This window comes from Plectropomus leopardus, chromosome 3, assembly GCF_026936395.1.
Source record: "Plectropomus leopardus strain MGB_pleo_1.0 chromosome 3, ASM2693639v1, whole genome shotgun sequence".
NCBI lineage: Eukaryota > Metazoa > Chordata > Actinopteri > Perciformes > Serranidae > Plectropomus > Plectropomus leopardus.
The window spans coordinates 35,059,773-35,348,130 of record NC_142178.1 but is presented as its reverse complement, the minus strand read 5'-3'; the positions used below and the strand labels follow the sequence as shown (position 1 = coordinate 35,348,130).

Below are 288,358 nucleotides of genomic sequence, written 5' to 3'. Positions count from 1 at the left end.
GAGGTCCACGGGAGCCATCAGGGGTGGTAGAGTTCATGTAGAGGTTGGTGGCAGGGCCCAGAGTGGTGTTGAACATTGTGGAGAAGTGCTGATGATGGAGGGAAGATGCTGTAAGAAAGAGAGAGAAGTAAAAGGGTTAGTTTTGATGATCAACATTTCATTTTTATACATTTTGACCCCAACAGGACATAGCAATAATACTTGCTCCATACAAATTTAAAGAGACTATTACAGTGAAAACTTACCTTAACAGAGTTCGCTGTGTCCTGCTGTCCTGGTCTTCTCCACTTGATGCAAACTTTTATGCATGTAGCACCCGATTGCCAGGGTCCTATAAACATGCTCCAAAGGGACTACTGCCATTGTTGCACTGGGCCGGTCTAATGGACTATGTTGAATGACAATGGAGTTGCTGAAACATCTTCAGTGATTGGACAGTTTGGATATGTTCAAAGGGGCGTGTTTAGGTTGAGTCAGATAAGGTTGGTTTTATGTTGATGCGGAGGTACACCAAATAATAATGTCATAGTCGAAGCCTTTTGAGTAATTATGTGTGAAGGGGATTCTTTGCCTTCAGGGCATCCTGGGTGCTGAACAACATGCCTGAAGAATACATTGTTGTTTGTACCGTCCTTTAAATTTCCCTTTTATGTGGCTAGAATGTGTTTTAGCTTATATGCATTGAGTGTATTCCCATCTGCTGAATTACAAAGCCATCAGTCTTTATGTTTCCCCAAACCACTGGCTTGTGGATACTTAATTTTTCTCTCTTGTGGTTCATGTTAAAAGCATAATCTGATTCCAGGTCTGCGTCTGTGGGTAATCTTTACCTGAAGCAGCACTGCAGCTGAACATTTGCTCTCACTGATGCAACTGTGCACAGTTCAGTAAACAGGTGATGCAAGGTAAGCATAAATGAGAAATCCAAAGCAATGTGTTACAAATGTGCTCACAGTGTGTTAAGTGTTGAGAAAAACCCTGCAGGGAATACAAGCTTGCAAAGTCACGACAAACACCCACTTATATAAATAATGTTGTGTGTGTTTCATAACATTTTTTATTACACAACCAATAGTTCTGCACATGATCAGTTTACACATCATGAGGAATAATCAGCCTGTAAGGAGGGGAGTGGAGTCTGAAATATATGGGCATTTATAAGCAACCCAGTTGCCAGAATAAACATTGGCAATGTAGGTTTTTGCAAATCATGGATATGTAAGATTTGTAGAAATTTTGTTTTAACAAAGCTGTGGTTAACATGTGGTTAGGTTTAGGCATAAAAAGTGCTTGGTTATGGTAAGGAAAAGACCATGTTTTGTCTTAAATTACCTAGTTTTGGTGCCAGAATCACCAGTGGAAATTCTACAAGACAACTGGTTTTCTTGTTTGTTGGTTTCGAACAGTGGTCATCAGCTTGGCAGCAATCTTGGGGAGGTGTCAGGCCATCAACCAATCCCCTCTGCCTCCCGATGACAAAGAACGTTCATATATCTATAGTGACTCACTTAAGAAACACTAATATGGTACTCATGAAATGTACAGATGTAATTTATCCCTAGTCTGCAGAAAGATAGAATGCCAACATTTAGGTCATGTTTAGACGAGAACAGCCATAAAAAAAACAAAAAAAAAACCAAAAAAAAATTCATTTATAGGATTACATTTTGAGAATGATCCTTGTGTACATGGATCCACAAAAACAACTGAAAACACTGCAGTATGCATGCCAGGCCAGTAGGTGGCGGTGTAACTTTGTAATGATACACCATAAAAAAACACCATGTGCATGCGCTAAGTGCAGCTGTGACGTCACCATTCTCATAGGATCGGCACAGTTTACACGGTGACAGAAGGGGTTGCGTTTTCAAAAGATTACACTCAGGCACCCAGTTTAAAAAGTCTGCTATTTCAGGCCCCCAAAACGCCACTGTCTTGTGAACAACGAATGGCCACAAAAGTTTAACATTTCATGAACCGTTGCCGTGTGAATGGACCCTAAGATATAAATGTGATTGTATAAGATTTCTGACGACCTAGGTATATGGGTTTTCACAGAATCATACATGCATGTTTTCATTCTTTGAGAGGTCTACGCACTTTTTGCCCAATTGTGGGGTCCACACATATTAACAACATACATGACAGTTCTGTCAGGAAAAAAGGTGAATTTAAGCTGCTCTAAAGAAGCAGACTGTTGCTTTTGCATGTTAAAATAACAGTGAAGATGACACAGTTCTAATGTTGTGTTTTTGAAGTCCATTCACATTTTTGTTGTCATGCATTGCAGACAGGTGCTCTTTTGCACAGTCTGCAAGATGCTAATGGTCATTGACATGATTTTAATTCTAATAAATAATTTATTGAAAGGAGTAAGTTAAACTGCAGAATGTATCCTGTATATATATTCAAAGGAAAGTCACATTAATAATTAAATATAAGATTATTGCTTTTGACCTGAGTTTATGGTTTGGGATTGCTGCTAATAACTACTTGGTACCTTTGCCCTCAAAGCCAGCCCAACATTCAGCAGTTTTTCTCTATTGTCAAATCAAAGTTAAGCTGTCTATCAATAGGTCACTTTATATTTTAACTAATGGACAGAAAGAATCCAATTTGGTGACATGAGGGAAGCACCACCATGTGCAGATGATGCTGTCCTTCTGGCTGATAAATAAAAATACTAAACACACAACATTGCATTTACATAGATCAATCCACAGACACATCTTACATGTACACAGTCGTGTTATATCATCTGTCAGTTTTGATTGTGGGTATTCAAATGTAGAAAAAAAATCTCCATGAAGAGCCTGGTTTCTGTCAGGAGGTTGTCTGAGTTCACACAGCGCTAATCTCTGAATCCTGGGAATCCCAGAGAAGAAAGTTATCTCTAAAAGGTAAAGTGATTTTTTCTATACACTTAAATAACTTAATACCATGAAATAGCATCCTGTTGCTCTGCTTACCATTTGAAACTTTATATAAATAACATCATTAACAGAATGCATGTTTAGGACTACTTTGTTTGGATTACAAAAATATATTATGTTGGGTTTTTTATCTGGTTGTTGCATCATTGCACTATAATGCACTAAAAGAAGAGTTTTTCATTGGAGGGCTATTTATCATCTGAATGTTTTCATCATTTAGGTGTATAACTTTGAACAGAACTTCATGTGGCCTAATTCCTTAAAAACGTGGGGTATAGGCACATCATGTAGAACCTACAATACATTTGAGCAAAAGTTGTTGAAACAACTATGAAAAGTAATTAATTCTTCCCTAAATTTATAAATGGTGTAAGGCAAGGCAACACAATCTGTGGTTTACAGGAGATTGTGCAACCTGAGTGAATGACAAGCGTGGTATCTCAGAAAGAATAAGCATGCTAAAAGATTATAAAAACATTCTGTGCCATTACCCACACGTTGAACTGCAAAAACTCTCCCATTACTATAAAAACAGATCTATCATAACAATATTGATGTAAATGCGATGTAAATGTGTCATAAGAGAGAATTTGCATCTTGCAGACTGTGCAAAAGAACACCTGTCTGGAATAAGATAATTGTAATGTGCAAAGTAAAGAATAGTCAAATAGACTAGTCAAAATATAGTCAAAATATGTTTATCTGTTGCAGCAACATGAAATAGCAGTTTTTTTTTTTTTTTTGGATGTAAAGGGAGCATTGTGTTGAGGTGTGGAAAACTTGACTGTTGGAGGAAGTTGAAGTTGACCCAAACACAGATATCTACAGTGGGTAAGTGAATAACATAATTATCTCGTTACAAGGAAAGCATGTCCACTACACATTTTTATAAACAACTGCATCCCATTAAGGTGGCCCACTGGAATTACTAAGATCTACTGGGACAATTAATGGACCCGAGTCATCTTATTGTGACTTTTTGTTACACCTGCACTGGTATTAAGTGTCAAAACATCTGCTGCCATGCCAGCATGTGCTTTTTTGTTGACGTCCCGCTGTTGGTTGCTGTGTGTTGTTGTTATCTAAACAGTGTAATCCCCACCATGCGCTTGTGTTGACATTACATTAAAGCTATCCTGGAACATAAAGAGCAGATGCAGAATTATACTCGAATGTAATATGTAGACACAAAAGTCCACTGCAAAGAGGCAGTATGTGACGACTTGGGACAAACTTGTTGGTCATACACTGTGCCGACTGTATTCTACCTGCCCAGCACCACATAGCAGATAAGTAAAGTCAGCAACAAGCTGGTGAACTATAATGGAGCAGATATATACTCAAGACTTGGTGGAGAACAAAACAGAGCTCAAATGAGAGTGAATACTGAGCCATCAGGAAAGGAAAGAAATAGGCAATACAGTAACAGATTCACAGTTCGTAAACAGTGATAGACATAATTGACTGCTACATTAGATACTCCTCGACTCTGATAGGTTGTTTTTTGTTCATGAGCAATAGATTCTTGTAAATGCCGCTAGGAGCACTGAGAGGAGGCAGACAAACATGACATTTTAAAAAAAGAAAATGTAAACTTTTTTTTTTTAAAACAGATTATCTGTTGCATGTATTTACAGACAGTTGTAACAAATATGATAAAAGTTATTGTTATAACTATATATAAGTTCCCAACTACAGTTTTAACTTAAATATATTGAGCTGTAAAGCTTCAAATGAAAGCTGCATGTTTTCAAAATATCCTCTCCTTTAACAGATTTTCGACATAGACATTCAACATAGACAGCACCTCAACTCAGCTACGATGATGGAAAACTTTAGGGGTAATGGAAGCACCGATCACAACAAAAGGAATGCTAGCGTCGATGCTCTTGTCTGGTACTTCCTGCCTAGTGTGATCACAGTGCCACCACTGGCGATACCAGTCAATACTCTGGTCGTACGCCTCCTACTGGGAAAACCTGGTATCTGCTCCACGTCAGAGATCTTCATACTCCACATGGCACTTTTCGACATGATGTTCTGCTTCATGGTCATCATTGAGTACATCCACTTCCTGTGCAATCAAACAGTGAGGGCTTCTCACTTCCTGTCTTGGGGTTTGAATCAAACAGGAGATCCGATGTTGCTCTGCATTTTGGGTTTGGATAGCTACATGGCAGTCTGCCATCCCTTGGTCTTCCTCCGTCTGAAAGATCCCAAACTGCGCCTGTCGTTGTGCTTGGTGGTGAGTGCCATGACTGTTGCCAGCTGCAGTCTAGTGAAGACCTCTCAGGTTTACAGTTGGAATATGACATTTGTGATTCTGGGCGGTGCCATTGTGATCATATCAACTTGCAACATCTTGATTCTCAAGTCCCTCCGCCGATCAGGGCCCAGCAGCAAGGAAGTGCATCCAGTAAAAAAGCGAGCATTTAACGCAGTGCTGACTGCGTTAGTGCTGATCAACATCCACTATCTCCCCCCGCTCATCGAGTACCTGGTTAGAAACTTTGGTCCCAGGTTTTTCATGCCTTCCTCATTCCTCACAGCAATAACCTATACAGCTCTCTCCATGGGCACTTTCCTTCAGCCGCTGTCTTATCTTGTCCGCACCAAGCAGCTGCCGAAGATGACATGTTACTGCGGTTCAGCTGCTGAGACAAAAACTGTGGCAACAGTTTAGAGTAGCCCTTCTTTCTCGATATTTAGGAACAACTGTAAGTGTTGAGCTGGGGCCTTAGTACAGAAAAAATATCCTTACTGCTTGTCTTAAGTCTTCCTATGAAAGAAGCATTATGTAAGATCTGGACATAATTTTAGTTTAAAACATTCAAAAAATGAACTAACCCTATCAACAGAGTGTGAAGAGGTAAAACTTTTGATGGATGTCTCTGACTGTATTGCAGAGATATTGACCGCTAAACTGCCAGGGACGGACCGTCCCTTCTGTAATAATATATCATTGCCTGAGAGGCGATAGTGAGTACTGTAGCTTCAAGTGTGCCGCAGGAGAGGATGAAGAAGTTGAGCCGGCCGGAGCGCAGATTCGTCAGTTAGTGTGTCAGAAACACAGCTATGGCAGAAGCTCCAGAAAAACAACCAGTATCGGGCAGAGCCAATGTTCCGCCACAAAAGAAAAAAGGAATATAAGATGAAGCAACTCGGACACTTGGACCACATTTCTTCATGACGACAAGCACGCAGACTCACAAAGTGAAAGCATTACCAGCCATAGTGATGTTGTCGCGGCAGGTAAAAATGCTTCTGTAGTACCAAAAATATTGAATATATTAAAGATCTGATTTCAGACTTAAGGGGAGATCAAATAGAAAATCATCGTGCCAGAAACGCCTTGAGAGTGCGTCTGAAAAAAATGGCTGGAGTGCCTGTGGAGCGGGGCTGCGAGACCAATAATGACACTGACAAACGGTGCAACTCCAGAATGGAAAAGTTGAAAATATTTTAACTTTTACACGCACCATAAAACTGCCAAAGCAATGCTCCTCGCAGCAGCAAAAGAGGAGCGCCCGACAGGCGCACTGTAGCATAGGGAAACAATAGTTTTGCTAGCAATGCTTTTCTAGCGACGCTTCTTGGTGTGATCAGCCCCTTAGGAAGTTTCCAAGTTCCTGTAATGGGGCCCAACATTTCATACATTTATTTTTATAATATGCACAATGCTATTTTGTTGTGTCTTTATAGAGATATATATGAGAAGTTTCAGAGTTACATCTGATAACAGGCTACATATAAATGAAAAATAGTATGGTGGTAGTTTTTGTATGCCTTTAAATGCTTTTTGCTTTGTTTGTATCTTTTTATTTTAATATATTGGGTCCAAGTAATTTTGGTGCTCAACATAGATGAGCTAACAAGTAACTATAACAGAAAGTATGCCACCGAACCCAGGGACGGCTAAAGAATTACTTTATATGACAATAAATGCAAAAAGATAATGTATGACAATGTTTTATTTATTAAATCTGACAAACATCCCAGTTTACAAATGGGCATTGATAGTCCAAAACTCTGAAAACACTCCAGGCAGTTTCTGACTGTTGAATTCAAGAAACAACAGTTGTGATGAATGTCTGAATTTATTAAGGTAACTTACATTATCAGATGTGTATGAAGGTAAACCAAATAAACTGTTACACGTAGGCATCATTTGTGCGTCTGTGTTGCTTGCACTGCTTTACATTGATAAGAATATGAGAACGAAGAATTAAGTTGCCTGTATTCTGTGTTCAGGAAAGAGCACAAAGACAAAAGCATTTAGACTGTACAGGCTGCTCAACAGCGTTCAAATATTAAAACATGAATTTTAACTTTATAGTTTATATAAGAAAGAAAATATTTTTTTTCCAAATCAAATACACATTAAACATTACACTGTGTACAGTGCACAATAAAACAGATTACATCTGCAAAGCCAAATAAGATTTAAATGAATTACACAAAAGTGCTTCCACCAAGAGGAGGTCTTAGATTTATTTTAACACAAAATTAAGCATTAAATATGTGAAATGTTATAACTACAATCACCAGCTTAAATACAAAAATGTGATGCACTAACATTAGAAATGCATGTAAAGTGCACAAATTATATCAAAATAGAGAAGTAAATAATAAATAATTCCTGATGCTGAATATGTTATGATCCAAATTTCAATTGTCTGACAAAAAAAAAGTATTCTCTCATCTGTCTCTCTTTTTATACATGTCCTTTAAGACTAGTACGTATTTAATAAAGGAAATCAGTGAGAAATGGTGGATTTTAACCAGGATTCACCTGGAGAGCACTTCATAAAAAGAAAAAAATATTTCCTCGACCACCTCGTGTGTAAATGTTCTGTGTAACAAACACACAAAAGTAAACGGGGAACGATGGATTGACCCTGATATACACAGTTTGTCTGTTGTTTTAAGTCCAAACACATATTCATTTATCAATTCATGTTCTTGGAATTCATATTTGAATACTCTCATTTTACAAAGAAATAACACCTTTCTTTTTTATATATACAAAAATCTGTGTTATTAATATTTGCACAAAGAATTCCATGAAGTCAACCTGACATCTTTCAAAAGATTAGAAAAAGAGGTTTTCAAGTATTCAAGTACCACTAAGCTGCATATGTATCTTTCATAGAAATATTAAATCAGACAACACTGATTAAAAAACATTCACTGCTGCCTGCTGTATAAATTCGACATATTGTTCAAAGGATGCAACATCCTGTCAGTCAAAACATCAACAACAACCAAATATCAGAGGAGTTTCCTGCCAAAAATGGTGTTCCACTATTCAAGATAACATGACATAAACGTATGATTTAGAAGTTCACTGACTAGATCTTTATGATGTAAAGATATTACATATTAAAATTAATGAATTGTCCAAAACGGGCAGAGCATGTTAAAAACAAGCCTCTTCAACTTTTCAGTTTATGTCACTTATGTGTTGTGGGAGGAAGTTTTGAGGTGAAAGCTTGATACCAAGGTCAGTAAAGTTATTTTTAAAAAAACACTGTTCAGTAACATAAAGCAAGGCCTTTAACATTAAACTGTTAAAAAGAAATGGAATTTTATCTCAAAGGTAGGATTGTGCACTCTACTGATGTAAAGTAAGAAAAACCTGATAAACAGCAATAAAAGTTAAAAATGTTTTCTGTGGCACTCTCACATGACTGGAAGCACAAAGTTTCCAGAACTTTATGCTCCAAAATGGTTTAACTAGGTAGATTTTTGGTTTTTTAACATAATTTACATTTCAATATTTACATTTATTCAAAGCCAAGCGTGCTCCAGTAATTGTGCACATTAATAAAATCTTCCTATGAATTCTGTCACTTTAACATTAAACAATCCAAAACATATCAAAACCAGCTGACACAAAGAAGAAAAACAACTCGACACTAAACATCTTTCAGTAGCATTTGGCCCTGAACGCACCTCAGACCACCAAATAGCTTCTTTGCAATCACTTGACTGTTATGGTGCGCAAAAGTCAGATGGAGGGCAGGAAGTGATAAATCCTTACACTGCGTGAACCGGAGACACGTGAAAGTGAGTGCATAAAAGCAAATTGAAACTCTTGTTGGATGTGATCCATGCAAAGCAAAGAAATGTGATTTTTCCCAAAAGAGGACCGAACATAACATAACCAACATTGTAGCACTGGCTGCTTGCTTTTGGCGCCTGCATTTAGCAACGTGACTGTTCACACAAAATGTGCTGCAGTCTCAAGCTCTGTGATAGGCTCACTATCTGCATTGATAGTTTCAGAAAAAAGTTTCTGACAAACACACTGTAGGAGCCATTAGTTATATCTGTGTTTTTTTGTCTGTTTATATTTTCTGTGTAAATATGCTTCACCACGGGTGGGGGTGCAGGTTAGTGTGGCTGGTAAGGCACATAAGGGGCACAGGTGTTACAGGCGGCGTAATCATGCATGTTTTTTCTGCTCGCTCACCCTCTTCCTCACTCATCATAAAGACAGCCATCACTTCATCACGGCAGGTTTGATCAAAATGAAAAAGTATGTTTTTTTGTAAATGTGCATCACTGATTAAACGTGAACATCAACCAAATGTGAATTCTGCCTGGGCATCTCATTGAAGTACGTCACAAACAGGACCCCTCCCACACCCAGCTGAGCAGCTAATAAGTAGGTCAAGATACTCGCTAAACATCTAATAATCTGTTATGACCGATTTAAAGGGTATATTAAATATGATATGAATGATCTGATCATGATAAATTATAAAACATGCATCCGATGCTTCCATATATTTGTCAGTTGTGTCCAAGCAAACAGCAGGAGAGGCAAACAGACACACAAGAACACGCAGACGCCAACACACACACGCACACGCACACGCACGCATACAGATGAGCACAGACACACGCAAGCAGAGACAGAGCTCTCCATGTGATTAGAACATGCACAAGCATTTGTTGTGAACTGCTGACAGGCGGCGGCATGACAGTTAAAACATCAGAGCGCTTCAGCGTCCAGTGTGAAGCTGGTGTAACGCTGCTAAAGTTAACTGATGTTACATAATGTTAGCTAACTTTAGCACTAATTTTCTACCTACTAGGTCAGCCATTCCTTTAACATTTTTAATTAGTTGACTCTGCTGCCAGACTGAAGGTAACGTTTTTCATCCACATCTGCAGCTGTTTCTCAAAAATTATTTTTTTAACTTCTCCCCTTCACATCCAACTGTTTTGGGACTTGAAGTGGCCCTTGTTATTCACAATTTGATTGGAACAGCTGTAAACAGAGCAATTAATAGGCATTTGCACAGTGTTGTCATTCTTTGCCTCCAGTTGTCTGCCCTCCATCTCGACAGTCCACCGATGTATGATGTGATATGCAAAAAAAGCTATTAGATTTCTTGTTAAATAGAGTAAAAATGTATTTTATGATATGCTGGAAAGAGCCGTTGAATCACGGTCAGTGAGTGCGGTGTCTCATGTGGAGGCAATCTCTCCGTGCACACGGAAGCGGTAAAGACACGTGTATTCAACATGACCCCAGTTAGTGAGGACGCGTAGCTCCACAAATCGATACACCACGTCACTGGGGTTCTGCATGAGGAGGGTGGGGGCACAGGAGGAAAGAGAAAGAGGAGAAAAAAAAGGAAAAGTCAGAAAATGTAACAGAGTAAACGGTGCAGGAGAGATAAAGATGAAAAAAGATACATGAAAACAGAAGTTGTCAGATTGTTGTATTTTAAAAAAATGCAACACATCAGCATTAACATTTGTCAACATATATCAAGAGTAACTTGCCCTCAGTATCTTTCCCAAGGTTACTTTGACATGTGTACCGGAAGAGCCGGGGTTGTGTTTGAATTGCAATATCCAATATGAACGTCTTCGATCTAATCCTGACAAATATCATAATGAAAAAACTAAAACTAATCAAACATAATAAAACTAAAACTGTGCTTTCAATGACAGGACAGCTGCAGATTGAAAGGAAAGGTGGAAGAGAGAGGAAGATGAAATGCAGCAAAGGGCTGCAGGCTGGAGTATACGGAGGTGAGTTAAACGTCGCCCCAAAATGAACCATTTTTAAACAATAACCAGCAAACTGAAACTCGCAAACCCACTTTGAAAACTAAAGGCCTGTGTCCACCTAACGTTTTTTTTTTCAGCAGAAAAGTGATGGCAGGGCACTGGGGAGGGCTTCATCCACCGCCTCATAAAAGAGCATTCCCAGCACTTTTCTTAATGACACGCTGCTCAATATTGTTTCTACAAAAATGACATTTGCATTAGCTATTAAGCTTATGTGATGCTACATTAGCAGAAGGTTGACAACACAGTTAACAACAAGCTTACAACGTTACTGTGATAAAAGCACAGGACAACACAAGCAACATCCATTGTCCGACAGCTGATCTGCTGCCACAAACAGGCTTCTCTGGCCCCGGCCGCACAAGAAGTGCTCCTAAAAAATCGGGTGCGGCACTTTTTCTCCACGCGTGCGCTTATAAAAACAATTCTCGGTGGACACAGGCCCTAACTGATTTAAAAATAAAAATCTATAACAAAATAAAAAGTACTGAAAAATGAAACAATGGTTCAAACTCACAGGCAGCTTAAACGTCTGCGTCGACTCTCCATTCTCATCGTAAGTGAATGTCCCGAGCAGTGTTCCTTCTTCTGTGTCGTTTCTCATTCCCTGGGAAACAAAAGGCAAAATCATTTCCAAATCCAAAATCATTTAATCAACTGATAAAATAACATTTCAGCTCTTCTTGTATGTGTGGATTGTTCAGGTAGTTTAGGAAGGTTTGTGTTTTGGTAATATTGTTTTGTCAGAAGAGCAGAGAGACATATCTGCCATGCTGTATCTGTAAACTGGGAGCACTCACATAGACTTCAAAGTCTTTGGGGGCAGAGTCGATGCGGCCGGTGGGGGAGTTGTAGCGCGGCAGGTGATCCAGCGTCACATGAGTTAAAGTGATGGGGTGTGACAGAGAGATCACAAGAGTCCCCTGGACACCGTGAAACGCCCAACACTTCCCGGGGAGCAGCACCGGGTAACCCTGGGAAAGGAGCAGGAGACAGAGATTTTAGTGCCAGGCCAAACAGTCCAAACTGTATTATAATAAAGAAACACTGAGAAAGAAGAAAAAGGAAGCAGAGGAGAAAAGCCAGAAGGAGGGACGGGATGATGATTTTGTTTATAAACAGATTTAAGATGACAGAAGTAAGAAATAAAACAGAGACAACATGAATATACCTGGATAACAGTGCGTGGGCTCTCAGATGGATACCACAGAGGGAATCCAAACAGGGTCACACATGCTGAACGAATGCGATATGTTTCTGAACACCTGGTGCTGATCACACTGGCTCCTGCACACAAACACACACAATGTAAAATAAGAGTTTAAAGCAATACCAGTATTGCTGCTTTTTCATTTGACTGTTTTAAATGCAAACATAACGGAGATATCTGTGAATAAATCAAAGTGAAAGTGACAGAGAGATGTTTCCAACCTTGAGTCTCCAGTGCAAAGTCGGCCATTTTGTCAGCCATGGGACGTCCGCAGTCTGAGCAGCTTCCTCTGTCACCTAACCTGATAGCATCCTGCTCCTGATTCACATTGACATACAGTACATACGTAAGTCTATCAATACATGGCAAGATTCAGACACATTAACACAGAAATCACATCATGTAAACAGTATTGTTCAGAAGTCAAGTAAAAAAAAAATACTACACCACACCAATAACAGATTTCCTTGTTCTGTGATTATGTTTATATGGTTTGGAGTCATTAACAGTTGAAGTGCTGAAACTGGCCTACAGTATCTGTCCCTCCACCCACCTTGATGCGGTCACTGAGCCACTTCTCCATGGCCTGTTGGAGCTCTGGGGTGAGTTGATTTTGGGCGGGGGCGGTGCTGGTTTCGGGACAGGGGGCAGGAGGAGGCATCAGCTGGATGGACGACCACTCCTGCGACAGCTACGAGGAAACAGACAGTCAGACAACAGCCACACAATATACAGGAAACAGGCCAGACTAGAAGATAACATGACAGGATTAATGCATGGCTCTGTCTTTCCTCACAAAATCTTAGAGGTCCAGTGTGTTGGATTTTGGGAGATATATTGTGAGAAATGGAATACAATATAATAACTCTATTTTGTGTTTTGGTCACCTTGGAATAAGCCGTTTATATCTACATAGGGAGCAGGTCCTTGTCTACATGGATCTCCATGTTTCTACAGTAGCCCAGAGTGGACAAACCAAACACTGGCTCTAGATAGGGCCGTTTGTGTTTTTTAGCATTTTCGTATTGGCCACTATAGTTCGAGGCCTCCACAACATTTTAAGTTATCAAAGAAAAAATGGTAGCACACATACGCAGGTGATGGGCTAATGGACCGTCTGCAACATGCCACACAGTGTCTGAGAAACACTAAATTGTAATGTGAAACTGCTTTATTCAGTGCTTTTATTGGTTTAATCTTTTGCAACCTCGTCAAACTCTTCCAAAAACATGATGAGAAGGCAATCAGCATCTTAACAAGACTTGGCCCACAAATGAGCAAGAAATGAGTAAAAGAAAATAAATTAAAAGGTTTAAGAAAATTAAAGTTAAAAACAAAATCAAACAAACAAATTCACCCCAAACCACCCTTTAATTCCAACTAATTATAAGGTCATTCTCTCGTCACCATTTACTAATTTTTAAAACTTTGTGGGATACTTCTTGCCAAGTTGGTCACTGCCCTTTTCTGACTGTTTTTTTTTTTCAAAGAAATCACACCAATATTCCCAAGTTTCAAAGGTTTTAACAATTTGTGAAAGGCTTCTGAATGCAGCACAAGAAACGGATGCCTATCTAGGTTTCACGGGGTTAAATCACTTGGTCTATTTGTTTTGGAGTGGAAAAGACCTCTGCTGATAATTCAGCTTTTGTTAAAAACCTTCAAACCTTGAGAAGTTTCAGCTGGTTGAATGCAATCTTCAATGTTAGATGCTACTAAATGCCCCTAATTCTTACACATTTTACTTTTAAGTCCATCAGTTTTCTACATCTCTGTTACCTTTGCATTCTGAGCCTCTAAGGCTTGGATCCTGAGACCGAGACTGGTAGCAGAAGAGCGACTGACTGTCTGGTAATCCACCATCTGCCTGCCCAAACCAGCAAGCTCCTGCTCCAGACGCAGCCGAGTGTCTGCGTCCACAAGCTCAAGCTTGGCTTTTATATCCTGCATGTCCAGCTGGAGTCTCTCCTTCATCTGAGAGACAAAGATATGACAGAATCAGTCATAACTGGACTTACAGTGACTTAAGAAGATATGTGTTAGGCAGTGACAGTATCATTCAAATCAGTCTAGAGGTTATGTGGTGTGAAAGGTTACTGCTGAGTATCCAGAGTCGGCATAAGTATAATTGAAAATGACATAACTAATGGATAGTGAACTCTTTGTAGCCCACATGCCACACTAACACACTCTCTCTGTCACACTGTGAAGCCAGGTTACTGAACAGAGTAGATGTTCAATCTTAAATGAAAACAAAGTTACCCCTTCGTGGAGGCTGATTAGCTGTTTTTTTTTTTTTTTTTGGATTTCTCAGCGAGAACTCTAAAACATATGAATGGCTTCTTATTGAATTACATGGGGACATACAGATATAGCTTGCTCCAAGATTTAGCTTTATAACTTAATAAATTCTAAGTGCAACAGCAAGTTGGAGAGTTGTTTAGGCTTAGCAGAAGTCTGCACTTCTACAGTATTTGTAAATTACACAATATAAAATAAGACAGCTACAAAATTATGCAGAAAATCTTCCTATATTCTCTGCAGTTCCTCCTCACCACCACTAGATGATAGTATAGCACATCTGACTCATGTTACTCTCAGTCTGCCTTCAGTCCTGGCCTCACCACACAGAACTTTCACCACCGTTTTTAACTCGAAGAGGAAAGAAATGAGAGAAGACACAAACAAACTAAAAGAGAGAGAAAATGAGATTCCCTTTACCTGAGAGAAAATGTGTTCCTGCTTCAGCTGCTGCTCCTCCTGCAACAAACAGATACAGGTTACACATGAAAAAACCAAAACAAAATAAAGCTAATACATCACAGTTAAGGATTTTGTCATTTTTTTCCAGTATTTGCAGACGATTGGTGTCTTACCAAAAGACGCTGCAACTTTGCCTCTACAGCAGCAGACGTGACGGCTGAATCCTAGAAGGGAAAAATGGCCTTTAAATACTGTTGAGATGATAAAAATGAACCCACATTAACATGCTTAAACCACCCACATTAACAGGTGTTTGTCATTTTAAATAATTTGTAGATGATTTGAGTTTTTACCAAAAGATGTTGCATCTTCGCTTCTACAAGAGCAGACACAACAGCTGGATCCTAGAGGGGGAAAAAAGTTTATTGCATCGACATAACCAAAAAGACCTGTAAGTTTTCAGGCAATAACCCATAAATAAATAGACGTTTGTCATAAGGAAGCCACTTTGTACTTATATTAAAGGAGCACTATACAATATTCAGAGTGTGTTCAGAGTAGAAACTAGCCGTGGACTGCTACTCTTCCACAACAATGGCGTCACGATATTAGTGATAACTGCCAGATGAGCACAGTGCAGCGAGGTGGCAATACACTAGCTAGTGGGATACACACACGGGAGTCACATGCACCACAATAAATGCACGGCCAGACTGGCTACCATGACACACAACATAGAAGCTCAAAGTACAACACAGACGTAAAGTGACTTCATTCTCTGCCGATTATTTACTACCATATTAATGCTCTAAATATCATACAGAGCTCCATTGATCAATTACTTGTGTGCTTGTGAGTTTTAAAAATCATTTTAAAGATGACAGAGGGTCCCCAGACCACAGCTGACCCCAGTTAAGGGAGTGGCCAACAGGTCTGACACTTGAAACTTCACCCTGACACTTGTAAAAGAACGAGGTGTACACCTCCTTCTCTTCTCACTGAAATCTTTTAGTTACCCCTTCTCTATGGTCTGTTCATTCTAAAGTGTGTTGTTGTACAATGTTACAGTTTTTCTGTCTTAATGTACATCTGTTAAATTCCAAGAAATACACACTACATGCATAAATACATACATGCACAGGCCTACAAACTGTAAACAATGAAATGGACGCATTACACAACAGCGAAAAACTCTGGATCTGAATTTTTCTTAGTAGCTAAATTTAAGTTACTTGGAGAGGAAACATTCACAATAATTTAAAGTGCTCTTTCCACCTATTCACCCACACACTCATCCATGCCAATCAATTTCAAATTAACCTTCACACATGCACACACACAACCAGTGAGATGAAGATGATCTGCCCTACCACCACAGGTGAAGGCTGTATGATGCTGGGTTGAGGAGGAGGAGGAGGAGGAGAGGCTGGGGAAACGGGTTGACTCGTGGGTTTTGTCTTTGACTGGGTCTTTGTGACAGCCATGCGGGAGAAGACTGAGGTAAACCAGGGAAGAAGGAACCAAAAACCTGGAGAAAACAGGAGGAGTGGTTCCTTAAGAACAACAAACAGAGACTCAGTCTGCACAACATCTTACAGCATGAACCCTCCAGGACACCGTCCCTGACATGTGAAACTCACTGACATTTACTGTGACTCATTCAGAGGCATCAAGGTGGGAACAAGCAGAGGAGACCAAGCAGTGCTGCTGTGCAAGTCAAACACACACAGTTTGGGGCAGGCCCTGCAGCCACCTCTGCTAACCAATTATTTGGGGGAAAACCCAGAGTACCACAAATCTGAGATGTCTTGAGGAAATCATGTCTTGTAGGTTGTTGTTGTTTTTTTTTTTAAATATACAGAAATATAAACAAAACTACAGAACAATAGTCAAATCTACTTTGGTTAAGTAGGTTCAGGGAAAATTTTGCCCAAATGTTGCATAGCGGAGATGGGGTAGAAGAGAACAAGGTAATACCTGATGTTAGGTGGCAGGTTTTATTGGCAATTTTTGTTTGTCACTCTGCAACCTTGAATTCCATCATGCAGACGTTGAAAAACTTTTTTGCATAAAACACAAACCTCACATGCATTGCTTTGTACCAGTTTCAGCTATGCCACAAGATTTTGGTTAATTATATAGACCAGAGGCATTCGGTAAATTATATATATATATATATATATATATATATATATATATATATATATATATATATATATATATATATATATATATATATATATATATATATATATATATATATAAAAGAGGTGTTGACGGAAAAGATTTTTGAGATTTTATAATACAATCTCAGGAAAAAAGTACAGGTATATGTATAAAGGAGAAAGATTAATTATAAAATCCTACTTCTCATGTCTTAGTATTTTTAACACTTGATAAATGAATTAAGATATTTTAATACCAATTAAGGCCTAACTTTTGGATGCATTCAGTGCCTTTGAAGACTTTTTAAGTACCTGCAGGAACCCTGTTTTAGCAATCTTGTGTGTCATATTTTCTAATGTGATCACAAAAAAATCAAAGTTATTTTCCCTTTGAACTGTCTCTTCCTCATGAGGAACATGGAAAGCTAAAATGTAAAATTTAAGGCATGGCAAATATACAAACTCCAGACATCCCAAAGACTGATAAGGTGTCGCCAAGTTTAGCTTTGGTTTTCTTTCTTTTCTAAAAACATTTAGCTGATGCAAACTTGAATATATCAAAGATTTATGTTACTTACATAGAAGTACAATGAGGAGGAGGAGAAACAGACAACAAGCCTTCTTCATGCGATCGCTGACTGAAGAATTAGCTGCAGGGACACAAAGAGAAACTGATTTGCTGGGATTTCGATAAACTGGAGCCAAATCACGTGATGATTGCGAAAACACACAGCAGCATGTATGTGGAAATGTGCACACATGCTCTACAAATCCACTTAATGCTGGAAAAACACGCACAGGTTTGTACACATGCTCATACAAGTGCAAAAATACATAAATACAAACTTAAACACGTACACCAAAACCATACCTAAAGCTGCCGCATGCATTATTTTTGACTGTGCTCCAGCTGCCATCAATGTAACTGAGTCTAGACAAAATAGAAGAAATATGAGGTTATTACAAAGACATGCAAAGACACACACATGCAAACACAAACACATGCATTTCATTTCTCACCCATTAAACTACAGAAGGCACTGCTGATTCTGCTCCTGTATCCGGTACTGGGAGCACCACTGTCACTGCAGATTTTACTGGTACCACTGGTGGTGGTCCCTGTGGGTTTTCTGTGTGGGCCCTCAGAGGACGAGTACCCTGAGCTGTCCACGCCGCTCTGACTCAGCTCCTTGTGGTCTGGTCTGAAGTGTAATCCTGGCCTACTGGAGCTGCAGAGTCCACTGTAGGAGCTCTTCTCTGGAGGTACTGAGGGGCAGCGTATTGGCGTGTGACCCCGGGATGATGACGGGGTCAGCGGTGGCCGAGGGGTGGCAGTGGTGGAGACGTAGGGCACGGTCCTCATGGTGGGCTGGGTCTGGCTGCTCAGGGGAGAAGGATTCAGGTCTGAGAGGAGGACGGAAGATGAGACAAAAATAGAAACAGTCAGCTGTGAATAATTAAATAATTTATTATTCATTAATTATTATATTATCTATTTTCTTATGCCAAAAGTTGCAAGACTATTTTTCTATTTTTATTGACGACAAACACTATTTGTAAATGAATCATTACATTTGATCAAATACTTTCTTTCAGACTTCACTCTAACCTTTGTTTTTTTCTTGTAAAATACTTGACAATTTCACCTCTTCAGGTCTCTAAAAGTTATTAAAAGAAAAGAGCTTAACTTAACCACCTGAAACCTGAAGCAATATCATTTTTCTTATCCTGCTTTTAGACACCTTTTACAGGTATTTAAACTTTTGAAACTTGAACAAAAACTTGAGCAAAAACATGGGGCACTGAGCAAAAAAGGCACTGAGCAACTTCATAAGAATCATCCCACAATTCCAAGAAATCAGTAAATTTACGATTTTTAAAAAATAAAAAGCTATGGAAAAATGTGTAGGGAAAAAAGAAAAAACCTGGGGGAAAAAATATTTATAATAAAATTACATATTTAAAATTATTTTACAGAAATAAACACTTCTTCCTTTTTTCACTTTCTCTCTCATTTTCTTCTTGCTTTCAGGTATTTTTCTTGTACTTGTTACTAATTTATTGCTAATTTTGGGGTTGTTGCTCATTGCCTCCTTCCCATGTTTTCAAAAGAAATCAAGCCAATTTGCTCAGGTTTCAAAGGGTTTCTGTAAAATGCCAGAAAATGTTTAAAAAAATGCAGATCAATTGCTATTGAGATGAGCTATATACATGTCACAATTTTGCTCAGCTCATTGTGACATCTTTCATAACTTTTGTCCGACTAATGGATCAAAACTCACAATTATTCTATTCACACTTTTACAAAACTAAAAAGCATCAAATCCTCCACTTGAGATGCTGAAACAAGTGATAAATGTGGATAAATCAACTGAGCAATTAACCAACTAATTGTTTCAGTGCTGCTCTGAAAAGTTACCAGCCTGGTTTCATTCATGCTATTATTATAACTTTTGTACTGACAGGATATTATGTCGTTATTTATCTTGCACCAATATAATGTTGCATTGTTTTTACCATTATACTGTCCTGCAGTGATGGGCGGCTCGATGCTAGCAGAACTGGCATTGCTGTTGGCTCTGCTGGGGGTTCGGGAGGCGGCTTTGCGGGTCCCAGCCTTCTTCTTGAAAACCCTGACAATAATAAACAAGACACCACACGCACAGGAGGGCTAAGGATAAAGATTATTTATCATTTTAAAGTTTGTAAATCAGAGCTGATGACTAAAATCAAAACTGAAAGTGCATTAGCACAGACACACACAGACACACACACACACACACACACACACACAGAGAGAGACACAGATACACAGAGTTACATACTTGACAGGGTTTTCACGGTAGGAAATGTTTGTCACACTGCTGGAGTCAGATTCTTCATCTGAATTATAGTAGCCTCCGGACACCAGGCGAGAACTCCTACGGGACATGACTGAAAGACACAGAGAAAAATAACATGACGTGATTTATCAGTAATTCACAGAGCTCCTCGTTGCCTCTCCGATCAGTACATACTGGCAGCAGGTGGTCAGTACATTGCATCATAAACATCATGATTTCAGTTTCACGGGGTGAAGTCCACAAGGAACACCGCTGCACTGTGTTTAGATTTGTGTATTCATGTTTAACACATACTGAGCAAAATGTCATTTTCCATCAATTACTGATAAAAATGTATCACACAGAATCCATCTTTCCTTAAAAAATAACTCCACACAGTAGCTGGTGTGAAACTGAATATTGACTATTTTCAATCAACTGACTGAATGTTTTTTGATCAGCAGAGAATTAGAAAATTCAGATTTAGGCTCATGACATTAGTTGTTTTAAAATATTTCCTTTGCACTTCTGGAAGCTTCATTTGTTGGATTCCCAAAACATCATTATATCCTAGGAAGGCACAAAAACCTTAGACTGTACAGAAAGATTGATGACATGTCTTCTCGTACTCCCACTGTTCAAAAATAAAGCCAAAATATCCCACATACGTGTCCAAGTTGTCATTCGGAGCCAGAGTTTGCGCAGCAGCAGTTTCAACTTATCTTCTATAGACCCAATTGACCAATTGCAAGTAGCACCATTGATTGCACGTGCACTGATTGGTACACACAGCTGTCAGTCGTGACATAAAAATCCCCATTTTTCTAGCGTCAAATAACAAATTAAAACCAAACTTGTAAGAAAAACAAACACCTGAAAATATACAACAGGGTGATAAAAACTACATTAAATGAAAAATAAAAGGAAAAATCTATTTGACATGTACTTTGAAAATAATTTTGAATCATGTGATCGAGATGTCTTGGAGCTGTCAGGTCATCCATCGTTATATACAGTCTATGACACATGCACTTAAACTATGCCGTAAACTGATTTTCCATAAATGATTAGGAGATAGCAAGCATGACATCAGATTTCATATACATGAGAACCCATTGATCCTGCCATTAAACACCTCCTACATAGTACAAAGAGCAGCAGTACTACATCTACTAGTAGGACGCTTGTTAGCGGAAGGAGTGGTACGTAGGGGTGGAGCATCAGCAGCAGTGGGTGGTTATATTTTAGCAGTAGCAGTGGCACCAGTAGATAAAGCAACAGTTAATAATGATAGTACATTTGGTGCTAGTGGTAGATTCGGTAGCTCAAAATTAGCACCATTAACTTCCCAAATGCTGGTAAAATGTGCAAATATGTAAAATATGGTTAATTTGCTTCACTCACCAGTTGAAAACAACAAACAAACAAAACAAACCAATGGTTATCTCAACCCTTTGGCTGGTGGACAAAAAAGTAAACTAGTGCTAATAGTACTGCTACTAAAAGTATTATTCACAAAAGCAGCACAAATAGCAGAAGTGCTGAAGTAATGACAACAACAAGAAAACGATATCAGAATCAGCATCAGCTGCAGTAACAGCAGTAGCGGTTACTATGCAACCTAAAATTGTGGTAGTTCAGTTAAAAGTAGTCACAGCAGCAGTTATAGTTCTCATATATTACTTTAAGTAGAAGTGGTATAGGCTGATAGTAGTTTAAAGTGCTTACCAGTACAGTAAAAGATACAGTAGCAGTAGAAGTAGTAAAGTAATGGAGTCTCTGACAGATGCTCTCATGCTTAATCTCAGCAGTCTGTAATCCAACTAATCTACAGGAGTTATCCTGCTGCCCAAACACTTGCTGAGACTAACAGAGCATAGATAAAACACCACAACACACACACACACACAAATGCATTTGAACACACAAGCTTCAAGAACAAAGACAGACACTGTTAGTGGGCTACGGCACAGACACATTAAGAGTAAAAATAATTAAAAGCAATACTGCAGAGCGACAAAACACACACAAATGCAGCATACCTTAACAGACCCACCATACTTAAAGAGAAAAAAACTTGAGAAAGAATTACAGTGAAGCTGTTGATGTAGATTAGGAGAGAAAACTATAGCTGCACTACATTGTGGTAATGTTTGCTAGAAAGTATCCATCTGGTTAACTTCCAGAAACGCTGCCATCACAGTCATTATGTAACAGACATCTTAAGAGGAGCAATCTGATTGGTCAGTGTGTTCTTACAGTGCAGATGATTAGCATAAACCACAGCTCACAAGCTTTACCGCCTGCCGCACCAACTCCTGTAGCAAGCAAACTCTCATGTTTCCCCTCAGATTCATTAAAATAAAACAGAAGATTTAAAGATCCATCTGCTGAATACATCAGCATTTTTCAAAAACAACAAAATATTTTAGTTTGTTTTCTGTATTATTGCACAGAAAGATTTCTTATAAAGCTTGCTAATGTTACACTACTGTACCTACAATTATAGTTAGCCTCTCATATATCACTGCCAACATATATACATTAATTCCTCGCAAAATGCAGCACACATCATCCTGATAAAGGCTACCTGCACATATTCTTATTATAGAAAAAACACATTTTTGAGTATAGTACAATTTCAGGAATGATGTAAGAAAAGGGTCCAAGTATTGATTCATCTGACTTCAAATCAACCATCTTTCCTGCTGGATGTCACTGATAAGTTCATCTGACTGGCTGTAGAGATGCTGCTCTGCAGGTTTCTCCCAGGGTTCATACAGCTTGTACAGCTGATTTTAAAAAAATACATTTTAACTTTTTTCTTTTTAAATGTGACTCGGAATTAAATTTACGACCAACTTTAGAATAACTGACAAAAAAAAAACAAAACAAAACAAACACAAAAAATGTGGCGTTATAAAAAAAAATTGCCCAAATGTTTATAATAATATAAAACATGTTTTTCTTTTGGTTGCACTTGCCGATCTGCCTAAAGTTAAAATTTTAGATTTAAACATAAAAAATAAAATAAATAAAAGAAAACCTACTTTTCATGTCCTGAACACTTTTTAGATCAAGATTTAAGACATTTTAATACTTATTAAGGCCTTATTTTTAAATAGACGTATAGGACTTCTTAGACAGCAGGAACCCTGGTTTCTCCTTATGTCTGAGCTCCAGTTGGGAAACAAGCAAACAATCAAAGCTTCATGCAGTAGTTTGCACCACATCCTAATGTCGTAGGTGCATATTATGACACTGAATGAACACAGACTCATCATGAGGAAGAATGAAACAATTTTGACATCTTGGATTTTCTGGCTCATTTCTGATGCCTTTATTCAACTTAGGCTGCTAAACAATTTGGCCATCACAAGTGAGATGTAGAAGGTAACCTGGTTTTGAAAGTTAGAATCATAAATCCTATCCACTCTGTTTGACATTATTCAGCTCTGTGACAATCTTGTCAGCTATAGTCCCAATATATTTCAACTCAACACTGTAATAAAGTCCACCAACCTTTAGAATCTGCTTTGCGATCCAGTCTTTACAGAATACTGTGCAAACTCTCCATAAAATAAAACTTTAAAACTTGCTACGGTTTGAATGAGCCTTCTGGTGTTATTCGATGGTGACAGTACTACAGCAGAGGATCTACTGCTACCGAAAAGAGCGGCAGATGACAACAGAAAGGGAAGCTGTGGCTGTTTGTACCTAACAGACAGACACAGGAAGTCAGTCTGAAAGCACACACGCACACTGAAACCTCCACCCTCAAAAAAGGGCGTTAAGGCTTAACTTGGCTAAATTTGACTTTGATAAGCTAAGACTATTCATGCACAACTCTGGTGTCTTGAAACTACAGTGTTTGACCGCATCTTTTTTAACTTCCTCCACTGGTTCTGTGCATGCATCAGAGTCAGGGGGGATGATTTTTAGTGTCATATACAAATGTAAACTGACAGACGGAAGAGAGTAAAGAGGCCAGAGCATCACCTAACAGTATCCATGCTGTAAACACACAATAACAGCAACATCACACGTGACTACACCTAACAGCAGTCCATTACTGCGGCTCCCACAGCCAGTAGACAGATCTTTTTTGTTTACTATAAATAAGTTATTTTCCAAAACAACAGTGTAAACATTTCTTGAAGATGCATATCTCTTCACTTCAGAAACATTTTTTTTACACACATTGCACTGGCACATCATCAAGTGGCAGCCATGTATCACCTGTGAATGTATGTATTTATTGTGAGCCTCCCTTTCATGTCCATCCAACCACCACGCTGTTTATGCAAATTAGTTTTTGCATTTAAATTTTGCATATTAGCCTCTGATACTCATATCCTGAGAGATTTTTGCATAAGGGCAGTGGCAGAATTATCATAAATTATTTATTACATTTCCAGCAGCTGATGTTAACAAGGTCACTGACAACAAATGCAACTCTTAAATTTACTTAGCATGTTTGACTGAATATCGTGAGAACTCTGCTGTCAAAAAACTGATCACAAAATGCATTAATTGTAAACTGGAACATGCTTTTAACCATTTAGCAGGACCTACACAAAAAACAAACAGCAACAAGGGTCATAAATATTTTGAATCCACAGCAACAACAGCCTGTATCTGCACCGAGCAAACAAACACCTCTCTCTCACACAATTAGCATTTCTTTCTCCATGGTGTGCCAAGAGGCTTTAGCTAAGAGTGTGGAGAAAGGAGCAGTTTGTACGATAATTCCCTCAAATCCTCCCTTCCACTTTAAATGGCGTCTCGGCGCAGCCTGGCTCAGCACTTTTCTCCCTCGAGAGCATGCCAACCCCCACCTTATTACAGCAGAGGACATCCCTGCACAAAGTACCTCCTTTTTCTTTATTCCCTTCTTCTTCCTCTTCTTTCACCTACTTATCCTTGACCAATTTTCCCACTAAAACACTGTCGAAATGTATGATCCTTCTGCAGCTATACCCTCTTTGTTTCTGGCCTCCCATTGATCTCAACTAAAATATAATTTACATCTGCCCGTTTATACTCTAAATTTGGTGAGCCCTTTTTTTGTCCTTGAATGGATTACAGGACATTTAAAAGGCTTTTGAAATTCACTTTCAAAGCCTTTATTCTTCCACTGAAGAGCTGAAGAGGAAATGTGTTTTTTTGACTTGTTTTGTTTTTATTTTAAACACTCTTTTCATCGCACTGCTCTGTGTCCTTAAGGTATTAATCTTCCATGTGTATGTGAGCAGTCTGTAAAGCCACGAAAAAGCAAATCTAAGAGGGACTGTAACATGGGCACGTGATGTTCAACATCCATTCAAAGTTAGTGCGGTTCTTTTTGATTTACTTATCCAAAAACAAATGTGCTAACAAAGGAACGAAGGAATCATGGCTCCTGTTGGCCCTCTTGTTTTAGTAAATTTTTTTAAAAATTGCCTATCCAGGTGCTGTGCTGGTCCTACCTGCCTACTTGTCTTTATAACTGCAACCAACAAAAAAAACAACTAAACTACCAACAAATAGCTCCAACAGAAAGCGTGAAACCTGTTTCAGTCCCTTTGGGAATAAAAGACACAAAAGGTGCTGTTGTTTATCCAGAGTAACGCACAGTGAAGCACATGACAGTACAACTACACTTGTTGTAGTGACTCTATTGGAAGAACTAACAGGCCGTAATCATGCAGAGGGACAGCAGAAGAGGAGCACATCAGTGGTAGTAACTTACTTCCTGATAAACAGATAGCGTTCTTTCTTAAACAGAAAATGTGTTTGTTTAATAGTCTGATGTAACATTAATCCATCATCATAGCAACAAGATTCCAGCTACAGTAGTTTAGAAAATAGCAATATATTGCAATAAATTTTAAGAATTTACTTTTGAAATGAGACATTAAGTCCATTTTACAGGAACTGCCCTTTTATTCATGTTCTCTACTGACTCCTAAAGCTGTCAGTAGTCGCAGCCTTCGGTCGCATGGACAACTTTTGTACGTTGTTCCTCGAGCCCACACCGTCTTTGGTGAAAGTGCTTTTCATGTTTTTGTGCCGCCATCTTGGTGTCAGCTGCAGAGCAACCTTAAATTGGACTCTTTTTTCAGCCTGGGAGATTTTAAAAACAGGATTAAGAACCTTTTGGACATTGAATGCTCATGTTGGGTTTCCGAACATTGCTAATTGGCGGTTTGTTTTAAGTTTGATGTCTGCTCCATGTGTTTGAATATTCATGTTGTTTGTTTTAAATTTTGCTGTTGTGCTTTTACTCTACTTGTTCTTTTATGTAAAATTTGGTGTGCTGCTGTCTTGGCCAGGACTCCCTTGAAAAAGAAATTCTGAATCTCAATGGGACTATTCCTGGTTAAATAAATACAATTAATTAGCGCAACATGTTGATTCTCTTTCTCTTTCACACAACTGCACTATGGTCACAGTCCATAAAAAGGGACATGGGGACAAAATATGGGACATTTTGGAGGTACACTATCCTCAAGCATCACCCGCTCTTGCTTCAACTTAGCATCGATACTACTGCAGGCAGCACTGCGCTTCTTCTAATTTTTACCAACAAGACTTTTTGACTAATAGTTGTATGCTTCCCATTGTCTGAACCTGTTAAGAGGCCAATGCTAATGAATGGTGCAAACTTTCAACACGTCCCAAAACTGCATTTCAGATGTTGAACCTCAGCAACACGTCAATTTATCTTGCAATGCCCCGAGGCCAAGAGACGGTAAATAAACAACACGCAAACCTAAGGCGGAGGGTAGGGCTAGGCGATATAAAGATACTATATCGTATAAAGATATCAGACTATATATCGTCTCAGATATTGGATATTGTTATATCGTGATATGGAATAAATATGGTGTTTTTTTCTTGATTTTAAAGCATTACAGTAAATGATGTATTTGTCTTTACTTATCAGACAGCTTTAATACTTGCCTTTACTTAGTCATTATATCTACATTACTTATGATTATTGATATGAAATGGAATTGTGTTAATATTTATTCAAAGTCATTCCTACAACACCGTCACCATCAAAGAGGGACTTTGGAAAAACTTAAGATGAATTCATCCAGTGAAACTCTGGGTGCAGTCAGTGTTCTGCCCACAGGAAGTGAATTAGAAGCAAAACTCGAGAGTGAAACTGTCTCCTGAACAACCACTGAGCTGCCTCAGTCATCCCTTTGCTATGTCACATCCCCTAACAGGATTTATGGGTAATGAATTAGGCAAGCACAAGTGAAATTCTTTTGGGAGTTAGCTCTGCTTAAAGCAGGTTGGACCCACTCAAGTGACTTAAAAGCAAAACACCTAATACACACAATCAATCACGCGTGCCATATGCACAAGCACGTGTGGGCACAATAAGCTAAGCAGGCATCTTTTATTGGATCAAAATCTGAGGGAGTAGAAATTTGGATGTAGAGGTTGTGTTTGCTCAGGGCTGGGCAGGGCAGGGCACTGTAACTGGTCCAATATCCTAACCACTGACAAAAATAAAGAAGGAAAAATGACAAGAGCAGATTAGGACAAACGCAAAGGGACGGTTGAGAGAAAGATACAGAGCGATGGGGCGCACAACAAAGACAAAAGAATGAACAGTGGACAAAAGGATAAAATGACAAAAGAGAGCGAAATGTGAGAGAGGGGGATGTGTTTTGGAAATTTTAGTTTGAATTCACAGGAGGGTAAATGTGTAAAACGCTGTTGTGGGTTTAAAAGCCAACAAAAGAGCTTCTTAATGAGTGGAAAATGCCAAAAAAAAGAAGGGAAAAGAAAAGGCACAGGAATGAAAGTCTGAGGGAAGAATGAAAGTAATACAGTGAGAAGAAGCGGGCAAAGAAAGGAATGCAGAAGAGAATTGGCCCAAAATGGTTTAATACTGTGGCTAACTTTAGGACCGTGCCAATGAAATATGACTCAAGGCATACAGAGCAGATGAGTCATCGGTGTGGACTGGAGTTAGACAAATTACCCCAAGCTCTTTGTAAAGTAGAGGGGAACAACACAAGCTACAGTCATTAAGCCAAGCTGCTACCTACTCAGGTCTGTTTATATCAATGTGAACCAGATGCTTACATTACATTCCCCCCTCTCTTTTCTCTGCTGTATATACTGAGTTACAACAGACTGAGGATCAACATGTCCTCTATTCCTCTTCTAAACTAATTTTATTTTTCACCACAATATCCTTGTTTTAGTACCATTAATGACTTAACAAATAAAGATAAAACATTATATCTGCTTCCACAAAAAATATAATATTCCTAGCACATAAGTATAGCGCATGATCAAAATCTAATTTTTTCTGTATCTCATATGAGATTCTAGCTGATATTTACTTTTTACTCTTTAAATGAGTGAACAGGACAGCATGTCAGAATATCTCCATAATAACTTCATTGCAATAAATCCTGTATTTTCAGTTGTATGATACCATGACGGTTTAATTGAAAACAGCTAAAAATTGCTGCTGCGCAACACTGAAACAAACAAACAAGCAAACAAAAAAAGAGTTAAAGTTAAAATAAAAGTGCAAATCAAAGTTCAGACCTGCTTCGGGACTGCACATGAAATCTCTTTTTTTTTTAAATAGCTCTAGTACAATAAATAAAATGAAACATTTATGTTAATGTTGTTAAAATTAAATAAATAACATTTAAAAATCCAGGTCACTAAACCCAAAGACTACGGTAAGATTTAGATTATGAAAGCACATGCAGTTCCCAAATTACGTTTGCTGTTAAAACCTTGACTTTCCAAAAACTTGCTCTATTGCAGATGTAAAGCCTTAAACTAAAAAACGACCTCATCCTCAGTTTAGCACTACACCTCACTTTTCAAGAAACACTTCCTGAAGCCATTGAATGACCCCTGGTGGTCTCTGGATACCTTTTGGGATGCATATACAGCTAAACTGCAGAAAGAAAATATGCCTCCGTTTATTGTATCCCATTTTTAGAGGATACATTAATTAAAAAATTCCATGAGCGAACCCTTGTTGGTTACATGACAGTTTTATCACAGGTGAGCTAATACTGCAACATAGCATGACACAATGTAGTCTTATTTTTTGACAGACATAACAAGGTTAAATCAATAAATTTATTATAAACATAGTTAGTAATGGCGGGAAACATTATGGTATTGCGATATTTCGTGTGGCAATATCGTATCAAAACACAAATGCCAAATATCAATAGTTCATTATATAAATAATTATTATTACAAAATCAAACAAAACTTTTGGTAGCCTACTAGAATAGTAAAATCAATTGTTTTTTAAGTCCACTACATTTGCTGCATTACAAATAACTGAAGTGAGGTTGACAAACACTAGATGCAATAAAAAGGACTGAAGTGAGATAATCCAACTGAAACTAAATTATGAGATAAAAACAGATGTTGAGTAAGGTTTTCCTTTATCCACAGTAGAAAAATGGTAATATATCAAGTATATACATATCAAAATATTTGATTGCAATACTCAGCATATTATTAATTTTACAATAAATATTTAAATATTAAATAAATAACATATCAGCTACTTAGCCATTTAGCTATATGCTACATTATCTGAATAAAGTTTGTTTTAGCTAGCCCAGCTCTGAAAATACTTTTCATTTTCTTTTAATTGCTTCAACATTTAAATAGCTGCAATGAAAATGACTGAAGTGTGACAAATGGACTGAAACCCTTATGAGATCTATTTATTTTATAAGCTAAAAACAGATATAGACTACATTGTCCTTGATTTAAAGTTGAAAGAATGTAAAACAGCAATATCACAATACTCCGCAAAAAGCAAAGCATTTTAAATCTCAATCGTATCGTGACCTATCGTGAGGATTTCATACTGATGGCTTCTGGTGATTATCCCGACTATGGTTACTGTTTACAAATAAATTATTTTAAATCAAATACATTTATATTAAATAACTAACATTTCAGCTAGTTAGCCATTTAGCTAGGACTATATGCTAGCTTATCTTTGTAAAGTTTGTTTTAGCTAACCCAACTTTGGGAATATATATTAAATATTGCCTTAACGTTTAACAAGCTACAGTCAATGCCTTTATTTACGTTAGTTGCAACTTAAAGAATTATAAAATATATATTTTTAGCAGCCCAATAATGTCATTATTATGTAAAGCATTGTTTTTTATCTTAAGCTAATTGCGTCAGCTAGCGTTAGCTACATAAAGGACTCAACAGTAGTCCACCGCCGCAGCATGTGGTTATCAACTGCCAAAAAACATCCACAAGCAGCGCGCATCCACACCGGACAACGAAACACAACTGTTTTAAATATTATCAGCAGTTACCAGGCGAATACAACATTTAAGACATGAGTTGGGCAACTGTTTGACTCCGTGTCCTCAGCTTACCTCGCTATGTTGTGAGGTCTGTCGCAGCTGAACAAAAACACGCCAACAGCAGTCAGGCTCTGTCAAATTCTGTCAGGAAACGGTAATCCTCGCGACCACCGAGCTCCGCTCAAAGAAACATCTCCACTAACTTTAACTCCGAGAAAGTCCGTCAAACACAAACTGAATTATTGATGAGTTTTCGCTGAGTAAAGTACAGAGATGGATGGCATGACTGTTGGCTGAGGCAGCGAGACAGAGCGACGCTTGCTGTGACAGCTCGGAGGTTTCTCCGCTACAAATGTTGACAGCAGCTGAAACAAGCTAGCCATTTAAAAACTGACACTTCCGGTTATGCTTTTCAAAATAAAGGTCTGCAATTTCGGGTCTGAGGAAAAATAATCAAATAAACAAATATTTGTTTTATTACAAACAACAACAACAACAACAACAACAACAACAACAACAATAATAATAATAATAATAACAATACTAATAATAATAATACATTTGCAGTAGTAGTATTAGTAGTAGTAGTCGTGGTATTATTATTCATGTTGCCCTGGGTTGTTGATAAGCACCTTTTGAATAAAATAAAATGTATTATTATTATTATTATTATCATCATCATCATCATCATCATCATCATCATCATCATCATCATCAATATTATTATGATAAGAAGTAAAAGTAGTTATTTTTGATTACTTTTGTCCTTCTTCTACTGCATCAACCGAATTGCCCCACTGGGGCTCGATAAAGGAGTATCTGAAAATAAAAATAGATATGTTAATAATAATAATAATAATAATAATAATGATAATAATAATAATAATAACTGGATCACTTTAATTTTGCAATGAAATTCATACTTATCAGTATTCATTTTTGTCAATGTACTGCTGCAAAAACTAAATTTCCCCGATGGAGATAAAAAAAAAAGAAAGAAAAAAGTAAAAGCCAATTTAATACGCTCTCGCATGGGGAGTGGTTTTCTTGTTTGCATTATAAAAGACTATTTATAAGAACCATAAAACGTTTTCACTAAGAAAATAATCCATAACATAAAGTGCCCTTTTAATTCTTTTATTTATTTATTTTCACCGTGTACACGACCACAGGGATGATGTTGTAAGTTTGAAACTGTTTCCGGTCTCGTTCTAGCGGCTCATGGCACAGCACATCTGACAATAACAAATCACAAGGCGCCCTCTAGTGATGCTAAAGGTGCCCTCCATGAAACTATTCCCTCCAGCTGCTATTCAAGCCTGCTGACACACAGTGGAGCCATCTGGCCGTGGATAACTATGCCCTCAATAACCTAACAGGCCTTTTACATTGTACAAAAGCTCATTAAGCACCATCAAACTGGCAATTTAAAGTTAAAGACCAAAGTCAAATGAAGAGTGCGAAAACATCATCTTGTTTTCTGTGATGTCTAAATAAATGAATGACACATCTAACCGAAACTTTCAAGTCAGCAAATATCGAAGCCACTAACAAACCCCAAATCTTCCTCTATGTTATCTTAACATGAGGCTGCTCCAACCAATGGGACTGGGTTTTATTATAGTCTATTGAGAACCAAACTAAACTGTCTGACATTACAATAATTTCAGAGGAAAAAATCACCCAGACATGAGGATAGGATGGGGATGCAGAAGCAGAGAGGCAAGACAGCTCTGAATAAAGCAGTTTCACATTTTAAAAAAATCGATGTTTACGCGATGCACTTGTTGCAGAGGGGCAGCTTACTATGGTGGCTGACACACAAATGCAAATGGCCCTATCCAGAGCCAGCGTTTGGTTTGTCTCTTCTGGGCTACTGTAGAAACATGGTTGAGCAACACGGCAGAGTCCATGGGCGAAGACCTGCTCCCTATGTAGATATAAATGTCTCACAATTATTATTATATTTTTTTTAAACTAGTGAAAATGTGTGGAGAAAAACAAAAAGCTATATTTGTAAGGATTATAATTTGAATCATTTTGAAATATTAAATAATTTTGTATTTTTTATTGTTTGTTTATATTTTTGTTACTTTTTTTGGTAATGTTCATGTACTTAGTGCAAATTTCTTAGTACAAACCTTTCAGTTTATTTTTTTCATTGCTCATTGCTTTCTTTCCATGTTTTTAAAACATCAAGCCATTTTGCTCAGGTTTCATGGGGTTAATTTATCTACTATAACTGTGCTTATTGTGATAGGAATGTAAGCATTGGCTGTAGATGTATCTTTAATATTATGTTGTAATGTATTTAAGAGTTTATTGCCCTTAGGAATCATATTGATAAACATTAATGAGGCACTGTATACAAATGTATATTAAAGCTTTTTGATTGATCGAAGGGAGAAAATGACAACACCAGCAGCAGGTATTCCAGCCAGTAAAGGTCAAACCTCTCAGAAAGAGAGACCAGGTTTTGGTCCCTCAGTCTATTTACCACAAGTGAGGGACCAAACCTCCCAAAACACAACAAAATGCTTTTAAGGGAAACCCTCAGGGCTTTGCAGTATTGCAAGCAGCCCAAAATAAACCCAATCTGACCTTATCACTGGGCAGACAAGGTCCAGGCAGGGGGAGGGAAGGAGGTAGAGGGATAATTCTTTATTCCAACGGGTCATTTTAGAAGAAAAAAAAAAAAGAGCTCAGAAATGCGGCTGGTATGTCCGGATTGTTCCATATTTGATAAATAATTTCAGAAGGTCTGGAGACTATCAGCAGCACAGGCAGAACCCCTGACCCCTGAGCCTCAGCAGCACAATGTGTGTGTACGCATTGTGCATGACCGTGTGTGTGTTTGTGCATGTGTATTTACGCCCGTTGAACCCATTGTCTCTGCGTCTGTTATCATTATGTAGCAGTTTCCTCCGGCCAGACCACGGGAGAGACAGAGAAATAGGAATACACTCAATCATCAGATGCTCAACAATGAAGAGTCTATAAAGTTGACAAGCTGGTCGATCCCGAGGCCAATTCCACTGACTTTCAACAGAGCATTTCTTATGCACTCTTTCATGTCTGGCATTTCCCTCCTCTCTTCTTTTCAACACACACACACACACACACACACACACACACACACACACACACACACACACGCACATAGACTTCCACCCTGCTTATCTACCAAGCTGGTGCCCCAGACACAACCACAGTACGCAAACAAACAGCTGACGTCATGGGCACACATGCACACACACACACACACACACACACACACACACACACACACACAAGCTTTCCCATTTCTGGCCTGAAGTCACTGGGTTGGAATGCAATCAAAAATAGAGTGAGAGTGAAATGTGTGTGCGTGAGGGGTGTTTGTTTTTGAGACCAAGAGTGTGACACAGGGAGGGTGGAGTAAAAGGGACGTGGAGTAGGAGGGAAGACAGGGGGGATGCAGGAGGGTAAGAGAAAGTGAACTCTTTTTAACAGACACGGGGGCACACCTATAGACGGTGACACACACTGTCCACGCTCACAGATGTTCACACACCGTCTGAGTCATCACCAGCGAACTCTTATCAAGGCCTAATAGGCAGCACGTAGTAAATCAACCAGACACAGATATGCAGCACACACTGTACTGCAGGTGTGTACACTGTATAAGTTTATCATTATGCAATGTTGATTATTTACACATGATAACTTTTATTTACATATGACATATCTTTTTTTTCTGGGTGAACATAAAGGTCATTCAGTCAGTTCATATGGAAGAGATTTTATAATGTGACTATAGCATGTTTAAAGTTGATATTTGGCAATTTTCATCCTCGCCACTTACTGTTAACATACATAAATAAAATAATAAAAACTGAAAGAAATAATAAATAATCATAAATCCCTCCTAGGGAGAACTCAAGCTCTTTCCCTATTCAATAGGCTACTACATACTAATAATTAGAATTGCAAATTATAGGCACTTTCCTTTATCGATAATTGGTAAAGTTAATTAAACTTTTGCTTATTTCAAACAATTAAAGTGCATTTTTCCTCAATCAAAGCTCACAGCAGCATATTGCATGTATTTTGACAGCACTGAATAGCCTATCCATTGATGGATAGGCTATTCATTGATGGATGGATTAATCGATCATCGATTAACTTATATTGTCAATAATATACACTTAGACTGCCATACTGTATAATACACTATATTATTTCAGTCACACTGGCAGCATGGCTCTAGAGAGAAGACATTTGTGGAACATTTCTTCTGGAGTTGCCCATTGCCTTTTTATCCCCATGTTTCTGAATGAAATCGCACCAATTTGCTCAGGGTTCAGAGATTTAAATTCTTGTAAAACGCGTCTGAAAGAAGCACAAGTAATGTGATGTCACTCCAGGTTTCAAAGGGTTAAAATGTTAACCGTTCCTCTGTTTCCTTTGTGAACTATGGAAAAACAGTGTACAAAATCAAGAGGATTTAGGATGCATGCTGACTGTTTAAGACAGTACGTTTTGGGGTTAGGGCCTGCTTAAAATTAGCATGAAGCATAAGTGGGGCATGACTTTAAACTCAGAACCTACAGGTGGATTGAGGGGTGGAGGGGGGACTTATAAAATGCTTTATGAGCCACAGCAGCAGCTGTCAGCTCCGCAGTGTTACAGCAGAGTGGACAGACCATAAACAGATTAAATAGACAACCTTACTGCAGTGGTAGTGTTGGATATATGTCGCAGTGAATAGAGCGTGTCGTGTGAGTGTCGCACTCAGGCTCTTCGTCTGCCTGAACTGGCTCGCAGGCTTTGCTTCATTTATTCTAGGTCACATTCACTAAATATTTTATGGCGCAAGTCTGGTGAGAAGCTTAAATTTAGATGGTTAAATCTGGGAAGGAGTCCAGACATCTACAGTTACCACCTGAAAAGTGTTTACACTGTAACCAGCGCACAAACTATCCCCACAACAATCATGTGGCTGGTTTAAGAGTTCTTCAGCAAGAATCTGAAACTTTTACTGTCTGGTGAGCCAAGCAGAAAGAAGGTTTGGGGGCCTTGTATTTCATAGTTTTCAACTTGACCTTTAAAAATGAAAAGAGGCCGACACCCCCCACCACAGGCGCAATCTGCAAAGTGGTGCACGGATCAGCCAAAAGCCTTTTGATGTTACACGAGGTTAATTATCAAAGGAAGGAAAGAAAACTGTCAGTAATTACAAGAAATGTAAATGGAGGAAAACAATGAAAGAAAAAAAACAGGCATGATGATAAACTGGTATGATAGAAGTAGTTTTTCCTGTCCAATCAATCATCTTATCCCTTGTGTTGTCTAAACCTTCTGTGTAAACAGCTTGTGCTTCGGATAAAAAATGACCTGCCTTCACTAAACCCCTAAAATAAAGCAGCTTGATTGAATTTTAAATCCCGAATATATTTTGCATGAAGAAATAACCTGTCATTCATCAACAAACTTTGTGAATATGTATCGTTTTTCCTTTTCACAGTGCAGAAAGACTGCATTTAATCAATGGAATCCACTCATTTTTATTACAACACACCTGTCATAATTGTTTTCTTTAGTAATGCAAAGGTGTATTATTATTATTATTATCATTATTATTGCTAAAGGTACTGCATAAGGGCGAAAACATATTTTTTAGCAAGAAATATCACTTGTGGGAAGTAGAAGAACTGTGCAAAAAGTAGTTTTGAATGCATTTTAGCAACATTATACTGTACAATGAGGACAGTATGACAACGTAAGGGTTTTGACTTGCATAAATTACCTCATCACACCCGTTACAGTAAATTGTGGCCCCTCCTCATTATGATGATGACCGTAGCGTCAGTGGGGTTTCCCTAATAGAGGAAATGATTAAAAGTTCCAGTGAACTGTTGATAAGGTAACCATGTTAACAGTTGCTTTTGTTTTTTTTTTCCCTAGTTGTTGGTGAAGAACGCCCAAGGTACAGTCTTTCACGAGGAAGCTGAAAGGGATTTCCAGCCTTAAAGTCTGTTTTCCTGTAAGGACGATGACACAGTGTGACCTTTGTAGTTTTTGGAATGTGCAGAATGATATAAACAGGATGGATTTTCCTTCCATAGAAGCCAACGGGCATTTTCAGCAACATAGTTTACTGAAAGGGAAGGTTCACATGAATTACGAAAAAAAAAACCCTGTTTACTTTGCTGTGAACTGTTTTCCCTGGAACTACATTCTACTGTGGGGGATATTGCTCTCTTAATGGTCAAGCATTTAGGATGTAGTGGATTATTTTGGCATTGAACATTGAATAAAATAAGTTTTCTTCCGTGTATAAGCACCTGCAAATACAACTTGCTGTGTTTTCATTTTCTCAGAATGAGTCATTTATGTCTACATAGAGAACAGGTCCTCGTCAACAGAGTTTGCCATGTTGTACCGCAACATTACTGTATTCTACAGTAGTCCAGAATAGACCAGAAAAAACCTAACACTAGGTAGGGCCATTCAAGTTTTCGTTTAGGCCACTATGTTAAGCAGCCCGTCTGCATCAAGCCAAACAGCATTGGAAAAGACACAGATTTTTAACATGAAACTGATTAATTCAGTATTTTTACTGGTCTAAATCACCAGATCAGTTTGTTTTGGAGAAAAAAAGGCCTCTGTGAATACTTTGGCTACTGGTAGAAACCTCCCTCATGTCCAAATCTGAAGTTATCAGAGAAAAAAGGTGGTCACACATTAGCAGGCGCTGGGCTAACAACCCATTTGCGATGAGCCAAACAGCATCAGAAAACACTGATTTGCAAACCTGAAACTGAAGTATTCAGTGTTTTAAGCAGTTTAAATCACCTGGTCCTTTTGTTTTGGAGAGGAAGATACCTCTGCAGATAAATTAGCTCCCAGGTAAAAACCTCCAGAACAATGAACACTGAAGGAATTAAAATCAAGTGTTTACCCTTAGAGCCATGCAAGAAGTTTCAGGTGGTTGCAATCTGCAATTCTCACCACTGGATGCCACTAAATCCAAAACACTGATCCTTTACATGCTGTGTGGATCAAAATCAATCTTCCATTCAACTCCATTCATGTCTTGTAAAATTATATCAAATGCTGATCTCAAAATATGGAAAACATGTTCCAATCATGTGTAAACTAACCTTATGAAGCATTTTCCGAAGAAGAAAACCGTGGCGATCACGTTAAAATCAAAGAAAAACAAGGGATGATACACAATATAGGCCATGATCAGGGCTCAACATCATGACATCACCCTCAGCGTGGCACACATTTTAATCTGCTGAGCCACACGGAGCGGCCCTGGCCGTGTGGTCAAGCTTAAGCTACCCGTGTGACAGCAGAGTTAATCCTCTCCCAGTCTAGCAGGACACTGACCTCACTGCAGTGATGTCATCAAGGTGAGTCAGAGTCGTCTATGGGTAATTGGGGGTTAGAGGAGGAGTATTATAGAAACAGATATACACCATGTTGCAATGCCACAGAGACTGCTATGATCCTGTGGAGACATACAGTAAATCTATTCACACAGTCACATTACGGGAACTCACTTCCCACTTGAAGACAGAAAGATGGTAAACAAAGATAAACAATGAGATTTTTTTTTTTCTGTTCTCAGTGTCATTCCAGTTGCTGTTTTCAGCTAAAAAGCTACGATAAACTTGCCGTATGTTACCTTACATCACCATTATCACCAAACAGAACACAAAGTTAGGAACTTGCTGGTGAACTTCACGGAGCAATAAGCAGCTGAAGAGTCAAATATTTCCTTTAGGATGTGTGGAGACCAAATACAGAGCCAAAGGAAAAGTACATTTTGAACTTAAAGGGCAATTTTTGGTATATGTTATTGCATCTAAGTAACTAAATGGGAAGACAAGTTTGAAAGTGGTCCAGTATCGCGTGAGACAAAACTGGCTCTAATGTAATCTCTGCGGACAATTGAGCACAGTCAATTTCCTTCCACTAAAACGGTTGTTTTTGCCATTGACAGACTAATTTTTTCTCTCATAACAAGAAGAAACAAACCAAAACCCACCAGAATCAATTAAAAAAATAAGAGTTGGTGATCATTGCAGCATTGGAGAGAGGAATCAAGATGGCTTTTATGAGTTTTTTTTTTTTTTAGTTTTTATTTTTTTTGCCTCTGTTGACTTTAAAGTGTGATTAATCACAATAAAATAGGTGTTTATTTAAATGCAGTCTGGTTGGGGCAATTTGTGGGTCTGTTTCTAGTTAAACAAAAAGGATTTTACTCTTAAACAAAGAGGTCAACCTCAGCAGGGATCCTTTCTGTAATGTTGTCAGACACCTAGAATAATAATCTGTACATGTCATTGGCAAAAACAAACACTTTCAGTGGACGAAAATTTACGGCGCTCAATTTCCCACAACGTTACGTAGCAGCCTGTTTTGCTGCAGCTCTCTCACTCAATACTGGGCAAATTTTAAAAAAACTGTTGTTCCTTTATTCACTAAGACACAAAAACATGGGGCAATAGGTTTCAGGTTGGGAACACCAAAGTTGCCTATTAAATTTAGCAAGTGGCCAAAAATCTGTTGGATGTGTGATTTGCTTAAATGTTTCCCCTCATAACTTTATAAGGTGATAATATGTCAGTGTTATGTGTACAGCTTGTTTGCGCTGCCCAGAAGTGGCTTCATGGTTATGCAATTACATAAACACGTGTGTGACTTTGAGTACAATAGGCAATTGTACAGACAGAGCATGACATAAAATATCAGACATTACACACTGTTATATGACTTTATATTTGTGTGTGTGTCTGTGTGAGGCAGACTGAAGAAAAAGACAGGAATGAGACAGTGTCTCTGTGTGTATTTTTGAGTGATACAGGGGCCAGTAAGTCCCTGTTAGATATTGTCACTTATTAACTAAAGCCTACCTGCAGTCTCGCCGGTGGGGAATTCTTTATCAGTGAAATCACAGGTAGTGGATGGACAGAGAGAGAGAGAGAAGGCACACAGGGTTTCAGGCAGCCAGCGGAAAGACTCCTTAAAAGGAGATTTATGTTGTTTTTCGTTTCAGTCCCCCGCCGTCAAACAACATCATGTCCACTTCCTCAGATTGTCCTGAGGATGAGTGCACCGGCAGATGAGTACCGGTCACCTCTGTGTTATTCCAAAGCCGCTGACTGTGAGATTAAGTAGCCACATGTGCCTCAGTACCTTTTAATACTATGTGAGTGCTTTGTCCAAGTTTGACTTCTTTCACAAGTCACCACACGTATTTATCCGCAAGCTACACTGTCAAGAATAGTGCGGCTTAATCATTAAATTAATTACAGCATCAATCATAGTAAATTACCATTTTACATAGCATGAAGTTTGAGGGTGGGTGGGTGGGGGCATCATCCCTCTCTGTCACTAAATATGGTAATAATGATAAAAATGAAACTCCTATTTTGGGTTACCAACCAAAATTATTTTTTTCTAATTTGATTTGAATTGATAAGATCCCTGTTTTTCTTGTGTTACTGCAGTTAATCATTATTCCGTGAGAGATAAGTGGGCGGCTTGGGTAATATTATTAAATTGGAAGGGAATAATGCAATGATGGAGGAGAGATGCAAATGTGAATGAGTAGATAAAAGATCTGTGTTAGATGGAGGATTGGACGGCTTATGAAGAGTTTGAATAATGGACGAAAGAATAGAGCCATGTGTACATATAATAATGCAATGTAAATACAATTTGATGTCTCATAACACCCAATCAAGAAATTACATTTATACTCTACTGATTTGCAACAGCAGATGTTGGCTGTTTTGAGGGAAATGTAAGGCCGTCAATCACATTTTCTATTAGGAAACACTGATATTGAACAGATCTGCCAAGTCATACAACGGTAACACTAAGTGTTGCTGTATTAAGTTCACTAACAACCAGGGTTGTAGTGGGAGAAAAGTTTGCTTTTGTTTGCAATTTTTTTTTAATTCAATTTAATTTTGAAATTAGTGCTATAACTGAATTAAAACTGTCTGAATAATCCAGGTAAAAGATCAAACTTTGCATAAAAGAAGCAGTGGAAGCTCCCTGAGGCCCCTTTCAACCCTTAAAAGGCGCAAAATGGTTTAGTCCACCCCTGCACTAGGATTTGTCTCTAAACGTAGTTAAAACTGAGTAAGTGATTGCTTTTGCTGCTGGAGCACCTAGTACATTGTAGAGAGGGATGTCAAGGTTCCCAATAAACGAAAGACAGAAAGAAAAGAGGAGAAAATCATACATAAATAAACAAATATATATCAAAAGGTGTGTGAGAGAGACATGGATCATTAGTACAAAGACGACTTAAGTGTAGGGCCCCGATTTTAGTGCCACACCCTTGCTTACAACATATTTTATTTCTTTTTCTTCAATATCCAGAGTTGTAATAAAAAAAGAAAAAAGAAAAAGTGCTCGTATCTGGCCGGTGAAGCATGATTTACATTTTTCTATGGTTATGTTTATGCACGCACAGTGCTTGGTTTAGGTCTGGGGATAACGGTGGTCTCGGTTAAACACTGAAACTGAATAAGCACGAGACAATGTATTTCCTCTATTAACATTTTACTCAAACCATAAAGCTAAAACACATTCTTTCTCTAACTTTAACCAAATTACTTCTGTCATCAATTAATTCAGACTCTACTCTGAGATTTTTCTTGGTTTCTCTCCTTGTCTTATACAAGACTGACTTTGTTCTAGGAATACTGCCACGTTTGTTTGGATCACATGTACTTTAATTAAAACACGGTCACTGTACTTTAATTAGTGTTTATCCCATGCACACCGTCCTGCTGCTGTAAATACTCATCAGTGCATGTTCTAATCCAGAGCAAAAAATAGACCTCAGCAAATGCACTATTTGCTTTTAGTTTAGCGATGTTTGCTAAAACTTACAGTCCCCAACTATTTTAGTATTTTTACTAAGTCTAAAATAAAATGCATGTATTCTATGAGCTGTTTTTAAATATTTATGTCAGATCCACAACATTGCTGGGGGAGATATGTGACTAATTGAATAGTGTATTATTGTTTTGTTTTTTATTTGTTTTTTCATGGGATTTGTTGACAATAACAGAAATAAAGAATATTGCCTGCCATGTCATTTAATGTGAGCTCAATGCTTTACCCCAAAACAGCCTTTAGACAAACTAGTCCAAAAACAGACAACATTGTGGACTTCCACTGTTTATTTGGTTGTTGGGTGTGATAAAGTCCTAATACAGATAACAAAGGCCTTCATACGTCTGTATTATCAAGTTTGACAGACAACAGTATGGTCAAGAATTCAGTGAGTGAGATGTGAGAACTTATTGAGAACAGTAAAGGTGAAAGCCATGCACGTATATCTTATCTTACCTCAGTTTTTATAGGGGTGCAAGCGGGTGAATCACTGCGTAATGACAAGCTGTGAAGAAGGAATGCATCATAATAAGACTGTTTTAGGCTATAAATAGTAGGAGCGCTGTATAATGTGTAACGATGGATACAGACACATCAACAGACATACACACAGACAGTGATTTACAGATATCAGGGGGAACAATAGATTGTAAAAATGTGTGTTTAGACAATATGAAGGGAAAAAGTGACATATGTCTGATGGTTCCTAGTGTGAGAATTTCATTTAACCAGACAAGATGACTAAGAGATTCTGTTTTTGACAGCAATGACCCGAGGGAGCAGATAAATTACATTCATTCTGTGATAGAAAAACAGCCCTCTGCAGTCAGCTGATTAAAAAATAAAAAAATGCAACTGCAGTTATCCACTGGGCAGCTGCACAATTTGATGCTTTGCTGTTGAACAAGTGATGACTATACTGGTCAGTCACTTCTCTGCTTTTCACCTCTTTTAGGAGAACCTTCTAGCCACGTCTGTTATTTGTGTGCACAGTCAGTGTTTTTATGGATGAATGCACAATGTGCAAGTTTGTGCATGAATAACTGTGGGTGGGTGTGTTTCTGAGCATTTGTGTACAGCTAAGATGCACATTTAGAAAACCGTGCATCTCCACCTGGGTGCTGCAGACACCGCAAATCTTCACCCCTCACCTCAAGACCACACCAAAGGGAGTCTCCCTGTGAGCTCATGTCTGAAGCCCTGCCCACCATAAGTCTGAAACAGGAGAATACAGCGACATTGGAAAAAAAAAAAAGATTTATATGAAGGCAGCAACTCTGAAGTAAACTCATTATAAACATTAATTAACATTTAGTTTATAAGCATTTAGATAAGAGAGTTAATGTTTTCAATCATTGTTACAAGGAGTAGTATTGGTGTAGTAGTATAACTTATTTAATCCAAGCTTTATTATTTTTTTGTGATTTTTACAACATTATTTTTTCTTTTCTATTCATCTGTCTCTCTTTTTATACTTTGCAAATTGGAATTAATGTAAACTGCCATTCAGCAGGACATTTATTTTGCTTGAAGCAAGTGTCATCGAAATATCAATACTCAACCCACACAAGGCTATCTATGACCTCCATTAAAATGCAGTATGACTTTAAATAAAAGCCTGCGTGGCCGAAGAATTTTCATAAAGTTACTTACTTTTAGTACTTTTCTAACCACACTCGCTTTTGTTTTCCAACTAATTCTGAGGTCATCTACTTGTCACCTTTTTTTTAATTTCATTAAATTTTTGGGACATTTCTTGGCCACATTGGTCGTTGCCTTTTTTCAAAGAAATCGTACCGATTTGTTCAGGTTCGAAAGGATTAACTAGATTGTGAAAGGTGTCTGTAAGTGGCAAAAGAAAACTGATGCTGATCCAGGTGTCAAAGGGTTAAAGGTCAAGCGTGTAGGATTTAGAAGCACGTACCACACTTAAAGTTCTCCCCCCTTTCCGAGTGTGTAGAGAATTACAGTGGCCGATAAGAAAAAAATGTAAAAACCAATGGCCCTATCAAGAGAGCAAGTGTTTGATTTGTCTGCTCTGGGCTACTGTAGGAACAACTTGTCAGACTCTCTGGAAGAGGACCTGCTCTGTATGTAAATATAAATGGCTCATTCTAAGGCAACAAAACACAACAATTTTTAGTTTCAGGTGATCATACACTTACGAAAGCAGAGTTATAAACATTATTTATAATTTCTGACAATAGATGGCTCTACATCCTACACACTGGACCTTTAATCTACATATTCACATTTAATATTCACTGTCAAACTTTAAAAGCATATGCAGGAGTAGGCTACTACCATATGCTTCAGTGTGTAAAATTGTTCAAGTAACAATCGACTGAAGTGAAAACACAACTTTTACATTACAAGAGCACAGTGCCACATATTTGGATAGCTGGCCATGGTATAAGCAGAATGATGCCCTTCACCAGTATGATTTTGAAAAATAACGCTGTGGAGGCAAACCTCACTTGACATCAGAGCATAATTTAACCCCCTGTTTATCTTGATGCTTGCAGATCTGGAATATTATAGTCTAGCCTAGAACTTAAGTCATCTAAACACCTGAAATTGCCAAATGAAAAGAAAATGAAATGTATGAATTTATGCTGATTAATTTCTGAATGTTTTTGCATCAGTGTCTGAGTATGCGTGTGGAAACTCGGGGTCAGTATGTCTAATGGAGGGCTAAACCCCAAAAGCAGGATCCACCCAGAGAGACTCACGCAAGCCTATCAATGGAGCCATTGATACATGAAAGACGGCGATGGATGGAGGGAGTGTGTGAGAGAGCGCGAGTGTCTGAGTGTGTTAGAGTGAGTGTGTGTCTGAGTGTGTGAGGGAAAGAGATTTACGAGAACAAATCCGCCAGATGTAGAGTGTGAAGCAAGCTTCAGACATTCATGTTTGCCCGGGTCGCGACCTCGGAGAGAGTTTGATTTTTCCATGACCTGCAGACATTAGGCGAATGTTTTGTTGCTGCCAAAACTATTTAACTGTCTTTCTTTTCCTTGACCCCTCTTTTAACTTTCATCCTCTTTATGTACTGTCATTCAGCTCTCACTCAAGTTACTCAAGTGGACAACAACTCGTGTATTCATTTGCAATGACCAGCATGACAGTGAAAACCATGGAAACAGCTTGTTGTGTTTTGACTCAGCATCACACACCTGAGGCCGGCAGCCAAACTGTGATAAATTAGACTATTAGCAAGCGCTGCAAAAACTTCCCCTTGTGTTTACAGTGTCTCAGCAGTTTCTAAAACACTCTAAATCTTCATAGTGAGGAGCACTTTAGAGTGAATCTATAGTCATTAAAGTGGATTTATATTGATCGACTTATTTGAAACAGAATTCATTCTGGAAACTCTCAAATAAAAGCCAGGAAAGAATACCGCACTATTCAGGTGACTATTTGTATCATGTTCATCATTTAATTTCATTGATAAAGCCCAATATCACCAAAAAACAAGTCAACAGTCAACAGTCTTCTACATCAATTGATAAAATCATTAGATGTCTTCACATTGAATTATTGTCACCCTATGTCACAACCTAAATTCAACCAAATATCAATGTCAAAAGGCTTTGGTATCCAGCTGGATGATTAAACATGAAGCCCTTTTACTTCAATTAATCGAAAATTATCTCAGTTTTTGGATTCTTCGTTCAGTGTGGAGGCTTCACAAATTTAACATAACACAGGGTGAATAATTGATATACAAAAATAATTTGTTAGTTTTCCTTAAAAATGCCAATTGATGTTGCACGGCCCATAGAATAAAGGGTCACCCCTAATATTAATGAAATGAAAATGAAATAATGAAACTCAAGCGTTTTTTTTTTTGGAGGGGAGTTTGGGCTTTATAAATAGAATTGAATTGAAACTGAACTGAACATTTCATGCAGATATTTCAAATGAAAGCAGAACAGAAAATGGTAAGGTAGGCAGGATGGTAAGTATGTGGGCAGGTACTTTGTAAATCCACATGGGAATTATAATGTGAACAGTGTATTACCTCCATAAGCATAAACACACATCCCTTACTGTATGCCAGGAAAGACAGACACAGAGTGTTTGTAATGGCTGATTTACTGTAACTTACCTTTTAAGACATGGATCAACTGCACTGAATGAGTGAATCATTATTTTTCTTTTGTATGTATCAGGAAGAGACAGTTGTGAAATAGTATTTGCATGAAAATATGGCTAATCTCATTAAAGATCTCTCAAACGTGTTGTTTACAGCTGCTTTGCTTCCACCGTCACACTAAATGAAATGAATCAGGTTTACAGAAGCCATCAACTCTTTCTATGAAATCTTTCCTGCCCTGTCTGTCACCTCGTCATATCTACCTCATCTGTGTTTTATTTGTCTGCACTAACTTTTCCACAGTAAACTCTCCAGTCTGTATGTGCAACCAGCTGTCCATGTTTTGATTTTCACTTGTTGGTCTCTGTTTCAGTGCTACCTGAACTGTGGCTGACACTCCATTTTTATCTGGCGCAGCTCAGCACACGCAAAGAGATGCTGCCAGCGACCATAAACACACCACATAAAAGACAAGGCAATATGATCGATGTCAGCTGGGACTTCTCTGTGTATGTCTGAGCATGTTTAATTATCTCTAAATCTAGAAATACAGTTAATGGCAACAGCACTTAAATAGATGTCCGTATAGTGCATTGTGTGTGTTTATAGAAAGTGTCCTCACAGTGCAGATAATACAAGGGAGAGATTTACTTTTGCTCTTACTCTCAGACAGATTTAATATATTCATGTGGTTTATTTACCCAAATGGGATTAGCGCATTTCCAAACTCTTAAGCACAATTTGACAATTTCTCTAATAATAAACCTAACTGTCATTTAAAGTTGGCATAGGTATATATATATATATATATTTTTTTTTTTTTGAAAATTAGACTTTTGCAACTCATTTTGGCTCTGTTTTCAAGCTAGTAAAAAAAGGGAAAATTTAATTAAATTCATGTCTTTAAGGGTTAATTGACAGCCAGAAATATTCACACAATCAGTCTGCTCACTTTGTCATTGATGGAGACAATAAAGACAGACGACAAACACATACTGAGTTTGCAAAAAGCGCACAGTCATGGAGGAGGGAGGAAGCAGGTGGGGAGGAAGGGGTTAACCCTTGATCTGAAGGCAATGGTCCAGATGTGTGCACAGTTTGTGTGTGTGCACATGCGTGTACATGTGTCTGTGTGCTGTTCCTTAAGCCCAGATATGATTAGCAAGCGGATATGACTTTCTTTTTTTTTTTTTTTTGCCCATATCTGTTTGTGTGAGGAATGATAATAGAGTCTCAACATCAAACAGCGGGGACTTTGGCCACCACAACAAACTACAACTTTTGTTAAAGCCTTTATTCTCTCGACATTAGAGGTAAGATAAAACTTTAATGATCCCCATAAAGGACTTAGACTGTTGCAACAGCAAACAGAAACAGGTTACATCAAAGAATATTAGAATAATGCAGTGTATACTGGAAGACCACAGCAAAAAGGTAATTTCAACATATATCAGTTTCAACATTACTAAAGATTAAAGAACAATTGTGATCCTTTTCTGTCTTTCTTTCTTCCTTTCTTCCTTTCTTTCTTTCTATGTCTTTATGTATTTCATTTTTTAGCCCCCACCTATCACTAAGCACCCATTTTTATCCATTTCAATGCTAATTTATTTTTATAAAGATATTATTTCACAGCTAGATGAGTGGTTGTTTGAAAGGTCATCAATCCTTTTGCTGGAAAAATGCAGATATACAAATGTGGTTTTCAGTGTGTTTACTTATTATCAAAGTGTGCTCCAAATCCAGATATAAACACACATAAACTGAGCAAATATAAAACAAAATATGTTATTTTAAGTAAGAAAACACAGAAAATACCAGTAAAACAACGTCTAAAATACTGATCATAGCAAAAAGTTGCAGTCCTTCAATAGAACCGAGCCATCATTAATGTTATGAGTAACACATGTACTTTTCCTACTATGGAAAGCCAAAATGCCTTACAAACTTCAAAGACAAAGCACACTGAAAAATGTTACAAAAAGTTACACAACTTCAGGATGTCTGAGAAACAGACCTACTGCAAACCACAGCATTGGGTTATTGCATTGCAGTTTTACTTCCATTAGAGAAGTTGGTTTGATGTTGGTCAATAGTGGAATGTGTGAGAGTAACCAAAACAAACTCAAAATTAAAGATTTGTGCAAATGTGTCTTCCCACATGCATTTGGTGCAATTTTTGAACATGGAATCTTGCCTGTATTAAATTCTAAATCTAATTTTTAACCAATCATTTGGTCAGCGGGGAAAAAATCTTGGCATTACCAAAAGTAGATTAACTAAATTTGCACCTTACCATGGTAGCACTGAACATCCACCAAAGCATTCTTTCCTGAGGCCTGTTTACACTCTGCGACAAAAGCCAGCAGCATAACGTCTATTCTGCATCGAGCACTACATATTTGGTGGGTTTTTTCTGGTTGCAGAGAGTTGAGAACTTTTCAGCTTTGGCTAAAATGCTTGTCAATGTTACTTTTACACAGCCATCTGATCACAGTGGAGGAGGGGTGAAATAAATGCCACAAAGACCAACGAATTCATCAACAACAATGGAAGAAAAATAATTCTGCTGCCCACACAGAGTGGCGGGTCCATCCCATACATTGAAACTTCACATTTTAATATGCTGTGCTTAACATGTGGTTAGGTTATGTTGGGAAAAGGTTATGATTTGGCTTAAAATACCTAGTTTTGGGGTCACATTTCCTGTTGGAAAAGTAACAATCTTAGTGAAAGAAACAGCTGCCTCTTGTGGCACTATACTGAAAAACAACAGTGACAGCTCGCTAAAAAAAAACACCCCAAGGGGGCTAAAAGCAGCAGGAAAAACAACAAATTATTCCTTGAAAAAATCCACATTTAAGGACCAAAAGTAGCAAGAAACACAACAACTTGCCCTTTAAAAACATCAATGTTAAAGGGCTTGGAAGCTACTGGAAGAAGAGTCACAGCGTGTTAAAAAACACCCACATTTAGTGCCTAAAATAACACCCACATTTTGTGCCAAAAGACACAGAAAATGCAGCAATGAAAAAACAACCAGTATTGCTATTTGTTGGTCTTGAACTGTGGTCTGCAGTGGTCAACAGCTTGTTTCATCTATATGTCTCACCATCCACCATCCCTTCCACCAGCTGAGAGTCAGAGTCAGCTCATATACTATGTCAGTTCAGAAACATTGATGTGATACATATGGAACGGGCTAATTTAACGTATTTGTGGTTGTAGGATACGTTCAATGCCCACATTTTATTTTTATGACTGGGCTGAGCAACCAGATGCAACCCAAGTGTCTCATCTGAAAAAACACTGCACCTCCAAAAGCACTCAGAGGACTCCCAGCTAGGTTTTCAGAAGAGCCTCTGATGTTTGAACACTTAGAAAGTAACACCAAAAATTATCCAGCCAATGAGCATTGGGTCAGAGCATATCGACCAACCCACCAAAAGTTAGAATAAACTGTCACTTTTGAGTTGAAGAAGTGGCCCACACTTTACATAAAATCCAACTTTAGCACATACTATGTTTGTGCAGACAGATTGAAAATGTTAAAAATGACAAAATCCGTTTGGGATTCAAATCAAACAGCTCACAGATGACTGGAGAAATGGGAATTTTTAAGCGTGGGATTAGTTATTCTGCACTGGGTGACCATGGGAATGGACTTGGTGATGGATGCATGGATGGTGTAATGTAAGCAAGGGTCAGGGATTAGGTTCACAGAGTGAAGGATTTTCAGACGAGAGAGTAATCTAGACGTGTCGATATTCATCCTCTAGGGGGAAAAAAAAAATACCGGGCCAGAGAGATTATCCTGATAATGATTGCGTAATCTCGGTGTGTGTTCGCGTGTGTGTGTTATGGCGAGCAGACGGCACAATTAGTCACTCACTCAGTCATGCCCTCGAGCTATGACCAGACACATGCACACACGTCACATCAGGCATGCAGCTACAGAGCAGTGTGCACACTCCTACACACAGGAACACACACTAAACCAATGATGAAAGAGTGTGGTGTTACTTTTTCAGCTGAGGTTTTAATGGGGAACTTGTATTTTCCCTTTTTCACTCCTGCACTCTCTCCTTGACCCTTTCCCTTACCCTATTTGCTCCTTCTCTTCTCTCCACATCTTTCCTTCTTGCTCTGCTCCCTACTTGATTTGTCCTTCATCATTCCTCCTGTCATCCTTGCTGGAATCTCTCATTCATACCTTCACTTCCTCTTTTCCTCCTTTCATCCTTCACACATGACTACCTTCTTTGCTACATCTTTCCCTCCCTTTTCATGCTGTCTTTCCATCATCTGTCTTTTTAATTAATCGTATCTCCCTCCTTCCCATCCATCATTCGCTCCATCACTTCTTTGCCAAGTTCTTTATTCCCTCTTCTTGTCTTTTCCTTCTATTTTTATACCTCTGTGCCAATGACAGCTGTTGCAGGAGGCATTATATTTTGGGGTTGTCTATAGGTCCATAAGTACGTCCATCCGTATCTACATCTGGCCCATTCTTGTCACAAGAATGCCTTGAGGAATTTCTTAAACTTTTGCACACATATCCACTTGGACTCAAGGAAGAACTGATTTGATTTTGGTGGACATAGGTCAAAGTTCACAGTCACTGTGACCTGTCTAATTCTTGTGAACACAATATCTCAGAACACCTTAAGGCAATTACTTCAAATTTGGCACAAACGTTCAAGTAGACTCACAGATGAGCTGATTAGATTTATATGGTCAAAGGTCAAGGTCAATGTGAGCTTACTTTTGTCTTCTACTTGTGAAAGCAATATCTCAAGAACAACTTGAGGGAATTTATTCAAATTTGACACAAATGTTCACTTGGAATCGAAAATGAGCTGACTGGAATTTGGTGTTAAAATTTCAAGGCCATTGTGACCTTGCATCTATCTTATTTTGTTAAACACAATATCTAAAGATGGCCTTGAGGGAGTTTCCTCAGATTTGGCACAGACATCCACCTGGACTCAAGAATGAACTGATCAGAATCTGGTGGTCAAAGGTTAAAGGTCAAGGTTACAATGATCTCATACAACATGTTTTTGGCCACAACTCAAGAGCCACTGAAACTGTGATGATTGTATAGACCTTCTGCATTGTGAAGCATCCATTTTTTCACAGCCATGGATGTAAGCTTGACTGGTGCACAGACATACAATGCGTGGTGGTATATCTTTTTTTTTTTTAATGTAACATCAATTCTCTCTCCTCTTACCTTCATCTTCTTCCCTCCTTTCCTTTCCCTAGCCATCTTTCTCCTGGTATTTCCCCTTCTTTCTTTATTTCCGTCACCTTCTCCCCTCAGCTCTTCCATCTCTGTCCTCCCTCTCTCCATAATTCCAAAACCAGTAATGTATCTTAACCTCAACCACTACAATACAGTTAAGGGAATTATCATATTATCCTGCTAGACGTATGATGTCATTTTTCTTTCCCAGTATTCCTCTTTTCCCCCTAATCTTTCCCTCCTTCTTTCACATGTTCACACACTTCCCAGGGGTTTAGTTTGTGATGTCAGAGCCTTTGAATTCCTCCTTTTCTTCCATTGTCTCAGCTCTGTGAATTCCCCCCATCTGTTGTGTTGGAATAGTCTTTTCCATGACCATTAAACACTAGTGTCAGTGTGGGTGTGTATGTGTGAGAAAGGACTGTCACAAAATATTATTTTAACATGAATATGTGTGTGCTAGGATAATAATTGAAAGTTGTTGAAAACAATACCTTGTAAAAAATGCTCCTGACATATACATACATACATACATACATACATACATATACACACATATATACACACACACACACACACACACACACACACACACACACACATATATATATCACATATATATTCATGGCACGGAACTTTTATTTTGAAGTGCTGTTTTGTATTTATTCTTGCAATATGTTTAATGTCTTTGTGCTCTAAGTCAACATGGTGTTGACATTTTGTTAAATAACATTGAATATGTGGTAATTTCTCTAATGTGTGAACCTTGAACTAGTGACTGAGGAGAAATCTGGACCCTGTGACTAGACCAGTTGGAAACCATTGCACTAATGTAAACCCATTCACAACAATAATATAGTAGAAAAGGGCAAGAAAATCCAAGTAGGGTGAAAGAAGGGGTGTGAGGAAGGGGTCGGGAAAAAACTGGTCAAAAATGCAGTAAGGCTACTTTAATTTCTAAGATCTGGAAAAGTAGTGACGTTGCTGAAAAGAAGTCAAATGGAGCAAGAAACAGTTGGCCAATCACACAGATTTAAAATAAACTTATTTGGAAGAACAAAGTTATAGCCCACAAAAACTATCCAAACTGATTGCTGTAAACTTCCATCACAGTTTGCAGATAGAAACTCTGTTTAACTTTGACCTACTGAGGCGGAAGTTAGGCTAAGTGACACTTAGATGCTTACAACAGTCCCCAAATCTCTTACTGGACTATCTGCTAGAGTTACAGTATGTATTACTTAATGTGTGTGTGTACTCATGTGTACCTTTCTGTTAATCTGTACGTACCACAGCTGCTCCATTGATGTCGATGAGATCGTATGAAGATCAGGATTGCCATTATTATTGGATTTAGAAGATTAGCAGATAAGCACACACCTGCATGGCAGGACATTAGAGAGCTCCTAGAACGATGTTTCTGTGTGTGTGTGTGTGTGTGTGTGTGTGTGTGTGTGTGTGTGTGTGTTTATGTGTATTAAACACTAAACCATCTTGAAAGGGAGAGAGATGAAAGAAAATTTGGCCATTTGAGCCGCTTCAGTGTTCAACTTCCTGCTATTACTCTCCACCATTGATCAGTTCCTTCAGAAGGACAAAAGAGCAGCAAAGAGACCCACATTACTTTATTCATCTACCTCTGGGTTTGTTTATGACCTTTTCTGGGGAGAGAGAAGACAGGTCTGTGGCGGTTTGGTGTGTTGTTGGTGTGCAGAGGAAGTTGTCTCATGTAAACAGGAAACAGTGAGGACAGTGGATATGACACCAACGGGGGGAGTGGAAGTCAATCCAACATCCAACATCAAACACACACTCACACTCACTCCACACACACACACATACAGAAAACACAAAAGTTGAAATGAATGCTCTACACTTTCTGTGTCAAGAAAAATGAAATAATATAAAATTACTGGCAGTAATTTCCCAGTTTTCAACAGAAACAGTTAATCACGGGAGATAGCTCTAATGGCAATATTTGACTGATACTTGAGGGCTGGCATTACATTACTGACTCGCTTGTCATATGGTCTGAAAACATTGATATAAAACTTTTCCTCCTCACCTTTTCAACCTACATACAGTCCATTATGCAAAGACACACACACACACACACACATATATATATATATATATATATACACATGCTTTTTTGGGGGGGGGTTGTTGTTGTCTTGTTTGTAAAGCAACCTTGAAAGACGCTATATAAATCCAAGGTATTATTATTATTATTATTATTATATTTCTCTCAGAAAATGGATGCTAGTTAAGCTTGCTGAAGTTAGCACTAATTTCAGCTAGAAATTACCAAAAATAAGTCTACATTAATTATTTGAATGTCTTGCCATGCATATGCCTCCTACCCACACAAAAGATAACAACACACCACTGAATGAAACATAATTAAAAACTGTGCCATCTAGTTTCATTATATTTGAGAAAAGGCAGACATCTCTATGGCCGATATTTCTCCAAAACTCTGCAACTCACACCCAACGATTCGTAATTAGCGCTTCAGGTGACGGGGGAAAAAATATTTTGGGGTGAATTCTTTCTTTGAAGTAGCAAATGAACAATAGCCTACAGTTATAGAAATACATACACACAGACACACCCTGAGGCTGGAGTGACATTTTTAAGGTGTATATGGTTTCTGGCATGAGTACACACACATGAAGCAGCATGCACTAGGAAGTATTAATATCAAAGAATGAAGGCAGCAGCGAGGGGAGGGAGAGCAGGAAGTCCCCTAAATCAGATAGTGTTTGTGGAGAAAGAGTGGAAACCCAATGCCCCTATTAGCTTATCATATACTGTAGAAATGGGTTAGGTTGTCACCGTGTGTATGTGTGTGTGTGTGTGTGTGTGTGTCTGTGTGTTGCCTGGTTAGACTTTAAGTGAAGGTACATTCCAGAAATAGTTTTACCTCGCAGTCATTCTCTCCATCAGTCTCTCTCTCTCGTTCTTTTCCCCTTCCCGTTACCTCTTTTATTAACCCCCTCACCTGCCTTCCAGTTGTGACCCATTTTTTTTATCTTCCCTTTCTTTCCAGGAAACTTTTCCGTGATTGTTTTTTTTAAGCTTCTTCTTAAACATGCAAACCGGCCTGTTGCGGTCCTACAATTATTTGTTCATCTGTAATATTAACCCTTTGAAACCTGAGCAAAGGGCTTTAAATTCTTTCAAAAACAGTTACAACTTGCACGAAAATTACCCAAAATTTAGCACAAAAAAGAATATATATATATATATATATATATATATATATTTATTATTGTTATTATTATTATCATTTAAAGGTTTTCATTGCTTCTGCAAGGCTGTAGCACAAGAGAACTGATGTTGTTCCAGGTTTAAAAGGGTTAACAGATGATGTGTCTGTAAAAGGAGATGTCCATGTTTAGGAGACAACCAGCAGACAACCAACTGATTTCAAGACAGTCAGACAATGACCCTGACTATACGGGGTCATGCACACTCTTATGCGCAGACCCAACACCCTGCAGTCTGCCTGTGAATGGATGAGTTTGTCCTAAGAGGTTAGTATTCCTCCTCTGCTGACGCATTTCCTCTGCTCCAAGTCTGTACAAACTTTTCTTAGCAGCTCTGAAAAACCACAACTGTGCAAATTTACACAGAAAAACCACCAAAACTTCCCCAGATGGCAAGTTTGGGGAAGTGGCTTTCCTTCAACCATGTGTGATATGTGTATTTGCGTGTGGCGTACGTGTCTTTTTCAGCCCCGGGTTGTGTACGTATGCGCATGTAGTCATCTTTCACACCAGCTTGTGCGTTTTTTCTGTGACACTTATGACGCTTTGTTCCAAAATTAAGAACTTGGGTCCGAATTCGTTTTTGACTGTTTGCCCTCAAGTAGGGAAAATAACCCCGGTTGGAAAGAGCTGTGGTCGTGGCTCACTGAAAGTCGTTCATCTCGAAAGGTTAACGGCTGGAGTTGGAGAGATGGGTAACGCAGGTGCAGGAAAGTTTTGAGTTATTTCAGATCTCTGAGCATGCTGTCTTTTTTATTTCAAACTGTGTTTATGCAAAGAATAAAGAGAGGAAAGAAACTCAAAATGCAGCAGTTTTTTCAGATGGATGTACATTACAGCGTCTTTTTCAGGACAGTAAACTCTACATGACGGCAGCAGCTGTGACATTTCAGTTACACAATCGTCTCTCTAACCACAACCCTGTCACCTTATCGTAACCCTGATTCTTGCTATGTAAGCATTTGAAATGATGTAGTAAAGTAAGTAGCCTATTCAACCCCTATATGGGGTTCAGTCTCCTAAATGTGTCTCAGCCATGGCATGATACATTTCTGCAAATCACAAATGTTACATTTACATGTTTTATTTGTATTATATCAACCTTTATTAAGTAATGTAATACATAAGCTTTATTTGTTATCAGGAGGTAGAGGGGATGGTAGATGGCATGTCGTCTGGGCGAGTAAACTTCCCAAGCTGCCGACGACTGATCAAGACCAACAAACAACAAAAGCATTTGTGTTGTAAAGAGTCATTACTGCATATTTTCACTTTCAAATCATCAAATACGGCCACTTTGTCAGTGATGCCAGAGGCATCTTTTGTGGCAGTATGTTACGTACCAGGCGCTGGCAATTTGTATCCGCGGTGGCAATAGCTGTAATGTAAAGAGAAATAAAAAGCAGAAATGGAGCGTGGGAAGCCCAAAGACTTTTGAGGCTCCAAATTTTGGTGTTCTGTAGCAACTAATCAATGGAAATTTGTACTATGAACAACCATTGTTTTGTACATGGCTGCTTTTCCTGCCCGGATTGTGCCCCCCAATTGAGGTATTTTAAGTCAAAACATGACCTTTTCCTTACCATAACCAAGTATGTTTTGTGCTTAAACCTAACCACACATTAACAACAGCGTTGTTGAAACATAAAGTTGCCACGTAATAATGTGCGAATGTGACCTTTGTAACATTAGTTTGCAGAAATGTTCAATGGCAACCTTTTTTTTCTGGCAATTGAGCTGTGTCTTTCTCCAAACACATCTTTGTTGTGTGAACTAGTCACCAAATTGAAAAATTTTGCAATCACAACCTTGCACTCTGCACAACCTTGCAATTTTGTCTAATCACTGCAACTTTAATGCATATTTTGAAATTTAAAAGGGATGGAATCAAATTTTATTGTCATGCTGTGTGTAATGTATTGATTCGCTCCACCCTTCCTCAGACTCCTCTCTGTCTATTTATCATGAGACCACTGCTGCGCCAGTGAAAGAGTCACACACAGTGACAGGGACAACTGCCAGCATCTAACAGCTAACATTACCCTACAGTAATTAACGTGTTTTTTAGACACAATTAACAATGTTAGATTGTAACAATGTGAAATTGTTGTTGTTGACAGCTTAGTGACAAATGTTAGCCACTGCTGCTATGTTAGCTTGTGCTGCAATTCTTTGGAAAAGCCAGTGCAAAATCAAGCATTTCAGCCACAGCAACAACACAGACAGTCAAAATGCCAGAGGGACTGAATTAACATGAAGAAGAGGACAGTGCAGCTAGCTAGAGCCTGCAAAAGTTTTGTGAGTGTATTTATTGTAATTTATAATATCATAAATCAAATGTTTTTTTTGGCTTGTGCACCCTCCAGTTCCCATGCTGGAGTGAGGACAGTCTTAAACCACAGCAGAAAATTAAAACTTTCCCCCTGAGGGGAGCAGAGAGGTGGGGGGCCCGGGTGGAGGAGGTGCTTCCCTGTTTCAAGGCCATCATTTGTTTTTACAACGGAAAATCCTGCCAAGCTTCACTGCGCTAATTTGCAGACAAGGTAAACCAACATTGCTTCACAACCCAATCAAAGTCTCAATCATTACTTCTTTTTTTTCCCTCTTAATAGGTCACTTTAAAGATGGAGGAGAAAGACAGGGACCCTCATTCACACTCAGCAACTCTCCTTCTTCCTATAAGCTCTTTTCAGCAAGACAGGGAACATGTTATGAAAGAGCACGAAGGGCCTGTTTGATGTATGACTCTAAGACCTTATAGAAGACCTATGGAAAACGCTTGGTGGCCTGGTAGTGAAGGGATCACAGGGCGACGAACAACAGGAGGATTGAGTGTGAGTTGAGGGAGGAGGAGAAGAGGAAGAAAAAAGGGAGTGAGGAAGAGGAGGAGCGTGCACTGCTCTCAACCCCAAAGGGCAAGCATCGTGAAGCTTCAGAAGACTTGGAGGAAGAAGAAATAGAGGATTTTTTTCTTTCTTGGAAGGTAGAGGAAGGAGACCCTCCTTCAGCTATACAAGGGGAAATTCCCACCAATTCAACGAACCACCCTTAGATCAAAGTGTGTGTGCACATGTGTGTGTTACACCTGTGAGCAGAGCCACCCGCACCTTAAGAGGCGAGGAGACGAGGAGCTCAAAGGTGATAAGGAATGCAGCCGTTAAAAACTGCTTGGGAATATGAAACTGTCATGTTGCAGCATAACCAGGCAGACCCAGACAGTGTTTTTTTCACATGGTAATAACACACATGCTTACATGCTGTATACACCTGTTCGAACAGCTGTAATTCAGTGCTGCGGCATTGCTGTGTCCGTACTGTGACAGCCCTTTGAACGGTTTTATTGTGCTGTGTTTTAAACGGCACCAGCCAGAGCGTCTTAAAGCCCCCATAGCACTGCATCACGTTTCCTTCAATGGAAGGTCACCACAGAGGGCACTACTATATTTTATCTGCCATGGGTCATACAAGAGGGCACGTTTGTGGTACGTTTTTTTTTTGGGTGTGAAATCACTCATCACAAAAGGGCCGCCTACTGTGGTGAAAACCTCCAATGGCAGATGGCCCAAAGCCAGTGTTTATTTCTCCATTCTGGGCCACTGCAGAAACAAGGCGGTGTGACATGGCAGTCTCCACAGAGGAGAATCTGCTCCCTATTCAGATATGAATGGCTCATTTTAAGGTAACAAACACACAAAGATTCTCATTTTTTCTTATTTTACACCATACACTGGACCTTTAATGTTTGTCACATTTTACGAGATTTTTTTGTCCTTAAAACAGCTTGTATCATTCAGATAATTTATCTATACATCCACTTGAGGAATAGGAAGATCAACTAAAAAAAATACATTTTTCTAATGCATTTTTTAATATAAATTATTTAAACTGTGGGGATAAATAATAAAAAACCTATCAATTCACAGTTAACCTTAAAATGCATCTTGAAATATTCAGGTCATTTAGGGTTCAATTTAATGTAATATTATTTTGTACATTTTAAGGGGGTTTTACACTTTAAAATCATCTCAATCAAGGTTGTAAGGTTTTACATTTTATGGGATTATCTAATAAAATGAAATCATTTTTAACTGACAACTTGCGGAGGAGCCATTAAAAGCCTCATCAAGGCAGGTTCGATGTATTATCCCTTCACTTTGATTAGAGTCACATGATCAACTCAGTTAAACAGCCTGCTGACTAAAACACTGCCAACAATGTCAAGTGATAGCAAAAAATAAATAAAATAATAAAGCCAAAATGCCCTACAAGCTACCTGGCTGACCACATGGGCCCACATGGACGTCCATGTTCTCTGTTCCCTCCTCACTGGTCGACTGCAAAAAATTCGCAAGTTGAAATGGAAATTCGCAAGATAAAATCAACGCAACATCACAACCCAAATGTCCATCACATATACATTTGAGTGACTTACCTCAGGTCCCTCTAGTCAAGAATGGAAACCACATCTCCAGCTTTCCAGGTGGTGTCCTACTTTACTGGATCATCTCCGGAAAGCGATCAACAGAAGGAACCAGAGAGAGAAAGACGATCAGACAGAAACTTAATCTTCATTGACCTGCAGAGGAAAAACGTTTACAGACTGAAAAAGATTCATTCTGACAAATATCTTCTCTGTGAGAGACTGAGTTTGCCTCACAGCCTCTTGAGCGCTCAGCTGGTGAATCAAGTGTTTTCAAGTCTCAAGGTTACATTTTCAAGTCCCTCCCCATTGTTTTTCTTCTGTTATCCCTCAGTTTCATAAAGGTGTCTCTTATTCTGAAAAGCCTATCTTATATGAGCCTGACAACTGTTTTTATTTTACAATTATTTTGTATCATACTACATGGTATCGTTGTATTGCAATTTTCAGCCTAATGCATCAAGTTGCTGCATATCCTGCTGTATTAACCATTTGAAACCTGGATAAATTGGTCTAATTTCCTTCAAAAACATGGGAAGAAGGCAAACAGCAACTCAAGAAGAACTGACCCAGTAATTAGATAGCAATTAGTAAAAAGCACAAAAAACCCAAACAAATAAACAAAAAAACAGAATAAACAAGAAAAAAAGGGAAGCGACATGCACAACAAAAAACTATATTATATAAAATAATTTATAGTTATGATAATTGGAAATATAGTTCTCAGTTTTTTCCCTAGCTATTTAAAAAACATATTCCAAAATCTACTAATTTCTTGCAGTTTGTGGGACTTTCTTGCCAAGCTGCTCAATGCCCTTTTCTCACCAAGCACTCAGCATTCAAAGGTTTAAATACTTGTAAAAGGCATCTGTCTGCAGCACAGGAAGTGATGTCAATCTAGGTTTCAAATGGTTAAATGAAATCTTATGCATATTCATCACATCAGACTCTACTGTATCTTCTTGTTGCATGAGTACGAAACTGAGGAAATATTTCCGTGTTGCATCTTTTTCTCTGATTTTCTAACCCTCTGTAAAAACAGTGAGCATCATTCTTCACCTCATTAACCTGAATCATGAGCATTAACACCAGACCGTCACTCCCCCACCCTGTAGGCAGTTTAACACAGAACAGCACAGTGTGTCATGCTTTCCCTGCATTTCTTCATGCATTAAACTCTCTTGTTGTCCATGGAGTATAAGTTTCAGTTGAGCTTGTGACCGATTGCTGCTGGCACTGTATCTTTTTTAATTGGCTTGCCTGTTATTGGCGTTTTATGTGTGATCTTGCATGTGTTTTCACATGTGGGTGGTTGAGGGAGTTGCTGCCTTCCTATAATGTGTGTCAAGTCTTTTTTCTTCTTTCATGTCAGATGTTATGAGACACTAAAGGAGGTCAAAAGTCAAATGTCTCTCCGGCTCACACACAAGTTTGCTATCTCTCTTCTCCTCTCCTCCAACAGTCATGAGTCCTGAACTTTTCTGGTGACAATAGCGTTGGAATGTTAACTTCAGTCACTGGGATGAAGCAAATAGGCTATGACTTGCAACTCTTGCAACATTTGAACTATGGTATGTTGTAATTTTTTACATCTTATGGAAATATACCTCTATGTGGGGGGGGTGAAGTTCAGTAAAAGGGCGTTTGACTGCAGATCAACAGGGCTACAGTTTAAATCAAGGTAAACATGGCAATTCTCCACTATAGGAGAATTAAGTTTAAAAATCCTCTTTGAATTTAAAAGCACATGTATAGAAAAATACTCATCAACAATGAAAACAATTACAAAAAACAACAACATCAATAACCCTTGTACACAGAAATAGTACACTGTTGACACTAAGAAATGGTAAGGAACTGTACTTTATTTATCAGAGTAGGGGGGGCATTTAGGCAAAATGCATGACACTCCCGTCACCACAAATTTCACAGTTTTTGGCTATAATAAATGGTGTATTTTTTTCAAACCCAATTGTAGGGTTCGAATACAAAATACAACCACATAAAGATAAGTGTCTCCCGTTTGGGCCAAATCAAAAAACATGACACCCTCCCCAGTGTTTAAAAAATGATGTGTGATGATGAAGTGCCTCACCTGTTTGGCACCATCCTCTCCCCTCCCATAAGTAATGAACAGTCCCTAATGCCACTCTCTCCCTCACAAAATGTAGCGCAACGTTAGAGCGTTACTACTGCCCCCTCCCAACAACGTAGCATGACAAGATTAGTACCAATGGATGTCTAAGGCCGTCTAATTTAGTATGATCTCTGTATCTTGACTGTGCCTTTTTGTTGTCAGTGATAGCCAGTAAATAAATTGTTTTACTCTGGTCCATTTAATGGTCAATCATAGACCTCCACCTTGTCCTTGGGGCAGGATCATCTGTACCCTTTAACTCCCCCTTGCCAGCAGGCCTGCATCTAATGGTTAGGACTGCTGATTGCAACCAGCTAAAACTGAATTATTTCAGTGTTTATTGTTTGGGAGCTCTTTACCCAGAGCCAATGTATCTGTGGAGGTGTCTTCCTCTCCAAAACAAACAGACCAGGGGTTTAAAACTAGTTAAACACTGAATAAAGCATTTTCAAGTTTTAAAAAAATGTGTATTTCTTACACTCCTTGTCTTGGAGGCACTGCTTTAGAGGATGATGCAAAATCATGAATGGCCATATCTAGAGCCAGTTTATGGCTTCTAACTTCTGTGGACGTGGACCAACACCTTTTGTAGATATAAACAGCTTAATTTAATGTGACAAAAAGTAGTTTCAGGTGATTACACACTTAAGAAAACATTCTGTTAAATTATATTACATTTCTGCCAGTATATCCTCCTTAATCCTACACACTACAGCTTAAAGAGCCAATGCTGAACTATATACTTGTGTATGTACTCATGCAGAAAAGTGACTTATGCCTTGAGAGGGTGGCAGATCTGAAACATTGGGACAACTGGGGATTGTTTGTGACATTGCTATCTTTGCTATTTTAGTGAAACTACAAAGTTTTAACATGTTTCTACTATCAATTCATGTATCTGTTATCTTTGTAACACAAACAGAAAGTGCACAGTTTAGTCTCTAAGTGAAATGTGACAATTCACATGTTGTTCCAACTAACCCACACTGTATCTTAAGTAGCTTGCTTTATAGCTAGCACCTAAAACCTCAGCACTAAAAACATGCATAAAAGAGACTTCAGACCTGGCCTGACATAGACACATCATACATTTGATTTAAGTCACAAAAATGCATGAAGTATGAGAAATTACTCTCTTACCTCAAAATTAGTTTTGCCTTATTTACTTGGATGTGTCTGCCACAGGGTGCTACTTCCTCAAATAAGGAATAAAGACTTAACTGAGCATGTGCAGTGAGTCAGGTGATTGGTAGCTGGTTCCTGATTGGAGAATTTGAAATTTTCCCAACCAGCACCAGTCTCCCTTAGTGGAAGCTTGTGCTCAGAGACAGAAAAGAACATTTGTTAAGACACAAGTCATGTGACTGTTTCTGTATTTTTATTGCTGCTTAAATGAACAATTAAACATTTTGTCTGAATCTAGGACCAGTATTTGGTGATGAATAGCTATAACAGTGTTACTTGTATAGGGGGCATAGCTCAGTGGTAGAGCATTTGACTGCAGATCAAGAGGTCCCCAGTTCAAATCTGGGTGTCCCCTACTTTGATAATGCAGGTTAATATTTAATCTACCTGTAGCTCTTTCACAGATCTGATGATAAAAGCATGATAAAAGCAGTACCACTAACTGACCTTAAAACCAGCTGCATATTTTATACATTTTAAACTTTTAAACTCTGTAGCGCTGTAAGCATTTCATACTCAAGAGCATGATCGCTTGTGCTCATCACTTCATTTTGTTGTACAGGGTAGTTGATTGTGGTTGTTGGTCTTTCTTAAAGCTTTACTGCTGTGTTTTCATATGTATCTTTGTTTAGTCTATGAAGCTGGCAGAGCTTGCCGAGTCAGACCAGTTTAGGACACATGCCTGAATAGTGAGATCAAAGCTGCAACTTCCTGAACAACAGAAATTGGATCACAAAGGAAAAGCAGGGGGCACCCAGATTTGAACTGGGGACCTCTTGATCTGCAGTCAAATGCTCTACCACTGAGCTATACCCCCACAGCCAGCAGGTAGTAGTACAGCATCAATATCCTAGATGCTGATTAATTGTGTGACAGTTTTAGAGCTCTGCATCATCAGAGTCAACTTCTAACAGACTGCTCAGTGATCATACTTTCTATTAGGCGTAGTACTTTTCTACTCAAATAGGCCACTGTATGGCCAGGTGATGATGGTATATAATAACAAAGATTGACTCAAAAGTTCACATTGACAAGTGTAACAACACAGGGGGCACCCAGATTTGAACTGGGGACCTCTTGATCTGCAGTCAAATGCTCTACCACTGAGCTATACCCCCACAGGCAATTTGTGATAGCATCAGTATAGTAGACCTTGAATGATTGTGTGACAGCTTTAGAGTTCATGCTTTCTATTAGGTGTAGCACATTTCTATTCAAATAGAGCAGTGTATGGCCAAGTGATATTTGTATATAATAATATAGATTGGCAGAAAAATTTGTGCTTAGTATAATACCACAGGGGGCACCCAGATTTGAACTGGGGACCTCTTGATCTGCAGTCAAATGCTCTACCACTGAGCTATACCCCCACTCCCATGTGCAGCTGCCTGCAGGATACTACAACTTTCACTCATCCAGCAATATGCTCAGTACTCAGTGCTGAGACAAAGTTTTTATTTTTGCTAAAACCTTACTATTTAAAAGTTTTCCAAATGTAATAGTAAATCTGGGTGGGCACATGTATTGAACTCTGCTTTTGCATTCCACTGAGCACAGTTGAAACATACACGCTTGTATTTTGCAACACACATACCTTCTTAATCATCGCAGTTGAAGCGCTATGCCTAATCAACAATCAATGCTTTGCTGATCAATAAGTGTGAGAAACCCTCTACACAAGGAGTACAGCTCAGCGGTAAAAATTTTTGACTGCAGGTCAAGAGGTCTTTAGTTCACTTCTGGGTTCCCCTTATCGTGGATTTGTTTGCATCACTTCTTTTGGTTGAACTGGGCTAACTGAGATACTGTAGTGTTTCTATATGTTTGGACCAGTGAATATCACAAAAATCAATCCATCCATTTCAAGCTTCCATTCTTTGCAACGCCACCGCAGTTCATTTCAATACATTTTTTAAGTCTATAGGTTGCATGTTTGATGCTCAAATTTTGGGTGGATCATTTCAAATAGCTGTACACTTTGTTGGCCCATTGGGAGTGAGTGTTTATCTTTCAGCTCGAGATCATATGTGCTGCTTGTGTATTCAGTCACGCTTTTGTGTTATCTATTGAGCTGGAGGCCCGTTGGCACAGCTGGCCCAGTCAGGCCAGTTCTAAAGTCAGGCTTAAATGTGGATATTAAAGCTGTCACTTCCTGACCACCAACAGAGCTTAGTCAAAGTAAAGGAATTTGAGGGGGCACCCAGATTTGAACTGGGGACCTCTTGATCTGCAGTCAAATGCTCTACCACTGAGCTATACCCCCATACACTGTTCTGTGAAGCATTGATAACATATGCCAAATGGCAAACAGCTTGGTCCAAAGATTTTAATTCAATCTGCATGCTTCAATATTGGAAGTTTACAAAAACTTGCGCTCTGATTTTGCGTCGATTTCACTTTTCTGCTAAGTTTTAACCGGCAGGCTCGTTCAAGTACTCTTTGGGTAACAGAGAAGCTGATCATTTGACCTTCACCTGCATATTATACAATAAACCTGCTGCCTGCATGCTTTCAGTTAGGGATGGTACATGTTATCCTTTGAAGGAATTATTTGTAATTATGAATTTCTTAATTAATATGCAAATATGATTCATTAATGGATTGATGTTTATATGAGGGTTTTTGATTGTGTAGCACCATAGTTTGGGCAAAAAAAACAACCTTTGATCTAATGGATTATATAAATGCCCCAGAAGGCCCTCTTGGATACCTCTTGGATACCACTATGTAGCTATGATGGTAAAGTGTCCTCTACTTGTCTTACAGGCCGCCCTCCATGCTAGAAAACTTTCTGCACACTGGTGCTCCACTGTATGCAGCTGGAGCCCTTTTTACTTTTCTTTCCCCTTCCTCTCAGACAGCCTGTGTCCGCCACTGGATGATGGTGACGTGGACCCGTGCTGCTCGGCCTCCTGTGCTGGAAATTTTGCATACTCATGCTGCAGTCAGGTGTTTCGGATAACAGTGTCCTTTAAATGGCACATATGTCAGCGCAGAAAAAGGTGATGTTGTCCAGTCATGCTGTCATGTGTTTATCACTAATCGAGTCATGCTACTGTACAGGTCCATATAAAGTCATAACAACTGCATCCGCTGTTGCCACAGTAATGAGGAAAAAATGTCTGCTGCATTTCTTCCTGTTTTTTCCCGTGGCAAAGAGGTCCAATTCCCACATGACCCGGACAGGGGGAAACCGGACACACACACACACACATAGCTTAGGTAGTGCACATGAAGTCTAGACGTTTCCTACTATTGCAGGATGCAGGGCATCCTTTCACTACTTCAAATAATTTACATCCAGCGTGCAATGTGTGTGTACAGAAGCAAATAATAGGCATAAATCCTCTTATGTCTGTCACATGAGTTCAAACAGGTGGTTTTCAAAGTAAAATGCTGACGTGTTTAAATTAATTATTTACATACATCAACATTAAGTTTCCAGTAGGGAGTAAATGTCACAATTCAGCTGATTACAAACTTTATGACCATTATTTGCTTCCATTAAAAACTCTTGCCTGTATTGTGTGTTTTTCCATGTAACCATATTTTACTTTTCTACATTTAAAAGGGGGTTCATATGTGATATTACATGTGATGGTTTCAAATGTGATATCACATTGTACATGATGCAGTGACACTCTGTTGATTTCCTAATCTAACTGAATGATGAACAAAATTAAAATGGGTTGTGAGGAAACTGTGGACAAATTGAAAATCCTTGTAAAATATTTTTTTCCACAATGTACAAATGTAGTTAGTTTTGTGTCCCCCTGGCTTCAAATCCATCACATCATCATGTGAATGTGAAGGATTTTCAGCAGGTGTTCCCTAATTGTTGTATTTCAGAACTTAATGTTACAACAAGGAATGTAATGTTACAGTGCTTGCATTAACAATCATAATGAAGTTTTTCGAAATTTCCAAAAACAAATAAAACAATAAATAACACAAGGAAGATGGTAGATTGTGCGCGTTATGATTATGTGATCATCTGGTCCACTACTGACTTGAAGTCCTATTCCTGTCTCATATAAAATGGTAAAACACATTTCCACATGATGAAGCACAGTCAAAAAGTTTTATCGATCCACACCTATGCAGACTTCTCATCGTCCTCTAGCACAATATCATCCTATCCTCTTTTTTCAGGCGCACTAAACTGCCTTATGCCACCAAAGCAGTAGTACATAACTTAGCCTGCATTCTAACAGAAATAATATAATAAATAATGAAAATATAAACATAACATTCAGTCTAATACTTAAAACTATTAAAAAAACTATCAAAACCTATGTATGTCATATACCAACCTTAACACTTTTACCAGGTATAAAATATGTGATTAAGAGGCTCTTGCACATACTAGGTTGCCCTCTGGGTCGGTATAAGGTGCTGAAGGACATCACAAAGCATTGGCATTTAAAAACTTTGAATATAAATGAGTTAAAGGGGCACTGAAGATCTAGAATCTAAAACTAACTCTATGTGACTTGAAATTAATGTGATAAATCCTGCACCAATTTTTTATGTGTTCATGCTAATCCTGACAGTTTGTGGCCGTACTGTGAAACTCTGAGGTATGTGAGCCTGTGTTGACTGTCTTTGACGCGGGGGTGTATCTGAGCAGCAGCGTGTACTCCCAGTCAGGCCTTCCTGCGTAAATAAAAGGCGGTCCTCACTCAGTGTTTCGTACTCCTGAACTTGGTGACGGCCATGTTCCACAGCTGCTCCACGCTCGCTGCCTCATTGTGCTGTTTGTATATTTAGCTGCTCCGTTCCACTTCCTCTGCTGTTGACGTTGGGAAAACACACAACAATACAGCCGTGATTCTGCCCTCCCCTCTCAGCATCCTCCCTCTTACTCCCTCACGCCTTCCCCCTGACTCAATATTCCCTCATTCGTTGTCCATCTCATCAAAGCGCTCTTTGAGAAAGAAACTGTGAAGTGATTCACAGAGCCACAACAATGACAACGGGCAGCCATGTTTTTCCGGATCACACATAGTATATGATTAACAGCAGGTCAAACACAATATGAGGGTTGAAAATGGAATAAGAGGCTGGAAAATCTAAATCAAGACATGGGAGGGAAACACCACCAGATATTACTCATACTCACAATTTGGCAAAATTGCAGGCTTGTACTTTACTATTTTTGATTCCATTGTAACTAGTGCATTGTTTACTTCACCTTGTTTTTGCACTGCTCATATCCACCGGTGGATTCCAAAGCTTACTGCTCACTTTATTTTGGAAAGGGTTCATGTACTTGGTGATGCACAAGTTTAGATAACTGACTGATGTTGGATCAGTGAGATTTTGGGGATTCAACATCACAACCCCTCTCCAGGAAGACCCATATGGGATAGATCAGACCCCTGCCAGGGATGTACTGGAAGTAAAACTTCTCTGATCCAAGTTTAACCAACTTACGCTTACATAACTTTCATGCAATAAATTTTTTATAGATGGATATATAATTATTGATGTCTGTTTCGTCTTTTGCTGGTATGACGATGATAAAGCGTCTCCCTGACAACAGCTGCAAGTCGAGACAATGCAGACTGAAACTGTATTTTCTTTGCCCAGCTTTTCATTTCGTCATAAAACTACGTTTTCTTCGTGAATTTATTAGCCTTTCACTGTAAAGGCCAACTCTAGCTCAGACACCGCCTGTTCAGTGTTTGTGTCTCTCCGCACTGAATCGACGGGGGTGTCTGCATTTTGCAGCTGGTAATCGTGAAAGAATTTCATTAGTCTGACTCTCAGTGAAGGATGAGTGGTGTCTTGTAATCAGATAAATGCTGTTTCAGATTCAAAACAGGAATTCAAAATGTTGAATATTGGAACTATAACTCTAAATGTCACTGGTGTCCGTAGCAGCGGCAACCTTCAAGATAAAATAGACTGAATATAACTGCAAAAGTTGGATTGATTAATAATCAAGTCGATCGACAGAAAATTAACTTTAAACTATTTGAATGACTTAATAATCATTTTTTGAATTTTACTATGCAAATAAAAAAAATCAAAAACAAAAACATTTGCTGATTTCCTGCTTCTGAAAGAGAGAGCCTGATGCTTTTCTTTGTCATACGTGATAATAAACTGAATATCTTTGGATTTTTGTACTGCTGTTCGGATAAAAACATGCTTTCAAATCATTTTATTATTTATGATGACATTTTATTGACAAAAAAATTTAACCTTTATGTAATATAACCATCTTGTTAATTATTTTTGTATATATTTTACATATTTTTACAAGTTAGTATTTCGTTTGTGGCATGATCAAAATAAGGTGACTTTTTTGTTTAAAAAAATGAATCAAAGGATTACGACAGCATATTTGAGCCTTTGAAGATAAGGAAGCAACACCTGAAGCCAGGGCAGTGGGTTTAACTTTTTATGGGAAAATAAATCATTTTTTGTGTTTGTTTATTTGTTTGCCTTTTTTAAATTTAAGTTGAAAAGTTTTGAATTATTTTATGACTTGAATATTCTGTTACATTGAATTATAAAATTAAGAGGTAAAACAAATTTATGAGAAAACCATAAATTCTCTGAAACACTGTCACAGTGTTTATTTACAATAAACACTAAGGGAAATAGTAATAAAATCACGTACCTCCTCTGTAATAACTTACAATGACCTTAATAAACTCTATTAAACAATGATCATTTTCTGAAAATATAGTATATTTTTAAATGAGTGGTTGTTTGTGACTGTTTTTGTTCGTCATGACATCACTGGCCTCATATGTTACCCTACTTGGCGATGTAAACAAAAGTATCATTCTAACATGATAACTGTTTCCTGCCAAAGTGTTTGGCAGAGTGTAAATAACACTCACAGCTAAAACCAAAGGTCCTCTGCTATTGATCCTGGGATTTTTCAGAGATAATCTTCACTGGAGGACCCACTACAGATCTAATATGCCCTGATTTAGACGGGCTGACTAGACAGCAGCAGAATTGTGTGTTTTGAGCTCGTGACCTGCGCTTGAACTCTGGTGGGAGGGCAGCGGCTGTTTGCTTCATCCTGCAACTGACTGTGGTGACAGAGGAAGTTGGCAAGAGGAGAGGAGGAAAGAGATGCACTCCATTAATTAGATCAGGATATTGGGTAGGAAGTTAATTAACACTCTCACACACATGCCCAGTGAGGTTCAGAGAGAGAAGTGGTGAAGTGAGAGGAGAGTGAAAAGAGACGAATAAGTGGAGTGAAAAGGATTAGAAAGATGCGTCATTCAAAGGAACTAAGACAGACAGATAGTCAGACCTGAACTAACCCAATATAAGCAGCTCTTAACCTCCTTTAACTGAGTGTGACTGTCTGAAACCTCCTTTGATTACATCTATATTGGAAAATTGCATCTTTTTTGCTCTAAACTCATTATAGCCTCTGAAATCAGATGAACCTGAAACACATAAAAACAGCATTTATATGTGTCTGATCTTTACACACTAGGCGCCTGTTTAGAGCTCGTATTAGCACGCATTTCCACCCAGTTCTCACTCTCACTCTGAACGTCAAATACGTCCGCTCTGTCACTGCAAGCGTAATGCCACTCAAAGACTGTGGTGACACCTTGCAGACAGCCCATTCAAAGCATCCTGCCCTAAAGTATATGTAGCTTTAAGCCTTAACAAAATGTAAATGGGTGAGTTATAAAAATGGAAAAAAAAATCACCATCTGTACAGTTGTCAGGGATGTTAAAATCAGCTACAAAGAGCAAAACAGTTTTTTTGTACAAGGCTGTTAACATATACAATTTTACTGTAAAGATGGACATTTTAATATGGGGGGTTTATGGAGATTAAGTCACTTTTAGAGCCAGCCTCAAATGACCGTTCAAAGAACTGCAGATTTTGGCAGGCTTCATTTTTCAACATATTAGTGTGGATATGGCCTTAAAGAAAAATTCAAATCTTGCTCATAATGACGGTGACAGTTTTGTTGCTCTGCCCTTCCCATGGCTTTGCATTGGCACAGAAATAGTCTATGATATCACGCACCTGTGACTTCCAGTGTCACAGACAAACACACACACAGCCATACACACACACACACACACACACACACACACACACACACACACACACACACACACACACACTTTCACAGTACATCTCCTTCCTCTCGGACATACTGGGAATTCCATGTTGCACGTTGAGGACTGACAGCAAGCAACGCTGTAAACCTGATACCCTTTCAAGATGTCTCACACACACACAAACACACACACGCACTGTACATGGACACTGTGGTCATTATTGAGATGAGGGGTCACACTTCATCCTGTCAGTGACAGCAGTGTGTCCTCTCAGTCTGTCAGTCACTCCATACGCTGTACATGAAAATAAAAGGTCAGCGTTTACGTTGCTACATGCCTGTGTGTGTGTGTGTGTGTGTGTGTGTGTGTGTGTGTGTGTGTGTGTGACTGTGTGCAGTCCAGGAATAGCAGCACAGGGATGCCTGTTTCCTCTGTCTTTCCCTCCGCAGGGAGGAAGAATCCACCGTGACCCCCCTGGCTTCCATGGCGACCCCTCCAGCCGTGACCCTGAAATGAAACACGGAGCTTCATGGAAAACAGTTGCAGTCTACTTTGAAAATGTAGGCAAATTTGTCCTCTGGTTGCTGATGTTCTCAGTTCAAGACAAAACATGTTCATGAGACACTTTGTCAAAGAGCAAGACAAAACTTTATGGACCAGTAGGGGAGATAAATAAAGACAAAAACAGAGGAGACAGCAACTACATAAAAGATAATTTAGTATGCATGAGGTGAGATATTTCCATATGTCCTTTCTAATTTCTGTACAATAATAAGAATAAGAATAAGAATAAGAATAAGAAGAAGAAGAAGAAGAAGAAGAAGAAGAAGAATAAAACATTTTAATTAAACTCTAAAAGTTAATGTCTGTACCGACTAAGATGTAAAGTTTGTCACTCAAAGGTGGTCTTTGTTGTTGTAATGTTACAAATGCCAAGGATACAAATCCAACAACACAACCACTTCTCCATAGTCTAATGATACCATCACTGCTTTTAGACAATCAAAGTATTGTTGTGTTATCCATCTTGGGATCCCAGTACAGTGGCCATAATTTGCTTTTGACATCGGTGTTCTTTGCATCCCAAATGACTTCTGAGTACAAACATGAAACAAACACGATAAGAATCAGTTTGTCGTGATGTGTGATCTATAGTTATCACGTTAACAACTAAATGTAACTGTGGCAGCAGTGGTGGGGTTTTCGGTGCAAGGCACATTTGCATAATCATACATTCTGATGTTCGTATTTTGTTGAATGATCGATGTTAAAAACAAACACCTGGACAAAGTATTATTCAATGCAGAGTGTTGTCATATATCTTACATGTGTCTATGGCAAACTCAGAGAAATGTTGGCATTGCACAGCAAACGGAATTGTTACATTTGCACCTGATCATGTAGTGGAAACATCAATGTAAACTTTATGTTTCATCAGTGATTTAGTAAATGCATGGTTTGGTTTAGGCAAAAAAAAAACCAACAATCAGTTATGGTTAGGAAAGATCCTGTTTTGGCTTAAAATGGCTTTGGCTTTAGGAGCATAATCATGATTGTAAAAATAGTGATGTCTTGTTAAAATAACGTCCACTTGTCATGCGTTTCTTTGCAGGAAGCCAACGCTGTTTTTAAGAGAAAACAACTGCTTTTCTTGGCACTATCCCTGCTGGAAAAACAGCAACGGGTCTCTAAAAACCACAAAGCTCCTGGAAACACAAATTAAGCGCTGTAGTGTTAAGCAAAAAATCTGCTGGAAACACAGCTAAAGGTAAAAACACCCACGCTCTGTGGCTAAAAAGCCACTGATAATGCAGAAACAGGTGCCTATAAAGCACCAACATTTTCGGGTTAAAATCTGCATGGCTTTAAGCCCCCCAAAAAAATCCATGTTTGGGGGATAAAAAGCAGCTGGAAACACCACGGGTCCTCCAAAAATTTTTTTGGGTGTGGCTGAAAAAACAGTAGATACACAGCAACAGGGCCCTAAAAACACAAAGATTTTGGGTCTTAAAATCTGCTTGAAACACAGCGATTAGCGACCAAACATCCATGGTGGAGTTGAAACCGTTTGCATGATAGAAACAGCTGAGTGGTCAATGAGTGTAGGAAAGTGATTTTGAAATGTCGTCCTGGGATTGTTCAAACTTTCTGGTCCTCTTTATTTTGCTCTGTTTGCCAAACCCAACCCTTCAACAACAATAATCCAAGCAGATTACAACAAATGCATGTGAGGTTTTTTTTTTTTTTTTTTTTCAGAAAACCATTTTCCTCAGTCTGAGTCAAAACTTGAAAAAAATAAAAAAAGTTGGAATTACTGATGACGTAATGCACTTTCTGCATTTTACATAAGAGGAAGAGGAACAGACTAAATGCCGTTTCACAACTACTATCACTGTCCTTTAAGAGGCTCTAAATATCCCTCTTAATATGATCATCCACTGATGATTGCTCTTATGTTTCTGGTGTAGTCAACAGTGTACTTATGGTGAATTTATCATAAAAATGCAACTTACAAAAGGGTGGCCCCACCAACTGCTATTTCAAATGAAGTCTTTTAATGCAAAGTCTGATTATGCTTCAGGGGGGAAAAAAGAAAAAAAATACATCAATAGGTTTGTTACAGGATATTTCACATTATTATCATGCAGATACGCATTAATAATCTATGTCATGCCTCCAAACTTTCCCTTTAAGAGTACCCATGGGTGCTCAGGTCTCCTTGCTCCTAATAAGGAGGTGGTAAGCCCTGCCTTCAGGAGGAGAGGAACAGGGGCCCTGGTGCAAATTTTGAGGACCAGAGTCAAGTCAGACAAATGTGATTTTACACTTCCAGTGAGGAACTTTCAAAATAAAACTCACTAAAAAAAATCACTTAGAGGCCACATTGTCAATCACAGAAATAAAAACATAAAAATAATATCCGAGAAGCAGAGAGCGATGAATAAATGTTTAATGTGTGGTTTTATTTCCAAAAATATCAATAATAATTTGAAGGCATAAATTCTGAGCCATATAGCTGGGTTGCTATTTCCTGCAAAGTTCGTCTTAGTTATGAAATATTTAAGATAAAAGATACACTGTGATTTTGTTATTATTATTATTATCTTTGGAGCTAGTTTTAATATATAATTTCTTTTTAATTAATTCGTATTTTAATACATTTTTCATGTATTTTTATTTCTTTTATATATTTGTAAATCACTTGAAATTATCTCAACGTGGTTTAATTACCATATATGTCGCACTCATCCTCAGTGGTCTTAATTTTTCTTGCACATTGAATTTGTTTGCCAGTGCAGCATCCAAGTTTCAGCACAGAGATCATATTTTAATGCAAATTCAAATCTATACTCTTATTTTTAAAGGAAACATCGCCCAGTTCCGGTGCGTTGATGATTTTCTCTGTCTGGCTTGACGCTTGAAACTTCAGGAAAAACTGCTCACAGATCGAGACGCAACCAGAGAGGAGAAGCGCGAGGGGCGAGAACAGTTTGATCCAGTGGAGCCGGTGAAACAGAGAGACACCGGGACAGCGTGAGACATACACAGGGAGGAGCCCCTAGATAAGAGACGCGTTTAAATAAGGCAGGAAAGACATTTGCAATCAAGTGCATCGCGCCGAGATGAGAGTAATGTGACTTTTGCAGCAAGAGCGTCCAAAGAATTACGCACGAGCGCGCCATTCCAAGGTGAACCAACTTTTACGCACGGACCTCTGGAGATGTTATGAGGAGAATGCTGCATTATTGTTACATTTGACTGCAATTTGGAAACTGGAGCTCGTGATTTTATCACTTTTTTGACTGGAATTTTGAACAGAAAGTGGACGCATTGGCGCACGTTGACGAATTAAAAAAAAAAAAAATCACACGTTTGGAGACACTCTTGGAATCGTAGCAGGGGCTGATTGGGACAGTGCAGACTGATATAGAAGGAATTGCGTGGCTGCAGCCCTCCTTCGTGTATTATAATACTCTGCATTACGCACCTGGCTGTCCCACACACTACCCCTGGCGTCTCCTTTTCAGAGTTTTCAAAACAGCGCTATGGACACAGTCAGACGTCTAGCCTGCGTGTGAGTCACCGTGAGCAAACACTCGGACCAGCGGCGCCTATAGGCAGTGACACATTTGGGGATATTTAACAGTGCGTGCCTTGCACAAGCGGCAAGCACACGACACCGGGGACGAGGCTCGGTGCAGCCGGGGGATTGGACACCGAGGTGCTAAATGCCCAGCCGGTCGCTTGCGGCTCCTCAGGCTGGGCGGCAACATGAGGTCTTGGGTCCTGCTGCTGCTGCTAGCTGCGCTCTCAGCGGCTCGTCTGCGGCTCGGCAGCGCTGAGGTAAGACCGGGGAGATGTGCCCGTGAAACATATGACCTCTAATACGTGGTGGGATAATGCATGATTGTACTACATGAGAGTCCGTTAACACCTGGATTGACATGAGTTTTCTTGTGCTGCGTTCAGAGACCTTTCATCTATATTTTAACCTGTCACCTGAGAATATTGGATTTAATATTTTCTGATAAAATGGGAAAAGGGCAATGGCATGAAATGTCACAGACATTGAAATAAATAAATAAATAAATTTATTTTGACATTCTTATTATTATTACTTTTCAGTTCAGTATTTTCTTTCTCTAATTTTTCGGCAATTTTTGTAAAGTCACTCATTGACTTTTCCCCATGTTTTAGAAAGAAATAATTTGCTCAGGTTTTAAAAGGTCAAATACTGATTTAAAGATAAAAGCATAATGATGTAGCGGTTAATAGAAATGTGGTGACCATTACAAGGCAATCAGCCACCAATAGTTCAATATTGGAAAAAAAAACTTAAACCTTAACTTAAACCTTTAACCTTTCTTACCTTATGTAAAGGTACATTTTGTCAATTATTTTTGGAAATATTTATGTCTCTGTCAACTGTATAATAATAAGGTGGTTTGACCCTCTACTGCATCCTTGGTTAAGTTGCAGGAAAGATTTCTGTGTGACAGACAAAGAAAAAAAAATATGCTGACTTTGGACCATGAAGTTACCATCTAAATACTCCTGAAGGGATACATTTGGTCCACCTCTTTTTTTACATTATCTTGCCTGGTTCCCGTCAGGGATATTTTACCAAACAGACAAGAATTAGTAATTTAAAGACAGCTCTGATATCCAAAGAACATAACAGGAAAAAAGGTTGTAAGTTCATATTCTGACTCAGATGCGTCACACGGACACTGACCGTCATGGTACGACGTGATTTATCTACTCCTGAGAACTTCCTTCACTCTAAAGGAGCATTTGACAAACACTATCTCCCCTGGGGTGATTCTACAAGCTGAGAAGTGGATGTTTTGTGTGACAGTTTCACTAGAGGGCAAAAAACGATGCACCATTATGAGTGTGTGCATGTGTGTGACAGCTTGTTCATCAGTCTATCCAGTTTTCCCTTCTTCGACTCTGCAGCTTGTGCCCAATGTGGGATCTGATTCTCTCTGCGGTTCCTTTTCATGTTTCGTCAAAGTGATTCCCCTCAAGTGTTACAAGTTGGAAGTCATTCTGTCTTCGAAAGAGAGGGTGAGGCAGGGCCTTGGCTGGTGGCCCAGGAGCGGGAGTTAACTGACAGGAACTCCTGCTGTTAGAGTATTGTCACACCACAACACGACACCACACACTGAGGTCCTATTGTCACCAGTGAAATTATTTCTCTGAGATGTATTCTTTCAGTTCTTGAGGAGCTGTTGACTTATTCAGCCCAGTTTTTCCACTCAAACACCTGTTTCTTTAAATGGCAGCCAGCAAATGGAATACTTTGTGTGGCCAAAAGTCTGCATGAATCTCCAACTGAGCATCTTCTATATGGCTAAAATTGCTAAGACAGCATTATTACATGATTGAAAGGTTGTGCAGTTACTTTAGTTTCGATCTGTACCAATGCTTATCCACCTGAGCACCTTATCTTAACATGCAGAGCCAATGTAACCCAAATACAACCTTTCACAAAAACTGAGAGATGCAACTTTTTGCATAAGATTGCAAAGTGTCTCTAAATCCAGCCATTCACGACCTCATTTGGCCACATGCCTCCGACCCTTGTCTGTCATGTTGATGAGCTGTCAGGTGACCTCTGTAAAACATAGCGATGATGGCATGTTGTGTAGCACTACACATGTTGCTGCACATTACTAACTCCCAACTTGTCACATATCGCTGCTTGTTCAGTGGACTTTTCACCTGTACATATGATGTCCTAAGTATCTTCAATGCGTCTGTTGTTGATGTTATGGGATGCTGTGTCATTTTTGTTGCATGCATTTTGTCTTTTCAAAATACATGTCTGTTTTCACAGGAAATTTACAGTTTCTGCTCATTAGATACATACAGTTATTTTGTATGGTTTTTTTTTTTAAAAGAGACATATGACATTGGTAAAACATTTTGTTTCCACGTATACTTCCTTGTGCAACAAACACACATGGTTAGGTTTATAAAAAACATTGTGATTTGATTTAACATTCATACGGGAGGCGACCATCGGGCTCCCGGGTGGAGACCCCCCCACCTGCCGCAAACAGACTTTCCAGCTCCTTAAGTAATTTTGTTGTCTGGAAGCATTTCAAACTGACACCATCCTTTAGAGTTACAACCTCATGCAGCTTAGCAGAATAGCGTGAAAGGATCATTTTCATCAGTGTCTGATGCAGAAATCACTGACCAACCAGTGGTATTTGACGACTTTGTATTTCCGTCCAGATAAATGCTACAGTTAGATAAAGAAAGTGAGTGTATGATGGTTTGAAGAAACCAACGTAGTATTTTGGTAAGAGATGGGATATGATGCATCGTATGTTGTGTGTCATACTTTGTATGCCCAACCATCCAATCCAGCCTGACTTGTGTTTCTCATCACTTACACTACAATCTCACAGCATCTCTTTCTCAAGTGCTCCACATCCTGAAGCTAGTTGAGCCAGTGATTGGAGAACTCCTTGACATTCAGATAATTACAGTTCACACAGTTCAAATGAGATACTCGAGCACACTGTGGTGCACATGGAGCTGTAGCAGGCAGAAGCTCAGTAGCTTGTACAAGGGCACTTTAGTTGGCTGTTGCTGCAGTTAAACCTGTGATCCTGTGAGATAATCACAGAAACTATTAGCACGCTCAATTTCATGTGCATGACGAGTTACACTGCAGCACTGACAACTTTTGGACATCTGGCATATTTTTTGTAGTTAAAAGAACACTGACGTGCCATGTGACCTGAGTGTGACTCCAACTGAGACTCAGTGACACTCTAATCCTCTTCTTGTCACAATGTTCACTCCAGAAATGGAAAAAAAATGCATCTTTGACGTCTTAGTTCTGCCACATCTGTCTCTGGAAAAGACTTCAGTTTGCACAGTCATACACCCACCCACCCACACACACACACACACTCTATCACACATGGATTATTCAGCAAAGTCACTACAGGTTCACTGAGGTTGATGTAATAAGTAGATCCAGAAAACATTATCATAATTTATATGGGAAAAAATCCATTTCTGTTTACTGTGCAGCTGTTGTGTCTGTGAGCAATCCAATCAAACCTAACGGCTTATACAATCTGTTTGCTAAAAAACGCACACACCAACATGACTACACACACACACACACACACTGAGGGTGTTACGGTTCATTTTCAAATCCATTTAAACAGAACTGGAGTCTGATACAAATGTGCAAAAACACTCACACATCAGGTCAGACCTCAGTGCTTTCATCATCTGCTATTTGAATGACAATTGTTACATCAACACACACTCACAATGACACACACACACACACAGCTGATTGGTGTCTTTTGAACAGGTTGTAGTCTGACTATTGTCTCTACAGGCGAGTTTGGATGATTCTCTGCCGCCCGGCTTGATCCATTTTACATAAGAACAACAACTAATCTGCCAGGGATTTCACTGACTTTGTGTAGCAGTGTGTGTATTTGTGTGTGTGCACACATCTGGGTGCATGGAATGTGTAGCTGCGTACGTGTTAGTGGACATATGCACTTGTGTTTTTGTGCAGCAGGGGTGCTGTGCCCCTGTGCATGTGTGTGTGTTAGATAGAAAAGCGCAGTGGCACATAAGAGTATTTGTTGTAAGCCCTGTGTGGTACAGTATTAGAGGAAAAATTAAGTCAGAAAGTCCAATGGACAGTTTTAAATTAAAGGAATAATAGTAATAAATGTAAAAAGTCATGCAGATTTGTGAATCACAGTTGCTTCTTTTCCTAAATAAAGTTTGTTAGAATCATGTGCATTTGTGTCTATGTGTGGTTGCACAGGCAGCAAATAAGGTAGAAGGTGGATTTCTTAGTCATTTTTGGACAAAGTTTGACAAATGAAATTACAATTTGATTTGATCCTGCTACATCTTTGGAGTTGGAGGATAAGCTACTATGAAAATACTATCCCATTGCTAGGGCATGTTGCTGCTGTTGGCATTATACAAATCCTGCAGTGCATTTTTTGAATTTGTATTAGATTCTTGTGTCCTATCAGCTCCAAACATGGTCCGCCCATCCAGTGCAACAGCCTGTTCTAGGATGCTAGGGGTTAACCATGTCTCTGTGAAGATGTGCACAGAGCAGTCTCTGATTTCCAGTCACTGAGTGAGCCTCAATCACATCTCATACACGTTATTCTCCTGCGACCAAACATTTGCCAGAAGAAGGCTTGGTAGACGACCAGCTCTCAGTCCAAGTCAGGTCAGCCTCGCCCTGATGCCGGTTCTCCTCCCTCTCTTTGTCCAGCACTTGCAGTTTGGTTTCTCCCCTCTGGTCTGACTAGTCACTTGGTGTATGCTGTTGAACCTCACACACCTGTAGCAAAAAAAGGATTTTAGAAGCTACTGGTTGCTAGAGGTCGCTGCCTAACAAAAATCGTTAATATTGATTGCAAAATCTGCTTGTAAAAACAACCTATGTGGTTGTAATTTAGTTGTCTTTCATTTTTACTGTTCTTTTAGAACAACAATTTGTGTTATGTAGGGATGCTTTGGTCTAAAAAATGTTAGAAAATAGTGAAAAAATGCCCATCAGGATCTCCTAAAGCCCAAGGTTACGCCATTAAATTGCTTGTTTTCAAGCAGTTCAAAGATATTCATCATATTAAAATAAGAGGAGCAAATCATCACAATTCACAAGATGGAATTACAGGGAATATTTGGCATGTTTCCTTGAAAAGTGACTTCAGTGATCACTGTATTGGTAAAGAAACACTGACAGATTGTTTCAGCTCTAGTGTTGTGGATCTGTGTTTTTGCTTATTGTGGAAAGACATATTGCTGTCATATACCTGTAGAACTGTAGAGAGCCTTGTGGTAATATTATGGCATGCTGAGCATAGAGAGGGGATTACTGCCTTGCTTAAAGACACTCAGACTGCTCCTCTTCCTCCCTATTTTCATCTTGTCTTCTCTTTTCTTTCTTCCTCCATTTTCCTCTCTGCTCTTCTCTGTCATCTTTCCATCCATCATCTGTACCCTCATCTCTGCAGCCGAGAATCTATCTGTTCTGCTGGTGTGTGTGAATGTGTGTGTGGAGCTTTGTGTGTCTATCAAGTTTATGTGACAGTATGTTGGCCGTGTGCCACATTTCTGATAAAAGAAGGGGTGTTGTGACAGCGCGTTGTGATTGTGAGTCACTCGTCACACATTTGGATTCAGTGTTTTCTGTGTGTGTGTTTACTTTTTTGAGTCTGCGCCTCTTTTTAATAGCATGTTTGTATATGTCTGACTGTGTGTGTGTGTGTGTGTGTGTGTGTGTGTGAGTGAGTCAGCTGGCCCCATAATTACATTCCATTACATTCACCTTTCTCCTCAAACATTCCTTACAATCTCTTTGCCTTCCAGGCTTCCTTCAAGGCCCCATGCTGTGTGTGTTTTTGCGCAAGTGTGTGTGTGTGTGACCTGCTTGTAGATCATGACAAACTACCAGACAGTCTTCTCGACCTGAGGGCTCAGCTACACACACCCATGCAGTGTAAGATATGAAACATGCCAAACTTTCCATATTAAGCAGAAAAGGCATTTACAGGCTTCAGAGAGACTTAAAACAACAACAAAGGCTTATATTGGTGTGTGCATGTGTGTGTGTGTGTGTGTGTGTGTGTGTGTGTGTGTGTGTGTGTGTGTGTGTGTGTATGTGTGTGGATAATTTAGCTCTTCTGCACAAACTGCTATTATCAGCTTGTGGTCCAACTCTTGGCCTTTATTTAACCAGCAGGTTGTTGATTTCAGGACCTATTTCCTGTCCGTGTTCCACTCTCTAATTTCTGTGTGTGTGTTTGTGCATGTATTTGTGTGTATGTGTGTTTGCGATTAGCACCGACACTGTAATGATAGCATGTAACAGAGTGAAAACTGTCTCTGTGTGAGTGTGTGAGGCTCTCTGGACAAATTGGGCGGACAGTTGAGTGGTTTTAAGCATCTGTGTGTGAACTGGAAAAGAGGGGGCGAGTGTGTCTGTGTATGTGCGTGTGTGTGTTTGTGTGTGTGTGTGTTTGTTTAAGTAGGTCAGCCAATGGCTCGTGAAAGTCATCCAGGTGTCTGAGCCACCGCCGCCCACAAAGCAGACAGACAGAGGGAGAGGGAGAAAGCTCGATGAAAAATGACCGTAGTGAGCGACATACAATAATAGTGAAAGACATTTTTCAAATCATCTTAGATCCTAATAATTTCTTGACAACAAAGCAGCTGTATCAAAATGTGTCAAAATGCTTTCAATCAGTAAGTCAATTCCATCTATCTGTTTTATTTTGCATCTTCAGGTTGCAAATAAAAAGAAAAATCAGATTGTAAATGCAAAAAAAAAAAATGCATTAAGTTTAATGGAAAAGAAGTCACGGCAGACATGAAGTATGTAAACTCGACGCCTAATGAGGTTCCCAACAAAACTTATATTAAATTTAAAACAAAAACATACTTTTTAAATGAATACATAAAACACATAATAAATCTTCATAATTGTATATTTCCATCACATTTTGTTTCACTTTTGTTCAGCTGATGTTTGATTAACAGTCTTTTAATTATTTAAATTCGTTAACAGAGACTAAGAAGGATATTCGTGCAAATTCATGTGTTGCAGATCATTCTCATCACATGAATTAAGATGTATTTGTATTGTATAATTACAATTAGTACAATTACTTTCATTTATATTTTCTTGGTACCCCTAAAATAGAAACATTAACTTTAACATTTGGCTCTGTAGAGTTCAGGTGAGGTTAACCTACAACTCATTCTGGGTAAACAGTAACTGTTTTATCAGAGCAGGGTGAGTACCCGCAGTAGAAACCTAATTTGAATGTTACAAGAAAGTAGGTTGTGTTTGGGATCACATCATAGATTTTGTGTTGCAGTTGGTTGATCAAATAATAAAACATTGGACTTTCAATTAAAAAAAGGAAAGAAAAAAAATCACAAACGAGTACCAGAAAACTTAAATATATGCGGAAAGACTGTTGATGCTCCTGATAATTTTAATGGAAAGTCGTGTCACAAATAGAGTCGGCACATATCAGTCATATTTCTCCATTAAAATAAATTGGTGTTTCCACAGTATGGGGACATTTGCATTCACAAATAAGGTTCACAAAGCCCCGGGAGAAATTGAAAAGTTCAGAAAAATAATATCACAAAACTGCAAGGAAATTATTTTGCATATATAGATCCTCTGACTTTTCAAGATTAAGCTCCGTTTTATCCCCATCTTTGGGGTGTGAGTGCTGCCTGCATCATTAAAGGAGCCATATGTTTACTTGTGCGATACTGTAAACATGCTATATACACAGTCATTAATTTTATATTATGATGGCAGTAGGAAAATGAATGCTTTTACTTTTCTCTCCTTGCATCTCTGAGAATTATCCACGAATATTTGCTCCTCGCATTCTTAACACACCCTAATTTGTTTTGGCACCTTCCTGGCATGTGACTGCATCAAGTGATATTCCAACTGCTCTGAGATAGTATCGACTTACGGCCAAGCAAAGCAAAATGTGACACAGAACGCTGAGTAATCGGCCTCTGATCTCAATAAAGACACCACATGAGTCTTTCCCTAAAACCAAGCACACTGCATCCATAATGAATTCCTGCAGCGGCACTAACTAAAACTTAATTAAATATCAAATTACTCTTATTTTATCGAGTAATAATTTAATTACCTCTATCACCAGTTTAGTTTGATGATTTCACAATAAAGTCCGTGCAGCTTTATTTGCAGCAATCTCAACCAAATTTGGGATTTAACACAAGATATTGATCTTTTTTTTGTATGTTTGGTGCTTAAGCTTGTTAAACTCAAATTGCATTGAGAGAATGATTGTGTGTGAGACGGAGAATGAAAGTAAGAGCTTAATTTGCTGTGTTACACCAGGAGCAGCTGCGGTGTTTGTGGGTAAACAGACGAGGAGAGAGTGACAACAGCAGCAACAAACACCAATCACAACCATCATTTCCTCTGCAGGAGGAAGTGAAACTGGAGCAAGTGTTGACTGGAGATGGAGGAATAAGATATTATACATCAGCCCTCGTTCTCTGTGTTTCTCTCTGTATGTTTATAAAATCTCCTTTTTTCTCATGCATCACTAGCCCAGCTTTGCAAACGACTGGCGAGTTGGTTTGTGTACAATGCACAGAGCTGACCATAAACAGACAAGACACTGCGTGTTGCAAACTGCATAAAAAACTCTGAAAAGCTGAAGTTCATACTCTGAATGTGCTGTATACATGTCCAAATAATGCTTTGAAAACCTAAACAGCAATAAGCAAAACTGACATATCTCACATGTCTATCAGGAAATGCTGCATTTGGAATAAGGCGTAATTCAGAATATCAACATGGAATATGGAGTTAAAATGACTTCTGTGAAATTCGTAATATTGTTGTATACAGAGTATTAGTGTAAATTGCCATTGTGACTTTATGACTTGATTGGGACAACCTAAATGCCCCATAAAACAGCTGATAGTGCTCAAGAGACAGAATATGAGGGGTTTAGAGCATACTGCCCACTGGTTATGGTTGCATTTTTCTGGCTGCCCAGGATCAGTCATTCCATTATGATGTAGCCTATTTGTTATAGAAATGCAGATTTTGACCCATTAATTGAGACCCACAGCTTCTGATTCTGTTCACTCCAATATCATTCAGAACTATATTGGTATAGCTTGCAGTAATAGTTGTTTCCAAGGTGAAGTTTAAAAATGCATCACAAATGTTTATTTACGTGTCTCCACAGGGTGAACCGCTCCCCCCGTCGCTGGTCGACCTGGTGAGGAACTCGCCCATCTCCTCTGTGGACGACCTGAAGCTGCTGCTGCAGCAGGAGACCAATGCAATAGGTACTAATGACCACCACACACACACACACACACACACACACACACACACACACACACACACACACACACACTAATAACACAGACGTGGAGGAGGTAAGCATTTGGGTGTGTCTACAGAGGCCTGGAGAGATAGGAATGCTGTAAGGGAGAGCATCAGTGCACATGCCAGGCACCATGTTAAGGCAATATTTACCCGAGACAGCAGCAAGAATGATGAACCAGCTTGATGAGAGAGACAGAGAGAGAGACAGAGAGACGCCGTGACCTTGGTGTGTTTTGGACAAACTGAGACAGAGAGAGTTCCAGCACAAGGTCACTGCATTGTTCTCCCGCCCTGGATTCCTCTCCATGTTTTTGAAATATGGATGTGTGTGTGACAGAAAGAGACATCCACCTCCCTTCTCTCCTCTAAGCCTCCTCCATCCCCCCAAAAACAGAGTCCAAACAAACAGTCACAAACACGCAGCTCGGCGGGTGATTAAAAAATTCATTAATCTTATCCTTCTGAAGAGCCAAGTCACGCATACATATATTAATAGACAGCCCTTTGATCATTCCATATGCATAAATAACACAGTGACATAACAGCGACCACAGAGAGGAACCAACAGAGGGAAGGATCCTCAGAAACAGGCCACGAGGAAGTGACTCAAAGTGTATGTTTTAATCAAGAAACTTTTTTTCTGAAGCCTGTGAGTTTTGGAGTTTTTGGAAGTTTATTGAGGGTCTGAGTTGATGCAGGAAACAAGTGATTTATTTAAGGGCTCTTTTTGTTGTCATTGTGGTTTTGTTTTTTTTTTAAATGTTCCAGAGGTGCAGACTCGAGTCACATGACTTGAACTCAAGTCACAAATTTGAATTTCCTGAATCAACTAACATTAACTCTAATAATTCCCTGCAACTTGACAATGAATCCAATTAATGCATTGATGCATCCAATCCGACAGAATCCAATCAAGAGAAAACCATGAAGAACTAACTTTGAGAAAAAAAAAGATAGCAAAGATAATTTCCTTCACATTACCAATAAAAATTACCTGGCAATCAACAAAAACATTTCAGTATGCATCGCAGGTCAAAAACATTAATGACAAAGATGCAACAACCTCTAACTTCAACATTTGAAGCTGTACTAAGAACAGCATGTCGAGGCTGATATGAACAGCGAAGTAACTTTTAAACAAAAAAAAAAGATTAAAAATCATTTCTGATTTTTGTGAATTAATTATTGGGATGACGTGTTCAAGAGTGCAATATGACTCATTTGGGACTTGTCAGTCTTGACTTTGGACTTGAGTGCAAAAACGTGCGATGCTTGTGGCTTGCAAAAAGATGACTTTTCTCACCTCACATGCTAAATCTGTGTTCAGATTTTGTCACAATAAGTTTTGCGGTGTTAGTCATACGAGAAACATGCATGTTGACGTTAGCATTTAGCTCAAAGTAATACTGTGCCTCAGTCCAGTCTCACAGAGCTGCAAGCATGGCTGTGGACTCTTGCTTATCATGTACTGTTTTCTTTTTCTTCTATTTGTCGTTTCTTCTATTTGATTGAACATTTTGACTCTCCCCTGTAGAACTGGACCGATTTATCAAAATCTGCCAATATGGGCCTCTTACACATATGCAATACATTCAGCATAAAAAAACTTTTTCTCCAGAAAGATGTCCCCATCTTTTACCCTCTATGACACTATGTTTACTAGAGCAGCAAATTAGCCAACTAGGTAGTTACATTGCACCTTGTCAGCTACTTGGTGAGCATGTATTCACACCAAACTGTTCTGCTCAGGACTCGCAGTTTGGTAAATCCTCCAATTGAACTATTCAAGTTGTTCAGTCATTACATTTACAAAGTTAAAATTTAAAAGTCTGGCTTTCGAACATTGGAAGCTTCCTTTCAACGTGTAAAGCAAAATATGATCACCATATTCTTAATCGTATTAAGGTGTAGTTATTTGTTTAAGAAAGCAGCCTTCTGAGTACTTTTGTCATATTAGTACAAAGTGTGCAAATCACATAGAAAAAGACTATTTTTTTAAAGCAAAAAATTTACCATATCAGCCACCATATTGGCAATTGTTGAATTTTTTTTATAAAATTGGTATTAGTATCAAAAAAATACTATAGGCTATTGACTCCGCTGCACCTTTGCATTATTTTTTTGTGTTTTATCTGCATACACATAAAAATGTGACCATGCAAGACTTATTGTGAGTTACAGTAACATCATAATTATTATTGGTCATCTTGCGTTAAAAGAATTAAATGGGTCACATGTTAAAACATGAAAGAGGATGAAAAGCAAAAAAACCAAACCTCTTACAAAACATTCAGACACAGATAAACACATATTAGTAAGTAGCTTCGGAGAACAATAAGAAACTGTTCTCTTTCTGGCTGTTAATTAGGGCTAACAGGCAACCAAATAACACTTTGTGTATCTGTGTGTTGCATGTGCACACACTCACGCACGCAGTGACCAAAAGCAAGCTACACCAGGGATATAATTAGTACTAAGGGGCAACAGCATGAAATAACGACATATGTAAGAGGGCAAACACACACTCACAGATCCACACACGAGCTATATTTAACAGCTCATATCTCTCCTCAACAGTATTCTTGACAGCGCCGGGACAAATTGTGGCAGAAAATAGCCTAATTGTTTTACCGGGAGGAGAAAAAATGGCTTCCTTTGTGCAGTGAACAATGAGCGCTGCTAAAAACTGCCTAACAGCCTCACATGCTTTTACAGATTTCTGTCGTTGCTTGTAAAAAGTGCTGCTTCAATGTTTCTCGGCTCTCAGATCAAAGTCGAAAAATATTACTTTATTAAATCTCTGTTTGTGTTTTTGTCTCCTTCTGCCCCCTCTTATCTCTCCCCCTTCTAATCTCCCTTCCACCCCTGTCTTTTTCTGCAGAAGAGGAAGAAGACGAGCACGATATTCTCACAAACCACACCTATGGCCGATACACTAGAAGTCTTGGTAGGTTTCCGCATCTATTTGTGTCCCTTCCTGTGTCTTTTTCTATCCGTCTGCTTCTTCCATCTGTCTCTTAACACTTCTTATGCCATTAAAAAAAACCCACTCTTATTCTCCTCTTTCTCCCTCTCCTCCCCTACCAGTGGAGGCGCAGCCGGCCCAGCAGGCGGCGTGTAAAGTGCGAACAGAGGTGATGGAGGTGACGAGGTCCATGCTGGACCGCCGCAACGCCAACTTCTTGTTATGGCCGCCCTGCGTGGAGGTGCAGCGATGTTCAGGCTGCTGCAACACCAGGATGCTGCAGTGTGTTCCCACCGTCACCTCCAGCAGATATCTGCAGGTACACAGTGCATGCAGGCGCCATGAGAGAGCTTTAGGAGCTTTAAGTGTTTCCACTTGTTTCTGAACCTCATTGTAGGATAAGCTAACAAGCTACTGGCTCAAGCTACATATTGTATAAAGGTTTAAATACTAGTGAAAGGTTTGTGTTGCTGATTCAGGTTTCAAAGGGTTAATCGAATTTTAGTTTTAAAAAAAGTATTTCACTGCTGGAAAGACAGTATTTTTATAAAACTGATCTGTCTGTTCAGTAATAAGCAAATACTGCGGAGAATGGCAGGCAACAGGAACTCAAATGGTCACATTTTACTTTCAAAAAACAGCAACTGAACATCACACAATCAAACCAAGAATCAAGCAAAGACTGAACGGAAAACCAGGGCTTAAATACAAACTAGACTGACGAGGGGATAAAATGCAGGTGGAAAAAAGGGGCAGAAAAGGACTAACGAGGCTGATGCAGAACATCTGTATAGATGGGTTAATGAAGGAAAGGTAGCACAGGAACACAAGGGGGGGGGAAACACAGTAAACCCCCCCCCCAATATATATATATATATATATATATATATATATATATATATATATATATATATATATACATATTTATTAGCTGGAGACATTTGTAACTAGTCATGTTGCTTTGCCGCTTGTTGTAACAGGCATCTTTGCATATGCACAACTACATTATGTTCGTTAAAGTCGGGAGAGTCCAAAATGTTAATACCACTGTCTGTTTATGAAAACACATCAGTTTTCCCTGCACGGTTCCCACCTGATGGATGTTTACATTGTATGAAAGTCCTGTCATTGTGAGGTTAAGGAAAAACGTTCAAAGTGATATTGCTTAATTAACCAATATTGTGTGATGGGCCACATATAATTAGAATATTTTCAATTTCAATTAATTTAAGAAGAGGGCCATTGATAACTGGCCCAAGGGCCACAAAAATCAGACTCAGTTTAAATAGTTTATGTGGAATTTTCCACCAAGTCTAGACCCAAAACATAATTTACACTTTATGTGTCAGATTTTGTGGGGGTTTTTTGATAAATGTTTTGTTAATGCGTTGTTTTCTTCATCTTCTCCAGGTGATAAAGATCCAGTACATAAACAGGAAAGCTCACTATGACAAAGCCATCATCTCAGTGGAAGACCACGTCAGCTGTAGATGCCAACCACCCTCAACCTCCTCATCCTCCTCGTCCTCCGCCACTGTCCCCATCACGCACTCCTCCACTCAGAGCAACCCTCCTCCCCCTCCACCACAGCAGCAGCCTCCCCCATCCTCCCACCTTCCCCTCCCGCGGACTGTCCACCCCGCTCCACCAAAGACTCACGCTTCTAAGGCTGACCTCCATCGCCACGATGACCTGAAGCACAACCAGCAGCACTACCACCCCGAGGAGCCGGTGGGGAGGCAGTGGCAGCAGGGCAGTTACACCCAGCTGGTGCACTGGACGCAGCCCAGGGTTCACCAGGCACCAACGCATGTGCAGCACCAGCCAATTGCTGGGGTGCTGACTCCAGTCAGCAGCTGGCCATCTGAAGCGAGGGCGGAGCATAGCGTCATGGGAACTACACCGCAGGTCGGGCACGGGAGCGGGTACGACGGGAGCAAGGAGGAGGGCGGCGTGCATGTAGCAAACAGCGGCGGTGAGGTGCATCATCCAGATCACATGCAGAGGCAGCAACAGTTGCTGCAGCATCAGCAGAGACAGCCGTTTCAGCAGCAATATCAGTATCGACATCAGCCGCATTTTCCACAGCAGTTTAACCACGGAGGAGCGGACGACCAAGAGCTGAGGACGCAATATCGACTCAACACCCCCCAATCTGACAGCGCCTCTCCACCCGACAGTCCAACGCAGCCGCCCCAATTACAACAAAAGCCCACCCCTCCTATGACCACCAATAAGAAAGACTCAGTGACCAACCAAAAAATCACAGAGGTCACAAAACACAAACAGACTGAGACTGTGACAGCCAGTCAAAAAGAAGGGAACGAGAGGGAGGAGAGCGGGTCGGCCAACAGCGGGGACTCGGGCGGGGCGGAGCTCGCAAATCAAGGGAATGAAAAGGACTCAAAGTTGAGCAGCGGAGGTAGTCATTTAACAGAGGAGGAGAGAAGACAGAAAGTTCTGGAGATGATACAGAGGGAACCGGATCGACCGATTCATCTTCATCCGCATCATCCACAGCAAAGACCAAAGCCGACATCATTTAAAGCAGGTATGGATCAGCTGCGTGAGAATGTGTCTTTGAACCCAACTTTCATTAAACACAACTTCCATCCAAACAAAGATCACTAGTTACTTTTTCCAAATTCATATCAGGTGGTCCAAAAACTACAGATTTGGACTTTCAGTTGTGAAAGGGGAAGTCCATTCATTCATATATATTTAAAAAACAGCCAATTTTCAGATCATTTCAGATCAATATTGTGCAGCCCTGTTTTAAAGTCCATGTCCCAAGTTGACAAAATATCCCGACACAGGCTTTCTTTTCAAATGTAACGTCCCAAGCCCAATCTTAGATAACCATGATGTATTCAGACGACATCATCGAAATTATTCCCTCAAACTACAGAGCTCCCTTCAGAGTCCGACATTATGTAACTGTTTTCATAAATATTCATGACAAGTGGCCCCTTTAAAATAAAAGTTCTAAAAGGAAGATGACTGTTTACATTTGCAGTGCACAACTGTCGCACGAGAGTGCATCAAGACGAGAGTAAAAGTTTGTGCAGTGCTGAATGCATAATACAGAGATGCAAATGTATAGTGACTGCTGCCCTTGGCATATTTACTGCAAGTCAGACGGAGGGGTAACCACTTCTACTACAGCTACGCTCCGGTAGTCACGTGTGCATGTCTTGTAATTGTAGCTTTTAATGTTTGAGCGAATTGGTGGGAGAGTTTCCCAGGCAGGAAGCAGTCCCACTGTACACATATGACTAAACTTCATGGCCACATGTGTCCTGCTATTCTTCCTCGACCCCCCTGAGAGCTCCGCAGTCACAGAGCTGGACTTCCCACTGCTTCATGTTTAACTTAAACCTGCAGACAGTCACAGGCTTTGTTACACAGACTTCAAGGTTATCGGCTGCCCTTCGGAGTGCAGTTAGAGCCACGGCAGGAGCTACACACCCCCTGTGTTTATTCTACACTGGTGCTACACTGCTGTGGAAATGAATGAATCTGTTGCTCATGTGATTCATTTGTTACTTGTTTTGTTATTTCTTTTTATGTTGTCATGCATTTTCATGTCTCTGCGCCACTGACACCTGTGTTTGGAGGCGATATGTTTTTGGTTGTCCATTCATCTGTCCCATTCTCGTAAACACAATATCTTAAGAACACCATGACGGAATTTCTTTAACTTTGGCACAAATGTCAATTTGGATTCAGCGTCACCTGATTAGATTTTTTGGTCATAGGTCAATTAAAGATCACTGTGACCTCGTCCGACTCTTCTTGTGAAGGCAGTATCCCAAGAAAACCTAGAGGGAATTTTTCAAATTTGGCACAAACATTAACTAGGACTTTAGGATGGATGATTAAAATTTGGTGATAAAAGGTCAAGGTGAATATGACCTTGCATCTGTCTCATTCTTGTGAATGTGATATCTCAAGAACACCTTGAGGGAATTTCTTCAAATTTGGCACAAACGCTCACTCAGACTCTGCAATAAAGTGATTAGATTTTGGTGGTCAAAAGTCAAAGTCAGTGTGACCTTTGCAGCCGTCCTCTTCCTGTGAATATGCATTCTAACCAGTTAATTCTAGTTCTATTATTTATTTATTTTCCTTTCTTTGTTGATTGCGTGTCGTCCTTTAGTGACTGTATAGTCCTCTTACCTGAAGACCAAAGATATGGTAGCATTACATCTTTTAGAAAGTTGAGTTATTTAAAATAATTGGTTAAGGAAAGATTGCCTTCACAAAGAAAAATAAACTGTTGTTAATTGTTTGTATGCAGTGGGACACAAAACTCAGCCTCCAGTGTCAAAAGTCAGATGCTTAGTGTCACACTTCCTCCTACTTTGGTTTTTTTTTTTTTTTAGCCATTTGTACAAATAACCAGTGTTGTGAGTTTTCTAAGGACACTTGTATCTTTTTTTAGCTTTTCTGTTACACATGACATTTTGGACACTTTCTCTGTGTACTTTTAGGAAAAAATCTGAGCTGGGTGTAAAGTCCAAAAAAAGACTTTCATCTAACCTTGTATTCACTGTTGCCTCTGCCTTCTCTTTGATTCTTTCAGCCCTCTCCACTGTGGCTCCCATCCGGCCTGCAGCCCGTCAGGCCCCGTTCCGTCCAGCCTCGCCTCGCCGCAGGAGGAAACACCGCAAACGCATCAGCAAGGCAGCCATCAGAGCCATGATCATGTAGAGCTGCGGGTAAGAGAATGAGCCTTTCTTTATCGCGAGTGAGACAAAAATCATTTAAAAAGGTATTTTTCTACTCTTGTTTAGGATATTCACCTGGGCAGTGGAATAGTAAATTGAATCCTAAACTAACCTGAAGCATCACAATAAGTTTCTTCCAGCTGTCAAACTCTTTGAAGCTGAATGCCAAAATAGTAAAATGTGAACTGGCAAAAAAGTTACCCAACAGATTTATATTTTATGGCATGTGTATGATTTCTGTGGATCAACATCTTTATCTCTGCTTTAAAAGTGGCTTGCCTTTGCAAACAATTACTGTCTGTGCACAAGCCTGGAAGTCACATGCTGTTATTTCAAATTGAGCTTTTAATAAGACATCTTAGTTAAAGAAGTACCTCACTGCTTGAAAGATGACCTTTTCTCATAAAACTGAACTGTCTATACAGTAGAGAAACGTAAATACTTTAAAATTGGTGCTACATGACTAGAGAAAATAGGAGGAAAAAAGGGTAATGGCATTCGCTTTTGCTCAAGACGTAAAAAACTAAAACTACCAGAATGCACTGCGTTACACTGGACCAATTAATGCTCCTGCTTTTATGTGTTGTAATGTAAGCTTGTCTGTTTTGACAAAGAAAATAATATGGCGTGTTAGTGTTGGCATATTAAACTGGTATTATTTTTACAGTTTAATCGGTTTACAGGAACAGTATTGTGCCTGTATTGTAAAATGCTCGTATTACAGTCTAACAGTCCACTAAAATATGTTTCTGAAGACATATCAGGCAAGAAACAGGCACTGCTGTGGCAGAATTTTGGTTTGATTTGATCAGCAAAGTCTAGTTTTACACTTTGATCTGACTTTTAGAGAGAGACAGAGGGGCAGCTCTCTCTCTCAATCTGCTCCTTCAGTCTTTGCGTCTGTGGTGGCAGGTAAATGAAAATGCAGAAGTACAATCTATAGTTTTAGCAACAGCCCTGGAGACTAAGGAGGAAGAGTAACACCAGTGACAACAGCCATGTGTAACAGAGGTTTAAAGATGAATTATTAATCAGTAGACAAAAAACAATCTAAAGACAACATGTTTATCTTTCAATTTTCTCTTTTCCTGACAGAAAATGGTAACCAAAAGCCAGACACATTGCACCAAAGGAATATGGAGAGACCAGAAACATGGGATTCCTGAATGTGGGGTGACTGACTTTGCGAACTGATGCTGCCGAATCGAAAGAGATGATGGCACAGCTTTAGAGAACGTCACATTTCCTGCTCCAGAGCTGCCGCAGAGCGTCCAGCTTCATGGAAATAATAAAAGTGCAATCTTACGAACTCTTTGGAATGGAGGATATCTGTCACACTAAACACTGGATTTCATTTGTATGAACCACAAATCCCATTAATGTGGGTTGATGAAAGCTTATCAGATGCCCAAAGCTAGACTGGTGGTCTCTTCTTGCAGTTGGCAGCCATTGATTGGCCGCTTAAACACTTCTGACTTCTTGGTCCACAAAAGAAGGACTGGACTATGACTTGGACTAAGAAGTAGTTATTGGGCGCTAAATGTGGAGCTCAAGATGAAACTGGAGACGTGGAGAACTGGATTTCTACACATGGGACGATAACTGGAAACTGGAGAGTGCAGCTCAGGCCTCAATGCCAAACATTACTGTTATCCTACAATGTCTGAATCTAACTTTATCTAACACTGGAGTAGCCATACACTGATCATACTACATTTACTAGAGAAGTGCTCGACCGTGTACTGTAGCTTAATGTACTGGAAAATATCGATAACCTGCTCATTTTGTACTACTGCCAGATCGAAATGAAATAACAACCAAATGCCTGCCTAGATAATATGCTATGAATATCCACATTAAAGCAAGTCTTAAAGACCTGGCTTTTAGAGATCGCTGTGAGCCAGCTATAGCCAACACTGTATGTATAAATGCTTTTAGAAAATGATTCTGGGGGGGAGGGGAAGAAAAAATTTTATTTCTTAACTTATTTAAAAAAAAGGAGGATATGAAGTCCTCCAGTTCTCAAGTGTAATTATTGTTGCAGACATGTTTCAGATTATAATTATTGGTTGTACTGTTACTGTTATGAATGTTATTTTTAATAAAAAAATAAAAAATGCTTAATGATATAAAGTTTGTTTATCTACCTGTTTCAGATCTTGTGTACGTCTGAGTGTGCATGTGCATATGTGTGATCAAAGGTCCAGTGTGTAAGATTTAGGGGGATTTAGTGGCATCTAGTGGTGATGACTGCAGACTGCAACTAGCTGAAACTTCTCCTGGTTAGAATTCCCTGTCCATTTGGGAGCCAAATTATTGGCAGAGGTCTCTTCCCTTCCAAAACAAACAGACCCAAGGATTAAAACAGGTAAAAACACTGAATACATACAAATGGCCCTATCAAGTGTTTGGTTTGTCCATTCTGGGCTACTGTAGAAATATTGCAGTGCAACAAGGCGATCTCTGTGGATGAGGACTCACTCCCTATGTAGATATAAACAGCTAAATTCTAATGTTAAAAAAAGCATAACGATTGTTATTTTCAGGCGATTATACACTACAGAAAACATATTTATTATATGCCATTTCTGCAAAAATGTCACCTAAATCCAACACACTGAACCTTAAAGTGTTGAAAGATCATGTAAATGCATGCAATTGAGTGCATGTGCATGCACTCTGTGTGTGTGTGTGTGTGTGTGTGTGTGTGTGTCTTTAGCTATGTATGTGCGCACATACAGTAGACTCCTCTTCTAGTCTTTGCCCTGTGACTGAACGCCCCTGCAGCTCTGTCACGCAAAGCAAGGCCGGGGTCAGCACAAATGTCTGGTTGCTATAGGAACTCGGCGACGGACACGTCAACAGAGAAGTATCGTATGGTGAAAGAGAGACGAGGGAGGGGGGGTGTCAGTCCAGGAATGGACAGAAGATGAACGACGGAGAGGGAGAGGGAGGAAGAAAGGGTGAAGGCCTGGTAACGGGTGGAGTGAGATGAATCCTCATAGGGGAGTGAGAAGGAGAGAATGAAAGTAGCGACTAAGAAAAAATAAAATTAAAATGAGGGTATTAAAGGAATAAAGTTATAAAAATCAGCAAGGGAGTAAAGAGTGCAAGACAGAGAGGGCTGTTAGAAAGATCATTTAAGAAGGAGAAGCTGCTTAAATGTCATTCTGTTGTGTAACAGGGTTTCCCCCTGCAAAGCTAATTCAGTCAGCAGATTCTCTTCTTTAAGAATGATGACTCAGCGTGTACTTTACCAGGCCTCGAGGTACATAAACACACAAACACACACACACTTTCAGACTGAGTGGATATGGCTTAAATTTGACAAGAAGATGGACCCTAAACCCAAATCACTGTTGTCTCCTGAAAAACCCAAATCTGCAATTTTAGTGAGATTCATTTTGAAGGGCTTCCGGGGAGTTTAAAGGGAGTGACATCAGAAAGGTCACTGTTTTCAATACTGTAATTCTAACTATTTTTATAGCATCACAAGTCATGCCAGAGGGTGCACTTCTGAGTCACAGTGAAATAAATGGCACAAATCTAACACACAAGGATAAACACCAACGCTAAAGTTACAGCTATTAATAAAGAGAAGGAAGAACTAATAGGAAGTGGATGGTTTACAGATGATCCAATGCTGTTTTTAAAGCTTTACAGATTCAGAAGAGGCAATGTCATATTTGTTACCCAGGTGAAACAAGGACACTGGACAGAGCGATTATTGTTTTTTAACAACAACCGTTTCAATGGTGAATATGTGCAACCTGGTTGGATGATCTTTCAAAACAGGTGAGCACTATCATCATGTGTTTTCCCAGCTGTTCATAAAAAAGCAAACCATCATATTAGAAAAACAATAAATAGTATAGAAGTCCTTAAACTGGTATTAGATATTTCATTACATGAAAAATTAGTTTTAAGTGATACATTTTGGTTTACTTGGCACCAATAGAAAAAATAAAATAAAATAAATGAGTGCAATTTATCACGCTACACTTTGTGAACTAATAAAGAGCAGGCTGAGCTACAGTTAACCAGACTGTTCATAAAATCTGTGCAACCATGAAAAGTAACTACATACATTTCTTCAAGTTCTATACTAGAATTTAAGTATTTTACATTCTCTGCTACCTCAATGAGGAAGACTTTATGCTTCATTCATTCACAGTTCTCTCCATCTCACTCGCCTGCCTCCACCAATCGGTTAATTTGTGGGTGTTCACTCTTCCAGTTAACCATTCAAATTTTACAACAACCTTTATCAGCTAATTATGTTGCTACCATCAAAGTTGAATTTGTTCTCCTCTCTGCTGCTGTCAGCTGTTATTTTAGGTGGAATTGTTGCACCCTTCTCGACCCCATTCACCTCCAGTCATCGTATCCAGAGCCCAGGATGAGCTAATCAAAAGCCCACTCCTCTTTACTCCCATATCCTCAGCTCCCTCTAAATCCCATCACCACCACCAGTGTCTAATCTCCACAGGGGGGTTACTTATTCTACTACGGCTTCACCTCCCTCCTGAACACATATAATAACAATAGAGTTTTTCTCCTAATTGAAAAACTTCAACTAATGTCTTTGTAGATTCTGGTTAACGACACAAAATATGGTCAAAAGATTAATTATAATGTGTTGTCATGGAGTAATATAATGTAGGATAAAACAAGACTTTACTGATCCCAGATAGAAAACTTCACAAGCTATCCAGCAGTATATGAATCATTTTAAAGTAGCCCCAACTTTACCAGCTGCAACATTAAAGTGATGAACCACGTGTCAACCATTAAAACTCATCAACATATTAGTGTGCATGTGAGAGCTTTTGTACTTGAAGTATATATTGATGTGTATATATTTTGTTACTTATTTCAATGCATATCAATAGATAATTCTATTCACTGTGGTAATGCTACTTTTATTTATCACAATAAACAGTGCTAACAACACCAACAGTGCTGACAGAGCTAATGGTGTTAACAAAGGGGGGACTGGAGGGGGGGAACTGTGCCTCCAAGAAGATACCGTCTTGATATCAGCGGAAATTGCCGCGTGAATGCTGTGCGAAGCAGCGCCAATGAACTAGCCAGTGGGATACACACATGCCCTCACATGCACACACAGCCGGAGCAGTTTACAGCAATAAAAAAAAAGAGAAGCTCAGATTACAACACACATAGAGGGACCTTGACTTCATTCTCTGCTCAGGACATTACTTCTCTACTATATCTTTGCATAGCAAATAGTGGTATTAATGTCCTGAATGTCACACACAAAAGCTTTTAGTAAACCTTCCAAGTGCTTTCTGAGAACGAGGCAACACTGCTTCAATAAAGTCAAATGAAACAGGAGCAGTCAGACATATGGCAGGTCGTAACGTGCCAGCAGTGTTCTCAGAGTTTGTTTATTTACTTGGCTAATCAAATTGGTATTCTTGGTGACAGGAATGAAAATAAGACTTGTGTTACAATAAACAGGAAGTATAGTTAAACAGTCATTGATTGGCTGCTCCTTTCTTCTTTTTTCCTGAGATGCTCTTTTGTGGGTTGAGAAAATGTCTTTAACCAGTTTTGCTGACAAAACTCTTTCAGGCACCAACTGGATTATATGAAAAATACGCTGTCATCAAGATGAAATCAGGAACGTTTTTCTTAGTTCCTCTAAAGTGATCATTTTTCAGGATTTCCACCAAAAATCTTTTTTTTCTTCTCCTTTCTTGTGTTATCTTTCCTGTCATAATTATTCTCCTCTGCTCCCCTTCTGCACCCCCCCCTTTTCCTCGAAAAATTTCCATCTTCCACCAGATTTTTCCGTCTTGAATTCTTCGTCTCTTCTCCTGTAAGTCATGACCCTGCAGTTTGGTCCACCAGCCAATAGGCATCTAGGTGTGAGGTTGTGTGGTGTAATGAACCAATGAGGGTGAGCCAAAGTTCAGACAGGTCACCGAGGCCAGACAGACTCACTGCTACTGATGAACTCTGATGTGTGTGTGTGTGTGTGTGCACAGGCAGAAGTGGGCATGTGCATGTGGCTGCCTGCCATACCTGCGGTGTCCCTCTGACGAGTGTGTGTGACTGTGTTCGTGTGTTGTGAAACAAATGGAGAGTGTGTCTTCTGGCACGGTGTCCCCGTGTGAGTGGCTTAATGAGCTGGTAGCTGGCAGCCAATCACGGACACCGGCAACCTCCGAGGTCACACCATGGCGTCGTGTGTAAACAGTGTGGTCGAACCCGCCTACATTTGACGCACACCTGACAAGGCGCACACACACACTTAGTGGCGAGGTCACAGCGGTTAGGGCACCGTTTTAGCAGATAAACAGACACAGATGCTAACATGCATATATGCAGACGGGATACAGATTCAGACACACACACACACACATACAGGCACACCTTCCTGACTCACCGTGTGTTTGTGTTTATGCGTGTGTGTGAGAGGTCATCCCTTTCACCTGAGGGGAGACACAATATGACTCCCCTGAGAATGACTCACTGTGAGCTAACTCCAGCTGAGTGTGCACTTACAACCACACACACACACACACACACACACACACACACACACCCTGTTCTGTGTCTCATCTTATCAACATATTTTTCATATATCTCACACATTCTTGTAAAATCATCATAATTACCTGACGTTTTGACAGCAGTTTGAACAGCAGAATAAAAAAACAGACTGAAGCAACAGAGATGGTAAGTTTTCCATTTAAAATACTATGTTTTACCAATTTTCACACCAAAAATGACTAAATATATAGTTTACATTAGTTAAGGCAGGTATATAGTCCAATTAGATTAATAGAGGCATGAAGGACGTTAATATTTTCAGGTTTTTAAATTTTACTTTAGTTAATTTAATCTGAATCCACATCCTGTGCAATATTTTACTTTTTTAGAATTAAGACCAATTATAATCACACTACACAATTATATACATTTTGTGAAGAAAAATTTAACATTCTTTGTCCATGTATCCATGATAGTCAGCATAATGTAACGTCCGTCAACTGCACATGACTGCCAATGACAACATCCACTTATGCCAACATCCAAATAAATTGGACTGGAACTGGATGCACACTTGTGCATCTTTTTGTCTGCTTACTTTTTGGAGTTAATTACATTTCTCCACCAAGGAGGTTAAGTTTCTGTTCAGTTCATATGTTTGACTTTTTGTCAGCAGGGTTACAGAGGAAAAAAAAGTAAAACTTCTGGCAAATATCAAAAGCTTCTAGCATAACAAATGTAAAAGTTGAATTGTATCATTCCAAAAAATATAAATATATAAAAAAAGACATTCCATTCAGGTTAAATTGCTGAGTGGATCATCAATAAATTCTCAAATACAAGACTGAACTAGCCAAACATTGTGATGTCTAAAATTTAAATTACTGGTGCTGCTTTCGCCTTGGTGCCCAGTACTGTCCCAAATTCCCACAGTCTCCAAAATATTTTGAAATGGAATGAAATTGCATTTTGACTTTAGTAGCATTAGTTTGTCCAAAAGGACATTTGTTAGTAATGACATGAAGAAGTGCACATCCACCACAGTAGTTCAGCAGCCAGCTGCAAGTTTGTCAGGTTTTTGGAGGACAAATATGAGGGTGTCGTCAGCATATAGTGGTAAAAATAAACTTTCACATTTGGTCCTCCTTTTTTGTAACGAGTGAGATCACACCAAAAATTGTTCCTTTCGACTTACTGTGAACGCACTGGAAAAGTATACTTTGATGTATATTTGAATTTGATGGAATATTTGACCTTTGATTGTTTACTCATTTGTTTCTCAATTACAAAGAAACCACATTTCGTGAATTAAAATTCACTCTGATTGAATTCATTTGTTGGACATACTTTGAGAAAACTCTTCATCCTTGCTGGTTAAAAAAATTGGCTCAGTGTGCTTCTTATTGTGACAGACTGTGTCAATATTATCTGTCTGTCCCAATGGGGAAGTGAATCTCCCTCACTCCGTTTGTTTCACTCCCTGGAGGAAACCCAGATGATCACTCCACCCCACTGACAACACACACACACACACAGACACACAGTCTCCCTCAGCCACAATAGTGTTGTCATGTGGTGGGAGTGTGTTTGTATGGGCAGGCCTGGTAGTTTGGTCTCCCTGTTGTTTGCTGTGGGGGTGTTGTGGCTCCATGCGCGTCCTTGTCTAAACCCCCTACGCTTTGTCCTCAGTCCACCCTCTTTCACAGGACACACACATGCACACCCATGTGCACGTTATTCTGAGCACATATTTGCAAGTCTGACTCTCAAACACAAAAAAAACTAGAAAATACATTCTACCTTTGCTTTGGACACAAAATGAACAGCTGGATTTGACTGTATGGAGCTGTTGTGTTCCTCATATTAAATCTGTACATTGCATTTTTATGTCTGTCAAACTACCCACAAACATGGCCCTTAACTTCAAGCGTTGAAACTGGACACTTAACACGAACCTCTAACCTCAACTTGTCTTTTGGGACAAAAAAATGTGGCGGTGGGACACAGCCAAGACAAGACAGAGGAACAGGTCCAACAGTCCAATTTCATAACTCAGATACTTCAAACAGGTCAGACAGTAACATTCAGGTGGATGATGATTATAGGGGGAGAATTTGGACCACACACAGACAGAGGGAGAGAGAAAGTACGGAGACAGAGAGGGAGGACAGCTCAGCCCATTCAGGTAACCACCGTGCCAAATGCAAAACATCGGAGAGAATGGTGACAGACAGATAGGTAACTTCAGTGGAGAGAAGCAAGGGAGGAATATGCAATTTCATTTTATCACACGCTGCAAATTTTCCAAACAAATAGGAGAATAAATTGCATCAGACTCTTCGAGAAAAAAAGGAGTTAGTTTGCAAAGGCCTTTAGTCTGTCATGGGCCACATTTTGGCCTTTGTCAGGGCTCAAAAAATAACTCCCCTGGGAAATTTTGTTCTCACTGTGAACCAGATCATGTGCAGATTAATTCCATACCCGATATGAAGTTAGGGACATTCTCAGATGAATTTGTCCCTGTTTGCCGCCATCTTGACTCTAGGGGTGCCAGGATGGACAATTGAGTGAGATTCAACTCCTCTGTGGAGGGGAGAGGGCGGTAGGGAGGTGTTTTATTGGTAATTGTGTCTGAGGTTTGTCTCCATATAGACTCTCTAATCTGGTTACACTTTAATAATGTACCTTGGTCTCCCCTTCATTCCTGTACTGTCACACTGGACACACAATCTGCCCTGCACTCCCTGTTCATCATACACATGCCCCCAGACACAACTGGCAGAAATCTGCTCTATTCAAGTTTCATGGCCTTTATGTGTTCTCCCTATGTACCTAATTTTGTACTTAAACAGCTTTGGAAACAGCTCAAAAATTAAAAATGGCAATCAAATTCCAGGTATTTAGCGGTTCAGGTCCCAAGTAAGTAAACAGAAGTCAAAGTCCAATTCAAGTCTCAAGTCAATGATTCTCTGTGACTTAGATCTGATGACAGGCCGACTCTAAAATCAAATCTCAACCACTTAAACATTCTTTTGAAGAAGTGAAAACCACAAAAAATGACCTCACTTTCCAAATGTCCAAACTCAAGAAGTACAAAAGCACACACACAAAGTCATCGCTCCATATTTGTCATCATTCTAGCTCAAAACACAATAGCTTGGTACTCAGTCTTCCCACACATCATCCTGCACAATTTCCTGTTATTATCTTACAGACAGCTGAAGTCATAATTACTGGACTGTATGTGTGAGAGAGAAAATCAATAGAGAGAAAGATCTTCTTCTCTTGCATCTATCTGTCACACTAAGAATCACTTTTCTTACCCACAAACAGAAGTTACTTGTTGTTGTTTCTCGCTATAACTCTGCACATTTTTAGATGCCATTCAAGGGCCACTATGGGGTGTCATAATGAATATATTTTTGGTCCACAAGGAAATTAACTTCACTCCACTGGTAGCTCAGTTCACAGGGTCTGAACAGGGTTTTGACCATGCCCCCATGCTTGGTCTGAAAATACATGAAGAGACTTTATTTGCTCTGGGACCCTAAGCTAGTTGTTCATTAACCCTGATTTCAGTCCCTGGAAATAAAGCTGGAGTGACACTAAAGCCAGCAGATCCCAGGACAGTTAGAAGTATTTTAAGAACAAGTTTATTTGTCCCAAGGCTCTTGGTTACGGTAACTAGGTATTAGCTCATTTCCAGATATCCAGTGAGGTTTACAGAAGTGAAACGAGAAGTGCATGCTCGACCATTTCTTCTCCTCGTCCTTTTGTTCGCACAGAAGTGCTAAGATCCATTTTTTTCCCTCCTATATTCCCTCTTTTTTGTTTTCATCATGCTGTTCTCATCACGCTGCTCTGCTCTTGTCCCTCTCATGAAAACTGGAGGGAACATAGAAAGAGGAAATGTTCCTTCTTTCTAACCAGGCCTATATTTGTCCCTGGTTTCTTGTGGGGTGTGGTGTAATGTGGCGCCCCTGTTGCAACATTTTGCATGTGCTCACATCCTCAAAAACACATACACTTTTCCCGATGGTCGGTTATGCAGAAGGCTCACCATTGAAAATATTTGTGACTAAATAACCGAAAATAACCTCAATTCATGTTTACATCAGTCATTTGGTTCCTTTTCCTTCTATGGAAACTTTGTGTCTTTGTCAGTGGTTACTAGTAATGAAAACATAGCAATAATGTCCCTGATTCTATCTGGGGAATCTGCAAATTCAGGATTTATGAATTCACAAACCTAAGTCAGTGTATTTTTATCATTAAATTAATGCATAAATGCTGCCATTTGCAAAACTAAATAGTATTTATGTCCTCTAAAACCTGGAATGTACAGAATGTTCTCACATACACATTCTCAGTCTCAACTCGTCCAGTACCAACACGTGGTCAGAGGCACCCTTTAGCGGCTGTGTCAATTTACTTTCAATACATGCATTGTGTCGTTCAAAATAAACTCAAAATAAACTAAAGCGTGCGGTCTACTTTCAAAATAAAATCAGAACATAGGTTAAAAAAATACTTTGTTTGGGGTTTTACTTCCATAAGTTTAGGCAATAAAAGCATGTGGTTAGATTTAGAAAAAAAAAACCCATCATGGTCAGCTTTAAACAGGAACATTTTGTGAAAAAAGTAATGTAGCATCAGATGAAATACATCACTAGTGTAGTATGAGCGTATGTTTCACACTGGGAAACATACAACAGTCTCCTGTGAGAAAGTCCAACTGAGCAGAAATGGAACGTTAACACACACACGGTCTTTCCCCACATGATGTTAAAGCCGTGGAGGGCACGGCCTATCCTTGACCTGATAGAAAAGCTCTAGGGAAGAAGCTCTCTCTCACTGTCACCCCCCACCCCACCCCATCCCCACTCCCTCCAACAAAAGATCCGATTTTTTGTTGATGATAAATGCCAAAGCTCTGGAGCCCAGAAAATGGTATTCGGCACAGCTCTAATTGAGCTAAAGCCCTTTATTCCCATGAAGGAAATCTCAGTGCTACAGCATACAATGATATTTAAAACAATAGTGAGTTTTTAACTCTGTGCTGCAATTTGGGAGGACCCTTTCCTGTCACAACATAAAAATGTTTTGTTTGCACAAAGCAAGGGGCATAAAGAAATGCTGCTCTGTGAGCCAGATCTTATCATCCAACATCAGCGCTCCACCTCACTAATGACACGAAATCTGCCAGCTAGTTTAAGCAATCAACACAAGTTCACCTTGCATACTTTTCTCTCTGCAACAAATATCTGATGCATCCTCTACATTATGACAGTGTATTTAAGCATGGGAGAAAGTTATCATCACTTCCCGCATCATGCTGTGCTGAGCTCCGTGTTTCCTTGTCAGGAGTGATGACATCAGAGTCTGGCCACCAAATATCAACACTTTACCGACTCTATAACCACATAATAATTTATTCCACCACTTGAGTTGACTGACTGAAATGCTCTTGCAGCTGAATGGGAGCAAATCCCTGCAGCCAGGTTCCAAAATCTGGTGGAAAGCTTCCCAGCAGAGCAGAGCTGTTATAAGAGCAGATTAATGCCCAGCAGCAGATCATTACACAGAGGGGTGTAATGATCATCACATGACTGTATGTCATATTCACCAGTGATGATCAGATGTTTCTGAGTGGGCCTAAAACTGGAAAGGATTTAGACACTGTCTATGGAAATATTTGAAAATGGATATTTTCCTCTATGTTTTGGCCTCTAATCCACATCCAGTTGGCATTTTAGGTCAATAAAACAAAGATTTTTAAAGACGTCTTCTAAAGTGTGTTTTTTTTAAAAACTCTTTTGTTACTTGGTCTCTGTGTGGACATGTAAAACAGGACGTTACATCCAAAAACTGTGCATGCCCATTGTTGTTTTGTGTACTAAGCATCTGCCAGAACCAGTAGCTCCATTGGTAGACTACTGGTTTGTTTATGTTTTGTTAGCACTGCTTGGTTTTATTACTACTTTGCACTTAAACTTGGTATTTGCTGCACCGCCTCATTGATGAACAGAGCCATCTGCTGCACCCAATTTTATTTGGTTCATCTCAGCATCCACAGTTTGTCAGTCTGCCAGAAACAACAGTTTTGGATCAGGTACGGTCGAACCAGAAGATGCATGGACAATTTCAAGGATGGGATTGTTATTGATGCCGTTTTTGCAGACTGGTGTGGGTGGGAAATATTTTGTAAAATAAAGGTCATGACAGATTTTTTTTCTATCTAAACAAAGGGGGAAAATATCCTTTGCTGTCTTTCTGCAACATTTGTTGCAATATTTCAACAACAGCAATCCTCTGTACAATTATTCAAATGTGCAATATTCTTCCAACTCTTAAATGTAGGCTATATTTACCATGTTACACATATTGTATATATTCTTAATGCTATTCTTGCCTAAGTATATCTCTGTTGTTCATTGTTGTAGCATTCTGCATGCATTTATGTTTTGAACTTACATACTAGTTTTATACATTGCATTGTAGCATAAGGCAGAGTTTTATATTTTACAAATATTACACACTCAGTGCATTATCTGTATTACAATTTAATTATTCACGTATTCGTGGTAATTGTCTATTACTTTATTCACTTCATTTTTACATATTTAAACACTGGTGCAAATTGTTCAGTATTACTGTGTATCTATTTTTATATCTATATTTTTATTTAGTTGTGCTTGTACTTATTTCTACTTGAGATAATTCTCTATGCTGGCCTCAGAGCGAATGTAACAAACCACAGTTTCCCCCGGGATCAATAAAGTATTTCTGATTCTGAAAAATATCTGTACACTTGCAGACATTGCCTTGAAACATATTCTTCTTTTTGCCTGAATTTGAGTATTGTATCTGTCTTGGACTAACTCAACTGCAGTTTTACTTCCTCACCTTCATTTCTTTTTGCCCACTCACCTCCTCATCATTCACTCTTTGGTTTTGTTATCAGTCGTACCTAACACTCAGCACTCTCACTCTGTAATGACCCTGATCTCTCTCCCTCCCTTTCTCTCTCTGTCACTCTCTAATCCGCTGTTGTCCTCACTGGCCCAGTGGTTATTATGCTGTGGCTCAGTTGCGCTGTCATACCCATCCTTATAGAACGCGTGTGTGTGCATGTGGTGTCCCATTTTCTCTGCAAGTGTGTGTGTTTTCTCTCTGATTAAAAGAGTGCTCAGTGCTGATTCAGCGTGTCTGGTTGGTTAAACCATCAACGAACGAGTCACACACTATTAAACACACAAAATTACACACATTAAAAAAAATGAGACTGCAGCTCATTATACGCTATACAGGGAGCTTGTATACTAAGTGTGTCTTTTAGGATTTTAATGTCCAGTTTGTATCTTAGTAAAACTGCACTTTATGTGTGTCCATATGTGTGCACTTTGTCCACTTTTTCAGGTATGTGTTTGTGTGTGCAGCAGTGCATTTGTTTGCACGATATAATGTCTGTGCATTGTATACTGTATTTGCATATGCGTGCATGTTTGTGTGTTTGAGTGTGTGTACTTGCATATGCCAGCATATTGTCAGTCTGAGTTCAGCACTGTGGAAACTCTGACAGTGGAGGTGTGCCGCAGCCTCGCAGGCTTTAGCTTATGTAAGAAGCCAGGTGTATCTGTTTGTTATACACGCCCAATGCACAAACGCACATCAACACATATTAATGTGGTTAACACACATTGGGTGATGTAAGACAAAGATTGACAAACATCGTATCACTTTTGTGAATGACTGTTTCCCTGGGAACAGATTTATTATACTGAGTGGGAAAACACATGAAACTGTTAAATATAAAAAAACAGAGGTAGCTACTAAGATACTGTGTTAATTCACACCTAAAACTATTTGTATGCAAAAAGAGAATAAACATGCATTATTTTTGTTACATTTAGGTTGCATATGCCTGATTCTGTTGTATAAATAGTCATACAAATTGCTTAAGCATCTGTTGTTTTAAATGTCGCCCATTTTTCTCATGCTTGTTGTCAGCCCCTTCTTTTCAACTGCCATTATCAACTTCACAAAGGGGTGTAACACATGCGATTAAAGAAAAATAATTAATGCCCAACAAGTTAGACCAATTATTTTTTTACGTAGAGATGAAAACACTATCCACTGTGCAGAAACATGTCATTTCTCATCCCAAACACAGAATAAAAGTGAAATAATTCTCATTCTAACAAGCGCCTCACTTCAAAAAGATCATCAGCCGCTTAGCACTTCACCACTACACTTATTGGCCCTTCTCCCTTTCGGCTCTTATCTCTCTGTCTCACTCCTTCGATGACAGCTGAGAAAATACGACGACAGGCTTTTCAAAAAGTCACAAGTCAACACTTAACATCCTCTCTTTCTTTTTAACCCCCCTGGCAGCAGCGCCACCGCCGCACCCCACTCGGTCTGTTTCTCTGGATGTTGACAATGGCATTTTCTGTGAGCAAGTGACTAAGACTCAAAGAATGTGAGACTGTGTGTGACTTGAGTGTGTGTCCCCCTCCGTACTGTCACAGGCTGTCAGGGCCAGAGAGAGAGAGATGAGTCTGACAAAATGACAGCAGGACTGTATCTCAGTCTCCCATTGTGACCAAGCTGGGGTCAGGCAGTTGGTATGGCTGTGAAAAAGGAGAGAGAGAAGGAGAGAGAACAAAGCAAAGCTACTTTGCATGCTGAAGTGTGTGTGAGAGAGTGTTTAAAAAAGGGTCATTATAGAAAGTCAGATTTATTTAATATCCTGGATTAGTTTTTAATCAAGATTGTAAGGTACAATTTGTATTAGATTATTAAAATATTTTAAGGTAACTGGTCTGGATTTTTCTAAAATAAGTTGTTTTTTTTCAGTGTTTTAGCAGACAACTAAAAGTCTTAATAGTGAATATCATGGTTCTCACATTGCAACAACTGACTTTTCAGCCACATGATGGTATATTTGACATATTATCACCTTATAAAGCTGTTATGATGAATATTTCTTAAAGCAGCTGCCCACTTACACATCCAACAACAACATTAGCATTATTTTAGAGTCATGTTTCTGTTCAGTATGAACTCTGTTTTAGTCTCAAACTCCTCCTGACCAAAGAGATGTTTTTATTTTCTTCATAACTTTAAGGGTTTCCTGAACAGAGGACTTTTTTGTCATTCTAAGAACCCCAATTTTTGTTTTGAGCTCAGTTCACTGCAAGAACTAGGCACAATAGCTCTTAGAATTATATTTTGAGGGGCTTTTTTAGCTCATCTTTCAGAGTAGGTTCCCTCCCAACACACAAGGAACTGTGAATGACTTAAGTGTGAGGTGGTAGCCCAGGGACAGATTTTGGACTTCACCCACTCCACCAAGTGTTGTGAGTTGACAAGTCTGTCTGATATCAGACTATCACCAAAGCTAAGGCCACACCAACTCCAAAATATGGACGAAAACACCAATAAATGCACTGACATTGAAGTCCAGGCTCTACTAAACATATACGGTGGGGATACAGATACGATGCTGTACCAACCACCTGCTATGGCTTACAGTACATCAATTTAACATTACTATTGCAGGGCGAATGCAAACAGTTGAAAGGTTTCAAAAGCTTCCTATTTGATGCTAGGAAGGTGAGATACATTTAATTTTTCAGAGTTATTTGCTGAAAATATCAGCCTTTATTGGGAGGGAGAGAGATCAGGGTCATTACAGAGTGCTGCCAATATTATTTTTTTGTAAAATCTTTTGTTGCCTGAGCGAAGCAACACGTCATTTTCCTACCTTTTTTTTGTTTGTTTTTTCGATGACTTGTGTGGCAGTGACAATGTAAGCAGCTGATGGGAAACATGGAGAAAGACAGCATACATGTATATCTATAGTCAGTAATATATATATATAAATTATATATATATATATATATATATATATATATATATAAATTACATTTCATTGCTCTTACTTTTAAGTTTTAATGTCAGAGAGTGTTTTGCAGTGTTTGGATTTCTGTCATAGAAATTAAGTTGTTTTTCTCTCCACGTTGGCAGAAAGAGCCAATATTTATGTGTTTGGGTAAATCTCTCTATAGATTACACAATAACTTGGTTGTTTATAGAAGAGGATGACTTTCTGAAGTTGATTCGAAGGAGAGAAGAAATATATTTCAGCATCTACATGCTAGTTCAATTTACTGCCAGAATACATTAATACCTGCACAACACCAGTATGTTTGCACAGAGTGGGCATGTGTGAATGTGTGTTTGAGCACACGTGTGTTTTGCATCGGAGCAGTGTTTTCCAGCTCCCGAGACAGGAAGTGCTACCTTAGCGACATGAGGCAAACACAGGAAGCACAAACTGCGTTCCTCAAATTCCAGCAAACTCTTACAGCAGAGATGGAGCGGGAGCCAGAACCAGAGAGGGAGAGAGAGACAGAGAGAGAGGGACAGAGAACAATGAGCAGCACACAGTTTCACCAAAAAGACACAAATGTTCAAACTGGAGTCACACAGATGGCTAGACACACACAAAAGGTCAATTATGAAGCCATGGAAAGAAAAGACAATTATAGCGGATATGGGCGAATATGCATGTATCTCCAGAAACAGTCGCAGCAGGAATGTCACTCCTGTCTCACGGTAATAATAAACCCAATACACAAATATGCACCTACGAAGAAAGAAATCCCCAAATCCAGGTCAAAGAAAAAATTGTCCATGAAATTATGGGCTAAACTACAACTTTGAACAATAGTGCACCGTGAGCACGTGAAAAAAAAAAAGAAAAAAAAAAGAAGATACAGTTCATTTGACTGTCAGAGATAAATGACTGGGGTCTGTCATGTGGATATGTATGTAAATGGTGGGTGGAAGACATACCATTATCACATAAAGAAAATTAATGGTTTTACCTTATCCTTGTAATAGAAGTAACATTTTATCCTTTAAAAGCCGAAAAGGAAGCACATGTTAGCTTAACAATAAAATTGTTCTGCACACTGCAAATTTTGCTGGAGTTTGACCTCTACAGACTTTTTCCCTTCTCTGTGCACCTTGAAAGAAGGTAACATTGTGCCGGAAATCCCTGCTCCGCTTTCACATCCTTTGAAGGAAACTGCACATTTTTAGGAACTTTGCCCAGATGTTCACTGATGAGAGATCTTACATCAAAGTCCTCCGTGTGTCCCTGGTTGACCAAGTTTGCAATAATGAGTACAGACATTGTATTCTGTGTTGGATTACTTTTTGAAGATGTGAGTAGAAAAATTACTGTGAATAAATCCTATTGCTAGACCTAATTTCAGTTTTAGACAATTCTGCATTTGTATGGTTCCGCTCCATCTCACATGACTATCTGTGGTTGGATTTTGCTTCCTCATCAGCCCATTCTCATTCTCGAGGGGTCAAAAAGGGCAGCCTGGAAAGTGGCCTTTGGCATTTGATTTTGGTGCACAAGGCACTGTTTAGCGTCTGTATGAGACATAGTATAAAGAATGAGAAAGGCTTGAGTAGGGTGGGAGGAAGGACTTGAGGACATGTCAAACAAACAGAGCTTTCACCTTGGACACTAGTTTTTGTGTCCTCTGTGAAACTGTTTTTTAAAGCAATGTTAAATAGTTAACATGAAATCCATGTCAGCATGTTTTGTGACTAACAGCCTTGGGTGGTATTATGGTATACCGTCATGTTCAGTATATCCAACACGTTCTCATCCCAGCGCGTCACATTGTGCCACTCTGTCAGTGACCTTCTGTGTCTACTAAAGACATTTTAGGTATTCTTATGTGTCAGCTGTTTGCGCTCTGGGATGCCATTACTGTATGTAAACAAATGCGCATGGTGGGATGATGTCATAGTGGGATGATGCAGCAGGGTCCTTATGCTTACACAACAGCACATGGCAACCAAAGTGGATTGTCACGATGGTCATGATCAGGCAACAAAGTCACAGATTTAACAGAGTTATTTTAGCCAAACCATGCTATTTTTTTCTAAACCTAAACATGTTATTTTGGTTGCCTAAACCTAAAGAAGTTGTGTTGCGTAGCGTTGAGGCTTGCTGCATAGGGCCACTGACATAGCTGCCGTGTTTGACACGTTGGGTATGAGGACATGTTGTCCCCTTCAACAATTACATAGAATGGTATGTGGATTTCACTGAATCTTGGCTTCCACAAGGCGAGCTTGTCCCCTCAAGGTATTCGATCATGGTTTATGTGCAAGCTATAAAATTAAACTTTCCACAACCCTAAATAAGTAATTAGAGTAAAAGATTATTTTCACCATTTCACCAAGTTTGTTAAAAAAGTTGATCAAAATCTTTTCAGTCTGTCCTTCCTGCATGGATGCATTTCTTTTAGTTTGAGGGAACTCATGTGTTCACAACACTACAAATTGGTCCCATGCATTTGTGACGTCTTTAGTGCGTCTTTAATGCATTTACACCTGTATTTTTAGCCATCTGGCTGTGATCAGATTTTAGCGGCAGGTCTGAACAGAGTCTATGTTCACATAATCAGTTAGTTAGCTGACATCCTGATCTCCCAAAAATCTCATTCCCCTTAAGTCTTCTTGCTCTACTTTTTTTTTTGGTGCTGTGCTCCTACCTCCTCCCTCTCCTCCTCCTTGTGGCCTTGTATCACCTCTCTCACCCATCTTCTGTCTCTCACTCCATTGCTCTTTCCCTCCTCCTCCTCCTCTTTCTGCTCTTTCAGCCTCGCTGTTTGTCAGCCGAGCTTGTGGGTGACGTTATTATGTTGGCATAGATTATGTCGGGCCAAACACTGGCTGGATTTACTCCTCTGCTGCTCTCGCTCCCCTCCCTCTTTCCATTCTTATCCCTCTCTTCCTGAGCTGCCTCCCTTCCTTCCTCGGCATCTATCTTCACCTTTCTCCCCCAGTTTTTACACTTCTTTTTATCCTTGTCATCCTCCCTCCTTTTCTATCTACTCCCCTTACTACTTCACCTTCTCTGTCTCGTCAGCACTGCTTTTCCTTCATTATCCAACTCCCCCCTTGACCTCCTCTCTACCTGTTTTTTCTATACTTTCCTCCCACTCTTCTGAATGCCTTCCTGTCCTTATCTCCCTTTACTGCCCATAACACCTTTCTCTCCGTTCTGCACAGCATAGCTAAAAGTATGTCAACATCTGAACATGAACATGTGATTACTGAACATCTAATATTGGCACGAGGGAAAAAAGGATCTGATTTTATGTAAATTACATTTAAAAAGTCTGGGTTGTGTTAAATTTGCAGACTAGACAATTCTGTATAAGTGTTGCTCAGTCCGGTTTGACCTACAGGAGTTTGTCGTGTAATGGGTTTTGCTGTCACGGAGGAAAAAAAGTTCTGACAAGTGAAATTGAGTGGAAATCCTCTCCTGGCATCTGCATTTACTGCAGAAAGGAACAGGGACAGAATCATCCGTCAAACTCCCCAGACTGAGCAATATCTCAAAATGTCATGCTGGAGCTCAAAAACACCGACAACAGAATTCACAAAGAATGAATTGGGGACACTGAGAGTACCATGAATTGCGCATCACATGTAATCGCTATCTGCCCCATCTCAAGGTCCAATTTACAAAAGATACCGCGCCAATGATTTTACAGGGCAAACACGGCCATAACATTTTGCAGACAAGGAACTTAAATGTGACAGAGAGACACTGTATTTGGAATTTAATATCACCATCTGTCAGTGTTGTTGGTGTTTTTATCTTCAAACTCAGTTATCACCAACCCTCTAAAGCAGGTGGCATCCGGCTATCCACCGGTGTATAATAAAACCGCAACCGATTGTGTTTGGCCACGTTCTCACCCGACGCCATCCAGCAGCGTTCCATGTGAATGCACAAGGTGCCTATTGGCGTTGCGCTCTTACGCCAAAGGCACTGATAAAGAGGCACTATTTTACAAGTTCAGAATGAAAACACGCTGGGTCCTCAGAGTAAAGAGCCGACAGCGTTCAGTGCCTTGGTGTCCACATTACAGAGGGCACATGTTTACTGACTCAGTAGAGTTGTTTTGCCTTACATGCTTACATGCCCCTTGAAATTCGGGGTATCCCCTCAAATACCAAGTAATTTCTTCCCCTACACCACTGAGAACATCCTGACAGGAGCAACACTGCCCAGTGCAGAAACTGCTCGAAACAGGACTGCAGGGCCCTGACAAGAGTGGTTCATTTGGTTGAACATACTATAGGTGTTGCTCTACACCTTCTAAAGGATAGTTACACCAGGGGCTGCAAAAATAATGCCAAGAGAATCATTAGAGAGCCTAACAATCCACGTAACGACCTTTTTTTTCAGTGTTGAGATTAGAAAGAAGGTACCAGTTACACCAGAACAGCACTGACAGGCTCACAAAGAGCTTGAACCCTCAGGCCACAAGGATCCCAAATAAATATCCTGCCTACGTTTGTGCAGACTGGTCAAGACAGCACCAGTGTCCAATTACTTTTGGCCACACAGTGTATGTTTTTACCTTTCATATGCATCACCAGTATCCGTCTCTTTCACCATCACTCCATTGTGGTCGCTTTCTATATCATTCCTTCCTCTTCCTCCCCACACCATGTTCTTTAAAACTCTTTGAAAAAAGTTTTGCTTCTCAGCCTGCTCTCTGTACCTGCATCCTTCTCTCTCCCCCGTCTTCCTTTCTCCCCCTCCCTCGCTCTCTGTCTCTCTCTATTCTGACAGTGTGATCCATGGGGGCATTATCTTTCCATTATCTGTCCATCCCATAATCGTTTCCCTCACCTCGCCCGGCGTCTCTGGAGAATATTAATCAGCTCACAGACAAGTCTAATCACTGCTCTGGGGCTATAACGGGAGCTGCAGTCCATCAGGCACTAACCACACACACACAAAGACACACACGCAAGCACCGTATCCAATTAGTCCGTTACTGTCTCTTGCTTTCGCTCCTGCTGTGTCCGCGTAAATCATAAAATAAAAAGTTTAGCACATACAGATGAGGCTATTATCAACATAAGCACACACAATTTGTCAGGTAAACCCCCTACCTCCACACTAAATGTACATTCCAGCAAGTAATATATTACATTACCATTGTGTGTGGTATAAGTCAGGTAGACAAGCATAAGTTAGTGTTCGGTTAGAGAAACAGGCAAAACGTGACCTTTAGACACTGAAAATAGCATAATGGTTGTAGGCACAGCATCTCCCAAACAGCTGTCATCTTTAGCTTTTAATGCTGTATTATAGGTCTAACAAGAATAATGAGAAAAGCAAACAACTTAAGAATCACTTTAAGAGATGGATGAAAACTGCTTCTAGATTATTGGAGGCAAAAAGATGAATGCAAATAGTCTGGCAACATATACAGATCCAACACACAGCAACCATTCTTGCATGAAATGTTTAACTTTTGTTGGGGTTTGGCCTTTTGTTTGCACAGCAATGGCCTGAAAATGCAAACTTTTGAAACTGGGTTTCAGAGTGTAATATTTTGAAAATGCACCCCCCTCCGTTGCCATGTAAACTGGCAATGTGCAGATTCTGTGAGAATGGTGATATCATGGCTGTACTTTGCACGTGTGTGGTGGACTTCTTTGGTGTGTCATTAGAAAGTTACACGGCTAACCACTGGCCACTGTGTTTTCTGTCGTTACTACGGATACGTGTACACAAGGATCATTCTCACAATATTATCATGAACACAATTTTTTTAAAACACAAAGAAAAAACTTAGTAGGGCCATCTCATCTAAACATGGCCTAAAACATAGGAATACAGCACTTAAGCTGGGGACATATATCATAATTGTTGCAGCAATCATTTATTATTTTGGTGTTATCACTGAGCGGACCAAGTTTGACTGAAAGTATGTTTGTGGAAATAGTTGTTATATGTAGGGTGATTAGTCAAGTGTCTAGATTTGAATAATAAAGATCAGTTCCCAGTGTAAAAAAAGTTTTGTATAGAACATTTAGACTATTAATATGGCAGCAAACCACTATCTGCTAAAGGTATAATAGAGTAATGCCCACCCTTCAGTTCCTGCTGGTTAACCCTGTTAGCTCTGTAAGCACTGTTGATGTTGTTTAGCACTTATGGAGTTCGCATCATTGGCTGCTAGCTGCCCGCTCAGCCACCTCTATGTTCAGGTAAATTTTGCACTGATTCTCTTTAACCGGCTTTGTCCCCAATGAACTACAAGCAAAAACATGTCAGGTGCTAATTCTGTCTGCAAGAAAATGGGTGTCTTGTTGGCAAAGGAGCAATAAAACACTACTACTGAGAAACAAAATATGCAGGACTTTCTTGTATTTTTTGCAAAATCTAAATGCAGAATCAGAATTTGGCACTAGCAACAGGGAATGACCCAGTTTGGTGTCAACAGTAAAGGCAATCTTATGGTTTAAGGAACACTTTAATGGCACAAATCATGGCCCCTGATATCCACTGAAGAACAACTAAACACCTTTCATCCAATCATGCAATAGTTCCAATAGTTTATCCGCACTAAAGCCTCCTTTATGGTTGGAAGTGCAACACTTTTAAAGTGCTGCTTGACAGAAATTCAAAAGCAATGTGACATTTTCAGTTGATGCTTTGGCAGGTTTTTTGGTCGACTCCATTGTAACCAGACACTGTTGTCCAACTGCATGGGCATATCCAGCACAGTTTCTTCTGTATGTGAATCAAGGGTGGGTGTATCACACATTGTACAGATTGTAAAGCCCCTTGAGTCAAATGGGTAAGTTTAGGTTATATTAATAAAACGTAAACTTTAATTGACTTGATTACGCAGCAAGTTCAGGGATGTTTACTTTCTAAATGGTTCCAGGAACATTACATCAACTTTTATTGCCATTTATTGGTTTTATTTCAGTGATTTTTACTGCGCCAGGATCCCAACCACATTGAGCATCCATGGGATGAGGTGGAAAGAGTTTACAGCAAGACTGTGCAGCTGTCCAATTTTCAGAAATGCATTCATTTTGCATCTGGCATCTTGTGGAATCTACGTCCGGACAAATTCATGTCACTCTAAAGGCCAAAAGAAGTGCAACATACTCAATACAAGATAGATGTACCAAAGAAATTGCCACTTGGGAACAAACTGTAACAGCAAGGATGCACTCATGCATTTTTTAAAGAAAATAATCAATATATTTCAAAATATTTCTGCAGAACTGTTAAAGTATAGAGGCTTTTAACATTCCAAATTTGCATCAAACTGCATTAAACTTTGTTTTTTTTTTCCCAGTAAAATTTGCCTATCTTCTTCTGTTCCTTTTAATCTTTAAGTTCCTAGAAATCTCTGTGTACAAACACTGTTAGTATTACACTGAATCCATCAAGACATCAAGCCAGTTTTATCCCATAAATCCTTCTGCAGCACATTTTAATCCAAATGGCAGAAGGAGAAAAGGGCAGAAAAAGATGAAAGAACAGTGTTTTTTTCTCCCAACAGACCGCTTTTTTTCCAGAATGATCTTGATTATGAATGGCTGCCCCGAGGAGGACGAGAGGAGGAGGAGCAGGGGAGCAGAGAAGAGGAGGAGAGAAAGGGAGGGATGAACAGAGGAAAAGAGTGGAAGATCAGAGGCTGAGGAATGTTCGCCTCAGGAGTGCAAGATGAGCACTAAACACACATGAATGTTCACATGCATGTGCTTGCAGATATGTAACCCATAAACAGGCAGAGAAGGAGTGATGCAATTAAACACAGCTCACCCACACTCCACGTAAAGATGTGGTGTGCAGAGGCGACTTAAAAGCTCTGAATGCTCCTCTTTAAACAGGTTGAGAGAGGTGGAGCACAAGTTAGGGTTGAGTGTAGCGTGATGTGGGATGTTGTGGAAAGATAAGGGATGAGAGGTTACGTGAGGAAATATTTGAATGTGTGTCTATGTGTGTGTGTAGGTAGGCTATAAATCCCAAGGGGGACTGCAGCAGACACAGCTGTTTCCCACCCGTCCAGATGTCAGAGGAGAAAGAGAGACGGAGAAACATAGCAAGGGAGAGAGACATGCACAGACCTATACTGTACACATCAAAGACAGAAGAGTTACACAGATGCATACACACACACACACACACACACACACACACACACACACACTGCAGATGGTGTTAGGACTCATTGAGAGCATCAGAAAAAGCTTTGAACTCAGCAAATGAGCTCTTCTTCCTCACTGCAGTAATCATGTTAGGGACACAAATAGTGGATGTAACATACAGTAACTGCTGATGGAGGATGCTGTAACATAGTGACATCAGAGTGATGCAGGTCTGAACAGTTAGCAACCTTACAGTGGCAGTTGGCAGACCTAACACAAAATCCAATTCATTTACACTACATATTTATATTCACACTAAAAAATGTAAAACTAAATGCCTTCATACTTGTTTTCAAGTGCTGACAGGACTGACTTAATGGGGATTATCTGCTTATGTATTTGTCAACACAGTCTCATGAAGTGATGTCAAACTCTGAATCTGAGTTAAAAACAGTTTATCACCTGCTCCTCATCACATTTGTCATGAATTTGGAGCAGGTGGACCAAAAAGCAGAAGATTACAGGCAACATGAACTCAAGGAAATAACTTTTTGCTGGGTATTGCAGGCAAGGCAAAACTGACCAGAACAGAAGAAAAGCCGACTGAACAGAAAAGCAGGACTTAAATACAAAGAAATTGATGAGGGGATGAAGTGCAGGTGGAGAGATGGGCAGAGAAGCTCAGGTGAATGGGATGAGGTGATCAAGCAGGAGTAGAGGAAAAACTCTGGGAGGAGATACTGATTAACAAGGCTGATGAGGAGCAGGTGTGTATATGGGCAAAGGAGGAAAATGCAGCACAAGAGATAAAACACACACACACATATATACACACACAGAGGAAAACTGGGGACATGGTAGACAATGAGGACTGGAGAATAAATGAAACGTAAGGAAGAGACGGGCACGACTGTGGCGATGACAACATTAAGAGAAAACAGAAAATCAAGATTGGTTAAGCCTCTATGTATGCAGAGTGCACAGTTACATGCACATTCATATTCCACTATTACTCTGAATCTGATAATATTACACATTTTACAGAATAAACAGTATATTTTGTTTGGATGTTCCAAATCAGACTGTTTTCTGACCTTTTTATTTCTGCTGCACAATTGGGCTTTTTAAATGGAGGTCTATGGGGATTTACTCTGTCTTGGTGGGAGCCTCAAGTGGACATTCAATGAACTGCAGTTCTTGGCACTTCAGTATTGGCATAATTTCAGCCTCTAAACGTTGCTGCTTGTTTGTACACAAACTAACTTGCCAACAGTTTGCATGGCTGGGTTAGAGATGTTTGCCTGAAAGAGAAAGTCACATATCTGGTTCAGAGAAATACACCTACTTTTAAACATTATGAAAGACATGGTATCAACAGGTTTTTGGATATGCATAAGTACTGCAATGTCAACATTTTTTCAGATGGTGGTTGAAGAGGGAGGCTGTGTTTATACAATCCAATAAGTCACCACAGATGGAAAGCTTTGGCACTTTTCCAAATTTTAACATGATAAATGACATGTCAGGGCCTGTTTATCCGAGTATGCAGGGCTACATGTAAACAGGAATACAGTGGAATATTAATTTTCATGAGCCATTAAAACAGCTTAGTCAGAATATGGTCTTTTTTCAAAAAAAAAAAAAAAAGAGGAAAAATTTAAAAATGTTTTAATTTTTAAGTTGATTTGCTAGGACAAATTTGATCATTACAAAATCATCTCCCTTTGTCTTCTGAAATCCAGTAAACTTAAAAATTTTAAGCCTGTTTGGACAACTACTTTTTGAAAGTAAAAACTGATTATTTATTTTAACAGTGGGAAGGACATCAGCTGGCCATCACATCTAACATCAGTCCAGGTCATCTGCAGTTCCTTAAGAATACAGCATCTCATTTATTTTCTTGAACCACTTGCCATTCAAACTGTGGCTGTAAATTTTACACTTAATGCTCACACTTGACATATTTTGGCAATTTAATGTTGGCAGTCTGAAACACAGAAAACCCAAGACTTTACCCACCAGCAGCCTCCCTGTTTCATGTTTCACTTACGGACCTATGTTACCCTGGATTTTTCTTACTAACTGTGAATCTGAGAAGGGTCAGAGATGTAAATAAAAAAGATATGCACTGTAATAAAGCATCACAAAGCAAGTAGCTCAGAACTGGTTAAAAATAAGATTTACAAAAAAATGTTTAAAAAGTGAAACCATTGTTTTCAATCTATTTCTGAAGATCCCGTTACAGTGAAAAATAAAAACAGTTTTGTGTTCCTGTATATGCAGGGCCTACGTGTCAGTGAGTCCTATTTAAAGTGTTAAAAGCTGTGGTAGTAGTGGAAGCGGTTTGAGAGTGAAAGAGGATCCTTCTCCCATCAAGTCAAGCTGACGATAGGGGCTGAATGCACTTTGGCTAACTCATACCCTCTCCACACACTGAGGGTATCACTGAAGAGTGACTGTATCTATTTCCCTCTTCAGGATGTTTTGAAAATGAAAGTGGAGCCATTTTCTGTCTTTGTACTTGTGTTTATACGGGTTTGCGTACTCTCAGATGCACACAAACACACCAGCATCTTAACCTGCATCTGTCACCTCTTTAAGTGGAAATGTTAACATGGTGCAAGCACAGCTGCATGTTTAGGGTCATGGGAGAAGACACAATACAAAACACAAAAAGATCAGATTGATGAGTCTTCTTCTTGAACCATATCTGACATTTAAAAGGTGCATGTAATACTTTTTATATTTGAGATAAACAGCAGAAAATAGTCCATTTAGTATTGCTTTGTGATCACAGCCACTGAGCCACTGCAGCTGGGATATGTACATTTTTCATGCAAGCCTTCCCAAAGCTGCTGACCTGCAGCATTATCATTTTGTGTATTTAACTCCTTTTCAGTCAGCCAGAAAGACTGCTCACCTCTATACAACATTACAAAAAGCTCGTAGAGACGATAGTAATCATGTAAATTGAAAAGAAAACACAGTTTCCCTTTTTCCTTTAATGTCAAATGGTGGTAATGGTGTCTAGCCATGCTGATAGCTTCTGGATTATTTTTTCTAGGTTTAGAGATATCCATCTGCAAGATTTTGGCTGCCGCTCCAATACAATGGAGATACAAATGGTATTTCATTAATGTATCTTATATCAGAATCCAATTAACAGCTTGTCTCTTGGCACACTGAATTTGTGTGGAGCTCCTGCTTCCAGTGTTGCCCCAATGCCTCTTAACAGGCCTTTTTCATCAACCCAAGCTTCAGAAAAATGTTGGAATTGTACATTTTTTTGCAAACCATGGATATCCAACATTTGTATGTTGTTTTGAAGCAGATATATTGGAACTTTACATTTCAACAATGTGGTGAACATGCGATCATATTTAGGGTAAAAAAAACAACAACAAATGGCTATGGTTATGAAAATCATGTTTACAGTTGAAAAAAAAATGTCTTGGTAGAAGACAGCTGCTGTTCACACCACAATCCTGAAAGGAAAATGCAGCAATGCCATGGTAAAAAAATATACGATATATATTTATATAAATTCTTGTAGATACTGTTCTCTTTTTTTACTTGTTTGGTTGTGCATTGCTTGTGTATTCTTGTTTGTAACCATTAATATCAATGCTTTATTTTATTTTTGACAGTAGTAGCCTACCAGGGTGGGATTAAGGGGTGGGGAGATATAGCATTCACTATCCTGGCAGGAAACATAACAGTGTCTATGTGTTTTCATGGCACAGGTCCCTAAAAGTATACCCAGGCTTGGTGTTTACAGAGCAGCTGGAAATACAGCAACAGGTAGCTGAGAAATCTGCTGGCAAAACAAGGATGGGTCACCAAAAAAAACCCACACATTTGGTGGCTAAAAAGAACAGTGAAAAAAGCAGTGAAGACTCGCCCAAATATGAGCATTTTTGTTGTTAGTTGGTCTTAAACAGTGGCCTGCAGTTTGGCAGACATCTTGCCTAGAGGCACTAAACGTTAGAATGGCTTTAAAAATTCTTCACATCTGTAATATTCAGCCCCTGTAAAGCAGTAATCCTTGCTTGACAGTAATGATATAGAAATGAAGATAAACAGCCAGACACATTCAGCTGCATCATATAACTCAAGCCATTGCCATCAGCCTGGGAGCCAACGTCAAATGTTACATAATATAATATGATCCGTGTCATGCAAAATGTGTCTCAGAACATAAGTCTGGGAGATCCTGGTGTGAAGGGAACCTCTAGCTCTGCCCACTGAGATGAGAGGGCAATGAGAATTAAGTTAAAGGTCACTATGCAATTTTTTCTCCCTGATAATCAAATCTGCGCTGACGATGAGATTATTTACACCAACAAAACATTCATTTAACATTTGACCTCTTTTTCAGTGTTTTCTTCTGTCAAAAATGTAACTACATGTTGCTTTCGTATATTTTTCCCTGTTAATTTGTCTGAATATTTCTATTCATATGCAGCACTTTATGTTTCTATTACTTGGTTTTATTATTTGAAAATCACTATGTAGAAGGGGGCTGCATCACTCAAGTTTATCATATTACATGTTTAGTATTGCGCGTGGCAGTTCACACACCAAAGAGCTCCATCATAGCCTGATGAAAGAAGTTGTGGATTCAGCTGTGTCACTGTGAGGTGAACCACAGAAACCAAATCAAACACATTGCGGTCACTGGGGCACAGATACCCAACCGCCCCCAAACAACACTGAAGGTGTGAGTCTCTCAGTAGTTTATCCACACAAGGCCCATCAAGGGCAGCAGCTCTTTGTATGGGCAAACCCTAATTACAGTTTGGACCATCATGAAAAGGCTTCCGCTCTGACATCAAATACAAAGTCACTGAAGTACAAAGGCTTTCATTTTTTCCTTTGTTTCAGATGCCAGCGCAGCAGAAGGAGCGGAGGACCGAAGGGGAAGCGGCAGAAAGATAACGGGATTTCGAAAGAGCCGACAGAGAAAGGGAATTGGACAGAGACAATAGAAGAGACAAAAATGGCAGCGCGAGACCAGGAGACAGACAAGAATGAACAAAAAATGGAAACACGATAAGAACAAAAGAGGTGGAGGGAAACAAACTACACACACACACACACACACACACACACACACACACACACGTCAGACTTATGGAAATGCCATTAAGCCTGAATGTGGATGAGGTGCTAAGAGATGAAGCAGATCAAAACAATGAAACACTCAGAGATAATTCCCAAACTTCATGAGTAAATTCTCCCACTTTCCACTTTAACAGACTGTATCAGTCATACAGCGTGTATGTGTAATTATGAGGGACTTTTCCTAATTGTTTTCCTTTCTATGTCAGCTAAGTTTAACAATGGTCTATTCTGTGTTGCAGTGGACAGGAGACTGACACACCCACATCCATGTCTGGGCACTATCCAAAGTGTATGTGAGTGTTTGTGTGTATTGGATATTTTGGGGCAGGTCATTCCGATGACAGTGACGGTATGTGATGATGATAACAGTTTATTCTTGTGCGTGTGACAGAGAATGTGGCGTGTGTGTGTGTGTTTTCCTGTTTGTCAGTGGATTGGACAGACAGTTTATACTGCAGATCCTGTAGAGGTGAGGGTATGTATGTGTGTGTGTGTTTGTGTGTATGTGTGTGTTTGAGTGTGCATGTGTGAGTGTGTTTAGAGAAACGTCTGTGTGTTTATGGGTGTGTTTCTGTACGTGTGTGCGCGTTTTGCATAATATCCGCTTCTATCTTTTGTACTTTGCCTCAAAATTCGTCTCTGTTTTGTCTCCAAAAAATGGACATTTAATGGTTGGGAAAAGGATGATGAGTGTCTGTCTCATTTTAGCGCTTTGACTAACATTTAATGTTTTATCATGTCCATTTAAAGCAAATGTAAAATCAAAATGAGCTTAAAGGAAAAGGTAATTTTCGCATGCCTCCACAGTGAATGAAAAATCTCAAAATGGGGAAACTTGATGAAGTGAAGTCATAGGGGTCTGCGTTTCACAACAAGTGAAACCATAACCATCCAAATCTTCAACATCAGGACATAATCCTTGTGACTAGTTAGTTTCAGATACACATTTCTCTTATGTTTATCAGGAGGGCACATTTGTGACACTCATTTAAAAAAAAGAAAAAAGTTGCGAGGAGTAACTGTAAAAGCCAGGAAAACAGCAATATCCCCCTTTGCAGCAGGAAGCACCAAGGTTTAAGGGAAATGTGGCCTTAAACTGGAGCAACACTTAAACTAAAAACAGCACGAGACAGACGCTACTAATGACCATTATTCAATGGTACTTATTCCAACATTTGTCAGTAAACTGCTGCTATTTTACATGTAGCTCAGCCAAAAGCTAAAATCTTTAGCTGCCAACATTAGATCACAAAAAGCTACAACAGCAACCTAAAATAAAAGGTCAAAGGACACAGCCAGACTTTCCCAAACAGTATGAATCTTTGATCCTCATGAATGAGGAGACAAGCAAAAGATTTATTTTTTCTTACTAATTCTTTTTCTGGATTTTTAGACTTTAATCATTTTGCCTCTTTTTTTGTTTCATTTCTCATCAGAGGTTATCTTTTGGTTAAAAAAAAAAAAACACCAACTCTATCACTCATGCACACACACAAACAATTTGTCTGGCTTACTGTAATCCAGGAAAACACAGGAAAACAGATTTGTTACTGTAAATCTTCTGGCGTAGCCTCTTTTTGTTGTCTTGCACATCAAAAGTCTGTCTTCTGCTTTTTTAGCCCTCCCTCCAGTCAACCTCTCAATCTATTTCTTCTTTCTTTTCTTTTCTCCCCTCCACCCACTTGTCTCAACCCATTACCAACTTGTCTTTCCCCCCTTTCATATCTAAGAGAGAGACAGATTTAAGATCCACGCAGAGACAAAAACACACACCCTGACACCAACACCGACACACACACACACACACACACACACAGAGAGAGAGAGAGTATCCTCACACCAACATCTCAGGCCAAGTTCTTGACAACAGACTCCCAGCAGTCTCTGCCTCCTCCACAGCTTCATAATTGACCTTCTGTGTGTGTCTGGCCATCTGTGTGACTCCAGCCGCCCGGTTTGAACGTTTTCACTGTGAGTGCTGCTCACTCGTCCATCTCCACTTATTTTCTTTGCCCTCTCTTTCTCCTTCCCTGTCCGCCTGTCCCTTCAAACCCTGCAGGCCTAAACAGAGATGACAGTATCGACCAATTTCTCCATCAAAACTCTGCGTCTCTCTCTTCTGAAGCGAAATTCACTGCAGTCTTATATAGTCATGCCTCTGTTCTCACTGCAATATGCTGTCAATCATATATATATATATTTTTTTATTTTGACACTTTGATATCCAAAAATTGAAAGATCTACGGTATAAAAAGAAGTAGTCTCAGTTGCTTTAATACAAACAGTCCTGAAGCACAGCAGAGTCAGTGCTCTGTGCTGTCATGTCCCGACTGTAAACTCCTGCAAAACACAAATGAGTCAGTGCGCAGAGCGGTAAAAGGTAATTGTGTTTTCTTTCCTTAAAATCAAATCTGCAGGAAGCTGCTAATGTTGATGAGGATAATGGTCCTGATGCTGACGACCTTGATGATGATGATTATGTTGATGAAGATGTAATGTGCCTCTGCAGCTGTCAGATGACTGCATGCTGCCGAGAGTGGATCAACAGCGCCTCTCTGTGGCCAAGAACGAAAAATGATCAGAGAGAAAATGATGCTGCTGATGGTCGTCACTGCAGGATTCACGTTTACGGTGACACATTTTCTTTCCTACATTTTTATTTTTATTTAACTATGAGCAACAGTGCACACATACTGACATTTTGGATTGATTAAAAAATTGGATTAGTCATACACAAAGTTGTTGATAAGATACTGCTTTTCACTGAAGAACCAATTAAACCTTTGCTATTATGTGTTTTCTGTACAACAAATTAAAAACAGCATGCACAATTTGAGGGAAATATAATGCCCAGCAAATTATGTTTTAGTTATATTCACATAAAGATGAAATGTTGCTGATCTACATATCTGGCAAGAAACGAGATGCTGTTGATACTGAGCATATCAGCAACTACATCATTCTATCAACAGGATTTAATTATTTTAGCATTCCCTTGTTTTTGCTTGTTTGTTTAACTTATTTTTTCTCTTATCTATTGTTGGCATGTTTCTGAGAGAAATCAAGCCAATTTACTTCAAAGGGTTAACCACTATCACAATTTTTCCATAATCTAAACCAAAGTGTATTTGATGACAGGACCTAAGACAGGAGTCTGGATGCAAATCCAAAGTTCGGGTGCCAAAATCTTGCACTTTGCACACCCTCGGTCAAACACCTCACTCTGAAGCATACGCAATACATGAATGAGGTGTTTCATTATCTGAAACAAACGTCTCTGAACATGGTCCAGGCAGCGATTATGTTGCCACAACAACATAAATAAAAAAGCAGTTCACATTCTCATTTTACAGTTAAACAGTCACTAAAAGATGTTTCTAAAAACATTTGTGGCAAGAAATAGGCAATTCAGTAACTGCATCTCGTTTCATATTTGATGAGCGCTGCCTAGTTTGACAGTTTGACTGCAGTTCACAGCTGAGGACATGATTGACAGCTGCTCTTTCTGAAAACGGCCTGTGACTGGCTAAATTGTCTCCTGTCAAGGGGCTATATTTTTTAAAGCTTGAAACAAGAGCCACGTCTCGTGTTCTCTCCCGCCACTTGAATTATAATATGGTCAAAGGTTATAATGGGATTTTTGCCAAATGACACCAGATTTAAACTGCCTACCACAGATATAACTAAGATTTCTTTGTGTCCTTAAAAGAGTACATTAAGCCAAAGCTCACAGAATCAAATCTGAGGAATTCTTCATTGATGAATTGAAAAAAAAAGTGATAGGATTGTTCTACTGTATGTATTATCATCAGATCTTAAATGCAGTCATGTTTTATCCAAGTCAAGTCATGTGAGTCCATCTTCAACATGTGTTCATGTGTTTAAGAGCATGTGTGTTTGCTCTTTGTATGACAGATCTCCACATGATCATAAATGTGGATGAACAGGGTAAGGGTCGCCGGCTGCGACAGATTGAGATGAAGATGGATTGAACTCATCGTCGAAAACCAGAAGCAGGCAGACAGATCCATCTCTCAAAAGCCTTGGTGTGTTTGTGGTCATCCTGAACATTTCCAAATTTAGACACCAAGAGAAAACACACAAAACCAAAAGCTGCTTGTTTATCTAACTTTGTGCTTGCTGTCACCTTTAACAATCATTCATCACTGTCTTCCTTCAGCAGAAATATAACACAACACCCCGCTGCTCTCCTGCAACCTGTGAAATTTCACCGACATAAAAATCCTGTGAACTATGAATCAGTAAAGGTCACTGCAGCAATTAACAGCAGCACTTACATTCTGTGCTGTCAGCTGACTCTGCAGTACCTCATCAAGTCCAATGAGTGGCAGCACTTCACAGCACTACAGCTGATCAGTGAGAGGTCCATTGCAGAGGAGAGGGGGTTATTTTTGGCCAAATTACAGAGACTCCTACTTATTAGATAAAAGATAAAGGAAATATACACATTTGTCACACTGTGGGTGATGCATATCAGCAGGTGATGTAACTCAGGGAGTTTCTATGCCAAATGATTAGACTGGACTGAGGCTATAAGGAGGAAAATTGGCTTCAGTGTGTTTCAAACAAAATGCTTGCCAGATGTCAAACAACTTCTAAAATCCCTCATGCAAGTTTTTAACTTTGACCGGCCAGATGTCCTGCAGAGGGCCTGAGGCTGGGCGTGATTTAAATCTCTCTGCCAAGATCTCTGGCTTTATTCCCCACACAACTACTGCCATCACTACTTGTGTGTACAACAAGTGCAACACCAACGATGACTCTAAGGACCAATTTCTGCAATTGAACACCATTATTTGCGTAATTAATTGCATCTCACTCCTGACAGCACGCTTTTGGCCTCTGTCTTTCACGTGAGGCCATTCAGAAGAGGTATAAACAGTTCGGATAATATTCCTATTTCTTTTCCAACATACTTAGAGTTAAACCTAAGCAAACTGGACTGATTTTCTTTCGAGAACATAGAAAATATATAAAAGAATTCACCCTAAAAGTAAGTAAGTAAAAGTAACTAGTAAAAGTACATATTAAATATCCTGATAATTAGCAAAAAAAGAACAATAAAAAACAAAAATAAGGAAATGACCTGAAAAAAGTGCTACATTAATATTTAAATATATGTCTGTAACATCATGTAAATTTATAATTAATTATATATATACACATATATATACATATATAATACAGTATGTGTATATAATTATTATAAATTTTGAATAAATTTTCTCTCAATCTCTCAATCTCTCTCTCTCTCTCTCTCTCTTTCCACTTCATTTATCTTGTCACATTTTACTAATTTTTTGCAATTTCCAAGACAGTGGACATTGCCAAGTTGCTCATTGCCTTTTTTCCCATGTTTTCGAGAAAGAAATCAAACCAATTTGTTTCAAAGGTTTAAATGCTTATGAAAGGCATAAGAACACTGTAAAAGAAAACTGATGTCGATGGTTTCAGAGGGTTAAAGGGGTACTCCAACAATTTTACACTGAACTTTGATAAAGTTAAGGAATATGTTAGAGTTTATTAACAAAAGAGTGGTTGAAATCAGTGGTAGACTCTGAGGTATGCTGAGATTTTGTCTGTTAGTGAAGTTTTAAAAACTCCATCATACCACTACAGTCAACAGAAAAGAAATGTTGATATTGTGCATTTCTGAAAACCACGGATATGTATGATTTATACTAATCATATATATCCAAAGGTTTCTAATTTGATGTGTATAGATAGTGTATGACCTGATTTTGTCATCAGGAGATGAATTGGATGGTGGATGGCGTGAAACATAGGCGACTCCATACAAGTTGTACCTACAAATTATACCTTAGTATTGTTCACAAGGCACTATTTTGACAGTAAGCGTGAAAGAATGTAACACTCCGTGCTACAGGAATTGATGAACAAATTGACACATCATTAATCAAACTGTGGCTGTGTCCAAGACTCATTGGCTACAGTGCCCACAAACAAAAAGACACAAAAAGAACTACTATCCTCTAACTATCCCACTGTGCAATGCCAAATATATTATAGATAGGAAATTACCATTCTACAGCTCAATTATTGTCAGCAATGACATAAAATGATGATGAATCATAAGTGTCTGAAATCTCAATTCACTGCTCACTATGGTAGTAAGTAAATCCTGGAGTGTCTATAGGGAGTAGTGAATGAGTAAACACGGGAGTGATTTTGAACACAGCCTGGGATTTTTAGTGCCAACTGCCAATTTTAAACTTTTACAAATAGCACACAAAAAAATAATTCCTCTGGACTCATTGCATCTCGTAATTTATTTTCAGAGCTGTTACTGAACCATCATTCCACCGCCCTAACATTCATCAACAAGGCACTCAAATTAAAGTGTTTCTTCAAGCATGTTGGCATTTTAATTTTGCCCTTTTTACTGGTAATACTCAAAACATGCTTAAATTAATCAGCTACTCATGTAGAACAAAGCTACACACTTATCAAAGCATGCTATTGTTAAAGTTTATCTTCAACCAATGTTTAGACCACCTTCTATGAAACGGTCGGAAAAACTTTTTTTTAAAAAGCCACATGACTCAAACTAATGGTGAGATTTACCTTATCAGGAAACTTTAAATGGATATCCACTTCTCTGCAAGGCTCTTCCAAAAGCAATTTGGATCTGAGAATAATGTGATTTTGAGAGAGGCAATCTCCCAAAACAACTGCAGTGAAGAACAGCCAGAGCAGGAGCAGTAACTTATCACGATGTGATTTAACTACCCGCTCTGCTATTCTGAGTGGGTACAAACTGTAAGTGGAAACTGTTATTCCACCAAGCAATGATTTATATTTCTGGATATGCCAAATGGGAGAAACGAGTGAGGGAGAAGAGGGGAAGGTGAAAGGAAGGTCAGGGAGGTAAAGGAGACAGGAACAAAATGGAGGGAGCTAAGAGGCAAACAGGAACCAGCGTGGGGAAATAAACACCATCCACCAACCACATGTTGGTAAATTTAGGCAGAGTCTGTTACATTTGTCTATATAACCGGTCACTTGGGAAGGTGAACAACCACCATAAAGGTCAAGAAGAAGCATTATTTCCTTCAGGCTTATTGGGGTTTATGCAAAACAGTGCCAGTGTCCCACTCTACAAGCTACCTCTTTCCCACATATTCTTTTGCTTTCTTCCTTGCTGGCAACTCCGTCGGCTCACATCCCATCTGCTTCACTTTTGGCACACCTCTTGCCAATGTCCTAGCAACCTCTGCAGTCCTTTTTACAGAGTCCATACCCTTTTAGATTCCTAAATGTTCCTGAGTTTTCTCCCTTGCGTATCAGCAGACATGATTCTTGGGTTCAACATGCATGATCTAAATATGTCATAATATCAGAACAGCCAGTATCCATCCTTGTACTTTACAGTTCTCTGCTGATATCTTACATAATGTTTAACCCTGCCAAACATAAAGTATACACTAATTCAGAATACAAATTGAATTTAATTTAATTCCTTCATTTTGAGCTTTCTCCTACTTGAGCATGATCCCCACGTTTCATTGACAGTTCATGGTACATGGCTAGTTCGCAGGCTGACTTGACTTTGGCCCAAATGACATTCATTATGAGCTTAATTAGATGTACAACAGGCCGTCGTGGCAGCAAAGACGAATGTTGATAATTAAATTGCGGGCAAAGGTTGACTGGAGAACATGCTACTGAGATGGAGTCTGCCTTTTCTTACTGATTAGGTTATGAGACAGAAAGACGCGGAGGATGACAGACGGAGAGGGACACGGAGCGTGAAAGTGACAAAATGTCAAATGACAGACTGGGTCAGATTGACGAATATACCGACATGCATGAATAAAATATTTTCCAACAGATGATTAGTCACCTTCAGTAATGATGTTTATCAGTGTTCAAGTTTTATTCTTTAGATGGGCAGGCGGGTTGGTGTGGTGTCAGAGGTGAGGTGGGCGTTGTGCTCGACCATCGTGGTGAAGAAGGAGCTGAGCTGGAAGGCCAAGCTCTTGATTTACACATCCATCGACCTCCCTACATAAGGTAGTGACGGAAAGAACAAGATTGTGGATAAAAGTGGTAGCAATGAGTTTCCTCCGGATGTTGGTTGGGCTCAGCCTAATTGAGAAGCTCAGATGATCTGGATGGAGCTCGAAGTAGAGCCGAAAAGGGGATAGTTGGTACTATTTGGGCAACTGGTCAGGGCGCCACCTGGGCACTTCCCATTAGAGGTTTTTCTGGGCATATCTAACTGGTAGGAGGTCTAGGGGTAAACCCAGAACACAATGGAAATACCTCATCTGACCTGGGAATGCCTTGGGATTCCCAAGGAGAAGCTGAAAAAATGTATTTGACATCCAGTACCAGCTGGGATGAAACCTACACCAGCAGCAGCTCAGCTAAACTCAGCATAAAGACTGTAAACAGGGGAAAACAGCAAGCCTGGCTTTATCCAAAGGTACATCAAAATCTTACTAACAAACATGTTTTGTCTCATTGTTTAATGCATACAAAAACAGATGTTTATAAAAAGTCATGGTTTCACAGGGGATTATCTATATTTCCCTTTTTTTTTATTTAGCAATTCCCATAACAGGAAATTACACCAAAAAGAAGATTACATAGTGAGGTTTGACCTTTTCTTTGTTGTTACGCAGTGAAAGCACAGTCAACTGACCAGGTAACAATAACAACTTTGAGAATATTATTTGCTAATGATGTAACACTATTAGTACTGCCAACATCAATGGATATTTCTCAGTAGCAGTTTATGAAGAGCATCACCAATCACAGCTCCACTTAAAACTTATATTAACGGCTATAGTGATGGCAGTTTTATAAAGAACATATGTTCTAAGTCAGTCTTAAAAGCTGAACTGAAACAAATGGATTGAATCTGACTCAAGAGAAACCCGACAACAACTCTAATCTGCCACATTACCCATCAGTAAGCTTTGTCCTTGAACAGGACCTGAAGCCTCACATCCCCACTCAGTGTTAAGTTGCCATGGATGAAAGCATCTGCTAAGTGTAAGTGGAAAATGTGACAGCAGGTTACCTCCACGGTGGCGGTGATGCGCTTTTCCTTTTAGCACAACAAAAACAAAGCAGTGATCACAGAGCCTCATGCTGCAAAAGCATTAAGACATGCAGCAATAAGTGATTGTGGTCACGAGGTATGGCTGCCTTTTGAGTGGCACCACAAAGTATAATACTTATTTTACTCCAGCACTGCCAAGGTTAAACCAAAGTCAGTGTGTTTGTCAATCAGTGAAAATAGGGGAATCTCACTCGCTCTTCAGAAAAGGCAACAGATGTAATTGGACAAGTATTGTGTACATAAAGTTATCACAGACAAACAAACTGGTTAATCAAGGACATGTCCCCTTTATCCATTTAATTCTCCCCTGGACTTCAATTTACACCCTAATAAATCAAAGTGTATGTTCACTTGTGTGTCTTTACCTCAGTGTATGCAGTGCATGTTGATGACCTCAAAGTTTACTTCTTTTTCCAATACCCACAATCATAATTGTAATAAAGCTAAGAGTGAATTATTGTAATTTGCATCCATGTCATCAACAAGAAAAACCCATTTACACCTGAAAAACCATTTACACCAACATTTGTCCAGGGATCCAGGCTGTATTTTAGGATAGAGAATTAACTGCGCTTATCATTACTATTTAGGAAAGTACCAGAAGAGATCAAGAAGAGAGATGCACATTTGTTCCTAATTATAAGGGCAGCAATAATTTAACAACTTATAAGAAACTGGTTAAAAAATTACAACTTGATTAACTTTCAGTGGAAGGATCTTTTAAATGATACATGCAAAGAAAAAAATAAGCCTGAGAATTAGAAACCAGGTCCATATCTTTAAAGAAATACGTAGACAATGGATTACATATATAGCATATAATATTTCCAATGACTCTTATCAGATATGATAACTGAGATAAATGTACAGATGTCTTTGTGTCTTTGTGTATGCACATGGACGCACACACATGTTGATGTGTGCCTGTATGTATGCATACGTGTTTATGGTACCTGCTGTCATGTCTTACGCTGGCCAAATGTATCCTCTGACTTAAATTTATTAGTTATTGGTAAATTATATCTTATGAAATGAAAATTATATAACCAGTTAAATTTCTTCATATAAACTTACATAGTTGTACCAGTTACTATTATTATAATTATTAGTTAATTTATTTTTATCTGTTTTGTTTTGTGTTGTATTTTAAGCTTTCTCTACTTTTTTACTTCCTGTTTTGTTTTTCTACTCTTATTAGTCACTCCAGTGTTAATTTCTTAAAATGTAAAATGTTTTGTTGTTGTTTGTTTTGTTTTTTTAACAATGCTGTTCCAAAATAACTGCTCTAACAATAAAATGTCTTGAACAAAAGGTTCTCAGTATAAAAAGCCAAAAATATGTAAATTTGCTGTCAACTGCAGTCGCTCACAGAATCAGCAGACATATTTACCTTTTCCAATAATGCTTACTTACAGAAAAATAGCAAAATACACACCTGAATCCTCAACAGAATAAGGGTGTTTACACTAAAATATGGGCAAGTACCAGTCGCCTCTGGTGTGATAAGCAACTTTTAAAGATGCATAACTTCCACAGTGCCTGGGAGAGGTTGTTAAAAAGAATATGAGGGGAATAACTTTGCATTAAAGATGAGGAAAAACTGTCCTGCCAGCAAAGGCAATATCGTTTCTGAATTTCCTGAGGCGAGTGTGAGTGAAATGCAGGCACATGGATGAAATGAGAATGCTTGGTGTGAGCGGGCCCGAGCCACAGATACACGCAAATTTACACATATGAAAACTTTACACACTTTTTCATCTCATTAAGGATTCCATTTTAAGTTAGGATTTTCCCTTGTAGCACCAAATTAACACCAAATATCTGTAGTTTGTTGAGAGTGTTAATCAATTGTCAGTGGTTATTTTCTTTTGGAAAACCCAGATTTGGATCACTGTGTCTTGACAAGGTGTACAGAATTATCTGGCGAGAAGCAGCTGACAGCTTGTTAAAACATGTGAATTTGGCTTTAACCAAAAAAATGAGAAGATATTGTTGGGATGCTTCAAATTAGGTGGAGAATAATTTGAGAATCCAATGAGAAGAGGCTGAAAAGTTGGTATTTACCTTCAAGACCTTGAATGACAGTTCTTCGGTTACGTAGTTTTTTGCTGAGTTGACTTTTGCACCACGCCTGCCATCTCTTGAGATCTGCAAATGTATGAGGTGATCTGTAGCATAATGTTTTATTGGTCCTGACTGTGGCAATATAACATACATAAAACATTCCAGTTTTTTGCCCTTATTCCGAAAAAGACAAGCATTCACACTAAACTGTTTACGCAGCTAATGACAATGAATATTCCACTAATAGTCTTGTTTACATGCAGCTAACCATACTCCAAATAACATGCCTAACATGTCTTCCCTTTTTGCATCAAAAAAGGATTTTATTCAAAATTTTCCACCATTGGAGGACTTGTTTGACTCTTCCAGCATTAACACATTCCTTCAATCATCTTGAAAAGGTCGGCGTTGTGATATTTGCACATATCCTAAAATCCTTTTGATTTCCAAGTCTTTCGTAATGTTTAAAAGTAGGTGTCTCTTCCCTCCTGATCCGAAATGTGGGCAATTCTTTTGGATGTGCATCTCTACAACAGCCTTGTTAACTGTTTGTTTGTGTACAACTCACAAAACTCACCATAAACAGGCAAGAGGCTGTGTGCATGTGGTAAAAACCCAAGTGAGATGCATATTTGGAATGAGCTGTGTACATATCTAAAGAATTCTCCCAGAACTTAAATGATATAAGCATATACCATTTATCTTAATTGGAAAATGCTCCTTTCATAAATTGGCCTGACCAGTATCAAATTTCAAATATTGTCATTTTCAGAGGAGTCGGGTTATATTAGGTCACGTTCCCACTGCAAAAAACATCTTTTTTTTTATTTTATGGGAAAAGATACACAACATTAAAAAAAACAAAAAGAAAAAAAAAAAACAGGGAGGCATGTTCGTCTATTGCAGAGCCGTGTACAAAGCTCTAGTCTACTGGTAAAGGGAAAGGAGTCCATAGCCTACTTTTATGTTTTTCCCCATGTTTAAAAAACCTGACTACACATGCTCCTTTTGGTAAATAAAGGGGTATAAGTGTGCATGTAAATATAAATAATGTATACCAAGCTGTGCACGGCTCTGCTTCTCCTGTGTAAAGCAACTGATGGAAATTTCTAACAAGAAAAAAAAATAAGCAAAATGTAAAACTGTGATTAAATTAGTTTATTACTAAGTGAAATGTATCGGCCATGAACTAAAAAAGCAGTGATATTTGTACCATAAATGAGGCTGTAACTAAATGGACAAGAGAATCATACACAAGCGATACCAGCAAAATATTCACTTGGTCAAGTTCATTGATTTTATGTAAGATTACTAAATATCTTCCCATGACCTCCACCCTCTCAGGCCTCAGTGTTGTAAACAGAAAGGTCAGAGGCCAAGGTCACGTGCAGTTCCCATGGAAACTGATTGACAGGTCTCTTGACTTTCCCCTGCTGACCTCTGCTCTCTTTGATCATCAGCTGGACGTCTTCATCATCAAGGATGCGGATGAGGTCGCCCTCGGGGTCACGGTAGTTCACAGCGATGTCGTCTACTTTGAAGACGCTCCTGATGAGAGACAAGGACAGGGAGAGACTGAGTTCAGACTTAGGATGTTTTCAGATATTTTAAACTCAAGACATGTTTCCTTTTTACTCTTTTCACTTTGATACATCGCAGCGGTCAGAATAAGTTTAAACCAAAATCGTCCTACCAAGACTAAAGAATTCTGACAATATCTTCGAAAAGGAAATAAAAGGAGGTGATTGCATCAAAATAACTTTATATACTAACTTTTAACGTTCAGTATATGTGATAAAGAAACTAAATCAGTTGACCAAGGCTATACAGAGAGGCGGAGTGGTGTATTATTGTCTTTCTTTTCTTTTCTTATTTATAAGAATTTGTATTTTATTATTCTTATTTTATCATTATTATGTGAGGGTTCTTATTCAGATTTTGAGAATAAATATGCTTTTTACAGGCTTCTCTCATAGTAAGCGGTTGTTTACTTTAATGTTAAAAGCAATAAAGTTGTTTTGTTTATATAAAGGCATAACAAGAAAACTCTGCACCATTCTTCCAGTAAAGTAAATGACTGCCCCCACATGGCTTTTGTTGATATATTATAATTTAATTAAAATTTTGCTATGGGAATTATCACCAAGAAAACATGTGCTGGACCAAAGAAAATGGGTAGTAAGTACAGATAGGAAGTTACCACCTACTGTATATTCACATTTTTGCATGAACAGACATTAATGTTTGACTCCAGGAATTCATAAGAGAGAAACATTACATAAAAATTAGAAAAATAAAAAACAGATTAACTGACTCATGGTTGCATGCCTCTGCCAACCAGTCACGTTGCACTTACAGTTTACATCTCTATGTCTGTGAAAACACGAATGCTTTACACACATCTATAATGCATCAGCACAGAAGATCTCTTCAATCAGCACAGTTTCAAGGTGGACACCCAAGATTAGTGTCAAATGTCTCCCTTCCTGTCCCACTATAATGGTTTTGCAAAAATTTATGATGCTGCAGTGAAGTTGACCTTTGACCTTTTGGATATAAAATGTCATCACTTCATCACTTTATCCTGTCAGAACATTTCTGTGAAATTTTGTCATAATTAGAATGTGAATTCTTGAATTATGGCCAAAAGCATGTTTTGTGAGGTTGCAATGACTCATTCTTGGGTTTAAGCAGACATTTGTGCCAAATTTGAAAAAAACTCCCTCAAAGAGTTCTTGAAAAATCTCTTGCATGAGAATGCGACAAAAGGGGTCAGAGTGACCTTGACCTTTGAATGCCAAGTTTTATTCAGTTCATCCTTGACTCAAAGTTAGATGTTTTTGCCAAAACTGAGTGAAGTCTCTCAAAGTTTTCATGAGATATTTCAGTCAGGAATATGAGACCGATGCAAGGTCACAGTAACTTTTGACCAGCAAAATATTATCAGGTCATCATTGAGGACAAGTGGATGTTTGTGCCAAATTTGAAGAAATTCCTTAAAGGTAAGATTTTGTGTTTATGATCATAAACGAACAGAAGGACGGAAAGATGGACAGATGCATGGACACACAGACAAATGGACGCACAGACTGACCAATGAAAAATATTACTCTGGCCAGGGCTAATATCGCTGCAAAGGCATTAAAAAAAAAAAAAAAAGACACTTTAAGAGGTTTTCTACAGGATTCCTGGAGGGGCAACATGATGGAGTACGTCTGAGGAAGGACATACAAAGAGATATCCAAAGTCACCTCCTGCCACCAGCAATGAAAGGACAAGTAGCATATTCTCTTTAGAGGACATGCATTTCTAATTTGGTTCTGTGGATATTTAACATAACAAGCTCAATCTCTCTTAGTAGTAATATTGTTACAATATATACAATAACACACTATAAACACTCAAACATAAGAATAGTGTCAGTGGTGTGGGTAGTATCACCACCAGCAGCTTTGCCAAAGTCTCTCTGCTTGAATCAGCTGATGTAACACTGATAATGTGAGTGTGATAAGATGTGTTAAAGTGTGTTGATGATATTCTTGCAAACTTAAAATCACACAACAAACAAAATCAGCAATAATCACAAGTTAATGTGATGTGACAGCTTCTTAAATTCTCTGGTTTTATTCCATTTTAGACCTAAGGTGACTTATTAAATTTTCATTTATTACATTATTCAGTAGTTCAGCAATATTTCTCAGTTGCAACAGTTCTTCCTTAATATTTCTTTGATTCTTTCTCTTCTTGTTTGACAAGACAAATTTCTCTATCTTCTCTTTTCCTGTTCACTGTCTCCACCAACAACCTCTCGCTCTCATTCTCTTCCCTTTCCTCCTCCCTTTATCAGTGCAAAGCCATATTAAAACTCAAGACCAGGGTCTCATCCATCCTTCTCCAGGGCACAATAGGCCTGAACACAGAAAAACAATAATGAGAAGATAAGCGGAAGAAATGAACTGATTATGAATGGGGAGGGCTAATCATTGTGGCGCTCACCTATCTAAATTACCAGATAATGAGAGATAATGAGAGATAGAGGGAGAGGGAGAATGAAAGAGAAAAAGACAGAAGAACAGATATGATAGTGTAATGAGCATGTGCATCCGGTGATGGCGGTGCTGTGGGGTGGGGGGGGGCATTCAGCAGTCCCACAGGAACTAATTTGACGGGTGGCGATGATGTGCAACTGGCAATTTGCAGGTTTGCGGTGCAGAACAGTTAAATATGCTGCACCTCAGGGCAGGTCGGTGAATTAATGGACTTTCACTAAACCTTGTTTGTTCTGGAATTAACACTGAGGGAGTGAAATGGTGAAAGTATGATCACAAAGGTCAGCGATCGCGTAGGTTCATCAGTTCATCTCCAGGAGGAACACTCAATATGGAAATCTGCTCTGCTGTGCGACAATTTAAGAGGAAAACACTATATTTTGTGATTTAAAGCACCATCTTTAAAGTCTTCAATAAAAAGGGCTGAACAAAGCAGATCACAAGTCAGTGATTACCTTACACATAATGCTTAATGTGATTATGATGAAAAAATGAAGATTTGCATGCAAAAAAAGGTGTAATGCCAAATGCTTCAGTGCCTCCACTTCAGCCTTTCATCAAATATGTCAGTTTTATGCTCCATTATCACATTTTTTGGAAGTTGCTATAATTAACTCACAGGTGTGAGGTTGTGTACAATCATTTCCCCCTCCACAGCAACAACAACAGTCAGCTCTCAACACCCACAAAACTGATCCTCACATTTGTCTCAGTCGCTATTTCCCACATGACTGTAAATAAAATAAAAACATGACTTTAACACACACTTTTAAATGTCAATCAGGTCCTTTGTCTCTCCCTAAAAATGGCTCCAGAGGTACAACTCAAATTACCACCTTGCAGTTGTATGTCTCCGCAAGCCAGCTTGCATTCATGTCTGTCCAGACTCATGTGTAGCCATGAAAGTTGACAATGACGGTGCTTCAAATATGGATGTTTCTGCAAAGAAGCTACAGATTCTAAAACACTGATGTTTCATACACATCTGCAACCCAAGATTAGTGTCACCAGTTCAATATCTGACCTGATGCCTGACTTGTGGTGCTGGATAATGAACAGAAAAGTGCTTTTGCATAACATTATGAAGTTGACTTTTGTTAAACGTGTCTGAACTTTATCATTTTATCCTGTTGGATTTTTGTGTGAAATTTTACCATTATTTTTTAATTCAAGGCCAAAAAAATGTTTTTTTGAGGTTACAGTGACTTTACTGTTGACCATCAAATCTAAGTTCATTGTTCAGTCCAAGTGGACATTTGTGCAAAATTTGATGAAATTCCCTCATGGCCCTCTTTAGAAATCATATTCATAATAATAAGATAGATATAGCAACAGTGTTATGTAACAAATGTGACTAGGCAACAGTAAAATATATTTTATTTTGGGGCTTAAATAACACACATTTTTCTATACATTATGCTGTGTAACTAGAATGGACATTTGTGCCAAATTTGAAAAAAATGTGGTTTTTGAGATACTGTCTGCACAAGAATGAGTCACAGTGACCTTGAACTTTGACCACCAAAATCGAATCATTTCATTTGTGAGTCCAAGTGGACATTTTTTGTCAAATGTGAAGACATTCTTTGAAGGCATTTTTAAGGTATCACAGTCACAGGAATAGGATGGATGAACAAACCGAAAACATGATGCCTCCAGCCATGTCTATCACCCATGTGGGAGCTTAAAAAAAGTTACAGAAAGGTCTTAAATTAGGTATACACCTACCTCATACGAGACAGTAGGTCCTTGTACGTTGGTTCGATTGTGAGGTCCTCTTGCACACACACGTCTCTGTGAGAAGAAACACACAATCATCTCCTTCAAGCAGACTTCTGAAATTTTTAGACCGGCTGCTGTTTGGATGCTTGAAACATTTACTCCTTAAGGTACAATTACCAGATATGAAACAATAAATTCAAAAGCACAGCTCAGATGCACTTGTTCTTTATAAGCATCAGCAATGAAGGATATTAATACCTCCTGATGTGAAATAATATTTCTGAGGGAAAACAAAAAAACATTCAAACTAATTGCTGCCAGTCCCACTCTGACCTTTTAGAGACCGTTGAGCACTAGTTTAGATAAAGATAGATCATATTAAGCCTGAGGTCTGGAGTTAACGCAATTCTCCCTACAATCTATACCATTACTTAAAAACATCTGCACAATAGAAAGTTCAAACGGTGGGTCACTGTAAATATGGTTACCCAAAACTTAAGCATAATATCCTTCTTTGTGCTGTTAGACTCAACTTATCAAAAGATATAAGCATCTGTAACTAGTTTTTAGAGTTAGATTCAATCATAAAATACAGTAGTTGCAATCAGTTCTGGTTACTGATATAAATATGTAATTAAGTTACAGATATTAATAAAAATGTTGGTGATTACAAAGGGTTCACATTAGAACATGTTCTTCTCTTGGTCACTCTTCTAAACAGACCTGGTTTGGACTCCAGAGGGGGTGAGCAGGAAGCAGCGCAGACAGCTGTAGGTGGGTCCTCTACCTTCACCTTCTGAGTCACTCTCTGGGAGGGGCTTGATGATCTTCACAAAGGATTGTGGGAAAATACCTGTTTGATTGTTCACCGTGCCCTGAGGAGAGGACAGGAGGACAGAAAATGAAGACAGGAGAGAGGATAAAGAGGTGATGAGGAACAGCTAATGAGTAAAGACTCAGAGGATGGAGTGATATGGATCTGATGATGAGATGAGTTGATCATTTAAAGGAGATAAACAAAATAAAGCAGGAGGGACGTGCATCTAGAGAGAGGTTTCCCAGAATAATTAGCCTGCTCATAATATGCCGCTGTGTTACAAGAACTCAACACAACGACACAGCCTTTTTTACTGCACTTCTGGTGTATGAGTGTGTGTATCTGCTTAAACACAAACACACAGCAGCACAAGGCAACAGTTATGTAAAAAAAGATCCATGTTATTAGGCAACAGTAAAATGTGATATAACTAAGTGCTTAAATAACAAGATTTTCCTATTTGTAATGAGATGTAACTTGAATGAAGGTTTGTACCAAATTTGAAAATAAATAAATAAATAAAATCAATAAGTGGTTCCTAAGATATTGAATGAGACAGAAGAGGTTGTGACCTGGACCTTTGACCACCAAAATCTAATCAGTATCATTGATTACAAGTGGACGTTTGTGCCAAATTTGACGAAATTCCCTTAAGGCGTTCTTGGGATCACATATACGGGATGAGGCAGACAGGCTGAGCTTGTCTGCCTCATTCTCGTCACCTTAGTGACCTGAAACTTTGACTGCCAAAACTCGTCATCCATGAATGTAAGTGGGCGTTTGTGCCAAATTTAAAATAAATTGCCTCAAGCAGTTCTTGAGACATTGCATTTACGAGAATGAGACAAACAAGGTCACAGTGACCTTCGAACTTTGACCGCCAAAATCGTAGCAGTTCATTCATTAGTCCAATTGGTTGTTTGTGCCAAATTTAAAGAAATTCCTTCAAGGTGTTCATGAGATATTGTGTTCATGTGAATGGGCCGGATAACAGACAGGCAGAGAGACAGATGGACATACAGACGGACAACCCTATAGCCACCCCTTTGTCCCGCTCCTGACTTGAGGATGCTGATCAAATAGAAAGTATTTCTCATTTTCTCCAGGCACCCTTAAAGTGTTCAGGTTTATCTCTACTGGTGTGTTTAAAACATTCACCTTGATGCACCAGTCTGCCAGTTGGATTTGTCACGTTTTCCACCCACAGCCGCTCTGTCCACTGACTAAATCAAAGGCACTCAGTCAACTTTTCACAAGTTCTAAGTGTTGCATTAACCTCACCCACCCTCAAAAAACAAAAACACTTACTACTAGCATGGATGCAAAGTTGCCAAAAAAGAACAAGAAGATAGTGTTTTGCAGTGTTGTAAGAGGATTAATAGATTATCAGTGTTTTCGGTTTCAGTTTTTGGATCTCTCTAGAAAGCCAGAGGCAAGATAAGTGCATCGTCCTCCTCCTCCATGTTGATTCTCACTCTCTCTCTCTCTCTCCCACCGTATCAGCTTCCACCTCCTCCCTCTCTCCCACTCACCCACTCTCTGCTTCTCTCTCGCACTGTATCTCAACACCTTACACATTTTTTTATCAAGCACGTTTACTGACCTTTCTTTAACTATTTGCCGGCACCAGTGCTCCTGCATAGCATTTCTTTGTTGAGCAGCTAATTAAAATGTCCCACATCCCATTTTTGGATGGTGGCAACTTACACGTGACACTCGCAGTGTGTAATGAGGACATTTTGTTCATTAAGTAATTGTTCTTCTAAAGGAAACTGGAGCAGGGCACCTCCAGTCACATCTGTGGAGGTACATTGTGGTCACTGTACTCAGCTACTGCCATGTCGGGATGACACTATTTTTAATCTTTCCTTTTTTAAGTTTTATTATGTTCTGTAATTAACTTCTTGATTAATGCAACTTGTGAAGGGACTGTTTTTTTGTATTCCCTTACATCATTTGGCAAGAAAGCAAAACACTAGCCTCCACACACTAGTAGAGCTGCAATTACAGTTTACAATCTTTACTGTGTTTTTTGTCCATCTGTTTTTGTGCAATATTTTCTTTATTTCCTTTTTACATGTTTGAAATGAAGAAAAAACAAATCAAATCAAAGCACATCTCCTTTTCTGTTCCCAGTTATGACAGTTTTTTTTCTATCAGACATTTATATGAAATATTTATCAAAGCTAGCAAATGAATTCTTGAGTTATGGCCAAAAACATGTTTGTGAGGTTACAGTGACCTTGACCTCTGACCACCAAATTCTCATCAGTAAATCTTTGAGTCCAAGTGTTTGTGCCAAATTGAAAGAAATTCCCTTTAAGGTGTTCTTGAGACACTGCGTTTCTGAGAATGAGACGAACACAAGGTCACAGTGACCTTGAACTTTAAGCACCAACTACTAATTTGTTAATTTTTAAATTCAAAATGGACGTTTGTGCCAAATCTGGAAAAATTCCAATCAGGTGTACTTGGCATATCATGTTCACAGGACAGAGAGCGATGCAAGGTAACAGTGGCATTGACCCTTGACCACCAAATTCTAGTCAGTTTATCACTGAGCCTTGTTTGTGCCAAATTTGAAAACATTACCTCAGGCTTTCAAGAGAATGAGACGTGCAGATGGATGGATAGACAACTCGAAAACATAATGCCTCTGGCCATAGCTATTACCAGAGGCATAAAAAACAAAAATAATATCATTAAATAAAGCAAAATAGAAACATAACACAACATTTGCACCAGCACAAAAAAAAGTGGATATATCATCAAGTTTTTAAAAAATGTTATCCCAAAACCACTGGCATTCATCTACTGCTCAGCCCTCCATTTTCTAGGAACCATTTTTGCAAGATTTGGGGTCCTGGCTGCAGGGATTTGTTACATAAAGCCACAGGAGCATTAGTGAGGTCATGCTCTAATGTTGACTCATGAGGCCTTACTCACAAGTGATGTTACCAGGGTTTCTCAAACCTAATATTCAAAGGTCCGAACCTGATTTCTATTCAAGACCAAAGGTGCAGAATAATTGGTGAAAAGCAATGACTTTTATTAGACTTGCTTATAACTTACAAGCAACCTACATTCAAGTTTAAGGCAGTCTGAGACAAAATACATTCAAGCCTTGTGGAAAACAAGTCACTGTTTGACTGCAATCAGTTGCTTAAACTAAAGAAAATCTACAAAATTTTCTTTAGTTTAGAAAATCAACATACTTTCACTTGTCAGAAAGATTCAAATTACATTCAAAGCTAGTGCAGGTGAAAAGGCAATGTTTGCCTGCAAATGGTTGCTTGGGACCTGTATTTGAAAATTTGATTTTCTTGATCAAATGTTCTTTTCTTTGCACATTTGGACATCCTAACGATATTGGCGACATAATGTGTGGTGACAGAAGTCTCGCTTTCTCGTGCACAGATCATGAAAGCCCGTTAGCTGTTAACTAACTTGCTAATTTTGAATGGACCCCTATTAGACAACCCTTAAACTCTGACGGGTCATGACCTAAACATCATGGGCTCGCTGGCTGTCAATGTTGCCATGACAACGATGTCAAACTGGGAAACGATTATGTTTAGTGCTTAATCTTGGGCCAGGTTCACTGTAATAAACTCCAAATAGACTTTATTCTACAAAACTATAAAAAAAGTATAAAAAAAATCAGTAGGAAGTAGGAAATACACCCTTCATTACATTGTATTACTACATTCTTTATATGAAGGTGTGGGCTAAGTCCAGATAGACTTGCCAATCTGGACTTTGAGAATGTCTATTCTAGTGCATCCCATAGGTGCTGGATTGGGTGGAGGTCAGAACTCTGTGCAGATAAGTGAAGTTCTTCCACACCACACTGGGAGAATCATTATAACCCCATAACCTTTCTTTTTATACTACAGTAGGCGTTGGACGTGTTCATGCACGTGGCCACATGGCCATGAGCTATCTTTGTCCATATACTTTTGGCAATCTTTTGGAAGGGATGGAAAAAAGAGGTCGTCAATTCAGGTAGCAACAAAATCCCCCCTCTATTCTCATGATTTTCATTTCTGTTTTTATTCAGTCTCTATTACTTTATCCTCTCACTTTTCATCTTTCTCGTTTCAGTCTTCATCTCTCATCCCTCTCTCCCCCTTTTCCCTGTTTTCTCCGTCTTTTCTTTTCTATCATTTTATCCATCCATTGCTATCAGTCTCTTTCTCATCACTCTCCTATTTTGTTCTTTCTCCTTATTTCTCTCCTCCACTGTCCCAATAAAGATGCCTCCTTCTCTCTTTCCATTTTTTCTCTCTTCTTGGCTCATGTCTCCTCTCCCCCTCCACCTCCTCTTATCTATCTTTCCCATCCCTCTCATCCATCTTTCACTGCCCTGCACTCTCCCACTCTTTCTCTCCATCTCTACCTTTCTCTCTCCGTCCCTTCACTCTCTCTTTCTCTCCCCCCCTCCCTCTCTCTCCCACACTCTCCCACACTCGCTCTCTCTTTCTCTCTCCGTTCTTACCTCCAGCCAGTCTGCGTTAACTCGTTGCAGCAGGAAGATCACCTCTCCCTTCTTCAGGTTCAACTCCGCCTTGCCGTTGCCGCGAAAGTCAAACATCACCTGGGACGCACACGCATACACACACACAAACGCACACAGAGAAGAAGCCACACACACACACAAGTCAGTGAGAGGAGAGAGGAACGAGAGAAGAGGGAGACGGACACATTCAACTCAAAGGGAGAAGACACTGTGAGAGCGGACAGGTAAAACACACTTTTTGTTGATGGAGAGTAATGTGAGTGTATAACTTAGAGAAAGAGAGAAAGGCAGACAGAAAGAGAAAGAAATTATGTAATATTTTTTCAGTTTGACAGAGTTAAGATTTGCGAGCAAATTAGAGAATTGATGCACAAAAGGAGTGAAGTTTGGAGCGTGAGAAGACCCGTGTCTTTGCATGTGTGTGTTAATGAGAGAGTGAAGGGATGCGAGAGAGGATAAGGATGAATTTTTCCACTTGAAGAAGTAAAGATTTGTGAGGAAGAGAGAAATGATCCTGTGAGATGTGTGTGTGCATGTGTGAGGGGGAGAGAGAGGGAAGGAAAGCAAGAAAATGAGAAAGAAGAGATGCTAGAGAGGGATCATTTCATGTGCTCAGTTATGCATTTGTTCTTTCTGGGTGTTTGTGTGGAGCAGATACTGTTTGCAAGCAATATTGCAAGTATTTCACTGTATTTATGAATCATTGTAAGTGTTTTAAAGTGTGTGTGTATGTGTGTATGTGTAAGGGCTGTAACTGATGATTATTTCATCAATAGATATGAAGATTATTTTATGAACGTCTGAAAAATGCCCATCACAATTACCCTTGTGACATCCTAAAATGTCTTGTTTTGCTCAACCAACAGAACAAGACCCAAATATGTTAAATTTAAAATGAAAAAAAATCAGAAAAAAAACATTTGAGAAGCTGTAACCACTTCAGCATTGTTTGCTCGATTGTCAGTCACTCTTGACTAATAGATTAACTGACTAACAATTTCAGCTCTACGTTCAAATATGGAGTATGTAGCACTTATGCGTACAAAATTATACTGGACTTGTTTGTAACAGCTTTGTGTACTTGTGTAAGTGTGTGAAAGTGTGTGCGAGTGTGTGCATGTCCATGCAGATGAAGTAAAAAGCAGGTATGAAGAGTTTGCAGAAGTGGTACAGCCGAGGAGTGTGTGTGTGTGTGTGTGTGTGTGTGTGTGTGTGTGTGTGTGTGTAACTGGGGGGGTGTTGGATGCTCAACCGTCCTGGTTAGCATCAGTGCGTCTGGAATAAAAGCCTGCCAAAAGTTGAATTTGCATTTAAAGTAGAACTCAGTAGAGTCATTACCGATGCTTTAAACCTGTTCCTGTCCTTTTGGAGAGAGACTCTTCGAACAGACAGATATTAAAGTAGCCTATTACAAACACACACACACACACACACACACACACACACACACACGCACACACACACACACACATACACACTGAAAGTGTTATTTCGTAAATGCACAACAATACACACACAAAAGCTGCCACAATCTCTTCACCATAGTAGTAATTGTACTCTCTTGCCATATTCACTCACATACACATACAAGTTTGTGTTATGACAGAAAGAAAGAAAGAAAGAAAGAAAGAAAGACAGCGAAGAAATCGATTTTATTGGACTAAGATATCGAGGAGAGAATTACACAGTGGGAGAGGAATCGCTAGAGACACTGAAACTAAAAGAGAGTTGGAGAATCGGTAGAGGTACAGCGAGACCAAAAAAAGAATGAGGAGCGGCGGTTAAAGCAGTGGGAGGGAGGTGAAGAAGAGGAGGAAGAAGAGGAGGAAGAGGAGGAGGAGGAGATAAGAAAAGTGAAAGTTAAACAGAGATGCAGGGCTGCAGAGGGCTGATAGACCGTTGCAGTTTTCATGTGGTTGTTTCAAAGCTAGTGGCTCTGTGTGATAATCCTCAACGGACAATCAGTGTGAGTGAGTGAAAGAAAGAATGCTTTCTTTTGCCATGAGAAACGACAGGATAAGCGAGATAAAAAGTCGATTTTTTCATCTTCACAAATGATGATGTGTAATGTTAAAAGTTGATGGTTGCAAAAAAACCCACAGATATAAATGAACTCTACAGTTCCTCTCAGCTCTATGTAGTGTTTCAGTCATTTAGCTCATTAGTGTTTTCAGCACCCAAATTTACTATTTTAGTTCAGCTCCTTTATCTACAATTTTTTTATCAACCTAAGCAAGGCTCAGATAAAAGCACTATACATTACATTACCAGTTCCAAATGAGAAAAGACAGAGTTCATGACTGCCTTTTGTGCATGGGATCCTCAAAAGTTGGTTGAGACCAAAACAGAGCCAAATTTCGCTCTGCGCCTGCTGGAAGTGTAAACAGGAAACTTCTTTTCTAACAAATGGCTATAACAACTTTATTTTTCTATACTGCAATAATGTCACTGTTGTATATATGACTCGCTGTACTGCCCCAAGTGGACAAAAAATAAATTGATGGTTTAAAATTTAGTCCATGTTGATTTAGTGGCGCAGTTATCTCTATATATCTAATAAACTATCTATCTCTACCTGCATATGTGTGCAGAATCTTTAGGCCGTGCTGTTCCGTTTCTATTTGTAGTCCATTTGTAGTATTAAAATATTAAAGAGTGTTATTGACCAATCATGCTTGAGTGGCAGGTAGACACTCTGTCAGGAGAAGCGAAACAAAATCACTTGATTCCCGTCTTTCAGCTTTCTTTAATTTATTTTTCTTTTATTTATTTGCAATCAGATATCTGTTTATAGAGATTAGCCAAAATGACGAGTGCACAGATTTGGATTTTTGTGGGTTTCCATGTGCAAAACCCTTAAAATGTTGTCCATTGAACATAGAACATTACCATCATCGGACCGATGGGTTCTGAGATTAGTTCTGTTGTAGTAACAGCAAGTGTGCTTGAATAATACAGCCATATGAACCACTGAGGGGCAGTGCACGCTTTCAACAGCTACTCAGAAATGTCAAAAACAGAAGAGGGGAAACTCAGATATCCAACACATCAAACAAAAGCATGGGCTGAGAGGATTCATCACATCACACTGTTGTAATAAAAACAAAGGCAGCAAGAAAAGCTGCAGTTCCTCTTCAGAATACATCAGCCTTTTATCTTTTGCATCTCATCCACTAACTGCAAACACACTTTCCTTTGTGTGTGTGCATGCATCCTTCAAGGGAATAAGATGCACTCAACAATTTAAACTACCATATCAAGTAGGGTTAAGCACTGTCTACAATTCTGTCAATACTGCTACCTGCTGTCTGCAACCAGACCAAACCATGATCTGTTTCCTAAAACCGAATCAATAAAGGACTTTCTGACAGTAAGCCCGCAAGGCAAACTTCTGCCAACAGCTGACTCTGTCTGTCCCTCTGTCTGTCTGTCAGTGTGGTATTGAGTATGAAAATTAACAATCACATACAGCAGTGATAATATGATATCTCGAAGACAAAATTAAAGAAAATAGACCAGATGCCAATTCTATCATTGTAGGTCACCAGCTGGGCCGCTTTGTTGCAGAACAGAGCACTCTTAGGTACCGAAATCTGGTACCAATTGATCAAAAATCAGTAGTCAGTAGCAGCAACATCATGTTATCAGTACTCTTGAAAGTACCGAGTTCGATACCCAATCCCCTAACAAGAGACAATTACTGACACATTGGCTACTGCTGAAAGAAACTGCAATACATAAATGGCATCAAAAAATAGGTTTAATGTGTTAAATTTTACAGGATTGCACCTTTAAAGTATATGTTCAAGTATGTATGTATCTGTGCGGGAATGAATGACTGCATGTGCAAGTGAGTGTGTGTGTGTCCAGAAAATGAGACAGAGGCTGGTGGCAGATTAATGAAGCTGGGGAGTGAGGGAGCTGGCTGGATTAACAATCCATTGAGATTATCCTGACCCTGAGGACACGCACACACACACTCACATTCCAGCACACACACACTCTTTGAATTTGGGGCTGCTATTTTTAATGCATTATTCCAGACATTGTTTTATTATAGCTCTGACCCGCCGCTGGCAGTAATTTATGGATGATGTGAGAATGTGTTGGAGGCAATAAGCTACGATCTCCAACACAAACAGCAAATATGACGTGACAAAGCAATTCCCCCTCTCTCTACACCTCCTTTCATCTCTCCTCACCATCATTGTTCCACCTCTTCATTCCTTTACTTGTACTAGTCGTTTTCCTTTTGTCTCTTTTTCAGTCTGTTTCCTTTATGTAATTTGCTCTTTTTTTTTCTCTCCGTCTTCCGCTGTGTCTCCACTAACTGTTTGGACAACTAATTAAGCAGCTGACCTGATGAGCAAAGTATAACACCTCAGTGCTGTGGGCAATACAGTAGCTGATTGTATGGCTGTGTGCCATGTAAACAGCTGCTTTAAACGAGGCAGCTGCACATCTGTTTCTTTTTTTGTTGCTGTTATTTATTTATTTTTTAAAATAATCTTGATGACGTGTTCTATGTAGGACCCACTGCCAGGAGATTTAAAAAGTAGACAGCAGCAGTTAGGTGCAAATTCAAAGAAGAAGAAAAATGGTCAATGTCTGCAAAGTGGGTAGACAATGAGGTCTTGGAGCTCCTGACCCTCAAAACAGAGGATGAGATCAGATTGTTTGATGCGGGCGGCACGGTGGCGTCGTGGTTAGCACTGTTGCCTCACAGCTAGAGGGTTCGAAACCCGGTTGGAACGGGGTTTGGTCTATGCAGAGTTTGCATGTTCTCCCCGTGTCTGCATGGGTTCTCTCTGGGGTCTCTGGCTTCCTGCAGCTCAGGTTGATTGGTGACTCTAAATTGCCCTTAGGTGAGCGTGTATGGTTAGCCTGGCGACCTGTCCAGGGTGTACCCCGCTTTCTGCCCGATGATAGCTGGGATTGGCTCCAGCCCCCCTGCGACCCTTACGAGGACAAGCGGTTACAGAAAATGACTGACTGACTGACTGACTGATTGTTTGATGCTATTGTTATGGTTTAGAAAGCGCTGCCCCACAACTGTGATATAAATCAGGCTGTAGGCTGAAGCTGCTGTGTAAAGCTGCGTTCACACTACAAGCAACCCCGCAACAGGCGACAAGTCATTTTCAGTGGAAGCTGCTGACATGAAGCTACAAACTGATGCCTGCCTGACACTTGACACAAAGCTGAGCTGGTCTCAATTTTTTTGTCCCTCAAATGGCGCTGTGAAGCATCAACCAAATATCAAATATTTTAGCTGTGGTGAATGTGATGTTAAAATGGGGCTCAGACATCGAACAAAAGCATAAAGATGTTTTGGCCGATTCAAATTTTAGATGCAGGACTCTGATGAGGATGCAGCATGCATTGCGTTGTCATTTTGTGTGTCATTTGTATGTCATTTTGCAGTCCATTCTGTGAGAACCGACCAATCAAAAACAGAACACAAATGTCTGTTAAATCCAATGTTTTATAGTCTATCAAGACAATTCAAAAACGTCCAAACTCAGAAACCAGACCAAAAGCTTAAAACTGTTCTGGAAAGGATGCTCTACAATACTATCTAACTGAGTGCCATAATTTGGGATTTTATTCACTCCTCCCCCGTATTCAAAGGGATATGCTTCTCCCTACAGTACTTCACTTTGTAGATTGGGTCATTTCCGTTAGATAGACTTGCCCTCGAAGGCCATGAGTGTCCCACATGTACTAAAAATACCCAGTGCAATAATTTGGACAAAGACCTTGCAAAATCTTGTGGACCTTAGTAAGTTTTAAGCATTGAGTTCTACCTTTAACAGAGAGCCAATTTAACTCTTTGAAATAGTTTGAGCTAATATGAGTTCTTGACGGTGCAACTCTTGGGTGAAGGTATTTTGAAACATTTCTCGACAATCATGCAGGATGAAATCTATCACACAACAGAGCAAAGACACTAGTTTTTCTATTTGGAGCAGTATCGACTGACCTGAATGCAATTCAGTCACAGCTTGTGTCCTTACAAATCAGTCTTCAGTAATGTGTGAAATACAATGGCCTTCTCAATGACAGTTTTGTGATTCGACTAGCCATGCAAAGCAAACAATTAGATCGTTCTGTCTCCTATAGGGACTTTGTGTTGGTGTACTGCGTGTGCCCAGTAAAGGGCCGGCCTCTAAATGAAGTCACACAACCCTTTGGGTTCAGCCAGCCCCAGGAGCAATCATCCGGTACAATTAGACTCGCGCCGACCCCGCCTTAATGAGCTTGTTAAACCCTCAGCTCGTTAGTATGGCAATAGGGAGGTGGAGATGAGAATTCAAGGTTTTTTTTTTTCACTCTCCCTGACGTTTAATGAAAGCGTTTTTTTTTTTTTTTTAAAGTAGATGGCCCACTTCCTAGAAGGCCTGGAGTGAAGGATCAGAGGAGGATATGCATGTATAAGAATGAGAACAGGTTGCAGAGGTTATGTGTGCACATCTGTTCAGGCCACTTCTGCTTCTCAGCTGTCATACATAGAAACTACAGTTTGCAACTGGGCTTAGGAAATTCAAATGTTCTGCTTTTATCAAAAATATTTAGTGTCCTTAATTGTATTTAATTTAAAACCCTAGGGGCAAAAGAAAAAAGCATACAAACACAATGCCTAACTCACTGTTGAGCACATTGCGCTATAGGGATGCTACAAAGTCCCTTCTTTATGTCTCTTTATCAAGATCATGCCAATTCAGCGTGTGATTTTAGATAGCATGCTGGCATCATAGAAGCAAAAGAGGTGTGATGGGTGTGATCTTCAACACAACAGCGTCTGCTTCTTGTGTGACATGTAAGAAACATGTCAGCAGCGATTTATGAACAATAACAAAGCAATAACATAGCAATAACAATCATTTATCTTCCATGTTATATAGTGGCTAACTTTGTCTTGTGCTCAGAGGATAAGGGGCTCTCAGACTAAAAGTTTTCATCCAAAGTCGTTACACACTGCCACTTTGTCAGTAGATTTTGACGTCAATGTATCATATTGACATTCCGGGTTGCTGCAATCAATGCTAAACGTAAACAAAAGCACGTGGTTAGGATTGGGTAACACAAGCACAAGGTAAGGTTTAGGAAAAAAAAACATCATGGTTAGGCTCTACATTTACATGGGAAGTGAACAGCTGGTTCCCAGTGGAAATTTTGGAGTTTGTTGGTTTTGTTGGCATTGGTGTCTGAAGCAGAAATCATTGACAAAGTGGCTGTATTTTACGACTTTGAAATGAGAACGTGCTGCCCAGACATGATTGTTTTCCCATTTAGCAGACATTTACAGTACACATGCATAACAAGCTGTCAAAACATCACACCCGTACCATCTATAATCCCATCCTGGTTGTTCCTTTTACATAGACATTGTTTAACCACTGTTACTACCTCCTTTGGTAGCTCAAAGACAAGACAACTCTGTCCCCAATTCTGAAATTGTACCTTTTATACAGAATGGCGAGGTGGCATAACGGGTCGATATTCCCGCCTTGAACAGGAAGTGTAAAAGGGGCTATTTTCTCAAAAAGTAATGTAAGCAAAAAATCAGCAAACATGGAGCATTATCAGCATTATCTGAAGTCATATTTCTGGTGCCTGTGCATGTTAGTCCTACATTTACTTGTCTTTTGGCTCTAATAAAAATTATATCTGGGTCCTCTGCTGCTAAATGGTCCACCATGTTCTCCAGCTAGTCCCTATCTTTGTCTGTTGCGTGGTGCCTGGCATTTAGGATGCAGTGGGTTTATCAGACTGTTGTGCTGAAGACAGCTACCTGACTAATGGGAAAGGTGAGAGTGTACTAAACAGTTAATGCGCTTTGAGACTAAAACAGTGACCTACAACAGGCTAAAAAGCTCAGCAGAACTGCAGAGTTGAGTGTAATTCTCTGTGGTTTCATCACTGTGACTCACCAGAAACACTCACACACAAAGACACACTTAACCTGCTGTGATATCAATGTATCATCCTAACCTCTATATTCACTGTGTTAAAATATATATTCACTAGGGTAAACTTGTATTGAGTAATGCCAGTACACTGCTGGTCTTGAATCTTCTATCAAACCTGCAAAATATATTTAGTTGTTTCATCACAATCCCTCACATCCACATACACCAATGCATCTTGTAAAGCACATTTCAGTTCAAAATGCAGGTTAAAAGTCAGTATCTGAGTTTTATGGTCATATTTCTCCCTGGTGGGATTAAGTGTACCTGAATATCAGCTTTTTTTTGCTCAGTAGGGTAGGTCTTTATCTAAAATAGGATCTAATTTCTGCTCTAATGGTTCTCTGCAAAAGAAAAAAGGCTGAGTCCCGGTCGATTTGGAGCTGCTTGATTTTCAATTTTCTGATTTTATGGGGCGGGGCTGTGCATTTTTGCACTCCATCTTTTCGCCTCTTTTCTCTCCCTTATCTATCCCTGCTTCTTTGTCTCTCTGCCCAATTTGTCACATTAGTCAAAACCAGCCCTCGAGCTTGTGCATCGTTAAAATCATGCTATCTGGGAGCAGCCTGTCCCATTGACCTTGTTTGAAGCTCATAGAGCCACAGCCAACAACAAGTACTTATTATGCTGTTTGGGGCTAAGCCTGAGCTAATACCAAGCGGAGTGGAATGAAGTGTTGTAGCGTAAACGCTAACACTTCTGCACCAACTCTACTGTGACAAATGCCTGCGCTCTCCTCTTATCCATCAGGTACAGACCAGCCTCTGATCATTGTTTGGATGTAGTTTAACAGCCACTTCCCTTCTCTGCGCAGAACACACAGCCGGACACACAAACACACAGAGGAGCACCCATTTTGCTCAGAGAGAAACAGCAAGAGCTAAAATAAATGTTGAGTAGGATGGTAGGAGAGAGAGAGAGAAGAGACTGGAGTGCAGAAAGATACAGAGTGTGTGTATGTGTGTGCATGTGTGTGTAAGAGAGAGGGAGTTAAGTGCAAGGTTAGGATAAGTTAAACACTTTTGCAGGGGGGGAATAAAGCACATGTAGTTCAAGAGCTGCACACTTCACCTGCAGACATGTACTTGCATTAAAGGCTGTATACAGTGTGGACACAGCCACTTACAAAGCTGAGCAAAGGTGCATCAAACACTCACACTGCAAGAAAATCTGCACATCATCATGGCACCTCAGTTTAGATCTGAATCCACACAACCTTATTTTAGTTTTATTTAAAAAGTGAAAAACAAATCTGCCTTTACATTATGAATTTCAAGCTGCAATGTTTGTTTTAATTATCACTTAATCTGCTGATTATTTTCTTGATTAATCAATTAATCGTTTGGTTTACAAAACATCAGATGACAGTGAAAAATCTCAGTTTCCAAGGTCCACAGTAAAGTAATGGCTGTCATCCATCAGTCTGACTGGACTATCAACATTATTACTCCTACACAAACAGAATTACACACAGTTTCTGCACAGCACTGATGGTTTGTTTTAAAAATAGACATTTACGAAGGTTGTAACTAAGCGGGTGTGTTCTTGCACTTCTATCTTTGTGAGGACCAATTCGAGCTTCAGACCTAAAGTGTGAAGAAAATTTTGGCTGTTTCTCACTTCTTCAAAGGGCTCTTTGAAGGTGTAGGGTCCTTTCTTACACCCAGAGTGAAGCTGGGCACAGTGCAGCACAACTGTCATTTTGAGTTTCATACAAACATAGTTGTAATTTACACGGCCAGCGCCCACATTGTATAAGGAGCAAATGTACTTTTGCCCATCTGTGCACCCATGGGCATGTAGGTCTTGAAATGAGCTGTGTTCAAGTGCATTGTATGTGTACTGCTATTTTTAGGCAGCAGGGCTATTGCACAATTGACCAAAAACACCCTGTTCTAGAGGCAGAATTCAGTATTTTCCTGCCATTAAAGGGCTTATTATTAAAATAATAACATTTACCTGCATAGGTGGGTTAACAACATTCATAACTGACATTACATGCTTGTTACACACACAGAGATGTGCAGATGAATATTGAGTGGGTAAAATAATACATCATGAATAAGGGAAATCCTACTTGGATTCTCTAAAATGTGAACATAGCAGAGAGCAGAGGAGAGCTGCACTATGACTCTGCATTAAAGTGATGTTGTGCACATTTACACACAAGGAGCATCATCATTTAAGTAATTTTTTCAGAAGCTTAAATTTTAGCTCTGTTTCATAGCGACATTTTAGTTTTGCTTTTCCATATTTGCTGCAGTTACATTACCGCTCTTGCTGCAGTACTCTGAAACTGTCAATATGCATTGCATTAACACACATTTTGAACTATTACTTCTGCACATATTAACTATACTTTGAACTTTTGCATACCCCCTGGATAACATTTTTTGCACATTTTTTCTTTTTAGAGTAGCAAAACAAGTTATTAATTATATTTTTCCCACCTTTTTATTATATTTTTTCTATTCTATATCAATGTTCATGACTGTTGCAGTACTTTGCATTGTTTTTATTCTATCTTAATATATTTACTGTAAGTTTAAAGTATGTACCAAAGACCACAGAAAATTCTTTGTAAGTGAAAACATCCACTACATAAACAGAATTGCACCAGGTGCAGGTGGACGATGATTTTAAAGGGAATTTAGAGATTACACTTTGCTTTGTCTTTAGTTTATGTTACGCACAGAACATACCTATGATTAACTAAGGGACAAAATACAACCTTGCGCCTTACTTTGCACCGAGATTATGGATTATACTGTAAGCCCTAAATTTACTTGTGCCATGCAATTTAAACCATGCATTATAGATCACTATAGAGATCTCAGACTTTGTTTAGGATTAATGTTTGACTTATGTTCGGGTTAAGGGTTGGGGCTGAGGATTTAGTTGTAATGGGTGAAGTTATTGTGGGGGTAAGGAAATATGCTGTATCTCTAAATGTCCTCACAAGTATAGAAGTAAAAACACTTGTAAATGTGCTCAAAGGTCAGTCAGGGATTGTGCTGATTGTACAGAGAATAAAAGCCATTTTTTTGCCCCCTCTGAGAATTTAATTGGCAGGTCATTACCACTTTAACCTCTGAGCTGACTGCATTCCCCTCCTGTACACCTGCACCTGAACCACACCGACTACACAACCTCACAAAAACACACACCTTCTAGGTAAACCAACCTCAGAATATAAACACTGTTTCTCCTCGCTTTTTTTTTTTTTTATGGTGTCAGAGTGGAGGGTGTGAGCAGAATAAAAATGAGAGGATGTGAAGAAGAAAAGTAGGAGGGGGAGAGATGTTTGAGAGATGGTCACAACCTTGGAAAGAGACAGAGGGAGGGAAAAGGAAAAAGAAGGACAAACTTAAGGGTAGTTTAAGGGGAGAGGTGGGGTGAGGAGGGAATGGGGAGGAGGAGATAAGGTTAGGAGGGAGAGGGAGGCTAATACAAAAGGAGAGATGGGTACAGAAATTAAAAAAAGGAAGTGAAGCGAGGCGGTAACTATTGATGAGGTCAATGGAGTCACAGACAAGAGGGAGGAGAAAAAGTGTGACAACGTTTGACGAATGAAGTCATCCTTATTGATTTGTCACATCAGTCGATATGTTTGTTTATCTGTTGCAGAGTGTTTCTATGAATCTCACATAGTGCTGTGGGAAGGTGCAGTGTCATGAGATGCAATCACACCAAGGGTGCTGCCAGGATCACATGGTTTTTCTCGGGGTGATGCAGTGCATTCTGCGTGGTTGTTTGACTAAAAAAGTTGGTACTCTGTGGGTGGCCATGGAGATTGTAACCAAAGCAACAACAACTACAAAGAATGTTACAACACATACCTCAGCCCTGGGGGAGGAGAAGAGGTCCATCTTTGGTTTGACTGTCTTCCTAAAAGACAAAGATGGACACATATTAGACAAAAGATGTAAGTGAATATATCATCACCCAGAAACCCTGGAAGCGTGAACGATAACAGGATGCATTCACCCATGATGGGAGATCAAAATCTGACCATTAAAGTCTGAAAACAAGACCTCTAATTATATTCCTTGTCAGACGCCATCTGGGTATTCTTACATCAGATAGATCAGACAGAGCACGTTTTAGCAGCTTGAAACAGCTTTTTAAAATAGTTTTCAATGAGACTAAAAGGTTTTGCTCAGAGCTCCCTGTATTTTTTTTTTCTTTTTGCTTTATGCACCTTGCGTTTTAGCAGTAGCGCCCTGAATGCCTCAAGTTTAAAATACTTAGATTTAAATACTCAGACACAAGCAACAAGTGGTAGCGTACAGAAATGTTACCTCACTTTCATTGTCACCTTTCTAGGCAAACTGCAAGACATATCTGCATGAAATTTGGTGCAGGCATTCATGTTCCTACACTTGATGAATTGTGATAAATCTGGTGATCATCTGAGTTTTCAGTCTTAGAATCCATCGACTGTCGGAAGGTGTCTAAAAACGCTAAGCCTCTGGGTATAATAGGTAAGGGGGGAGAGAATATCCAGTCAAAGACTCTTCTGTGCACCGCCCGAATATTATTATTATTACTATTAACAGATACTGTATGTGCATTTAGATTCAGATTAATAATAAAAAGGAATACAAAGATAAATCGTTTTCAGATATTGCATTTTAGTCAATGCATTCCACCTGTCAACATGGACTGTTTAGCTGCAACTTTATCTAAACTACTAGCAGAAACCAGAACACAACCCGCTGTCCCAGACTCTTGTCCCGTTGCCTGCAGATTCTGCATACATGTGCAGATCTGTTCAGAATGACTGATGAGTTTCCATCTAGGGCCATCACCATGTCAAAATTTCAATTTGTCCATACTTTGATTAATGACCTTATACCTGCAAATCATCAGCCCCATCAGTCTAAGCTGTAGACCTACTGTTTTTAGCGCTGATTAGCAAACATTAGAATGCAAAACTAAGATGGTCAACACAATAAAAATTATACTACTAAACATCAGCACATAAGTAATGTCAATGTGGGCATATTGGCATGCTGATGTAAGTATTAAGCTCACAGCACAGCCATGCCGATGTCCAGCATTACAGAGCCGCTGGCATGGCTACAGAATCTTATGTAAAAACCCAAGAAGCAAAATGCCTCATCCTCGCACATTTCATAAAAAAATGCAGTGGTGTCTGAAATACTACATTTTAGTTTAGGATAAAAAACTCTAATCAATGTTATTTTTCTCATGCAAGAACACAACATGTGCAAACTGGACTAATTTGATGTTTAAATAAAAAAAAAACAACATTTTGCAAAGAAGATTGAAAATAAAAGTAAAACTCAATAGCCATAATATGTAGCCAGGAGTTTAATGGTGCATGAAAACACTTGTCAAGGTTGAATAAAGCTCATCATAAGTTTAGTGTTTACTGTAAAGTACTGGAACAACACAATACAATGCATCTGGTTTTGAGAACAATGAGGACAATCAAATATTTGGCAACATCTGAAAAAGGAAATGTCACAGTTCCTTATGTGCCAACACTCATATAGAAGTCCATATAATCATAGGCAGGTCAGATGCGAGAGCTGAGGAAGTAATGAGAGTCTACTTTTGCATCATTTCCTATTGAGAGAGTCCCTTTTTACCACATATCCTGCTGGTGTAATCTGACCACACAGACATGTGCCAATCAGAAGCCTGAGTGGATGTTGTGAATGAGGAAGCACGCTTTTAAAAAAGGTAATATGTCTCTATGAAGTTGCCAATGTTTGCCCCAAATCTATGTATCCTTGTTTCTGTCACTCTCTCTGTACTTAACTGCATTCACATATGATGTAAGAGAGAGATTCAGGGATAAGATGGGAGGGATCAAGGCCACGCTTTTTTGCCTAATGGGACATCATGACCAAGGACAGCCTCGTTTTCTGATCTGACATGAAATATTTATGACTTGTTGTAGTAGGTGCTGTATCTCTAGATGCTGTGTCTAATGAATTCACTCATACACAACGAACGTCTACTTATTAAGGACTGTTTGAGTAATCATTAAAAAAAACAATACTTAATTGGCATGCTGAAATGGTTCTATTGATCAACCAAGTTTTCACATGGACCTGTTTTTAAAATATCAGAAAATGATTACAGATCTAATAAAATGTTGGTAGCTTTTCAACTTTCAGAGCATTCAGCATTTCAGAGCATTTGCATGTATCATTCATGTTCAGCATATATGTCAATTATATGTCAATTACTCACCCCGTGTTATGTTGAATTTGTTACATTTGTTTCTCGCATGCCTCCACGATGAACAAGAGTCAAAAAAAGCAACAACATTCTCAATGAATTGATGTAAAAGAGGTACATGTTTAACAGATAAAAGAATGGTTTACAAACTTGCACACAATTCATGCAGTGTAATCCAAGTCTCATTTATCCAGTCGTATGCTCAGTACTTCCTTAGCATGTGCATTTTTGCTAAAAAACATGTCAGTACCTTCACATTTCTGATAAGACAGAGAACAGACTATTTGGAGCCGAAAAGTTTTTTTTGGGAAAATGAGACTCGGGTTATTCTGCGCAAGTTGTGTTAGAGTTTGTAAACAGATGTTTTGGCATAGTTTTTGAAGTTGTTAAATGCTAACGCTTATGACTTCAATTCATCAAGAATTTTCTCCCTTTTTGAATTCCTTGTTGACTGAGGAGGCATGCGAGAAAAATAAAGTTTTCTTCCCATATACAGTGTAACAAAGTGAGTAAGTCACAAAAATTCTTATAAATCTTATAAAAGCTGCTATTTGTTCTGATGAAAGAATTGGGGAGCATTGTGTTGAATTCGGCAAAGCACTGATATCAAGCTAACAATAACTAACTGGAATAAGCCTCGCAGTGGCTCCACCAGCTGTTTGGCTACAAGCTTTATATCCATGCGGGTTTATATATCGGCCATTAAAACCAGACGTTTCAGCAGCTTGTTCCACCACCCCAACCAGCTAAGCTCTCAGTTTTTGGTACTTTAAGATATAATAATCATCCATGAGTTTGTTTTGGGGGATTTGCTCTCCCAGTAGAGTCCTAATCCCCCTCAAGATTAAGTCTAATAATCATACAATCAGGTGTTCAGTTCCCCAGCTAATGTGCCCCTTAAAAGCCATGTTTCCTGTAAAAATACTTTGCAGTCAGATGCAAACACTTATTCACTCACTTTGGATATGGGTGCAGGCTTTATGTCTGATAATGTCGTGTTCTAGAGGATGTAAATGCTTGCATAATACTGAGCAATTAGCGGGTCCACGCAAAGTTTCTGGGACACCTATGTCTTTTTTATAACACTAGATCAATCCTAACACCTACCACTAATCCCTGCTTATGTAAACTGTGTTATTTTGATACTTTGACATCAGATGCTGCACACACAACCAACTGACTATAGCACTAAAGGTGCATCAGCAACATTTTAAATAGTAATGCAAAGTCTGCTTCTATAGAAACTTGTTTTTATTCACTTTTCTGTGTAACAGAATTTTCAGTCTGAATGACCTCCATTAATCATCATACTTAACAGCATTCATCTAGATGGAAAGCTCTGTGATGAAAATTGCATGGGTGTGAGTGTGCCAAAAATTTCTCCTTTGTTTCATTAGGATTTACAAAGGTCAAGATCTTGCGGCCTGATTAACAGTTCAGCAACATATACATCTACCAGTATACACATATACATATCTATGCACTATTTGGTCGCTGTAAATTCTAAGAATATAGTCGAGACCTTGAAAAAAACAGAGCCAAAAAGAACCAGCTTACCTGAACGTGGTGGAGTGATGTTTTGAGGCGGTCACAGGTTCTCTTGTATGGTCAATGCCCTGACAAAGGCCGCAATGCTGAAACGCATCGGCATCTGTATTTTTTTCCCTACCTTTCTATCCTTTTCTTCTTCTTTTTCTTTCCGTTAGAAGAGTGCCTGTTACCGTTTCAAAAGACCATCCCCCATAGTTTAGGGAAACTGGTTCTTTTTTTGCTCCATTTTTTTCCAAGCATTTAACCCACCACAGAGCACCTCTTTTTACCGTGATTAACTAGACACACACTAGGCACACCAGTCCCCATTCATTTTTTAATTTTTTAAAAAAAAATGTTATGTTCTAGACCTGTTCTAGATGAAAAGATGCAGAAAACCTAGTCTATAGGTTTACATAATGGGCAGATATTTGACAAGGGCAATAAGAAAGGAAATCATTGAATTTCTGATTCTCCAAAAAGGGACATAATAGAAAAAAACTAACAATGACTTGCATAAGCATTTCAAGGTTTAAGCTTTTACAGAAAAATCCATTATTTTCCATCCCTTTCCTCTCTTTAAGGACCTATCATGTTGTCGATTTCACTTATCATCCATATTAAAATAAGACCTAAAACCCCACTCCTCCAACTACTTTAATTTCAAAACATGATTTAATTCATTCATATTCATGTATATTCATTATTTCAAGAGCTAAAAGATAGCTCTTAAAAGCCTATTGGCACTACATTGATACTAATTATGGTAACTTTTAAAAGATAGAGGAGGCACTTTCCCATCTTGCTGATCAAAATCTCTACGATAATACGACGGTCACATTTTGAGGGCCTCTGAGGCTTTTACTGAGACCCTACAGGACTTCATATCCACAAAGAAATGTATGCAAATTAATTTAGGGCACAAACAAGCCCTCAAGTGGCAACAAATAACCCCCTTCATCATTAATTGCAAGTGCTTCAGTTTTAAATATGATTCACTAAGGTTGGCACCTTTGTAACTTCAAACTCTTTGTAAAATTGGAGTATTGTCTCTTCTGATCTGAGGGTCTGATAAAAAACAAATTGGGGTCTCACATGTGCAGTTTGGGATAGCTGGTGTTGAAGACTGTTTGTAAGTTTGGTGTAAAGTTATCAAATATATTGAATAAGTAACACGTAATAGTTTTAATTCTGCAGCACTGATGCACACCGTACACACACACACACACACACACACTACATCTGAGTCGAGCTGTTTTGGTGTCTGTGTGAATTTGCTCGGACTGTTTAAGGCCTCAGTGAGGTAAGTTGGACGTTGCTGCTTTGTTATCTTGTGTTAACTAGGCAGATGTTTAACTGACCATTCGCTGTTAGGAGGAGAGCGCCTGCAGAGATGGCAGCAACAGAAAGTTTGCATATCCGGCAGATCCGGCAGGTAGTCAGGACGGTCCAGGATCAGACCCCCAAATTCAAGTTTCATTTGACTGACACAAGGCTTGGGTTGTATCGCGGTATTATGGTATACCAGGGTAAACCATAGGGCCGTGTATTTATACCATCATATACCGTATTCTACAGAGATTTTAAGAGGGATGAAGGTATAAAATATTACATACCACACAAGCCTACTGACGACTTCTCCCTGCTACTTGGTAATGGGTTACTTCTGTCGATACCTCAAAGGTACTGAGTCCTGACACCCAGCCCTAGTGATTCTGCTGTTGTTCACCCCTAACCAAGTAAAAAACTGTTGTCGTTGTCATATAATAGCCTTGTCATATTAATCCTTTTAACACAAAATAATTCGTTTTATCCTCTAAATGGCAATTTTCTCTGTGGTATGGGACATGGTGAATATCAGTATTTTTTTGTATAAAAATGAGAAATTCCAATATTGTGATAACAATAGTTTGGTGGCATTTCTTTGTAATTGTGAACAGTTTAGGGATCATTTCTCTGAATGCTCTTTAATATATATATAAGATACACAAAGATAAAATGGAAATATTCTCCACTGCAAATGGCTCAGGAGTGAAGTGGAGATTACGTCTTCTTATTTAGTCACATCTGGCCTGGTAATAAAGGGTTTCAGCTAGCTGGTGCTGCAGCTCTGACAGCTACAGTCTTCATTCTGTTTTGCTTGTTAGCTTTGTGAGGTGTGGGGCTTACACTTTGCGAGTATTTGGGCGGAGACGCGCAAGGGCTCGCGGTTGTTGCTGGCTGTCCTGGTCCGTCTGGTAGAAAAACATCCTGAGAGCTTCCTCCAGCAGAAACCATGTCGGTAGACCCAGCAACCTCTGGGAAAGAAAGAAAGAGAATCAGGCAAGACAGATGGGAAGAAGTTGGATAACAAGAAAGGATTGAGTAAAAAAAAAAGATTGAAAGAAGAATAATGAGGCAGTGTTTGAGGTGGAAGATGGGAAAGACAGGTGGAGACAGTGGAGAGATGGAAAAAGAGAAGTGGATGATTACAGAGGTCAGCGGAGACAGAGTGGGAGTTTGATGGAAGAGGAGCAGGAAAAGTAGGGTGGTGGGAGATTGGAGCGAGAAGGGTGGAAGAAGTGGATGGAAAGAGAGGAGATGAAGCGAGAAAGATACAAGTGCAAGGCGAGCGAAGGCGAGAGAGTGTGGCAAAGTGAGAACCACGTAGGTTGTGGGAAAAAAAAAGAGTAAAGCAGAAAAGAGAAGTGAGTGAGTGGGAGAAAGAGAACCTGATCGTGTTTTTAGCGATGGAGCAACACTGAAACATGTCAAAAGTCCCACAACTACAGTCAGTCAGACGTGATGTGGGCACAGGGCAGAGCAAAGAGAAGAGAGCAGCAACGCCTACATGTTGAGCTCCATCTGCAAACTACTGCTGAAATATCCGAGTCAGTGCTTATCCACCTACAGCATCGTTCAGCCCACTAAGTTGTAGGCTTCTGCACTGCACGCTGCAGAAGATACCAAGCATGCCAGCAACTCTTCTCTTTGTACAAAATCAAACACTGCACTGTACATAAAATTAAATGTGATTACCTTCATGTATATGTTGAGTTCAGAGATTCTACGTTTTGCGATCTCCTCCTTGTTGCCGATGAAGACTTTTCCTGAAATGAAAAAGGTACAGAAATGGAATCAGCAGGGGTCAGATGTATAATCAAGGCCTACACATCATTTCCCACACATGCTGCAAACTGGTATTTATGGAAGAAGAGCGTGCACAATGTGCAAAACCAAACACATGTTGTATTTCAGAAAAGATTCTTTTTCAAGAGCGAGATCAGTGTGCAAGTAGAAACTGAAAAAAATTAGGTGACTGAATCTAAAATGCAATGTTATTCTTTTAGACTGTGAGGTAATTTCAATACTTGCATTTCATTTTTTGCAGTCTGCACACTAAAAAACATAAAGATGACCTGCAGCATTTTTGTCAAGCACATAAGGATGCAAATGCAACGTGACAGTTGGTGGCAGTAATGCACAGTCCTAACCGTAACCCCTACCCAGATCCACTTGCAACATTAAGTGAGAAGTTAAGTATGTAATAAAACTCCTCCAACAGTGAGCCTGCACCGATGCCGACTTATTGACCCTGTTAAATGCTGTATTGTGATTGTCGTGGAAGACACTTCTTACAAATAAAGTTCCATGAGACGACCATTACAAACATAAACTGCTTAAACTAAAATACGATTTATATCGCCATGCAGATGCTAACACCTTTAATCTTTGAAACCTGAGCAAATTGGCTTGACTTCTTTTTGAAAAACACTGGAAGATGGCAAAGAGCAAAATTAGCCAAACATTAGTGAGAAATTAGTAAAAAAGTACAACAAAATTACCTAAAAACTAGTAAAATGATGATGATGATGATGATGATAATAATAATATATAAATATATATTTTTAAATAGAAAACTTTTTTTTTAAAAATCAGGAGTCAGAGACATTTTATTTTTTTTAAGAAGATTTTACTAAATCTACTAATTTCTTGCAGCATGTGGAACATTGTCCAAGTTTGTCATTGCTTTTTTCGCTATGTTTTTGAAACATATTAAACCAATTTCCACAGGGTTCAAATATTATATAATATATAATACTTGTGAAGGGCATCTGAGAGCAGCACAAGAAAGGTGTTGTTGCTATAAATCAATAATTCAAATAAAGGGAGCTATGTTTGCATATTTGTGAATACAAAAGTTATAGTCTTGCACAGACACAGACATCTATGCATCTTGCACAAAGAGTTACCTCTTTTGCTGAGAACTTTCTACTAGAATACAATGTATTGCAGCAATATGTGTAGTTTGGGGCAGATTTTAAATCAAAACCACTTTTTTTGTTTAAAGAAGACAAATACTCCTCTAGAAAAACACACCCTTCTCGAGAGTGTGGACATATTACCCTTCATCCCTAATATCACACCAAGTTCAGTCAAAAATGATGAGGCACAGCGCAGACTCCTAATGCTCTAAATCAGGACCGCTCAACAATTCATCCAGAGCCATCTAACAGTGCTGTTAAATCAAATTTAGCACAGTCTTAATGACCCTCAGCCACAATATCCAGCCCTCTCTCCTCTCTCAATTTCTCTCGTCTCATTCACTCCGGAGCTCGATAACTCACTCCATCACTCGCAGACACAAATTCACTCATTTACTTACTTACTGATGAATCATTCACTCATCTGCTCACCTCACACCATCTGCTGGGGCCTCGCTGAATAAAATTATCGGCTGACCTTGAATCTATTGTGGAACAGTTTTTTATTCCTATTATAATAATATCTTTGTTGCATTTAGCCTGAAGACAAGCGTGTGATAAATCAAGATCATAGGAGAGGAGGATTATTTGACTTCAAGATAGCAGCTGATATATTCAAATTAATATGACGGAAAAGGGCTTAATTTATTTTTTCTTGTATACTGATAGCTTTGGATATATTGTTTAAAATATGAAAATTATAATTAAATAAGAGAAATTCTGTAAAGCAAATAAAGGGAGGGAAGGAAGGAACCATTCAAAGTCTGGCTTTCTTTTCATGATTAATTTTACTTAATCAAAACGGTTTAAATCGAACCAAACAGACCTTCGTCCTTTTCCATTATTTCTTTTTTGCTCCTAACCACCACCCATTCTCCCCTCCTCTCTCTCCCTCCTCTGTCTTTCCTATTCCCTTTCCATCCTGATGAGATCTGGCACTGCAATTAAACCCATCACATCTAATATTATCCAGCAGACTCCTCAGTGGCAGATGCTAAATCAGAGTTTGTAGAAAAGTAGAACTTTACCAAGATAGAAAGTGACATTGTGAGACACTCCCCTTAAAGTCAGTAAAGTCTTTGGTGTGTGTTAATAACTGAAAACTGTCACAGAAAAATATAAACCATGTGACTAGAATCAGTATTGTTGGTTACTTTTTTAGCCAAGCGCAGCTGGGCGGCTAACTGCTGGTGGGGATAAAAATTATTTAATCATGTGGCTCTTGTAGACTTTTGAAATGTTATTGGACCAAACAGATCAAATACCAAAAGTGAAACACATCATTTCACAGGGGATGTCATGTTCAAAAAATGTATGCACTAATTCACAGATGTCTCTTTCACCATGTAAGTCTATGGGATAAAGTCTTTTTGGGCCACAGGGCATCACGGGACAGTGTAATTACACTTGCTACTACAAAATTGTCTTCAGCACACTTCCTGGAGACCTGCATTCCCTTGAGAAGCTCCATGATCTCTGATATGTTTGTAATTTTTTTCTTTTTTTTTTCAGTCCACAATGTGTCCTGAGAACGTTGAAAAAATGCACTTATACAGCAGATTTCAGACAGATCATAAGGACTGTGCAACAAAAAGTTAGCATCAAACTAATGAAATAACAAATAGATGAAAGTAACACAGCTTTATTTATACCTTTTTCCTTTTAAACGAAAAGTTTGACGGCATGTTTAGCTGGTAGAATGCAAGCATGCAAAGTGAATATACACAACAAAATGTTTCACAAAACTGGCTGCACACACCTTACAGGCCATGCATTATTGGTCCTAATTTTGTCCCTGTACTGCCCCACACATAATTCACAGGATGGACAGCAAAAAACACTCAAAATGAGTTTCTCTGCCATTCCTGCGATTTTTACCTTTCAGTCAAAAGATGCATTTCTTTTCATTGAACACCAGGGGCGTAGTATACATACTAAATGGAAATACAGACAAAAAACTGTTTGGAACAAAGCATTAGGCCTCTACAACCCACAGCAATATGTTAGGGCAGGCCGTCGATAGCAAACCCCAAGGCAAAAAAGTCTGCAAAGCGCTCAGTGTTATAAATAGATCATGATATGGACAAACCGCTCACAGTCTAAAAAAGTCATTTTAACTTTGACTTTCATTCCTTTGACTGTTGAAACTTTCTGGCACACACTTATACTCTTTGTGGCAAACCCCACTCCTCTGCTCCTCTAAGCAGGTTAAAACCAATGCCAAGAATAAGAATCATCTGTACCTTTACCCCCTGTTTGGCACACTACACATGCAGTAAACATCAAGGGAAGGAAGAGGCACTTAGGGGAGGACGGCGAGGAGCTGAGAAAACAGCAAAGAGATCAGAGAACAGCAGAGGCCTTGTTTTAATGGTTCGGATTGGATGCAGTTCTGGCGGAGCTCCAGCAATGAGACAACACCACAGGTGCACCATGAAGATGAAACAGATTTGGTTACTTTGAAAATGTAACTCTAGAATACAGCACTAAATAAGAAATATTTTCCGTTGGTGCCTAATGTGGGTAAAGCTACCCTGACTGATGTTATCATGTAAAAATGATATCTTGAAATGCCATCAATATTTCTTTGTAACTGTAACATGACTATTAAGGCTGCAGATATGATGATGTCGAGTCAGCATTCTTGTAATCAGATTACGGTGCATCTACTGCACGGCTAATGCAGTAAATGTGACTTTGAGTATTAAACCAAATACAATCTTTCGTTTGGTTAATGCTGTTCACAAAGTCAATGGCTAAACTTAAGCCATTTAAGTTCTAAAAACATAAATATATCTGTAATATATCTGAAAAGAAGTGTAACCTGATTCACCATCGATGCACACACACATGCACACACACCTCACTCTGTCCTCATCTCTCCTAAATCGATGGTGCGAGCCACCCATTCAAAGCCCTCAAGCTTTTATTGGTGCAGATGTTGGTTTCCAGCCTCCGATAATCAATGCAGACGCTGACGGCGGCTCCCAGACAGACAGACTTATAGGAAAACAATGAGCTGCAGAATTAAACTGGAGCAATGGAGCAGATGAGGACAAGAGGACAAATACAGACATACTACAACACAGCCGACGAGTGTATATGTTGTGAAGAAAAAAAATTAGTCTGCTGACTTAAAGTAAAGGTAAAGCAAAATCAGTGATTTTACTTCATAAATGTTTGAAAATACTTGTTGAAAAAGTGAAAGACTTGTGTAGTTCAGCATTCTGGAGTAAAACCGATAATCTCTTTTTCTGTATTTCTGTGTCCAGGATTTTTTGGCCAGGCCCAAAGACTGCTCAGTGATGCACTGGAGCCATCCTTAACATGATCTCGACCCAAATGTATTAACTCATTTAGTGCCATTGACGTATATATATACGTCAAAGTGTGTTTTCGGCGGCTGGCACAAGGGGGCGCTCTCACGCTCCCTGTGTGTAATTTTGGGGCTGCTGGGATTTGTAGTTGTACTACACAAGATGGTAGCTCAAAACATAATGTGTAGTAGTCGGGATCAGAGAGCAGAGTGATCTGTATGGAGGCGATTCAAAACTACAGCAACAAAGCTACATCAATTTAATATCAGCATAAAATGCCCCCCAAAAAACAGAGAGGGTCAAGTGGCCAGTTTTGCCAGCAGACACTGGAAGAAACTCTCATGGATCTTTGCACTTTAAAATGAAACCATTAAAAAAAACACAAAATACATTTAAATGGTATGGTGGTTAAACTGTAACTATCATAATACAATGTAGGGCTGTACCCAACTCAAAATTATGTCTGTCGAATCGGATTTGGCTCTTCAATATGAATATTTGGCGTTTTGCTTTTATTCAATATAAAGTTTAAAAGTTTGAACAAGCTCCACAGGGCATTCAGTGAGACAATGGAGTATCGTACATGCTCAACAACATTTTTTGCTGACACTGAATGTCAAGCAAAAGCAAAAGCCAGAGACTGTATTGTATTAAGTTGCTGTGAGATTTAAATTCACCACTTCTAAGCAAAGGAGAGAAGATAATTATCTCAGAGCCCGAGGTGCAGAGTCTCTTCCTCCTCTGTGACGCTGCATCATGCACGCACTGCTTCTAACAAAGAGTAGTGTGAAAGTCAAGAGCACTCACTTTGCAGCAAAAATCTAGGGACCAAAACATCCACAGAAGCACACTGACTAGCAAAAAAAAGAACAACTGTTCAACTTGAAGCAATCTCAGTTGACTGGGGGGTCTCCAACTGATGATTCAAATCTCTGACTTTCAAGCCTTACAAACATGCATTTCTGCATCAGTGCCACGCATATATAAACCATCGAATAACTGCTGTAATCAGCATATAAGGCAAGATTGAGACTAGATTCTGATCTCATTTTTGCAGGCCTTTTGTCTGCTCTGCCTGACTTTGAGCTTAAAACAGCACTTCTCAGTCTTCGGCTCGTTATTGCACCAGCTTTCTATTTCTTAATTTAAAGTCTGATTGTGGAAGGTCCAGGTGCTTCCTCCCAGCACTTAATCTTCTTGTGAAACAGCTTACTTGCATGCACCAATTACTTTGCTAATGTCTAGACCTGCTCTGTTGGGTGCACATCTTTTCTTTCTTTCTTTCTCATTCTAATTTTTTCTTTCTGCAACTCAACTTTGAATTCATACTCACATCACCTTTTTCTTAAGAACAAATAAGTATTCAAAGCTACGCTTCTGGGTACAAATGGCCTTATCCTTACATTTTAGGTGTCCCTGCAGCCCAACAGAAGCCATGAAGCATGACAGAGAGTTGAACCATACGTCAAAAGTTATGACTGTGAACAAAAGGTGTTACAAATCAGCCACACCGGGGTGAGCCCCATGCTGCTCTGCAGTATGTCAGGCAGCTGCTCTGGTGTTAAAACACTGCAACTTTGTAACACTATGTCACCTCCATAGTTTCCCTGTAGGCGGAGGAGAGTATAAAATGCAAAAAGTGTTAAAAAAGTCTTTTAAAAAACCCTATACTAAAACTACTATTTACATTTAAATAGTAGATCATGTAACACAGGACAGGAACATGTTGTAATCTCCAAAAATCAAACACCATCATCATAGCCACCAATTAAAAATCTTGTGATCTATTGTTCTAAACTAGGCCTTCAGACATTCATTCATTGATTCATTCATTTATTCAATCATTGTCCATAAACGTTAATAATAACCTCTTAAGGGTCTGGGCACGCTGGAGCCTATCCCTGTTGTCATTGGGCAAGATGCCGGGTACCCTGGACACGTCGCCAGACTATCCCAGGGCTGACACATAGAGACAGACAACGATTCAGGCTCACACATTAGAGTCACAATTTAGAGTCACCAACTGCCAAAGAAGCTGAATAAGAACATGCAAACTCCTTACATTAGGGCCCACCACCCAAGGTCAAAAGCTCACTCCAACCCAACTTCAAAGCTCAACACAAGACAGTTCAACACAAGTTCAAAAACAAATATTTTTTCTCTTACCTGTAGAGCTATTTTTCAATCTAGATTGTTTTGGTATGAGTCGCAGAGTGTTGCAAATATTGACCGTAGAGCTTTCTGCCTTCTCTCCAGTATAATGGAACTAGATGGCACTCAGCTAGTGGTGCTCAAAGTGCCAAAAAAATAAATTTGAAAAACTCCACAGCAATGTCATTTTCAGAAATTATGACCTAGTTGCTCAAGATAATCCACAGACTTTGCTTTGAGCAGTTTTATGCAGGCACCATTTTCTTTCTACCAAAGTACACCAACCAATCATATTACCATGAAGAAGGAAGTGTGCATATACTCTTGGACCACAGACTATTTAAAAACAGGAATGAAACTTCCATGATATCACCCATTGGTTTATGGACTCCTGTTTTGAAGCCATCTCAACAGCAATGTCTCTTTCCAGTAATCATGATCTGGTTACTCAAGATATTCCACAGATCTTGTTAATAGCAGTTTTACATAGGAACTATTTCCTTTCTATTAAAGTAAGCCTGCCAACTACGTCATCCTGCAGAAGGGCGATACAAGATGTAAACATTAATGGCGTCCTCCTTGGCTGAGCTGTAACCTTAGCTGGCTATTAGTGCTGGGTGATGTAGCTGTAGATTTCTTCTGCACAGTGATATAGTTGGCGGGTGTAGTTCGATAGAAAGAATTTTCAAAAGTATAGGTATAGCATTTGTTTTTGGTGAGCACCACAAGCCATCTAGTTCCATTATATTGGAGAAAAAGCAGACGTCTCTAAAGCCAATATCACCAACACTTGCAGACTCACAACAAAACAATCTAAATTGTTAAATAACTTCAGGTAAGAGGAAAAAATACATGTTTTTGATTCTGAGGTGAACTGTCACTTTAAGTAGGTGCTTATGGAGTGAAACACCAAGCAATGCCAGCCAAGATAAGTCTTATCTGCTGGTGTTTCTCTACCTGAGTGTACCCCAAACTGCAAATGTTATAGCAAACAAGGTAAAGTTACTGCAGAAGAGATTTGTTTGGGTTCTCTTTTTGTTCTGTTGTCATCACGTAGCTGACCAGGATAAACCACTTGAAGGCTGATAGATGGATTAATCTCCATCTTTCATCTCTCCCAAACCTTTACCCTTCAACATGACTGTTTTTCCCTACAGTTTCTCTCTGATTTTCCCCTGCAGCAGTCATCTGCCCTTCTATCCATCTGCTCTTTTCTGACTATTCTCAATGTCAATCCCTGGATTATACCGATTTATTACATTCTTCTGATGTAAGGCCTTAAACTGACCTTGTACTCCTCAGTGTTGCTGTGATGACTGATGTCGATGCCGATTTTTTGACTTATAGCCTGATAAATGTGACACTTTGCTATGAGAATATTTAGAGATAAAGGTTTTATTCCAAAATGTTGTGAAGACATTTTGGGTTGCGAAATAACATCAAGTTCATTTGATTCAATGGAAGGCAGTTTGTAAAGATGCCAACATTTTGTGTTTCTGGGACTTTAATTACTCACTATTACAGATGTGCTGAGTTGATCCTAAGGATCATATCACATTAGCATTAGCATCAGTATAAAACAGCAGCTACTCTTCCTTGGGTCTCTATTAATTTCATGCAATGACGGAGCAGGGACACAAAGAGACGTAAAAGACCCGAAAACACTGATCAATCAGAGCAGACTTGGCTTTTTTTCAACAGGGGCTTAAAGAGCCCCTAAAACTGAGTGTTTCAGACAGAGAGTGAATACAGGTATATTCATGCAGACAGTACAAGGAAAATTAAGTGTTTTTTTTAACAAAAAGTTTGTAAACATATTCTAGTCGAACCCCAAAATACAAGTATGAACCTGAAAATGGGCATGATACGGGACCTTTAAGGTAAATATAAGCATTGCATCAGACTCAATATTGGTAAATACCTGATATTAAATACCTCAGACCAGGAAAAAAAAGAAAAACTTGATCGGGACATTCCTACTCATTATGCATTACAAAGTACCCTAAAATATTTTCATTTCTACTGAATAAACATTTTGAGAGTAGAAGTTATCTCACTGGGAAACTACAGCAGCATTTTCAGTACTCAATTTTACATTATTATGCAGCAACTTGTGACAAAAATATGCTGCCACTAATATGCTGCCACTATACCCTTGTGACTGGAGCGGAATTGGATTATGAAAAACCAAGTTTACACGAAACTGGGGCTAAATTGTCGTCAAATCTCTTAGGGCCACAACAGTAATTATTCTTTGCTACACCTTCTTAATTTAAAGTGCAACTGATGTGTTTTTAAACTCATCGAGTGAATCAAGTCACGCCTCGGTTCACTCTGAACACTTTGGGACAAAACAGGAGGTCCACAGATGTATATCTGACATATCAAATTGACACATGTAGCAGTTCACTATTTTCAGATGGCTTTCAGTTCCTCCGGCCACAGGATGAAAATACAGCCAGCTGTCACCTGAAACCCAGTATGCTCCTCTCCATATGCATGAAGCAGAATGAGTGTGCACTTGAAGGTGAAGGTTACAGAGTGACAAGGCAGAAAGGATGCAGTAAACTATAGAGTTCACTCTGCATTCAGTCAGCAGAAAAGCCCCGACACAGAAAAATCACTGTCATCACTGTGAAACTGAAAATTACAGTAGCGGGATGTTATTCTATAGATATAGATACATTCTCTACCCTGTTCTCACTAGACCAAAACAAAAAAGATTGATAATTCATTGATGTAAATAGGGTAAATACCACAACTGAACAAATCACTATGCTTTTAGTGCATTTTATGTATTTATGAAATGTTGAAATCTGCATCTCCTGTCACAAATATTGCAAAAAATTAGATAAAAAACATTTGTTTTATTGTTTGTTGTTTCATAAAATTTGTGTTAAAGTAGCATTGGAATACTTTAGAGTTTTGGCAGCCTAACTGTCAATATGACCAAAATGCATCCCGCTTGTTGACCTGTCATCCCTCTCCATTCCCCGTGTCCAGACTCAGATTAAAAACCAATAAATTATTGAGAATTATTACATTTTGGTGTAACGATTCTATTTTAACAACTGTTAAAACACAAGCACAGCATTCGACTGGTTTAATGACCAGGAATCTCACAAAGTGCAAATGATAAAGCATTTCAAATAATGCTATTTGCCCGTCACATCTGCATTGCAAGCAGAAATCTCATGCATTTGCAAAAAAAAAAACAAAAAAAAAACTAATATCAGAGTTGGCTCTAGAGAGAGCAAAGATACAATATAGATAAATTTCACTTTCAGTTCAGTTTTTAATGCTATGGTTTCAGCAAAAAAGCACGTGTTTGGAAAGTACAAAGCATATGACGGGATAAACACGTCATCAAATTACACTGCATGCGTTGTATAAGAGTTTGTAAATGGATGTTTTGATATAGTTTTGCTGTTGTTAAATGCTGTACCCATTTAATCAGTAAATCAGTGTTCACTGTTCTCCATCGAGGCATGTGAGGAAAAGTTTTTTTCACAAATTCAAGTTAACGCAGCATAAGTGATTTACAAATGATGATTTTGTGGGTTAAGTATAATTGATTGGCCAACACAGAGAGCTGACAGATAACATCACATTGTGTTGCAACAGAATTTGAGCCAGGTTCAACTAATTTGCTACTAACTATTTTGCTTCATCAATCATCTCAATGAAATGAATACAGAGGTACCGTCTCTGAATAAGCTTTTATGGTTCTTGTCTCTGAATGTCTCTAATAAAACTATAAACATTACAATGGGGTCAAATCAGATGTATTTTGGTCCTTTGGTTCATGCTGATTCAAATGTTTCTCAGATATGTATTATATAGCTTTTGTTGTTGTTGATGTTGTTGTGTAGCCTGATAAACCCTTTAATTTGGATAAAGTCTGACAAGGCAGCTCAAGGCACAATTCATCTTTGCAGAAAAGCAATCTTACAGCATTGGAGGCCATAATTTGCCCGTTGAGGTGTGGGCCCCTGACAGACATGCATTTGAACAGTGTGAAATCTGACACCGCTGCAGTTATCAGCTGTGGACACAAACACTCACCTGGAAGAGTAGGCAGGATGCAGGTGTTGGGTCCGGGCTTCTCTGGGTCTTCTGGAGAGTACTTGGACTCGAGGATCTGGTGGAGGTTGAAAAACTCTCTGTACCTCCTGTAGATGAAATACTTACTCCCTCCTTTAGTCTTCACCTCGATCACAAACATCTGGGAGAGAAACGCAAAGAGAGAGGCTGATTTGTTGCTTTTTTTTTAAATCTAGACTCAATTAAAAGTTTGTGGAGATGTTTTTTAAACTTACATAGTAGTCAATGAAGCCTTTCTTCTCCTCGATATCAGCGATGTTGGCATTGATGGGGATGTTGTGCGGCAGCTGATCAAAGTCACTGAGCAAAAGAAATAATTTGGTTAGAATATTTAAGACGCTTAAGACCCCAATAGCCCCGAAATTCTATTTCATGAAGGTATTGCTACAGAAAAGTCCATTTATATTTAATTGTTTTTTTCCATTCATCTGATTTTACATGTTGGTTTTGAGAATATTAAATAAGCCCAGTAAATTTAAATTAACCCTCTGAAACCTGGACTGACATCACTTGTCATGTGCTACATTCAGATGCCTTCACAAGTATTTAAATCTGAGCAAACTGGTTTGCTTTCTTTTGAAAACATTGCTTCTTGGTACTTCTTGTTACTAGAATTGAAAAATCATATTTTAAAAAGCTATAGAAAAATGTCCTCAAAACTATATCCATCATGAGCATACTTATATATATATATATATATATATATATATATTTTACAAATTATTGTTCATTTTCATTTTTTACGATGTTGTTCATTGCCTTTCCCCCATTTTTTTTCAAAGACAATCAAGCCCATTCACTGAGGTTTCAAAGGGTTAAAGTCAGACAGCTCAAAAGATCTGAGGCTACATATTTTTTAAATCTTTAATTCAAACTTAACATCTGTGACATTGGCAACACATTAAAAGATGTTTATGCAAAAAAACACGCATTCATTCAACTTTTGCTCTGATAGAGAGCGAAACAGCCACAAAACTACAATATAAAGTCTACTTGTAGTTTCATTAACCTGTCTACGCAAGAATGAAAGCAAAAGTGAACAAGTGAAACCTAATAATTATGCAATACCATATCTATATATTTAATAAGCAATAAATGCTTGTTTACACGTTAATGCTGATTTTATTATCAGTAATATAAGAGCTATAAAACTGCGCTATCAACACTCACCTCTCGTCTCGCAGCTGCTGCGGCAGCGACATGATGTTGCGCACACTTTGATCCGCAGACGGACGGAGAAACGCGCTTGCGGACTTCTCGCAAAAGTGTTTGTTGAAAACTGCAGTCACGCGCTGACCGACTGCGTGGAAAACTGTCTGCAGAGGCAACTGTGCGGAAACATGCAACAGGAAGCTAGAGTTCCTTAAACAAGAACAGAGGATGGTGCGTTTATTTGGACGCCCCGGTGTGCCGATTTCACGGCAAGGGCGGGGAGTGTTTTAAAGTGGATGCAGGTGGCGCGTGCAGACGGCACGTTGGCCTATAATGTTAAATCAGCTGATGATCAAATACGTTGAGGGGCACAACTTGTAAGGACTCTGGCTGATGATGAGTAAAAATCATCAGGTATGACTTTGATAAAGGGTCAGTTCATCTAAATCACACACATACACACAAAATCTCTGTTTTGACCATTTTTGCTTGAACATAATGGAAGTTTATATTCCGTGATTTTGATATATCCACCTCTAAATTATAAACTAAATTTTTTTTTCTTATTATTAATATCACAATTATTATTATAATTATTATTATTACATTTTTAGATTTTAGTTTTTTAGAGATTTAGATTTTATACTGTTATTATTTATTTATTTATTTATTTATTTATTTATTTATTTATTTATTTATTTATTTATTTATTTATTTATTCATTTATTTGAATGCACACAACACTGAAAGATTAAATTCATAAACCTTAAGAGCAAATGTAATTTTAAAACAATTATGTCCTGGTGACTCATTATATTAATGAACCTATACACTGATTAAATGTTAAGAGAAGTATCAATCAGAGGCCAGTATCTGAAACTATAGTGCTAGACCTAAATGAGAAATAATATGTTATGTGTTATTTGAGTGAACTGAATCTTTAAATTTCTGTCTACTGTGTTGAACACAACCTGTGCAACTATCATCCAGCACTATTACACATAATCAACTATATTAGCACAACTGAATCACAAGAAAAAATGTCAGCGTTGTATATTTCTGCATATCACTGGTATGTTATATGTTTCAAAAATACCTGGTTCAATTTAGGCATAAAAATCACATGGTTATGGTTAGGAGGACATCATGTTGTGGATTAAAGCAAGCCTTAGTCTAAAGAAAAAACTGGAAACCCAGCAATGACTTGCTAAATCTTAACTGGTTTTGCTGTCAAACAGTGGTTTGCAGCTCGGCAGCCATCTATGTGACACACCATTCACTGTCTTTTCCTTCCAGTGCCATGCACAGACATTTTTGAGGATACATGTTCAAGTTAATAAAAAAAGGTCAACCCTTCCATAAGGCACATGTAAAAAAAAAAAAAAGTGCACTTGCAAAGCATATCCTGCCGGGAGGTTTGTATGTGCTCGCCTTAAGGCCTTAGTACACTATGTGCATTTGTGCACGGTAACGAGCAGTGAAAATATCTGCACTTACATATGAACTGTCTAAAGAGCTATGCTACATGCACCTGGAAGGAGCATTTGTGGTCTTGCAGAATTAGAACCCAACTGCAGTTACGACACCCTTTTAATTAAGAATGATGACATGGCCAAATTAAAAGTATAAAATTAGAAAAAGAAGCAAAAGTCTTTCAAAAAGGGTACTTATTTAGTCAGGTGACAAAGGACAGGTACTTTACCACCTGAGGCCTATCCCATGCTTTGGACTAAGTCTGCTCATAAACTACATCGCTTTAGAAACGTTGATATACTTGTGAAACATGCAAATGTAACATAATCATGGTTTGCAGAGACATTAAATGCCAACATTTCTTCTTTCTTCTTAGCTGATTTGGACAGCTCATAACTGCTGTCTGTCCCTTCAGGTTGGATTCAGTCAGTCAGGCCTTTACATGGATACGTTCACAGTCTGTTTGCATCACTGTTGGTACAAGTGGCTATTTGTTTACTTGTCACACAGGCTGCATTTTGGTATAAGCAGCATGTGGCATAAGATTTGATATATCCTAAGTGAAATTGCTGGATGTTGTTTGCTTTTAAAAGGAGTCAAAACCATGTCTGTCTGGTACAAACTGGCAGCGTGCCAGTTTTGAACAGTTTCACAGGGATTGGCCACGGTTGTGTCATTTAAGGTATTAACAAAGAAGATGCTCAAATCCGCCCTCCTGTCACCTGTCATAATGCTTCTTTGTGCCCTGAAATGAAGTTTCTGGTGCATGCGTTTATGTTAGAATAGGTGAAGGTGAGCGCAGTCTCTGTATTCTCACCACTGGGTGTACGATCCCTTTTGGTAATGACACGCCAAACTCAACATGCTTCTTTACATTCAGCCATGTGGTGTGATTCACCCTGAAATAATAAACACAAGATGAGTTAAAGAAGCTGACAATTACAAAGTAGCTGTTTTTCCAAACCAAGTCACATAACATGCATCAAATCTATAATAAATGTTGTTTATCAACATATAGTGAACAGCATATTTCAGCTGTTAAAATAGGTGAAAAAATAATGCATATAAATGAGTTATTCAGATGATATTGCAAGTTATTTTTAATCTGTTTTTTTCAGTCTCCCCTTTATTTTAGAGGCCACTGTACCAAAATTACCAGCTGTAAATGAGTTATGAAAAACAGATTTAAAAATAGAAACCTTTGGGTCACCTCATGCCCTGAGAGTCCCCAAGCACGTCCATCACAGGAAATGACCTTTCACTGATTATTCTTACAGAGCTTCGGCAGTCTCCTGCAGAGTGTGTACCAATGGTACCACACACACTGTCTTAAGCATCATTTAATCACTCCCACGTTCAGTTTGACTGATTAGTGTAAATACTGTGAACAAGCAAGACGGTTGTTGAGTATTGGCAGCTTCTCTCGGCCTCCCACACTGTATCACACAATGGTTCATTAACGTCACACAAGCCAATGGTTACATGTTTCCACCAAGGTCAGCTGTTATCACGATTTATCGCCAAGCAGAGTAAACATTAAGTACACAACATACTGTAGAGCATTTTACCCTATATGTAGTTACATACAGGAAGGGATGTTGCTGTTATTCAATTTTTTTTTTAATTTTCAGCACTCTCCCTCTGTCCTTGGACCCTCACACCGAGTGAGGAAAAATAATGCCCCCCGAAAAACCTTTACCAGGCAGCTGGGGGGGTACAATACTCTGAAAAATCCAGATATCTGTTACCTTTAACATTAATACCATGAGGAAAACTGACATTGAAAGCATTCAATTTAAAATGCTATTAAAGGATAAATATAACCAAGCAGAGTGACTTTAAACATTACCAATATTTTTTTTGACAACACTAGTGAGATATGAAGGATGTGTAACAGACAAATCAAACTAAAATAAACAGATGGAAAAGTAAAAGTCAGACTTACGGCGATAAAGTGAGCCGTCTTTTTTTTTTTTTTAAGAATCTAAAATGAATGAAAATATCTGAATGGTAGGTTCGACTAAGTTTCGCAGCTGCTCATAAAGATTAGTTTGCTCACGTTTTTCACCAGCTGTTGCACCAGCTACGTGTTAACTTAATTCATTTGAATATCGTACAGAAGTTACACTACGACTTTGTAAAAACAGTTTGCGCTACTCAAGTTAGTTGCAGCAACTTAGAGTTAAGATATCACTAAAAGTTCACAGCTTCCACAAACAGGTGAAAGACATTTTGTACTCAACTTTTGTCACAGAAAGATGAGAGAGACGACTGATAGAAGAGCCGAGAGAATTTTTTCCACTTCAAACTAAATTATTTCCGCCATGAGCAAACTGTGTCAGACAACATCTCCTTACATTTATGATGAGATTGACACTCTGCGCTGTACAGTGACAGTTACTTGGCACAAATGTGATTTGCATTCATTTGAGACAGGAATAACACCAACACTGGGAGGTTGTAACAATTAAGGCACTGAATTTGACAGTCTCACAGAGTCCTGTGACTGCTGTGACATGTTGACCTATGAACTGTTGAATTTCTTCTAACCCGAAACATGACCACACCTCCCAGCAGCAGAAACACGTAATAATAGTGGCGAGTCATACATCACCGCTTCTTGATGTGTTTTCAGGGTTAACCAGCTGGTGACAGCGATGCTGCTATAAATGAGATGTCACTCTTTGCAACAAAGCTGTTATAACGATCTATTTATGAAGTTGCAGTGTAAGTGGAGACGGTGCAACTACATGATAATTTTCAACAAAACAATCAGTTGGTGACGACTTCAGCATCTTTATAAGCTTTAAGATGTTTTTCTTCTCCTTTTGTATGGAAAGGTATAATTATATAATGAGCAGCTATATGATTATCAAAAATGCAAATGTGTTTGTTTACTAATTACTTAAATGAAAACACAAGGCTTTGGATATGAAAAAGCAATAAAAAAAAAAAACTGGTCACAAAAAAAATCTGCTGCATTAACAGATTTTTTGGCCACTTGGTTGCAGCAGAACAAGCTGTGAACACAGCACAAACACATGGAGGCAGAGTGGGTTGTCCACTTATTGCAAAGTTGTTTTTTTGATTCACGACTCGTGAAATTCTTTAACAAAAAGGCTCATCTTAAACTCTGGCCATAAATTGACAGTGCGAGGATGCTCAGAGAGGTTACACTGCAGTCTGTTTTACACCTGCAGCCCTTTTGCTCAGTACTGGACCAAATTGATGTTGTTCCCATTATTCACTGGGGAAATAGAGCTATGTTTGAAAAATACTGAAGATTAATTTATGATATATGTTTAATGGAATAGCATTTATAAATGTGTTCACATAGATATCCCCTTAAGTTTAATCCTGTTATCAGGCTCCTCACTGTTCAGGAGGTAATTTGCCTCCTCCACCCATTTAGTCAACTCTTTTCTTGAAGTGTGAGCTGACATTCTTCCTTTCTTCTCTCACTTCTTATCTCACCTGAGCCAGAAAGTACACATTCTCCAAATCACTACCTTTACATAAACACACACCATTAAAGGCAGTGTTGACCTCTCACCCTTATTTTCTTGTAAATAAAAACAGACAAAGACTGCTGATGGTTGAAATTAACCTGAGAGAGAAATAAGTGAAATAAAATCTGAAGTGATGAAAGTTTATAACACTAGATGTCAGCAAAGTTGTGTGGTTTGTGTAAGGGAGCAAGAGAGAGAGAGAGAGAGAGAGAGAGAGCAACTATGATTTATTGTCTAATCTGAAATGTGTCTTAAATGCTTGAGATTAAATGAAGGGCACTTGTTTTGGTTATAAATTGAATTAATGTGAATCTTTTTAATCACTCTTTGTGGCATCAGCTCTGCTTCAGACTCTCTGAAAACTGGCAATGAAGGGGAAGTGTTCATTCTGTATGTCAACACATCACGCGCAGTATCTACACTCAGCAAGCTGTTTGCTTGTGGTTGCAATTATGTGACTGTGGATAAGGTGTGCTGAAGGCGTTTTCCCTCTGCAATGTTCACTGGGATTTTTACCCGTGTTTGCACGAATGTTTCGGTCGTGACTTAGTCAACTTATTGGTGTGCAAACAGTAAAAATGTAGTCAAGTGCAAGAAAAGAGACACAGAAAGAGAGTGTGGGAGTGTGTATGAGGAGAGACTGTGTAGGTGTGAATATTTGCTTGTCTGTGAAACAAGAGTGTAAGTGTGTGTATGAAAAAAGAAAGCAATGGAGTGTAATGGAGTGCTATAGAGTGTGACGGTGCATAGAGGATAGTGTGTGTGTGTGTGTGTGTGTGTGTGTGTGTGTGTGTGTGTGTGTGTGTGTGTGTGTGTGTGTCACATATTGGCTCTATATCTATTTTCATGCAGCCTGAGATGGATCCTTTGAAACGCTGCTCATATAACAGACCATTGCCAGCCATGAATTGCAGAAACATTTTTCAAGGGTGTATTTATCTTCAAGGTCAGGCCAGCTGCTAGAGCCTGCTCTGCGTGTTTGTGTGCAAGAGAGAATTTGTGGATTGTGAATGTGTATATGTGTATATGTGTGAAAGAAGGTGTGTGTGTGTGTGTCAAACAGAGTGTACTGTGGCTTTGTTTGTATATAGTTTATGGGATGCTGGTCTTGGAATATAACTTTGAAACAGAAGTACACTGTGAAAAAGTCAGCTGATGACATACAATAAGCCATTAAGTTGACAGACAAATAGGTAGACACATATACGCACAGAGAGAAACAGAAGAAGTGAGATTGACAGAAAGTTTCAGCAAACACACGGCCCCTGTTTACCATTTTGACAGCTGGTTACCGTAGAGACATCATAAGGGAAGTAGAAAGACGAAGAGGTGACACAGGGCTAATCTAAACACTGAGACTTCATGTCAGAGTACAATGTCAATCTGTGACTATAATTCGGGAGGTACAACTTGAAAGTTTTATCAAATATCTGATATCCTCTGCTTCAAAAAACAACTTTTTAGTTTTGTTTTAAAAAGACAATAGCTTATAGCCCTTCTCTTCTGGTGTGAGCAGGTTATCTAAAAATGAGAAAACTAAAAATGGGCGAAAGTCTCCTTTCCCATTGCCAGTAGACCAGAGCTGTGTAGATGGCTCTGCAGCTGACGACTATGCCTTTCTGTGTGTATGTTTACTGTTTGGTTTTTTTTTTTTTGCTTTTTTCTCTAGTGCGTCATGTTCGACGTTACAGTTGGGCCAAAAATCGGGTTATCAAACAGTAGAAAGCAGCATAAAGGCCAGTGAAAATGTCACAATGATTACTTCTTTTTCATACCTCTTACTTATTCTGACTCTCTTTCAAACTCATGCCAACAAATTTTGGAACAACGTTCGAGCACTCCTTGGAAGGAGATGGATGGTATTTTGTGGCAGCCTGTCACTGTATCATGCTAACAAAGGGCTAAAATAAGTGCATTCACCCAGATGTTGTATTTCTATTGCTGAAAATCAGCGCTGATTGGAGCCGGAACTGATAAATACCTGTGACCACCTGACTACTGCAGAGTCAACTGACCAAGGAGTAAATATTGATTGTCGTCTTATCCATTAAATAAAAAGGACATATGTTAGCAGGTATTAGTAGGTCTCTTGTATAGTGGGAAAGGGGCTTTATAGAGAAGCATGGTTGTTATTGTAAGACAGCGATCCCGAAATGATTAAGTGAGAGAGATTCTTTACAACAGTGAACAAATTCACTCGTAGTTGAGGAATTGATGACAGAGAGAAGAAAACTGCAACAAAGGAAAAGGATTTGTTGCTATTGGTAACCTGAGATGCTTAGTGTAAATTAAAAAGAGCATTTCATTATGTATGTTCCTCGACTCCTGTGTCCAGTTGTCTAACTAACAGTAGTAGAGCTTGGGAGGATTTTGGTCTTATTGTATGAAGCACTTTGTGTTATAGTTCCTTTGTATGAAAAGTACTATACAAATAAAGTCTGATTTATTGATTGATTTTACACAACAACAAACAAGATGATGGTGGAGGAGGTTGTAATAATGTGCTTTTTAACGGAGGCAGCGTTGAGCGTTGGAGGCAATTAAATACATCTTTTCACTATAGTATTGATTTGTTCCATCCATTTTTAAATTTTTAAATGTCCACAGTCGTATCTCACTTGAACTTTGCTACACTGCCCCCATAATTCCCAGTGATACTGTTGAGTTTCATTCGCATCTGTAAGCTTTCCGAAAATGCACACAAACATGGATGACATTAACACAGAGTACAGACAGAAGGCTCCGTCCATCTCCATATCTACCGATGAGCATAAATTAAAAAAAGAAATAAAATTATGTTCAAATACATGAAATTTTAATTTTCTTCCTGTAGAGATAATGCTATTCACCCACTGTCCCTAAACATAGTACAAACTAAACAATCAGTATGACTAACTGGAATCTACCGAGGAAATGTGGAAGATCTGGTGTCTCATTACTTAACATGTTGGCTGTGTAACAAGCCAAACTCCCAACAACTTGGTGCATTCCTTTTAAAACTCACCATCTCCCACGCACGCCCACACACACCAGCCGTAATATTAGCACTAAATATACCACCGTAACCAGTGCCTGCAGTGCAGTCATGCACATTTGGCAAAAAGAGGGGCTTCCTTCTCCCACTCCTCTGTTCATGTTAGCCTGAACTGAGCTTGTGGGGTTTTGAGGGGTGCTGCAGTCAAGTCACCAACCCAAATGAGTACAAACTGATGACTGCAAACTCATTAATGTCACATTGCTAATTACTGAACAGCAGAAGCAATAAATTATTACTCAATACAACATGCAGCTCTGTCAAAGGTTAACAACTCCAAAGCCTCCACTCCCACACATTACATCTATTTTTACATTTCTTTCTGTATCTGACCGCAGCATTGGTCCTGTCCTGACAGCGAAGCTGCCGCCCAGCTGGCACCAAATATCAATACGATATGACAAAGACGCTGGACTCATAGGTCAGACAGATGTAAAATTTGGGTTGCAATGAAAATCTGGTTGACAATATTTTAAATGTTTAACATTAGAATTTCACATGTAGGTTAACATTACAAATGTTGTGTTTTGGTCTCCATACCTTAAAATTAATGCATGACACATCCAAAATACATTAGATTTTTGTTACTTTACAACACAAATTAAACCAAGAAAATTTCATTGCCTCCATTGTCAGTATTCTACGTCAAATTGAAGTTGATATTGGGAATTGTCCTGACACTAAATTTTGCTCACCTGACATCACAACCTAATTAAACTGAGCCAAGTTCACACACCGAGCAACTCTGAACAAAATCAGTCGACTCCAGAATGTTGTCAGCCAGCTAAGAACACACAACATGTAAATAGGACAAGTTTGGAGTTACCACAAAAAAGCAAAGATGCCAGCCTGCAAAATGCCAGAGTGACATATCATTAGACATTTAAAAGTAAAGTGATTTGATTAACATGATATGATTCATGCTTAAACAAAAACATATTTGCATGCCACATAACGCTGCTTTATCAAAATCATCTGCTCTCAGATTCTAGAGCAAAAAGGAAGAGGTGTAACTCCCAAACGCAGCTGTTTCATTGTTCCCTCAACAGCTGTGTTGTAAAAAATATTTTTTAGGTTTGTATGCATGCTTATACTATGCTTATACTTAATAACCAATATGACAAGGTACGTCAAGGCCTTAAGAGTCTTTACTGTACAAGCAGACGTGATATTCTAACACATAACAGTAAGTACAGTAAGTGGGTGCCACAATGGTTATTTTTAGGGTCAGTGTCTACTAATCTTTGGGTGAGTAGACAAGGGATACCCTAGTTATATCACTACCATACATAATCACATACATACACACACACACTCACATACACAGCTGCAGCTTGTATCGACCCCCGCCATGATTTAATGCACCACCTGTCCCTGAATAGCAGGTTGGTCATTAAAACACATTTAAATTCTTCTCTGTCTCTTTCTCTGTACGTCACCTCATTTCCCCCTTCTGTTTTCAGTTTGATCTGTGGAGCATTCTGTATATCTAATATCATTTTTTTAGGGCTGGGTGATATGGCTGAAGAAGGAAATTGAATCATTTGTGAGTTATATTGTGATACATGATATTACATATATCAAAATACAAAATTATTCAATAAACGACTGTTTCAATAAAATTTTATAAAGTAGTTATTGTCATATAACGATGTTAAATAGAGTGCAGTCATAATACATATAAATAAAGTACAGTCATGATAAAATACTGTTACAATAAATTAAAATAAATAGCTTTTATATTTAAGCTAAATAAAGTACTGTTATAATAAAATGAAATACAATACTGTTAAAAACAAAGTTATATAAAGTTTTGTATAATTAAAAAATTAAAAGCATAGCTTATTTTGAAGCAATCGGCTACGAAATGTTTGCTGTGTGAATTTTTGGTTTAACAGTTGAAGTTTAGCTGTAAGTTAAACTGTTACTGCAGCGCCTTAAACATCACACTTTATTTACTATGAGCTGAAAACAAACTGAACTGCTCTCAAATTTGTGTATTAATATCATTTGATACCCCACTACTACAATTATTGCCCGTATTGTATGTATCCGTCCAAATCTGCATTGTCTCCTTTTCCATTTGAGTTAATAAACACTATGGTATGGATGCTTAAAATCATGAGTACAAAAACATTAAAGATTTTTTAGATGCTCTCTGTCCTGTCCACCCTACACTTTGTTTATTCTGTTCTTTAGTTTTAACATTGTCACCCCTTTATTATCCTCATTACTCCTCTCCAGTCTCGTCCTTGACAAACTCTTGGCCTGCCTCTCCTCGTTTAGTGCCTTATTTACATTAACCCATCCATATTTATGTCTGCATCTCTCCTTTTTCCTCACCTGACCCTTTCTCCCCACAACAAATCCCTCCAGTGTGTTGTCCTCACCGCACTGCCCCGCCCCTCTCTTGTCCCTCTACAATGCTAAAAGGTGCTGATGAGGGGTAATTCAACAGAGAGGAGAACATTAAGAGATTCTCAGGACAGGACACTGAGGGAACAGAGGGTCAGCACAGGACATCAAGAGACAGAGACAGACAAGTATTGTTTATGTATAAGGCTGTTGAGCAACACAGCTCCAAGACTGCAGGACAAGTACATGATCTTTGAGAAGCAGTTGACCCTAAAGCCACAATTATATGTTTTTTTATGCGTTTCCAATGAATGTGTAAAACATTTTGTTGCTTTATGTTTCAGTATTCAGTTTTATGTTATGAAAATGCTGTGGTCAAAGGACGGCTAGGTTTAGGCACAAAAACCACTTGGTTAGAGTTATGTGAACATTTTTTCTTTGGTGCCTAGAGTTAGCTGGAAATGTTCCAAACTCTCATTAAAAAATACTTGCTTTTGTTGATCCCAAACAGTAGTCTGCTGCTGTCTACAACTGGTTCTCATACATGGAGCTACCATAAATGAATTCCTCTTTTAGCCCTGATTGGCAAAGAGGAAGGAGATGGTCTATATCACTCAACAAAAGAAAAGCAAAATGAGATGAGAAGAGGAGAGGAAGAGGAGTCACACAGGCTGCTGGGATCCTGACAGAATAGAGACTGATAAGTGATAAAGAAGATACGGACGCCGAGAAAGAGGAGCAAAGTTGTTGTCTGATATGGAGAGAGGCAAATGGAAGGGGGCGAGATGTGAAGGAGACATTAGGAAAGTAATGGACAGTTTGAGCAAAAGAAATGAAATGAGAGATACTGGGAGAAAGGAAATGAAGAGTAGAAGTTGTTGGGGTAAAAGAGAGAAATGCGAAAATGAAACTTACACAGGCATAGCTTTCCTTCAGGGGGATCAAAAACGTAGTCTTTGCAGTTAAAGTACCTTGCCCTCTGAGGTTGTTCAGGTTCAAGTTCAGAACATTCCTGAATAAGAAATGTTAAAGGATGATTTGTAAAGCTGCAACAGTTTTTTTTGACCACTTGGGGTCAGAACTCCACAACAAGATAAAAACCATATTTTAGTTTAATGGCTTTGTACACTTGGAGCTGTAAAAGATGCTCAAAGACTTTAGAGGCTGATATGAACTGCAGTGTTGGTACGGTCGAATAGATTCTTACTTATGAAGCGTTACTCAGTCCTACACGACTCCTGCTCAAGTGAATGAACTATTTGGCCCGCATTCTTTAGCTCGCTCATATGTCAAATATGCCAAATTTATTGTCTGTCCCTCACTCTCGTCTAAAGACCCGTGGTGATTGAGTTTTTGAGGCCATAGCACCTAAACTCTGGATTGCTCCGCCTGCACCCATTCGGTCTGTCAACGCTGTGGTTTCTTTTAAAGTCAGCTAAAGACAAAGCTGTTTAGAGTGGCATTTGGGTAACTTGTATGCACTAGCTTTTTCATTTTCTTAATATTATGTGTATTCTTTTTGTGTATTCTGATTTTTTCAATATGTATTGTGTAAACTACTAAAAACTATTGAGATCACTTCATGCTCTCTTTTTTTCAAAAATGTCTCACTTCACCCTTCATCCTCTCTTTCCAAGCTGTAGAAAATGATACATCCACTTTTTTTTTGTTTGTTTGTTTGTTTTTTAATGATTCCCATATATAATCTGTGTTACTAACTGGAAGATTTCTTGAACAAGACTGCAAAAACAGCACAGCACTGTCAGACTGCAAATTCAATATTTCCCCCTAGGGCTGGGCGATATGACACTAAAATAATATCACAATATTTTAAGGTTATATCGCGATACACTATTTATTCCTCTATATTTGAAATCTCCTCAAAACTATTGTAAACTACTAAAATGCATAATCATTAAATGAACTACAGTTATAAATTCAGTAGCTACTGCCATAAATTAAATAACAGATAAATTGCTGTTATAATAAAGTTTAATAAAATGCTGTTATAATGTTAAATAAAGTTAAGTATCCACTGTTTTGGTGCCGTGCATTGTGTAGTCGCAAAGCATTACCAAATGATGTAAACAAAATAAACAATATAGCAAGATATGAAAAAATTGATGTTTTTTATCGTCAGATAATAAATTTCACCTTATCGCATAAACCCCCATCTTTGAACTTTTTTTTCAAAATATTGGCAACTCTGACAGTGAAAAGACCAATCATTTATAACAAGATTACAGAATAAATCAAATTAGATAATAGTATGTGTGAAATATATGTGTAAAAACAAAAGAGAGTCATGCAGGGAAAGAGAAAAGACCTGTGTGGATGAAAGGTCTGAGGGACAGTCAGATAAGGTGGTATTATTAATAGGTCTGTGTGTGATTTGTTCGTGCTGCAGAGAAAGCGATCGCACTCAAGGGCCAGCGGTGTGTGTGTCATGTCTTGAGAGCCACCCCGCCTTTCTCAAAATAGAGAGAATACTGAGCGGAGGGGATGTGGTGGGTGAGGGGGGTATGTGGGGTAATTGTATATTTCGTTTGGAGGCAGCTATAAAAGTGTTATAGTGTCCTCCCTCCCAATTTTCTTACCTTCATCTCCAACCCTTGTCTCTTCTCTCTCCATCACCTCTCTCCTCTCAGGTGAACTCATCCACCCCTTCATCCAGGTAAGAGATAACACAAATATTAATGTTGTAGCAGAGACAATAGACACACAATAGACACACAATAGAAATAAGGGGTGCTTTGGTCATTGGCAACAATGAGATGCCGAGGGCTATTGTGACCAGACAAATGAAATACGATGATTGCTGACGTTATCTGTGATAAGATGATATGCTGCAACTGAATGAAATGCCTTCGCTGGCTGTATGAATAATTAAGCGGGACTGAAACACGATAATAAAATATTTTGTAGCTGTGGAGTGTGAAGCAGGAGTGCTTCAGGATGAAATGCTCTGCTTGAAAGCAAACTGACTCTGAAAATCTTTCTGAGGCATCATGGATGTAAGTTCACATTATGAAAAACATGAGATGGATAAAAGTGTTATTAATAAACATGTATATGACTAAAAACATATCTTTCATTCCCAATAATTTTAATCATAAAGGGACACTGTTTTGGTGTGAGTTGCAGAGTGTTGGAGACATCGACTGGCTTGTGTTTTTTTATTTTCTTTTTGTAAATTTATTTTATCTTAGTTTGGTGCTTTGAGCACACAACCCTTGTGCCATCTAGTTCCACTATATTGGAGAGAAAGCAGAAGTCTTTACAGTTAACACTCTGCAACTCACAACAAAACAATCTAGACTGATAAATGGCACTATAAAAAAGAGGAAACATTGAATTTTCTTTTTTTTTTTGGTGGGGGGTGGGGGGCTGTCCCTGTAAAGAAAGCAATGAAAACTCATGTAAATGCAGCATCAGAGTTGTGAATAGTGAAAGTTAAATATTCTTCTGCTACTAGTGAAAAGTGTTTCCACCTTTCTGTGTGGCCATTCCAAACGTTTAAAAGCACTTGTTGTAAGAGTATAATCTGGCCCTTAGCATCTAAAAACATACAGCGGTTTTTTTGAGGAATTACTTTTCTAAAAGTATGCTTGGTTTGATGTTGATCTTTCACATCTTGCATGCCGCAATGTGTTGCTTCATTTTCGATTTCTTCTCTGCAGTAGCATGTATCAAATGAATGGTAATGTTAGGAGCAGGTGTTGGTCTAATGGTTGCTTTGTTGGCTCATGTGTCACCCTGAACAGGTGTTTATGCACAGTGCCATGGCACAGTAGCCACAGTGCTAAGTACAGTAGTTAACAGTAATGCATATTCTAGACGTTCATCATTGTTATTTTTACTGGCCCCTTCTCGAAAAAGGGGGGCCTAGACGCTTAATGACACATAAAATATTCTTTATAAATAAAACATTTGCTGTGCCATGACACACTGCTGATTATATTGTCACGAATTTCAGTCTTCCAGCTTGCAGAGATCATTTGTGCTGCAGGCTGGTGTAGCTTAGTTCTCATTAAATGTTGACCTGCTCTTTGAATTATTAAACTCGTTCTATGGGGAAAAAAAGCTGTGAATGAAGAGCTGAAGGTTGATATTAACATGTGATTTTTGTTGTTCATTCATGTGACACTCACAGAGAAGAACTAACTTTTAATCTCCGATGAAAGTCATTTGATGATGCTATGGTGTTAAAATATAACCTCTGTTATCCATCACAGCGGTCGTATTTGTTCGCTGCAGGACAGATCGTGTCTGCATTGTAATTTTTAACATTTCCAGCTTCCCACGAGGAAAAAGGAACAAGCTCAAGGACACCCAGGACTCGGTTGCTGCAAAGGGTGATGAAAGCTTTGGCCTTTTGATCACAGGACACTTTCTCCCACTACAGCAATTATCTGCTAACCTCAAAGCTAAAGCTGTTGTGAAAGAACCTGTGAACTACACACTTTAAATTTGGCTGAACAAATGCTGTCTGACAGACCAGAACTCTGTCAAGGTTTGCACTTTTTTGATAAAAGATTCAATTATGCAACTAAACAGCTTTTCAAAAAACAACCTGAGACACCCTAAGCTGGTGACTTCAAGGATTTCTAATTGGAAGACATTATCTCATAGATAGAAGAAAGTTTGGACATCTCAAAACCACAAACGGATGATGACTAATTGGCTTTTTGCTGCCAAAGATGTAGACACATAACAGGTGGAAAGAAAGTTCTATATTGTACAGGAAGGAAGAGGATGATTGTGTATCTCTGTCTTGCTCTGTTTTTATTTTGTCAGGGAGGGTAAAACATTTTGTCGGGGTCAAGACAGTGCAACCTGCAGAGGGACTATCAAAACTTCTCCGCTGGGGGCTCTGCATATCCTCACCAAGGCACTATGTGTAAGATAACATACACAAGGGAGCGCAGTTCTCTTATAGGCACAAACACACTGATCAAACATTTGTCTTGTCAACTCAACACTTGTTGCCAGTGATCTAAACAAGTAAACAAAACCCCCAAAAGCCTTCAGCTCAGGTCTGACACCCACTGGTGTCGACATTGTACTGCAGTGTACTGCAACTGAGTACTCTGGGGAAACACGACTTAGCAGATCATTTACACTCTTTCTTTAGTGATATTTAGCATTACACTCAAGCTGCACACATAGCCCAGACTTTCACTGTGAGCACTGTGTCCCGTCTGCGTCAGGTGGGTCAATGTCTGTGTCCCCCTACTGTCTAAAGACCAAAATAGACTCTTTCACTCTGGACTCAAAAAACCTTTTCATCCTCTTTCAAATCATATTATCTGATTCATAATGGCACCACAACTTTACAGGATATTGTGCATTTCATTTTGCACCACTTGCACTGTGTCTACCCCCACATGTATATAAGTCCTGTATATTGTTCTAAAGTGTTGTATATGTCTTGCGTTTGATTTCATCTTTATTACTCTAAACTGTTGTAACAGAAAAAGCTCCCGCTGGCATTATTAAAATACTCTAGATCTATCTATTTACTGAACATTTGAATTGGAAAGGTTCAGGGTTAAATGTCCTCGCACATCTATTTCAAACAGTGTGCAGTAGAGGGACAAGTAGGACACAATTTGCAAACGGTCTAACTTTAACTTTAAGAATTTATCGGGCCTTTCAGTTCATCTAACAAACAGACTGCAAGCACACTGTTTGCCTGATGAAGATTGCAATAAATTAGTTTCTTTTGCAACTTAGACAGTGCGGGGGAGTTTCTCTGAAATTTGGGTTAAGTGTCCTGACATCTCATGTCTTCCATCTATAATACAACGCATAATTGACACGGAGTATAAATATGAATAAAAATAAGTAAAATGTCCACACAATAACAATTTAAAGCAACATTATGCAACTCCCAAGGCTTCAAATACTGATGCCTTTGGATGATGGTCACACCAAAGCACCAATCCAAAACTGAACAATCAACTAAAAGTTGCATAATGTTGCTTTCAGCTAAGTGTTAGCTAAGTGTTTACACCAATTTACACCATACAAACTGTGTACTCAGGAGTTAAGGTTTTGCATACATTTGGTGATAATTGGTGGATATTTTGATGAGAAAAATTCTCAGTAAGCACACCACAATTTGCATATCATTAATTTTAGTTTGACTGTATTGTATTGTATTGTGTTGATTGTTGTTTTTATTGCACTTTTCCTGTTTTCTTCTTGACCTTTTGTTCCTTTTTGCCTTGGATTTTAAATTATACATTTGCTATACTTTATGATGTAGTATTTACTTGTGTGGACTCCAGGGAGAGTAGTTGCAACCCTGGTAGTGGCTAATGGGGATCCAAATACATAAATAATGAATAAATTTGATGCCATCAATGTCTGTGGGATGTTATTGTTTTATATGTTTTTCATTTCTGTAAAAGTCCATGTCATAATGTTGCAATGTCTTATACTGAATAGGTCCAGTCAACTGTTCACTGAATTTCCAAAACACTGCATTTTGCTGTTTGTAAATCAGAGGGACATGACAGTAACAACCCAACAAGTGGTGCAATCCTCCACTCAAATGTGCAACTGCTAGTGTCTTGTGTTAATTAGACACTGTATCTGTCCAACAGGGGATGCAAGATCAAAAAACCAAGATCAAAGACGTGATTAAATTTAGTTTTAGAAGAACAGTCAAATAATTCACATGAATAAAGAAGTAAATGTGCTTGTGTGTACATATCTGTTGAGTATAATGTGGTTGTGTGTGTGTCTGTGATTTAGTTATATGTATTGTGTATGCTAGACTGTATTTATGCCCACATCTTAAATTCTAAACCACGGCCGTGGATCGTCTCCCGTTGTGCCAAGTTCCTCTGAGGCCATCTTTTGAATGCCTGAATGTAATTCTACCAGGTCCGCCAGGGTCACAATCCTCTTCGTGTATATTTGTGTATGTCATCTCCAAACAACAGACTATGTTATATATTACTTTACATCTAGTCCTTAAGTATCTCTTGGCCAGACATTTAGCCTACTTCCACAGACACCTGCATACACAATGTTAACAGTTTTAGCTTTTGTTCTAAATCTTAAACTCTTGTGCTCCCATTTTGGCTGACGTCCTCACTTAAATCTTTGAAATATTTTTTTATTTCTTACCTGTCATATGCTCTCTGCCCCTCTTGTCTCTCTCTGTCCATCTATCCAGCTGGCAAAATGTCGATGACAGATCTGTTGAAAGCTGAGGAGATCAAGAAAGCTCTTGAAGCCTTTGCAGGTCTGTAACAGTTGTGGAGTCGACATGGTTTTCTCAGCAGAGACAGGCCTGCAAAGTTTGAGAAGTTAGCTTTGGATACTGAAACAGCAAATCCACATATTTTTATCTTTTCAAACTGCAGAAAACTACGTCTGTACGTGTGCAAAACATTTTAAACTGGATAATGTAAAGGCAGAATTTTACAAGCTGTTTGATGGTTGTCTGTACCTTCTGTTTTGCCTTTTGTAGGAGAAACATTCGACCCTAAAAAGTTCTTTGAAATGGTGGGAATGAGGGCCATGTCAGCTGAAAACGTCAAGAAGGTCTTCAAGGTTCTGGATGTGGACGGTAGCGGCTTCATAGAGGAGGAGGAGCTCAAGTGAGAAAGTCACACAGACACAATAACATAAAAATACATAGTATTAGCAGTGACCTGTCAGTGTGTTTCCATAGGCTTTTTAGGCTACAAACTTAGGTGTTTTGTTGCAACCTGTTGCTTTATCTCCATCAGCTTTTTAGGCTCCAAACTTAGGTGGTTTGTAGCAATACTTTGGTGTGTTTCGGTCAATGTTTTTAAGATTCCAATCTTAGGTGTTTTGTAGCAACTTGTCTCTTTCAGACAGGTTTTTACGACTCCAAACTTAGGTGTCTTGTAGCGACCTGTCTGTGTATTTTTCTTGGCATTTTAGATTCCAATCTCAGGTGTTTTGTAACAACCTGTTGCTGTATTTCCATTTGTGCATTTGGCTCCAAACATAAGTGATTTTTAGGAATCCGTTGGTGTGTATCATTCAGCTTTTTAGGCTCCAAACATTGGTTATTTGTAGTGACACATCGGTATGTTTCCATCTGCTTTTTAGGCTCCAAACTGTGGTTGTTTTGTAGGACCTCTTGGTGGGAATAATGTCACAGACAGCAAGTGTTTTTTCTGAGACATTGCTGCTTTTAATGCTGATGCTTTTAATGATCTTTTCCTAACTGTTGCCAAGTTATTTGTGTGTGTGTCACCACACATTAGCCATAGTATTATTTCAGAGTTCACTGTATCCACTAAATGTAATGCACGGTGGAATGCCAACATTCTCCTTTAGTTTCACAAAAAGGAGACTGGGCCTGGTTGCAAAAGGTTCATGAACAGCTTTACTTTTTCTTCCACATCCTGTACTTCCCTTAGGTTTGTACTGAAGGGCTTTTCCGCAGAGGGCAGAGATCTGACTGACTCTGAGACATCAGCATTCCTCAAAGCCGCAGACAAAGATGGAGACGGCAAGATCGGCATTGATGGTGAGAAAACGGAGGAATATTGCAAAGAGTAAAAAGTTCTAAATATCATTAAATATGATCGTGTTATAAAATATTATATTATAAATAAAAATTACAGTAGAAAGTAAAGGAGGTAGAGGGTGATTAGTGTGCAGGTTAGAATGTAGGCTAAGATGCAGATCACTGAAGTTTATCTTTATATTAACGTAAATGTTTTTATTTGTCTTTTTCAGAGTTTGAGGCCTTGGTGCATGAGTAGGGGATAGCTGAACACCCCCCTTTTTCTTCCTCCTCCTCTTCGTCCCTGCATTCATGTTTTGTACCTGCCACCTTCAAACTCCTCTCACCTTCGTCGGGACCCCACACATGGAGTCAGACCAGGCCTGCTCTCTACAAAACCCTGCAGAAGCAGGCCACCAGGGAGTTATCTTGAGGAGAAACATAAAGGCATAGCGAGAACCAGTTTCATTTTTTTCATTTTTATATATATTTAATCGCACATGCTGTATGGGTTTCTGAATCATTCTTAATGATTTCATGAAGATAGTTTGTGGTCTCAAAACAGATGGTGGTACTTTAGTGCTGTAGATGGTGTAGATGTTATGAAGACTTCTTAAATCTTAATTTCCTTCCTTTGTGTATTTCAGGTTGTGCATTTTGTCCGATTGGTTTTACTTCTAGATGTTCACATCTCAGTGCACTTTCCTCCCACTCCTTTTCCTCATCCACCTTCCTTCACCTCACCTCCTCTCCTCTCTCCCCTCCTCCTCCACACTCCCTGCCTCCGATCAGATGATGTAGTGAATAAAATGATATATAAGGAGAGCTGTGAAGACAGAAAAGTTCTGAGTAAGAAATGATAATAAAAAAAACTTGAGTAATAACTGTCTCTTTACTTATTGTTACTCACAGAGGACACAAAACTTTAAACTCACAAAACAGTGCAAAACATGTCAATCACAGGACAGCAAAGGCGATTATACATTTACAATCTCTAGGTGAGAAGCTGTGGCCTAAGTTTAACCTTAAATAAAAACTATTGCCACCATGTGAGTGATCCACTATGTATCGTACTGTAGTTAAGATCAAATATAAAAATGGCCCAGGTCAGGTTTGAAAGGATTTCAGATCTGTCATATCAAATCTGTATGCAGGGTTGTGCATGTTCACACTTCACAAGAGTTCAGTTCACACAGATTAAAATGAACCAGTACACACTTGTAGTTCACAATTAAAATTTTGAATTACAGCCCCAAATAATTAACTAATCTCCATCCATGTTTTTTTTTTTTTTAATAAAATAAAATCTTGTCATCATTATTCGCTTGCATGTTGGTGTTGTTTGTCTACATGTCGGGGGCTGTAAATCCTTGTATGACAATAAAATTAGTGCTGTAAACTGTCACTAGAGTGAGTGCTACTCACATTCAGAAGTTTGAAAATAGGCAGTTCTATTATTATAGTGATATATAATATTAATGCCTGCTTATTAACTGGCCCCTAGCCTCCTGTCATTATGCAGAAGTGTCCTCCCAGCTAAGTAAGCTGTGTATCTCTGGCTAGCATCTAAGAGCAGGAGCATGTTTCCATGTAAGGGTATGTCTAAATACAAGGTCAACCTGTCACACTGAAATCTGTCACCCTATCACTTGTACACTGTAAGTACTGTTCGAAACGCCATTAGCACACGCCATGCCGGTTGTGTGTCAGCATGCTGGGTGCCGTAAATCCTCTGGTGCTGTAGAACAAGGGTTGTCAACTGTCGAGAGAGTGAATGATGCTCAAGTTTATAAGTTGCAAACTCAGTTCAACATTCACCAAAAACATGAGCATGCTCAATGAACGGATCTCTTTTAACGTGCTCATGCACAACACTGATCACATGCACAAAAAAGATTCTGATTTAGGATACATTTGCTTAGAAAATGAGCATAGCATGATGACAACTTCAGCAAAAAAAAAAAGTAGTTCAAGAGATAAAGAAATTTGAGTAGCTGTCTGTAGACTAAACATGTTGCTAGAGCCAGCAGACAGGTAGCTTAGCATAAGGACTTGAAACAAAGGGAATAAGATAGCCTGGTTCTGTCCAAGAGTAACAAAAACACAAACTGAAATATTTTAACTTTTAGCTAGAGAGTAAGCATATTCCCATCTACTATAACAGACAAACAGAGCTATCTATATAAAAACGTAAATACTGTACATAGACTTGATAAAGCAACTACTTCAAAAGTTGTGATATTTAACCACTGAGAAGTACTTCAGTATCTCTTTTGTGTTTGGTGCATGAAAACCTCAACTTATCAAACACTGTACAGAAAAGTCACCAAACCTTCCTCTGCCTCTCTGGCTCAGGGCTGTCACATTTCAGAGCTGTCATTACATTCTCCTGAAACAAAAATTGTATATCCTGCCTCCACAACCTGATCAGGCAGCCTTGGTTACAAACCCCGCCTGCACGAGTGCTGACGGATCAGAGGATCTGAGGGGCGGATCTGTCATTGGTCGTCGTGGGGCGAAGCTTTACAGTGGCAAATGGGTTTGTGCCTCTGAAACAAGAGGATGACGAACGATGTTATACAACACCTCACACGCTCAACTGCTTTCCGCCAACCCAAATAAACCACGTACACACATATGCACACACTCCAGGCTGGGAAACTAACACCAGACCTCAGCCAGAAGATGGAAAATTTTGACTGTGGATAGAGAGCATGCTGGTGAGCATGCTTCAGAGGTAATGTGTATAAGCAAGATGCATCTACAAAAGACATGCATTTTAATCACTTTCCATTTGTGTTAGTTATCCAATATCTAAGGTCTGTGCAAGGGGAAATTCAATTTTTTTCACTCTGTTATTTTACAGATTACACAGAAACAAGCCCGAAATACAGATCCATGCACGCAGGACCTCTACACTTAATTATTGGAGAGATATCAGAGCGAGGGGGCTGCCCATGGACAGGCGCCCCAAGCAGTTTGGGTGTGCAGTGCTTTTCTCAAGGGCATGTCATCACTGTAAAGGAGCATGAGCTAGCACCTCTCTCACAGACTGAGCTACTGCTACCCATTTTTATCATATTCTATCGTTTTTATACAGGCTCGCCATCAGGGGGGGTGAAAGGGTACAGATGAGCCCAAGGCCAAGGGGAAGCCAATGAAAAGTTCAATGGTTGAGCCTCATGTACAACAATTTACTTGCTGACTTTAATCACTGACAACACATTTTAAATGTATTTACACAGTGAATACATGTATGAAAGCAGAAGAGAGTTAAAGGCCAAACCTCTGGCCAGAACAAATGTGAAGGAGCACCCGATATGACAGGCGGAGCTGAAGGTGAAGAGTTTGTCCTGTAACAGGCCCTGTTAAAATCCTACAGTTAAAACACAGGTATTGTATTAAACAAGATGATCTAGGGCATCCATCGATACCAGCCATTACAAGCTTTTTTGTCAGGACAGGGGCTTAATAACGCTCCAAAATTTACAAAAGATTGTGGCCAAAAAAAATGTGTGCATTGCCATTTTTAAAGATGGTGCAAGTAAATATTCCTGCATACTGCAGTCCCTAAACAGTCTTCAGTTGCATAAACTGAGTATGTCTGGAAAACTGTGGGTTGACAGCCATGTACTCTTTACGCTATTTTAGTTCTGTACCGAATTTGAGCAATATTTGATTAATGTATCCATCAAGATTGAATGAACATGTTGGCTATGTTACTTATAAATTAAGAAATCCCACTAAATTAGTTAGTTAGTGTGAAAGAGGAGCCCACTTTTCTGCCCATATTATTTCCTAATGGCTGGCCTGTTTTTATACCGAAAAATGTTTCACATTTTCTTTTCACAACAGTTTTCTTATTGAGAAGGAAAATCCTCTTAAACTGCACCCAAACCCAGACACCTGCTACCAGCACAGATCTAATACTCAGTATTGTCAGTAATAGTCCTTGTACATGATCATGCATATTTGTTTGGCATCAAGTAACTGTGTTGAATTGAAATAAAGTCAGATACATAATATCCCAGATAAAATACTGACTAGCAAATAGGGAAAGGTAATCCTGAATAAAATGTTTAAAAAGTTACTGGAATTCATCAGACACTGTATGGAGAGAAAGCACACTTCTTTCCATTAATGAATAAAAACTCAAAATTACCTGGGAAACAGTGGGTTTTCAGGTTGCCCATGTGGGGATAACGCCTAAGAAAAGAGAGGATTGCACAAAACAAGTAAAGCAGGGTAAGTGTACCATGATTACTTCTTATGGAACAAAGGAAAAAACATCTTGCCATCCTTTGGGAGTAAATTACTTTCAGAACTAAACTTCTGGTACCTGGACATCAGATGTGGATTCACTCCTCTCGGGGAGGGGAGAGATTGGTCGAAAATCTACAGAGCCTCGTCGAAGATTCTGACTCGGGGGAGGAGGAGGCGGTGGGGGAGGAGGTGGAGGTGGTTGTTCGGTGTAGCTCTTCGTCTGACTTGGCTTTGTCTCAAGGGCTGACTCCAGCTTCCTCTCAGGCAGAGGAGAGATCGGCCGGAAGTCTACTGAGGCTCTGCGGTTGGGTGTGGCTGGCGGCGGGACGTCTCCATAGTTCTTGCTCTCTGATTGGTCTTTCAAGGTGTCAGTGGGGTCCAGCAGGTTGTTCATACTGTGGCTTCTTAGTGAGCCACCACTGAAGGGTCAAAAGTGAACAAATAGGAACTTTTTGTCATTTATAGCAGGACAGTCACCTGGAATATTTTAATTGAAGATAAATAAAAACTTCTCTCCCATTTCTGAGCTGACTATGTTCCCCAAGCCTAAACTGTATAATTTATCTTACAACGCAGCCAACCATGTATGCATCTTAGATATTAGTAAAGTGAGTCTCTGCTGTGATCCCTGAAATACAACAATATTTTCTACTTGTTCAGACTAAGGCAAAAGTTTAGAAAATGACAACAAACTGTTTTTCACAACCTGTTTTTGTACTTTGAATGTAAAGGAGGTGCCAGAGAGTAGCACTGGGTTATGTAATCAATATCGATATTGCAGAGATATTTTAGGGTCAACTACTGATGCTTTCATGAAATATTTTGTCTACACAATGACATTTTTGATAAATAATCTTCAGTAATGTGGATATAATGACTATGTGGGAGTAAGACAAATAATAGAAAAGCTGGAACAGTCTACTAAGTTCAGAAAATTACATCACTTTACTGTAAGGCAGCCTTTAAACCAGGAAATGACAACACTTAAGATATTACAATATCTAAAATTAAAGATATCTGTTCACATATCATCATCTTAATATAATATTGACATATTGCAAAGCCCTATAGAGTGTAAAAAAAAAAAAGAATCAAAAGCTGTCTTTATCAAAAAAAGTGCCAGAGACTGATCCCCAGTCTCCTCTCAGAGGTTGAGCTAAGCCCTGAATGTCTTCACATCCTAGAAGAGCTGCGCGCCCCTGAGCTGTGAGCTGCTGCGACTGGATTTGCCTCTTGGCAAAGATGAACGAGGTCAGCTAACTTCAAAAGTTAAGAAAAAGACTATTTAATTTATAATACTGATAACTATTGTTGTTTGTTTATTAACTGGCCCCTGGACTCCTGTCATTTTGCAAAAAGTGTCCCCGAGCCAAGCAAATTGAGTATCCCTGGTTCAGGATCCTAGGGTCCTACAAATGTTAGGCATTGGGTTTCATGCTTGAGGACACTTTAGCGGGTCATATGCTGGTCAGTGTCTGGGAGCAGGAGCATTTTTCCAGGTGAGCGTCTCTCTTAATCCAAGGTCAACAAGATTACACTGAAATCTGTCACACTATCACTTATAATATACATTGTAAGAAGCCGACATGCTGGCGACTATACATATTCATCTAAAATCCTCTGCTGGACTTGCAGTGCAGTGTGACGGTAATTCTTACCTTGTTGCTAAAGTGTTGGAGAAATCCTCAACAGGAGCCACATAAGCAGCAGGAAACCAGCCCTGACTGGAGGAGATAAGACAGATACACATGAGGAAACAGCCAACTCCATAAACCCTCTTGTCTTTGTTCCAGCAGTATATACTGTAATACATTTTATCAGACAATACATACTGCATATTTTTCAGACTTGAAATGAATGTTCAAGTGTCTATGAATGCCTGTTTCAGCTCTTATGCAACTTTTCTGCCCTTGATTATCAAACTCTTTTGCATTACAGTATTCTTCTGTGCTCTTGCAAAATGGAAACTTACAAAAAAACGCATTTAGATTTCATCACATAATGTAAAGATGTTCAAAATAAATAGCTTCACTGACTTATTGCGTAGAATGACGTTTGCTGATCTGTGTTGCTTTGTTGAGTTGCTGATAAATAACCATGACTCAACTCTTCCCCTGAAAGCTGCTGAGATTTCTCTTTTCAAAACATTTTTATGTTCCAAGGCGAACAGCCCACTGTCCATACTTGTGACTAATCAGCAATGCGAGACATTTTCCTCTCATAATAAAAGAACAAATGGCAGAATGGTTTACATTTCTTTTCAGTTTTCTTTTGTATCTTGAATAATTAGTTAGCTTTTCCATCTGTGTTGAAACAATTTTATTTAAGAGTGAGAGGGCTCAGAAACAACAATGGTGCCAGGGACTTTATCTAATGCAATTCCTACTGGTTGCTCAAAGTTATAAATTGTCACATATAGTTTTATTCCCATGTAAAAGCATTTAAAAACCACTAATTTATGGCTCTTGTTCCGGAATTCATACACGTATACATCCTGTCTCTCAGCTACCCACCGCAGGCTGCTGTCAGTGCGTCCATACAGCCAACCGTTGCGTGGTTCTTGGACGAGTACAGTGATGGTCTCTCCCCTGTTGAAAGGCAGCAGCTTTGGGTTGGATGAGGAGGGATGAGATACCAGCGCTCTCATGGCTCTCCCTCCACCCAAACCCAGAGATTCCCCCACTGAGCTGGAGCGAGAGCGGCTGGGGAGGGGAGACGGCGCTGGAGGGTGGAGAACAAGTGGAGGACGAGTGGAGAGTGTAAAAGAAGAACAGGATAGAGGGAGAGAGAGTTAGACAAAAAAAACAAAACTTTCCTGCCTCATGCTTAAAAAGTGCCATTAAAACTGAATTTAAAGAAGCTGTGAGGAAATGGGAAAAAAGACCATTTTGGGTGTTCATAAACTACTGCATCTTCCTTGGCAAAAAAAGACAGCTAATTTACTCAGACATTAATCCAAGAACTCTTATGTAATTTACACAATGCCAATGTGCAGAGCGGTATGTTTCAGTACATAGTCTAATGTTGCAAAAGCAAGTACTGCTGATCTTGTGTGGCTTCAAAGGTGGTCACAATGTCATCATATTAATTTTCAACAATGACAATTTACACAGGGTGCAGTCTTACTCCCACCTCTAGAGGGCACTCTGCCCAGAGCCTGCTGCTCCCTCCTGGCCCAGGACATGTCTTCATCTCTGGCTACTGTCTGCAGCAAGGAGCTCACTGAACCTCGCAACTGTCCAGAAGCAACACAGGTAAAAAATAAGAAAAATAAAATAAATTTATATTTTAAATAGCAATCTAGCACATTAAAGGGATAGTTTGGCTTTTTTGAAGTAAGTTTGTATTGGGATACATATCTACAGTCAGTGTATTACTTATAGTGGATGTCAATCTACGTGTCACCAGTTTGGAAAAGCAGGCTGGAGTAATAACTGACTGAAGCTAAGCAATCTACTGCTGTGGAGGGGACAACAATGAAAAATGTATTTTAGCCACCTAAAAAAGCCCCACCTAAAATAATCAATTTTAGAGAAAGCTGTATTGACAGTATTTTCACTGCTGTGCCTTGCAGCTGATAAAAACATAAAGACGCTGGTTTTAGTTTGACAATCTGGGCACAGCCACATGGACGCATTTTTATCACACTCTTTGCAAATATTCGGGATCCATTCTATGTAACTCAATACTCCCCACACACAGAGATTAAAAACTGAACCTTATTATCTCAGGAAAGAAAGAATTTACGGCTGAGCTGCTGTATTAGACTGCAAAAGATTTTGGAGGTGAACCTTATAAAGTGGCCAATAATTGTGCAGTAAAATCTTTCAATGCGGTGAACAAATTAAGACCCCTGAACCACTGGACGAAAGTGTTAGAGCAGATTAAAAAACAGGGAAGGCCTCTTACTAAAATATAATAAAGTAATAAACTGATAAAACAAGAGAGTTCATTATAAAGGGTCGTGCCTAATGATATCCTGTATCAAATGAAGTTTTTTTTCCTCCCTTTAGTTAATAATTAGAAAGGTCTTGGCCATTATATGATCATTTTATGGAAGGTTTGACACAAAACAGGGTGTAAAGTTTCCATAAATCATGCTACTGAGGCTATATACAGATACTGGTGCCGCATCCCACTCCAGTACAGCTTATTTTCAGGATGTCTGGTGCTTTGAATACTAATAAACTGAGTGTAATGCTCACATTGATTAAAAATAATTGACTAAATCACGTAAAGCCTTGGTACCTGTGCATCTTGATCCAAATGGGTGGGAGTTCGAGGCCTGGACCCTCTCGTCTCGTTCACTTTCTCCTTCCATCCGTCTGCCTTCTGCTGGAGAGATGCACCGGTCTGAAAACAGATGAGAGAGGTGAGCACCTCATTAAGTCCCAGGCAGCAACAAAATGAACAGAAACGCTTCAGTTAATGAGCCAACGGACATTGAGACGTGAATTTCATATAATCAAGCAATTAACATGCTATCACACGGGTGGAATAAAACTGCTGTGCAGCCCATGTGTTTGTGTTTGTGTGTGTGTGTGTGTGTGTGTGTGTGTTGAACCTTGTTTATCAGGAAGAGAAGTGACTGAGTGAGGCCACAGTGTTTCTCTGCCAAGAAGCGATACCTCCTCTCCTCCTCTTTCTGGATCTCCTGCTGGCTCTGTCTCAGGTACAGCATGTACTCACTGTTCTCCTAAAAACACACACAGGGAAGCATGCACACAAACACATATAAGAAACAACATCATTGTGCAGAAGTATTGCTAAGGGACTGTGTGGGTGCTGATGGGCCCATCAGGGATAAAAAAGGTGGGGGGGTTAATTAGTAAATATGTATGATTTATGAGTTTCTTGCTCTTTTCATTTGTTTAGTCAATTAAATGGATTAAATTTGATGTTTTTAAGTCTATTTCAAAACCACTAGACCTGAAAGACAAAATGTCACAAGGTAATTTCAATTCAGTTCAACATAAGCAGGCTACTTTAATGAGCGTTCTTTTCCTCTACAGTCCATTTATCGAAATATCTACACCCATGTCTTATGAATGAGTCTCATGTTCCAAAACACATCCAATAGAAAATTGTTTGACAATGCAGTGGTTATTATGACAGTATTAGCCTTACGAATATTCTCTTTTAACATTAAAGGCAAGTTAGTTGGCACTCTGGCTGAGAAGCTTAATTTACTGTGTATTGTCATCATTAAAATGGCAACTTAAAGTTAAATTAGTAGCATTTGGAATAACAAGTATGCCAGCTAACATGAAACTCCATGAAAATATCTTTAACATTACATTCCAATCGTGATGCAAGAAGTCGCTCAATCAAATATCTCAACTTTATCAGGCTGATGAGTTGACATATGGTCATAGAAGCCAGCTAAGTTTATCATAATGCTATTGAAAGAGATTCTTACTCAAAGGCGTGTCAGCAGGCTCCCAAAATTGGGATCCATAACACCAAAAAATGAGTTTCTACCCGTGGTGCAGTATACCTCAATGAGTGTGTAAACCTGAATAGTGTTACGTGTGTGTGTGTGTGTGTGTGTGTGTGTGTGTGTGTGTGTGTGTGTGTGTAACTACCAGAGAGTCTCTGTAGGTTCCTCGTCTGAGCTGTTTCTCCAAAGCCTCTGCCTGGTTCCTCACCTCCAGCTCATACACTCGGCGACTGCCCTGAAGAGCAGGAAACAGACTGATTGATGAAGTTCTGATCTGATGATAAAAGATTTCCTGAGACTAACTGACTCTCCACTGATGCCGGTCTTGACTAGCTTCCCCCTTGCAGAAGAATTCAGACTCAGGTAGATATTCTTAGAAAGTTTTAATTCTACAGATTTGTTTGATTTTGGTCTTTGGTGGTACTATATCAAAACCAGTGTCTAGTATTGTGACTGCAAATGAGGACTTAAAGCTCATTTGATGTTTATGTAGATGGAAATGCAATACATGTGCTTAAAATGACCAGATACAGCAATTATTTTTGTAAAGTCTTCCACAGCAAAACGGTCAAAGATTTACTGCAACTGGTCTGCTAAAAACAAAAAATTATTGACCAATTTCACTGGATTTCTCATCATATTGAAGGATATGTTAAGATTAATTTTGTCAACTACCATTAATTCAGGCAATATGAACTTCAGAGTATACAATACACACCCGAAGTTTTCATACTTTAAGCCACAAAGTAAGAATTAGCCACAGATCTAAAACAAATTCCTTCCACTTATCATTTATTCTCAAAGATATAATGATGAATTTCTTATCGGCTCTGAGTTTTCTCTTTTTATTGTGTCAATAAAAAAGATAATTTATGCATTTAAAGTATGAATACAAAAATGATTGCAATAGTTTTTATGCAAATCTTTCACTGAGTACGAATCCTAGTCTGGAAAGTTCCCCCACATTCTCCTAAACTCAACCAAGTTCTCAGAAAAGTAGATCTAAAAACATGATTTCTCTATACTCACCTCAATGTACTCCTCATCCAACTTAACATTCTTCTCCATAGCTTGCAGCACCTCTATCTGGAACCATCGGAACTGAAACAGGAAGAACAACAACGTCCCGGCGATGCAGCCAAGTCATTATGGAAACTTCCCTGTTGTTCAAACAGTAGATTGTTTTGTGTGTCTAAATCTATATGCAAATGTGCTCCATCCTCAGGCCAGCTTTTTAATCAGAGCCCATGTTTTGCTTATTCACATCACTGAAAGCCACTACAATCACACACAAGGGTTCGAGAGGCGCTGTGAATTTTAAACAAGCAGTGAAATGCAAGCAGGAGCTCATCTCCTAAAAGCTTTCTGTGGAGCTCAGCTTTGGTCTACCAGTCTGTAATGAGTCAGCATTCACCAAAATTTCTTAATTAACAAAAGCCTCAAATATTACAAGTTGATGATAAAGGTCAACAACTTTTTGAGCAGGATGTCCTATCACTTGGTAAGTTCTTTACTGTGGTTATCATCAACTACAATATGATCTGATCACCAAAAAGAATTATTACAAACCAGTGAAAACATTTTAGATATTTACATTTTCAGTAAAACTTTCAAAGACACTTCAAAGATTTAGTCAGCATTTCCAAGACCACTGGGATCCTGTGTTTTGGTTTGAATAACATGAGTATTGACTGAATACATGTACTCACCACACCCTCCATCTCTGCGGTGAGTCTCCTCTGTGTTTCCGATATCTGTATCAGGACATCCCCTGTTTAAAACAAAGAGAAAGAGAAATCAGAGACTGACCAACACAATATTATACTGTTGTATTGTTTGACATAATAAATTATATATATGTTACATGTACTTGCAACAAAATGTTCTGTAGGTGCAAGTACCATACATTTTTATCAATGGATTTTCAAAACTTTTCCATAATATTTGACCACATTTCCATGACTTTATTCAAGTAGATTAAAACAGGTAGGCCAATAGAGCAATACAGCCAGGGTTTGCCAAACATTCATACTTTTGTGGCCACCTCTATACGATTAAGACTTCAGCCGCCAAAAAGTGATTTTCTATTTTTGGAGCTGGACCGTTTATTAGGAACACTGTTGAATTATATATACCCATAATCATTGCACCACACTCTCTGAGGGCAGAGCGTACTCTGGGCACAGATGGAGCAGCAGAACTTCAGGCGCATTGAAAGTGAAATTTAATTGTTAATTGGGCCAGATCTAAAATATTGGATTTATCTGCAGCAGCTGCTCCTCTCATCCATCGCTCTCAACTTATTATCCTACGACTCACAAACTGTTGCTGTGGAAAAAAAGAGCTCTGCCAGTGCTGCATTCATGGACATGCAAAAACCTCTCAATTTAGAAAGGAGACACAAAATGATTTAAAGGGACAAACACTCATTTAAAATTGTTGGGTACCGCCACACATACACTGATATGAAAACTTCTAGTGCCTTCTTACTTTACTCGGTCATTAAAGAACAAGCTGTATATGACCATACATGTATGACAACCATACAGTACTTTGCAAAATGACTAGGTTGCACCTCTTTTTGGGGGATGGAAAATAAGAGATCCTATGGATGTCAGCACTGTTTTTACATGTGATGTGATTATAATTTTGACAAGACAGTATGCATTTATATATTGGTAAATGTTTGTTTTGTGGACACTGTGATGATTGTTTTTGCAACCTTGCTTGAACCTTAGCGTAGGTGATCTTAAAAAATTAAGGTTGATTGTCATCATGTCTCTTCAGTTGTTTCAACAGTAATTCAATGCAGCACTAAATTTTAAATTAATAAGACAAGGAACATATTTTGCATATCATTAGACATATTTTTGTATTTTTTAAACATATATCAAACTATTATACTATTTCAAGGCCTGAAAAACAGTTTTTCTAATTGCGTAACTTTTCTAGGAATTTAATGACCGCAGAAACCCTGATGTACAACAACATAGAAGAATCAGAAAAAATCTTCCACTTCGAGAGTATAAAAGATCCTTTTACATTTTGACTCATCATTGACCCAATGCTGTCACTCATTTAGTGTTAAATTATCAAAAGGAAGGCACAATACTTGAGCGGGAATATAAGTCATTTGATATATGACTTTAACACAATTCAGCACTGCTCAAATCATCACGCTAAGATGGTGGAAAGTTAGCCAAGCCCTTTTTATTATGGGTGCCTCTGGTGTTGTCTATTGTCGTGGATTGTGGTCGAGCTAATGAATTGAGTGCAGCTGAAAGACTGTCCCCATCCATAATTTAGAGTCTGTCACTCAATAGGTCCCATAGTCACGCTGTGGCTCCCTGACCTTCTCAGTTAGCCGACCCAGCAGAGCCACGTGTGTCGAGCTGTGCTAGTACTGATCCATGAGTCCACCCACTCTCCATGGGGATGCGTTAGCAATATGCTAATTACCACTAACAATGCTACAGTATCACACGTCCCTGAGGGCAGAGTGAAAGTGAAGCTTGTGGAAAATATGCACTCATGTGTGCACTCAGGACGGCATACATACATGCAGAAATACACATACACGAACACACACAGAATCAAGAGGATGAGACAGAGCAGTGTAAGGATGCAATTTTAAGGTTACCGAGTGTGTGTGTTATTTTACAATCTGGGATGCGTCGCTATGATTAGGCTTGACATTAACTTGATAGAGCACTTCCCCATCTCTAGAGGACAATTATGTTTCTGTAATGAATGCAATAAATTAAGGGTGAAACCTGTTATGGGGAGATATGAATGATAAATCATGCATGCAAACACACACACACACACACACAGAAGCACACACTTACCAAGAGAGCGAGATGAAAGCGTGTGAAGGGCCTGGTCGCCCATCTTAGCCACAGCGCTGAAGTAGGCTTCACTACAAACAGCTAGAGCTGTAGGGTACACACACACAAAAATGTACAATAAACTACACACTTTTTTAAAATGTAACATTCAAAATTTTTAGATTCTGGAGTAACATCTCGGCCAGTTTAATTGCTCTTACTTCAGTCCATAAATTCTGCCTTTATTCATTATCACTCACAGTGCTGCTGATATGTGATATGTGATTTTGGTCCAGGAATAGCCCCATGCCAGAGGGGATAGTTTTACCATGCTGCCTTGTTGCCCTGTGACTGACAGCCTGTTCCTTTTTTTTATCAGGCAGAGAGGTACATTAATGATACATGCTACCCACCCAATTACCAATGCAACACACAGGCTAAAGATTGGAGAAAAAATAGACAGGAAAAATTGGTGAGGTCAGACAAGCAAATACAACAGGATGCACACAAAAAGTCAGAACTTTTTTCCTTTTTTTTCTAACTTACATTTTGAGGAAAGCAACTCTAAATTCTGCTTCAAGTTGTTATCATATAACTTAATTTTACATATTTAATTAGTATACCTATAAACTATGTTTTAGCTCACTGTTCATTGGATCATTTTACTGTATGGCTCCAAAAAGCCAACGCCCCATACAAGCCCAATGGCTTTTAGCTTTTCAAAAAAGTTGTTTGTTTATAAACACAGTGATCTTTTATCTGTGTCGGATTTATCACTATGAATTTATTTTACTAAGTCTCTAAGACACTGCTGGATCACAAACCCACTCACCTTGAAAAGCTTTTACATAGCTGTTTCCTAAAGCAACAAGCTTCTGGAGGCCTGGATTGAAGTGCTCCATCAGGTTCTACACACACACACACACACACACACACACACACACACACACGCACAGAAAGATATACAAACCAACACACCAAAAAAACACTGGTTATTCTGGTTATCACTTAACACACCGTCATTTTAAATCTGATACTCACCTATGTCACTCCAGCCAGGCAATGTTTAAATAAACATCATAGTTCTTCCTCGAAAATATAATCAACCTCATGAACAGAAACCAAAGTTAGAGAACAAGGACACGGCATAAACTTACCAAATAGACAGATAAAGTTGATCTGTGCAGCTGGTCACTGGTGGCTGCAGACATAGTGACCAATTTCAAAGATAATGCGTACTTCAAATAAAGAAAGGCCTCAAAAAATGAACGTCAGAGAGAGAACAAACTTCTGTGCAGAGTCTGTATTCCCATTCAAACCTCTAAAGTTTCTTCAGGCTTTTTTTTTGGTCCTTGGTGTATTGGCGTCTTAAGGCAGTGAAAGTCACCTTCACTGCGGTCTCACTGATAGAACAATAGTGCTTTTTTCCCTCTCTCTCTTTTTCTGTCATCCGTTAACGAGCTCTTTTACCCCCTCGTCAGCAGCAGTTTTAGTGGAAAGAACGAGCAAGCGAGCGAGAGGAGGAGAAAAGGGAGTAGGTGCCATCGATATGACCGGGCCAGGTGAATTATTGATTGAAGCCCTGAAAGGAAAGGAGAAGGAGGACAGCCAGCTGCCCAATTAACTGTGACGTAGACTCACACCTGAGGGAGGTCCTCAACTCTGGTGAAACAAACTACGGCCTTAAAAAAAGATACATATTAAGTACTCTTAAACAGTTAGATACAAAGACTCCAGAACTGCTTCAAACGCTACAATAACATATCTCAAAGTCAACCACACATACCTTCACATCTGCTTTATAACACTCACATATCAAATATCTATGAGACACAGTGTTTACTGTACATATCACACACCGAGTACATGAAAATAATATGAGAATCACCTTGTCTGTCCATAAACAAACCAACATATTGAATCCAATCACGAAGAGGAGAGGCAAGTTGAAGATGTCAAACAATAGAAATATGCATTAAAGAATCAGAAGGTGCAATTCAAAATTTAGAGGGATCTTCTGATGTTTTGTATTTTATACTGTAGTTGAATCACACTATGTCCACTCCACTGGAAGCTTTTGTAATTCCTTCTGCAGGAGGCATCCAAACACTGACTCGAGAGAGCATTTCACATTGTTATGTTGAGGTGAAGGCCAGTGTAGTTGTTCCAGTCACTTGTCTGACATTGTGACTAACACCAATGTAAAGCTTCTGTCAGGCTATGATCTAGAGCCAATGTGGAGTAACAAAAACAATGGCGACCACTATACACAAGGTAGACGCTGCTATTGCTGCTCAATACTTAAAATGATCCAGGTGGATATGGGTCACTAGTGATTGGTTAGGGCCATCGAATCCCCATCCCGCACGGAGCTAAAACTTAAGTCAGACTGAAGATCAAAATGGAGGATAACAAGTTGACAATTTTGTCTGATATCAGGTGATGGGGCTGGTCGCAATCTGCAACCTCACCGCTAGATGCCACTTAATCCTCCACACTGGTCAAAGGAAACATGTAAGGACAAGACCCAGTTGTGCTGTATACTCCACATGATACTGCTGTTTGTATTGGGGGAAAAAAAATCCACCAAAGAGCACGACTGGCTAAAATGAGGATTTTACTCAAAAATCTCCTTTGAGACAGATCAGTCTGGGTCAAGACAGTCAGTGTACTATGTTAATATCAAGGAAACTATTGTGACATGATGCAAAATAAGACAAAACTAAAAAAAAAAACTGTTTCTCACCAGTCAAAGTAAACTGCATCTCTCAAAAATTTAGTCACAAAACACACAGTATTTAATGTGTAACATTATACACATTTATATGCACCAACTTTTCAAGTAAATAACAAAAGAAACGTCACCTTTTTTGGTATATTTATATTGAATTTTCAGTACTTAATAATGGTCATAAGACTTTCTGGGCAAGACAAGTGTCATTGAAAAGTGACAATCCTTTCCATTATTGCTTCTTATCATGCATAGCCTATTTGAATGTAAATCTTAATAACTTTCAAAACATGATTTTTTGCAATGTGGATTTATAGTGCATAGTTCTGGATGCTGAAATTCTGAAAAACATTTTCCTTTTTCCTAGAACACAGTTATATATATATATATATATATATATAGTGGCTCAAAGTAATCAGTGTTGTAGAATCCAAAATTTCTCAGAGCTCTATATAGCTCTGGAGTTTATAAAATAAAATAAACAATAATAGTCCTTCCGCATGTATTGTCCTGTTTATAAAACTTGTTTTACTGTAACTGTGAATATCTCACGGCACCATGTAAGTCCTTGTGACTTTAACTACATAACCATAACTGCTGACAACGTTTTGCACGTACCAGTGTGATATGCAATCATATACATTGATATCGTAACATATAAGAGGTGCAGACTGTCCTACCCCGCAGGTGTGACCATGTCTTTAAAGTTGGAAATGTCGTCATAAATGACATCATCACCACTGTCCTCACTCGGTGTCTTTTGGCAACGACTTACAGTCTCCAGCACAGTTTTCAAGCGGCGATCCAGAGCAGCGAGGTGGGGCTCTGACAGCAATGGAGCCACACTGTGAAGAGGATCTTGGGAGAGCGAGGTCCTCATGACATCACTGAGACGATACTGTGGCAGGGACAGCAGACGCAGCCGTAGCCAGGTGGAGCGGCGGATTCTAGAGAAAGAGCAAAATGACAGAGAGAGGTGTTGGAGTGAAAGAAGGACAGGACAGGATAATAATGCAAGTAAGAAATCATGCAGAGAAGAACCTTATTTCATGAAATTAAAATCTCTTTTACCTCAATTGAAAGTCAATAACTACTGAGTTATCATATTCTTGTTTTTACCTGCAACACTGCTCCAGAGGGACGAGGATGGAAGGCTCATCTTTGGAGTGACGTCCAAATCTGCAATGATCCAGTCAAGCCACATCACAATCACAACCCCAGCAAGCCACCAAAAAAATATACACACACTAATACACCAGGGATACTCACGCCCTCCCGTTGTCAAGGTGTACTAGGAAAGTATTGTTGCCAAACTTCTCAAAAGTTTCATAATGGTGCCTGTCCATGTTACCTAGAGGAGGGGAAACAGGAATTTAGTTCCTACTGTGCTGTCAACAAAGCTTGCACCTCCTTTGTAAAGCTTTGTGCTGTAAATATCCTAAAACACAGTACATTCTGTCCATCAAACACAAGTACGCCACAGATATTCCATTGACAATAATTTTGCTGAGACCTGCTGAACCATAAAACTACGCATGGAAGCAATAAAGAGTGATATTTGATATTTGATAAGTGCTTACCAGCTGTAGAAATACACACATTTTAAAGAGTTAAAGCTGAATACAGCAGATATTCAAACATGATAAGTGTTCAAAACAGTTTCTGGGGTTGAGGTAAAGCGGTTGCCTACTAATTGGAAGGTCGTTGGTCCAATTCCCGGTCACTGAAGTTTAAATGCTAAGCGCTCTTGGGCAAGATACTGAACTCTAAAGATACTGGACTCCAGGTGAGCGGTTGGCTCCTTGTATAGTAGCCTTGGCCGTAAGTGTTTGAATGTGTGTGAATGGGTGAATGATGTCTGGGTAGTTAAGCATTTTAAGTGGCTGCTAAGAGTAAATATATAATAAATGAATACATAGATTTGCGTTTTTGCATAAGTATTTTTACAGCTTCAAATAAATGGCAGTTTAAAAAAATAGCTTAAACCAGCTGATACAGAAGTGTACTACTGGGCAAATCAGTACATCATGGCATCACTGCTGGGCGTGGTCATGGGTGCACATGACCATGCCCAGCAGTAATGCCAGGTGGATCAGCTGGATCAAACAAAATGCTAAAACTTGCCATTATAACATACATACTTTAATGAAAAAAGAAATAAAAAATCAAAACATTACAAAACATTGTTTAGACAGGTGTTATGTGGTGATACATAAAGTCACATAAACAAAAAGAACAGTGTCTTTTTTACTTATACTTCCCCTGTTGTATAAGTAAGGACTCTTATCAATCCAAAGTTGTTTATCCGGTAAAAGTGACCAGCTGCATTGCATCTGAGCGTCAGTCTGATGCATCACAGCAGGAAAAACCAGTTTGTTTTAGTCAAAGCATGCTCACCAGCCTCACCCTCCTCAAACTACACAACACAGGATTTAGCTTGGCATACAGGGGCAATGTAGTGATGATATTAACATCTGCCAGTCCCCAGTTTCCACTCTCCCGCTCTCCATCGAGATAGAGCGGGCAGTGATAGAGTGGCAACTGTGGGGCAGTTGATGAAGAAGCATGTTCGACCTTGACATTGCTGCTTTCATTTAAACTTTTACAAGATGAAGTAAGTTTTGTGCTCTTGACTTGAGCCTTCACACAAACAAGGGGCAGTGAGCATGGCTGTGGACAGTCTGTGTCCTGTAGGGCTCCTAGCTGTGTATCCCATGATGCCCCTCTCAGCTTCAGGCCACACAAATACACAGCGCCCAGGGGAAGTGTGGCTGGGTATGTATTATCGCTCAGAACCTGCAGGGAAGAGAATAATATCAGTAATCAACCTGCAACATGTGCAAATAGTTAGAGCGATAGCAGGAAATGAATTATTTTAAACAGCATTTTAGTATGATTTCTCTGTTTGTTTGCTTTACCTGAAAATGCAGAGCTATATCACTGACATATCTGCGATTTACTTGAGCAGCCTCTCTCATCACTGCCACCAGAAAGCCCTTGGCATTTCTGAAAGCAGATAGTCTGTATGCACTGGGAGGATCTGAAGTGTTGTGGTGCCGGAGATAACCACTGAGCAACTTTGCCCTCCTCTCCAAGCGAGACAAGTCAGTGAGCTCTAGGAGGGATGCAAAGGTCGGCGAGCCGTATTGAACGGGCTGTTCGAGCTTTGAGAGGAGCGAAGACACCAAATCGATGAGATCATCCCACTCAGCCTGGAGGAAGTCACATAGGTGAGTGTGAGAAACAGCTCCTGCATTTGTATCGGTGCTGTCATTCTTGTGTGTGAGGTAACTTTTCAGAGCTTGCAGTCTCTCTGCAGCATGGCTATATGCTGGCAGTGTGGCAGGCTTGTTTAGGTGTTTGTAGACACTCCTAACTGCTCCTAAGGGAGTCTGGGAGGCCTGTAAAAGTATGTTTAAATTGTGGCTGTTAATCTTAATTATCTCAGCTGCCACATCTGCACTGAAGCCCAGTACAAGAGTGTCACTGATGCTTGCTGAATCCTGAAGATCCTGCTCCAAAATCTGCAGTAGCTCTGACAAATCTGAGGAAATGAAACAAAGCCGCAATCAGTGTACTTACATAGAAACAGAAAGACTGTGGCTCTAATGCTGGTACTTTTTGCTACTTGTTGTTTGTAGTGTTTTTAAGAAATGTCTTATGTTAAAGTGGCAATCATGTAATTTGCTCTACAAAATACCACAGGCTTAAAACACACACCGGAATATAATTTACATGTAGGTATAAATAAAGGGCATAAAAATCCTTTCTATACTTAAGAAACAGGTGTCAAGTAACACTACTCTTTGGACAGGGAGCACACGTAACAGTGTGGCTGTCTGATCGTAATTATTTCACAACCAAGCAAATAAATTGTTGATAAAATGTCTGTGCAATTAAAACAGCACTAATATGATCAATATTTTCTGGAGAGAGGGTCTTAATGGACCATTATTGGACGTGGAAATGTCATTGTCTGGCTGCTTTTGGCATCTAACTGGGACAATTTTTGGCCAATGACACTATGCCAGCATCCGACCAGTGCTGGCTGGGAACAAAGTTCTTTGCATGATTAATTTCCTCTAATTAATTGTCTAATTAACTAGCTTGTGAAATGTATATACTATGCAAAATACAACACTATCATAAAGTCATTTGTTTACCAAAGTGGTCCAGATGGCTGGTAATATTTGAGAAGAAGTGTGGTCCCCTGGCCCAGAGAGGGGACTCTCCGCTAAGGCAGGTCTTAGCAATGCTGCCCACTACCTCCAAGTCTGCAGAGTCAAGTACATGGCCACCATGCACTAGACTGACTATGAGTGAAAAGTATAACAAGGTTAAAGCATACAGTAACTGAAATAAGGGACAGTTTAATCTGTCAATGCTGCCTCACCTGCTATATACTGCAAAGCTTTGGTTTTATTATGGCAGAGACTTGCAATACAAATGTGAGCATCCATCAAAGCCAGGAGGTCCTCCTGACTCCTTCAAAACAGAAACAATCCACATGCACAAGCACAAACTCTGAATTCATCCTGACAAATCCACCTTTTGCAGGATGGACTTTGGCTTTAAAATACCAAGTCATATATTCAGGTAATATTTGGTTTGATTCTAAAAGAATATAACAGGCAAATGTGTAAATAACTTCAGTATACAGTGTGTGGGCCATTTCTCTCACCATTTGTAGATTGACCCTTGGCCTAAGTATTTACAGGTCTGTCTCTGTAGTAACACAGAGTGGAAGGTGGCACAGCGCAGGAGGAGCTCCATGTTGTCTGCTGTGACAGACAGTGACTGACTCTGTATGACGGACACCACCTGTCGCATGGAAAAGCTCAGCTCCTCCTTCAGATCCCAGGGAGAGTCACAAACCAGAGGCAGGGCACACAATCGCACTGCCACTGTTTATAATAAAAAACAAAAATCATCATTACAATCATAATCATTATTATAACCTTAGCAAATTCATTAGAACATTTAGGAACAATCAAACATTTAATAATTTTAAGAGAAAACTAAAGCATAGTTAGATTGCTTTAATTTATAAAAACTAACATACTTTATGCTCTAAATGCACGGCTGACTGTATTCTGCTTGTGGTGGGTTGTGTTTAGGCTGACACACTATATTTATAATGTAATTTATGAGTTGGTGGCAGTAAAAAAGAAAGACTGCTTCATCCCTTGCAGTGAAGCTGTAGAGACTGACCTTGAAAGACAGACTTGGAAAGATAATAGATCTACCTGGTATGGAGCGTGTTGCACATTCTTGAGTTATAAACCACAATCGGAAGCTCGGGTGAATCAGGCATCGCTCCTCTGTACAGATTGATAGGCAGGCAAGTAGGCAGATAAGTAGATCCATAAATTAAGATTAAATTAACAATAAGCAATTGTTAATACTAATAATTTATACAAATGCATCTTAAATTGATTTTTGATGGACCACCTACCTTTAAACGAGGACATAAACTGATTGAGGCGAGCCACTACTTTATTATCCCATTGTTCCAACAGGTGACAGTTATTAAAAACTATCCAGTGGCCATCCTTAACAGCTTTGTCCAGTGTTGAGAGAATGACCTCTCTGTCACACAGAGCCCCAAAAGAAATGACTTCCACCTAAAACATAATCATTTAGAAAAACATCAAGCATTGTACTGGTGTACACTGGTTTCAACAATAAACTGTATATAAAGATGCACAGCATGTCAGCTACCCAAAAGCATAGCAAGAAAATCTCCCCTCTATGTTAGTCAATGGGACATGGGCCAAACTAAAAACTTGCTTGTGATTGGGTCGGACAGGTGTATGGGTATGAAGTCAATATTGCAGCGCCACTTTCCGATGATGAAATGATATATAGAGTGTGCCAGGAATTATGTTTTTCTGTAGAGTGATAAAGAAGTTAGCATTGCTCTGGTTCCCTCTTCAACAAGCCTGTGGGATTTTTCCATTGGATTTTGGATTACTGCAGAATCTCTATGGCCAATAAATATTACTTACAGTTTTTTTTTTTCAGGAAGATAATCTGAATAAATTAACACCACTTGCATGATTTTTTAAGCCTCAATGTAGTTGCCAGAGGTAAAAAGCTTGTTAGGCTATAAACAAAATACTACAAGGCTACAACGCTACAAGGCTTTAAAATCATGTTTGGTGTTGCTTGATGTGATGATATTCTGTAGTCTCATGTAGCCACTTTTTAGCAACAGCCTTTAAGACACAGAGAAGCCTCAAAGTTCTCAACTGGGGTATTTTCTGTTGTATTTTATGTTGTAGAAAAAAAACCTGAAAGTCTCTAAAGCTTGTGTTAACCACAAACTTTATTTCAGGCAAAAATCCCCAAATCCCATTCAAAAAAACCATTAACTTTAGAACGAGGGAACCAGAGGTGCTGAAATGCTGATTCATTTCCAGGTTTTAGGACTAGGGTTCTCTATTGGCTCCATTTTTGTACAGTGGGAAGTGGAGGTGTGCTGTTCATGTTTATATACCGCCAATGGTTACTGCTATTAATATGAAACAAAATTAAAACAGTTACCTCCTTTGTTTCTGCTGCACAGTGGGCCATTTTGTTTATTAAGTGAAGAGGCTGGATGCTTGTCCACTTATCTCCTCTTTGACTGGGCAGAGTGAGCATGATGGGTTCTTTATGTTTGACAAGATAACGAAACAGGGAGGCTGGGTTTCCAGTGTGAGGGGCCTCCGTCCCTGTTGTCTGTCCATGCAGGTAGGGGTAGTCAGCGTCCATGGCCTCAGCCAGTCCCGTCAGGCAGTTTGGGAGCACAGTCTTCCAGAGGAGAGCCCGCTGTAGCAGGGACAGATGGGAGTAAGAGGGACAGGGAACAGCAGCTGCCACAGTAGAGGAAGGTTCGTGCAGATACTCTTGCCACTGACTGGGGCAAGTGGAAAGAGAGGCAATCAACCCTCTGAAGACTGGGATCTTCTCCAAGCAGAGGAGCTCTGGGTGGATATGAGGGGGTATCCAGCTGGGGAGAGCACTTGTGGACTGTGAGACAGCAGGGGGATGTGAACAGGGTTTTACTTGAGTGACGGGATGCTCAATGTGTTGAAGGCCCCTGAGGAAAGCCACCCTCTCAGCTTCGGAGCAGAGCTGGTTGTGTTGGAGCAGAGCCAGAGACAGCAGCAGCTCCAGAACAGCGACATGGCTCTTAAAGAGACAAGGTCTGTATTGAGCCAGCAGTCGGGCCACCATCCGCTTTGTGACCTCTGATATTATGCCCCCTGGCACTTCCCCAGTGGTACATGACACTATTGGTCTGCCCTTCACAATAAAGGCCTCTTGCATAACTGTCATGAAACCACATAGGGAAAAGTAGTAGGCAGGGGAGAGACGAGACACCTCCTGCAGAGAGCGGTAGAAAGTAGCAGCCAGCCTCATTAACTGTTGGGCCACAGCCAGCAGAGAATCGTGATGCTCGAGCTCCTCATTCAGCTGCTCGATCTCAGCCTGCAGTTTTTTCATTGCATGTTGATAAACAGTCACTCGGGGGAGAAAAACAGAGTCCTCCAGCAGTGAGGTGTTAGACTGCAGGATGTAGTCCATCAGAGCATCCTAAGACAAGATTGTGTACAGTCAACTGATGTGCAGCAGCTACAAACAACAGCAGATAATGACATTATCAACTAAGAGGACTGCACTTCAGAATTGCATAAACCACTCTGTAAGTAACAAGAATAAAGCGAGCCAGACTACAGCTAGTGGGTGCAATAAACACTATTAGATTCAAGTCTGGAAAATGAATAGTTGATTATCATGTGAGTCCAACAGCTATCAGCCAGATCAACAGTAAGTAAGATCGTCATGTGAATGCAGCATACTGTCATGGTGCCAAGGTCACTCATCCTGATATATAGTTCGGACTACATGAAAGGATGCAAATTCCAAACAAATCCCTGATGACCATGGATATACTGTGGTGTTCAACAAAAATATCCAACACTGATTTCATTCCAATTTACTGAATCATACAAGACTTAACCAACGGAAACAGATTCAGCTTCATATGATTGTAAACTGTGGTCTCGTCACCTCTTCTAAGATCAATTTCTCCTGCAGCAACTGCTTGTCATTCTGGAACTGCAAGTGTCGAATCAGCAGCTTTTTACACTCAGACTGCAGCAGCTGTGTCAGCATCAGCCCCTGGATCTCTTCTGAGCTCAGAGAGAGGTCAACCACGCGTACCTGAGCCAAGATGGACGGGTGGATCTCTAAGGAACAAAAGCAAGAATACTCAGTGAGCCACTGCTTTCAGATGAGTCAGAAGAGCTCATTTCCAAAGTGTCGATTTCACTACTTTCTGTTTTTAGATATCCAATGATCTAACCCTTTATGAGAAGAGTAATACAAACAATATATAGCATTAAGCAGTCCTAATACTCAGTTTCATAATGATCTATGAAAAGTTATTATTTCTGTATCAATTACAACTTAAGCCAGTTACCAAGACAAACACTTGTTCATTTATTGTGCTAGGATGATGAATGGATTTGAAAGTCCTACACTTCTGTTGCAGAAAAAAAGCCAAATAAGCAACTTTAACAGAAACTACCCCCATTCAATTATATTAACAAATCTTTCTTACCACTACTGAGCAGTTGGACTGGCAGACTGGTGCTAAGGAAGAGGCCAAATTCAGGGTGGTCCTGATGACCATGCTGTTTTAACCCTTGAAGGCAGCATCCAGCAGAGCGAATTAATCTGGCCAGAAACTGTGGACTGGGAATTGCACGTTCCACATGAGTTACCAGGACTCTTAAGCCTGCAAAACAAAAGGTTATAATAAGTTGAGGCCAAAAAAGGGACACTGTAACTTAGAAATTGCACAAAACTAATAATCATAATAACATATTCATCCCCTGATTCACCGTTCTCTGCCGCCATATCCAGCTTGTCCAGCAGCTCTGGATCATCAGCACGAACCACCGTTCCACAGTCTGTCTCCTCCTCAAGCTTGGCAAGCTTCTTTCCTGCAGAGCAGACAATTTTTTGTGTTGCAATACAATCCACATAGACTCTGTAATGATTCTATACAAATGGGTTTAAAAACTGAGTGATATATATGGTATTTACTACATGTATTTTCATCTGGACAAATAAATAAACTGAAACTATGCAAATTAAGGCTCGATTTAAGTGCCTCAACTATTGTGCAACCAAAGCAAGAAAAGGAAACAGCATTTGTTTTCGGTATCCCTCATTATTAGGACAGGGTTCCCTGACATGTTTACCGATACATTTTCAAAACTTTTCCATAATTTTTTACCACATTTCCATGATTTTATTTAACCCTTTAAAATCTGGGCAATTTGGCTTGATTTCTTTTAAAAATACGGGGAGGAGGCAATAAGCAACTTGGGAAGAAATGAGCCAGAAATTTGCCTGAAAAAAACAATCAACAACTATAAGAACGAAAATAAAATGAAAAGTAAAACAAAATCAAATGAACTGAGAAAAGTAAGTTTAGTAACCCAGAGAACCAGAAATCAGAAAGAAATAAGTACAAGAAAATTTCCTGAACATTAGTGGAAAGAATAATAAATCAAACACAAAATATACAAACAAAAAAAGATGGAGGGAAATTACCTGAAAACACCTTTAAAATTATAGTAATTCTGTAAAAAAAATAAATAAATAAATATATAATTGGGATTCTAAAGAGTTTTCATGAAATTTTCCATGCTTTTTAAAAAATAATGTCCAAATTTATAAATTTGTTGCAATTTGTGGGACATTTCTTTCCAAGTCATTTATTGCCTTTTTTTCCCATGAATTTGCTGGTTTCAAAGGTTTAAATACCTGTGAAAGGCATCTGACTGTACCACAAGAAAAAGTCATGGTGATCCAGGTCTCAGAGGGTTAGGTAGTTTAACATAGGTAAGGTTAGGCCTCCATAGCAATTATGGGGCTCTATGGAGTCCTAATCCCAGTACTGACTGATGTTTTGTGAATATAAGGGCCTACCTGTAATGAGACGGCTTTGAGAGCTTATGTCTAGATGTTGTTGAGTGTCTGCCAGTAGAGGCCAGCGCTGAGCCCAGGCACTCCTGCAGCCCCACAGCAGCAGCTTTACCACCATCCTGGCAGATGGAGCGTTCTGGTGCATACCTAATGCCCGACCCAGAGGCAGCTGCAGCCTCTCACACACAGGGATGGGGAATCCGAGAGGGGGATGAGAAGGTGCAGCATCAGAGCGTGTAAACAGGGATGCTCTGGGGTCCTTGGGGTTTATGTTGATGCTCCCTGTCTGACATAGCTCAGTCCACTTGCTCAGCAGTTCTGTGCGTATATCAGGTCTAAAGGGGCCTAAATAAGAGATGATTGCAGCAAGGATGAGAGCATCTCCTGGTAAGGTTTTGTTATTCAGCTCCGCCCCCTGAAGGTAAAATAGAGAAAATCAGAATTTTAAATAAAAGCGATATTAAAAAATAACACCAGATTAAAAAGTTAAATGACATGTTTAGGTGACATGTAGAGTATATTTGCAAATTCTATGTCACCTGAGCAGCAGCCTCCCAGGCTCTGACATATGTCTCCACCTGCCCTGCGGCTGTAATGGCTTCCCTTTCTGAGCTCTCAGCTTTGTGCAGCTCCAACAGTTCCTCCTCCAGTTCTTTTTGTACCATCTCCAGCTGAAGCTTGACAGCCTTTTGACAACAGTATGCATCCTCCTTGTGCTGCTTGGCCAGGTGCACTTGACTTAGTGCCTTTTTGGCCAGCATCTCCAACTGCTGCCTGACTAACAGTTGATGTTGCATACAGCAGCACTCATACACAGCCTGCACCCATCGGCACAGGGACTCACAGGCTTTGCTCACCTCTCGCACAGACTCTGGCACAAACTGGGGACTGTGAACTATCTGGCCAAGCTGCTGCAGTTGTTCATTTGTCAGTGTGTAGCGGTCAAAAAATTCCAACTCCTATAATAGAAAAAGTAGATCAGTACCAAATCAGTTTTCATGTGTTTTTTTTTTTTTTCTGGTTTTGTCATCCGAAATAAATCTGAAGAGGTTTTTGACCTGTGATGATGTATTAAGTATGTCGTTATTGTGTTTTAGCGATATGTACTCAACATCTATGTAGATGTATGTAGATATATGTACTGCATGTATGTTTATATGTATTAATATATATATGTGAATTAGAAATTTAAAAAAAGTAATCAACCCCTTTTAGCCTCTTATTCCACTGCATGCACAGCAATTGGACCATTTTTAAACCATTGATGTTTTTAACTTAAATATTACATTACATCACTGTACTAATTCTATTATTATAAGGGGTATTTTCCAATATAAATGTTTTCCACACACCTGGAAAAAGTTGGATTGTCCAAGAAGCTGTTTGGCACTCTCCCAGCCTTGTGGGCGATTAAACAGCAAACAAATGGCATCCATGATTTTCACCACTCCATCAGGTGGATCTCTGTAGTGGCGCACTTCCTCCAGATCAGATGGATTCAGACAACTGAGAATCTTGAGGCCTGACAAGAACACAGATCTCACCTGGAGAAAAAGAAAAAAATTATTTTATTTTTTTGTGACACTTACATCAAAATGTCCGTAATGATTCCAAGACATTTTACCAACCAAAACCTCAAAAGGTATGATGAAAAAAAAAAAATAAGGTGACTTTTATAATGGGATCTGTTCACAAATGGGTTGGGTTTCTAATAAGTAAAAATAAAATTATGCATATGATTTAGGATGCAGATATTAATGAAATGGGAAATCTGTTTACCTGCTCCTGAGCGTGACTGATTTGCTCTTCCAGCTGATGCAGCTTGTTCTCCTCTACAACAAATTTCTCTTGGGCTTCCTCGAGCAGACTCCTCTGATAATCTAAAGCTTTGAGGAGTTCTTTCTCACGCTGCAGGATGGAGAAAAAGGGAGCATACCAGGCATTTTATGCAGATATCAAAATGGGTCATTTTAAAAAGGATGCTTGTGTATGTATTCAATTTGCAATATTAAAAGGATATATATGTATTTAAACTTAACCTCTTCTTTGAAAATGAGATGCAAAACTGTCAAGAGCCTCTCATTTTAATATTAATAAACAATATTCCCTGGTGCACTGTATTTACTTCAGCCTCCATACAACTCTGAAGTGAACTGAATATATTGCTTACAAGGTTGTTTAAATCATTTTTGACTGCGGTAAAGAAAAAAAAATGTGGTACAGAAATTGTAGCAGTCAATACTGCTGCAACCTTTTACAGAATATTGATTACACTTTAACTGCACATGCTGAATTGTTCAATATTACCTGCTGGGTCTCAGCAACCTTCTCCTGCAGACATATTAAGTGCTGTTTGTACTGCACAGCTGTATTGTTCAGAGCATCCAAATGAGACAGAACAGTGGCAAGTCTGGAAAAATATAGTAGATATTTTAGACCAGCATATGTATTCCTGTTTTCCTTGAAAAAAGACATAATAGGCTATCAAGAAATTATAATAAAGACTTGTAGTGTAATCCAATTAAACAACCCTGCAACAAAAAGTGCCTCTGTGAAGATTACTGTGTTTACATTTTGTTCTACCTGTGCCAGGTACAATATAAGGTCACTTTAACAGATAAAGCTTGCTCACAGTATTACAGATGCATCGGTATATGCACAACAGCACATTAAATACTGAGGGAACAGGGAGTAAAAGAGGGGAGAATCTAAAAATAACCAGTTCAAGAACAAATACCTGTTGGCTTGGCTTTGCTGTTGTTTGTGCAGATGCTTGCAGAGGTAACCAAAGTTTGCAATGAACTCTGTGTAAGTCTGAGGGCTGAAAGGTTGAGCTCTTAGAAAGACAGAAGCATACTGGCATGCAGATTGATGGATTCCTGCCATAGCCACAGACAGGCTGCACACTGAGTCTTCCCTCTCCACTGCATAAACGAAAGGGAAAGGATATGTCTTGGTACAGCCTGGAAATAACTCTGCCAGTAAAGAGTGGTAAAAATTAAGTAAGTAAAAACTTTGACTTACTTTTTTGAGGACTGGTTTTGAGGCATTGTGCAGCAACTTCCATTAAAGACTGGTTGGACCAAGGCTGGTACACTTCCACACAGCAACTTAAGCTAAGGGCCTTAGTCAGTTGTGCCTTGATCACAAAACATAGAAAGTCATCAGTTTAAGTCTGATTTTTCAATTTACATCGGCAAAACTTTTAATTAGTTTGCAGAGCCCTTTCCACCCAAAATATAACAAAACAGTAGAGCCCACATGGTCTGCATTCAAGTAAGGAGTTTGTATACTAGAGGTCGACCAACAGTGGATTTTTAAAGGCCAATTTAATAACTATACTTTTGAACAGAGAAGAGCCAATAGCCTTTTAATCACCTGATATCATCGCCACAATACCCGTGGAATTTTTTTTTTAAGTGTCATAAATGAACAATATTTGACTTTTTCAGAATCTAGGTAACTGTAACTAGGTCACAGTAAGTCAACATTTAAGTAAGTGATAAATATCTGCATAAATAAATAAATCTCGATCACTGAATAGCAAACATAAAGTAATAAATACTAAATGAATATATAAACCATAAAAGATATAGTTTGGAGCAATTTAAATTTTTTGAGCTTTTATTTGTTTTCAAAGTCAACCTGAGATTCTCAGGTGTACAATGACACCACCTTGACTTCCATGTACTGGTGTAGCATGGGAAGCCATTGTCCACCATCAGAGGCAAGTTTCGCCGATACCAATAGTATGTAAAATGTCTTATAGGCGCCAATATTTCAGCCAAAATAATATATCAGTAAATCTCTAGTGTATACTCAACGACGTGGGTTACATTTAGAATTTGAATCTCAATGACTCAACTGGGATGTGATATAGCTGGGATACAAAGGGACCTGCTGTCTATTCAAGGGTAAATTAGATGTAAAATGATGTTTAAATGTTTGCGCCTTAGCAGGATTCTCCCCCTTTCTGCTTTAAAAAGTAAAGTTTGTGTTTTATTGAATACAAGTAAAAAGGTTGAAAAACAGGTGTAATAATTTAAAGCAAATACTTATTTACATTCCATCCATGGGTTCCAGGTGACTCACTGCTGTCTGACATGGAGAAGGGAAGCAACAGGAACACATGCACATTTCTGTAGATTTGGTTCAAGTACCTTTGTCAAAAGAAACAGAATGAGTATGGCTTACAATTACAAATTATTACTTTGTAAATTATTAGCCTTATAATCTACTCAGAAATGCTCTGTTGTCCGTTTTTAACAATGATAGTTTCTAGTAAGCACGCATCTGATGTGCGTGAAAACCACAACAACTTCAAGACTCTTGATTACAAGACAGAAAGTTGTGTTGTGTAAACAATACAGTAATCTGACATCTTTAAAAAGTCATGTAGTGTGAACTTATCTTAAATTGGACTTAAAGAAAAACTAGCATAAGCACTAACAAATGAATTGGGTATTTTCCTCTTACTTCTCAAACATCCAACTGTCCATAAGGTATTGTCTTGAGTTTTTCACAGCAGCAACTTTGGAAACAAGATCTCTCAGCTCCTCATTTGTGTAGAGCCCTGGGTAGTTTCTGTGAGCCATCGCCACCAACAGTTCATCTCTGACAGCCGGGCTTATTTCTTCGTGGACCAGGATAATAACATTACCTCCATCCACTCTGGTTTGACTCCCAGCATCTTTTAGGATTTCATGCAATTTATTCTCATTACCAGGATGCACCTCCATCAACTGGAATCCTGTTAGAGAGGCAGCTAAACGCACAGTGGTTTTACGGCCTGTGCCTCTGTCTGAGCCAATCAGCAGTCCATGACCTCCAGGTATGAGCAGCACCCTGAAGATATGTAACAGCTGACTCATCCTCTGTCTGTGTATTGTGAATCTGGTTGTAAAGTTGTAGTCATTATCAGCTTTCTCTCCTTTGTCTTCTTCTCTTTTGTTGATGAGCACGCACAGCTTCTGCAGTAGTTCATCAAGGTCTTGGTTCTGATAAGAGGAGCTGCATTTAATATTGTGTTGCTGAATCACTGGGACTTCAGACAGCTCAGGACAAAATACAAGCTTTGTCATTATGTCCTCCATGTGCTGAAGAATTTGGGATTGCAGAGGGTGAGTTTTTGGGCTTGCCTCTTCTGTGCTTTCTAACAGAGTGAAAGGTTCAGTCAGTGTATGGTATTTCTCTGGGTCTGATTGGGCATCTGGCTCTTGAGGCAGATTTAGTGTATCTAGACTCTGACTTACTGGCCTCCAGGTGCCTGCTGGGTCCACATGTAGTGTGTGAATAGCAGCGCTCGTGACAGTGGGAAGGTCATCTAAACTGACAGGCTGGATTTCATCAACCAGTCTAATTCCATAGTGGGCTGTTGCTGTCTTGGCTATGAGTGACACAAGTGTTTTGCTTTCATCCTCTGAGCATAATCTGTCACTGAAAGTACGCATGCACTCATGCATCCAGAGATGTGCTATGTTAAGAACTGATGAAGGCCCTGGCAGGAGTGGTGGAAAGCCTGGGAGTGAATGCTCATTTTTCTGCATTGTCACTGTTGTTTGGATGTTAGATTGCCATAGGCACATCCCCCTAAACACCTTCTGAAGGTCATGATGGGAAAATATGAAATGGGGCCTCTGCACAGTAGGCTGGAATTGGTCACATACGGCATGATACAGAGCCTTAGTTGCAGTGATGATACAACATGCCATATCCGCTACGCTCAACTTCAGTGGCATTTCTCTGAGCCAGATTTTTAGCGGAGGAGAATGGATTGATAATATAACGTCCATAGACAGGCTGGGGAGCACAAAGATGGAGAACAGGCGTGAAAGTCTAGGGGATATGACATTACTTTGGTGATTGCCCAATCCAAAGATACAACAGGTAGCCATGTATCTGATGGTTTCAGCACTCAATAACTTTAAGTGGTTGGCATCAAATGTTAGAACTGCTCCCTTTGATATACTTTGTCGTAGTGTTTCAAGGGCCATTGAAGCCTTCCCAAAGACATCTGTCAACAGGAACAATAGAAACACTGAACATATATAGCGTCCAATAGTGCAAAATCAGATTTAAATCATATAATTAAAATCATATTAGCTCTCCTCATGTAAGTTTTCTTACTCACCACAGGGGGCTTCATGCAGATCATCCACAAAAAGAAGCAATCCTGGCTGTACTGTCTTGGAACCCATCGTATCTTTAGAGATCCTCTGGCAACTGATACTATTCAATATAGCACGCAGGTCTTTGGAGCTCAGTAGAGGACTGCCGGGGAGGCTAATGTGTGGTTTTTCAAAACTCAGTAAACTATTGCAGAGAGTGGTTTTTCCAGAACCGGGCTCTCCTGCAAGCAGCACTGGCTGGTTTGCCTCCAACAAGAGGTTCATGAGATAGGTATAGTTCCCATACTGTAAATAGATTTACGACACTTGTTAATTAAAACGTTTAAATGCAGTGATCATTATATCAGAATCAGAATTAATTTAAAAAACAATATTCAAACAAATATGCAACATATTTATGTAATGTCACTACACATGACAAACAAACCTTGGGAGGAATAGCAGATGTCAGCAATGTGTTCTTCGGGCATATCTTGCTGTTGATGTTAAAAAAGTGTTCAAACACACTCTCTTCATCAGGAACCACGATTTTGTACCGACAATTAAACAGCACTTGATGGGCTATTGAGTCAAACTGTGGCCAGTGGCTAAAGTAAAAACACAAAGTGTACAAATAAAATTCTGACTGATAATTCAGTGTGGGGGCTTTTTATAGCAATAAGTGATTAGATATGTTTATAGCAACAATACACATAATAAATCAATTCTTGTAAATAAATGTGACTGCAAAACAAGTAAAAAGATTCTCTTACCGAGGATGCAGATGACCACAAAATCCCCAAATGTAAGCCACAAGAAAAAGGTTCCTGGTCAGCAGATCTGGTTTAGTGTGAGGATCTTTGCCCGCTGTTCCAGTTCTGTGTAGAAGTATATCTGTTGGGAGAGGCAGCAATACAGTATTTATAAAAGTAGAGTTACAACCTAAACTAGTGTGTATCATTATGAGGTTGTATTTTAGTAAGCAATAGTTATACCTCTTTTGTCTTTTTGTGGTTCTGCCTCAACTTTTTCCACATCCTTCTTAAAATGCTGCAGGAGGGCGCGTAGAATCCGAACAAATGACATAATTTCTTGCAGTCCATACACAAAGCTTTTATATGATTCTCCATCATTATAGATTGCAGAGGTTAAAGCCTTTTGCCTGAGCAAATTAAGAGTGCTGGAGAAAAGATCTTCAGCCAGACGATTCCATATTTTTAACGTTCCTTGATCCAGTTTGTGTTCAAAAGAGAGAGCATCCATTTCACTCTTCCACACAGCCCTCCACAGATCAGTGCCTGTGAAATAAACAAGGTTGCAACGAGCCACTGCAGAGGGGCTTGCATCACGTAGGTCAGTGATCTCCATGAGAATCTTAAGATGTGATTGGGATGGCAGTGTTTCACCTGATGGCAGGCACAGAAAGGGGTTCTCAGGCGTGCATAGTGTGGTTAAGTAATCTAACCAGCCGGGCTGTTCAACGGGGTTCCCATCCATTACCAGCCATTTTTGTATTTGGTCACTTTTCTTCTTATTGTCGCAGATTGAAGAACTTACTGGTTCATATTGTGCTGAATCTCTGAGCACCTTTGCAACAGCTCCATCTTGCCATCCTCTCTTTTCACAGAAAAAGCCAAACACCTCTTTATGGGACATGGCGTTAGGAAATAATACCACGGTGTCAACAGAGTTCCATGTGAAAGCAGAGATCTGTGGCTCTACCTGTGGTGTATCTTCTTCAATAATATTTTCATTTTCAAACCCATATGCCTTGGCTGTCAGATGATTGAGTGCTCCAGCTAGAGCACAGTAACAGGCTGTCTTTCCACTACCTGAGGGGCCTATAAGTATAACTGCCTGAGAAAATGTCATGGTCTGGTAAAGTGTTAGAGCATTGCTAATTATTTCAGGGTCAGAGTGAAAACCTTTTCTTTGTATTTCTTCAGTAACTGCTTCTTTAAGTTGATTCCTTTCTTCCTCCTCACTGTACTGCTGGAATAGAGGAAACTGGCACGCAATAGGGAATATGTCCTTGAAAATGTTGTAGAACTGTGAGGCTTTCTTATGTTCATAAAGAACGGGTAAGAAGACAGAAAGAATAGCTTTGACAATGGCTGTCTCCTCCATTATTCCCTGTATAATTGACAAATGAGAACTGCGCAACCTGGCAGGCTTTTCAGTTTCTCTTCTATCCCTTTCAGCTCTAGCAGCAACATTTTGTAAAGGCACAGGCTCAGTTTGTTTTGCAGCAACTCCTTTAGCCTCATCTGGAATTCCTCTTTGCTTTACACTTTGCTGGAAGTGTATTTCAGAGGCTGAGATGATCTTTTGCAAGACAACAAGATAGCAGCTCTGGGTATCAGTGATAAAATAAGGCAGACAGAGGGAATCCTTGGCCAGGCTGACGAGGGACACCAGACGTTGACTTAAAGATGTGGCCTCTGAGAAACCAATGGAAGTCAGCATTACTTCAGCAATGATCCTGTGATCTGGATGGGTCAGCGCAATAGGTCTGGTTGCACATCGCAGACTCTCTGAAACCTCAGATGCATAGCCCTTCTGTGAGATGAGAACACATCCATAGCTTAGGCTAGCAGCAATGCTTTTCCCTGCAAGCACCATATGGCATTCTGAATCAGCAATATTTTTGCAACCTGTGAATCCATCAGCAGTCCTGTCCTTTTGCTCCTCATTCACTCTGTGATTCTTATTTTGTGTTATCTCAAAGAAGGATTGGTGGATGTCTGCTAGGTGTTGCCCCAGTAATGACAGGACCCCTTGTGTTAGTAAGTCTACAGAGTCCAGCAGAAGCCATGCTCCAGTCTGGAGGGAACCCCACAGCATTCGTTGAATGACACCAGGTCTCATGTTTGGACAACACTGCATACTGACAACGTGTCGCCCCAGCGCTTTTCCTAACTGGACCACAGTTGTATTCTTTCCAGACATGCAAGGTCCACTCACAAACCCACATCTGTAGCTTGTCAGAGCAAGGAGAATCCCAAGTGTCACCCGATTTGTGGATGGAGTATGCACCATCACGCAATCTTCTGGACCAAAATATTCATAATCATATTGGAGTCGATGGCCCAAAACATCCACGTAACATTCTGGATCATCGCTGCCTTTCAGACACCGATCTTCTGAGTTTATATGATATTTCATCATACTTAGCCACTCAAAAGATGATTCCAGCGCACACTGTGCCTCCATAAGCTGAGAGAGCTGTTGCAAATGCTTCATTGTGAGTTGCACTAAAGCACGCAAACACATCATAGTGCACTTAGAAACCACAGATTCACATTTGGCTCCTGTGACTCCATCTCTTATGGAACGACCAAGGTGTTTCAGTTTTGCAAAGGTGTATGCCTTTATGTTGCTCAACGTCAGTGTGCTCAATTCTTGGAAAGTTTGTAGAACAGCCTTGCACCAAACTGCCTCCTCAGCCACCAGCACACACTGAAGAGGATATTTAGACAGCAGATCCAGCACAGGTAGTAGAATTTTACTCCTTTCAGCCCGGTGGAAAACAGTGTCTCCAACATCCTTATCAGATAACAAATCTTGACTTGATGGTTCAAGCTGGTTTCGTACAGTAGCACATTGTTTCATGAGCTGTACAATGGTCAACTTAAGTTGTTTTCCAAAGACACGAAGCCAAACCAAGGCGTTTAGATTTGGTCCTAAAGGAGCCGGAAAGGAAATGTGCTCCTGAAGGCTGCTGAAAAACCCAAGTACCTTCATCCGTCTGTGGCTTTGAGATGAAGTTACACAGCTCTTAACATCTCTTGTATTAGATTGTAATTCACAATCCACTTCAAGCCAGTGTATTCCCTTAAAGCATTTGCGAACAAAGGGTTCCAGTTTGAGAGGCGTTGGATAAAAGGAGAGTAGTTGTATCACTTCCCTTTCACTCAAGAACCAGAGTCTTGGGAACTCTTCACAGAAGGTCTCCAGGAGATCCACCAACTGGTTGGAAATGGCCTCCATTGTAGACAGATCATCCATGAGGATCTGGCAAAAGCTTTTACCACGAAATCTGTCATTTGTCTTCTTAGAATGAACAAAGTTCAACACGTGACAGTCACGTGATATGAAGTGCATAACTTCCTTAAATGTCTCATCAACTGGTTGAAATTGCTTCAACTATGAAAAAAAAGAAAAAAACTGGTATGTAAACTTAAAGCAAAGGTTGGAAATGTCTCAGTTTCACTGCATTGTAAAAATGAGATATGTTTAACTTGTGATGACACAGGTACATACCAGATCGACTCTCCGAACCCTAAAAGATGTTTCCTGAAACATCCTGGTCAGAAAGGCCCATAATTGCTGATATCTTTCAAATAAACAAAGCAGCTTCCCTGTCAACATTGAAAGGGAAAGCAAAAGACAATACAATGTTCATTCTGTTTCTGCACTTGGTGGTAATTTTCAAAATCTTTTTTTTCTGAATACTCTCCTTACCAAGATCTTGTAGTATTTGCAACCAATCCTCCATCTGCTGCCTGGACTCAGAACTGTGTGGGGACTCCAACATGATGGACAGAGCCATCAAATCGTTCTCTGTCTCGGCAAAGAGAATTTCCAGACCTGAGTGAGAAAACAAATGGCAAATCCTATCAATTTGTTCGCAGAATATTGCTTTTACACATTTCCCCTTTGTGACAGAGCCAAAGTAGTATCTCCTTATAAGGACTACATCTGCATTATTAATTGGATAGCTTATTATTCAGCCTCACCGATGATCGTGAATCTTGCATCATTATGGGAGTGTTGACTGGCAGTTTGGAGATTTGAAACGTTGCCCTCTGTGGGATTCTCTGTCTCCGTTAATCCGTGTTGTGGTTCATGATGCTGCCAAACAGGCAGACTGAATTTATCCAGCTGGAAGAGTCTGGCTTTCCATCCCCGTTGAAGCTTTTCGAAGGTTTGCTTCATGTGACACTCTGCTTGCGCATCCTTGCATATCTGACAGGATAAAATGTGCCATTAGCAAAATTTATCAAGTAATGTGTTAGTGGCATATGAGAATGTTTTTTTTTTGTTGTTTATTGAGTCTGTTTTCACCAGCAAATAACCCAACAAATTATTTCACCTCATTTGTTTCCTGATTTTAGTGGTGCTATCATAATATGCCCAAAATGTAACATCTCTCCTGCTCTCACCTTGGTAATTAGTTTCTCGTCAACTTTAAGTTGTTGAGACATCAGTTCAGCAACAGTTGCCTTCTTCTCTGGGACATACAGTAGGCCCATACCTGTGAGATGAAATGTAATTTCGTTATTTTAGACATGCTTTGGTTGCATTTAAGTGTTACAAAATGGGTGAAGTGTCTGACCTTCGAAAATAGCTTTCCAGTGTTTATGTTTGAGTGTGGGGCTCTGCAGCTTGGCCATGACTTCAAGCCGTTGGCTAAAGCTTTCCAGGATTCCTATAGTATCCTGCAGCACTGCATCATGGGTAGGTATGATACTTGTAAGAGACAGAGCTTTCTCCTTCCACTTGGCAATTTCCCCCTGAGCTTGTGACACCACAACCTAATGGAAAACATATTTCAGCAGATTTGTTGGTTTAATTCAAATGGACAATGGTGATATTTTAGAAGGTTTTTATCACCAATATTTTTTAATTTTATAACTGATTTATAAGCAGTGCGACACATCTCTCCATTGTGCTTGTCAATATTCTCAACATTTGATGACTTTTTGTCAAAAGAAATCAAAGAAAGCAATCATATAAGAAAAGAGCACATTCAAGTTAAAATTACCTAGAAATCTGTCATCACCATGAATGCAAACGAAGACTATTTTATAATAAATAAGCAAAGAGAGGTTCATCTGAGAAGTTACCTCACTGAAAAACTGCTGATTCCATCCTCCCATCCACGTTGTGTACAAGGCGATCAGCTCCCACAGCTCTTTACGGGCTTCGACCGTCTGAACATGTGTCGTTAAAATGGTCATATCCATTGGATGTTCTGATGGAGGACAATAAATCATAACAGTCTGATAAGATAAGAATTTTTGTCGGTTTTTTTTCCATCGTTACAGAAAAAACCACAATATGTTTGTTAATCTTAATTTGTCTTCTTTTTTTTTCTAGTTAAACATATATGTTTAATATGCAGATGGTCAAAGCACAAGTTAAAAAATATATATTTTCAAGGGTGGGAAAAAAAAATCATATTGCTAATTTATGTCATCTCACCTTGTAGGTTTTGACTGTTCGTACTAAGTTGTTCCATCTTTGCACTAAGATTCTGTACATGTGTAAACATGTGGTTCAGTTTGGAGACCATCTCTTTTGCATTTTGGGTTGGGTCAAGGAAGGGTCCAGATGTAGCTTTAGAGACCATGTTTTTAAGATCAAGGGACAAAAATGAGAACATTGTGTCCAATGCGTTAGCCATCGAAGGAAGACGCTGGCACACAGTGTCATCTGCTTGATTCAAGAGGGCAATAAAGCCATCCCACGTGGACAGCATCTGAATATGCAACAGAAACAAAAGCACACAATTTGCAGTATTAGAAAAGCTATAACTGAGATGTTGTCAAGCTGTTGCAATGTTCCAAGATGACACAAGAAACTGAATTACAAAGCTATATTTTGCTATCATAATGCCATCATTTTCACTTTAATGACTTCAGACCTTTTCTTCCAAAGTCACTTCCTGTTCAGTCATCTTCCTATAGTTTGCGCAAATAATGTTCTGGAGGGAATGAATGTACTGGAAACGTTTGGGCATGTCAGTCAGCATTTTCACAGACTCCCTCGTCTGAAATGATAAGACAGATTTAGCATATTGATCAATTTCATATGTTCATATTTGATATGGATAACAAACAATGCTAAATCAGTGATGTAAAATCTATCTCCTGGCTCCAAGGTAAGATTAAAAACGTGAATTTTGAAGATGAAAAAGGGAAGGAGTTACGGTGCTTTTTAGGGTTCAGGTCCTTTAGACCCTTAAATAATGTGTAGTGAGAGACATTACTTGCTGAAAAGTACCTTTTCCAAACAACAGTGATATGCAGTATGGTTGGTTTTGGGATCAGAAATCATCAAAATTTGTGATATCAGGTGGGTAAAATATGCTCTAAAGTATTATATCCATTAAATGTTGACGCATTGAAAAATATTTGAGGATTAAGAGACGCATTCTAGTTTCTAAAGGTGAGGGTTATGGCTAGCTGACATACAACCAAATCAAAACTCCTTACTCTGACAACATGAAATTGCATTTTTTAAAATGTTCAATAAGTCATCATCAAAAAGGCTGCTAGACTTCTTACTCATGCCAATTACACAAATATGCACTAGTGTTCCTTCAAATAACTAAAAACCTTAATGCACTGTGCATCACCTGATCACACTCGGATAATGGAATCTAAATTCAGAACACTCTGACAAGACAGAGCCCTTGGGATGAATAATTAAATTAAAGTGAATATGATACCAAAAGAGTCTCACAGGACCTGAATCTTCCATCTACCAAGTTTCTAAAGGTAAAACTGAGAACTAGGATATTGTCTTTTTATGAGATCTGTTTCTCACCCTTTGGGTTATTTTATATTTTTTGCAGTACATTTATCTATTTCTCTTTTAGTTTTCTTTCTTTTATACTTTTATTTCGTATGCAAGTATGTGAAGTTTTAAAAGTGTCCTTACCATTAGAGCGTATTTTGAGAGGTCGTGTAAGTCGAGAGGTTCTTTCTTGAGTTCAGCAGAAGTCCTCTCCAAGTCTGATATGAGGCTTTCTGAGTGCAGCTTTGTCTGCTCAACAAGGTGCTTCAGCACTTCCTCATCAACAATCCGCAGCTGTTGCCCTTGAAAAACAAAGGCACGGAGAACAATAGAGCGTTCAGAGCATTCAGCATGAAAATAAAGGGATTCTTATAACCCATCAACTGGTCATACAATTTACTTTTGTGGAAATATTGATGTGCAAAGTACTTGAATATGAATCTCTATTATAGAGACTTCAAGTAACACTGGAGAGGAAATTTAATCACTTTAAAGAAGACATACCTAGATTTTCCTTTGTGCAAGCGCACTCGATGATGAACAGTTGGTTGGAGTTGGAGATTGATGAGGGAACAGTGAAGATTCTCTTGGTCCAGTTGCGTATCTTCTTTATGAGCTCCTCATACAGTAAAGCAGGTTGTCCCTTCATGTCTTCCAAAGAAGCTTGACTCCATTGGCTGATGAACAAATGGATATCCAGCAACCATGAGTAGCTCTGACACAGCTGCTGGATTTCTAGTTGAGCTTCCTGTCCAGAGAAAAGGAAGAATTCCCAGATCAGATTTTTATATTCTGTAACACCACTGTTGAGTATGCATTGATATTTGGTAGTATTTGATTAAAAATGAGAGTCTTGCCTGCATGATCTCGGTCTGCTCTTTCTCAGCTTGTTTTGTAATGTCATTGATGCTGATCTGCCACTCCAGCTGTCCCTTTGGGAGGGGAAAGTAGCAGCCATGCACCCTGCTACCCCGCACCTTTAGCATGGTCAATTTAGACAGCTCCAGCCGTCGAGCTGACAGGTCTCTGAGCAATAGCCAGCAGCAAAATTTTCTGCGACCAGTCCCTCCATCATTGTTCTCATTCTCCCCTGACAATAAAAACACATAGACACTCAGAAAAAGACTTTAAAATATGTGACACAAATACAACTAATGCGATTTTGGAAACATTCCCATTTTTAGTTCTCACTGACCCATACAGCAACAGGAGTGACAACTTTGGGCTGGGTTCAGTCACATTTTCACATGAATACTGAGGTTTTAGGTTAACAGACACTCAAATCAACTGAAATCAGAAACCAGCAAAGCAACAACTTCAGTGCAGAGTGCCATACCTGTCATAGTGGGATGTTTAATACCACTAAACTCGGAGGCTGAATGCTGAGCAAAATCACAGGTGAAGGCACTCTCGCTGGTCTCCAGGAAGAATCCACAGGCGTCACACATCTAGCAGAGAAGAAAGGTGTTGAAAGGCTGACAGTAAGCTCATGATCAAAGCGCTGTTCACAATTGCAACAGACTTTGAATAAAAAGATACAACAACCATAAATTTAATGTAATATTATTAAACTATATAACTGTTGAATTTGTCTGACTGAAGATGATGGTCTGACTGATGCTGTAGAGCGAGGTAAATGTCAGTTGTCGTAAGTATATCAAGGGCTTTACATCTGTCCAAATAAACCTTTTGGAGATAGTCTTACTTTCATTCTTTGACGTGTTTTGGTAATCCAGTCATACCACTATTGCAATCACTTTTCTGTTTATGTGGTGCATCAGATTATGAACTGGAAACATGAAATATTATGTTGTGATTTCTTTATTACCATTAGGAATTGCCCAAAATATGAGGCGCATTTCCAATAACAACTGAAAAATATAGTAATGTAGGTGTAGCTGCATATCAGGACGGTGGAAATCTGTAAATTACCTGGATTATGGAGTCGCCAACAGTCAGGAGTGCTTCACTCACTGCTTCTTGGAACAGACTTATCGGTGGGTTCACAGTGAGCTGACTATTGGCACTGAAATGCAGCTCAGTTTGGAAGAGACAGCACTGCTGAGATTTCTTCCTCTGCAAAAAACAAAACAAAAATACATCAGCCTTCATTTAAATAAATGTTATTTCAGTTCAATCTCAATTTCTTCTATCTGACGCTTCAATTATTTTCCTATAACACAAAGTTTTGCATCCAAACCTCTCAGATGGGGAGCAGGTTGCAACACTGTTGAAAACACCCGAAAATGCTATCTATTAAAAACAAAAGTGACAAGGCTAATGTGTTTTTAATCAACTTCTTTTTTTTCTAGCAGGAGGGTTTGTGTCCTTGTTGTTGGATACTGCTTCATAAGTGGAGTTAACAAACGCTCTCTTGTCACCTTCAAAACATTGTTGAGGAAAGAAATGGCATCTCGTCGGATGATAGTGACAAAACTTTGCACAGTCATTTGATTGACAAGAGCAGCAAAGTTTCCCAATTTCTGCAAGATGCTTTCAGACCGGGCCAGCTCTTTCTTCAGCTCCTGCTGGTGAGCCAGATGGAGATGAATGGGTTCATAGCGATCATTTGGCTTTTTTGCATATTCTATGTGAAGCTGCAGCTCCTGGTGTGCCTTGTAGGTATCTTCTTTCACCTGGAGATAAAAGAGCATCACTGCATTAAATATATATGCTTGACAGTGATAATATTTTTATAATGCATGTTCAAAAATAGGAAGGCTTTTTTTTCCAGATGAAACTGTCGGTCTGAAAATGTCTAATTCTCTAGGGTGCATCATTAAAGCAATTCTTCACACCATAACACGTTAATGTTTGTTTAATATTGGAAAAGAAAGTTGTGGTACCGCATTTAGGATGCTAGCACGAATCCGTGATAATTTCTCCAATATCTTCAGAAACTCTTGATTCATTGTCATTAGTTCATTCTTGAATTCCAGCAATGTGAAGGTTTTAGACTCCTCCTGCGGCAGCCGGTGTGTCACCTTAAGCTTTTCAATTATTCTGTGAAAGATACAGGCAATTTAAGGAAACTGTTTCACAACTTAACATCTATCCGACTGAAGACTTAAAGGTCAGATCTAAAACATCAATGGGACTTACCCCGTGAACAGATAAAGGGCATTTCTGAACTGAGGCACAGCTAGAACCAGCATATCCTGCAGATCCTTACACCTGCGCTGGAAAAAGATCTTGCGCACATTTCTACGCCACCTTGTGCAAGAAAACATCAAGCAGACACAGCATGAAGATAAAACAAAAACAGACACAGAAGTCATAGTTATGGGACACCCAGTCGCTCAGTCAGGCTAATATCTGTCCTGTCAAATAAAAGCAAAAGGCAATAATAATCTTTTTTTAAAAAAGGAAAAGAAATCACAGCTTGTATTTCTTACCAGGTGAAAGCTTTCCGCAGCCTAAACTCCCTGAAAAATGGGATTTCCTGTAAGGCATTCCACAACACAGACTCTCTGTACCACTCTGCCAGACTTACAAGTCCACCATAACCCCGTTCTGTCACATGTAGGACAGTATTAGGGGTGAAGATGTAGTGCTCAGAACCAGCTTCACTGGAATGGACCACTTTCAGGTCATAGGGTCTAAAAACAAAGAGGATATATCACTGTGCATTTATATTTTAATTGTGTGCATCCCAGGAGAATTAAATTACCACATAATGGCATCTATGGGAGTTTGAAATTAAAGGGTGGAAGAAAACTGTATTAAAGTGTACCTGTAAAAGTCCCCATCCACTTCTATCAGGTAATAAAGCTTCGGTTCTCCCGGGTCTCTTTTCTTGGCAAAGATATGAACTACCTCTGCGCCAGCGAGAGGAGCTTTATTTGGTTTGGTCACTTTCCCATTTTTCACAGTCGTTATCTTTTTATCCTTACGTGTCAGGACTTTTATTGATTCATCTTTCTCTGTTAGACTGAAACAATAAAAAACGGAGTGTAAACAACAGAGTTAATTCAGAAATAGTTTGGGGAGTACATTTTATAGCCACATTTATTAGTTCTTTATCTCACTGTGTAATAGAGTTCCTGTAATATTCTGGGATAAAACTTTGTCGGGAAAATATTTATTTCCAGCAGCCTATGACGATGCATCTAATCTTGTTATATTATACATTTCATCATGCTCACATTTTCTTGTGTGAAGTAGTGTGAAAACGGTCTTGTATTTTTGTCATAAATTAGCAAAACATTTCAGATTAGTTAAAAGAGGATTGACACTTTGTAAATCTGTAATTTTTCCATGTACCTCTGTGCTGTCGACTCATCAGCTACTCTGACAGGGATGTCGGTGCCTAACGCAGAGGCCATTAACCGAGGTCCTTCTGTCCATTTTCTGTCATCTCTGGCTTTCCCGAATCCTACATGGGCTATAAGACGAGGGAGCTCCACCACTGATAAAGGTCTGTCGGAGGAGACGTTTCTGAGGATGGACGGACGACTGAACAGAGACCTGCCCACACAAGCTGCTGAGTACGAAGGAGGCCCAGGGCATAGAGGTGGTAAAGTCAACTCAGGAGAGTCTGGCTTTTTCTTTGGCCTGGATCCAGGCCTGGTAGCATCTTTATCGCAGGTCTGAGGAGCTCCATCATGGGATTTTTCTGTTGCAGCAAACATGCTGCTGATCTCTGTGTTAATATCATCAGCAGGTTTAGGTGGCAAAAATTTTGTCTTGCCAATCTACATTGGGACTTTCTGAAATATCTGTAAGACAAGAAAAAAGGTTCATATAAACCTGTATCATGAATCGCCAAACTATTTATGGTATACCAATCCTGCATTGTTAACCAGTCACATACCAGATATAAGATCCTCTCTATAAGTTACAACTTGATAAATGCAATTTGCTGAACACAAAATGATCAATCTATATACATAAAACAGGCTAGAGAAATTAAGACTATACAGAAATAAAGACTCACCATTATATGCTGTTTACGCAATATACATGTATTTTATTATACCTCAGATATGCTATATCTAATGACAAATCCTGTAAGAGAATGTATTTTAACCTTTGAAAACTAAGCAAATTGGTTTGATTTCTTTTGAACCAGGGCTAAAAAAAGGAAATGAGCAACTTGGCAAGAGATGTCCCACAAATTGCAAGAAATAAGGAAAAGAAAATGACATTAAAAATCATTTAAAAGATCTACATATAGAAAGAATAAGGTAATATTAATATATAAACTAGGGGGAAATGTCCATAATATTTATTTTTTATTAGAGACAATGACAAACTTGGCAAGAGATGTCCCACAAATGGCAAGAAATAAGGGAAGAAAACCTGATAATTAATTTGAAAGATCTATACATAAAGAAAAGAAGGTAATAATATATAAAATGTCAGTATTATTTTTGATTTTTTTGATTTTTTCATTTATTTATTCATTTATTGAATAAATTTTAATTTAAAAAATTAAATTAAAAAAATATTAATATATTATTATTCATTATTAATATATAAAATGGGGGGGCATAAATCATTATTTTTTATTTATTTATGTATTTGTTTTCTCATTTTAAACAAATTTCAAGCCAATTTTTGCTTAAACTCAAGCCAATTTGCTCAGGTTTCAGGGGTTAAAATGTGTAGCCTAAAACTAGAATAATTGACTAAAAATCAGCAAAAAATGCAATAAAATGTGCAACCTGAAGGTAAAAAAAATGATGACGGGTCTTAAAGACATATAACGTTAAGCACATATAAACGTTAAATCCTATCAAAAGTTATTAAGCACTCATGTAAATAACTGCGACGGAAATACCTTTTATTATGAAACACTCTCTTTAACGTGATAGTTATGCTAACCTCATTTTAACAGCTAGTTAACTCCGTAACTAGTAAACCAAAGACGTTAACTTACACTTACCGCGCTTCAACACTGTTTTTACAGCTCAAGTTTAGGTACCAAAGATATAAGAACGCACTGCAGACAGTTTTACAGCTAAAAAACGAAATTTAAAATAACTAAACAAGCAGCTAACAACAAAAGAAAGAAAGTTTGACTTTCTTACCTGGCTGTGAAGGAAGTTTTCTGCGCAACCACGGAGACGGCTGGTTGCCACGGTAACGCACAGTAACTTCAGCTGGGCTGTTCAGCTGCTGGTGAAGGTCAAGTGTGTTTAAACAGCTTTAACCTGTTTATAACCTTTAATTTCAAGGCTTTTTTAACCCGATAAAGGTCGTCAAGAATACAGAAAACATCAACAAGAAATCACAGCAAAATCAGTTCAAGAATTCCGATATTAAATCTCTCATACATCTGCTGCCTGTGCAGAGATTAAAGAGTAGGACTGGTTTAAGAAGCCTTTGACCTTCCTCAGCAACAGAGGATGTTTGGGTGGTTATTAAAAGAGCACATACAACTTACATTTAATATATATCAGCTTTTTAGCTACTTATGCCAAAAGCATAACCCTTGATTTGCAAAACCCAAACTGAATGCAGCCATAATTATTGTTATTAATTGCACCTGGTGTTATTTCCAAACCTTCTGTTCTTTAATTGAGTAAACTGACATACACTATTTTATGTAGTTTATATTATATTAAATGCATACCAATAACAGTGCAGAACATATGATAAACTGTACTGTTAACCCACAGTGATTGCAATATTTCATAAAGTTTGTGTAAAACAAATGATTTGGGTATATTTTTGAGCAGATTATTTCCTACAAATACAGAGAGAGAGCTTGAGGGCTATGTGAATATAGCTTGTGTTCAAGTGTTTATCATGCAGTTATCCCGAAAATAAAAAAAAAGTTTAAAACAGATATATGTATTTAATCTATACATACATATATATATAATGTCTTTAATTTTAATTTTATGTTGTCTTATGCTGTGTTCACACTAGGGGCGACACAGCAACAGACTACAAGTCATTTTCAGCGGAAGCAGGTGACATGAGACGACACTGACAGCAGACACTCGTCACTGCTGACAGGCGTGACATACTACAGATTAAAGTTGAGCTGGCCTCAACTTTTTTCGGCGCTCCAACAACACAGTGAACCGTCGACCAATCACACGTTATTGTTTAATGCTGATGCTAGCCTGGCATCACAAAGGTTTGAGTCAGAAACCTGCACCTCTCTCTTCTGCTGTGTGCCCAGCTGACCTACAGCAACCCCATCAACCTCTTCATCAACTTTATATTTTCATTCTGAATTCATAAATACAATTTTCAAAGTATAAACCTACTCATCAAGAAGTCCAGTATGACCAAATCCATGAAGTCCACCAGTCTGGTGCCTTTGTTGTATGGTGGCGTCTTTTTCACCGTTGAACAGTAGTCTGGTTCTGTCTCCCACCTGAAACAAACAGACATCGTTCACTCTTTGGCATAATTACCTTCGACAAAAACACCTGTGGTTAATATGCCTGGCAGCCTCAGTCTCTCATTACTTTTGAACATGATGTTTTTTCAAAATTAAATCTGCATTCCTATTATCTTAATTGCTTTATTGCATAAACAAGGACTTTGCCTCTTAAATAAGTGTTTTTAGTTTAATTTTGCTGAAAACAATAGAAAAACACCTTTTGTTTTGTTAGTGCTGAACACAAATCAGTCCTCTTGTGTTGTACCAAAAAGCAATCTAGAAATTTTTCTGCAAAATCGGACCTACACATGCAGTACAGACGCTAGTAGCCGAGGTAAGACCAAGTCATTTTGTTCTGAGTCCTAAACATGTCATAATGCTCCCTTCGACGAGCATAATGCCATTTTAAAAACGATGAATAATAGATTAAATTTACAAAAAGTATGGATGCTTTTTAAAATTTGACTGTATTGGTAAGGTTGTCAAAAGTCATTGCGTAACTGTCTGTAACCGTGTAGTTTTTGCAACGAAACAAAATTATCTTAAAAGAAATAATAGAATTAATGAATTTTAAAAGAGAATTCTGAATTTAATTTTCTAGACATTTCCCCCTTGTTTTTTGATCCTATCTATCAATCCATTAAAAGTCACCTTTTGCTTTTCTGTCTTTTTTTTTTTTTTTTTTGCAGTTTGCATGACATTTCTTGCAAAGTTGCTTCTTTTCTTGTGCCATTAAAGAAATCAAACCAATTTTTAAAGGTTTCAGAGGTTTAAATACTAGTAGAAGGCATCACGGCGCAAGCACAAGAAAACTGATGTAATTCCAGGTGTTAAAGGGTTAATTACCTGGTCCAATTGTTTTGGAGAGGAAGAGACCTCTGCAGATAATTCGGCTCTTGGTAAAAACCTCCTGAGGAATAAACACTGAGGGAATTCTACTGGGAAGAAGTTTCAGCTGGTCGCAATCTGCAGTCCAAACCACCAGATGCCACTAAATCTCCCTAAATTTTAAACTCTGTTCCTTTAATTAATAACGATTAAACTGCCAAATATTTTATTAAAAGATTACTTAAATTAAATCAAATTTAAAAAAAAAAAAAAAGATTTTTTAAAAAAGCATTCGCATTAGGTTGATTTTAAAAAAAATTGAAAAAAAAAACCACATTCAGGAGCCTTTTTTATATTTTGGTCTCATACAGGGGATTTAAGTTTCGGGAGCGTGCTAAGCTGCTTTGTTGAATCACTTAATATCATCCAGCACACTCACTCCTCTATGAGTAAAGACCCTACACCCACTGACTTTGCCAGCTTGCTGCGGCTGTAGGAGCGTCTCCAGGGGGATCTCCAGCTCCTGCGGACCGCCAGGGAGAGATCGGGCAGCATGACAGCCAAGGAGGCCTCGAGGTCTCTGGGGCGGCCACACACAGCGTGCTCTGTCGAACAGTAGTAGGTGCACTGACCGTAGAAACACACACTACCCACTAGGAGGAGCCAGAGGTGCACAGAGAGAGAGACAGAAGCAGAAAATAACAAAAGAAATATTGGGATATAAGAGATTGTGGGTGGTTGTGACCAGAGAGAATTTAGAAGAAAGGAAAAAATATTCAAAGAGAATCATAATCAGTTGACATACAAGGGCATTTTAAGCAGCGTGAATGAATAATGGAGGACTGTGTGAAAGCTACCAGGGGAGGAGAAAAAGGTTCGGGCCAGCTTGCGGTCTGTGGTGACATCTTTGATCTCCTTGACGACATCGACCAGCCTCCCAACCACTGGTGGGACTCTCCTGTAACCCAAAATCCTGCAGGGAGAGCAGCAGAGAGAGTGAGATGAGGACAAAGTGGGTGAGAGCTAGAGAGAAAGAGAAAACTGGATCAGAGGAGAAAATGCAACTCGGTGTTGTATAACATGCATTCAGTGTGGCCACTTTATTCACTGTGTTGTAGTTTACAGGCAAAAAATGGCCTTCATACCTGTCCAGGTGAAAAGCTGCAATTTCTGCATTGTGTCTCTCGAAATCTGAGAAGTAATACAGGTCGTAGTTGGTTTCTTCATCTCTCTCCTGCCTGCGAGGGAGCGGCAAAGTCAAACTACAGCGCATAATACATTCAATAATAGCTCTGTTCATGCATACGGCATACATTTTGGCAAGATTGTGTATTTTTGTTTAATTTTGTAATTTCCAGCTCAGCTCCTACAATAAAGCTAAAATACACTGAACAAAAAATTGTTACATTCTAACTGTTAAGTGCAAAAAAAATGCGCCATTGAAACCCATTCACACTGCAGTTTTTCATCCCACAGCCACCAAAGCATAAAAACATGCATTTTGTTACTTTGTTACTATTTTCCACATGATGACGTCATTTTTACCATATTTGGCATATGGAAAAAATACATGCTATTTCCACAAGGTGCACTGTTACAATGCTGCTGCAGATCACTGACATATCCCAGGCTGTGATGTTCATAGAGAATGTTACCCTAATTTTAAGAAGAAGGTTCTGGAAATTAAAAGTAAACGTGCTGAATTTTACTAAAACATTGCACTGGTTGTGTTACACCATTCGCAAAAATGTTTTTAGAACCACAAATTGTTAGCTGGGCATTCATGAGATGTAGAAGTTTCTATTTATTATAAAACATATCATTTTTAGCCGAAAATTCAGGGCAACTTAAAGGACTTCATATAATTTTATATACATTTCCTGTAACATGAGCAGTGTGTTGGGTTTGCCACGTGTGACTTACTTCATGGGTTTGAACATGGCTTGTCCATAGTTGGGAAATGACATCACCAGCTTCAGTTGCGTCCCTCCAGACTTCTGCACTGAAAAACAGCACAGAGAATGTTTCCATAGCAACAAACCACAAAGTGAACACATGCACATACAACACACACATACACCATGCTGTGACAGAACACATTGTCCATTAACAGGGTGCTAACACACGCAGATAGACACACAAAAGCAAAATGTAACAGAGAAAATACGTGCGTCATCATCATAATAGAACACAGTTCAATCAGTTTGTGGACACACAGCACCGTGTCATCTCTCTGACACACACACAGACACACGTAGCTTCTTGGTCGGACATTGTATTCATCCTCATGAATGTAGCCCAACCTTGACTATATAATTATACAAAAACTGAGAATTAATCAGTGGTGAGCAGTAACAAAATTAATTTTCTTAAGTCCGGTGCTGAAGTACCGTTTCTGAGTATGTGCATTTTACTTGTGTTTTACTTGTATTTTTTAGGAAAAGTTATTACCTCGACTAGCACTAATTTGCATTTCTATGAAGGCCCTCGGGTTTTTATTTTTTTCTTATCTCTAATACTTAGTCCATGACAAATTGCTTGCACTGACAACAGAATTTTACTTTGTCTGAAAATTACTTTTGATTGTCATTTTAAGTAAGATTTTTCTATCTGAGCTGCTGCTGAACAGTTTTAAAGCTACATGTGTGCAACTAGGATGCTGACGTAGGTTGTTTATTTATTTGATTATTTATTATTTTGTATTATTTAGTATTTTTTCCACAAGCTGCATCTACAGCAATTCAGTCAGGACCATTTAGTCAAGAAAAACAGTTATTGATATTTGGCGGTATGGCTCTGTTCTGGGGTCCCCCTGCCCTTCCACATGCTTACGAGGAAAGCCTGAGGCAGGTAGCACAGCAGCAAAACAAAAACAAAAAAACCCCAGAGCAGGCATCAATGACAACAACGACAATGATCACGTCAGAACGGCACAGAGGAGGAGTGCCAGGAGGACGAGTGTGCAAAAGCAGCACGCAGAGGGAACAGCGAAGAGCAGGCATGCTAGAGCAGCTTACACAAGGCAGCGCAAGTGATGAGGGCAGTGGCCTGTCTGAATTAAAACTACGCTCAATTTTTATTGTTTGCCAGACCAGGCATCGACCTGAGGATGAGAAGACTTTTGTTTGTTGCAAGCAGTCAGTAGAAACAGAAAATTAATGAGAATGGTGACTTTTTTGTCAGTTTGTGTTTATGGGCATTTCTATCAGCTTTGCAACTTATTCAACAAGCTTATCATTCAACAGGTAAAGCATGTACTCAAGTACATTCACTTAAGTAATAATTTGATTTAGTAACTTTCACTTGTATTGGAGTAATATTTGATCAGGATACTCAAGTAATAGAGTTGTGTACTTTGTCCACCACAGGAATTACTACAAGTGACAGTGAACCGAAGGCATAAATATTGTAAAATAAATTACCTGAACTTTTCATGTCCACTGATTTGTATGTAAAATCTGTCTTACAATTATTTACACAGAAAGAATATAAAGCCTTGTACTTTCAAATTATGTATAGTTTGTCAAGGTTTAATAAAGATTTCACCACTTGCCATCTTCAATAAGGTAATGAAAATCCATCCTTGCAGATATTAATGCCGCAGGTTGTTCAAAGCAAGGCTATGTCTCTTTTGAAATGCGAAATAACACATTCTTCCTCCACTACAAATAAAGGGTTGAATTCACAAACAAGAAAGCATCCTTGGTCAGTTTAATTCACTTCAGGTTTTTCTATTCTATTAAACTGAATAATACCAAAATAATTTATTTAAAAAGCTAGCCATTGCTCTCTGACATTACTGAGCCACCTGCCACCTGTCTACTTGTTACTCTTACACTGTTTAAACATTAAAGGGACAGCTCAACCCCATGATCAAAAATACATATTTTCCTCTTAACTTTAGTGTTGTTCATCAGTCTAGACTGTTTTTGTGTCAGAGTGTTGGACATATTGGCCTTAGAGATGTCTGCCTTCTCTCCAGTATTATGGAACTTGATATCTGGAAAGAGACATTGCTTTTGAGGCAAACATCTCTTTGGCTGTTATCTCCAACACTCTGCAACTCACTCCAAAGCAATCTAGATTAATAAATAATTCTACAAGTAAAGTTAAATATATCAAAGTAAATCCATTCCATCTGATTTTAAAATTCAAAAGCTAAAGGATTTCTAGCACTTATTATTAATGCATTGAAATTATGTATGATTGTTTTTGCCTCCGAATTCAATTTCTCAAATTTTCAACAACCCATTTATATTAGTATTATTATTTAAATATTATCTAACCTTATAAATATAGAATATGTTTTAATTTTATATATATTTATTTTTCAATGTTCACAAATTAATAAAAAAAATAGTTTAAAATAATTCAAATTCAAAAGGCCAAATTCAGAGGCCAAAATAACAGGTATAAAATTCAGAGTACACATCCAGAAACCCAAGGAAAAGCAGCTGATTCTAGATCATGTCAAACAAACATCAAGCCAATCAAGTTATGCTCTGCTGGTCACGTGGTGCCAATGCCAAAGGCTGTCAGCTTATGGTTGCAGCTCATGTTACAGCTATGTCAACAAACACGAGCCATAGTGCTTCAGTGAGTCTATTTAAGCTGCAGTTGTTAACATTAAGACGAGAGGGACTTTGAAAGAGTAATTTCACTGCATGAATCAGATCAGATGGGACAGATTTACTTCCATAGAAATATATGTATTTTTGATTTTGGGGTGAACGGCTCCAGAAAAATAATCACATAGTGTCATTTAGAGAAGACAAATTAAAAATGTTCTAACCTAAGCTCAAAATTTTAACCACTAAACTTTAAATTGTCACCTTTCACCAGGCAGAGTCCTCCCAAACCAAAATGTCTTCACAGTAACAGCAGACTCTCCACTGTCAATCCTCACAAGTTTAACTAAACCAACACAAACACACTGGGAGGCACCAAACTCAGAGTGAAAAAGTTTGTGTGGAGGAACATGCATGATTGATTGACACCGAAATGTGTGCTATAAGGCCGGTGGTTCATATATTCCCAATCCATCGTCTGCTGAGCCTCTAAGGCCCTTCAAAGCTTCACTGCAGCTTTCATTTCAGGAGAGCTTCAAAGTGAATCTACATTTGAAAGTCTGACCCTAAACCTCAGCTGTCACACAATCACAACAACCCTCCCCTTCAAGCCCCCCTCTCTCTCCATGAAGCCCTCCCACCTTTACCATAACAGGTTTGGGTCTGAGGGTAAAATTAGCTCAGATAATATTAGTAGATATTTTTAAGAGACCATGTTGTTTTAGTGCCTTCTGCCAACCTACAAAGCTCTTTCATACACTTATATTTTCAAGAGGTCCTCCTCCTTGTCCTCTACTCAAACAACATATTTGCATGTCTGATCCGTGTGCTCTTGGTGTGTGTGCTCTGCTCTGAACATACTGTGGTGAAGTAGCACCGTTAAATACAAAAAGGAAACAGCACACAGGCATATATGACCCAGCTGCAAACACAGCTCCAAAGTTTTGTGTCACACCTGCACTGACGATGCGGTGCGTGGCGAGCTGCTGGGTCAGCGACTCCATGTTGGGGTCAGGATGGGGGTATAGTTGCCAGCGTGAGATGCCCAGGTGGAAGCGTAGCCAAGGAGGGTGGCTGGTGCTGCTGCTGTTCCACTGCACGTTCTCGTAGCCTTCCTGACTGCCACTCACCCTAGACAGAGGAAGAGGGGAGAGAGATTGAGTAAGCGGGTTTCCATGACAGATTTGCACAAAACTTATGAGTGGTGTATGTTACATGATATACGTAGGTCATATAGTTAAAATGTGTTAATGTTACCTTCTGGTTTCACACAGGACACAAACCCCTTCTTCAGGGTCAAAGTCCTGTGAACTTTCTCACTCCTTAACGTTATGTCAGCTGACCTCCTCTGTCGCCATATAGCAATAAATATGGCCATTAAATATGCTGATTAAATATGCTAACAGTATTTTGAACACTTCTGAACAAACAACCAATTTCTAGAATGCTGAAAACCACCAATTACGCCCATCGAGCCAACAAAACTGAATGTTAGCGGCCTGTCAATGTTTTTCTAGCTGCCAACAAATGTTGGTATGTTGGGTGGGTATGTAGTGCCCTGTTGCTGATATTCCACTGAGCATAGTGCCAAAAAAGCAGTTGTTTTGGCAGAGGTATAACCTTTACCAATGACATAGTGCCTTGAAATGCACTTGAGTTTTTACTGAGATATCACTGTGTTTTCTGCTGAAATGGCGGCATAAAAGGCAAGTGTTTTTTACTGAGATGTTGCTGAATTTCCTGCGGACATAGTGCCACAAATAATTTAAATTAATTAATTTAATTTTAAATAATTTTTTACAAAGACATAGGTGTGTTTTCTGGATACTGCCAAAAAAAAGCGGCTTAGTTTTACAGAAATGTCACTGTGATTTCTGCTGAAGTGGCCCAAAAAGCAGTTGTGTTTTTACTGAGACATTGCTGTGTTTCCTGCCAGAATAGTGCCATGAAAAGCAGATATTTTAAGCCCAAGCATGAGCTTTTCTTATCATAACAAGGTGGTGTTGAAATGTAAAGTTTCAATGTATCCTTGGTTTACAAAATTGTAAATGCAAACATTGTTTTGGAGAGTTAGTTGCATTACATACTACGTACATACTAGATTTCTAAACAGCACCTGTGGGGATAAAGCTGTATTGAATTGACTGAAAGATGCTTAAAGAAATTAAAGCAAATGCAAGTATGTCTGGTAAAGGGAAGTGGTTTTGGGACAGTATTATCTGACTGTGACAATGACGAGAGACGATATCAAAAGAGAAATCACTGACCACATCAGGGAGCTCTTCTCGCTCTCCTTGATCTTTGGTTTCATTTTCAGCAGCCAGTCGTCCTCGGGGATGGGAGGGCTGGGCATATTGTAAAGAGGATGGTCAAACAGCGCCTCCAGTTTTGAGAGCCCAGACTCCACCGGTTCAGCTCGGTTGGTGCCATAGCGACCCACATTGACTGGCGCGTCGATTGAGACATATTTAGCTCCTTTGACTGATAATCCCACATCAGAAGGTGTTTGCACATGACCTTTGGCATCCTTATTGGCATCTTTATCGGAATAATCTTTTCGTTGGGCATCGGTTGGTGACTCAGCCGGACCACTGATCCCCACAGAGGTGTAGCCATTGAGTGCCAGGTCTCTCAGGATGTGTGTCCTGGGTGGCAGCAGGGGGTCGCAGGGCTGATAGTAAATGGGCAGAGAGACAAACGCCAGGAGGAGGTGGAGGAAAATGGTGATGAAGGCCAAGGACAGACAGATTGTCCTGGAGCGACAGCGCATACGTCGCATCGTCCTTCTGAGAGAAGGGTCAGGAGAGACAACCACATGAAGGGAAGACGAGAGAAAGAAAATGTGGTGTGAAAGATTTTCAAAAACATGGTTGGAAAATTGAAGAAAAGCCACAATATGAAACGGTAAGCATCAAGCAAGCAAAAGCCAATGATGAACATGGCCTTGAAAGAAGCACTGAAGGAGCTTCTTACATTATTATCAAAGAGAAAATTCTGGTCTACTCCTACCTGCTCCCATTCTCATGTGACCTCACTGAGGTCACTGCACAAATCCTCTTAAATGTGGAGGGAAACAAAAGGCCACTTACTGCAGCTTCCTTCCTTTTGAATTGCGTTCTGCCAACCCGCCGCTGCTTTTGCTGTTTCCCAGTGGAATAAAAGAGGACTTTATTCAGTATGCAGTCAGCCTTTATTCAGTTGTTTGTACTTTTCTCTACTTCTGCTACGATGTGCAGGTTGGTAGTGGTGCCAGGTTAAGGTGATCCGGACATGGATCAATGTGTTTGCTCTCTCTTTCAAAGTCTTTATCTGCCAGTTTATTTGTTATTTGTCCCTGCGTGTCAGTGTTTGTCTGATGACCTGAGATTTGAACCCTACAGATTCCCCTGAAGTAACCTTTGAAAAAAAAAGAAAAAACACTTAAAGGTCCAGTGTGTAGGGATTTAGTAGCATCTAGCAGTAAGGAAAAAAGCAAACATAGTTATTATTTAATGTCCCATTTCTGCCAGAATATCCCCCCTAAATAATACAAACTGGACCTTTAAACTTAAGCATGTTTTCACACAAGAAGTTTACTTTGGAGAATAGATACATAAATATAGACTATAAATAAATAAATGTATTTAAGATTATGTGCAATATGACTGTTTAAAATAAAAGAGCTAGTTAAGAAAGTGAAAAGTTATAATCTAGGATATGAGCAAAAGTTCACAGTATTAAGAGTAGTAGGAATATGCAGTGTACAGAGATGCTCAAAAAAAGTGCCAATATAACGCAATCTGACAGACGTGAAGATGTTAATGTGACATGCAGCGTCTATGAGAGGGGATAAGAGTGCTCATTATTATTTGATGCTAAACAGAAATGGCAATCTACCTCATTATTTAAATGATAGCCCGGACCTGTCCAGTCAGGACTTTAATCCACAAGCATTAAAACTTGAACATGCACTTGATGCAGATTACAGCATGATCTGTACTCTACACTGATGGTTTTAATTTTTAAACATTTTGTGAAGGGGGTGATGAAGAGCAAACAAGGACAAAATGATATTTCGTTGATGTGAAAAGTTAATGTGGTGACCATGAAAAAAAAAAAGTTTTACTCCTGCCCTTTAATTCAACAATTTCTGAATCAACTTCTGTTTCAATGAACGCTTTTGTACTCCTGTCCTTAAGCTGAGTCATTCACTTTTTGTTGTACTTCTGATGACAGTGTAGAGATAAAACACACATCTTTACTTACTCACCAACTCACACTAATAAAGATCCAGTGTGTAGGATTTAGGGGAATATATTAGAAGAAATGGAATATAATATAATATAATGAGTGTGTTTTCTTTAGCGTATAATCAACTGAAACTGAGAACTGTTTTTTTTTTTTATACTCAGAATGAGCTGTTTATGTAGGAAGGGATAATGCCTGAGGATGTGTCCATTATCATTTTTTAATGGCTGACATGGAGCTGCGAACCATCTGATGCACATTAAAAGCTAATACTGTTATATATATATATATATATATACATATATAAACGATCTGAACATTTATTTTTCTTTAATATGGCCCTAATCCTCCATCGTACTAGAAGCATCCCTTCAAAAATTTCAAACTTTTCAGTTGGTCAGGTAAAAGTCCCTTATATTTTTGCTTTTAGGCAATGTTTCCTGTAGATCTAACTCCACCAAAAGAGAAATAGAGAGGCGGAGAGGAAGCATTAGTCATTAGTTACTGGAAAATATGTGCAAATATACTGCAAGTCCATAAACAGCAAACTATCTGCAGTCTGTCAGAGGCTTCGTCAGAGTAAGACTTCATAACCAGGCTGTGGGTGAGACGGTTGTTTCATATTCTGTGTGTGTGTGTTTGACTTTGATTCAGGCACCTCAGACCTCATGGAGAGTCCCACAGGATGCACCGTTTCTGTGAAGTACTGCTCTTTAAAGGCTTCATGTGTGCATGTATCTGTATGTTGCATATGAGTGCATTCACGCACAGAAATCCACGTGAAAGATGTGAGCGAGTTTAATCAAAATGTGTCATGCCCACATGAGTATCTGTATGATGTACAGTGCAAAGAAATAGCTCACCTGCCTAAAACATGACTAATCTCTGTCAGTATAATCGAGGGCATTGGACATATTTAGTGCAAGATTTTTCCCGCCTTCATGCAGGTGGTCATGTTCATTTATTATTCACCAGCACTCATTAAACATGACTGCTTCGGATTACAACATGAGCTACATGCAAACGGAGCAAAGAAATTGCACATTTCAAAAAACACAGTGGCACTGAAAGCTATTGGAGACCAAAGGCAGAAGATTATATTTTTTATTGTGTGCTGTGTTTATTATCTATAGGGGTAAGTCTCTTCAAAAGAGTGACTATTAATCTACAGAGTTTATTGATTAAAAAGCACAAACAAAAATAAATATGGGCTCTAGTTAATTTTAGCTGCCAGGACACCTGAATTGATGTATTTCCAGCAGGCCTATTTTATATTTGCAATTTCAATTTGTTCAATTTGATGGTTAATAAAAAAAAATAGAAAAAATATACTGGGTGTATGTTGGAAGAGGAATTAACAACTGTAGCTGTGCCTCTCATCAAACCTTGTGCCCTGAAGGGAAACATCTGTATTCAGGTTTCTTCTTTAAGTTGTTGCCTTTGTCTGTTTGCCCTCAAGGCCATAGCTACACTTCACGACAAAGAAGGAATCGGTAGTTATACTAATGATAAAAAACTGCATTTGAAGTTCCTTTCAAACACCCAAGGACGCATTGAATAAAGAATGAAATCAAAAAGTCCATCCAGTTAGTTTTTCTTGTTGCATAAATTTGTCACTGTAATTCATTTTGCATTGTGCTGATGCTGGAACTGTGACTTCAAATTGAAATTAGTGTGTGCTTGAACTCTTTGGTCCTCCTGCTTTTTTGACTGTGGCTGCATCCTTGTTCGCCGCAGTGGCTTGTGGAACTCTTTTATGTTTTCAAGGCTGTCAGCACCATTTAGAGTTAAAGTGCACACATTTTGTTACCCTCTGAGCCATTTTGTAAGACATAATTTGTTGTTTTTTTCCCTCCACCTTCTCACTTTAGTTGACAAATTTTAGGGGTGAGGCAAAAAGTTGTCAAGGATATCTTCAGCCTTTGGCAGTGTGATGAGAGAAATCAATCAGAAGACAGGGTGCAAACAACATCACAACTGTCATCTCCACGTCTTTCCCTCTGATGTTTTGATTTGTTTTTCAGCTCACCTATCAGCCCTCTGGGCCTTTTGTTTTTCTTTCTTTTTGTCTAATGCACTCTCTTCGTCTCTATTCCTCACTGATTTATTATCAACAAGCTGTTTCAAGCTTCATCCACACGGCACTCATCTTTCATCTCTCTCTGCCTTTTTACACTCGTTTCAGTTCATCTCCCTCCTCCATTTTCCCCAAACTTATGGCCTCTACTTTATTTCGGTGGAAGTGAGCTAATGAAATACAGCTATTGATGGTCAAAATGAAAGCAGCCTCATGCACACGCTTGCAAAAGGACACAAACACACTCATATTAATATTAGACTGTTTCAATAAAAAAAAGCCCAAGAGTGATGTTCAGATGAAAAATTTATCCAGCTCTCTTTTGCTGTCCTCTGTCGCTCTCAGTCTCTAACCATCGGCTGCTCGCGCCGCTCCTCTCCAACTCTCTGTCTTTGAGCGAATGTTGCAATCTGTGAAATTTCAATCTCTAAACTCTCAAAAACCCACTTTCTCTCCATCACCAAGTCTCTTTTTACAGCATCAGCGATTGAATTCTGTGAGTTGTCAGTCACATACATTTTCAACCCCCAACAGATGCCTCCTAGCTTTTACCTCCTCTTTCAACCACACATGCACACACACACACACACTCACGCACAAATACACACACAGGGGGGCCTCAACCTTCCACCTATCATTGCAGGCGGTACAGAGGTTGCTAAGATACAGCACTGAGCTTTTTCCAACACAGAGATGCTTCGAATGAGGACACAGTGTGTGGCACAAAAGTGTCTTTGAAGTTCAACATCAGCAGCTAAAGTACTAATAAACTGAATTTCCACAATAATAAAATATTTTTTCACTTCCTGTTGCTGGGACACATTATTTCTCCCCAGCAGAGTTATCTTTTACTATTCCATTCTTACATTTTTTGAATTATTATTCATTTGAAAACAGTTGTGTGTCCCTGAGTTTCCCTACATGACGGTAAAAAAGGCAGGATTCTAGGAGCTCTTTCCACTCTGCCAGTGATTAAATTTTGGTGAGATATATTATTAAAATAATTTATTTATTCATTATGCAATTTTTTTTCCATTTTGGAGAGTCTGAAAATACTCCATTTTAATGGCACTGGGTCTGAAAAAAATATGGGTTCTGGCATCGTGACTTCATCATGGGTACTAACTTGAAATTAACTTTAAATAATAAAATATAAACTGCATTTCTGGTTCAAAAATTGACAGAAAATAATACAGAGGGCATGACTTCTGAATCCTCAATTGAAAATAAAGCTCTGCCAGCAGTATCAACTGTGGGTGTTAATATATTAATATATTATATATTAATATAATATAATATATAGTTCAGGGATAGTTTAGCTTCAATTAAGCATACGATACGATACGACACGATACGACACGATACGACACGATACGATACGATACGATACGATACGATACGATACGATACGATACGATACGATACGATACAACAGTATAGCAGGATTAGGTGGGGGCACGTTGTCCATCTTTATATACAGTCTATGGGACATTCTAGATCTTTTTTTGGCATACTATATGGTATGATAGTATAGGTATTGGAACGCACAGTTTGAAATTCCATGACTTCTCCAGGTTTTTCATGTCCATGGGAACCCAGTGTTATTGGTTCACTTAGTTCAATCTCATTAACTCCATTTTGAGCTGCAGCAGGCTGCAAAAATCTCTGATGAAACCACTTTACGCTCCCAGCTCAGCACCCAAAGGCAGACACAGTGAGCGACAAGCTTGTGTACATGGCCGAGCATTTAGCAGCAGAAGAAACTGACATTTTTCTCTCAGGATTTGATGAAAAGCAGAAGAAAGCAACAAGGTGAGTAAAGATTGGAGAAGATTGGACTTAAACTCATCAGGTGGGCAGAAACATGATTCCAGATGAATGCTAATGTTGACCCAAATCTATCTAGGTATGTAAATAGACAACTGTTTTCCAACACATTCTCCTTAACCACTTTGTGAGATAATAGCACTCCAGGGTTGTGTTTAAAGCTTCCTAATAAGTGCAGTGTTTGTTCCTGTTCCTTTTCAAGTCTTGCAAGCTGACAAGGGTAGAGAAAATCCAATGAAAACAAGTCCTGGCTGCTGTGTTTGATTCACAGATGATCACTGAGTCGCTGCAACACCACCGCAATAACCTCTCAACACCAGCGGGAAAAACCAGTAACATGCAGCTCGCCCGTGTGGGAACAGGGAGATGTGAGCCTGACATTCAAAATGTTCCTCTTGTGGTACTGTGTCCCTAACTTCACAGAGAGCTGGTGCGAGCCTCTTGCAGGATAATGAGCCTTCTTTTGTGCCTCGGGGGAGAGCATTTCAGTGTTGAGACTGAGCAAACTAGCGGAGCCTTTAGTGTGACTCTGTGGCTCTTTGTATGAATATTTAACAACATCGAGGAGACACAGGGAGAGGGAGGAGATATATAAAGAGTGTCTGAGGTGAATAATGAATGAGATGCATCGCAGGGTGGAGCCATGTTTACTGACATAGGACCTGTCGGATTAATGTGAGAGTTGTTAGAATAATTGTGCAATGTGCCAGCTCCTCCACATAAAATAGGCCAAACAGGTGAATTCAGGTGAAAGTTATCAGTGTATTACATCGGCACAAATCCACACAAATCCTGTTGTATTCCTGTCAAATCCATTTGCATCATAGATGTTTACGGGACAGAGAAATGCCAAAGAAGTCGTAAGCCAGTTTTACTAAAATCGTGACTGTTTCTCGTTATCAATTATGAATTTGTGTTGTAGAGAGGGACTTTTTTTGCCAAAACATCCATTGAAGCCTCTGGCAGCATCACAAGGACGATGATAGCAACTGCAGACCTTGTGTTTGCGGCCATTTTAGTTATTTACTATGTAGTGACATTGAGAAACTGAATAAGCGCTCTTCAACTTTAAAACATTATGAGAAAGCTCTCCAATCAAACATTACTTGTAATGAAAATCAGTGAGAAGCTACTCTGACAAACTCTTCTAGCCGTTTTTCAGACACTGACACTAAAACAGGGTACACTAAAATAAAGACACTAAAATACTAAAGTAGTAATGTAGTTTTTAGGGGCTTTGAGCATCACTAGCCGAGTGCCGTCTAGTTCCAGTATATCGGAGAGAGGGAAGATATCGCTACAACTGATTTTAACAATTTGCAACTCACACCACAACAATCTAGAATGATAAACAACACTACAAGTAAGAGGAAAAATATGCATTTTTGATTTTAGAGTGAACTATCCCTTTAAGAACTGGAAGATTATGATCCAAAGTTTAAGATTTGAGGATAAAAAAAGAGGTCCAACTCACTTTTCAGTCAGTGTCAGGTATCTGAACCAGACAAAGACTCTGTAGAGGGATTACAGAGAGCATAATGACATGCTGCCTATTATATGTATCAAACACCTACAGGCACATGTACGATTCACAGATACAGTATAACTAATGGGCAGTATATATGCATGTAAAGCTTTCTGGGTTGCCTTTGGGTATAAATTATGCTAAATAAATAAATTTGCCTTGCCATGTAAAATTACTCTTTTTATGTGGCTTGCTCAATGTGCTGCTTAACCTTTATGTGACGGACAAAGACCTTCACTCACTATTTCTGCACAGGAAGAGTTTTGTGACAGACTAATAGTTTTGGAAAAAAAGGGGGGGGAACAGAGAGTTGACAAGAGTTTTTGTGTAGTTTTTTGGAGTTTTTGAGTATTTGTGAAGCCAGGGTGCAGTGTGACCTGATTTAAGGTCATGGTGTTTGGGTACAAATACTGAGATGAAAGTTGACACTTTCTGCTTTTGTCAATAATAGCGGCCTCCCTTCTATCATTGTTGGGTCGAAATCTGTGCACCGTCGTGGTGCAACAGGGACACTTCATTACATCACATAATAGATGTGTCTCTGCAAGTGCCACATCTTTCAAAAAGTCTGCAGTATCGATACTGAGAACTGAGCTGTGAACTCTTCTGTTAGGAACACACTCTTGAAATATCATTTCTGCGCGTGTGCTATCTGTTATGTGGGCATAAAGTTGGGTTAACGACTCAACATGGTCATATTTTGTTTGTTATGTCCACCGATGAGTCTCACATGTTTTTCACATTTACCCAACCTGCTCAGGATCCCTTGTAATCTTCCACTGAAAACTCTGACATCCTTAAACTGATGAGTAACTTACTTACTGTTTATTACCTGTAATTATTGTACAATCTGTACGTGAACCTAATATTTAATTGGCTGGCTTTAAATGTCACGAAATGCATGAGAAATGCTGAATGTGCCAGAAGTTATTTGTAATATTCTGATTACCATTTGCTCTCCTGTACGGCCTTGTAGAAAATTGTGACGGTGGATTTTTTCACTTGTTCCAATTTTTTTTCACTGCTGTTTTGATGCATTCAAAATGTACTGCAGTAACTGGAGCATCCCTCACTGAAACCACCAAGCAGAACTAGCTGAGTGTAATTGTGCCTGTTGGTCTCAATAAGGAACTCTACAAAGAAATTTAAAAAGAACTGGGAGTTTGAGAAACTTTTCCCCAAAAATGTGTCAATTGCCTTGAGAGGGAAATAACATTTAAATTGTGAAGTGACATCCTCTAAAACACTACCTTCTCACAGAAAACCTGCCTCATGCAATCTATACAAAGTTCCTGACACTTCATCATTTATCTTTTGGAAAATAAACTCTTGTCAGGTATTTTTCGGAAGCACTTTGTTAGTCTCCCCCTCTGTTTGCATCTTATTTTAAAGCAGCTGCTGGCATGTTATTCCTCTGTGTGAGGCATATGACGTTTTTCTCTTTAATAACATTGCAACCTACTGAGAAATGTGTCATTTGACTCTCAGCAGTGCTGGTGCACTCACTAATCTAATGTAAGTATGGAGGACCACAAGTGTCACAGAAATTGTAATAAAGCAGTTAATTAAATATTTGCCAACTGTAATATTACAACATCCATTAATACATTTGTTTGTGAATATCTTAATTAATATTTACATAAATAGACTGAAATACAAAGAAATTGATTATTTTCTATTTTAATGGGCAATAAAAGCAGGAATTATAAAACAAATTTAGGTAGGGCATATGAGTCCACAAATAAATAGCTCAATTTAAAAGGGGATTTACAAAAACAGCATAAAACAGTCCATAAGTACATCATTGACAAAATACATCAATTGATTAATAAATATTGGAATTTACAAATCTATTTGAAAATACAGTTTGAAAAGAGAATAATTCACAAATTAAATTATGACTGCAGGTTTTAATTGGGCAGTTTTCTTTCCATTATGCTATATTTCAAATAGATTTTTAAATTCCATTATTTATTCGTGAATTTATTGATTTTTTTAATATTATGTACTTGACAGTTTTAAGTCATTTTTTGTAAATCCCTTTTTAAATCGAACTTTTTGTTGGTGGATTAATAATACTTTTCAATCTAATTCTTTCTATAATTCTTCTTTTTATTACCCATTAAAATATCACATAATAAAATACTTATTATAATAATAATTTAGTTCTCTTATTTATATATTAGTCAATTTACAAATGAAACTATTGATTCCTTTGTGAAAAATACAATAAGTTATCAATTACTGAATGCTTTATTACAGTTTTTGTGACACTTGTGGTCCTCCATAGAAAATGTCTGTCTGACTGCAAAAGACCAATCGTACCTTTTCCACCCAGTCTAAGTTGCTCTCTCTTGCCTCTGCAGATTTATTTTTCCTGTTGTGGTCATAAAAGTTTAACTTGCTCATGATGAATTTAATCGGAAAAGTTTTGCCTGAAATGTAATAAATGTCGGTAACTCTTCAGCCGCTGACAAATGCTGTGAAAAACAAAAAGTGACAGTTAAAGTTCCTATTTCACCACATTTCAGAGTTTATTGTACAATCAGGTCAAATTCACACAAAATGGTCCATTGCGTCGGATCATTAAAACTGGCATCGACACGAAAACAATCACATTGCTAATATCACCCGGCGGAGTGATATAATTCGGGATTATTTCAAACACCTTTACGGGGAGAAAAGGTGGATCGGGTTTAGTGTTGTTCGGCTCGGAGAGATTCTGAGCCTTTAAGTTGTAAGAAGATGAAACTGGTCTTTAAAAAGAAGTTCTTCAAGTCGCATCAAAATATGTACACATAAAAAATATTACAAAGTTTATTGAAAGACTAGTGCGGTTGGAGAGGAAGAGATAGAGAAAGTTAGTGATGGTGTGGACAGTTTGTCTGTTGTATAAACTGCTGAGGAAAGTGACGATGAAATGTTATATCAAAAAACAGTGTGTGACCAGCACACACAAACATATAAACTCACTCACGCACACACGCGCTCCCTGAAGAGGAATGAGGAGAAAGGACTTTGGAGACCCTGGCTGGCTGTATTGTTTGTAAAACTTATTTTCACGTGCACGCTCACAAATGTTTAGAACAATGGATACAGCTTCAGAGACGGATGGAGGGTTGAAATTTTAAAAAAGAAAAAAAGAGAGAAAACGAAAAGTGACAGACAAGGCAGAAAGCTATTTTTACGCCTTTCAGCCAAAGTGACTGCCGCACTCAAGATTCCCTTTCAACTGTTTTCCCTGCCAACTACGTTTTTAAACTGGACGAGATCTCCGCATGACGGTTTATTATCTGCCACGGTGGCTGGTAGTGTGGACAAACTGACCTGCCGCAACACAAATGTGACCAGCGTTTGGCTGGTAGCTGGTGTTGGTTCCCAGCCCAGTGACCACGTCAGAGGGGAGGAGGGACGGCGAGGGGGTGCTACGAACACTTCCACACACACACGGCCAGGCTGCCTCCGAAGAACATGTAGAGCAGGTTCTTCACTTCGTGTGTGACCTCGAAGCCGAAGCCTTCGCCGATCACCACGTGCCACGAGCTGCCGAATTTCTTGTCCATGGACTCTTTGATCATTTTTGCCGCGCTCTAAGAAACAAAAACAAAAAAACAAAAAAACATCAGCAAATGAAGAACATGAACTTGATTACATTGTATACTCTTAACAAAACAAATACGAGTAGGATTGGGCCTGTGTGAAGACTTTCAAGCTGGTTTGACATAAAGCCAAACAGTGGACCGGACTGGTATACCTAATTTTACCAGCTGTCCCATTTGACTGAGCAGCTGCTGCTGAGTGGAACATAATTTTTTTTAATCTTTAATATTTTGATTTTAATATGTCATTTGAAAAATCTTGGCATCAGCTGTTCTTATTATGTATTAAAAGATGACCAGATGACCACAGGATGTTAAACAGGTTGTAATTTCATCTCTACTATCCATTTTATACTGCTGGAAATACACAAGTTTCACCCAAACAACTGTGTTATTCAAGTGTCTCACCAAACACAAAATGTTCTTTTTCTTGAGGTTAGATTTGAACACATCATGGTGACATATTTTTTTTTAACCTTTGCCCTAGAGTAATTTTACTGAGCCGACCTTGAACGCACCGCAATCAAACCTTATGCAAACTCGTTTATTTAGCTAACTAGCTCCTATCATGCTGATTTCAACACAGATTTTAACATTGGATTATTATTTTTAACTGAAGGGACTTACTTGCTTACCACTGCTGCTCTGAGTGGATGATGATAAGGATTAAAATCTGCATTTAGGTTTAATTTGATGCTGGACTCAATAATAAACTCAAACATTACTGATTTTCAGGGAAGCAGAACTGGATCCTCAATAGAGCCAGGTTTCGATCTTCATCTCTAGACGTGAGTGTGAAACTATTACTGAATGCGAATCCAAAACAGCTCATTGATCCTTCGGGGAAAATATGAAACCCTGTGTAACTATAATGCAGCATGGCAAATATCTTCTGACCAAGCTACCACAAAAACAACATACACTTACCTCATTGTTGGTGGCAAACTTTTCGCAGGCTGTAACACAAAGCTCCATTGTCTCAACCCTCATTTCCTCTGGCATGTCTGTGTGCTGAGGACAAAAACAAAAGTTACTTCAGGGTCTGTGTTTTCCTGTCTGAGTCTGTTTGTTCTCTTGCATACAAGAATGTGAGTGAGCTACTGACAAACACGAATGAAGCATTCTGACTTAAGAATTCGTTTGTCTAGAAGAACAGAGTGAAAGCAGGACAGATTTCTTTATGCTGCAATCATGAGTGTGAAGTGTAACTCACAGAGGCCGCGTTGCGTCACTCTATAACTGTAGCACGCAACACAGACGAGGGCCTGACTTTTAGTCTCGTATTACGATATAGATATTACATTAACATACCCAGCCCCAATAACAATATGAAGCTGGAAATACTCATTCAAGGAGGGTGAGTGTTGCTTTTCTGGTGCATTATTATGCCGGCAAAAAGTAAAGCGGGGACAATGACGCGTCACCACATGATGATGTGTGTCGAGACAGCGTAAGTGTGACTGCTGTGAAAACAGGTAGTCATCAACTGTCGATCACCTTAACTCTTTATCTGTATCATGTATTTAACTTTCAAAAGTGTCAATTTTACCACATAGACATAGACTCTTTTCTCATTCTTGGAAAATCTACTTGTGTTACTTTTACGGTCAAGTAACACTACGGATGTCTACCAGGAAAGACAATTATTACAATGATATCACTTCTCCTCTCCCTATGATGGATGTCTTTTTCTCACACCTTCCTGTGGATGTCTGGAACAACTATTTCCAGTTTTGACTCTGGACGTGGTCTGACAATACACTGTACAAACTAGTTTGGTCCGAGCTTCATGCAACCTTCACAACAAGTCAAATAAAAATGGTGTGTGATTATTATTAACAATGTGATATACAGAGCTGCACTTCCAATTTTGGTTTATTGTGAGTAACCAAAACTACAGACACAATAGCAGATAAAATATCAAACGTGTTTGCAGTCAGATTTATTTTGCAGTCACATTATTCAGTTATGATTTGCTTATCTTTGAGTATACAATACCTAATGATTTCAGCCAGAGATTTATCTCCATGTCTTTCTGTTTGCATGTTGTGTTTTATCTGTTGCCTGTGTATTATACACACATGTGAATACCAGACTGGATGACATTTTTGTAATATGGATTAATGTAATTTTTTTATGTTGATCTGTTCTATACACACGGCATCTATTGCATGTCTGTTGTCCTAGAAAAGGGATCCCTCCTCAGTTACTCTTCTTGATGTTTCTACCTTTTATCCCCCATTAAAAGGGTTTTTGGGTGATCCGACTACAATGAACTTTGACTTAACTTATTTGTAAAGCACTTCGGGTTGCTTTTGGGAATGAAATGTGCTATGCAAATAAATTTACCTTGCCTTTAAAGTGGAATCTTGTTAATCAAAATACAGTATGTGTCTTCTTGTTTCCCAAGATTTCACACATAAAGAGGAGGTGACGAGTCATGTGCCTGTCTATGATCAAAATCTTTAAAACTGTTCACCATGATCAATCTCATGGATTGAAGAGACAGCGCAGTTATAATTGCATTTACTTGTGAATGTGTAAGTGTCAGGGTAATTGAGTTGGCACACAACGTAGCACTTTGTATCATGGGCAAGTTTTCTTATATCTCCAAAAAAGCCTAACTGTTATGTAAAGCTGACAGACACTGGATGGCACATACCCAAACACAATGTACATGCAGTTATTTTGCAGCCTGCTAATGCATCACGACTACAGACTCCAGCAGCCTAAAATGTGCAGCCTACACAGCAAAGTGTTCGATCAAAATGTGATTGTGATGCTGTCATTGCAGAGTGTTTTTGTCCTGTGCCCGGAGGGACTGTCCTGCGTCTGTCTTACCCTGATGAGAGGGAAGCTGTGCAGTCTCTTGTAGTCGGCCTCCTCTTTCTTTCCCTCTCCAGTCCCAGCCATTCCGACTCCTGCAAAAAATAGGACATTTTCAATATGTCAACAAGGGCAAACCTTTCTTGTTAGCAGGTTTATTAAATGCAAACGGACTCACATCTGCAGCTCACAACACTCTGAAACATGACCCGGCTCACGTTGCTACCATCACTTAGCCACTGCTAGCTAGCTACAACAACTATGTCATCTTAGTTTACGCCATCAAAGGCGAATAATTTTCTTTAGACGGTAGACATATAATGTGATTTTTGGAAAACGTCACCAGGCTTGCTCAAGTTATCAACCGAAACTAAAGGACCAGTTTGTACTCGCTAGCTAATTAGCTTAGCCTGCTTGATAGCAAACAGCTGGTGCTACCGGTGGATGTTTTCTACCCCCAAAATTTAAATGCCCCGTCGTAAAATGACACCTCACACTGTGCTGTCGATAGTTAACAAATGCAGAGAGACACAGAGGTGATTATATAGCGAGATGTGAGTTACTCACGAGGCGTTTCTCCACCGAAAACTTCTGCTGTTTGACTCCCAGTTCGGTTGTTAAGGAGACATTTTAAACAACGGATGTCCGTACAGGAGAAGCCCCGCCCACCGAAGCCTATATTTGTTCCTATTGGCTCAGAGTCTGTCAATCAACTGAAAGAGTATCTCTCTATCTAGTGCACTAGAATAAACAATTAAAGGGCTCTGTGTCTATCTGTCTATCTTTCTATCTATCTATCGATCTAATATTGGAAAAAATGGATTATTATTATTATATTGTATACTATTATTAGTATTATATATTAGTACTATATTGTTAACTGACTATTCTACTATTCTACAAAAAATCAGCATGTTTTATGATGTTTGTGTGGGAAAAAAACTTAATCTGTAAAGTATTAAGTAAAAAATTATAAATTACACATTTTCATATAGGCTATATGTTACCATTATTGCAGAATATAAATCTATAGGCATGCTGTATATAGGCTCCTGTGTATAGACATAGATTCATACTGTATATAACCACCAGATACATAATGATAATAAAGTTACCCTAATTATTTACTCGAGCATGTTGTTTTCTTTTTAACACTCAGGGGACCCCTCTTCTCAAAATGGGACCCCCTACAACATATATTATATGAAACTGAGTTGCATTTGAGATAACTTTGTAAATATTTGACTTGTTCAACTTTGGTTATGGATAAGTGCCACACAACAAGTTAGCTGGCATATATGATTGCATAAGGATTCATGGGTAACAGCCTGCCATTAATGTTGTATACTGTAAATTAAAATTAAAAAAATTTTTAATAGGCCCATTCATCTTTGTTAGTAATATGTTGTATTCACGCTATTGTCTATTTTTGTTCATGCTTGTTATGTAAACGTGAGATGGTTATATGTCAGGATTGTTGCCATTGATTTACGTAAGTTGTATGTCTATTTCTATCTTACCTGTGTGCACATAAAACCAGAGTCACATTCTTGATTTTGGCATTAGATATATTTCGGATGTGCACCTTTTTAACCAAATTGCAATTGCTATCTTAGAATTTTAAATTTTCACTTGTTATATTTGCACTTTTTCCACCTTGTATTGCAAATGTTGCACAGCAGTTACCCTAGGGATTAATAAGATTTTATCTGAACTGTTATCCTATATGAGCAGACAACATAACAGGCCATAAAGCTGATTCTGAATCTGAAAAAGTACTTATGTTGACTGCAATATTCATCTTGAGAATGTTGTGGATAGAAGTAAACGGTAAAATAAAACTGAAGTGAGAATGCCTCATGGCTGTATGTATGTAAACAGTTCATAAATAAATGTACTTCGTTGCTTTCCACTTTCTGTCTGTTCTAAAATTACACCACCGACTATCAGGCTGTGAGTGAGTAAAACCTTTTTTCTATCCTTTGTAATCAGCCGTCTTACTGATTCTGACCCACATTCAGCTGGAAACATCTGGGTGGAATCCCCAGGTGGAGAGTTTTGACCCAGAATTGTCAGTCTGCTCTACACACACACACACACACACACACACAAATTTACACACACGCACAAAATCACACACTCATAATAATCCACAAGGCTTTGAGAGTGATTCTCTGTGTGCGAGCTGTGTCTGTTAACCTGGGTTGTTCATTTCGCCTCAAAAGCCTGCTGAAATAACCCAGTTTCAAATACCACCACGAGCATCTGGAGTCATTTGGCTTCTCACACAATGAGTCTCCTCTGGATTAGAGCAGATTATCAATCCTTGGAAAGGCAGACAAACCGATCACCACATGAAAATCTTTCTCTCCTTCTCTCTCTCTCTCTCTTTGCTGTGCTCTTTATGCAACCAGTAGAGTGATGCAACTTGTTGACCATAAACTCAAACCGTCACCTCACCTTAACTGCCTCCTTTTTCTCGAAAGTGAGTTGACTGAAGGAAACAGATTATGTTTTAAAATGGGGTCTTTGATCAGCCCAGTTGTCCCTGTTTGATTACAACATAGGTTTGAAATCTGACAGCCATTTAAGCATTTTAACTCTTTAACATCTGGTTCAACATCCGTTTTCATGTGCTGCATTCAGTGGCCTTTCATTGGCATTTAAACATCTGAAACACAAGAAAAAAAACAAGAAATGCCCTGCAAACTGAAAAGAAGAGGAAAAAAATGTGAAAGGTGACAAGGAAATGATCTTAAAATTAGCTGGGGAAAAATGAGGGGAAAATGCCCAGAAAATTATATTTAGAATTTTCCTAATTATATATTTAAAATTATTGAGGACATTTACTTGTATTGTTTTTATTTAGTTTGTATGTTGCTTTTAATTTTCAGGTGGTTGTTTTGTAATTTTTTGCTAATTTCTTGATAATTATAGGGACATTTCTTGTTAAATTGCTTGATACACTCTTCATATGGTTTTGGAAGAAATAAAGCCGATTTGCTCAGGTTTCAAAGGGTAAATAGCTGTCTGAAGGGTTTATTTGCAAAAACAGATAACTCAATTTTCATTTATTTCGCTAAATAATGAGTTGGTGTGGCTGAGTGGTGGTGCTGTGGTGAGCACTGTTGTCCCATAGCGAGAGGTGTCCTGGATTTGATCCCGCTGGTTGTTTTTCAGTTTTTATCAGTGAGATTTTTTTCTCATGGTGCACTCTAAGAATGTCAATCAAACTGGTGGTTTATTCCTTTTAAGAATGGCTCAGGCTCTGTTTTTGCAGAGGAACTCTGTTGAAATGGAAGTTTAGTGGCTGTTAATTCATAGCATTTATAAGATTTCTTGTCCTTGTCTTCTACTTTCTTTGTCTTGAAAAAAATCAAAAATATATTTTTGTCTTTATTTGACAATCCCAGAGAGAGCAGTGCCTGACCTAACACAATCTTATTATTTTCTTTTATATCTATGGTATTTGTATATGGTATTTATTACTCATGAACAAGAGCTAATGAGAAATTAATACAAATAATCAACCTAGCTAACAACTGCAATATCAAAATAACAAACTTGGCAAATTTCATCTTTTCTTATTTTTGTACTGTACCCAAAATAGCTAAAGAAAAAAAAAGGCCTGGGAGGCACCCAGGGCACGTGTCCCTTTGTCTGGCAAGATCTGTACCATCTTGAATGAAATTGAATCAGAAAGAAAGAAGAAATACGTCAGGAAGGGAAACATCAGATAAATTCTTCCTATAGGCTCTATGTCGCCTTAAGGAAGAGAGAGAGACAGGAAACATGAAACAGGGGTAAGACATTTGACGAAGGTCACTGCCAGAATAAAAAATTTAACCATGGATGTTGCACTTATTTGGTATGTGCCTTAACTTTCAAGCTATACTATGAAACCCATTATTGACCTTGGAAATATCCTAACATGCTTTTTCCAAAGTTTTCAACTGCAGTTTTCATCTGTGTCATCTTTATCATTGACTTTGTGTTGGAATAGTTTTTTTCCAATAAATACATCTGTACACATACATCATAAAGGCTGTTCATGTCTATATGCCATGTTTGATTTACTCTGTTTTTTGTCTGTGGTTTTCCTATTATCTTTTTGTGTTTGTATTTCGACAAGTTTGTTTTGTTTATGCCTAAGTGTGAAAAGATAGGAAAGAAAAGATTCATTGAAACAGGTAAATTAACAAAAGAGGCAAGGTGAAAGAAAGAAAATACCTAGATTTGTTCATTACATCTAAAGGGAAAACATTTAATTAAATGTACAGAAACACAATTTATTCATTGAGATGTTTCCTTGGATTGAAGCCAAGTGCATCATAAGAAAAAAACAGGTTCATGAGGGCATATATACTGTATATGCAGAGTTTGAATAATCTATTTCTGAGAAAGCATACAAATTCTTTCTCAACAAGAGGATTTATTATATAATATTACATATCTGCCAATATCCCAAATCCTACACATTGACTGAACCCTTAAGATTGTGTTTTTATTGATTAAAACAAGAGAAATGACAGTGATTTTAACAACTTGTGCATGTGGATGTGTGCAGTCACACCAAGTGTGAAACATCTTAAAATACACTGAGACAGAGAGAGCGAGTGAGAGGAAGCGTTAAACACCCAGGTGAGACTCACAAAGAAAAGCGCCAGAGGGCAGGAAGGTATGAGCTGAAATGAGGATGTCAAGACAAAGCAGAAGGATGCAGGGAAGGAGATGGAGGTGTTTTTGACAGAGGGTGCAGAGAAAAGATGCCAACCTGTGACGTGAGATGGATAAAAGAGAGGAGGAGGAGGAAGAGGTGGTGTAAAGACCTTGAGGAAAGTATTCATCATGAGGGGAGAATATTCTGTAAACATTTTTTGGTAAATATGAGATGAGGCAGGGTCCTGAACAAAAACAGAAAAGGCTGCTGCACGCTGATGAAGAAAAATCAAGGCTGGATGATGGACGATGGGCTCTGAGAGTGAAGAAGTAAAGAAATAATAAACAGTGAAATCACAGAACGTAGATATGGAGGATGTGTAGACTGGAGAGCTTGCGGCGATGAAGCGACACATTGCAGTGAGAATTAAAAAAAACATTTGTAATCTGTTTCTGTAGTCACGAGGAGGGCTGACACCCGCTGAGAGCTTCTGTGCAGCAGGGGAGGAGGAAAGAAAGTTGAGAAAGATTATGAAGGGATAAAGATTTTCAGTGAAAATTAATATTTGAGTTGGTGTATTTGCGTCTGTGTGTGTGGTGGTGGGTCAGATAAGGATTTCCATAATATCTGCCTGCCTCAGAGAGAGGTAATTAAGGTGTATCTATAATTCAACAGCAGAGGAAGCAGATTGTTGGGTTGGGGAAGACCCCATGTGACTCTGCTAACAAGCTGTGACAGAGTTCAGCAGAGAGAATCATAACAGCGGAGAAAAATATTCACTGACTGCAACGATGACTCACTGACTGTCTGATTATCTTTTGACTGAGTGGTTGATGACTCGCTGACTGACTCACTAACTCATTCACGCAATGATATACATTGATTGATATCTTAATTGATCAAATGAGCCAAACATGCACAAGATGAATTTATCATATTCAAGATTTGTTTATGCATGCACCAATTTCATTGCATTGGAGTTTATTTATTGTTAGCCATTAATGACTGTTTGAAATAAGCTGTTGCTGCACTGAACACACACACATACACACACACACCTGAGTTACTAATGTTTGCTGAGTTCTCAAGAGCTCTATCAGTGATAAACAAGATGAAAGCCTTGTTCAGCTCAAATACATTTATGTAGATTGTATCCAGATTGATTATAGGAAGTCTGCACAGCAAAAAAAAACACATGAAATGCAATACCAATCATATAGATGCAGATGTGTCTCAGTCTGGACGCTCCAACATGTTTTCAGTCCAAGTTGTCACCTACTGCCGCTTTGTCAGTGGACTTCTGTGTTTATATATTATGCTCCAGGTTTCCTCCCGTGCCTGTTGTCACATTCTGGGTTGTTGCTACCAATGCCAACAAAAGCACATGGTGGGATTACACTACAAAAGCATGTGATTACGTTTAGACACACGGCTACTTACACAGCTGCCAAAACCAAAACGTCAACACTGGAACATGCCTAGCATTACGCAACAAAGGCACGGATGGTTAGGAGTAGGGAAAAAAAGGGCACATGGGTAGGTTTAGAAAACAAGCATCACATTCAGATTTGGAAGTGAACTCCAAACTCCCTGGATGAATGTCCAGGTTTATCAGACCCATCCGCCAATCCTCACACCTGCCGTATAGGGAACTATAATCTCATTATTTTACGTTGTTACTGGCAGTGTTTCACCCTGACACCGTCCAGCAGCATATCATGCTAATGTGACAGGTTTCATCCTGCCGCATTATCGAAGGCCGCCCGTGTATCATGCAGCTACGGCAGGTGCAGTCCAGCCATCCAACATATCATACGACCATGAGTGGCTCTGTCCAGCCCCTAATCAGCTGACGATGTCCAGCATGACATATGGATGCAAAACATTAATTTTGGTGTTGGGAGCTTACACTAAAAGCACTGACAAAGCGGTGCATTTCATGTGTTTTTTTGCTGTCTAGACTATCTAAAATCAATCTGGATACAATCTGGATATGCCAAAAAATGGATTGGAAGTCTGAACAGGGCTTTAGTCTTGTTTATTACCGATAAAGCTCCAAACGTCTCAGTAAACATTAGTATTTGATGACTTCGGAATAAGAACAGGCTGCTGTTTTTAATGCATCAGAGTTGGAAAGTTATGTCCCCAACAAACTGATGCGTACACCAAAATCCAATCACATCACCTGCAAATAACCGTGTGAACAATCAGTCTGAAGATCTGATATAAGGAATAAAATCTGATGTGCCTGAGGTATGATTGTAAGAGTCTACAGCCACGCTAAAGGCTCTGTAAGGCTGCACTTTAAGCAAAATGCTAGCATCAGCATGCAAAAATGCTCACAATACAGTTCTAACACAGTGATGGTAAGCAGGTCATTTTTACAGCGTTCTCCACCTAAAGCACATTAACATGTTAACATTTACAAAGAAGCACTAAACACCAAGTCCAGCTGAGCCTAATGGCAATGTCATTAGCTTTGTGGGTTTATTTGTTCATTTAAGTAGTAAGAAGATAACTTTTTGACAAACAGCAAATGAAACAACAACTGAAGCGTCTAAAAAACATCATTAGGTAGTCTTATAATTTACTGAAAGTTTAACGGTGACACTCAACTAAACAGCTACCATCAGGACAGTGTAGGTGCTTTTTGATCAGATTTGACTGACAGCAACCAAACAACCCACAAACTGATTGTGATTCAAATGTGGCAGAAACATTGCGTTTTTTCCAACACAGCACGCCCACTTTAAACCTGCAAGAAATACAGAAATCTGTCCTGTGAAATAACCCAAACTGCTCTACAGTGGAGGAGAGTTCATGTCAGATCCCATCAATCATAGTTAGGAGCTGACAAAGTACGTTTTCAAGGCCTTTAATATTTAAATTGATATTGTGCCAAAATAGTGCATGATCTGAAATGTACCAGTTTATATCGTTTACTTGAAAAGGACAGAATACAAACACAAGAGGTGATGGTGGTGGGGCGTCAGTAAGGGCTAAAACATTTGATTGTCATAGAGTTGTGATCCATGTAATTGCAGGAGAGAAGGACGTATGAAAAGATCCTTTAAAAAGTAAGTTACGCTGTGGTCAGAAACACCTGTCCATGACTTAATTCTGCACAAGCAATCTGTTAAAGCACCTGATCAGAAAACATGTCCACAATGAACAGATGGGAACATCATCCCTCAATGATGAAGATCTCTTTTCAACCAGGAGTGAAGCGAGTGACACCAGGATGATGATGCTTTTTTTTAGAAACCTAAAATAAAGCGATGTATGCAGAAATTGTAATTTCACAAGATAAGTAAAGTAGTCCCACAACACTGGCTTTAGTATTGCTCATTACCCACAGCATTATAATGGCGGTGTGATTTTTTATGAGTAGCCGCAGAGATAAAAATACTCAGACTTTAATATTTCTGTGATCATAAAAACCTAGATTGCATGCCCTGAGAAAAAAGACAGGAAATCAAGCATGAGTGAGACAAGTAATATTATGAAATGTTATCAGTGGGAGGTTACACATCAGATCACAGTTCAGCAGAGGCGAACGCCAAGAAACGTGTGCGTGGGCAGACCGGCAGTCACGAATCAACGCGGTCTTCGTTATAGCTCTGAGTAATCTATTATGTCTACATCAAAGATCAGACTTTCTGTGGGGTCTCTGCTGTCTACTCACTTCCTTGTTTGCATATTAACACACACACACACACACACACACACACACACACACGCACAGGTATGTAGCCTATAATCTCATTCACAGGCACACAGTTTTCCTACGTATGATTAGTTGAGGTGTAATCCAGATGAGTTAACAGGTGTAAACGGATCTGTCACAACACACACACACACACACACACACACACACACACACACACACACACACACACACACACTCACACAAATTCCACACATTTCTTTGTCATATTTCGAGTTCCAAGTCCGGAAATGTTGTCATACCCATTTTATTTCTTATTTTTTTAATCCATCTATTTCACAATATCATAGAAGATCCATGAAGATGCAAATAAGGACAAGCGCAACACTGTCACAGCCTTCAACAACCAAAAGCAAGAGAGAGAGAAAGAGAATGACAGAGTGAGAAAGGGAGAGAGAGAAAGAGACAAAGAGAAGGAGAAGAAAGTGACGACGACGAAGAAGAAGAAAACATAAAAACATTTCACTATTATTTCGGGCACGAGAGCCCAGGCAGGCACTTTACAACTGGGTGACAAATCACATGAGGGGCTGATGTCTTGAGGTAATAAGTGAATTTGTATTTGAACTACAGTTCACTTTACTGCACAGTGTTGACTGAATACATGTTCAGTGATTAGTGGGAATCAAACCCTCACCCCTGACAGTGTTTCACTTTCTCTTCATATTATTTATATAATGACCATTTTGATCTTAAACTGAACTTAAAGAGATGGAGCACTGCCAAACTCTTTATTTTTATGTAAAAAGATGCAGATCATGAGCAACATAATAATCTCAGAGTCTTAAAACCAAACTGATCTCAGATTCTGGAGGACAGAACATGACAGTTTAAGGTTATATATTTTGTCCTCTACATAGTAGCTAATTAATATGGTAAGTCAAGCAGACTGGTGTCTTAGATTTAGCCAACTATTCTTACTTCAGACTTCTTTGGGCAATGAGACTTTTGTAATTATTTACAATGAATTTGAAAGGTTTTTGCGCTAATCAGAATTTTGATGGTTCGATGCCTGGTGTCTTTGGGGTAAAATACTGAAATCTAAATTGCTCCCAGTGGCTGTTCCATCAAGGAGAGAGTGCATGTGAATGGTTAACCGAGTAGCAGGTGGCACTTTGTACTGTAGCCTTGGCACCAGTGTCTGAATGTGTGTGAGTGGGTGAATGTGACAAGTAGTGCCACATAGATGTAGCACCTGGTGCTCCTCGGACTGAAACTGTAGCTACTCTGAGGCGCTCATAAGTCTTTTTTTTCAGGGTAAATACATTGTTGAAGACTGGGCTTGCTGCTCATTGGCAAATGAATGCAGAAATGTTCATGGTTGGAAAATTATGTTGATCTTCCACATCGTGGGGCCAATAGAACAAGCACACTAGAGGCTTTTGCTGGCCGAGCTAGCTACCCTGCAGTTTAACGCTCCACTCACGTAAACGGAGGTAGAGTGTTTTAATCGTGCTGCTCTTCTAGACTTTCTAAATGTTATCTGATTGGATGGATCGAATTCTGACAGTAAAACGACTGGGAGGCTGTGAATCCATATTTGGACAAGTATGTCAAACTGGTTTCAAAGCCTGGCGCTTTTACTGGCTGCTTGGTTAACACAGCATTGGATGTTTCGTAGTTTAACAAAATTTCAGATGTAAGTGGCAGACTTTATGACAGAAAGAAAATGCACCAGACTTGAACACAAATAAAAGCATCCCGAGTTTTGTTCATATAAGCTTGTTTTTTCTTTAGTTTGCACAGAGAATGAGGGTAAACATTTTTTTTGTGCTGACCCTTTGAGTCAGATGTTAAGTACAAAATGGCCAAAAGAGAATCAACCCACTTCATACACCTCCTTCACTGTCAGGTATTGTGTGAGGATCTGATTTACCAAAGAGACATCTGTGTGTTTCAGAGTGTGGAAACTTTTGAGACACCAACACTGTAATTTACACATTCTGAGTTTGTTTCTTTCGTGAGAGAAAATGTGACTTTGCTCATGCAAATACAGTTACATTCCACCTGGTTTACATTCAAGGATACAATTTCAGTGTCTAATTGGTGCTTGGATAGACATCAAGTGTTTCTTTCAGGGGTTGATCAAGAGCGCTGCTTTGTCTGAGTCACAAACTGCAACTTAACTTTGCAGGATTGTGGGGTGCGTGAGAGGCTACAGCAGGGGGAAGCAGACTGGCACAGAGCAACATTAGCAGAGATACATTACACAATATACATTTATAAGACCACTGTTTTACCAGATTATGGTATGCAATGTATAAAACTCAACAGTACACAGACAGGATCATATACAGTTAAAAATGAGCAAAATTCGTTTCCCGTTGAGTGTTGAAATAGCATCTCAGAATTCAGTTTGAGCTTTAAACACAACCAGCTAGACACAAGATGAGGACTTTGTGTCATTTTGTTGCAAAATTAAGAAACCCTTAGATATGGCATCAGTAAAGGTTCATTCCATAACTGTATTCAAACCCATCAAACCCTGAATAACCATGCATGGTTACCTGAACCGACAGAGGGTGGCACATTAAACCAGAGCCAATCTATTATGGAATATTTCCTTAAGAGTCCTGTTCATGCCAGAGGTTGATTCGCCTATGAAGCCTTCACTAAGGTGATTCTGTGACTAAACTTACTGTATCTCACTGCAGAAGTAAACACATGAGCGTGGACACCAACACTGAAAACAATACAGATACACCGCTCTCAACATCTTAATCGCTCCATCTCACATTTCAGTCCACCAGCAAGCATCCCATCCCCGACAAATATACTGGAAACCCCAATGTGATACATTGTTATACATCATTGTCTCCTAAACTGACCTATCAAACACCACAGCCACCCTTTGGCTGACCTCTCCCAGTCACCCCTCACTGTTTGGGGCTGGAGGGGTTGGTTCTCTGGGCAGCATGGCACGGGTCCAGGGACTCCTTGGTAGCGCCACCATACACATCTACGTCGTGGTCGGTCCAAGGGGCGATGTTGCCCAGCGCTGGGGAGCTGCACTCAGCAAGGGCGGCAACCTCTGCTGGCTTCAACACCCGATCCCACAGGTTGAACTGGGAAAGCTCCCCGACCAGGGCCTGGGAGGCATCAAAATGACCACCCAATGTATCCTTTGGTAGAAGAGATGGAAAAAAAACATTGATTAAATGTCAGAATGCATGAAAAGTCAAGAGACCAAGCTTTGCTGGGATCATGTACAGCAGTCATAGCTTCTTTTCGAGTGCAGAATTTTTGCCTAGGGAACAGGAACCTTTTGAGGAACTTGTTGTGTTTAAAGCACAGTGACCGGGGTCTAAATTAAGTTCTGAGAACATTATTTTATCAACCAAAAAGTCCCTGACCAGGGGGGTAGTACTTTCTGAAAGTGAAAGAGTTTTCAGGTTGAGGTTTGCTGGGAAGACCATTGTTGATTGGTCAGACAAATACAGTGCTGCTGCTTAAACTATTTCATTCATAAAACAAGGATGTACACATTAATTTGGGATCATTTTAGAATGAGGGGAGAAAATTGCTCTTTGTTTCACCACATTAAAGTAAAGTCATTTCAAAAGAGGGAAATAGAGAACGAGCTAGCACCAGTGAGCTGAGAAAGACAGCATTGTGGTGCTGTTAGAAAGTCAGTAAATGAGAGAAATGAAACATTATTTTCAGATTTTTTTTCACAGTGGTTACTTTCTAAATCACAAACAAATAACCATAACACACTCAATGGATGATTTATTGTGGAGACAAATGTTCGTAGTGGCATTTTCTTCCTCTACACTTCATTCTTTACATTCAACTTGCAGCAATACTTTTCAGCAGTAAATGTCAAAGTGAAAAAAACATAAGGTGTATTTCTTTTTAATTTGCTTTTTGGACAAATTGAACTGCAGGCTGCAGAGTGTGTTCACCCATGCAACCACCAGCAGAATTTGTCTGATCATGTTGCTTTTTTAATACGTAAGTGGACTAATTAAACTAACCTTCACAGGTCTTTGGATCACAGTGGAAATGCAGATGACCATTTTGGTTCCTGGAAAAGGTATCTCGGGAACTTTGGTTCTAAAACGGGGTCAGTTTCCACCACAAGAACTTTTTCTGGATTTTTTTCAGAAATTCAGGGTAAGAATTTGAACCTGAGTTTCAACGTGAGAAACTAGGGTTTAAAATTAGTTCCTGGTCTGTAGTACTGCCCCCAAAAAAGGGTTAGGATGGACATTTTCAAATTTTGGGCAGGGAGACTACATCCAATACTTCCCTCAACATATGTAGTGAAAACAAGGGTATCACAACAAAAAAACTAGGTCCCCCTCCATGAATTTGGCAAAAAAAAAAAACCATTTAATTCACTACAGATCAGAACATCTTGTAAATTATTATGGATTTTATGTTGTTATGGATTTTCAAATATGCTCTAATATTTCATTGGATTAGTGCAGTGTTTCCTAAACCTCCCCTTGAGTGCCATTTGTCTTGCATGTTTTAAATCTCTCCCTGCTGCAACACAGCTGAGTTAAAAGATCAACTTTTTTTCAAGCAGCTGCAGGAGTCCATAACGAGTTGATCATTTGAATCAGTGGGAGTAGTAGTGTATTTAAAGTAATATACTATCTCTGACCCTGAAAAACTACAACCCTCCTCAGGCAATAGGTGAACAGCAACAACGTGGTCATGTTTCTTGGTTATTTAGGAATAAAAAAGAAGGCTAAGCTTCATCCATGCACAGAAACATTGTGATCTGATGATTCCCTCCTCGATAAGATTAAAAATGTTTATCCCCCTTCAGAGCACTCTTTCTCAGAGGGACGTCCTGGGATTTTCCCCATAAATCTGGTCAACACATCCACACAACAGCGATTCATCATTCATCTTCAAATGAGATTAATGAAGCACTTGCTCTCTCTCCCTCTCTCTTTTTAAAAAAATCCATTAAATTATGTTGCATCATTGCAGCATCTTGCAAAATTGAACTCCCAGCTCTCTGCTTTTTATCCTTTACGTGAGGACGAGGGGCTGCAGAATGAGCTCTGGGCTGTTCTTTTGACACCAGGGAGGACGGATAATGTCAGATTTCATAATGGTTATGTAATGTGGGCGTCTTGCTAATGAGGGAGAGGAAGCCCAGTGAGAGGATCGACACCATTCGGTCTGTTCATGTGTGAAAAACTAATAGTGGTCCCTTAAAATAGCTCTCCCTTTTTTTTTTTTATCCATGTTTCATCCACCCATCCATTTATTCATCAGGGCATCCATCCACCATCCATTTGTTTATCTGTCCAATCATCGCCTATGCATCTATCCATTCATCAATCATGCATCATTCATTTATGCATCTATCTACCAATCACCAATCATCCATCAAACATTAGTCCATCCATCCACGGGTCATCCAACCACCCTCCATCCATTTATCTGTTGGACCATCACCCCCCTCATTCTGTCACCCACCCATTCTTTTACCTGTTCGTCTATCCATCCATCCATCCATCCATCCATCCATCCATCCGCCTTTTCACCCACCCATTATTTAACTTGTTCATCAGTTCACACATTATATTGCCCAACATCCATCCATCCATCCATTCATGTACCCACTTATTCTTCCGTCCATCCATCATCATCTAACCGTTCATCCATCCATTCAATATTCATGCATCTATTCAACATCCATTCGTCCACCCATCCATCCATCCATCCATCCATCCATCCATCCATCCATCCATCCCTCTGTCCGTCCGTCCCTCCATCCATCCATCAGGATATCTCACCTGTTCCTGTCCCAGTATGAGGACTCCTCCTGGTTTGATGGGATGCCAGGCAGCCAGCCCCTCTCCCCTCCCCTTCATCTTCCCTCCCTGGTAGGCCTTCCACACGCCGTCCCTCAGTGTCCAGCTGACACAGATGTGCTGCCATTCGTCCTGTGGTAGGGACAGAGGCAGCTGCGCCACCTACAGGTCGGAGAATACAGCGTTTACACCTTTCTCTATAAAGTTACTGAGTGATTTTAAGTGAGTTATCCATCAAACTTGCATTCTGATTGGATATTGGACAAGTGTGGACAGTAATCAAGGCAGAGTGAGGACACACTGATGGTTTATGGCAGCAAAACAGCGCCCTGAGGACAGTCTCAACCTTCCTTCACCACAACTGCAAACCCTTCCCCCTCTCTGGGAACTCTTGTAGTGTAAGTGTAAGCGCTATAAAAAGGTGTGCTTTAATGCAGCATATAAAACAACAGCTGCAAAATGCTTGCCTCTGTGCTGTCTCTTGTCAATAACATGTTTTCTGTGGGCCATCGTGCTAAAAATGGGAAAAAAACAAACCCGATGAACTCAACATTCAGCGACATTTAATTAAAGGTTTTTATTTTGGATGAAAAAGATCGATCAAAAGTGATATTTTCCATTTTTCGAGTTAATCACTTTTTTTCTTGTTTTGTTCCTTTCATTTTGTGGTTTTAAAATTTTAATGTGTTGTTCAAGGGCACCATCTGTTTTAGTTCTACCTTTTCTGCACAGTCGCAGGGGAATAAATGTGTTTTTTTTCCCTATGAATAAGGCTTGGAGGAGCACAGACACTCAGTGAATGCCTTAGGCTACAGTGCATCCAGAGAACCAAACCTAATATAAACTCCACATCATACTGAATCAAACAATAATTTTGGATGTTATGACATTTTCAATTGAACTATTTGTTCTCTTCATCAGTTGTACAACACTGAATGAAAAAGTTAGTCTGTCACCAGAGCAACTTGTTTTGATTGCTCGTTTTAATCAATGAATTACAACGAGCCACCACCTAGCTTGCACTGTTCTGTGGAGCAGCATAATGAGCTGATAATGATTTCCTTGGCAGCCTATTTCACTTGACTGATTATACGGAAACTACAGGGTACGAAATATTCATTCTTTTTATCAGCCGAAGCCATTCATTTACGCACATAATGTATGATTCTTTTTATTAACTTCTGGCAAGCAGAGCAAATTCAGATTTTAATCACCTGAGGTGTGGTTCAAATCCACAGTTATGAGAAACAGGGATGCACTGATAGCAATACTGATGTTTAAAATAAAAATTTGGTCAGTGGGCGATGTTTTGTTGTTGTTGTCGTTTCTTTTATTTTTGTTATCATTTATTCACCCTTTCGTGTCAGGGAAACAAAAAATCCTTCCTCATAAAAGATAAATAAAAAGAAAAAACAGAACTGGTTTGAAGTCACGCAGTCCTTCATTACTCTACCTTTGAATAAGCACCAATTCAATCATACACTTAAATAACCTTAAATTACATGAAAAACATTTTTGAAAAATAGCTGCTTCAAAAGTTTTTTTTAACTATACAAAACATCATAATTCCCACTCTAATATCTATTTAATATTGCTGTGAAAGAATCAACAAATTTCTCCTTCAAACAACTGTATTTATTTAAGTGTCCCACCAAAAAAGGGTTAGGGATCGCCTTAAGTTTCTTGTGTGCATGCTCTACGGGCCCCATGATATGTCCCACCAAAAAAGGGTTAGGGGTCGCCTTAAGTTTCTTGTGTGCATGCTCTACGGGCCCCATGATACGAAAGATCCAGGTACTTTCAAGTTGCGAGGATATAGTGTTTTTTGCTTCATGCACCACTGAGCAGCTTTCACAGGAATGAACAGGACCCGCCTCCATGCTGTGTACAGGTTTTCTTTCTATATCCATGGTTTAACCCATAGACTGTATTTAAAGATGGACAACACATCCCCACTTAGCCCCGCTATGCTTAAGTAAAGCTAAAATATTTCGCTGCTGCCATCCTGCGCTGGTGAAGTCATTCAGAGCCGGAGTCTGTGCAGTAGCAATAGTGAGGGTGTTCCTACCAAAACACCTGTCTGACCAATCACAAGCAGCACGATTGACAGATCGGCTGTCACAGCTGTCAATCATGGTGGAAAATCCCCTTTTTGTAGAACTGAATAAGCCATTAAAACCGAATTTATCATAAAAACAATCACTTGAACAAACATCAGGGTGATAAGAACTACCTTCGTGACAGGAACTGTCTTTGGGAAAAAAATTTTTTGGTGTGTACTTTGAGTTTTTAGTTTGACCATTGTCTCATTCACTAATATGGAGGGGCAGGCTTTATGGCCTATACTGCAGACAGACACCAGGGGGCAAGATTGCAAAGCTTCACTTTGTACAGTATATAAAGATGGATGACATGACAGTTACTCCAGTCTATGGTTGACCCACATGGGTTATGCTGGGATTACTATGTAGGTATGGGCCCAGAATGGGCATCTTATCTGGGGACCACTTGGGTAAACCCACCTATGTGGGCAATTGGTATGGGGCAACTATATGGAACCCATACAGGGCCCATTTTTCTGCCCATTTACTACCCACACAGGGACCACACATACAAATGTTGGCTTGGCTTATTTGCCGATAGGACGATGGCAGTCAACAGGCCGATAGCAATGTGCAGCCAATAAATTGGTGCATCCCTACTGAGAAACATGTCTAAGAACACCTGTGTACCTTGTCATTGATGAGCAGCTCCACCGGGTTGTGGACTCCCTGTAGCAGCACCAGCTCGTTGGGCTGACCTGGGACGGAGTAAGAGAAGGGGGTCCCAATGCCTCCTTCTTTGGCCTTCAGCCACACGCAGGCAGTGAAGGCGTACATCTCTGTGATCTCTTTTCTCACCAGGCCATACATGTAGTTGGTCCGCATGGGGAAGGAGAGGACGAAGCCATCAGGGAACGACGGCTCCGTCAGCGCTTTGGAGATGACGGAGATGAAGAGAAACAGTCATACAGAGTCAGATAAGGGAGACAGAGAGAGAAAATCTTGGGAGGACGATGCCTTAATGGCCAATTTATTTAAAGACACTGGTATTGCTCTTCCCACTTGTTCCTGCCACTTTGTGCACTCTCACACACACATACACACACACACACACACACAACGGTGGCTGACAAGAGCTGCAGCGACACAGTTAATGATCCGCCTCTCTAACACTCGAGGCCACACTGCAGCTCTTGAGGCAGAGAAGATGTAGAAGCAGTCGGAGAGGCTGGGAGAATGACAGAGCTAAAAAGAGAATAGAGAAGTGCTTTTTCGTTCCTTTTTAACCTTCCTCTTTGCACCTTGTGAACTCTCAATCTCTCATCCAGACTTCTACTTCTCGTATTCTCAGACATCTCTGTCTGCTTTTTTACGTCTCTTCTTACTTTCTATATAACTACCAAAGAAAAACTGAGCTTCCAGTTACAGTGATTGTTCCCAGGAGAGGAAATTTCTCAGAATACAGCCGATAAAACTCTTCAAAACCAACCTGACATGCTCAAACTGCATAACTGCCAACCGAATTCCTATGATAAAGAAGATTTAACTCTTCAGAACCTGGATCGACAACAGTTGTGTTTCCCTATGTTCAGGCACTTTTCACAAACTACGGGACCTGAGACAATTGGTTTGATTTATTTTAAAGAGATTTGAAAAAAAGGTAGTGAGCAACTTGGCAAGAAATGTCCAGAAAAATGAAAAAAAAAAAAAAGAAATTAAAGGTTGACAAGAAAATGACTTGAAAATGAGCAGTGGGCAGATTATTAGATATTATCTAAAAAATAAAATAGGAAAAAGTGTCCAGAAACTATACGTATCATTCTTACAATTATATATATAAAATGTCCATTTCCTGTTAACCATTTGAAACCTAAGCAAACTGGCTTGATTTCTTTCAAAAAACATGACAAGAAGAAATGACCAAAAAAAGGTAAAAAAAAAAAAAAAAAAAGTGGTTGGAATGCTAATAAGAATTTTGTAACATAATTTTGAATACAGTATGTAATTATGATAATTAGAAATACAGTTTTTCCATAGCTTTCTTTTCTTTTTTTCCTTAGATATTTTCCCATTTTTCAAAAATAATTCTCTAAATCTACACAATTCTAGATAAGCTGCTCATCACCCCTTTCCCCCATGTTTTTGAAAGAAATAAAAGGGTTCGAAGTTTTAAATACTTGTGAAAGGCGTCTGGGAGCAGCACAAGAAAAGTGATGTTGCTTTAGGTTTCAAAGGGTTAAGTTACTCTTCCATTGCCTTCTTCCAACTTTTTTGACAGAATCCAGGCCAATTTGTTCAGGTTTAAAAGGGTTAAAGGTTACAAGCTAAAGCAGAAAGGTAATTTCTTTTTCATTTCATGTACTTATTGCTGTATTACATTTGCATTTTCAGCTCCAAGCTCTATTTGACATTTCCCAACCTTCAGCACTCATTAATCATCATATTTAATCTACAGCTTATTCACTACTCCTGCGATGACCCAGTTCACCCACAGTGCTCATTAAAGTTTCATTTTATCCTCCTCTTGGCATGCCCTTCTGTGCGTCAGCTCGCGGCTGTTTGCCCCCCCCCCCACCTCTTGTGCATCACTTCATCCATACATCCGTCATTTATTAAGCCACCTCCCTGTGTCTTTACTCACTGTGTTCCAGCTCAGTAACACGGTGGTTGACGTTGTCGATGCCCTGGTTGATCTTCTGGTGTTGGCCCTGCGTCTCCTTCCTCATGGCCTGGCGCTCCTTCTCCAGCAGCTTGATCTTCCTCTCCAGCTCCCCCTCCAGGTCCTCCACCCTCCAGGTGCCCTTTCCACGCCCAGGGGAGGCCTTGGATGGGGGCTTGGGGGCAGGGGAAGCAGGGGAGGCGGGGCGACGACCACCAGGGGAAGCTGCGGCAGGTGGGGCGGAAGCACTGCCGGTGGGTGGAGATGGAGCTTTACCGGTGTTACCAGTCGGAGTGCTGCTGCCGCTGTTACTGCTGCTGCTGCTGCTTGTACCCACAGACGTGTCCGTGAGGTTCAAGGCAGCAGGGCCGATCTCCGCCTGCAAGAGAGGGAGAAAGAAAAGAAGCAAAGGAGACATTTGAAATGATTAAAAACTAACAGAGAGATCATAAAAGAAATCCTGTGGCGAGAAGAAAGCAACTAATGTGTTGCCAGGGCCAGTTATTGTTATATGTGAATATATGGCTAAGTATTCATGGACAAGTCTCTGTAGGAGTAGAGATGCAGATCGTTTTTTCAATGCTTGTGTTGCGGCTCTATTGTTTGTCTGGCTGTCAGTTGGTCCGCCCACCACTTTAGTCCAGACTGAAACTTCTCAACAATAACTGAAAGGACTGCAGTGAAATTATTTGCAGGCATTCATGATCATCACAGGCTTTGACTTTGACTTTGATGATTCCCTGACGTTTCCTTTAGCACCAGCAGGTTGGCATTTTTGTTTTTTAGTGAAATATTTCAGCCCATTCTCATTCCAAACTAGTAAAATACTGCTGTATGGTCAATGATTTCAGCGTCACACACCAACGCACAAAGGCAGCTTTCACAGAGGGATGACACGCCTCTGGACAGGGTCAAGCTAAACTCAGTCGGACAGCATCTTTTGCAACAGCGTGATACGCCACTGAATGGCATTAATTTGAAATGCTGCTTAACGACGCAATATATGGGGGAGGAAGGTCCCAACAGAGCCGGCAGGAGGGGTGGTAGATGGGTCCAATAAACCCTGGACTTTCACTGCTGTTTGCTCTCTGTATGAACATTGAGACAAACCATGATTTTTTTTTCTAAACCTAACCACATGCTTCTGTTGCACAAGAAAATAAACATAAATATGAGATGTTTTACCAACGTTGTGTGTTTATTTTAAAAAATGATGTATGCATCTAACAAGCAGAAACTGTACATTCCCTGTGAAAACGGAAGTGTATTTTCAAAAGACACACTGCATTTAATGTGCATGAATTGACACGCCATCTCGGAGCAACAACACCTGCAAGAGGATACCTAGCCCGTCATACGTAGACGTGAACAGTACTAACTAAGAGGCAATATTAGACAAGTTGGGACGAAAATGTGTTTAATATTTCAACAACTATTAGGTAAGTAAAACAGGTGGCGATCCCCTGACTTTACATCTAGTGCAAACAACAGGTCAAAATTCATTCATTTAATTTGTCCAATAATTTGTTTTATAACTAAATACCTGCAATTGCATTTTTGTTAAGTGCAAATTTGCATTCTTGACTAACAAAAGGAACAGCGTAAAGATTAAACCTTCCAAACATTAACATGTTATCATTGTGCATGCTAGCATGTTAATGTTAGCTGAAAGAAACAGCTGATTTTTGTAGCAGTAGCAGTAACTGTTTAGCCCTGTCACCAGAAGAAAATGTGTGCATTGTACATTTCTGCAAAGCGGGGAAATGTTACATTTGTTTGTTTCATATGAATCACATCAACATTTCTAAAGTGATGTAGAATGTGGGCTAACGTGACCACTGTTTGATACCAAAAAACAACTAAATCAATTGTTTTTTTAGCTAGTTAATTTTATGTTTCCAGTTGTTTTTTGAAGCACCCACAAGGTATTTTTCAGCAACCTGTTGCTGTTTTTCCAGCGAGTATAGTGCCATGAAAAGCTTTTTTTAAAAAAAATTCAAACTGAGACTTTGCTTGTCTCCTGCCAGTAGCTCTTGTCCCCTAAAGGCAAGGATTTTAGGCCAAAACATTTTTTCATCTAACCAACTGTGTTTCTTTTTTACTCATTTTTTTCTAGCAGTTTGCTGTAGCTGTTGTACAGAGACATTATTGTTATATTAAATGTGATATTCACTAGAATATTCAGTAGAGTGAGTAATCATGAATTCTCTTCATTTTTCCTCTAATCAAATTGATATTTTCTTATAAGATTAAGATATTCATGACTAGTTAGAAGGCCACACAATGTACAAAACGTATCTTCCTTTAATTACTTGAAATATATATTTACTCTATTTTTATTTCCTGTTCAGTTACCTTGGGAACTAAAATTGGGACGTGCATTTTCTATGCACGAAGAAGCACACGTGCTCTTTTCCTGTCATTTCAAGCTCTGAGATTCACTTTTATAATTTTACTAATGAGGTGCTCTAGATCAAAAGTGCAGCTTTATAATGAAATATATCCACTGGACTTAAGTATGCTTGCTTCATTGCTTTCTAGAGATTAAAAGAAAAGCTACACATGGACGTCTTAGGCTCAGCCTTACTAAGCATTGGATGACCAGATGTCCAATGATTAGATTGATATTGTTGGTTGGAAAGACTGGAATTGTCCTGACTGATTATTGTTGGGCGGAGTTGCGGTCAATATATCCATTTGAGGCATGATGAAGGCCTAGAATTACATATTAGATTATTGAGGTGGTGTTTAAGTGGACTATTACAATAAATAATAGAATATAATTGTGAGTGCTCACTCTGCACTCAACATGTTATTTGGCTAAATAAACAAAAACGTACAATTCAGACCTGGAGGTGGAGAAGTTAAATTATCAAGCCAGTTTTATTACCTTATGACAACTTAAATTTAGTTTTGAATCAATTAACACATACATTTGAGTTTCAATTTCACACAAGTTGCTGTAATTATCAACATTATTTTGTCAACACAGCTCATCAAAAATGATGCTTATAACTTAAAAGGTTTATCTAAATCATTTGAATTGAATCATTGAATCATTTGAAAATTTTAATGTTTATCCTGCAACCATGCATTTAATTAGGCGGTGGGGATTGGTGCCCTGAATTACTTTTGAGAGTGTCAAATGTAACTTTATTTACTTGCAAAAAAATAAGTGTTTATTCAGTTTTTTATTTTTACTTTTTTTCCATATTTTTTATTATTATGTCTCTTTTTCCCCTGATAGTGTCTTTATTTTCTTTATCAGTAGATTTGCTAAGGCCTATTGTAATGTCATTGGGGTGCCGCCAGGGGTGGGGTGGAGGTGGGGTGGTATTGCTGTGTATTACTGTGTTTGTAGTTTATTTTTCCATGCTTTTTTTTTTTTTTAAGTTGATAACAAAAAAATATACATACTTTTTAGGGTGTACTTATTTGTGAATTAAGTGGATCTTTGTTTCTAGCTTGTTACACGTCAAAGGACTTTAAGAAATCTTACATAAAGGAGATAAAAAAGAGTCTAGTTGTGTCTTTGCAGCAGCATAAATAGAAACATTTTACTATTCATGTTAGTCATAGTGGTTTTAAACAAAGATGAAACTTCAGACGAGGGAGTAAAATGACATCGCGGCAGCACATTGAGAGGTGTTGTATTGATGATAATCGGATCCCGGGAATAGCCGCATTAGTATTCATAGCAGAAGTTGAAAAAATAAGGTGTTGGTGAAGCGGCAGTAAAGAGAGAGATGCTGCTATTAGTGAGACGGCTGCAAGAGCGATATATAATATCAAGAGAGTTGCTGAGCAGGGCTGGACCTGGACACCCAGGATATAAATTCATACTGACGGAGACAACCTTGTAACTGACTATGCTTGGAGGGGGCTGGCAGTGATGCAGCAGTGCGCGCGTGTGTGTGGTTATAATGTCTCAATCTCAGCGCACACACAAGCTGAGACTCCCCCTCCACCACCACCACCACCTCCACCCTCTTTCCTGTCCAGCCAGCTTCATCTTTTATTTATGTCTCTATCCTGCTGTCGGATGCGGAGGTAGAGGGTAGAGGCGTCTGACACGAAGGGGAGGGGTGGGTGGGCGAGTAGCAGAGGGGCGTGAGGGCCAGCAGGTGGAAAGATTTCCCTTGGGGGTCCTGGGGAGTGTTCGCAAGACATGAGGAACGCCTGTCACGAGTTGCTTGTCAGTGGAGAGGTGAGGTGAAGATAAAAGAGGGAGAGAAGGATGAAGAAGGGGAGGCAGGGAGTCAGGGAGAGATCAGGGCACCTAAGATGATGAACATCGACCGCACAGGCCTTCAAAGCATCTCGTTATTTTTCTTTATAGCAATGCTGTGGCACTTTTCTAATCTGGATCATTCAATTTTTAAATTCTGAGAGGATTATTTCTCTTTTTTTCACCAGAGAGGTCTTAAATTGCACCTCACACTCTGGCAATGGGACAACTGGCTACTTAACCCTTTGAAACCTGGAGCAACGTCACTTTTCTTGCTTTCAGACGCCTTTCACATGTTTAAACCTTTGAACCCTGAGCATATTGGTGCGATTTATTTCAAAACAGGCAATAAGCAGCTTGGTTAAGAAATGTTCTGCAAATTAAAAGAAGAGAGTAGATTTTTAAAATTAGCTTTTAAAAAGCTGTGTGTGTGTGTGTGGGGGGTATATTATTATTTATCAAAATTACATATTAAAATTATGTTACAAAATTATTATATATTTTTTAACACTTTTTCCAGGGAGTGATTTTCACTAATTTCTAGGTCATTTTCTTGCACCTTTTTACTCTTATTTTTTTCAAGTGATTTCTTCTTTCATGCTTAATTTTCCATGTTTTTGAAAGAAATTAAGCCAATTTACTCAGGTTTCAAGGGGTTCATGGACCATACAAAGGCCTAGTTTTGCAAGTTTTTTTTCAATTTAGGGATACAAATGTCCAGGAAAAAAAAGAAAAAAAAATAGGTGAAAACTATATTTATAATGATAAAAATTACATGTAAAAAATATGTTACAACAGTATTCAATTCTTTTTAACATTTTTTCCCAGGTAATTGCCTTGATTTTTGTTGTTGTTGTTGTTGTAGTTTGCTTGCTTTGGATATTTTGTTTATTTGTTTTGTTTTGTTTGTTTGTTTGTTTTTAACCAATTTTCGGGTCATTATCTTGTACCTTTTATTAATTTCTTGCTATTTTGGGGTCATTTCTTCTGTAATTGCTCATTGCCTTCTTCCCATGATTTGAAAGACATCAAGCCAGTTAGCTCGGGATTCAAATGGATTATTATTATCTCTTATATTACAAAATTATTGGAACTTTTTATGTTCTTTTTCTTGGTAATTTCCTTACTTTGTTTGTTTGTTTGTGTTAGCTTTTTTTTTCCTAATTTCCTTGATTGTTTTAAATTTTCATGTATTTATTTACTAATTTTCAGGTAATTTTCTTGTGCCTTTTTAATTATTATTATTTTGTAATTTCTGGCTATTTTGGGGTCATTTCCTCTTTCATCCTCAATGTGTTTTTCCCATGTTTTTGAAAGATTAAGCACATTTGCTCAGGGTTCAATGGATTAATGGACCATACATAGGCCTAATTTCATCACTGGACAACAATGATTCACTTGGCTAATTCGTTTTGGTCTCAGCCCAAATCTCCTGCTGTCAAACAAAACTCCGACAGGAGGCTACACAGCGAGAACAACAGGTTTTGCCAAACTTTGGCCAAAATTTTTACCTCCAGTTTCTCGATACGGTCCTTCAGGTCCATGATGGCCCTGGCCAGCTCCTCCACAGCCCGCGCCGTCTGCAGCTGTGCCGCGGCCGAAGAACTCACATCGTCCCCGGCCATGATGCGTCGGTTGCCGCTCCAGACCCCGATGCTCCGCTCCGGGACGTTCCTCTCGTCCTCCAGGCCACTCTCACACTCGCTCAGCTTCCCCGTGAGCTCTCGGATGGTCCTCTGGTCCATGAGGATCTGGTCGTTTTGCTGTAGGACCGTCTGCCGGAGCTCCTCCGCGGTGGTCCGGAGGTAAGTCCAGTCTTCATCCCCGGCTGCGTACAGCGGGTCGTCCGCCTGCTGCTGCTGCTGCTGCTGCTGCTGCTCCCGCTGCTGTTCCCCTCGCCTCTGCCGCACATCTTTAGTCTTGCACTCCCCCACCGGTACAGGTGTGCAGATCAACCGGCTGAAGCTGAACTGTTTCGCGGAGCCACCTCCGGTCTCCTCCCCGAGGTTGAGCTCGTTCAGAGTCGGGACCTCCAGGCCGATCCCACCGAGCCCGTTCTCCCCGTCGTAGGACTCGGCGCCGTGCAGAGCTCCCAGAGGCCCGGCGTGCGCCACCGACCCGGGCTCCAGAGGCTCCAGAAGAGGCTCCGATGTTAAGGTGCCGTTGTCGCTGAGAGGCGCGGCGCGTTTCCGGGGGTAAACACTGGCGATGATGCAGATGACCGCGCCGAGGAAGGCCAGGGTGCCCGCTCCCACCAGCACCACCACGAACTTCATTATGACTGTGGAAATCGATGCTAAGGGTTAGAGAAACAGAAAAACATGACCTTTTTCTTCTCGCACAGAGAACACTTCATCACCCCAACACGATCAAACTCAGGCTCAGATTAACTACCAGCGCTGGTTTTTGTTGTAAAAATGTGGCACTTACGCACAGAAGACGTTCTCCAGACGCGCTGCTGCTGATTTCCTCCTCGGTCCCTGGTTTTCCTCTGTGTGTAATATTGATGGCACCGCGCTGTCTGGACCAGAGATGCTCCCTCTCCGCCTTGGTGTTGCTAAGCTGCTCCTCTCCTCCGTGCGTTACCATGGGGACGAAGGGGAGAGGAGGAGCGAGGCTGTGGGCATGCGTCAGTCAGAGCAGAGGTGAACCTCCAGCAACAGCGTGAACAAACAAGGCGGTGATGGATCGATGCGTGCGCAACGTGTGTGTGTGTGTGTGTGTGTGTGTGTGTGTGTGTGTGTGTGGTTGAAAAGAGTCAAAAAAAGGAAGAAAGAACAGAGAAGGTTAGTGAAAAGGGACAGTTTATGTAAGTGTACTGCATGTTTGCATTTTTTTAATTGTAGACCCCTTTTTTAACCCATTGAAACATGGGCAGAAAGCAATAAGCAACTTAAGAAATGGTCCATAAATTAGCAAGACATTAGTAAATAAATAAATAATGTTTCTTTAAAAAGTTACAAGAAAATGACCTGAAAATAAGCACAAAAATGAAATGTTAAAAACATAAACAACAACAAAAACCACCCTTTAGTCCTAAAAAGAATATGTATATATATACTTTTTCTGTAAAGTAATTCTAAATATAGAATTATAAAAATTATAAACACAGTTATCTGGACATTTTTCCCTAATTTTTGATAATGATATACTAAATACAATGATACATGATCTCCATTAGCCAATTTTCAGGTAATTTCCTTGTCACTTATTCCTTTTTTTAAAAAAATTGTGGGACATTTCTTGTTAAGTTGCTCACTATCCCTGTCTCCCATGTTTTAAGAAATCGAACCGTTTTTTGTTTTTTTTTCGTGTTTCAGAGATTTAAATGCTCGTGAAGGTGTCTGAATGCAACACACGTAAACTGATGTTCATCAAGGTGTTAAAGCATTAAATATCAGCCTCTATCAAACGGTTGAGATGGCTGTTCATGATAATGTTAAAACAGAAAGAAAAAAAAATCAAAATTCCAAACCTGGTACTGTTATAATATTTGTAATATTTTAGTATATCAGCATATATCAATTCTGGACAATGGAATTAGTCATTTTATTATTATTATTATTATTATTATTATTATTATTATTATTATTATTATTATTATTATTATTATTATTATTATTATTATTATTATTATTATTATTATTATTATTACCTCACATCTGCACTCTTACATGCACAATGCACGCCCTGGAATTGAAATAGTCTTACCTTGTTGCTGCCTGCAGGAGTGACAATTAAAATAAAAGGTAAAAGAATGAGGATACTGAATACAGAAGAAAAATAAAGACAAACACTGAAAGCTGGGACCTTATAAACGCGTTATGACTGAGTAGGAGGAAGAACATGCTTTTCCCAAGAGGCAGCGCAGACTAAAACTCGCCACTGACGCCAACAGAAATGACCCTTACACAATGTCCTTTCGGCCTTGTTCAACAAACATTCTCACTCCAAAGCTTTTCTTCACAGGGTGGATGAACCACTTTTAGAAAGTTTACTCTTGATTTTAGTCCAAATTTAATAGAAACACACAATGCAGGACGGATCTGCGCTTGGTACGATCGTTCAGCGTGCCCATGATCGGCCTCCTGCCAGTCAGGGAGGTGAATCTGCTAATGAGCACAACATTAAAGGAAAACTTCAGACACTTTAAAGATGAATCTGGGATATCTAACTGATTCCAGGAGTTGCTTTTGTGATGAAATGCCAAAATTCACTTTGTTTATGGGCACATTTTCCACCGACTTTCATACTTTGTGCATTTCCCATAATGCATTTCAAAAACTTTAAGTGGAAACTTTAAAGCATTGTCTTTCTAATCAATTCAATCACCAGAATAAATTTTGGTATTGTACA

At 39.1% G+C, this 288,358-nt stretch overlaps 10 protein-coding genes and 5 non-coding genes across 21 annotated transcripts in view; 3 read left to right on the top strand and 12 right to left on the bottom strand.

Moving 5' to 3' along the window:
• The window catches only part of LOC121941591 (G protein-coupled receptor 4), a 5,422-nt gene extending 4,477 nt beyond the window's left edge, over positions 1-945 (bottom strand). Inside the window, exon 1 of the mRNA XM_042484417.2 lies at positions 1-945. This exon is cut by the window's left edge and continues 305 nt beyond it. Within this exon, the coding sequence (XP_042340351.2) occupies positions 1-76 (76 nt within the window). The 5' untranslated portion in view covers positions 77-945.
• A 5,941-nt stretch (positions 946-6,886) lies between these two features.
• Positions 6,887-58,472, bottom strand: sun2 (Sad1 and UNC84 domain containing 2). 4 transcript variants are annotated; one of them, XM_088074516.1, is made up of 17 exons: positions 58,212-58,472; positions 19,928-20,036; positions 19,620-19,735; positions 18,123-18,506; positions 17,974-18,033; positions 17,681-17,752; positions 16,308-16,465; positions 15,291-15,341; positions 15,111-15,161; positions 14,956-14,994; positions 14,014-14,208; positions 12,788-12,925; positions 12,456-12,552; positions 12,196-12,311; positions 11,825-11,998; positions 11,542-11,631; positions 6,887-10,529 (listed from the first exon to the last, which is right to left on the bottom strand). In XM_088074516.1, exons 2-17 carry the CDS (start codon positions 20,032-20,034, stop codon positions 10,413-10,415), a joined length of 1,965 nt encoding a protein of 654 aa, XP_087930642.1. In that variant the 5' UTR covers positions 20,035-20,036; positions 58,212-58,472; the 3' UTR covers positions 6,887-10,412. The 4 variants fall into 4 exon arrangements, with proteins under 4 accessions (XP_087930642.1, XP_087930633.1, XP_087930637.1 ...); XM_088074507.1 differs by lacking the exon at positions 58,212-58,472 and adding an exon at positions 30,322-30,618; XM_088074511.1 differs by lacking the exon at positions 58,212-58,472 and adding an exon at positions 23,447-23,613.
• Positions 58,473-61,804: 3,332 nt separating this feature from the next.
• On the top strand, positions 61,805-61,876 carry trnac-gca (transfer RNA cysteine (anticodon GCA)). Its single transcript has one exon. It is a non-coding gene; the product is annotated as a tRNA-Cys (tRNA).
• A 390-nt stretch (positions 61,877-62,266) lies between these two features.
• trnac-gca (transfer RNA cysteine (anticodon GCA)) lies at positions 62,267-62,338 on the bottom strand. The gene has a single exon. It is a non-coding gene; the product is annotated as a tRNA-Cys (tRNA).
• A 229-nt stretch (positions 62,339-62,567) lies between these two features.
• On the bottom strand, positions 62,568-62,639 carry trnac-gca (transfer RNA cysteine (anticodon GCA)). Its single transcript has one exon. It is a non-coding gene; the product is annotated as a tRNA-Cys (tRNA).
• A 180-nt stretch (positions 62,640-62,819) lies between these two features.
• trnac-gca (transfer RNA cysteine (anticodon GCA)) lies at positions 62,820-62,891 on the bottom strand. Its single transcript has one exon. It is a non-coding gene; the product is annotated as a tRNA-Cys (tRNA).
• Positions 62,892-63,712: 821 nt separating this feature from the next.
• Positions 63,713-63,784, bottom strand: trnac-gca (transfer RNA cysteine (anticodon GCA)). Its single transcript has one exon. It is a non-coding gene; the product is annotated as a tRNA-Cys (tRNA).
• A 9,247-nt stretch (positions 63,785-73,031) lies between these two features.
• Positions 73,032-92,825, top strand: pdgfba (platelet derived growth factor subunit Ba). Its single transcript, XM_042485602.2, has 7 exons — positions 73,032-73,926; positions 82,866-82,968; positions 85,893-85,958; positions 86,099-86,295; positions 87,387-88,527; positions 90,562-90,697; positions 91,802-92,825. Exons 1-6 carry the CDS (start codon positions 73,855-73,857, stop codon positions 90,687-90,689), a joined length of 1,707 nt encoding a protein of 568 aa, XP_042341536.2. The 5' UTR covers positions 73,032-73,854; the 3' UTR covers positions 90,690-90,697; positions 91,802-92,825.
• Positions 92,826-132,689: 39,864 nt separating this feature from the next.
• ncf4 (neutrophil cytosolic factor 4) lies at positions 132,690-173,550 on the bottom strand. Its single transcript, XM_042484668.2, has 10 exons — positions 173,356-173,550; positions 172,401-172,485; positions 172,147-172,306; positions 161,388-161,458; positions 160,539-160,666; positions 154,463-154,511; positions 142,633-142,731; positions 138,041-138,192; positions 137,324-137,389; positions 132,690-133,094 (listed from the first exon to the last, which is right to left on the bottom strand). The coding sequence occupies exons 1-10, from the start codon at positions 173,385-173,387 to the stop codon at positions 132,887-132,889; spliced, it is 1,050 nt and encodes a 349-aa protein (XP_042340602.1). The 5' UTR covers positions 173,388-173,550; the 3' UTR covers positions 132,690-132,886.
• Positions 142,727-193,028, top strand: pvalb7 (parvalbumin 7). 2 transcript variants are annotated; one of them, XM_042484669.2, is made up of 7 exons: positions 142,727-142,877; positions 186,357-186,382; positions 188,506-188,608; positions 190,898-190,966; positions 191,195-191,324; positions 192,120-192,229; positions 192,442-193,027. In XM_042484669.2, exons 3-7 carry the CDS (start codon positions 188,605-188,607, stop codon positions 192,465-192,467), a joined length of 339 nt encoding a protein of 112 aa, XP_042340603.1. In that variant the 5' UTR covers positions 142,727-142,877; positions 186,357-186,382; positions 188,506-188,604; the 3' UTR covers positions 192,468-193,027. The 2 variants fall into 2 exon arrangements, with proteins under 2 accessions (XP_042340603.1, XP_042340605.1); XM_042484671.2 differs by lacking the exon at positions 188,506-188,608 and having other exon boundaries at positions 192,442-193,028.
• Positions 193,029-193,077: 49 nt separating this feature from the next.
• baiap2l2b (BAR/IMD domain containing adaptor protein 2 like 2b) lies at positions 193,078-208,359 on the bottom strand. Its single transcript, XM_042484418.2, has 14 exons — positions 206,896-208,359; positions 206,571-206,646; positions 205,760-205,846; positions 203,621-203,682; positions 202,941-203,012; positions 202,057-202,146; positions 201,036-201,167; positions 200,720-200,824; positions 199,604-199,706; positions 198,985-199,192; positions 198,130-198,195; positions 196,548-196,890; positions 196,371-196,414; positions 193,078-194,757 (listed from the first exon to the last, which is right to left on the bottom strand). Exons 1-14 carry the CDS (start codon positions 206,947-206,949, stop codon positions 194,682-194,684), a joined length of 1,518 nt encoding a protein of 505 aa, XP_042340352.2. The 5' UTR covers positions 206,950-208,359; the 3' UTR covers positions 193,078-194,681.
• A 154-nt stretch (positions 208,360-208,513) lies between these two features.
• Positions 208,514-248,302, bottom strand: LOC121942613 (extracellular serine/threonine protein kinase FAM20C-like). Its single transcript, XM_088074459.1, has 11 exons — positions 247,915-248,302; positions 247,093-247,611; positions 245,781-245,956; positions 242,181-242,259; positions 241,403-241,495; positions 241,115-241,230; positions 240,730-240,910; positions 239,311-239,420; positions 209,739-209,820; positions 209,589-209,648; positions 208,514-209,416 (listed from the first exon to the last, which is right to left on the bottom strand). Exons 2-11 carry the CDS (start codon positions 247,602-247,604, stop codon positions 209,146-209,148), a joined length of 1,680 nt encoding a protein of 559 aa, XP_087930585.1. The 5' UTR covers positions 247,605-247,611; positions 247,915-248,302; the 3' UTR covers positions 208,514-209,145.
• dnhd1 (dynein heavy chain domain 1) lies at positions 210,596-237,224 on the bottom strand. The gene is made up of 43 exons (XM_042485865.2): positions 236,351-237,224; positions 235,821-236,018; positions 235,483-235,686; positions 235,190-235,300; positions 234,934-235,090; positions 234,469-234,723; positions 234,020-234,163; positions 233,424-233,535; positions 232,945-233,177; positions 232,592-232,835; positions 232,232-232,389; positions 231,213-231,338; positions 230,771-231,047; positions 230,413-230,540; positions 229,902-230,100; positions 229,729-229,820; positions 229,303-229,531; positions 229,028-229,153; positions 228,827-228,924; positions 225,559-228,709; positions 225,337-225,457; positions 225,012-225,171; positions 224,587-224,869; positions 222,933-224,469; positions 222,520-222,616; positions 221,481-221,595; positions 221,194-221,380; positions 220,764-220,866; positions 220,236-220,364; positions 219,809-220,000; positions 218,996-219,415; positions 218,460-218,871; positions 217,364-217,465; positions 217,081-217,257; positions 216,528-216,706; positions 215,016-216,050; positions 213,925-214,093; positions 213,716-213,790; positions 213,151-213,373; positions 212,863-212,954; positions 212,633-212,782; positions 211,388-212,013; positions 210,596-211,265 (listed from the first exon to the last, which is right to left on the bottom strand). Exons 1-43 carry the CDS (start codon positions 236,716-236,718, stop codon positions 210,852-210,854), a joined length of 13,608 nt encoding a protein of 4,535 aa, XP_042341799.2. The 5' UTR covers positions 236,719-237,224; the 3' UTR covers positions 210,596-210,851.
• An 8,688-nt stretch (positions 248,303-256,990) lies between the features above and the next one.
• LOC121942418 (dynein axonemal light chain 4) lies at positions 256,991-261,586 on the bottom strand. Of its 2 annotated transcripts, none has more exons than XM_042485619.2 (4): positions 261,474-261,586; positions 260,922-261,001; positions 259,008-259,091; positions 256,991-258,071 (listed from the first exon to the last, which is right to left on the bottom strand). In XM_042485619.2, exons 2-4 carry the CDS (start codon positions 260,991-260,993, stop codon positions 257,907-257,909), a joined length of 321 nt encoding a protein of 106 aa, XP_042341553.1. In that variant the 5' UTR covers positions 260,994-261,001; positions 261,474-261,586; the 3' UTR covers positions 256,991-257,906. The 2 variants fall into 2 exon arrangements, with proteins under 2 accessions (XP_042341553.1, XP_087930625.1); XM_088074499.1 differs by lacking the exon at positions 261,474-261,586 and adding an exon at positions 261,085-261,347.
• A 7,938-nt stretch (positions 261,587-269,524) lies between these two features.
• nptxrb (neuronal pentraxin receptor b) overlaps positions 269,525-288,358 on the bottom strand; it is a 19,204-nt gene continuing 370 nt past the window's right edge. The window contains exons 1-7 of one of the 2 annotated variants that reach the window (XM_088074433.1): positions 287,714-288,358; positions 286,433-286,619; positions 285,514-286,283; positions 279,757-280,153; positions 277,806-278,047; positions 275,056-275,235; positions 269,525-272,415 (exon numbers count right to left, since the gene is read on the bottom strand). The exon at positions 287,714-288,358 is cut by the window's right edge and continues 370 nt beyond it. In XM_088074433.1, coding sequence (XP_087930559.1) covers positions 272,170-272,415; positions 275,056-275,235; positions 277,806-278,047; positions 279,757-280,153; positions 285,514-286,278 — 1,830 coding nt within the window. In that variant the 5' untranslated portion in view covers positions 286,279-286,283; positions 286,433-286,619; positions 287,714-288,358 and the 3' untranslated portion in view covers positions 269,525-272,169. Of the gene's footprint in view, positions 272,416-275,055; positions 275,236-277,805; positions 278,048-279,756; positions 280,154-285,513; positions 286,299-286,432; positions 286,620-287,713 lie in introns of both variants that reach the window. The other variant, XM_088074429.1, reaches the window with a different exon arrangement.

Bases quoted from the DNA above. Each gene is read 5' to 3' on its own strand.
- sun2 (XM_088074516.1), bottom strand. From the start codon at position 20,034: ATGTCCCGTAGGAGTTCTCGCCTGGTGTCCGGAGGCTACTATAATTCA. The intron at 19,736-19,927 runs GTATGTAACTCT...TATTATTGTCAG, and splicing joins TACCGTGAAAACCCTGTCAA to GGTTTTCAAGAAGAAGGCTG. The intron at 12,553-12,787 runs GTGGGTGGAGGG...AATGTGAATCAG, and splicing joins GGCTCAGTGACCGCATCAAG to GAGCAGGATGCTATCAGGTT.
- pdgfba (XM_042485602.2), top strand. From the start codon at position 73,855: ATGAGGTCTTGGGTCCTGCTGCTGCTGCTAGCTGCGCTCTCAGCGGCT. The intron at 73,927-82,865 runs GTAAGACCGGGG...GTGTCTCCACAG, and splicing joins TGCGGCTCGGCAGCGCTGAG to GGTGAACCGCTCCCCCCGTC. The intron at 85,959-86,098 runs GTAGGTTTCCGC...CTCCCCTACCAG, and splicing joins CCGATACACTAGAAGTCTTG to TGGAGGCGCAGCCGGCCCAG.
- ncf4 (XM_042484668.2), bottom strand. From the start codon at position 173,387: ATGTCGCTGCCGCAGCAGCTGCGAGACGAGAG. The intron at 160,667-161,387 runs GTAATCACATTT...TTTCTTTCCCAG, and splicing joins AACTCAACATATACATGAAG to AGGTTGCTGGGTCTACCGAC. The intron at 142,732-154,462 runs GTATGTGTTGTA...TGTGCGTCCCAG, and splicing joins TCTCCTCCCCCAGGGCTGAG to GTGATGTTTGACTTTCGCGG.
- pvalb7 (XM_042484669.2), top strand. The intron at 191,325-192,119 runs GTGAGAAAGTCA...TACTTCCCTTAG, and splicing joins ATAGAGGAGGAGGAGCTCAA to GTTTGTACTGAAGGGCTTTT. The intron at 192,230-192,441 runs GTGAGAAAACGG...TGTCTTTTTCAG, and splicing joins CGGCAAGATCGGCATTGATG to AGTTTGAGGCCTTGGTGCAT.
- baiap2l2b (XM_042484418.2), bottom strand. From the start codon at position 206,949: ATGTCTGCAGCCACCAGTGACCAGCTGCACAGATCAACTTTATCTGTC. The intron at 205,847-206,570 runs GTGAGTGGGTTT...TGTACCCTACAG, and splicing joins CTATGTAAAAGCTTTTCAAG to CTCTAGCTGTTTGTAGTGAA. The intron at 199,193-199,603 runs GTGGGAGTAAGA...TCCACCCTCCAG, and splicing joins GGGCAGAGTGCCCTCTAGAG to CGCCGTCTCCCCTCCCCAGC.
- dnhd1 (XM_042485865.2), bottom strand. From the start codon at position 236,718: ATGTTTGCTGCAACAGAAAAATCCCATGATGGAGCTCCTCAGACCTGC. The intron at 217,258-217,363 runs GTGAATCAGGGG...TTTGTTTTGCAG, and splicing joins GGATATGGCGGCAGAGAACG to GCTTAAGAGTCCTGGTAACT. The intron at 216,051-216,527 runs GTGACGAGACCA...ATCTTGTCTTAG, and splicing joins AGAAATTGATCTTAGAAGAG to GATGCTCTGATGGACTACAT.
- LOC121942613 (XM_088074459.1), bottom strand. From the start codon at position 247,604: ATGCGACGTATGCGCTGTCGCTCCAGGACAATCTGTCTGTCCTTGGCC. The intron at 242,260-245,780 runs GTGTGACACAAA...GCTGTTTTTCAG, and splicing joins GCACCGCATCGTCAGTGCAG to TGCAGAAGTCTGGAGGGACG. The intron at 209,417-209,588 runs GTAAAAACAAGA...CTCTTTCTCTAG, and splicing joins CCTCTGGAGCAGTGTTGCAG to AATCCGCCGCTCCACCTGGC.
- LOC121942418 (XM_042485619.2), bottom strand. From the start codon at position 260,993: ATGGCTGGGACTGGAGAGGGAAAGAAAGAGGAGGCCGACTACAAGAGA. The intron at 259,092-260,921 runs GTAAGACAGACG...TTTTGTCCTCAG, and splicing joins ACAGCTTCCCTCTCATCAGG to CACACAGACATGCCAGAGGA. The intron at 258,072-259,007 runs GTAAGTGTATGT...TTTGTTTCTTAG, and splicing joins AGTTTGCCACCAACAATGAG to AGCGCGGCAAAAATGATCAA.